Source organism: Euprymna scolopes, chromosome 15 (genome assembly GCF_053919585.1).
Source record: "Euprymna scolopes isolate OS-2025 chromosome 15, ASM5391958v1, whole genome shotgun sequence".
NCBI classification, from domain to species: domain Eukaryota; kingdom Metazoa; phylum Mollusca; class Cephalopoda; order Sepiida; family Sepiolidae; genus Euprymna; species Euprymna scolopes.
This window is the reverse complement of record NC_136496.1, coordinates 117,976,131-118,264,488: the sequence shown is the minus strand read 5'-3', so window position 1 is coordinate 118,264,488 and position 288,358 is coordinate 117,976,131. Positions and strand designations below refer to the sequence as shown.

Here is a 288,358-nt window from a genome sequence, read left to right as displayed (position 1 = left end):
CATCCTCGTTGGGATTCGTTAGGATAATGCCTGACGTATCCTCATGAGAATGAAATGCGGAAAATTCTGTGTAGCTTAATTGCCATATATATTTTCAAAACTTACTGCCTAGCTTTACTTACGTATCGAGCACTGTGCCAGCAAATACTTATGATATTTACATAAAATTTTATATATATATATATCTATATAAATATATAATTTTACATATATACATTATATAATAATATTTACACGTAAATGTCGAAAATATTGGCATTAAAGTTTACGTAGATACATAAAATCACACAAACAGACACACACACATACCTACATACATACATATATATATATATATATATATATATATATATATATATATATATATATATACAGAGACATAGAGACAGATCTAGAGACAGACAAACAGACAGACAAAAGAGAGAGAAAGTGGAGCTCGGAATTGACTTTGATTAATACTGTGGGTTTGATACGTGCAACTGACTTTTATATAATAATAATAATAATAATGATATTAATAATAATAATAATAATAATAATAATAATAATATATGCAGTAAATACTGAGATATATATAGAGAGAGAGGGGGAGGTAGAGAGAGACGGACAGAAAAATGAGAGAAAGGGGAATTGACTTTAATTGCGACTCTGTGTTTGAAACATGTTACTGACTTGAATTGTTATCTCTTTATTGTTTATTCCATGCATATGGAACGTATATATATATATACATATATATATATATATATATATATATATATATATATATATATATATATATATATATATATAAAAGTGAACGTGTCTGTGTGTCTGTGTACATTTTCCTTCGCAATAACTTTGTCAATTTTCAATCTACAGATTCGACCTTTGAGAACTGTACCAAACTCCTCCCACAATTTGGGGTCTAAACATTTGAAATTTTAGATATAGGTTCCTTGAACATGGATCTAACTTAATAACTCAATTTGAACGCAAAACAATAAATGTTAAGGGGTCATAATAAGGGTCAAATTTTAAAAAAATTACCGTTTTTGTTTTTTGTTTTTTTGTTTGTTTTTTTCTCGCAGCACACACCTCCAAACACCCGGGCAACGCCGAGCTGAAATGCTAGTATATATATATATATATATATATATATATATATATATATATATATATACAGACAGATAGATAATTTTAAAAAATTTATTATAAAAGTAATTATTTGTAGCCCCTGATTAACTGAGCCTTTTATACCCATTTACTCATAATATAATAATCATCCAGATTATAATTAATAAATTGTTATTATATGGAATGAATTATCCTGATTGGCATGTTGCCTGTACATTATTACTACTATACAATACTTTATATTGAGCTAAATTAATCGTGACAATTTGGAAACAAACCTTGTTAAACATATACATTAAAAGTATATATATATATATTTTATAATCATATATATATGATTATATATACATACACACATATGTGTGTTTGTATGTGTGTGTGTATGATGCCTCTGGTCAGTCTCAAGAGAAAATAAACTATAAGGATATATGCGCGTAAAATTTGGAGGCAAGGATTGTTTAATCCTCAAAAACACTTCGCCTAAATTTGTACTGCTTGGGTCCACTGGCTAGGAGAGGCCTAAGCCTGACTGAGAACAATGCCGAGATAAGCATAGAAAACATATAGCATCTGGAATTCTTAAATGGTCGCCCATTGTAGTACTTACCGGGCTCAATGTTGCTTTAACTTCGGTTATACATACGCACATATATATATATATATATATATATATATATATATATATATATATATATGTATATATATAAATATATATATACTCGAAAAGTGTTCACAGATCAATTTCCATTCGTTGAATGCTTCATTTGTTTCCTCATTTTTCATTTTTTCCTCTTAATTAAGCATTTAGAACGCGTAACAAAATAAACTTTCCCGCCATTTTCTTTATAGTTGAAAGAAAATTAGTCTCAAAACGGCATTAAATTGTTTTTACGACATTGTCCCTTTGCTTTTAAAAAAATAGACCGAATGTTGTTCTACCTCTAGAGATTGTAAAATTTAATTGCGAAGCGTCGAAATGACATTGTTTGAACGTCGTGTGACAACTGCTGAACGGCCCAAACAGCTCGGACTTAATCATCAGTTAGAAAGGACGGAAAATTGGTTGAATGAAATTAAACAATTAAAGCAAATTGCGCGTATTTCCCTTGATGGTTGCTGATTCAATCAAATGATACTCACAAAGAGGTAAATGGAAGAAAATTGCGTTTCTTAGAAATCGTTTAGAAATAGAAACAGAATTGCAAAACGTATAATCGTGATTGCAATCAGATTCCTGCTCCTAAGTAATTAGTATGCTACTACCTGAAGCTAAATACAATTAATGGTGTCTTATTATGTCGTTCTTTTCTTTTTCAGAAGGATGCAGTTGGAAAAAAAGCCCTATACAAAGATCAAACATCACTTTTCTCGAGTAACATTTTATGAGAGATGTAATGGTGTAATTATACGGCATTATTACGTTGGCACACAGGTTTTCGTAAGATCACAGCGGTTAAGCAACATTGAGCCTGGTCATTTAGGTCCGGAATACTAGACGTTAAGAGGACCTCGTTACTTTTCTACAAGAACTGCAAAAACCTAGCGCTGTCATCCATTGGCCGAGATATACATGCGACTGGAGAGTGCTTGTTATTTTTATATTACCATCACACTTCCTTTTTTGATGGAAGTCAGTTCAACCCGCTTATGGTTGTATGGAATTTAGATAACATCTATAATGTGTACTTGTTTTTTTATCTGGTATCTGTGTAGTATTGGGAATCCCAGCTTAAATGCTATATAGTTAGTTTGAGAAATAGAAAGTTATATAGCATATTTTGATTTCCTATCAGCGAGTTTAGCGGGGTCACAAAGGGTTAGGTTTGACAGGAATCAACCTAGAGAGAATGCACCGGAAATGAGGGGTGGCATGCACCGGAAATGAGGGGTGACACGGGAATTATGATCGAGGCCTTCCGGTTGACGACCACATGGTCTGAGAGCGGTTTAGATAGCAGAGGAACGCAGATCGGAGATCCGGCTCACAGACAACCAGGGTTCGAGATGATATGCTTGCCTTGAAATAAAAGATTGAAGCTTCAAATCCATCTTATCGATCGATACATCTGTCTGCAGTGACCACTTCCCAATGAGATGGCAGACCAGCGTCCAAGAAGGTATCATCCGCTGGCCAAGGCAAGCAGGTATGTACGATTATGTTATCTGCACGTACACGTCTCCAAGACTTTCATGACAAGAAACGGTGTAAGGATAAGAACAAACACACACACACACACACACACACACACACATATATATATATATATATATATATATATATATAACAGTGAACTGCACGTAAGATACGTAAGAGCATACATATACACACATACATATATAAGTAAGAACGTTGCTAAGAACACACATACCCGTAAAAGTAAAAGCAATCGAAAAAGAAAAGTAACAAGAAACAGTAAAAACAACGATAAGTAGAAGTAAACGAAATAGTAAAGTGAACAAGTAAATAAGTAATAAATAAGAAGAAGGTTGCAGAAGCAATTCATTTAACATTTGTATAATAATGTAATAATACTAGCTGTAGATACCCAGCGTTGCCAGGTTGAAACATATTAGCGAGCGGAGGGTCCAGTCACATACCATTTAAAATACAGCGAATATCCTAACTTTTTCCTAACGATTTTCCTGAAAGTGAACAATATGTTGGATTTAATGAAGTATAAAACACATCTATTTCCGTCTTTTTTTTTTCAATTTTTACGCCAAACAAGGCAGAGTGCCACTTTGAAGTCGGGGACATAAGTTGCAGGGATATTATAAAGTGAGATGAGCAACAAGATGTCTGTACACATTACACTTGAAATTTTGCATGGCAGTACAGTTGAACTTCTGCATATCAGTACAGTTGAATTCTGGATATCAGTACAGTTGAACTGCTGTATATCAGTACATAATCCCGGAAGGGAGTTCCAAAGTCTAGCAGTTCTGGGAAAAAAACTATTGAAGTAGAAGGTTTTCTTACACTTAGGAATTTCTACTGTGTAGGAGTGGGAGTTAACTGCTTGTTGGGTTTGTCGGTTTTTCGGGGGTATTTACGTCAAGGGGGTACAAGTGCTTGTAGTTCGTCAGAGTATTCACCATTAAAATACTTGTAGAACAGTCAGAGGGATACAACATTTCGTCGAGGAAACAAAGGCTGAAGCTTAGATGACAGTCCAGGGCCTATCAACGGCGAATCGCTTTTGAACCCTATCGAGGAGTGAGAGACTAGTAGCAGATGCACGAGCCCAACTGTGACGACAGTACTCCATACATGGTCGAATATTGGCCTTATAGAGGTACAGGATACTTCCAGGTGTAAGTAGTTTTCTAGCACGGTAGCGAGAACTCACCGTCTTCGCAGCGGCCTTGGCAATGCTTTCACTGTATCTTTTCCAACTCATGTTCTCTATTAACGTTAAGCCGATGAGTTTGAAAGAAGTACTTCTTTCAAACTCCTTTGAAAAGCACTTTCAGGTAATGTATCTTTAGTCATAGTTATTGGTGGTTGAGTAGGTTTCTTGTAATTATTAAAGGAAACGAGCTTTGTCTTGGCAGCGTTGAATGCGACCATAGTAACAATGAGAAATGGAGAAAGATTTTTAAGAATTAAAATTTTAGAAAAAAAGCAGAAACCAAAACAAAAACAGAAGAACTAATCAAATTAATTAAACGTAAAGAAATATATCCAGATCTTATTTTCAATTAACAAAGTTGGTTGGTTGATTGGTTGGTTGGTTGTTTGGTTGGTTGGTTGGTTGGTTGGTTGGTTGGTTGGTTGTTTTTGTTTTACGGCATATCATCCCTTTTCAGGTTATTTAATGCCGAATCCAGTGATTTTGAAGAACAATTTTTAATAGAGTATATTTGTTTGTTTGTTTTTTAGGGTTTTTTTAAGTTGGTTTCTATTTAACCCATATTTGAGACCCTAACTTCTGATCAGAGTGGACCTGGGAGCAATGACAATTAAAGGGTGGCTCCACACTATCAAAAGCCCGCAAGCTGGGGCCTCACCATCGGATATAGTTTAAGCAAATAACCAGGACCTAACAAAGTTAGATAAATATACACATTTCGGTAATGTTTAAAAGTCGCAACCAGAAAAAAAACAACGCGATAAAAAGGTATGATCAAGCTATAAACGGTATTATGTTATTGGTTTTTGTTATATATTACTAGATATCAACTAATTTCTATTTAAAATACATTTAGTATTATGCATTTAAAAATGTCAAAAGCACGCTTTAATTCAGTTAACATTGTGCGAATAATTTAAATGAGTTCAAAACAAAATGGCCACCGAAGTTGATCTGAAATCGTCGTCATATAAAAATTTGAAATGGTTTTTCATTTAATAATATTTATCAATATAAATTAACAATAATGAACAAAGCAAAGCTTAAACCCATTTTTATATCTATACAGAATTCTTCTCTGACAGCGAACTACAAACTTTACCAACGTTTCAATCTTGCATGCAATGTAAATATTGGTGAGTCCAAAATCTATTTATCTCTTTCCTATCGCGAGAAGACATGACTCGAGGGCGGAAGTTGGAAAAATAAAGAAGTGCACACGTGCACTTTGGTATTTTAAAATTGTCGGAGCAGCCTTTTCGAAATATTTCGTTAAGAGCGTATAAAATAATGCTTTCCAAAAGCGAAAAAACAATGTGTGAGAGGTGGGGGGACCACTTAAGGTTGAATAGACACGACAACCTGACAGAGAATGCCCAGCGTCATCGCAAATATCAGGTTGTTGCATAAGTTCCCGCCGTTTCATAAAAAAAATGTGTTCTAAAACATGTTTGGATATTTGGCAAAGTGTAATATATCATTAGAAAGCACGCATTCTGTTGCACAAGATAATGGACATCGTTTTCTGCTCATATAATTTTTTCTCATTTTTCAGAACCGTGAAATAGGTTGTCAAGTAGATAAAAAAATCATATTTTCGACACCTCCTTCTTTTTGCCTTTAATCGAGGTCAAAAAACAAGAGATATGACCAAGAATATTTGTGCCGTATATGAAGAAAGCGTTATAGCTGGGAGAACTGTTCGAGATTGTTTTACCAGATTGAAACACGGCAATGTTGACCTCAATGACGCTCCTTGTTCCGGAAGGCCAGTCAACATAGACGAAGACAAATTCATGTTGTTTTTTATTAAGAAAGATGGCCATCAAAAATTTAGAGAATTGGGTGAAACGATGAAGTGTGATTTTGCGACAATTTCACGCCACTTTCATTCGATGGAATTCACACAAAAACTTGGAGCTTGGTTCCCACACGAACTAATTTTTGTCGTTAAAATTCTTTGATTTTCTTAAGAAAAACAGCGGGAACTTATGCAACAACCAAATAACTCAGTCACAATTAGAATGATTTTCGATTAGCATAAGAAAGGAAAGATGATATTTATGCTAACGACAATGAATGCAAATAAACACCATAAATCTTAAGATTAACTCAAGACGAAATCTAAACATCACATTCAGGTTAGTTTGGACAAGGATATGTCAGGACAACTTGAAAGTGGCATACTCTATCCTACAAATAAACCTTGATCAAATATTTCAAATAAAATGAAAAGTTACAAACTGAAAAAAAATTAAAATAAAAAAGAATGATTGTTTTCAGTATATTCATCTATTTTACATGTAAATTTTCAATGGTATAATTTACAGAGATCTGCCTTTAAACATGTTTCTCATTTTTAATTGCAATGTGTTATCCTTTTTTCTTTTTTTTTGCAATGGAAGTCATCAGTTTCAATTATGTACGTAATAAGACGTATTTCGTTCTTGAATCATTTTAAACTGTTCAGTGTGCAGCCCTGCTACAAACAGAACTACACTAAAAATATGCATCTTCTTCTGTTAACGCAAGTAAAAACAGGAAGCTGAATTCATCTATCAGATACGATGAATTTTTGTTGGTAACACTAAGAAACGCTAAGTATTTTAGAATTTACCTAATAATTATCCTCATCTTTTCTTAGTTATTACACGACGTTTCGGCCAACTATTCCTCTGGCCTTCGTCAGGTGGTAACCGCGGCGGATAGGAACTCTGAATCTCCTGACTGCATTTACTGCAAATACTGCCTTCCGTAGTTGTTGCTGTTTCACCACATTTTGGTTAAATAAGACACTCTATCAAAACCCCCAATACTAATGATTACTACAATACTGTCTCATTTATTACTGTACACGCAATAACCCTTATCCCTGGGTGGCCTTCGGGCCTTGATAAGTAGTGACCCCCATGTAAAAAAAAAATTCTCCTGGCATTTGTCAGGTGGTAACCGCGACGGGATAGGAACTCTGAATCTCTTGACTGCATCCACTGCAATTACTGCCTTCCGTAGTTGTTATCGTCTTGTTTGGCAGAAAAAAAGGTGGTGAGACGACAACAACTACGGAAGGCAGTAATTGCAGTGAATGCAGTCAGGAGATTCAGAGTTCCTATCCGTCGCGGTTACCACCTGACGAAGGCCAGAGGAATAGTTGGCCGAAACATCGTGAAACAACTAAGAAAAGATGAGGATAATGGTCCGCAATAAATGAAATTAATAAAACACTGTTAAGCTATCCTTCTCAACATCTGCTAACTTAACAATCAATAATGAATTTCAATTAAATAATATAAAACAAAAAGGCTAAAATATTTTAGGAGTAGAGATACTTTGTCTATATATGTATTCATTATTCATTATTTATTATTTATTATTTATTATTCATTATTTATTATTCACTATTTATTATTTATTTACAAGATGATATACCGAGTGTTGCTCGTTATTAAACGTAACGTTAAATTCTTTTTAAAAGTAAAAAATAACAAAAAGAAACTAGACATGTACATGCGAGTGTTATTTTTTGTTGTTTTTTTTTCTAAACAGTGCACTTCTTGTAATAAAAAAATACTCGATCTGAGATCGAAACAAAACCTAACGGCAGTGAGTCAAGTACGGTAACCATTAGGTGAGCTGGACAAGATTTTTAAAAAGTGTTTTCAAACCTACTTATTCTTAACATAATATGAACTATTCGCGCAGTTGCAGCTGTGAAACAGTTGATAAATAGATAAAAATCCGATGTCTCCCCAAGTGTCAATTTAGCAACACTTTCTACCGGATGAAAACCAATTCAAAAGTATTCCACATGTCTGAATACCCTATGTATCGAATTTCAAGTCTGTAGATAAAAAAATTCTTGATTACATAATGAGACACACACTCCTCTTTGTTGCTGATCTCTTGCAGTACCTCCGTCTGTTGCATCGCCTGTCGTTCCTCAAACTCACTCAAACGAACAACACATTCATATTTGCCTAGTTGATAAATAGATAAAAATCGGATGTCTCCCCAAGTGTCAATTTAGCAACTCTTTCTACCGGATGAAAACCAATTCAAACTCACTCAAACGAACAACACACTCATATTTGCCTATCATCTCTTGCTTCATTTCGATCGACATCATCCTTCTGTTTTCCCATTTTGCGAATTAATGGTTAAGGTCACAAAAATTCACAAAAGGAGATGCAATGTGATAAAAATAAAGAATGTCAAAGCCCTGGCTAGATCAGGATATAAAAACAAATCAAATTTGTTAAGGAGATTCGAAATAATAATACAAATATAGAAAGAACAACAAACAACGCAAATGTAATATCTTACAACATGTTTATGAATATAAAAAGCAAAAGAAATAGCAAAAACCAACGAAAAAATAGAACATACAATAAACACTAAAAAGAAAAAGGAAAAGCTAAACCATAATAAAACCGAAAGAGATGTAAAAAAATAAGATAGAAGGAATACCCAAACGTGGTTTAACCCATCGTTTAGCCACTACATAAAAAAATAAAATCCCGAGGGAATTCTACCAAATTATAGACAAAAATGCCCCGCAAGGTAGTAAACTAAGTAAGATAATTAATAAAAAACACTGTTAACTTAAAAATTTCCATAATTGACTCCAACAACACGAAATTAAACAAATTTATGAAAAATAGAGACAAGACCGAAAATGAATCTAACAACGAAAAAGGCTGTAACTGCCGGGACCCCACTGAATGCCCACTGAGAGGGACTGTTTAACATCAAACATAGTACACAAATGTAAAGTCATAACAAGTAATGAAGCTGAAGTATATCTAGGGAGCACCGGAATTTTCTTTAAGGGCAGATATCGTAATCACCTAACATCGTTAAGACACGGAGAAAGAAAATAATAGTACAAGTAACGAAAACAACAACAATCTAGATAAAAATTAAAACAACAGAAGAGATAATAACAATAATAGAGACATTCACAATAATGAAGATAGCAACAGAACCAATAGCAATAACGAAAATAACAAGAAAAAAAACTAAGAAAAACTCAACCACGTTAGCAGTATATGTTAAGGAATTAAAGAAAAATAAAATTGAATATAAATTAAGATGGCCCATACTCGGCAGAACGGAAAAATATAAACCAATCATATCAAAAGCTGCCTACTAGAAGCATACAATATACTAATATCAGAAAATACTATTAAACAGAAGCCAAGATGTAATTCACGGATGTCTGCACAAAAATTGATCTTTAATTTCACACATTAGAACCAGACTAAAAGCAACAAAATAAACGAAACTGTAGAGCGAGTAACATAAAAAAAAATGTAAGAATAATATCAACGTAAATAGAATAACAAAATGGAAAGTAAGAATATAATTAAAAAACTGGATAATATTATTAAAATAAAATGAAAAAGAAAGAAACAATTTAATGAGGAAATGAACAAAAACCAAAGCCTATAACGGAAATGATGTAAGGGAAGTAACTCTTATAAATAACAATATATATTTAATGAGAGTGACCTCCCCTTGAAACAAGTAGTTTAACTTATAAATAATAATTCGAAACCAAGCAAAATAAATATTAGAATAAGTACACATAAATATAGTAATAAAATTTATAAAAAAAATAGGAAGGAATAAATAACTGGAAAAAATTTAAAATTAAGACTAAAACCAAAATAAATACGAAAATAAGGTTTAAAACGAGAATTTTGGTTTGCACGGTACCCAAAATGACCGACCTGCAACAAGGTTGGGGTAGAATTCCTTTTCCTCAAACGAACGCACCAGGTTTATCATGCACAAAATTATCTTTTTGTTGGTAACATGGGATGGAAATAACATCTAAGGAGTTGGTGAGAAAGGAGATTTTTATGAAAATGGAACGGCTGTAATGAAGTGATTCAGGATGAAATAAACAAGAGTTAAAACAAAGAAAATATGTAAGTCTTTGAAGTTCAACAAAGTTTTGTACTATGCATGCTCTGCACTTATAAAATAGATACATTGAGCTTCACTCGGAATTAACGGTGATTCAGTTTTTATCATAACAGTGTCGACCCATTAAATGAAAACGGTATACATTGAAATTAACAATATATCAAAACTGAAAATTTAATATATATATATATATATATATATATATATATATATATATATATATATATAAGTGATATATGTATAGATAACCTGATTGAAAAATAATAAAAAAATAATTTAGTGTATACATGTGTTACCTGGATGTGTATTTGCAAGTAGGTGTGAATTAGCTAGTTGGAGTATTATATTTCAAAAGATGTAAGGCTTCACTTTATAAAATTTATTACTATGTAATAAAAATGCATAAACGGTTTTCCAAACAGTGATGAGACTCATGCTATGGTTTGATATGAGAAAAGTAATAAAATAAAATATGTACTAATCACTAGGAAACCTTTGCCAGAATAGAGATTTTTCTCCATCCCATTTTCCCCTGTTTTCATTTGTGAAAATACAGGAAACATTTCAAAATAAACTCGTATATTTGCATTTAAACCCAGTTGATACTTGTGATCTTTTAGTTCTGGATTTCGAGACAAAAGCTGAAACATTTACGCACATATATATCCAATAATGTTTGTATACATGAAGGAAAGTGTACCATGCGTATGCACATACATACATACACACACTCACATACATTTATATATATATACATACATATATATATATATATATATATATATATATATATATATATATATATATATATATATATATATATATATAGGTTGGTTGTGTGCGTGCCTGCCTGTAATTGGCATTATTCAAAAAATAGACTAGACAATAATCCAGGATTTTTATAATGTGATGGCTGTCTTCAATAGCGAAATTGTCGCTCTATTTCAATTCTCGATTTAAATTCAATTCCATATTCCCAGCTCGAGTTTATTTGGCAGTTTCCTTTGAACGTTTGGAATCCAATTACAATCCGACTCAATATTGACTCTATGCCTTATAACCTTTTCAATTCGTATTTCCATTAAAATAATCCACTTGGGAAAAGTAGACTCTGCCTTTCCATATAGGTCATCAGCTACAAACAAATAGCTTGGTTCTCTGGAGACATTTTAACCTTATAATTTAACATATCCAAAAGCAACAAGAAGTAGTAATCTTAAGCTACGTCCATTCAATCTAAGAGTTTAGTGATTCGAAATTTAGTTTCAAACTAACGTGTAAGAAACTAATAAACACGGTGTTCAAAACTTATGCTTGACAAATCAACGTAAATCATATTTAAAACTTAAGCATGACACGCTAAATTAACGCTATTTCAAACTTAAGCTTGACAGACCAATGTAAATGCTATTTCAAACCTAAGTATAAGATTTACCTATATATACTATTTAAAACTTTAGTTTCACAGACGAACGTCAATAACATTTCAAAAAGAAAAAAGCTTGGAGTATAAACTTAATTGCTTTTTTGAAATAAACATTACGGACTAAAACAAAAACTATTTACAAATTTAAGCTGGAGAGACAAATCTATACCAAACTTACGTTTAATAGACCAACGTAAATACTATTTAAACTTTGTAAAATTGCCTTTACGCTCGATTCGTGTTCGTTACAGTTCAAACCTCTCTCGGACCCCCACGCTGTCTGGCACCGTTGAAAAGGAAAAATCAAACAAAAATAAATAAATCCTACTTTTCTTTCCGTTTTAGCAAATGCATTTATTACCATTACTTCCCAAACAATGACTGCTTCTTGTTTTTGATAACTGTTCATTTTCTAACTGACAATAGATTAACAGAACCCCGTCGTCTCGACAACGGCTTAAAAGTGTTTTGCCGCCATCGCGGAGCCACACGTTTATCTCACTCGATACATGGCCTTCTCACTCGATACATGGCCTTCTTACCTGATACAGGGCCTACTCACTCGATACACGCCCCTCTCACTCGATACACGTCTATCTCACTCGATACACGCCCTGCTCACTCGATACACGCCCTTCTCACCTGATACATGCCCTTCTCACCTGATACACGGCCTTCTCACCTGATACACGGCCTTCTCACTCGATACACGGCCTTCTCACCTGATACACGGCCTTCTCACTCGATACACGCCCCTCTCACTCGATACACGTCTATCTCACTCATACACGCCCTGCTTACTCGATACACGCCCTTCTCACCTGATACATGGCCTTCTCACTCGATACACGTCTATCTCACTCGATACACGCCCTGTTCACTCGATACACGCCCTTCTCACCTGATACATGGCCTTCTCACTCGATACACGTCTATCTCACTCGATACACGCCCTGTTCACTCGATACACGCCCTTCTCACCTGATACATGGCCTTCTCACTCGATACACGTCTATCTCACTCGATACACGCCCTGTTCACTCGATACACGCCCTTCTCACCTGATACATGGCCTTCTCACTCGATACACGTCTATCTCACTCGATACACGCCCTGTTCACTCGATACACGCCCTTCTCACCTGATACATGGCCTTCTCACTCGATACACGCCCTGTTCACTCGATACACGCCCTTTTCACCTGATACATGGCCTTCTCACTCGATACACGCCCTGCTCACTCGATACACGCCCTTCTCACCTGATACATGGCCTTCTCACTCGATACACGCCCTTCTCACTCGATACACGCCCTTTTCACCTGATACATGGCCTTCTCACTCGATACACGCCCTGTTCACTCGATACACGCCCTTCTCACCTGATACATGGCCTTCTCACTCGATACACGCCCTGCTCACTCGATACACGCCCTTTTCACCTGATACATGGCCTTCTCACTCGATACACGCCCTTCTCACTCGATACACGCTCTTCTCACTCGATACACGCTCTTCTCACTCGATTCACGCCGGTCGAAGCCAACCATTTCTTGTATTCCACTTTACACGTCTATCATTTTTGACGCGGACTTTGCTTCTCTCTCGACCATGTCTCGTCTTTTTTTTTCTGTCGTGCAAGCCCACACACGCCTCTCAGTTTGCATATATGCTTTTTATTCGTCTACTGCAGCTAATATATTCTCATGCCTTACAGCCCCCTCCTTATATTTTTCCCATGCGATCACACGCGCTCTGTTACAACCTAACCTTACACCACTTTTTTTTTCGAAAATCCAACATCGCCAGTTGTTGTAATTTTTATGCTGTATTCGACATAAGCCCCAGATTGTCGTCGATAGTGTTGTGTTCGATACATCTGCGTTATATTGTGTCCAAAGAAGTGTTAGTTCCTCGTCGCCAGTGTTGTGATCTCGAAAGGCATATAATAAATAAGACAAAACCGTGGTATATTTATAAGACTATTTGTTTCAGAGTATAAAGTAGTATGTTAAAAAAAAAAGAATGCACGCCCTTTTTATCATGGGCTCATCTGCCATGAAATAGAGTTGATCAGTATCAAAACAAACTTAAGCGTGACATATAAAACAGACGTAATTACAACTTTTTTGAGTGTATGAGAAAGTGTAAATGTTATCCCAAAGAAAGCTTGACATACCAAATTGAATGCTACTTTAAACTTAAGCGCTTACATATAGTTTTGTGTGGTGTATATTCGACATAACATCCGTCATATCCCCGTCAAGGGAGATGACAATATTGGGATTTTGCAGTTCTTGCAGGTAGGTGTCGACATGACGTTGACACACAGGTTCTTCAAAGTTAAGGTACGTTGAGCCAGGCCAGTATCAGGTGGATAATCATTAATGAATACCAGTGCATAAGAACTGTAAAATTCTAACATCGTCAACTTCCTTTGACGGGGATATACAGGCGACTTGGGACGGCTTGTGAATTTGATATTCCCATAAAACTTTCTCCGAATTTCAATTGCCGCTTCGATACGCAGTTTCATTAGGGGTTTGTGCATGATCACGCTTCCATTGAATTGTAATAGAGCGCGGATGCAGGTATGGCGGATATATAACAAATACCGAGCCGTGTGCGAAATGACATTAAGAAAAAAGAAAAAGATATAAAAAGAAGAGAGGGAACGTTTGAGACGACAGGGATCAGAGAAGGCTAGAACGATCACGTTTTATTCGGAAAAGTACCCGGAAATAAATGTGTTTTTTAAGTGTCGAGTTATTACTTGCTCTATGTTCCTTGCGACGTACTCTGCTACAACGTGCTGGGTCCCAGATATCTACATGTTGACGCGTGTGTAAATGTGTGAAACATACACAAGGATTAAAAGAAAGTTGTTGTATATTACCATACTGATGCTTACTTGGCAAGTTATGTACAAGCTGGGGGTTATTAGAAACAACTATGATTGTGGTGCAGAAAAGATAATAAATTCTATATACGATTCCATGAGTGCTATTTTTTGTGGGATGACCCTGTATATATTGTAAAAGCTTTCAAATAATATAATCATATTTATGATAGAAGGGCGCTTAGCATTGTCCAGTCCTAAAATACGCTTAAATATAATATTTAATTTATACGCATTTTGTCTTTATTATTTAAGAGCTAATTCTCTCTTGATCATTATATTGTACCTAATATATAGTAGTAATTTCAAAAGAAAAAAGGTCCTGGATATGACCTTAAACTATATCCAATGGTGAGGCCCCAGCTTGCGGGCTTTAGAGAGTGTGGAGCCACTCTTTAATTGCCATTGCTCCCAGGTCCACTCTGACCCGGAGTGGTAGTACCTGTTAGGGTCCCAACTATGGGTTAAATAGAAATTGACTTGAAAACAACAAATATATTCTATTAAAAAATCTTCAAAATCTTTGGATTCGGCATTAAATAACCTGAAAAGAGTTGATATGCCGTAAAACAAAAACAACCAACCAACCAAAAGACAAAAATATGACGAGTGTGTCAACTAAAATCGCAACCACGATATTTAGCGTTCCAGCCTTAGCCGTTACCGTCAGATAAATGAGAAATATTTAAAAATGAATCGATTTTAACATATGAACGTATATTTGCGCATTGCGTACAAAAAACTCACTCTTAATCGACTTACGCTTGGCAAGTTCTAATTTCTTTCAATTTGGATCCCTAAGAAACTATTTTTACCGGCTAAACACTCATAAAAGAATAGTCCACAAAAAATATGATCTTTTGACCCATCTCGCGCCGCTCTGCGATTTAGCGTCTCGGAGGAGATGCACTTTAAAACAAATGGACATACACACATAGTTTTATAAATTTGATTAATCACAATGATTTCATGCAATTATATTATGTAGACTGCAACCAGCATTCTGAGTTCTCATAACATGAATTGCTTATCTTTCTAAAATTACAAGTAATCGTGATTCACGTCTGTTCATGACCTGATTAGTCATCGATTTGGCCTGATTCTTACAATGTTGTAATTGCATTGTCTTCCATTATATATGTCGCCATGTCTGTGTTTTTTTTTTCGAACAATACGTTGCGAATCGATAATTCGTAACAGAAGGAATCGTAATAATTAGCGAGAACAATTGAAATACTTCTGCTAATTAAAGAAATTCTATTTTAATTGTATTATATTCATGTTTTTATATATTACACTACTTTTGTTTTGATGTGGATGTATTGAGAACGTTGTGTTTTGACGTTTCGAAATGTCAAGTAGATATACAAATACGAAGATATTTTTACACGTGAGATTTATTATAGTAATCGGCCCTCTTCCCTAACTCTATGTGTAACAGAGCGCTGACGCGCGTATAGTGGCATTTTTTTTTCTTTTCTTTTTTTTTTACAAAAGAAGTCACCAGTTATGAAGGCTCGGAGGTCACTCAAGGGTAAAGGTTAATGAGTGTACAGTAGTCAATAGGACAATATCGTATTAATCTTTAATGCTGGAAATTTGGTAAATTGGATTACTTAAGGGAACGGCTCATCAATAATTTATTTACGCTTGACTTGAAGACGACCATATTGTAGTCAGATGGAAGCAGAAAACGAAGAGTTTCACAGGCATGCAGTTCTAAGAAAGAAGCTTTGTTCAATCAATCTACATTTAGGTTTAGGCACAGATAAAGAATGAGGGAAATTATTGATGGTGGTTTCAGCTCGACGTGTTTTTCGTGAAAGTTTGGTGAGGGAGGGCCATAGATTGGAACCCAGACGAATACTTGCCATGAAAATAACAATATAAAGGAGAGACAGTTTCACAATGTCTTCTGTGGGAAAGAGGTTGCAGGGAAGAGAAAACGCCATCCTCCACTAGGTATCGAAGTCTATCTTTAACACTGTCAAGGCAGGATAAGCTGCTTCTGTTACATGATAAGGGGGGAGAGATGCTCGTTAACACTTCTAGCAGCTTCTGCCCAGATGTGGCAACAAGACTCCATTCTTGGACGTACCTGGCTCTTATAGAAGTAGAGAATCGCATCAGTAGTGAGATATCTACTGCAGCGGGAAAAGGATCCCATTTTACCAGCCATTTTGGCAACGAATTTGTATGGAAATGCTGAACCGTGTGTGAAGTGACGTCACGGCGAGGAAAAAAGAAAAATATATTAAAAGAAGAACGTGTGCGCAGACTGAGGATCATGTTTTATCAGGGAAAGTCGCCGGAAATAAATGTTGTTTCAACGGGGAAAACAATTAGATGAGTTATTCCTAGTCTGTTGTTCTGCTACAACGTGCTGGGTTTCGGGTGGCAACATAAAGCGTGATAATGTAAAATCCATTGCAAAGTGTAATATTTCCACAATCATGTTGTGAGATAGATTTATCTGAAAGGTTTCTGAGATACTACGAGGGGCGTGCAATAAGTAATACCTCTGACCCACTTCCAGTTGTTTTATCTAGCTGAAATTTTGCATGTGCAATGATTTATATCTCTATGGGTTATGTGGAAAATTACAGCCCTGAAATAATTGTGGTTTCTGTTTTACTGAATCAGGTGTGAAATGGAGCCTGTTGAATGTCGAGCAGTGATCTGGTTTTTGTATTTGAAAGGACGTACACCACATGAGACTTTTGATGAAATGGAAGAAACTTATGGTGATAATACCCCATCATATGACCTTGTAAAACGCTGGCATTGTGAATTCAAACATGGTCGGAAGTCCGTGGAAACAGCTCCAAGATCTGGTTGTCCCCCCTTCTGCCATTGATGAGGCATCTGTCCGTCAAGTTCAGACTGTCATTTTGGAAGATCGGCGCATTACTATTCGCCAAATAGCCCAAGATGTCAAGATTAGTACAGGGTTTGTGGAAACTATCATTCATGACCATTTGCATATGCATAAGGTGTCTGCCAGATGAATTCCCAGGTTTCTCACACCATTCCAGAAGCGAGGACGCGTCGAGTGCTCGAGGATGAATTTGGAAATGTGCCAAGAAATGAGTCAAAGTTTTTCAAAAGACTGATTGCACAGGATAAAACCTGGGTCCATCAATATGATCCAGAGACCAAAGCCCAGTCAATGCAGTGGAAGCATTTGGATTCACCACCTCCAAAGAAGGCAAGGGTGCAGCCCTCCGCTGGCAAGGTCATGCTCACAGTCTTCTGGGACCAGGACGGAGTAGTGATGACAGATTTCCTGGCAAAGGGTACCACAATTACAGGAGCCTATTATGCTTCATTTTTGAGGAAGTTAAGGGAAGCTATCAAAATCAAGAGGCGGAGCAAAATCAACAAAGGTACCCTCCTCTTGCAGGACAACGCTCCGGTCCACAACTCGCATGTCACCAGATTAGAAGCACGGGCGTGTGACTATGAAATCCTTCCCAATCCTCCATACTCTTCTGACCTTGCACCCTCTGACTTTCACCTCTTCCCAGCCATGAAGTTGTTTTTGAAAGGAAAGCGTTTCCCAGATGATGCAGCCTTGATTTCTGAAGTCACGTCGTGGTTGGAGGACCAACCTGGCGTGTTCTACAAAAACGATCTCTAGAGCTGCATCAAACGATGGGAGAAATGCATAACTCTGGGTGATTCCTGTGTAGAGAAAGACTAATAACTGTGCCAAGTATCGTTGCTTTACTGCTATGGGAAGTGGGTCAGGGGCATTACTTATTGCACGCCTCTCGTATTTATTAAATTTAATTAACATATTTTACATAATTATATTAAAAGTATTAACAATATTGGCGCACTACGAAAGAGAAAAACATTTCGTATGGTCACATCAAATATTAAAATATAAATAAAATATACGATATTTTTTATAGATTAATTAGAAATGGAAATAAGTATTTAAAGTAATAATACATACTAGTATAAGTATTTAATGTATCAGTATTTCATGTCATAATACATACTAGTATAAGTATTTAATTATCAGTATTTCATGTCATAATACATACTAGTATAAGTATTTAATGCATAAGTATTTCATGTCATAATACATACTAGTATAAGTATTTAATGTATAAGTATTTCATGTCATAATACATACTAGTATAAGTATTCAATGTATAAGTATTTCATGTCATAATACATACTAGTATAAGTATTTAATGTATAAGTATTTCATGTTATAATACATACTAGCATAAGTATTTAATGTATAAGTATTTCATGTTATAATACATACTAGTATAATTATTTAATGTATAAGTATTTCATGTTATAATACATACTAGTATAATTATTTAATGTATAAGTATTTAAGGTAATAATACATACTAGTATAAGTATTTAATGTATAAGTATTTCATGTCATAATACATACTAGTATAAGTATTTAATGTATAAGTATTTCATGTCATAATACATACTAGTATAAGTATTCAATGTATAAGTATTTCATGTCATAATACATACTAGTATAAGTATTCAATGTATCAGTATTTCATGTCATAATACATACTAGTATAATTATTTAATGTATAAGTATTTAAGGTAATAATACATACTAGTATAAGTATTTAATGTATAAGTATTTCATGTCATAATACATACTAGTATAAGTATTTAATGTATAAGTATTTCATGTCATAATACATACTAGTATAAGTATTCAATGTATAAATAGTTCATGTCATAATACATACTAGTATAATTATTTAATGTATCAGTATTTCATGTCATAATACATACTAGTATAATTATTTAATGTATAAGTATTTAAGGTAATAATACATACTAGTATAAGTATTTAATGTATAAGTATTTCATGTCATAATACATACTAGTATAAGTATTTAATGTATAAGTATTTCATGTCATAATACATACTAGTATAAGTATTCAATGCATAAGTATTTCATGTCATAATACATACTAGTATAATTATTTAATGTATCAGTATTTCATGTCATAATACATACTAGTATAAGTATTTAATGTATAAGTATTTCATGTCATAATACATACTAGTATAAGTATTCAATGTATAAGTATTTCATGTAATAATACATACTAGTATAAGTATTCAATGTATAAGTATTTCATGTCATAATACATACTAGTATAATTATTTAATGTATCAGTATTTCATGTCATAATACATACTAGTATAATTATTTAATGTATAAGTATTTCATGTCATAATACATACTAGTATAAGTATTCAATGTATAAGTATTTCATGTCATAATACATACTAGTATAAGTATTTAATGTATCAGTATTTCATGTCATAATACATACTAGTATAAGTATTTAATGTATAAGTATTTCATGTTATAATACATACTAGTATAATTATTTAATGTATAAGTATTTAAGGTAATAATACATACTAGTATAAGTATTTAATGTATAAGTATTTCATGTCATAATACATACTAGTATAATTATTTAATGTATAAGTATTTAAGGTAATAATACATACTAGTATAATTATTTAATGTATAAGTATTTCATGTCATAATACATACTAGTATAAGTATTTAATGTATAAGTATTTCATGTCATAATACATACTAGTATAAGTATTTAATGTATAAGTATTTCATGTCATAATACATACTAGTATAAGTATTTAATGTATAAGTATTTCATGTTATAATACATACTAGTATAATTATTCAATGTATAAGTATTTCATGTAATAATACATACTAGTATAAGTATTTAATGTATCAGTATTTCATGTCATAATACATACTAGTATAAGTATTTAATGTATAAGTATTTCATGTTATAATACATACTAGTATAATTATTCAATGTATAAGTATTTCATGTTATAATACATACTAGTATAAGTATTTAATGTATAAGTATTTCATGTCATAATACATGCTAGTATAAGTATTTAATGTATAAGTATTTCATGTCATAATACATACTAGTATAAGTATTTAATGCATAAGTATTTCATGTCATAATACATACTAGTATAAGTATTTAATGTATAAGTATTTAATGTTATAATACATACTAGCATAAGTATTTAATGCATAAGTATTTCATGTTATAATACATACTAGTATAATTATTCAATGTATAAGTATTTAAGGTAATAATACATACTAGTATAAGTATTTAATGTATAAGTAGTTCATGTAATAATACATACTAGTATAAGTATTTAATGTATAAGTATTTCATGTCATAATAATACTAGTATAAGTATTCAATGTATAAGTATTTAAGGTAATAATACATACTAGTATAAGTATTTAATGTATAAGTAGTTCATGTAATAATACATACTAGTATAAGTATTTAATGTATAAGTAGTTCATGTAATAATACATACTAGTATAAGTATTTAATGTATAAGTATTTCATGTCATAATACATACTAGTATAATTATTCAATGTATAAGTATTTAAGGTAATAATACATACTAGTATAAGTATTTAATGTATAAGTAGTTCATGTAATAATACATACTAGTATAAGTATTTAATGTATAAGTATTTCATGTCATAATACATACTAGTATAATTATTCAATGTATAAGTATTTAAGGTAATAATACATACTAGTATAAGTATTTAATGTATAAGTAGTTCATGTAATAATACATACTAGTATAAGTATTTAATGTATAAGTATTTAATGTCATAATACATACTAGTATAAGTATTTAATGTATCAGTATTTCATGTCATAATACATACTAGTATAAGTATTTAATGTATAAGTATTTCATGTAATAATACATACTAGTATAAGTATTTAATGTATAAGTATTTCATGTCATAATACATACTAGTATAATTATTCAATGTATAAGTATTTAAGGTAATAATACATACTAGTATAAGTATTTAATGTATAAGTATTTCATGTAATAATACATACTAGTATAAGTATTTAATGTATAAGTATTTCATGTCATAATACATACTAGTATAAGTATTTAATGTATAAGTATTTCATGTTATAATACATACTAGTATAATTATTCAATGTATAAGTATTTAAAGTAATAATACATACTAGTATAAGTATGTAATGTATAAGCATTTCATGTCATAATACATACTAGTATAAGTATTTAATGTATAAGTATAAGGATTCAATGTCATAACTGTTTCCGTAGATGATGTGTGATTGTTTTTGCTTAATTGGATTTTTACTAACAAAGGAAATATTTATATGTTCGCATTTATGTATAACTTTTTACATTTGAATTATAATTTAGTAGTTTGCTACATAGAAACAGGCACATCCGGTGTAGCGCCACAAATAGTTTGTTGACCTCTATATTGAGAGTCAGGTGGAACAATAATATTACGTACATAAATTGTTACCAACAAAGTAATTCTAACATTAGAGCTTTATACAATTTAGCTTCTTCCCTCGAACCACTACACTTTGGAATGCTCTCCCTGCTTCCTACTTCCCTGGCTGTAATGACATGCGGGAATTAAAATATAATGTAAACATATATCTTGCTTATTTCTATACTAAGTCCTCTGTAAACATGGTCCCTAATTGTAACCCCTTTACGTCCAAATTCCAATATGTCTTTTCTCAAGTAAACACGAAAAAAAAATAACGTGAACGTTTTCGACAAGCACAAATGAAAGGAATGCAATGGAACCTCTTAGATTCAGACATACTTTATGGCGTCAGTCATAATATCCTTACTATCATTCTTACAAAACATATACATATACAAATCATTACATTCTAGGATCTTATTTAAAGGCATACTAATCATTATCTAATTAACAATCTATTAATTATTCTATTAACGCTTATTCTTGGGTTGCTTTAAGCTTTGATGTAACAGTGCATAAGAGCACGTGAGAAAAATAGCAGCAGAGGCGAAGGATGGATGGCTTGTGATTAGCCGAAAAAAAATGAGCATATGCAAATTAGGAAGTGTGCGTGAGAAAAAAGGAAAAAAAAAAGAAATATACCACGAGGTTCGCAAAAACAAAGCTGACGTCGAAGAAAATGGATGTGTAAAGTTGAAGGTGAAAAAAGTGTAAACCGGTGGAGGTAGACGATGGCGAGAGACTTTTAAGTGGTGTCGAGACGTAAGAGTAACGATAATAAATGTTTGTGTTAAAAAAGAAAAAAAAATGCCGACCCGGATTTTTATTTATTTATTTATTTATTTCCTTTGTTTGCTTGTAACTGCTACGTTAAATTAATAAGTGGTAAATGTCTAATTAAATAAAACATATTGCTAATTCGATACATATTTTTTTTAATAATTTATTAACTGTTTTTATAGGTTTATAAAGTTTCATCTGACTTCTAAGTATTGCGTTAACAGCCATCATGCTTGATTATTTACTAGTGCAAATAAATGATGTTTTAGAGGCAGCGAACTTTAATTTGACAACTCTATTTTGTTTTATTGACTATTTAGCAACTATCGATTATTTTGAGTTCAGCTTTGTTTGGCAATTCATAGTGAAAAGACTGACATCCGAGCTGCGTTTGCAAATTGTGCAAATGAATTTTATTTACATTTAATGAACGAATAATTTACATTTAGTGAACGAATAATTTCTTGTAAATGATCTGTCAACTGACCACCTCGTTTGTACGAATTTACCCCATTAGACTATTTTCTTTGGAATATGTAAAGTCCCACGTCTATGCTGATAAACTAGACACAAGAGACCACTTGGAAGATAACATTCGGTACGTTATTGTCGAAATACAGCCTGATTTGATGTGTAGAGTTTGTGAACGTTAGACCTCTAGATTACACCATATACGCGCGAGCCGCGGGTGTATATGTTAAGAATTGTATTTACATTTTAAACATGACATATAATTGTATAATAACAAATATTTTATGTGATTTATTTTAATTTAAAGTTCTCCGCCTTTAAAGACAGCTTGTATTTATTTAATTAAATATGTTTTGTGCAAATGTGTCTAACACAAAGTCGTAAACATAATATAAAGTAGATAAAAGGTCAGGAATAGGTCATGGGGACACTAACAATAAAAGCTGCGTAAAAAAATGTAAGTCGCAGATATTTAGCTGGATGTGACGCCAGACGTGCATTAAGAAAAGTGCCGATTGCAACGCAAGACTGAATGTAACCATAAATCCGGCAAGATGCGTTTTTATACTGATCTGAATAGCGTTAAAACAAGTAAGCTTATAAAATCTATATCTCTTTTTCTCTCTCTGTACTCTCTTCACTTTGCATCTCTAGCCGACCCAGTTGCTTCCAATTAAATAAACTGTTCCTAATCATTATAATGTATTGACTTTAGTAATTGAAGAATGTTATTTGATGAGCATTAGATTGTTTTGATTACAGCTATGAAATTGTCCGCAATCATCGAACGAGAAAATACACACAAACCATCAGCCATAAAAAGGATGCGATTTAAGATTATTTGAACTATTAATTTTTAATAAATAATTAATAAGAAAACAGAAGATTTTACTTTAATGCTGGGTAAAGAGGAGATGTGTGAAATTATTGTTTTGTCTTTAGTTTTGATTTATGGAATAGCAATGCTTTTTTATGGAAATCACTCCAGACAGAGCATGAAGCCACTTGATGTAAGGAGCTAAATATCACTACTGCAATGTCAAAAAATTGACAACGATAAACGTCAGATGGACGACAATACTTCCCCCTTTGTCAGAAACATAACTCATGGAATATGAGGACTAAAGAACATAAAAAAGGGAAGCAAGAGTTATGATTTCTTTATTTTCTTCTTTTTTTTGGGGGGGGAGTATTTATTTTAATATAAAAACCATATGTTTGATGTTCGGAATATTTTTTAACATCTAAAGTATTCTACTTTTTGTTTATATCGTTTTCAGACACATTTCTTATATGTGTGTAATTTTATGAATAAACAGATTGCAATTAGTGAATTGTATTTGATCCATAGAGCACATATACACGTTGAACACCAATTCTCGTTAGATCAGCTATATTAAACAACGTTGAGACTTGTCTATACCAGATGGTTAATCATTGGGAATAACATTGGAAATACCTACGACTGGAGGGGGGGGTCAGTGTGAATTTAATATGCCCATGACAATTTTCGGGGGAAGCCTATGGGTGAGTGTCGTGTCTTTAATCGGCTGAGCAATCTAATATATAAAAAGCTATTTCTCTCTATGTCTGTCTCCATATTTTCAAACTCTATCTCCCCCGAAACTACAAGTCGCAGAGCGGCGCTAGGGGTCTTAAATGATTGATTTTTTTACCGACCGTTCCTTTATGGAACTTTAGCCGGTAAAAATATTTTTAAGGGGGGTCAAAAATGGGTCAAAATTGAAATAATCGTGATACATTTTTATACATTCACATACATTAGTTTATTTTAACTTTTTAATCACTTCATATGCGTGACACTACGGTTTCGGTTTCGATTCTAGGTAATGACACCCAAATTCTTTTTTTATTTTTACTTTTGAATCACGACTCTATAATAATATATACGAATTCTGGACAAATTAAAATATCATATCTAAGCGCATTTTAGGCCCGGGCAAAGCCGGGCGCCCCCTACCGCTTGTTTAAACAAATCTACTGGATGATGCCAAATAGACATCATAGAATTTATCCTGTCACTTGTCACGTTCTGCTGCTGCCTGGCAACGTGTTGCTGTTTCGTCGCGATGCTGTCTCCTGACGCTATTACTCATTCGAATACTAATCAAGTCTACTTCCTCCGACAAAAAACATTTTTCGCCCGGGCTCGTACTCGATATATATATATATATATATATATATATATATATATATATATATATATATATATATATATATATATATATAACTACTTCATTTATTCACATAAAATTAATATACGAATGTATAAATTTATGCGTAAACTTTTAGTATTTACTTCAAAAGTGCTCAATACGTAGGTAGAACTAGTTAGTAAGCTATAAAATATATATGGCGATTTAGCTACACTGAATATTCCGCGTTTCATCTACTCTAGGACTCTTCAGGCTAGAGTCCTAGAGTGGATGAAACGCGGAATATTCAGTGTAGCTTAATCGCCATATATATTTTATAGCTTACTATATATATATATATATATATATATATATATATATATATATATATATATATATATATTCTGTTCGATTTTTATTATATAGGGTGGGATTTCTTTTCAAGTTTATTTAAGATAGTAAACTAAATCCGAATTAGTTGAGTGGTTTAGAGCTAGTGGGCGGTTAATGGTTTCGTTCATGGTTTAGAAAATTTATTTGTTATATTAAATAAAGGGTTTCGTTCGAAATTTCGTGAAAATTCGACAAAAATGTTTCGATAAGGTACCCCTGAAGAAAGTCAGAAGTTATATCAAGCGAAACGTTATGAAAATAACATTCAACAATAAAACAGTATTATTTTTATTATTGGAATCTTTTTGAGATGAGTAATTTATTTTTTTTTTATTTATTTGCGGACTATTATCCTCATCATCTAGTTGTTTCACGTTTCGGCTAACTATTCTTCTGGCCTTCGTCAGGTGGTTAGCTGCGACGAACCGCGGTTTACTTAAAGATGAGGCTAATAGCCCGCAAGTAAATAAATAAATAAAAGAACAAGAGTTCTCAAATTCATATAATAAGATAAAATTTCTATTATTGTTACTTCTACATCGTGGAATAATACTAAGAAATAATTTTTAACAAATCTGGATTACAGGGAATAAATGCATTCTAATCTCATTCTCAATTATTATTGGATTAGCAATCTGAAAGAAACACACGTTTCACCGTTTTAACACTATTCATTTTTTAAATAAATTTTTATACTTTTTTTTTTTATTTCTATTCGCTCCCAAACAAAATGCCCTGCCAGTGGAACGTATAATGTGAATTTGGGACTCGATTTATATAGGGATCTTTAGTGGAGTGCGGTGTAGAGATTTACTTTTTTTTCTTATTCAATTTTCACCCCAAACAAGACACAGTGCCACTTTGAAGTAGGGGGCTACTATCGGGGACATAGGTTGCAGGGATATTATGAAGGGAAATGAGTAGCAAGATGTCTGTTCACATTACACTTGAACTTCTACATATCAGTACAGTTGGGAAAGCAGAATCCCGGAAGGGAGTTCCAAAGTCTAGCAGTTCAGGGGAAGAAACTATTGGAATAGAAGGCTTTCTTACACCTAGGTATCTCTACTGAGAATCTGTTTGTCGGAGGTATTCACGTCGAGGAGGTACAAGTGCTGGTAGTTCGTCAGAGCATTCACCATTAAAGTACTTTTAGAACAGGCAAAGGGATGCAACACTTCGTCGATGGGACAGAGGCTGAAGCCTAGATGACAGTTCAGGACCTATCAGGTTGACGACTCTCTTTTGGACCCTGTCGAGAAATAAGTAGCATATGCACTAGCCCAAATCTGACAGCACCCCATACATGAGCGAATGGTGGCCTTAAAGAAGTACAGGATATTTTCAGGCGTAAGTAGTTTTCTAGCACGGTAGAGAGAACCCGCCTTCTTCGCAGAAGCCTTAGCAATGCTCTCAATGTATCTATTCCAGTTCATGTTCCCTGTAAACGTAAGGCCGAAGAGTTTAACGGAAGTACTTTCGGGTAATGTGTTCTTGGCCATTGTTATTGGTGGTAGAGAAGGTTTCTTGTAATTATTGAAGGAAACAAGCTTAATCTTGGCAGCATTGAATGTGACCATCCATTCTTGTCCCCATTCCACTACAGATTTGAAGTCATCCTCTAGTGTTTCTGCTATTTCCTTGGATATGTGTTCATTTGTTTTCCCCTCGTGCCTGTTATAGAGAATGGTGTCATCAGCAAATATACCCGTCTCAGAAACAATTTTTTCACATTACATTTAAATTTCTGCATGTTGATAAAATCGAGAAAGCAGACAGCAAGAATTATGTTCAAAAGTGGCCTATTTGAGCAATAAAGGGTAGAAAGCCTTCTGGAATTTGTGTACCTCTGTGGTGAAGGTACGTAATATTGGTATTTGTCAGATTTCCCGCGCGTATTTATGTTGAGAAGGCAGCAATCAAAAAGTAAAATAGAGTTTATTTTAAGTCCTAGTCGTCTTAGAACGTAAGTTTAATAGTTGTTGATCTTGAATTCTTTTAACTAATAAAGTAGTATTATGGATTCATTTGCCTAATTTATTTTACGATCGCCTTACATGATCTGAAGGTTTACACTTTGAGCTGATTTTAATGCTATTATTGGAGTGTAGAATGTCAATATTTTGTGCTATCTTGCATTACAATCGAATTGTTTTGTTTTTACTTTACACACGTACACACACATGCATACATATATATATATATATATATATATATATATATATATATATATATATGTATGTATGTATGTATGTATCGAAAGCGACTTTGCTGCCATAATGTATGTATGTATGTATGTATGTATGTATGTACACGCTTTCCCCCACGTAATTGCCTTTTGTGCATTCGTTGCAGTATAATAAATATATTACAGTTGACCTATTGCAGTTGAGCAGGGGGAGTTTGAGTTGGATGTTGGTGAATATGTTGTTGGTGTTGATATGGTCATATTAGACACCTAGGCCTGTTGCATGCTTTGTTTCCTTTAGATGATAGGGTGCGGTTTATCTGAGTGGATGTTAGCAAAGAATGTAAGTTGGGGAGCAGTCGTTTGGCACAAATGGGGGGTATAATATATTGAGTTGAATGTCGGCTCCTGTTGTAGTTGCTTCTATGGGGTTGTGTAGATGTTTAGTGTTATTATTGAAGCCAAAATCCATAAGTATTCGTGTTGATGTGTTGTTCTTTCTGTATATCACCAGTAAACATTATGTATTCTGAATCGCCGTTCGAATGCGATCAATATAATTTTACCGTATGCAAGCCATGAATAGTAAATGAGTATACGTTTGCTTTGTGCTAGTTAATTAGAATATTAATATTTTTATATTTGCGGGATAAGAATTTATATGACTACACCAGTTGTAAGCAATGGACATATTGTTGTTTACGACTATTCTCGGAAGTTGAGCAAGTTTTATTCACATGGTTTATCGGTAGTTGCGTTGATTTTCTAGCAAAACTAGTTCTGTAAATGTTCTGTTAAGAAATCTTTGACGGGCATATTTAGTCAAATTGCATGTTTTTGTTTTATTATTAACAATATTTTACGATTTACATCTATATTTAATATATTAAATTTATTTTTCTTCAAGATTCAAGAATTCGATAAACTAAATAAATACATTGCACTAATTCCTGATTTATTAGAGTAGAAATCGACTTCAAAATCTAGTTCAACGTTGCCTAACTTTGGCAATCTTACTAGATCTAACCCTAACCCTAACCTTATCTCTAGCGCTAACCCTATCCTTCATAGCTTATTTGCGATAAAATCCTGACCAATGATCAATATATAACAGAGCTAGTCTATTTTAAAGTCACAAACAAAAGAAGCCACTGATACGTAGATTTTCAATTCGAAATGGACAACTATTATTCCTGTGAAACTTTTCATACATAATTACTTTTCGGAGTTCCCTTTCTCCAAGTAAGACCCGAGAATTCGATGAACTAAATGAAAGCATTAATGTAAGTATCTGACCCGATCAGTAAATTGCGCATTGGTTTTGTATATCTCTTTCTTTTCTCCTCGTTCAACATTCTGCAGAAGTTTACTCAAAGTGAAATTCTAAAAGCACGCGAATGCTTCGTACACCAAATCAATTAGTCTACTTGGGTCAATTAAACGAACAAATCGGCCAGGCTGAGTAACCTTTCGTATAAAGGTAGATAAAAGAGAGATGCGTGTTCACGCCTCGCCCTAATAGGTTTCATCGGTCGAATGCTTTAACCGATTTTGCTGAGAATTAGCTTTGTTAATTACGGACAGTCCGGTGAGCAATGGACAACATGTATTGAGGATCAAATTGCTCGGTGGTCGTCGATTAGCCAACCATAAAAAGGTAGTATCGACCATCTAGTCGCCCGTAGAAACGCATGGATCACATAAAGCTTGAGATAGTTCAGGAATTTAATCCCATTGCAGAGATCGATTTGTATTTACAGTGGATATTATATGGGCACAAATATGTAGCATAATAAAGGAGACTAGAGGCAACATTATATCTGATTGGTTATGTAAAGATGCGTTGAAAGGAGGGGGCGGTTTGAAATGACTCATCAGTTCGCTGTTGCTAAGTTTGCTGGAAAAAGTTTGGTCATACTACGGTGTTAAAATTACTGAACGCCAGATCCAATCCTCTACGTGTAGAAGAGTCAAATATGTCATATAACATCATCTATTGCATCATGTAAGGGAGATGCTGCTCAGAGCAATCTTATCATATTATGGATAACCCTATGTCAAATAACGATTCATCACTTAGTCTTAATCTTGACAACGATAGAACTAAGTAAGTGACAAGAAGTTTGGGAAATAAACCAGTTTCTTACAAAAGATTACAGAGAGAGATTACCTTAAAATTAGAGGAGGTTAACTGAGACAAAAAGGAGTATAAATAGATCATCATCATCATCATCATCATCATCATCATCATCATCATCATATGGTATGAATCCGAAGAGTCTATTGTTGGCATTGATTTCCCCGGTATTTTTCTTGGTCACAATGCTTTCTAACAAGACATCGGGTACTTACGGGAGGAAACACGTGAAGGTTGCCAACATCCTAAGTAAAAGTGATTTTGTTGAACGAACTGAATTTGAACTAGGAACACCCAGATCGTCAGTTTATGTCGTTAACCACTTAAACACCATTACTTTCTACTATAAACAAAGACGGCAGTCGATATGACGCATGATTACACGGATGTCGAGGTTGACAAAGAAACAAAGGTTGCAGATCAGTTTTGTCTATGGACGCATTGAAGGACAGACCGCTAATAATGTTGTAACAACTGAAAGAAAAACTTTGATAATTCCCAAGAGTGAAATTCCCTTAACTTCTTCATTCACTGCGTCTACTCATTTATCCTTAATAATATAGATAACTACTGAGTTAAGAGTATCATAGCTTTTTCTCATGTATACGCTATTTTTCTATTCAGCAAATTTAACGGTAAACGCATAAAGCACATCTTAGTCTCCTTTTCGACACATGTTAAAACGTTGTATTTGTATAGCTACACTGATGAATAATCACGAGTAAGACGAAGGAAATTAATGTAGCAATCACTAGACGATGTGGCGTCAGAAAAGAAATATAACTAGATGTAGTAGTAGAAGTAGTAGAATCAGAAGCAGTAGTAGCGGAATATATATGTACAATAAGTTGTAGTGGTAATAGAGGAGGCAATGGTAGTGATAATAGTAATAATGTCGTACATTATAGATTATATTGACAGGGAGAGAGAGAGAGAGAGAGAGAGAGAGATTAAAACGTGCAATGTGTTATCTAGTGGATGTGCGATTTGTTCTTTTAACGGACAGATAATAAACGTATAAGTCGTATGTATGTTGTTTAGCAAGGAGGATATGATATTGACGTGTAAACTGAGTCATGTTATATCAGACTTATCACACGGGAATATTTTACAGTTCACATATAAGAAGAATAATATATGCTTCATACCTTTTTTCTTGAAGAGTTTTTCTATCTTCCTGCTCCTCTGTGACGAACCATGGAACGACCAGCACCATCTAATTGAGACATCTGTTCTTACTTGTGAAACCACAAAACAACGCTTTATATTGTTATCATATAAATTTATTGCAGTTGTCTCAAATGGTTTTCCCAGGATCTGCAGTTCATCTACATTTTCTATTCTTAGAGCCCGCCCCCTAGCTGTCTGTCCATCCCTGTGACTAGATCGACTGTTTGCTCTGGTGGTCAAACTTCAACTCCCCCAATCTCTCCAAAACTAACTACATCATGTGTTCCTTTACGTCACCTCATTACGTGTCTCAGATCAACCTAATGTCCCCATCTAGTTATTTGTTTATCCAAACCCAATTTAATTCTGTATTCTTCTAATCATAATCCAGCGACAATCTGTCGCTCCAATCTATAAATAATAATAATAATAATAATAATAATAATAATAATAATAATGTTTTGACCCTTGGCCCTGCTTGCCACAATTAACACAGATACTACGCTACGATCACAGCCTAAAATGGTCACAACATTTCAATAAGAATAGTAGTAGTATTTGTTGTAGTAGAAGAAACAGAAGAATTTTAGTAGTAGTTTATGTAGTAGTATGAGTAATAATAGCAGTAGTAGTAATAGTTGAAAGCAGTGTGAAAACTAATTCATGCACTATAAGTATTAGATATGTGTAACAAGTCGCATGACGATTAAAATTTTAAAAATATAGCGATTTCTTTTCTTTTTACACTGTCAATGGGACGTAAAGCGGTTGCTATGTATTTGGGAGTTTTACTTTATATGGGCATCTTTAGGAGAGGAGCTGTGCATTAAATAAATTTAGCAAAAATGTCGACTTAAAAAGTATTCTTAGAAATTTGAAACATTACATGCATTCCTAGTTTGATAAAGTAGAAATCAGCTTCGAGATATAGCAAGGGATAATTACTCTTCTTTCTTATGTCCCCTTTATCACAAAAGTGCTAGTCTCTTTCTATTCAATCGCGAGTTCAATGAAAGCTGATTCACTGAGCTCCAATCTCTACAACTGTTTTCTTGCGACATTTATATTCTAACTGATGAGTCGCGAAATCTTTGGTCAGAATTTCTAAGACATTTTTCTTGTACACAACCTGTGATTTTGCCCAAATAATCATCCATCCTTTTCAGGGCACATTCAACGTTGCCTATCTTTGCAGACATACAGGATCCAACGTTTAAACATATGTATAACTATATAAATCCATGGAAGTTAGTGAAGCTACTAATTCCAGAAATATCTGTTACGTTAAGAAATATCATTGAAATTCTTATCTACCTAGTTGTCTCCCCACTAGAGCAGATTTATACACATTTTTGATCTGGAGGGAATTCCAGCTCACCAGAGTGACACGATCGTTGAACTCAACATATCATTGCAAGGTGCAAATACAAACTTTTTCTTACATTAACTTCGAAAATTCAAGTTTTTATTTTTAAAAAAATGATGTCCGGTTGAGTAATATGAAAAGAAACACATACAAAATGAGTCGATGTATATAAGTGAAAACGAATTAAGTGTTTAAAAAGTTAAACCAGTCAAATAATTTAGTAAGTTTAGCGGAAATTTCAAACATATTTTTCTGTTTACTTAGGAGTCACCACTTATCAAGGCCCAAAGACCACTCGAGGATAAGTGTAAATGAATGTAAGGTAGTAGTGTAGTAATCGTTAATGGTGTAAATTGGGCATGATTGTATTAATTATGAGGATGGCCCAACAAGAACTTGTTTACATTATATTTAAAGGATACCATGTTGTATTCAACCCGGAAGCAGGCCAACGGAACAGTGTTACACGGGCGGGCAGTTGTGGGTTTATGGAATTTACGTTTGGATTTAAATTCCATTTGATGTTGAGATCGAAAATGTGAATGATCATACAATAACATTACTTTCTTCTGGTTCTTATTTAAAAATCATGAAAATCGATAAAATGAGTCTTATGCCTGGATTCAGAATATTCGAACTTATCTCAGTTTGCAATAAAATTTTGAATCGAGTTATTTAAGCGAAAGTGTTTTTTCGGCATAAACTAACCTCAAAACAAAACATTTAGTAAATTTGAAAAGTGTTGAAACTATAATAACAGTTTGGATTTGACCTTTTATGCAAAAAAAAATGCAAGCGCACCACAAACGGAATTATATAATCTCAATAAAGATAGATAATTTTAACCGCTAATATTTAACTGCTAATATATATATATATATATATATATATATATATATATATATGTATATATATGTATATATATATGTATATGTATATATATGTATATATATACATATATATATATATATATATATGTATATATATATATATATATATATATATATATATATATATATATATATATATATATATGTATATGTATATACTAATGGTGTTCTCGACGCCCTGTGACTTATATTTTGCAGGTGGCTTCAGCGCTCTGAAAACCGCTTTAGTGTTATATTTTCAGCGTTCACTTTAAAAAATAATTTATCTTCTAGAGGGTAAGAAAGTTAGTGCTAGTAGTGCACTGGAGGCTTCCTTAATTTTATTTAATGGTTTCAATAGCGTCCTGGAAGTTTCGTGCTTTTTATTTCATTGCTCAGTCATGAGTCTTTTGTTATATTCATTATATTTTTGTTATATTCATTATATTTTGCTTTAAAGTGAGAAATTAACTTGGTTTTAATTAACAAAAATAAAATAATAATAATAATAACAGCAATAATAATAATAGTAATAATAATAATAATAATAATAATAATGATAATAATAATAATAATAATAATAATAATAATAATAATAATAATAATAATAATAATAATAAGAAGAAGAAGAAGAAGAAGAAGAAGAAGCAGAAAACAAATAAGGAGGTGTTAATTAACAAATAATTATTTATAATAATAATAAAATAATAATAATAATAACAGCAACAAGTTCCAAGATTATAAAAAGATAAACTTTAAAAGAAATATGCTAGTCACACTTTTTTAATACTTCTTTGTTATTTATATGCCTGCAATAATGCAGTGGGCCACTTGGAACATGGTGCATACTCTATCGAAATTTACTTAATTATCTAAATAGAGCTGTGTTAAAATATATTTTTTCTTTTATTAAGTCTCATGTTGAATTGAAAAGTACTCAATACCTACATAAAATATATTTTAGAGCTGAGACTATGAAAATATGGATACAAAGGAGAAATATAACTAAATATAAGAGAAGGAAAGCGGAAGAGTAGATTAAATTGTGTAAATTTTTATTTTTTTTAAATCAGATTTTAATCATTTTTATTATAGAAAACGTTTTCTTTTCACTCAAAGAATATATTGAAACAAAACATAATTTCAATTTATTACAGAAATGCGAAAGCAATTTTTTTTAATTTAATAGAAAAACTATAGTAAAATATCAAAAAAAATTACATAAAGTTAGAAAAAATTTCTTGCAAGGCATGATTAAACTAAATGTTATTTTTATTAACTTTAAAAATTGAGATGGACGATTTAACTTGAAATTTATCAATTCTCAAAGTGCACTTTAATAAATTTTACAAAGCAGAAAAGTAGATTCATTTGTATATGCTTTTATTTATTACTTTTTAAAATCAGGTTTTAATCATGTTTTTATTATGAATAACTTTCCTTTTCACCCAAATAAAAATATCGAAACAAAACATAATTTCAACTTGCTACAGACACGCAAAAGCTTCGTTTTTTTTTATTTAATGGAAAAAAATTAAGTAAAATATGAAAAATGATATAAAGTTAGAAAACATGTTATTTTATTAACTTTAAAAATTGAGATGGACGATTTAACTTGAAATTTATCAATTTTACAAGTGCACTTTAATAAACTTTACAAAGTAATTTATGAAAAAATAATTTTAAATTTTATCTAGAAGTAACTTTGGCTTTGTTTCATGTTATATGCATCTTGTTGCACTTTTTATGCTATATGCATCGTGTTGCACTTTTAAAAATTGTTATTCGAAAATTATGTATCTATATCATTAATTGGTAAATAGTAGGTGAATTTATTTTTTAAGGTCAACAAAATTTTGCAAGACGATTTTTTTATGCTATATGCATCGTGTTGCACTTTTAAAAATTGTTATTCGAAAATTATGTATCTATATCATTAATTGGTAAATAGTAGATGAATTTATTTTTTAAGGTCAACAAAATTTTGCAAGACGATTTTTGTTTTACCAGTTGATACATCTTTTCTTTCTTTTTGTTTTACAGCATATCAACCCTTTTCAGGTTATTTAATGCCTAATCCAGTGATTTTGAAGAACAATTTTTAATAGAGTATATATTTTCTTCAAGTCGGTTTCTATTTAACCCATAGTTCGGACCCTAACAGATACTACCACTCCGGGTCAGAGTGGACCTGGGAGCAATGGCAATTAAAAGGATGCTCCAAACTTCCCAAAGCCCGCAAGCTGGGGCCTCACTATCGGATATAGTTTAAGGTCATATCCAGGACCATAAAATATATAGTAGAGACAATCTACCAACAATTCTTCTGTTTATGCGAGGTTGTAGGGACAAAGAAAATGTTCATCCTCTACTAGATCATACTAAAGTTGATTCTGTACTCTGTCAAGGCAACAAAAGATGCTCCCTAGATATAACGGCAGTATTCCATCTTCACGAACAACGCTGGATTTTGTTACAAGTCGAAACTAAGTTTTCTATGCGTGTTCCATATGATATCATTTCGGTAATTATCATATTCAACCCAGTGCAATCTAATAGATGTTTAGTTATATTCTTCCTGCAATGCTTCTTTCGTATGTTTTGCATTCGGTAATTCTGATAGAATTTCTCATTAACGTACATCAGTCATTGCGTGCGTGTTTGCTTATGGATCTAATGATGACGTGCGTGGGTGGTGAGCACATAATACAATAAATCAAATATTTTCTTTGCTTGTTCCTGGGGGCATATCTCGTGTCGCTCGGCTTTTGTATGTCGCATTACCAAACAATCGTTTCCGTGTTCATACGTCATTAGAAGTAAGAAAAGGGAGAAGAAAGAGAGAAACAAAGAAATAGAGCAACAACGAGAGTGAAATAGAGAAATACAGAATAAAAGGAAATGGTAAAAGGAAGAGACAGAGGAAAAGAGAGGGATTTTCTCGAGAATATCTCATGAATGTATGAATAATAAAATCATTAACGATACAGTAAATAGTATGAATTAGGATCGTTCTTCGTATAAAAGAGCGCATATGAAAATATCAGCAGCAGGTGAATGATGAATGGCAAGCGATTGTATTAGCAGCAGCAGCAGCGTTTGAACGCGTATGCAAATTGGCAAATGTGCTCATGCTTGAGTCTGAAAAACATTTTTTTAGGACACCGCGTGGTCGGAGAGAAGCCAAGTGTGCGCCAAGGATAATGGGCGTGTAAAGTCGAAATCGAGAACTGGCTGACTAATGCCAGCGTGAGGTTGAATAAGACTAAAAAACACCAGGGGAGATGGACATGTGCCCCCGCAGTAGCAGAGAGAGACTCTTTAAGCTGGTGTTGCGATGAGGAGAAAGACAAACGGTACTAAACAACATGTTTAAAAGGAAAGAAAAGTCGAATCGGATTTATTTATTTTTGTTTGTTTGTTCCTTTTTGGCGGTGCTGGATGGCGTGGGGGTCCGAGAGAGGTTTGAACTTTAACAAACACACTTCGAGCGTAATTGCCACGTTACATTTCCTGGTTTACAGCATACTATCCCCGTTTGATTCCTTATAGATTAGCCCTATTACAAAAGCCATGGTTATATACAAATCCGGTTTATAAGGGAAACACTATCGAATTACTAAAACTGATTAGAAGAATAATATAAATCGCCGTAGTTTAGAAGAACTTCTCCTTAATTGATCTAGAACAAAACAGACGAAATTCGGTACCTGACAAGACCAGTCCAGACCAGACACTAAATCTTACTGCTACCCTGATTGAGTCATTTGATGCCAAAACACACTAACCCTTCTCAACGGTGGCTTGTATACGATTAAGTGAACGCACGTCACTATTTTATCCATAGATGAACGGAAATTGTTTGTGTTTTTGTATCGGATGATACGTTGTGCATGTTTATGCATTGTCAGGTGCGAGAATTGATGCAATCTTCCTCGCTCTTCCGGCTTTCATTTTAGCCGCGCATAACGTGATCAGTTATCTCCCCTGACAAAAGGGCACCCTGATCTGATCAGAATAGGGTTTAGGTATATAACTACATGAAATACCACAATCTACGCCTAATGTTTTATGAACTCAGAAGAAATAACAAAGAATAACTGAATCATAGATAGTCTTGTGATTATTACACCAACACTAGAGCTTGCCACGTGGGATATCTCACATGTACGACCGGATTATTATAAAGCAATTTAATAAGAAGAATTATCTAAAATACCACATCAATGTCTAATATCTACGTAAACAAAACCGCTTTCCAGAATGAAAATAAAATATTTTTGCACTTATTTATCGAGATAAAGATGATCGATCGAATTGAAGAAATAGTTTCTTTCAATTCGATAAATTCATCTTGAAATAAACACATTTAAATAACACAATTAGTATATATTAGATTGAAAAGGTAAAAATATAAATGAAAATAACAAGTTAGCTAGATACTTTAATATTTATCTTTTAGTTTAAATATTTTTTCTGGGCAATGTGGGGATCCAAGTCTATATATATATATATATATATATATATATATATATATATATATATATATATATATATATATATATATATATACACTGTGTGTGCAAAATCAAGACTTCAAGACAAGGTGTTGATGGCAACATAAAGTGTATTTTATGCGTGTTTTTGAAAATTTTTCAAACGATATAATGCTTGAAATTGTCGAACTAGACATTGAAACAATTGTAACGTAAAATGAAATACACTTTTTGTTGCCATCAACATCTGGTCTTGAAGTCTTGATTTTGTACACATCGTATATTAATGCTCAATTATGAAATGTGATAATTTTATAGCTTAATCCTTAAGTCAACCATTTTGAGCTTAAAGCCTATTGGTATATGAAAATTTACTGAATTACACGAACTCAGTATATTACATATAAGTCTCTCTCTCTCTCTCTCTCTCTATATATATATATATATATATATATATATATATATATATATATATTATATATATACGTGATGACTATTGGCTGAAGAGAGCATGAAATGAGAATCTAAAAACGGTCCTAATTATCGGTTTGAAACCGACGGTACCAATGTCTTGTCTCATCTAAAAACTTTCTGTAAAAATACAATATATATATATATATATATATATATATATATATATATATATATATATATATATATATATATATGATTATTGCGACGACTGGTCAGGCGAATGCTACTCTCTCAGTCACCGAAGGTCACTGTGCCCGAAGATGACTTTTCAGTCATTCCAGCGACTTGCACACCCTCAAGCAGACATTACAATGGATACGGTAATTTGTTTGCATGAAACTAACAATAACGGAACACGCATCATCATGCGCTTTCATGTGAGTAAGGAAACCTGCCTGGAACAACAAGGACGGTCACACACCTTACAGATGCAAAGATCTCCATGATTGGGCGGCAATGTTTAACGTTTCCTACATGTTCTGTTAAGCCTCGCTTGGTTTATCTTGGTTGCTTCAAAGTGTTCTGCGCCGCTGTATATCAGCGTCCTCCACTGCTTTCGATCATACGCTAGGGACTTTCAACTGTCAACAGGAACATGAAATGTCACCAGACTTTCTTTAATGCTATCACAAAAACATTTTTGGGCTTGTGCTGTGGTCTTTTGCCAAGAAGAAGCTCACCATAAAACAATTGTTTATGGAGTCGGTAGTAATCAAGACGGACAAGGTGACCCGCCCAAAGCATCTGGTTCTTAATAATAATGTTAGTCCGAAGCAGGTACAAGCATTCGTGAAGAGATCCATCAGTAATTACATATCTACTGGGGAGTGTGTCACCAAGTCAGCATCATCACTATACAACAGCTCCCTAACAAGTCCATCACTAGCAAGTATTTTGGTTTGGAATCTTCTGCGGTTGCACACCTTTCCAGTTATTCAGAATCTAATATAAACACCCATATCGTAATCGCGGAAACCATACCAGGGCACAACAGTTAGGGCGAAAACAATGTCGGTACAGCTATATCACCTTGCTTCACTCCATTATCAATGGGGAATTCTTCCGATAGACAACCACTGAAGTCGACGCGATCCTTTATATTATGAAGTTGCTTGAACTTTTCCATAAAAGCAGGTGTACAGCCAAATTTTTCCAGAACTTTCCAGAGAGCCTCACGGTTGACTGTCAAACGCCTTAGTTAAGTCCGCAGACACCTGGCAAAGAGGCATACGCTGCTCAATACACTTTTCAAAAAGCTGTCTAGCAGAAAACACTATATCTACGGTCCCTCTAAAACCAGACTGGGATTCCGGAAGGATATCAAGACGGATATACTTCTCTAATAAATTAGCAAGAGCCATGCAAATACCTTTCCAAGCCGCAGTCAACAGCGAAATACCGCGATAATTTCCACAATAAGACCTTGCACCTTTTTCTTTGTACAACATAATCAAGATGCCATCTATCCAGTCTTACGCAACCGGATCACCCTTCCATATTGATATATATATATATATATATATATATATATATATATATATATATATATGTGTGTGTGTGTGTGTGTACACATATACACGCACATAGACATACACACACACAAATATATATATAATTTTCAGAATGTGAGAGATTATATAATTATTTCCGCAGACAAACAACGTCACAGCTCACAAAAGCCATGACAGCCAACAAACCGAAAGTCCAAGACTTGAGTTTTGCCCTCATTTGGGCTCATCAGTTAGACCTATCCGATCTCGGGATTCGAAACCCGAGCCACTTGCATGCGAGACGAGTACACTGCCACGCGAGCAAACGAACCACACACACAAGAAAGTCTTCCGTGGCGAAAATCCAACTATGGAATAGACCTACTTCGTCTCGAACAAGGGATGTGGTCATCCATCTAAGCTGTAGCCGAAGCCGATGTCTGCAAGTAGGAATTTTGTACTTGCTAGGACGATGCCATCTAACATGCTAACCTAGTGAGACCGTCCATGAACTTTATTCTCTGCTTTCTCCTGCTTTTGTTACCCACGATTTTTTACATATGCATCGCCATTAATCAAGGCCAATAGGCCACTCGAGGATAAGGGTTAAAGAGTGTACAGTAGATAATTAGACAATATAGTAATCGTTAGTAAAGAAAATTCGGTAAACTTGTTAAATTATATGGAACGGCTCATCAAGAACTTGTTTACGTTAGACTTGCAGACAACCATATTGTAGTCAGTTAAAGCAGGCTAACGGAAGAGAGTCCCACAGGCGTGCAGTTCTAAGAAAGAAACTTTGTTCATGGAATCTACGTTTAGGTTTAAGTGAAGATAAAGAGTGGGGGAAATTATTGATAGTGTTTTCTGCAAGACGAGTGTTTTTTTCTGAAATTTTGACGAGGCGGGGGGCATAGATTAGAGATCAGTTGAGCACTTGCCATGAAAATAACGATAAAGCAAAGACAAGCTCGCAACATCTCTTCTGTGAGAAAGAGATTGCATGGAAGAAAAAAGGACATCCCTACAATGCTACGAAGTCTATTTTGAATTCTATCAAGGCAGCATAAGTACTTTATAGCAGAAGTGCATGACTGTGGAACTCTCTTCCGTTTGCCTGTTTCCCACCTGACTACAACTTGGACGTCTTCAAGTCCAACATAAACAAATGATGAACCGCCCCCTTAAGTAAGACACTTTATTAAATCTCCAATACCAACGATTATTACGATACTAGCTCATTGATTACTGTACACGCAATAACCCTTATCCTCGAGTGGCTTCCTAGCCTTGATAAGTGGTGACCTCCATGTAAGCTCGGTGTTTTTGTTTGTTTTTTTCGTTATCGGCAGCTACCGTTACTCTCGCTTCTCCTTATTTGTCCCTCAGTCCTCATTTTTTAATGAGTGATATTTCTGACAAAGGGAGAAGAAAAAGCTGTTTCCTAGGTTGGCAGTATTTTGCGCCAACAGTTGGCAGAGATGGACGAAATTTTCTGTTTCTATGTCTATCCTTGTAGCCATGTCACTAGTAAGGGTGCTGGAGGTAAACGTTTTATCTGGGCTGACGTTATCAGCCTGATAGTCAGGGACCCGAACCTTGGATTAACCACTAAGGAGGCTGTCCTATCAGCAGGTGCAAAGTACTGGGGCTGCTGTATTGCCATTTGGTGAATGGATTCTGGACCATGCAGTAGCTTCTGGTGGGGACTCTCGATGCCATATTAGTGGGTAATTGTTACGGCTTTACCTTACCATGTTCTACAAAAAAATCTGCGTTTCTTTTTCTCTCTTAGTTTCCCCTCTCTGTCCTGCTCTAAGTAAATCTGACGACCTAGTCCGCAAATTCCAAAATTCCATTATGACAAGTTTCAAGAAAAATACTCGATTATACCCAGTTCTCCAACTTCCAACGTAGACGCCTACTGTCATGTCTCCTTCTCCAATATCAGGGGTCTACGTTCTAACCTTCCAGAGGTTGAAACCCAATTCCAGGAGACTAAACCAGACCTTTTATTTTTAAGCGAAACTGGCATTGGACAGGCTATTTCCCTAGAAGAGTTCGCAATTAAAGATTACTCTAACTTAACTTCTAAATCTGACCCCAAGATCGCCATGGGCATGGAATATGTGCCTATATTAAAGATGGTTTTCCATGTGGTAGGGACATCTCCAGAGAAGATCCTAACTTACCCTATATGTGCTTCCGGGTTGCATTAGCTCACACTACTGCATTTATATTTACTCTCTATCGCCCCCACAACAGCGGTGTTACTATCTTTAAAAGCATATCTGAGAAAATTGACCAAGTCATATCTACTTATCCTTCAGCTAACATTCACGTATGTGGAGACTTTAATGTTCACAACGTCGAATGGTTGACCCACTCAAACAAACCGATTATGACGGGAGGTTCTGTTATGATTTCTCCATTGCTTATGACCTCACGCAAATTCTTCACGAACCCACCCGTGTGGCCGACCATGAGGGCCAGTATGCGAGTCTACTAGACCTTTTTCTCACAACTTGCCCTATGTTCAGTTTCTGTTCTATCTCCTCTTGGATCTTACGACCACTCTGTTGTATCAATTAAGATAAAAATGAAATGTAATAAGTCCCCAGAGTACCTCTCCATCGTACAGTATATCAATACACTAAGGCTGACTGGGATAGCTTCCGTACATTGATATCGGATCTACCTCTGCGTTCCATGTTTAAAAAGGATGTGTCCTCTGTAGTATCAGACCTGACGGAATGGTTAATTGTAGGTATAGACCGCGTCATACTCTCGAAAAAGTTCCAACAAAAACCTAACAGCCAGCCATGGTTCTCTACAGAATGCGCTGCTGCCATTGCGCACAGAAATCACTTTTTCCACTGCTTCCAACGTAATAAATGTATGAAAACTAAAGCCGCTTTCAGAACTGCCAGCAACCATTGTAAGAAAGTAATAAGGAACGCAAGAGAGTTGTATGCTAAATCCGTCAAGTCAAAAGTAGCTGAGCAGCGGCTTGGTTCCCACCAGTTTTGGCAAATAGCAAACAGAATCCTGAACAGAAGCATGTGATCTATCCCAACTATTATCAATGGACCTGAGGTAATCTCGTCAGCATCAGACAAAGCCAAACTCTTTACCAAGAACTTTGCAGCTAACTCTACCCTTTGCGCCCAAGGCCGCCAACCCCCAATATTTCCTCCTGTATCAGAAAACACGCTATGTAATATACATATATCTGTACGTGATGTTGCCAAGCTAATCAAAAACCTTGTTTCCAGTAAAGCAACTGGCCCTGACGGTATTCCAATTATAGTACTCAAAAAACTCAGGTGATCGCTCATCCCCCTCTCAGTACAGACCAATAAGTCTCCTGTGCGTCACAAGTAAGTTGCTGGAATATGTGTTAAATACAGAAGTAATAAACCATCTCAACAAAAATAACCTTCTTAGTAACACTCAATATGGTTTCCGTTCTGCTAGATCTACAACAGATGTGCTTACAGTTATATCTCATAGGATTAGCAAATCTCTCGACGGTGGCAACTTTTCTAGGGCAATTGCACTTGACATATCTAAGGCCTTTGATAGGGTATGGCATAAAGGTTTACTTCACAAGATCTCTAGCTATGGTATAGCTGGAAATGTCTTCTCAATTATTAAATCGTTTCTTTCTGATCGGTTCATAAGAGTAGTAGTTGAGGGGCAAAAATAAGAAGCTCACAGTATTAATGCTGGTGTCCCTCAGGGGTCCATCCTTGGCCCAACTCTTTTTCTGATTTACGTTAATGATCTTCCAAATCACATCCTTACATCATTTGTAGACATTTATGGTGATGACACTACCATTTATGGTAGCACATCTAAGACAGTAAACGACCAAGTTCTCTCTGATTCTCTCTCCTCTAATCTTGAGCACGTGGTACAATGGGGAAAGGAGTGGCTGGTTACTTTTAATGCATCTAAAACCAAGCTTCTCTCTTTACATCATCAACAGTCTGATCCAAATCTGGCATCAATTGAAATGAATGGCTCTCGTTTTCAGGAGGCCTAAAGTTTTGACAAGATTCTGGACTTGACAATTACTCCTGATCTTAAATGGAACAGCTACATCAAATCTGTTGCCAAGGCCGCTGGAAAAATAGTGGGATCTTTCTATCGATCCAGTAGGTATCTCACTGCTGATGCAATCTCTATCAATATAAGAGCCAGGTACGTTCAAGGATGGAATGCTGTTGCCACATCTGGACAGGAGCTGCTAGAAAGAACTTGTCATGCCTTGATAGAGTTCAAAATAGACTTCGTAATCTCGTAGGAGATGTCCTTTTCTCTTCCCTGCAACCTCTATCTCACAGAAGAGATGTTGCGAGCTTGTCTCTGATGTATCGTTATTTTCACAGAAAGTGTTCGACTGAGCTTCAATCTATGGTCCTCCTCGCCAAACTTTCACAAGAAACACTCGTCTGGTTGAAAACACTATCAATAATTCCCCCCCACTCTTTATCTGTGCCTAAACCTAAACGTAGATTCCATGAACAAAGCTTCTTTCTTAGAACTGCACACCTGTGGAATTGTCTTCCGTTTTCCTGCTGTTCGGCTGAGTACAATATGGTTGTCTTCAAGTCTAACGTAAATAAGTTCTTGATGAGCCGTTCCATATAAGTTAACAAATTTACCGAATTTTCATTACTAATAATTACTATATTTTCCAATTTCTACTGTACACTCTTTAACTCTTATCCTTGAGTGGCCTCTTGGCCTTGATAATGTGGTGATGCCTGAGTAAAAAAAAATGTAAGCACATACGTCTATTCGTTTCAGTGTGTGCGTGGGCGCACATCATTTCGATATCCAACAAATAAATTTGAATATAATGAACGTCAGTTTTAAGAAAAAAAAACAATGGATTTCGATGAAAATTTAAACCTGTCATAATTAGCCTAAAAATAACGCACATTTGAATGAATTTGTGTCATCTTTTTTGTTGTTTTTTACTCTTATATTTTTTATTAGTTTTGAAAAAATTGAAGAACAAAAATAAAACAAAGTACCAAAACGCAAAACATAAGTTTATATTCTGTAAATTGTTTACCGAATATATATATATATATATATATATATATATATATATATATATATATATATCACACACCCAAAATTCTGTTTTATATAATTACAATATACAACTATATATATATATATATATATATATAATATATATATATATATATATATATATATATATATATATATATATATATATATATTTGGTGTGTGTGATATTAAAAGGCAACCCTTATATATATAGGTACTAGTGCAGAGAGTGATCCGGAGTAACTCAACCACTGCTCGGTTGTCACCGGAACACTGACGTCAACAGCCGGAGTAAGCCGAGCGTCGCCGTAACATAAAGCTGAGCCACTGAAAATGAGGCACGGTGTTTTTCAACGCGGCGCACGTTGCAAATTCAAAGCAGCAGGCGACAATTTAGAAGAAAAAGAAAAGAAAAAAGTAAAACAAAACACATACCAGTTCCTGCATTAACGGAAAAGCCAAACAAGTTATTAAATTTGGGGCAGGAAGAAAAAAAAAGAAAAATGAATTTCACATCTTTATGTGACCAACTCAAAAACCCAGCCGGGGTACTGGATTTTTGCCAACAAAAAAAAATTACTGGCAAGGTGGAAAACGTGTTCGTCATGCGGACACAGATGTCAGCTTATGAGAAGAGCAAAAGTCAGCGAGGGCTATGCCTGGAGGTGTCAGGCTAGCAATTGCCGAACGTATAATTCACTAAGGACTTGCACATTTTTGGCCAAGTCCAGGCTTACAATAGCAACAATTATCAAAATCATTTACATGTGGGCCTATCAGCGAGCCACGAAAAAAGATCTCCGACGCGAATGCGGTTTAAGGTCATCACACACAATCGCCGATTGGAAAAATTTCCTGATAGACATCTGTGGAGAATATTTTCTCAGAAATCCCCGGCAGATACTGGGCCCGGATCATACGGTGGAAATAGACGAGGCAGTATTCAATCGTCGAAAACATAATGTAGGCCTACTAATCACACCGGTCTGGGTCTTCAGTGGATACGACCCCGTCAAAAAGGAGGGTTTATTGGTGAGTGTACCAAACCGGAATGCTGAAACCTTCCTTCCCTTAATAAAACAGTATATTCTGCCGAGGACCACGGTCGTATCAGACTGTTGGAAGACATACAACAAAGTGGGGGGAGAGGGGTATCGCCATTTGACGGTGAACCATCACAGTCTTCATTTTGTAAATCCTGAAACGAAGGCTACGACGAATCATGTGGAACGAATGTGGAAGGAAACGAAACAAAGCAACAACGTTGAATGCGGAACCAACCGGGATCTTTTGGACACAAATCTCCTAGAGTTTATTGGGAGGCAAAGATTTGGTAATGCTTCGTTTGTCTCCATATTAATTCAAATCGCCGAAAGCTACCCGGTTGATGACAAGCTGCTCCCTTGCACACCCGCTACCACCTCTGCGTCCACTTTGTCGTCGTGTGATGCTGCCCAACAGTCTGAGGAAACAACAACATACCCCCCCCCCCAAAAAAAAAGTATAAATGTTTCACTTTTCACGTTTTTCTAAAGAAAAAAAAACTTCTCCCCGCCCCCCCAAAAAAAATTTTGGTTTCGTTTTTTTTGTTTTTTTATAAAAAAAAATGTTTTAACGTTACACGTTTTTCTATAAAAAAAAAACTAAAAAAAAAGACCCCCCCCCCCAAAAAAAAAAACAGTTTTGTTTCTATTTTTCTTGTAACAAAAAAGAAAACAAAATCTTTGAAAGTATTGTTTTGGACTCACCAGTGAACCTTTTATTGAACTAACAAATGTTTAAAATTATTTTTACATAAAAAAATGTATATATATATATAAAACAAAAAAAAATGTTATACCATTTTCCTTTATCGGTAATAAAACTTTAAAGTTTAGGTAAGTTTTCCTTTTCTTTTTCTGGTACTGCTATGCGACGTTCGGCTTAATTTCCTCGGCGACGCTCAGCTTACTCGAGCTGTTGACGTCAGTGTTCCGGTGACAGCCGAACAGTGGCTGAGTTACGTCCGGATCACTCTCTGCACTAGTACATATATATATATATATATATATATATAGAGAGAGAGAGAGACAGAGAGGGGGGGAGTAATAAAAAGAAACAAACCTAATTATGTGTTCATCCACGTTTCGTCTTTTTTTCGAGACTCCATCTGGATGAAATAATTACCAAACGTTGATGAATATATTGAGCACTTTTGACAAAAATATTGCCGTTTAGTTCAATATATTTGCACTTTATTATATATACTACTAGTTCATACCCGGCTTTGCTCGGGCCCTATGTACTGTTCATAACTTTATGTGCGCATGTATATCTTAAAAACTATGCATATGTACACTAATGCCTTTCTATATAATAGACTTCCTTAGCTACTATAGAGAAAAGTTAGTAGAGAATGCAGAGGTAAAACCTTTTTAAATTTGACCCCAATTTTAACATTTATTGTTTTAGACTCAAATCACATTAAAATGTTTTACCCATCTTCAAGTAACCTACATCTAAAATTTTGAGTTTTTAAACGCAAAATTGGCGGATGGGGTTTGGTAGAGTCTGTAAAGGTCAACTATTTCAACCTTGACCTCTTGTCAGCGAACCTTTCGCCCACTGATTAAAAAGCTTGCTGCCTGTCTTAATACCCTTTATGTAAAATTTCAAATGTTTAGACCCAAAATTGGCTTAATAGTTTGCTAAAGATCGCAATAGTAAAATCCTTTGAATTTTCACTCTTTGGCAGCCAACTTTTCGGCCACAAACCGATTAAAACGCTTGCCCTATGTCTGAATACACTTTATGTAAAATTTCAAATGTTTAGACAAAAAATTGAGTAATTTCGTAGAGACCGCAGAGGACAATTTTATAAAGGTAGAACCATGTCCAAGCAACCTATATCTTAAATTTCAAGGGTTCAGACTCAAAATTGGCGGAGAAATGTGGTGAGTTTCTAAAGATCAAATCGTTGAACTTTTATCCCTCAACAGCGAAATTTCTGGCCGAAACCCGATTTGCCCCGTATGTCAAATTTCGAGTCTGTAGACCGCAAATTGACAGAGTAGTTTCGTAGGGAAATGTACACACACAGACAGACCCACATCATCATCATCATGCAAGAGATCCTGAATTTCTACGATGAACTCTCAGCAATAGTTCGCTCAATCCCAAAATATAATTTATTGGTTATCGGGGGTTACATGAATGCACATATAGGACGGGAAGACAACAAGCATAAGTTCTCTTTTCATGATGGAACAAACCGAAATGGAGAGTATCTATTAACTTGTCCCCTTAAAAACAACCTACAATGCATGAATACCCGTTTTCAGAAAATACCCGGTAAGCTCTGGACCCATCAATCCCCAAATGGAGACAAGGCACAACTGGACTATCTTTTTATGAATAAGAAGTGGATCAATAGCTGTCATAACTGTGAAGCTTATAGCAGTTTCTATGGTGCGTCTACTGATCATAGGACTGTAACCTCCAAGTTGAAGTTATGCCTACGAGCGAACAAAACTAAAAAATCATCCTACAGTCCTACAACTGGTCAACGTTATCACACGACAATCAGATCAAACAGAGATTCAGCTTCGAACTGCGAAACAGATTTGATGCTTTACAAGCACAAGAGCAGAAACCAACTGCTAATACCACCTATGAAAACTTTGTTAGATCGCACCAAGAAACGGCAAAGAAGCAAAAGGTAAAGCAAAAAGTACCGTGGGAAAATGACAAAATAATATTAAAACGAGAAAAGTTTTAAAAAAAAACATAATCAAAAAGCAATATAAATACCCCACTCGACAGAATACAAAATTAAGAAAGCAGGCGCTTCAAGAGCTTAGTATGATGTACCTATGAGAACAACAGAAGTATGTTTAAGAACAAATAGATCGAATCCAGAATGCAGCAGATAATAAACAATCCTATCTGGCTTGGCAAGTAGTAAATGAGATATCTGGACGCAAACGACCTGCCAAAGCTAAGTTAAAGGCAAACACTCCAGAAAATGCATGTTCGAAATGGAAAGCCCATTTGGAAAGCTACTCGGAAACAAACCAGAAGTAACAGACCAACCAATTCAGTCGATTGTTGCACAGGAACTCGATATTGAGAAGGGTGATTTTACAATGGAGGAACTTCTAAATGTATTAAAGACGACCAAGAATCGTAAAGCTGCAGGTTTAGATAACATACCTCCTGAAGTATGGAAGACAGGTGGCTTCAATGACATACTTCTTAATTCATGCAATTGTGTATATAATCAAAAAATTATTTATATATGGAGGGAAGAATGCATACTTCTCTTCCCCAAGAAAAGTGACCTAAGCATACCAAGGAACTACAGAGGAATAACACACTCCAATTGCAGCAAAAATCTACAATGCCATGCTTCTCAACCGTATCCAAAATGCCCAGGAAGAACCAAAATGGATTTAGAAAGAATCGCTCTACTACTAGTCAAATACTTAGTTAGGAGACTGATTGAAAGAGTCAGAGCAAAAACCATTGAGGCAGTCAGGATCTTTGTAGATTTCTCCAAAGCATTCGACTCCGTACATAGAGGAAAAATGGTCAGCATATTAAAAGCATATGACATTCCAAATGAAGTCATTAATGCTATCATGATGCTATATGAGCACACTCGAGCAATGGTCAGGTCCCCAGATGGGGACACTGAATTTTTCGACATCCACACTGGGGTTCTACAAGGAGATACTCTTGCCCCTTTTCTTTTCATTGTCTGTCTTGACTTTGTACTTCGCACCTCTGTTGATATACACAACATGCTAGGCTTCACCCTAAATGAATCCAGAAACAGACGTCATCAATCAGCACACATAACTGATGCAGATTACGCAGACGATATTGCTTTGTTCGCGAATAACACTGCTGATGCGCAATCACTGTTACGTAAGCTAGAAAAGTCTGCAAATGACATTGGTCTCCACATAAATGCGGATAAGACAAAGTTTATGACTTTCAATGTGAAAGGAGAGATCAGGGCTTTGGTTGGATCAACACTGAAAGAAGTCGCTGAGTTTACGTATCTGGGCAGCAACATAGTTTCCACAGAGAGAGATATCGGAATTCGCATCTCAAAGGCATGGACCGCATTGGATGGGCTATATTCAGTATGGACTTCGGGACTGGTTGACAAACTGAAAAGGCAATTCTTCAGGACAGTGGTAGAGTCTGTTTTGTTTATGGTGCTACAACCTGGACACTCACCAAAAGATTGTAAAGAAAACTAGACGGCACATACACCCATATGCTAAGAACAATATTAAATATATCTTGGCAAAATCATCCCACGAAGCAGCAACTTTATGGCAACCTACCTGCCATATCTAATACCATCAGAGAAAGACGCCTACAATTTGCCGATCATTGTCTGAGGAGCAAGCATGAATTGGTGAGTGATGTATTGCTATGGACGCCACGACACGGACACGCAAGCAGAGGACGACCTAGATCCACGTACATCCAACAAATAGCACACGACGCAAACTGTGAACCTGAAGATCTGAGGGAACTGATGGAAGACAGGAAACTCTGGAGAGGAAGAGTCACATTGGTTCGGGCAAGGAGCCCGTCATGATGATGATGATGATGATGATGATGATGCTCAATACCGAAGTAGGGCAATAATTAATTGTTTTACATGAGCATCTATGAGCATTTATATGTCGCTAAACTTTATAAGTATGTTTTGGTCAGCCAATTCCAAGTAACTAGTGACCTCTTATATATTGCTTATACAAAGGTGAAGGACCTCACTTTTGTATAAGCACCATTGTTTGAAGTGGTCTCTAGTTACTTGTAACTGGCTGATTGAAACATACTCATGCATATGTAGCGAGATATAAATTCGTATGTGAAACAAATAAAAAAGAATATATATATGTGTGTGTGTGTGTGTGTGTGTGTGTGTGTGTGTGTGTGTGTGTGTGGCAACTTCAAAGGTCCCGTATATGACTTTTAACTATATCCGATGGTGAGGCCCCAGCTTGTGGGGGGCTTTGGGAAGTGTAGAGCCACACTTTAATTGACATTGCTCCCAGGTCCACTCTGACCCGGAGTAATAGTACCTGTTAGGGTTCGAACTATGGGTTAAATAGTAACCGACTTGAAAAAAAATATATTATATTAAAAATATTTTCTTCAAAATAACTGGATTCGGCATTAAATAGCCTGAAAAGGGTTGATATGCCGTAAAACAAAAACAACTAACAAACCAACCAAGCTTTATAGATCCTACATTTGAAATCACATAACAATATAATTACAAGTTTTCTGTAGATTCTAGATAACTTTTTTTTCTATGAAGCACACACAAACACGGCACAAACACACAGAGGTACACACAGACATTGAAATTTATAGAGAGGTATTTGTGGGGAAACAGAACGAGGATGCGATATTTACAACCTCACTAAAAACGATTAGAGGTGTTGATTTTAGACTTAAACATTTCGGTTGATGAATAAAAATAATCCCTGTTTTACGGGCAATATCATCCTACAACTTTAAAGTTTATATTATGATGTGCGAAAGTCTAGATAGTTAAATTTTTTTCGGCGCGAATTGATTTATTGCTCTTTGGACATCGCGTAATGTCTCTTACAGACAGAACATTTCGTTGTGTTGATAGTTTCAAATCTATCAATCGTAATAGGAAACTTTCATGCATTGTTAGACTGAATTATTTCTCGCCTGTGTAAAACCAACCATTGCTCAAACGCTTAAAAAACAAATGTTTTGAAAGGAGCAAAACCCATTAGGCATTTCCATTAGCAATGCCATAATTAGTGGATGCCTCTCTCTCTCTCTCTCTCTCTCTCTATATATATATATATATATATATATATATATATATATATATATATATATATATATATATATATACTAGCAGAGAGACCCGACGTTGCCCGGGATTGAATGATGATCCACAAATATTTCACACTCCTATATTTTTATTGTCATCGAAATCCGTGAAATCGCCCGGAAGGAAGCTTCACATGCCTCCATGCAGTAACTTAGTGTAAAATATATGTTATTCTACATTACACTCTAAAGTTTCTTTGATAAAATTATTTTATATATTCTTCTTTCCAGTTAACAAAAAAAATTAAGTAATTTGCGCGCGGAGTTTGAACCTACAGACCATGTAATGCAAAGAAAAAAAAAACACGTAAACTTTTAAGTCTTATTAAATTATTTGCAGTTATTTAAAAATTAAGAAATTTACGTGCAGAGTTTGAACCTACGGGCCATGTCACAGAAAAAACACGCTATCAACTTACCCACAGTAGAATTTTCACGGCCCGTTGTTCTATCATTGTTGCTAAGCGACGACACGGAAAAATGGCTTTACCGATGATAGATAAATTCAAATAACGGTGACTGAACTTAACTAAGAGCAATCCCAGAGTACCAAAAGTTCTGTAATTTTTTTTTTTAATCCATTTAACCGTTTCAGGGTCTATAAGGGACGAACTCACACACAACATGTTGATTTATATAAGTATATATCGTAAAATACGCATTAATATGATATTTTAATTCATGCAGATTACGTATTTATTATTATAGAAACATTTCTCTATCAATTATATTATTTAACTCAATATATATTAGTGAGGGCATAATTCATAGTGAGATCATCAGTTAGAATCGAAACCAAATCATGCAGTAGTTCAACCTTATTCCTTGCCCTCTGAATCACAGCCATACGCATATATTTATACATAAATTTAACTGTAATCCCATTTTTAAAGATGGAATTGCCGTTGGGCGAAGACAAGATGCTAGCACACACACACACACACGCACACACGCACACACACACACACATATATATATATATATATATATGTATATATATATAGTAATTTATAAAATATATATGGCGATTAAGCTACACTGAATATTCCGCGTTTCATCCACTCTAGCATTCTTCAGGCTTATGCGCGAATTTTGTGGTTGTCTATCGTTTTTATATACGCACCTTCTATTGAGATTTTAGTTAGCCAATCAGCTTTCTAGTATCCACCGCGCCCTTCCTATCAGCCAATGAACATGCACTTACTTTCGTATATAAATTTTATGTGAGAAAATGAAGTAGTTAGGTACATCTATGTAGTGTTTCCTTTTCAGATTAAATATGTTTTTAACTCATTTCAAAGTGTTTTTTAACATATTTTATTAACTGTTTGCTCATATATATATATATATATATATATATATATATATATATATATATATATATATATGTCATGATTCTACATAGAGGATTTATAGATCGCAACCATGAAGGGAAGACTTTTATAATTCATGATTTAAAACGTTTGAAAATGAAGTAAACGGAGCTGAAGAAAAAATAGGGGAGTCATCTAACCTGTATTGCCCTCGATTTCTTAAGGTTGTATCGAGGGGCTTTAAAAAAGGAATCGAAACCATGTACAATTTAAAATAAAAATCACGTTCCTTGCCTTATGTTGGGGGAGAAAAAATGAGGGAAAGCAATTAAAATAAAGAGCCTTATGTGACTCGATGATCCTAAAGACTAATCACGCTCAAACCCAAGAGGCATTCCTTCTGTTTTCAGAGAGAAGACCTTCTCAACCGAATGTGACAGTCTCCAAGATCTTTAAATAGAATAATGAGTGAGCTCGACTCAAGATTGAAAATGAGTTCGTGCTAAAGTTCGATGCACACGGCGGTTTTTTAATGAAATGATCAGTGAGTGAAGACCCGTATGTGTTGGCAAGTACGTCTGTTGTTTGGTATGTCCCATTTATGATTTTGATAGGTACGTGCTGTTGGACTCTTCCATGTAATCTTAATGTTGTTCGACCCACATAGTTGACACTATATATATATATGCAGTTTATTAAAATACTTACTGACTTAATAGTCTTCCATCCTAAAACATTAAATGAGTTATTTTATATAGTTTTAAAGGTTAAAAAAAACTTCCAAGACTATATATATATGAGGAGGAGATAGATGATCAACTAATCCCGTTTTGAAGAGAGAAGATAATGCCTGAACAGAACGATAAGTTGAATTCACAGAACAAAACTGCAACTGTCCAGGTTTCACCGGACTGAATATAGAGGACGTATTCTAGAATCGGTCCATGTTTGCTCATATGATTATTTGTTCTGATCTAAACCGATTTCATTAATGATTTTAATTTTTGTTTTGTGTTTTGTTGTTGTTGTTGTTGTTTTGTTTTGTTTTGAAATCTGAGCGTGAATTTAATTCAGCGTGAATTCATTTCATGTGTAATATTTAGCATATTTATATTGTGTAATTATTTCTGGCATTTTCACCATTTGAAATAGTTTCGAATTTACCGAGGGGAACAACGAGGTTGAAAACGACGACGTTTTAAACGTGTGTACAATGATGGAGATGAAAGGGCGGGAGTGAGCTGTTGTTGGCATCAAAATCACAAGAAGAAGAAGAAGAAGAAGAAGAAGAAGAAGAAGAAGAAGAAGAAGAAGAAGAAAGAAAAAGAAAACACAGTAGTCGGGAAAGATCAAGAATGGAAAAACAAAAATCAGATGATGATGATCATGATGATGATGATACTAAGTGGAATATGAAGACACTTAAGAAAAAGGTAGAAAAATATAACAGAAAAGAAAACTCGAACAGGAAGGAAGAATGGACATGAAAACAAAAGAAGAGGACAAGAAAAAGAGATCGAAAACGAAGAAAAAGAAAAAGAAGAATGAAAAGAAAAAAGTAAAAAAAAACCCATACATGAAAAGAAGTAAAACAGAAAGAAGAAAAGAAAAAAAAGACGAAAACAGGAAAATGCAGAGAAAAAAGAAAACGTGAAAGAAACATGGATGAGAAGAAGAAGAAGAAGAAGAAGAACAGTGAATAGTTAGAAGAAAAAGAGGAAGAAGAGGGAAAAAGGAAATGAAAACGAAAACGCGCAAATGAAACAATAAAAAAGAATATAAGATGGAAAGAAAAGAAGAAATGACGAAAGATATTTAGAAAAAGATTAAAATATCATGCTGCGATCGTGCCGCTACTGCTGCTGTTTTTTCTGCTGCTGCTGCTAATGATGATGATAATGATGATGATGATGATGATGATGATGATGATGATGATGATGATAATGATCATGATGATGACGACGACGACGACGACGAAGAAGAACAAGAAAAATAAGTCGAAATAGAAAAATATAGCATTTAATAAAATATTTGTGTAAGCATAATTATTTAGGAAGACGAAGAAAAAGAAGATTTAGAACTCGACAGAAACGATAAAAAGTGAAAGAAATAGAAGAAGAAAAAAGAAAATATGAAATAGAAAACAGAAGAGAAAGAAAAAAAGAAGGAAACCACAGATAAAGACGCAAAAGCGTTAATGCATTAAATTCTATTGCAGCGTTTGTTGAATATTTACGGCCAGTTTTATTGATTAATCTTTCGAATAATTGGTTCTGTGGATATTTGAGTTTTTGACTGTTGTTTGAAGTTGGTGCAAATTTCGACAAGCGGACGATGGAAACGAGAAGGGAAAAAGATTTTAACATTTCGGGGAAGGTGCTGCTTATTGATTGGAGATCGGAAATTTGTCGTCTACAAAGAAATGTGGCGAACAGACCGATTCTTTAAGATATCATGCAATCGCGTTAAGAATGCACACAGCACTACAAACTATGGCGCATGAAAAAGCGGGAATCTATAATAGTAAGAGACACGTATCAATTTCTGACTGTCTGTCCCCGGGTTACATTTTTAGCTGTATTTGAATTTATTTTATATTTTAATTTTTCCTTTAGATTTATTAGTTTATTTGTGGACATTTTAAGTACATATATTTTATTTTTTTACTTTTGTTAGTTTGTAAGATCAAGGGGCTCCTTCCTGGAGCTAACACTTGATTCTATTACAGTTTAAATTTATATCCGAGGGATCTTTTAAGAATAGACACTGTTCCCTTTATGGCTGCTATCTGTATTTCCTTACAGCTTGGTTTTCCAGGGATTGCTTCTAAGTATTTTTGAAGGTTCTTTTTTATTAGGCCAGTTGCTCCTGTCACAACTGGTATAATCTTTATTTCTTTCAGAGACCATGTTGTGTTTAGATCATTTTTAGGTCCTGATATTTTGTTATCTTTTCCCGTTCTGCTCTATTAAGACCAAAGTCGTTTGGAACTGTGACGTCGATAACGAGTGCAGTCCTTTCGAGCTTGTTCCATATTACTATATTTGGCTTGATGGCCTTGTCTTTTATGTATCTGCCTGCCTGTATGTCTTTGTCGTAGAACACTGTCACTTTTCCATTTGATGTTATCGGTGGTGGTTCATGTTCCCAGATGTTCGACGACCTATCTAGTTGCATCTCTCCACAGATCTTCATATATCTGTGTGTGTATGCGTGTGTTTGTGTATACGTGTGTGTGTGTGCAAATCTGCTACGATTATCTAATGAGTATATATATATATATAAATATATATAATTACATATGTATATATATATAATTTGAGGTTATTGTTTTCCAGATGTTAAGTAACCAATGAAGTGTAACGAGGTCAATGCAAGAGTGCTCAATACCTAAGTAGAGCAAGATATACTCTATATTTGTTTTTGTTTTTACATAAGCAGTTATATTTTACTACACAGTCATAGCATGGTTCGGTCAGCTAACTACTAATAACTAGAGACCTCTTCAGGCGATACAGCTTCTACGAAAGCAAAGTTTACTTTGGCAGAAACTGCATCGCCTGAAGAGGTCTCTAGTTATTAGTAGTTAACTGACCGAACCATGCTCATGACTGTGTAGTAACATATTACTGCTAATGTAAAAACCAATAAAGAGTATATATATATATATGTGTGTGTGTGTGTGTGTGTGTGTGTGTGTGTGTGTGTGTGTGTGTGTGTGTGTGTGTGTGTGTGTGTGTGTGTGCAAAAGCAGAAATAACATAATTCCATAGAGTGGATTAAAAACATGATTTAAGAGAACTCCTGTCATCAGAGTATCGTTATCAAATTGAAACATTCTAACCCCTACTCTATCAAAAGAAAAAAAAAGGAAATAAGAAATTTCATGAAAATGCGTCGTTTAATATCCATGAAAGCAACGGTAAATAGCGAAAAATTAATTTCACCTCCTAAAATAAAATTTGAATTATTTAAGTTTGAGTGGGTTTTTTTAGGGCTTCAAAAATACGGCGTCATTATTTAACTCTCTTAATATATTTATCTATATCTTTATTACAAATGTTTAACTACTTTTTTAAAGTTTTAAGTAGCTTAATTTTTGTTCTGAATTCTGATTCACGGAACTGATTTGAACTTGAAATTTGCTTCTCGCAATCCTGTGTAGACACTGAATCCCATGTGTTCTGGATTGCAATCTTCATGGTTTTTCTTTGCGGAGCTTCCTCTTTATCTGGTCCCACAAGGCTTCAATAACGTTCAAATTTGGCGAGTTCGCCAACCATTCAAGAACAGGGATCGATCGTTCTCGGTGCCAGGAAGACGTGGTAGGCAGGAAGAATGTGCCGGTGCCAGGTCATGTTGAAAAATGATGTCTGTAGCCTTCCTATCAAACTGGTTATCCAACAATGGCAGTAAATTAGCTTCCAGGATATCTTGATAAACTTTTGCGTTTACAGTTCCTTTGATGAAGCATAAATTACCAACATCTTTAGCCCTCATACAGCCCCAATCCACTGCGGGATCTTCACAGATTTCTTAACGCATTCTTGGTTATACCGTTGTGGTTCTTCGCTAAACACGTGGCCCTTAGTCGTCAAAGGAGATACAAAATCGAGACACATCTGAAAAACAACTGCTCATCAAACCTGGACTGCAGACGAATGGTGGCGTGTGACCTTTTTCAGAACGATCGATCCCTGTTCTTAAATGGTCGGCGAACTCGCCAGATTTGAACGTTATTGAAGCCTTGTGGAACCAGATAAAGAGGAAACTCCACAAAGAAAAACCTACTACCTTTGCAGCCATGAAGACTGCATCCAGAACACATGGGATTCAGTGTCTACACGGGATTACGAGAAGCTTGTTGATTCCAGCCCCGGCGAATTGATGCTGTTATCAAGGCAAAAGGTGCTGCTACTAAATATTGATTTATTTTATTTGTATTTATGTCAATAAAAAAACTATTTTTTTTATTTACCTGCCTTGTTCTATGATTTTGAAACACGAAATATTCAAAAACTGACATTGCAATTGATATGAGAAAAACATTCTGTCGTAAAACAACTATTTCAGTTAGTTTAGCATGATAGGCATATTTTAGCACTAATTAAACCTCACAGATTGTCCTCAATAAGAATTTAGCGCTAAAAACTTGATGTTCTATTTTTTTGACCAGCACGAATATATATATAACTTCCTCAAAACTCGTCCCACATACTACAAAAAGAGTTACAAAATGCAACAAACCGCGATGTGGAGTATGTGACATAATAATAGAAGGTAACACATACACATTCAAAAGCCCAGCACAAACATTCAAAATAAAAAAGGATCTAAATTGCACCTCCAGAAATGTAGTATATGCACTAAGATGCACAACATGCAACAAATCCTATATAGACACAACCAAAAATTTCAGCAAATAGAGTGGCCTTACATAAGAGCAACATCAAAATTGCAGATAACAGACACCTCTATGTTTTAAAACACGTACACACATGCAGTGGAAACAGCTTCAAAATAATGCCAATCTTCCAAACAGACAATTATTTTTATTTACTTACACAGGAAAAAAACTTCATCACCAGATTCACTCCTGAACTGAACAGAACCTAATACCATCACACAAAAACATGAAATGCAAGGTACATTCGCATGCACACCCATACACATACACATATACACACCCACACATAAATCAGAACCGACACATTAAAACACACACACGTGCGCGCATACAACCACACACAGACATAACACCCCTATCTCTAATACAGCACACTGAACAATACCAACCCTACTTAACCTCGAAACCAACAACACTAGGAGACACCTAGAACCATAGTATAATATCTGTTCCAACACCTCGCTCCCTCCTCAGTCAGGGGAGGAGAACCCCCTCATGACTGAAACGACTATCTTCCCTTCTATCACCCCCTCCCATACCTACACCCCCTTCAATGCCCCCCTCTGAGGAACAAAATCTTCCCCACACTAGGAACCGATCCTGGGTCTGGCCATACCCACATGGGGAGACAAATAAATAGAAACATTAAAAAATCCTCTATTTTAAATACACCTCTCTTTCTAAACAAACATAATATAAGACTAAAACAAAAAATCACAATACTAAAATCCAAGAATGAAAAAAAAAATAAATATCAAAATAGAATGAAAGCACCCCTACCCTTACTTCAGAAGAGCCAGTCCTCCCCTCCCCACACATACACATTAGTAACGACCTCGGACCACAGCCACCTTCCTAAGGAAGCAAATAACCCCAAAATACTATAAAATAATATACACATTCCCAAACCTATAAAAGCAAACACACACACGCACACACACGCGCACACACACACATATAAACACACACGCACACACACACACACACGCACATACACACATACACACACCCTACCCCACCCTAAAGGAAAAGAAAAAAACATTAGCAGAAAGAAATAGCGACTGACTAGAGCGAGGTCAAGTCTCCCTGGACAAACCAAATAAAAAAGCAAATAAAAAAGCAATAAAAATTCAGCATACCATGTATAATAAACATTTACAAGCCTCCACTCCTCAAACTAACTACGAAAATCGCCATTTTTACATATTTGAAAATAATTTCTGACGAGGACGCATCACAGACCGTCTGAAACGCGCGTAAACGATTTCAATGACTTAAAAACATTATTACAATGATCCAAACATAATTATCAATGAAAAACCAAGACACGGAATAATAAAATAATGTTAAAAAATACACATTGTTGGTGACTACTCCCTTATTTAAAAAAGATATATATATATATATATATATATATATATATATATATATATTAATCATTAGAATATTACTTGCTTCGCACTTTAAAGCTATTAATTTTTGTGGTAACCAGTATATAAACGTGTTTTTGCCTACTGTTTTTACTCTGAAGAAAACAATTTGTTTTGAAACTCTATGGAATACAGAAAATAAATATCTTTATCTTGTATTCCTTGTGTGAATAATGAATGTTGCATATCCGAATTTACAAATATTTTAACTCCTTATTTATCTATGTATGCATCACTTTCCCTCTTTTTTTATCTCACTGTCTCTCTTTCTATATATATATATATATATATATATATATATATATATATATATGTATATATATCTTCTATAATATAAAGCTGAATGTGTGTGTGTCTCTGTGTGTGTGTGTGTGTGTGTGTGTGTGTGTGGTCACGATTAGACTCCTATATGGTTGACTATTTTTTAAAAAACTGATTACATATAATGATAGAAGATGTATCGAGACACAGGAATGGGTATGTTTGATCTGGCAGAACGGTGGTTCATTAAAATTATAGGGTCTGCGTTCGCGCCTGGTCCACAAAGTATGGAAATAAAAAATTAAAAAATTAAAAAAAACGTTTACAAGTGTTTTTGATATAGATGTACATACGAATACTTTGATAAGTCTGTTTTAAGTTAAATAGGGATGGTATAATAAAATTGTGGGGTCTGCGTTCGCGCCTGGCCTCCATAGAATGAAAATAGGCACACACTTTAATAAAGACTTTTCATATCTATCTGCGTAAGTATACTTTGATAATTATGTTTCAGTTTAAAGAAATATGGTATAATAAACTTATTGGGTGTTCGTTCGTGCCTGACCTCAATAGAATGGAAATATGTCACAAAGTTTTACAAGGTTTTTTTAATATCGATCCACAGAATATTTTGATAACTGTTTCAGTGTGAACAGGTATGGTATAATAAATTATGGAGTTTATCTATTTTATTTTTACTTTCATCATATTTAGCTTTGGCTTTGATAGCCCCAAATTCGAAGCTATCTCTTTACAACCCTTCCTTTTCATAACCTATCATACTTTAATCAATCAGAGTCCATTTTCTGTAGGCTGTTTTTGAACCCAGTCAACGACGGGTACTTTTGCTAGTATACATATATATATATATAAGCATATATATATATATATATAAAAGCAAAGTATATATATATATATATATATATATATATATATATATATATATATATATATATATATATAAAAGCCAAGTACGTCCAAGGATGGAATACTGCTGCCATATCTGGGAAGGAGCTGCTAAAAACAGCCTATCCTGCCTTGACAGAGTACAAAATAGACTTCGTGGCTTAGTGGGGGATGCCCTTTTCTCTACCCTGCAACCTCTCTCCCACAGAAGAGACGTTGCGAGCCTATCCTTGTTGTATCGTTATTTCCATGGCAGGTGCTCGTCTGAACTCCAATCTCTGGTCCCCCCTCGCCAATCTTTCACGAACAACACCTGTCTAGCTGAATCCACTGTGAAAAATTTCCCCCACTCTTTATCTGTGCCTAAATCAAAACGTGGATTCCATGAACAAAGCTTATTTCTTAGAACTGCACGCCTGTAGAACTCTGTTCCGTCTGCCTGCTTCCCACCTGACTACAACTTGGATGTCTTCAAGTCCAACGTTAACAAGTTCTTGATGAACCGCTCCCTTAAGTAAACACTTCATCAAATCTCAACACTAACGTAATGTACTTGCAATAACCCTTATCCCTGAGTGGCCTCCGGGCCTTGATAAGTGGTGACTACTGTGTAAAAAAAAAGTATATATATGTGCATATATATATATATATATGTATATATATATGTCCTTCCTTCCATATATATATATATATATATATATATATATATATATATATATATATATATGATTATGGAGAGAAGTGCTTCCCAACACTCTGGAAAACCTCATCAGTATGCCCTGTATTTAAGAATTCGGGTGATAAGTCGTTTTCCTCTCCGTCTCATGTGTGTCGTGAGTAAGTTGCTGGAATCCATATTAAATAGAGAAGTTGTCAACCACCTCAGCAGAAATAACCTTCTTAGTGACACGCAATATGGTTTCCGTTCTGCCATATCTACAGCAGATGTGCTAACGGTTATATTTCATAGGATTAGTGAATCTCTTGACAAAGGCTTCCTCTCTAGGATAATTACTCTTGACATATCAAAAGCCTTTGATAAAGTATGGCATAAGGGCCTACTTCACAAGATTTCCAGCTACGGTGTAACTGGAAATGTTTTCTGTCATTAAATTATTTCTCTCTGATAGGCTCATAAGAGTAGTGGTTGATGGGCAGAAATCAGAGGCCCACAGTATTAATGCTGGAGTCCCTCAAGGGTCCATCCTGGACCCAACTCTCTTCCTGATCTGCATCAATGATCTCTCAAAACACATACTTAAATCATTCGTTGACATCTATGCTGATGACACGACCATCTATGGCAACACACCAAAGGCCGTAAATGACAAAGTTCTCTCTGATTCTCTCTCTCCTCTGGTCTCAAGCGCATGGTACAATGGGGGAAGAGGTGGCTGGTTACTTTTAATGCATCTAAACCCAAGCTCCTATTTTTACATTATCAACGCTCTGATCTCCATCTGGCATCAATTGAAATGGATGGCTCTCGACTAGGGGAAGCTCCATGTTTTGATAAGCTTCTGGGCTTGATCTTTACTCCTGACGTGAAATGGAACACGTACATCAAGTCTGTTGCCAAGGTCGCTGGAATAATGATAGGATCCTCCTACGTTCCAGACGATATCTCACTGTTGATGCAATCCTCTATCTATATAAAAACCAAGTACTCCAAGGATGGAGGACTGTTGTCACATCTGGGCAGGACCTGCTAAAAACAGCCTATCCTGCCTTGACAGAGTACAACATAGGCTTCGTGGCTTAGTGGGGGATTCACTTTTCTCTTCCCTGCAACCTCTCTCCCACAGGAGAGGCGTTGCGAGCCTTTCTTTGTTTTATCGTTACTTCCATGGCAAGTACTCGTCTGAGCTCCAATCTCTGGTATCCGTCGCCAATCTTTCACGAGGAGCACCCGTCTAGCTGAAACTACTGTCAAAGATTTTCTCCACTCTTTATCTGTTCCAAAACCAAAGCGTAGATTCCATGAACAAAGCTTCTTTCTCAGAAGTGCACGCCTGTGGAACTCTGTTCCGTCTGCCTGTTTCCCACCTGACTTCAACCTGGATGTATTGAAGTCCAACATAAACAAATTCCTTATGAACCGCCCCCTTAAGTAAGACACTTTATCAAATCTCAACACTAATGTACTTTACTCGCAATAACCCTTATCCCCGAGTGGCTTCCGGGCCTTGATAAATGGTAACCACCTTGTAAAAAAAAAAAGGGTTTTGAAAATTCGAAAGTTTATGTTATCGGCAGCAGAATTTATATGTGTCACTTTATGCATTTTATTTTAGTAATAAATCGAAACGTAAATATAAAAAAAATCAAACTACTTATAAATAAAAACGAAAAGAAACTGTACTTTTTCTGTGGAGTTAAAAAAAAAGTCTCCTCTATTTTTGATTGACCCTAAAGTCAAATTCAAGTTTATTTATCGAGATCTATAAATACCATAATGCCATTTTTATTTGCCATACATAATTCTCACATTTTCTGGCGAATATAAACCTTGTACGGGTGATTACACATGCAATGGATAATGAACTAAACGTACTACTAGACTAAATCCCGAAGGCCGCTTGCAACATTTCATGAAGAATACAGTGTAGATAGATGGTGTACCACCTAATAAGTTATGCTAATAACTATAAGATATTTATAAATAAATATGTATTTATAACAAATATAACTTGTATGCCGAATTAAGTATTTTGAAAAATAACTAAAGCACAATATACATTTTATTGCAAAGGGGCATGATCCAAGATAAAAATAGCAATTGTTGGCTAGTCAGAATTAAATACGAATATTGTTGACCAATGAGAAATGCCAAGAATCCGACAAAATGAATTTATATGTTAGATATTGAAATAGAAAACTCCAGGATCGAAATTATAATTTTAGTTATATCTCACTGAATTTGTACAATCGTCTCTAAAATTATGAAGAAGTTGGCCGTATTAAATTGTAACATCTCCACTTACACTTGATGTATCATGGATCAAGGTACGGGTAACACATTACTAGTTGTATAGATTGACCGTTCAATGGATTATAATAAAACTGTGTATTTATTATCAAAAGAATTATTTGAGTAAAACGGTACAAATTCGCTAAATCTCTACAGCAATAAACATAAATTAGAACTCACGACAATATCACATAATTTATTGATTAAAAGAGATGCGTTTCAATTCTTAACAAGAGTCTAAGGTCGTTCTAAACAATGGTGCTTTTCAACCATCGTGAGCGACTGAATTGCTCCCCTTAATTACCAGCTATTATGTTTAGTCACCGCAAGAGAACAGCGTCAACGAAATGTCGCCAAGAACAAGACTAGGGTGAAACGTAGCCATTATTGAAAACAAAAGAGAAGTAAAAGAAAAGCTGATTTATTTAAACACAATAATTCAGATTTTTCGATTTTCTTGGACGATCGAATTTTCATAATTAAACGTGCAATTCTTTCAAAACAGTTACCCGCTGTTTCACTTAGTTCTTAAACGTCGGTCGTTATAAGCTTAGGCATTCCTTCCGGTCTTTGATATAATGTACGGGGTGAAAATACAAGGTGACCCACAAAAGAGCCCCAACTCTAATTAATAAAGTGTATAGTGGGCCCGTTTTTTTTGGGGGGGGGTGTCACCCTGTACATGTTTTAGGAGATAAATTTGCCAGTAGTTTCGTAGAGTGGATACAGTTTTAAACCGATGATTATCATGTCGTGTTCGAATTCTGTCGGATTCTCTGTTTCACATTGATTATAAATTAGGACCTTACGCCGGTAGGTAAAGATTATTTTGTGGTATGAATTTTGAGAGTGTCAGGACGACCTGGCAGCGAACGGAAATAGACCCAGTGCACCCAGCGAGTGAGATGATTGGAGTCAAGGGTCGGCTCTCTAAACAAAACACGCTAGTAGCAGGTGTCGAATTGTTAGGAGGAAATTGTGTCACGTTTTCTATGCTAATCCCCATTCCGTGTGCTGTTGAGCATTTCTTATTCAGTTCCTGAAGTTCCTTCGATTATGTCGGCAAGACGTAAGTACATAATTACAATGCCTCAAATGCTGACTACTTTGGCCTCTATAGCTCAAGTAGGTAAGAAGGACACTTAAATATTCTGGACACTTCCACTGTCTTCCTTAGAAGATTTTATACATATGATATCATAAACATATCATATATATTCTCATTAAAAGAATTTGTATTTGACGTTTTAATGGGATCATACCCACATAGGTTCTTTATTAGTGCATTTAGATATTCGGAAACATTTCTATTTTGTAAGTGTTTCTGTTGTATTGCCGAAAAAAAACAACATACAGAAAATATAAACTTATTTCAGCAGGTACAATAATAGAAGTCCGTGTAGGAAAGCAACAACCGGTGACTTGACACGTAAACCGCGGGATGTTTGCATTCCAACTTGCAGCTTTAACTCAGTTGTGATCTCCTTAAATATACGTGAGGGCTTAGTCTCAATAGATCGCAGTATGGTGGCTGCTCTACTAAGTACGACACCCCGAGCCTGAAGTCAAGTGGTCTACGAGCGATCCCTCGTCTCACGCTCCACAAGGGGGGTCGAAACAGGAGGGCGACGGCAATATTCCGCTGGTCACGCATGTCGAGTCGGTTGGCCCGTTCGCGCACGCCGCCGCGTAAGCGGCAACGACGACAGCGACCCGACGACGGCCCGAAGACCGCCGACGAAATAACCACCGCCGTTATCACCACAACAAGCGACAACGATCGCTATGGCATGCTCCAGCGGAACGGAAAGAGACGCCTTTCGTAATACCGTGACGGCACCAGTTGCGGTTCCGACTTAGAGGCTTTCAGCCGTTATCGCGCGGAGGCAGCATGGCACCGCCGCTCGTTCGAGCGAGCACGCGAACCGTTGCTCCGATCCCGCGGTTCCTCTCGTACTGAACGGGATAACCGTGGCCACGCCGACGTTGCACACGTGTCGATCGGTAGGATAAAACTAACCTGTCTCACGACGGTCTAAGAAGAAGCTACCAACTTTGTGTTATTAAAATGCCACAACGGTAAAAACTGTATGACATAATTTCTACATGAAAAGTAGGACTAGAACACCTAGTTACCTTTTAAATTGTGAACCATTATTTGCGTTAGGCAAATATCTGATTATTTTATTACAAACACCACATGTCAACCTCTTTAAAAAATACATAAAAATTAGTTGCTTTTTTTTGCTTTGTTTTTTTGTTTTTTTTCGCAAAATTATTGATTATTTTTAAATCACGGCCGAATAACACTGTGCAACACTACAAAAATATTGAACATCAGTAGCCATTTTTATATGCACAATGGCATTGAAAACTCATTTCTGGCCCACTTTTTGTCGAATTAGGTACAGTTTTGTTCAAAATTGCTTTTCAAGAATTTTGCAAGGATTTTAGTGAGTGAATCCATCAAAATATTCCAGTGGCGGAGAAAGTTTGGAAGGAAAATTGAAACCTACTACTGGAATATAAAAAGAGAGGATGACATTCAACACAAGAGTTGTAAGCGGACAAATGTTGTTTAAACTGACAATCCTGTGTTTTTTCGTTCATAATCAATAATGATAAAGTATAATTAATATTACATAAAAACGCCCCCCCCCAGCCCGCAGATCACATCTGGCCCACGAGTGAATTTTGTCCGGCTTGCCATCGTACCCTAGACACGATCTAAATATATGCAAACCAAACCAAAGTGACGATTGAGGGCCTGGATATATCGCATCGAATTTAGTTTTTAAATTCGTCTCTGTACCTGAATATTTTCATACTTTCTATTCTTTTTCTCTTCCAGAAATCTTTTTTGTCTAAACAAAAAGTAGCCCATGGAAGTAAGAGAACAAATGTGGAGTCGGAGTGCCAAACTTTTAAAGATGCTATTGACAAATAACTATTTTTTATTGGGCATTTCGCAAAAATTAATTTTTCAAGAAAACATTGTCGTGAAGAAAGTTTCAAATGTTAAACAGCATTATGAAACTCGTCATCATCAATACAATAGTTTTACTGGAAAAGCACGAAAACAAGAAGTTGCACGGTTGAGAAATAATTTAACAAAGTAATCATCCTTTGCTACGAGGTGTTAAAACTAATTGCAGAAAAAATGAAACCTTCTACTGGTGGAAAGTTCTTCAAAGAATTATTGTTAAAGGTAACAGATGTTGTTTGTTCAGAAAAATTGAAATTATTTTCTGCCATCAGCTTGTCGGCAAGAACAGTAACAAGGCGTATTGAAGAGCTAGCATTAAAAGTCAGAAGTGACTTGGAGGACATTTTAAACAATCGGAAGTATTATTCCATTGCTATCGATGAAACCACAGAAATTGCAGTGTTTGTGAAGGATGTAACAGCAACATTTGATATTGTGGAAGAATTTGTGAAATTGATTCCTATGAAAGACACTAGCACTGGAGCAGATATTTTGTAAAACATAATAAAATGAAATCTGGAACTGAATCTGGATTTATTAAAGCTTTCTTGACTAATCACTGATAGAGCACCAGCAATGGTTGAAGAGAAAAAGAGCTTTGTTGCATTGCTCTAAACTATATAGGCATCAATAAAAGAATAATCAAACTTCATTATTCATCAAGAAGCTGTGTGTGCAAAATCACGGAATTTAAAGGACATCATAGCAATTGTCGTAAAAACAGTGAATTTTAAATTGTCGAGAGGACTAAATCACCGCCAGTTTTAAGAATTTCTGAAACAAATCAAAGCAGGTGACATTACATATTTTCAAATGTTCGATGGATTCTCCGCGGAAAAATGCTAGAACAAGTATATGCATTGAGATAAAAGATTTTCATTTTTTTTTTCAGAGCGCAAAGAATAAGATAATTCTGACTTTCAAGATCCACAATGGGTCGTCAAGTTAACTTTTTTTTAGTTGACATCACAAGCCACAAAAACACTCTGAATTTTAAGCGTCAAGGAAAGAAGAAGGTTGCATTTGAGATGTTTGGTCAAATGATTGCTTTTGAGAGAAAGCTTCCACTGTGTGAATCACAGCGTTAGAAAAAAAAAACTACTCTAATTTCCAATTCTCCAAAATTACAAGAGATATATAATCCAAGAATTCTGGCGAAAGAACTGACCCATGATGTTATCTCCGCATTAACCTCCTTCCACTTTTTCCAAAATATTTGAGTTCATAATTAATCAAGCTCTAGTCCATCACCTTACAGTTACAAAACTTCTGTACGATTAACAATATAGATTTAGGCAAAACCGTTCTACAGCAGATATCCTAACTGTAATCGCCGACCGTATATACCATGCAAAGCAGAGGAGTGTGGACAGTGGCCCTAGATATATCTAAGGCGTGACGAATACTTTAAATCCTTCTTAAATAAGAGAAAAATCTAGGTTGCCCTCCTTGGTCGTACGTCTGAACAATAGGATATAAATGCGGGTGTACCTCAGAGTTCTATCCTTGGATCTTTATTATTCCTAATATTCATAAATGACCTCCCTGATAAAATTGTCTCTGAGAGTGGCATATTTGCTGATGACAGTACGCCTTTTAACAGACATGAGGGGAAAACGAATGGGCACATATCTAAGGAAATGGCAGACACACTAGAGGATGACTTTCAATCTGTAGTGGAATGGGGACAAAAATGGATGGTCACATTCAATACTGCCAAGACTAAGCTTGTTTCCTTCAATAATTACAAGAAATCCTCAATAGTTATGGTTAAAGTAACATAACATGAAATTACTTCTTTCAAACTTCTTGGCTTAACGTTCACATGGAACATGAGTTAGAACAGATACATCGGGAGCATTGCCAAGGTTTCTGCGAAAAAAGTGAGCTCTCTCTCCCGTGCAAGAAAATTATTTTCGCTTTAAAGAATCCTGTACCATTACAAGGCCACCATTCGCTCATCAGGTATTGTTGCAAAATTTGGGTTGGTGCATCTGCTACTTGTCTCTCACTACTGGACAGGGTTCAAAAGAGAGTCGCCAAGCTGATAGGTCTTGAACTGTCATCTAAGCTTCAACCTCTGTTTCATCGACGAGATGTTGTATCCCTCTGGTTGTTTTACAAGTATTTTAATGGTGGATGCTTTGACGGATTACTAGCCCTTGTACGTCCTCTCTACGTAAATCCACCCGACAAACTTGAAAAGCAGCATAGTCCCACCCCTATACAGTAGAGATCTCTAGATATGGGAAAGCCTCTATTCCAATACTTTCTACCTCAATACCGATAGACTTTGGAATTCCCTTCCAGGTTCCTGCTTCCCAACTGTACCGACATGTGTAATGTGAACAGGCATTTTGCTACTCAACTCCCTACATAGTAGTCTTGCAATTGATGTCCCTGATAGTAGCCCCCTACATCAAAGTGGTACTGTGCGTCGTTTGGAGTTAAAATGTAAAAAAAAAAAAATACCAGACATTTTTGTGAGTTCTGATCTGTGAGTTTTCACCTTGTTTCACTGACTTCCGGAAATCAAGAATTCTGTTTGTGTCATTTGGTACTTCTTGCAAATCAGATGTGGTGCAAAAGTGGCAGAAGAATATTAGTTGCAGTTTTTTTTACTTACAGCGAGGTGAATCTTTGAAATCGAAATTTCATTTTGACTCAACTGCTGAGTTCTACAAGAAATATGTATATTGCCAAGCGAAAATTATAAAAACAACGTGGCTGATGCAAAACATATGATGTCATTATTTCGAAGTACATATGCTTGTGAACAACGTTTTTTTCAAAACGAAATATATTAAAAGTCATTTAAGAACAAGATGGCGTGACGACCACCTGGATGATGTTTCGCTCCTCTCAATGACAAATATTTGACCTAATGTATAGAAGTTATCACACAATAAGCAGAAACAAGTTTCTCATTAAAGCATTTACTGTTTCTAAGTGTATTTTGTTTGTAGCAAGAAATTTGATATTTTTTTGTTGTTGTGAGAGTATTGTTTTATTCATGCAGTGAAATAAGGATTTCTCCTAAATGTGTTTGTATTTCATTTCTTTTTGTATTACAATTTTATTGAATCTTTACTTTATTTAAACACCCAGAAAATTTATTTACATATTTAATAACATGCTTCTCTCCCTTGACACTGCAACCAATAGCTGTTTGACCCTCACTCTCCAAAAGGTTGCCGACCACTGATCTAGAGAAATAACAGTCAAATTACTGCCGGAATATAAAAATGGTGGATGACACTTCACACATACGGACAAATTTTGTTTAAACTGACAATTTTGTTTAATTCATTACCAATAATAATAACATGATTAATAGTACATGAAAATATGTTAATATATATATATATATATATATATATATATATATATATATATATATATATATATATATATATATATATATATATTAGCTGTTGATTTTGCAGGACGAAATTTATATCCTTTATCACAAAGTAATTCTATTCACCCTATGAAAGGCACAGTGCTACTGGGACGTAATGTGCTACTTTCAAGTAGGATCAAATTACTAGAGACACACTAACTGGGGAATTGTGAAGCAAGCTGTTTGTTTACCTCATATTTAAATTTCTGTATGCTAGTACAATATGCTAAACAAAGAACAAAAGCCAATTCCAAAGGAAAGCAGTTTGAGGAAAGAAGTTATCAGAGCAAAAGCTTTTCAGCATCTGGAGACCTTTAGAGTAAGGGGGTAGGATTTATAGGAGAAATAAAGATCTTATTTTAGTGCCAGGATAATTTCTTACGCGGAAGAAGCTTTTATGTAGCATGTACGTTTTTTTTTAATTTGAAATTTGTTGCACCGTATAATTAGTTGAAATCATTAACAAAAATTAATTTTTGTTAATAATTAGTTGAAATCATTAACAAAAATTAATTTTTACCTACGCTTTTTACTAACGTTATTGATAAACGCTGGAACTATTTTTTTTTAGATTCAAAAGCTGCACCAATGTTCAAATTCAGACAAAGTATAAAGAGAATTAGAAGAACGATTAACCATATTTTGGGGGATTTTATTGATTCATTTTTGTTTGTTGTTTTTATATCCTCTCTTTATATACAACCTTTTCGTATCCCGTCTTATTTTCTCATGCTTTTTGTTGTTTATTTAAAATAACATTTAAGAGAAGTTTAGATGTAGGTGCAATTATTGGCAGCTTCTCTCAGCGCTACAAGAAGCACATATTTAAATGTTACAAACTTGGCAGGCGAGCAACTATCCAGGTCACCCACTGGCAAAGAATTTGGAACGTTGGCACATTCTGAACTCCTGGAACAGACGAGTTATAAAATAAAATAACAAATATGGAAAGAACGTCTGGCAAGAAAAGAAAAAGAAAGAAAAAAAACAGTCGTTATCTGTTTTAGTGTATCTTTCTTAAAGCCAACTTGAAACTACTATCATGCTTTGAAATATTATTTTTTTAAATTTTAATTTTTTTAATAAAGTTTTGTAATGTTTCAGAATTCTTAGGTTATGATTGATGATTTGGATTATTTGAATTACTGATTTCATCTTGGGCATTTTTCTCACAATGTAACCTCCGACCTTCTTCAGGTGCGTTGTTTCTAATTTGGGAATTGTTACGGAACCTATTTATTTAATCCACAGCGGCAACTTATTCTCGTTCAATAATCAGGTAAAATTCTTAAGTATTTCCATACTATATTCTTAGTATCGCCTGCACTGTAGATTGAACCTAAACCTAAAGAAGACTGTCGTTTATAACTGATCATAATTTATATCTGTTACGCCTTGATCATAATTTATATCTGTTACGCCTTGATCATAGTTTATATCTGTTACGCCTTGATCATAATTTATATCTGTTACGCCTTGATCATAATTTATATCTGTTACGCCTTGTATTTAATAAAAGCTTCAGTGCGAAATCCCGTACGGAATTTCGAGTTTGACAAAAAGATACCAGAGTTAGACAAATTGCATCGTGAGAAGGTCAGAGGTTACATCGGTCGAGCCCCAAGTGTTAACTAGTGCAGACGGTTATATGCAAATGCATGTGAAATGCTGAAACCGGCAAAAGAAAAAGATTATATAAAAAGTAGAAAGAGGACGATCACGTGAGAGAGGGGCGTGAATAACGTTCGAGATCACGTGAGAAGCGTGGATGATGTTTGAGAGAAAAATCACGTGAGGAAGTATTTTTCGGACTATTGTTCTGATTTTGAGTGTCATTTTCACAACGTTTCGATCGATATAACTACCAACCTTCTTCAGGTGTATTTTGCGAACTTGGAAATGTTTTTGTCGAACTCGGGGATCGACAGAATTTCGAACGAAACCCTTTATTTACTTCACGGTGGTAACATGCTCTCGTTCTGTCAGCTATGACTGGATAGAGATCTGGTGTGATTCTGCAATTGTATTTTTAGTCGCTTATACAATCGCGAATTACTCATGGCTGACGGAACGAGAGCATGCTACCATCGTGAAGTAAATTAAGGAATCCGTTCGAAATTCCGTCCAGATTCACAAAGTAAAAATAGTAGTCGAAATAGTCCAAATAAAATGAATAACCAACCCTCATCTGAAAACTGCAGAAATGTCATATGTTTAATACAAAATTTCACAATTGGAAAAAAATCAAAGCACTAAGTTGTGAAACACCATCGTCACTAACTGGAAACTATTCTGCGTTGTACAGATTCCAATGCAGAGAATAATTAAGTGATTTTATAATGTATCCCTAATGGATACTTGGTATATGTCTGTTTAGAATCGAAATTATGGGATTACTTCTAATCATGTATTATTCTATTCCTCTATATTTACTATATGCCTGTCTGAAGCTGTAAGTATAAAATCACTTCTATAAATGTATTTCAATCTCTGCTAGGAAAACAATCGATACAACCATTATATGCATACAAGCATATATATATATATATATATATATATATATATATATATATATATATATATGCATGTATATATATGCATGTATATATATGTATATATATATGTATGTATATATATATGAATATATATATATGAATATATATATGTATATATGTATATATATATGAATATATATATGTATATATATATATATGTATATATATATATATATATATTATTTTATATAGAACAGAAGTGGAAAAAGGGGGATCTCAATTTTGATCTGACAACATTTAAGTTTTTAAGATGTATCTATCTCTGCTAGGAAACCAATCGATACAACCATTATATGCATACAAGCATATATATATATATATATATATATATATATATATATATATATATATATATATATATATATATATATATATATATATGCATGTATATATTTGTATGGATATATATGTATGTATATATATGAATATATATATGAATATATATGTATATATATATGAATATATATATGTATATATATATATGCATATATATATATTATTTTATATAGAACAGAAGTGGAAAAGGGGGGATCTCAATATTGATCTGACAATATTTAAGTTCTTAAGATTTAATAATTGAGTAAAAGAAACACATCGAACACGGTTGAAGTTGAGTTTAAAAGTTTAGTTTTTTTTCCATCGTCTTTTTCTAATATCGTCTTTCCAAATCATAATAACCACTTCTGTTCAAGTTTGACGAAATGCTGGATGGTTGATAGGATTCCGTAACAGAAACATGCGGAACTAAACAGATAATAAAATAAAAATATATATATATTTGCTCTACAATAGTATTGAGCATCTACTTCAGATTTTTACTAATTACCAGTTTTGCTATATATATATATATATATATATATATATATATATATATATATATATATATAATTTAATTATTATAGCAAAAAAATAATTATATATATATATATATATATATGCATATTAAATGATAGAAGATAAACAAAGTTTATATTTATATATAATTTTATTATATTATCAGGACAATACGAAAAAGTAAAAGGAGAAAATTAAGTTAAAAAAAAAAACGTTTTAGGCCATGCCTCTTATCATTAGAGAAGAAGGGCCAGAATTATACGTAAGTTCTGATAATATTTCTATTTAATGTATTTGTTTGATAAGTTTTTGCTTTGTTAACGAAATATTCTTTGATTACATAATTGTTTATATGTATATATAGACACACAAATATATATTATTTTTGGATATATTATTCATTATAATTTGTTAATATGTACATATGTATAGACATATATTCATTGATATAATGGTATACTTGTATATATGTATATATAGAGAAACACAAACATGTATATGTATATATATCTATATATTTTCATATATAATACATCATCATTTGTTAATATGTTAATATATATATATATATATATATATATATATATATATATAGACGCACACGCAGATATATATATATATATATATACATAGACAAATACACATATATATGCTTATATAGACACAGATATATATGTGTGTGTGTATGTGTATATATATAGACATACACACACACTCACACACACACACACACACACACATATATATATATATATATATATATATATATATATATATATATATATATATATATATATGAGAACAATAGGAATGGGAAATGAAATCACAAAAACTATATATTGGTGGATATAGATTGGTTCATTTATTCAATAAGGGAATACAGACAATTAGTTGGAGGATAGTTCATCAGAAGAGTAGAGAAGATGCTAGATAACATAGTCGGGATGCGGCGTCTCGCCTGGAATTCATTAGGAACGAAATAGATCAATTAAAATTATAGATAATGTTGGGGGGTTAGGGTTATGGAATTCTAAATAAAAGAGGAGCGTATTATATAGAGTGTAATGTAGAAATGTGCATAGGGTCTTTATCATAGTCTTAAATGTATGGAGTATATGTTTTAAGGCTTAAGGGGAGGTATAGTGTGGATGGGTGGTAATTCTATTTTATCGGTGTGTAAGATGTCTATTATTTATGCAGATGCATTTTATTGACAGATGCGACCGAGACGACAGCAGCACTATTCCCTTATTGAATAAATGAATCTATATTCACCAATATATAGTTTTTGTGACTTTTTTTATGTATATATTCAATTGTCACCCCAAACAAGGCACAGTGCCACTTTGAAGCAGGTGGCTACTATCAGGGACTTGATTAGCAGGGGCATTATGAATGGAGATGAGTAGAAAGATGTTTGTTCACAACTTCTGCATATCAGTACAGTTGGGAAAGCAGAATCCCGGAAGGGAGTTCCAAAGATCTGCAGTTCTCGGGAAGAAACTATTGGAGTAAACGGCTTTTTTGCACCTAGGGATCTCTACTGTATGTAAGGGATGAGACTTAGTAGCTTGTCGGATTTGTCGGGGGTAGTTACGTCGGGGAGGTACAAGTGTTTGCAGTTCGTCAGAGCATTCACCATTAAAGTATTTGTAGAACAGGCAGAGGGATGCAACATCTCGTCGATGGGACAGACGCTGAAGCCTAGATGACAGTTCAGGACCTTTCAGGTTGGCGACTCTCTTTTGAACCCTGTCCAGGAGCGAGAGACAAGCAGCAGATGCACCGGCCCAGATGTGACAACAGTACTCCATACTGTCAGGCGTAAATTTCCATTCCTATTGTTCTCCTATATAAGCTCCAATGATACTCCTCTTATAGAATTGAGCTCGCTCTTTTCCTCTAATGCACTAAGCTATATATATATATATATATATATATATATATATATATATATATATATATATATATATATATATACATAAATGTCACATTCTTCTACCTTTCCCTCTACATCTGTTATTTATATTGCGTAAAACCTTTCTGAACATTTCATATTTCACCTGTTTCCTTCGTTTTACATGTAGCACTAAACTAAACCTTAACCCCAACTAAAGCACTCCATCATTACTTTTGGGTTTTTCACCATTTTTCTTGTAACTTGTCAGGACGCAGCGATCTCAAAACACCGGAGGAAAATGCCAAACGAAAATTACGATGTAAATAATAAAATATCTTATGAAAAAAATATGATTAAAACATTAAAAGTCAACATTATGTATATATATATATATATATATATATATATATATATATATATATATATATATATATATATATATATATATATATATATGACTACTTCATTTAATCACATAAATTAATATACGAAAGTATTATTTTATGCGTAAACTTTAAGTATTTACTTCGACAATGCTAAATACATAGGTACAGCTAGGTAGTAAGTTATAAAAAAATTGCCATATACATTTATTGTACATATATGTGTGTGTGTGTGTGTGTGTAGAGAGAGAGAGAGAGAGAGAGAGAGAGAGATGTGTGTGCGTACATAATCAGAGTTTCATATATTTTCAGACATATACACGCATATATTAACGCATGATATATTTTGTAGATATTTATATATCAAATATACAAGTATATCAAATATATGCAAGTAAGCTTTTTTTAATTACATTTTCGCCCCAAACAAGGCACATTGCCACTTTGGTGTAGGGGGCTACTATGAGGGACATAAGCTACTGGGGTACTATGTAGGGAGTTGGGCAGCAAGATATCGGTTCACTTTACATTGTAACTTCTGCATGTCAGTACAGTTGGGGAAGCAGGGACCCGGAATGGAATTCCAAAGTCTAACGGTTCTGGGGAAGAAAGCTCTCTTACATCTTGGGATCTCTACTGTGTAGGGGTTGGATTTAGCTGCTTGCCTGGTTTCTCGGGGGTATTTACGTCGTGGGGACACAAGTGCTTGCAGTTCGTCAGAACATTCACCATTAAAATACTTGTAGAACAGGCAAAAGGATGCAACATTTTGTCGGTCGGACGGAGGCTGAAGTTTAGATGACAGTTCAGGTTGGAGACTCTCTTTTGACCTTGTCCAGGAGCGAGAGAGTTCTATCCATGTTTCATTCTTGGAATGATTCATCTTGTTAAATACATGGGTTTACATGGTCAAATGTCTTTTATAGTAAATCAGCATCAGTTACTTCTTCCTATTTATAACTTTGACTTTATTTATAATGTCATCAATTATTGGTGTGTGGCGCTCATCACTTCTAAGTAGATCGAACGGCGAACTTGTTAAGATAGTTGTTAAATATACCTGCGTTTATACACCTTATTATATTTGATTTGAGATTTTAATTGTTGGTCCTATAAACAATTTCAAACTTTTTTTATTTGGCATTTTCACTATTTATTTTTTTATTAATATATATATATAACCATAAAGTTGCTTTTTTTCTCTTTGACATTGATATTAAAAGCCTACTAAAAAAATTTTAAAACGAACTTATTATATTCATGGAAATGCAGGCGACAACCTGATGGTTAACTAATTTCCATACTTCTTTGAAAAGCGGGCGTTAATTAATTACTTATTCATTTTTTAGATGGATATATCTTCTTAACGGAAAGCATTTTAGACAAGGCATCAAGCCAAAAGTAAAAAATACTACTTAAGGATCAAAAGTAACCAACGCTAAATGTTTGCCGGATATATTTTAACCTATAAATATATTTCCCTTTGTCAGAAACATCGCTCAATGAATGTGAGGACTAAAGGACAAAATAAGGGAATCAAGAGTTATGAGGCTGATGAAAGTAACCCCAGCAACCCACTTTCTGTTCACCTTAATGCTATGAAGTATGCTTTTTATAGCTATAGATCCCCCCTCAAGAATGATAAATGCAAAGAGAGCACCTTTAAAATATATCTACAAACGTATTAATAATGAAAAAAATATTAAAAACAACTAAAACCTGCCAATTTTTTAATGCACCTGGCTACTATTGTTGGCACAAACAATAAGAAATTATTAGACTTAGTAATAGAGAATGCCGCTTAATTTAGGTTGGTGCAAAAATAATATCGTTTTTTTATCAGATATATGTACGTCAGAAAACGACATTATTTTTGCACTAATCCAATAGAAAATTAGAAATTCACTAGATAAACAACGAGTGCAACGATTCGCTGTAAATGTTGTACACTTTTACAGGCACATTATAGCCTCAGTTGCAAAGGAGACAAAGAATAAAAAAGGAACTTCAACTCGCCGTTTCTTTGCAACGACGATATTTAATTCCTGATTGTAACGGCTATGACGTCACCTAAGTAGTCGTCTTCTCAAACGTATCCACGTGTCTACGGTGGTTTCGAACGTTCATCACGTCTCTCACGTAATCGTTCTCTTTCTCTTTTTTGTAGTCTTTTTTTTTCTTTGCCAGTGACGTCATTTCGCACACATTTGCATACGAGCGTCCGCGCTGTTACATGGCGATATATAGTTATTTTATCGTTTTTGACGGAGGATGTACATACACTATTTGGCTTACGTGTTACTGCTGCTATCAGTACGTATGTGTCTAAATATTTAAGTAAATTACGACTTAACTACGTTTCTTATTATTTTATGTTAACTGCAGGGAATATACACACATGCGGATAGTTCACCTTAAATTACAAACAACACCTTTGAATGAGCCACGCCTTTCTTTTCTGTTTGCTTATTTATTTTATTTTTTTTTTTTTTGTTATTATTGTCCGACCACGTGCAGCTCGAAAGGAATATTTTGGCACAGGGAATAATGAAAGGTGGTTGTGTTAAATAAGTCTAACCTGGTAGCTTGCCGAAATCCTCCCCTCATACCTAGCGCCGCACCGTGTTTTAAAGCTTACTTAAGAATACCAAGAAAATACATTACCTCTCCAGAAGTTACGATTGGTCTTAACCTATCAAGACTAAAAGCCACTAGAGCAGTGATTCCCAACCACAGTACTGTGTAATATCAGTGTGCCTTAAAATGCGTACTGGTGTGCTACGAAGAGGATACAGGTGAAAAATAGCTTACATATCGTAATAATTAGATCTTTTATTAGGAGAGCATCGCTTATCAAAACCTAAGTGTCACTCGAGGTTGAAGCTTAATGAGTGTCGAGTAGATTGTGAGACAACACCGTGATGATCAGCAATGGTGGATCTTAGGAAGGCTGTAAGCATACTAACTCATACTTATGTGATAGTGATGCTTAATATTAATAAGAAGAATAAATAAAATCTACATACCTATAAAGTTGAGGTTTTCTTGCTCTGACATTGTAGGTGTGTGTGTGCGAGAAGTTTCTACCGAACTCCTCTCTGAATATTTAGTCTACAGAGTTGAAATTTGATTCTTTGGTATTTGGACCTATAGCACACATTCGATTTAGTTTTACGGCGGAAAAATTGTTTCTAAGGGGTCAAAATCGAGTAAAAAAATTGATTATTGCAGAATAAGTAAAAATAAAACATTGCTCTTACTGTTACCTTTGCGCAAGCGCAAAAGTAAGCATTTATAGCTCAAGGCCGCTTAATTTTTAACCTTTCGTAATCCGTCTGGCGACAGCTCAGACAATAACGACGCTGGAAAGATAATTTACGATTGAATTGCTAAGCGTTTTTTTTTGTTTTTTTTTTGTTTTTTTTGCTTGTTTTGATTCTAGTTAATAGTCTTCAATACATATTTTTATAATTTTTCAAATCATTACTTTATATTTGATAATTATGGATAGAGAATTGGTTCTGTAATGCTAAATAAAAAAATCTGCGTTAATTAAAATATGATTTTATGCGTATTTTACGGTAAATGTTTAGATATAGTTTACATTAACTACAACTCACCGTTCATATTCGAAATGCCGACTTTTTCAAGGTTTCTGCTATGCTAACAAAGAATATTATAGTTGAAATTTGGGACGGATTAGTAGTCTACCAGATGTGAAAACATTCGTTTTCCAACGTAAAAGCTAATGTAATCCCTGGCAGCCATTTTTATTTCACAACCGAGGTATTAGTAATGCGCGTGCGTAACGTATTTCGGAATATATACCTTAACTTCCTTATGTAAAGAATGACTTTCGGAACAAACACCCCAGCCTCTCCAGATTAAGAACGATTTTCAGAATAAACACCACCACCCAACATACCCATGTTCAGAACGGTTTTTGGAATAAACACCTCCAATCTCCCTATGTTCAGGACGGCTTTCAGAAGAAACACCTCTAACCTTCCTAACCAGCTTTCAGTATAAACACAATTTTTTTTCCATTGAGGTTTATAAAAAAATATTTGCTTTATCGTCTGCTTCAGTTACACTATGTGCATTACTAATTACTTGGTTGTGAAAACTAAATTATATAGTTATATTATTGAGAAATCTTGATCCACCTGATCTGTGTAATGGCATACGGTTAGCAATAAAATCTTTGAAAACTAATGTTCTGAAAGTCATTATAATAATTGGAAATTTTAAAGATGAAACTGTGTTAATTCCTCGGATTCCCCTTATTCCTTCTGGCATGCCATTTCAGTTCAATCGCTTACAATTCCCAATAAAAATTAGTTAAAAATAAAATTCAAGAACAAAACTTCAAAGGACTTAATCTTCAGACATCTTGCTTTTCTCATGGCCAATTATATGTTGGCTGCTCACCCATCGGAAGTCCTGAAAAAACTCTACATTTACACACTTGTTAGAGGTCACACCCAAAATGTTGTTTATGTAGAGGTTCTTTAAAATTAATACTTCGGGTACATTTACCAGTGTTCTAGGTGTATCAGAAATTTTGTAGGAATTTTTGAAACCCCTAACACGAAACTGCGAATAAAATATAAAAAACTCGTAATCTCTCTTTTAAAAGAGGGTTGTTTATTTTCTTTATAGATTATACTTCCAGAATAAACTATTAAAGTTGTCTAAAATGTAAAAAGTAATAGAAATATTATTTTTTTATTTTTTAAAAAACAGTAATGAAATTAATTGAATTTTACGAACTCAGTATTTTTCAATTATTAAACTTTAAAATTCTGTCAAAATTTTTTTATTGATTCTATTTTTACGATATTTTTAGGATCAATGTGAAATTTTATGCTCTTTCCGATAAATAATAATAATATAATATTTTAGACAAACGTTTTTTTTTTAATTCACGCCCCCCAAATGTCTATTAAAAAGTAAATAATTAATTTACTCACCAAAGTTTTATATATCACAAATTGAAGATAAAAGATCAACAAATAATATATTCAAATTTAAAACGAAAAAGTAGTGTTTTTTAGAAATTTACCTGTAAAGTCCGAAGTTTAAAACCGTTTTATTTTTAAAACCACGTTGTTTGTTTGTTTGTTTTTTGTTTTTTTGTTTTTTTTTAATGAAACCTTGGTCATTGCTCCTTTAATTGAAAAACAAAAATTAGGGTTTGAATTACATTTTCCGATGAGTTATTAGCTTGGAAAGACAGGTGTGGAATTATTCAATATTTTTCACGAAATTTCTGACACACCTACCAGTGTTCAGATAAGCACTGCTTCAAACTAAATTTTAACCCTTTCATTAACAAAATAGATTACTAATATCATCGTTATATATATTGTACATTATTAATTAAAACAACAGGAGATTTAACAATTTTCAGATACAAAATATGATATAAAATAATAATAACAATCCTTACATTATATTTTGAAAGAAACAAAACTAAACGATAAAAGATTAAACTAGAAAAGAGGATTAGAGCTACTGGCGAGATGTCTATGAAATAAAACATACTGTTCCTACCTACTGGGTATTTGGAAAATTATTAATTAATGTTTTGTTTAATCAAAAGATAATTATGTATGAGAACGGAATATTCAAATATACCAAATACAACATGGTAACGCCGAGTACTTCAGCTGGTATATAATAAATCTTTTTTTTTAATTGTTAGATATTTAAATATTTGATAATAATCATTCGTCAGCGTTGTTAATTATTCATGTAAATATTTATGTTTTGTGATATGTTTGCTTGAATGATAGGTTAAATAACATCCAAGACGAAAACAGTAATTCGAATAATACAAGCAAAATATAAAGTAAAATTTCATATTTTTAATAGTATAAATAAGGTCCACTTTTAAGAAGCACGGAACAAAGGAATTTAAAATGTAGGGTTAGAAACGACGATACTGTGCGGAGTTGTTTTTTTAAATAAACAGATATTTATTAATTTAAAATTTCATATTTTCGGCTTACAAAGCCTTAATCAGGATATTTTTTAAAAACAATACAATATATATTTTTTCTTTTTCTTTTCTTATGTGCCATGGTGTCGTCTGGCTGGTTCGTTGAATATTGTAAATCCAGTGGCGCGCGTTGTCCAAACGTGAATTTGTAGTATTAATCAGGTCCACTTTTAAGAAGCACCGAACAAAGGAATTTAAAATGTAGGGTTAGAAAGGACGGTACTGTCCGGAGTTGTGTTTTTAAATAAACATATATTTATTTATTGAAAATGTCAATTTTCGGCTTACAAAGCCTTCATCAAGATATTTTTTAAAAACAATACAATATATATGTTTTCTTTTCTTATGTGCCATGGTGTCTTATGTGCTATATATATATATATATATATATATATATATATATATATATATATATATATATATATATATATATATATATATTGTTTTTTAAAAATATCCTGATGAAGGCTTTTGAAGCCGAAAATATTAAATTTTAAATAAATAAACATCTGTTTCTTTAAAAACACAACTCCGCACGGTATCGTCCTTTCTAACCGTACATTTTTCATATTTTTAATATTTAACTAAGATGTAAAGAAACAAATAGATAATTAACAATTAAAAGTGAAAAGATTCTCAATGGAAGTTCCATCTTACGCAAGGCGCATAAGAAAAATAGAGAACATTATTTCTTCCAATTGTGGTAGTAAGACAAGTTTTGCTGTGAATATTGAATGTTTTATATGAGCTTAATGTGAAAGTTACACTTAAAAAATAAATATCAAATAGAATGCATATCTATAAAAAAGAATAGACTAAATAATTATATGCTATTACTAGGGCTAGGACAACAGCATATTTTTACCATTGTTTAGACTCTCTAGTGTGTATCCGTTGATATCTTATATGCTTTTATATAGAGTGATGTGATTCTCGGTTGATCACCTGTGTCTAACTGTGTCGGATATATACTTGAGAAACAAAACTCTAATAAGAACATGCTGTTGTCATAGCCTTAGTTATAACTTATAATTATTGGGAATCTGTCATACTCGGGGGTCTGCACAGAATTTAAAACAGAATTTTTTATATAATCCATAGATAGTAGCATGCTCTTGTTCCGTCAGCCATGATTGTATTCAAGCAGTAAGATAATACAATTGTATTTTGAGCGTCGCCCGCGCTGAGTATTGAACCTTTAACCTCTAATATAAAAGTAACTTTTACAACTGAAATTTTCCAAGTATTCTATCCACTAGGCCAATCAATGTTTGCGAGTTTCACAGAAACATTCCTGAGTTTGATAAGACACACCTGAAGAAAGTCGGAGGTTACATCGACAAAAACGTTATGAAAATAACACTCAAGATGAGAGCAGTAGTTCGAAAAATCAAAATAATGGGAATGATCAATCCTCATCTCAAAAATTGAAAAACGTAATGTGTCTTGTTTTAGTTTTTCATCATTTCCTCTTAATTAATGGCTTCTTATTGCTTATTAAAATATACGAGGTAAGATAGCAGAGCTTTTATTTTTTATAATTGTTCAGGGTTTACTTCATATATGAAGTACATTTATCTTAGGATAGACTGATAAACGCTTGTACAAATTAAACAAAGATACCCAAAGGTAATTTCTAACAAAACTATGTTACGAGGTGCCTTCAATAATTTTTCAGATTTTTTCGTATCGGCATTTTAAATTGTTGTAGACTCTTGAAAATGCAGTATGGTATTGCACTACATCTTATGAAATGGCTGGCCAACTTTTATAATTTCATGTTCAACTAAACAGCTACAGCAGGAATTGGAATACACCCTATTAAAGCCTGATTGTCACAGCTAGTGATTTTGAAAATTGTAATCTGGGCGCGAGGATACTTTAAAAGAAGAATATGCAATAATATTCTGTTTCAAACTTGGAAAAATCGCCACATAAATGTATTGCATTGTTCAGACTGATTTTGAACCATCTTGTATGAATGGCGCATAGGAAATTAAAGAAAGGTCGGGAGTCTGTGATGGATGATGAGAGATGTGGGAGGAGTAAGGAAGTCAGAACACCAGAGTTGATTGGCCAAATAAAGAATTGCATGAATAAGAATCGTCGTGTGTCTATAGAGACTATAAGTGCACAGTTTGATGTCAGTGTTGGAACTGTACGCGCAATTCTTGGCGAGGAACTGAAAATACGGGAGATTAGCACGAACTTTGTCCCAAAGGTGTTTAGATAAGATCAGAACAAAAGGCTTCGTCATGGGCATCAAGAGTTCCTCACCTTTTCTATAGATCAGATCTTGCTCCCTTTTGATTTTTGCTTATTTCCAAATCTCAAAGAAAACCTTAGAGACTTGCATTATGAAACAATTGAGAAGATGACAGAGGCTGTGACAAGGGTCACTAACAGGCTCACACAAGAGGATTTCCATGGGGCCTTCCAGAAATTGTTGGAACGGTACAAGTACATTGCAGCCGGGGGAGATTATTTCGAAGATGGCTCGAGTTTCATGCGTGCACTATCAATAAAAGTGTCCATATGACAAAATCTTGAAACTTATTGAAGGCACCTCGTAGCTAGTATTCATATCAAAATTAAGCTTTTCTGTAATAAAATTTAAATCATTTTCAAATGCGTTTGTTCCGTTATTAATTTTTTAAAAAAATCAAAGAAAAGAACAGACATTTCCAATTATTGTTCACTCTTTTATATTACGGTAACTTTCTTTGTAAATGTTTTATTTGTTTATGACTTTTTTTTTATTTGTTTTGTCTTTCTTTCCTTTCCCCACCAATCATTCTTCTTTTTCGTTTTTTTTTTTTTAAGTTTTACCTTCGCTGAAATCCTAGGACAAAAATCTTAAGCATTTTCAACAATTTTTTTTTCGTTAGTCTACTTGTGCTGCACCTGGTACAGTAAAAAGAGAAAGATTTAACGCAAAGAATTCGCGAAGTCTTAAGTAGATTTCTTCGTGAAGAAAGACACGCGCGAGTATTCGCAGGTGTATCCCATCGGTTAACGCGAGCAAAATCCGAAAAGAAGGTGTTTGATCTTTTTTTTTATTTTTACTTTTTCATAAAATTTCAGATCCAAATTTCACATGAGGGATCTAATCGTATTGAATTGATATTAGGGATGAATTTACAAGAATACATTATATAAACATATTTATACATTGAATATTACGTAACAATCTACCTATAAAGATATAAACATGGCTTCTTGGCCTTCGGGACAAGATCAAAGTGTAGTATCTGTTCCGGCAGATGCTGCACTTAAGATAATTTGTACCAGTCAATGGAGGGGAAACCCTCTATACTGGGACAATTATTATTTTTGGTAACCAGAGTGCCCCCTTTTAGGGGAGCTGGTTTTTACCTCACATTAAAAACGGCCTTGTGCCTAATTTGCTCAGTGGGGGAGCAAATAAATACCATCTGTTCCGGCAGATACTACAAGCTATGACTAGCAAAGACCAGATGTGGGGGCAACCCCACATGGGTGACCTTTAACCAGCTCTCATCTCCCACCTCTCGGGAGCTGGTCCCCTTTTCCCCTTCCCCCTCCCTTCACTCCTCACATTAAAAATTGGCCTTGTGCCTAATTTGCTCGGTGGGGGAGCAAATAAACACCATCTGTTCCGGCAGATGCTGCAGGCTATGACTAGCTATGACTAGCAAAGACCAGATGTGGGGGCAACCCCACATGCCTGACCATTAACCAGCTCCCATTTCCCACCTCTCGGGAGCTGGTCCCCTTTTTCCCTTCCCCCTCCCTTCACTCCTCACATTAAAAATCGGCCTTGTGCCTAATTTGCTCGGTGGGGGAGCAAATAAATACCATCTATTCCGGTAGATGCTGCAAGCTATGACTAGCAAAGACCAGATGTGGGGCAACCCCACATGCCTGACCTTTAACCAGCTCCCATTTCCCACCTCTCGGGAGCTGGTCCCCTTTTTCCCTTCCCCCTCCCTTCACTCCTCACATTAAAAATTGGCCTTGTGCCTAATTTGCTCGGTGGGGGAGCAAATAAATACCATCTGTTCCGGTAGATACTGCAAGCAAGGACCCTATGTGAGGGCGACCCCACAGATAAGACCTTGGTCAATGTAGGGGCAACCCTTCATACCAATTATCACTATCCAGCTCCCCTCCTCCCCGGACTGGGATCAAAGTGTAGTATCTGTTCTTCAGATGCTGCACTTCCATTTCTTGTTCTCTTTCGGTGGAGGAGAAATCCTTCACGACTGAGACAATTTTTATTTTTGCCCCTTTTCTCCACGTTAAAAAACGACCCTGGTGTCTAACTCTGTCCCGTGGGGAGGCATAGTAAAGAGGTGCTTCACATGAGTTAATTGGTCCTTGGTCAATGTAGGGGAAACCCTTCATACTGAGACAATTATTATTTTTTTGGATACTGCTAGAGTTCCCCCCTTTTTACCCTTGTTTTAGGGGAGCTGGTTTAACCCCACATTAAAAACGACCGTGTGTCTAATTTGCTTTCGTGGGGAAGCAAATAAATACATATATAAAGATATAAACATGGCTTCTTGACCTTCGGGCCGAGATCAAAGTGTAGTATCTGTTCCGGCAGATACTGCAAACTATGACTAGCTATGACTAGCAAAGACCAGATGTGGGGGCAACCCCACATGCCTGACCTTTAACCAGCTCCCATTTCCCACCTCTCGGGAGCTGGTCCCCTTTTTCCCTTCCCCCTTCCTTCACTCCTCACATTAAAAATTGGCCTTGTGCCTAATTTGCTCGGTGGGGGAGCAAATAAATACCATCTGTTCCGGCAGATACTGCAAGCTATGACTAGCTATGACTAGCTATGACTAGCAAAGACCAGATGTGGGGGCAACCCCACATGCCTGACCTTTAACCAGCTCCCATTTCCCACCTCTCGGGAGCTGGTCCCCTTTTTCCCTTTCCCCTCCCTTCACTCCTCACATTAAAAATTGGCCTTGTGCCTAATTTGCTCGGGTGGGGGAGCAAATAAATACCATCTGTTCCGGCAGATGCTGCACTTAAGATAATTTGTACCAGTCAATGGAGGGGAAACCCTCTATACTGGGACAATTATTATTTTTGGTAACCAGAGTGCCCCCTTTTTGCCTACTTTTAGGGGAGCTGGTTTTTACCTCACATTAAAAACGGCCTTGTGCCTAATTTGCTCAGTGGGGGAGCAAATAAATACCATCTGTTCTTCAGATGCTACACTTCAATTTCTTGTTCTCCTTCACGACTGAGACAAAATTTATTTTTTGTTCCTTTTTTCCACATTAAAAAACGACCCTAGTGTCTAACTCTGTCCCGTAGGGAGGCATTGTAAATAGGAACAATCTACCTATAAAGAGTTTTTGCTCGCTCTAACGTTGATATCAGAAACAACTTTTACTATTTAAAAATGCCAAAACGAACTTCTTTATGTACTTAGTCATGGATATGCGAGCGAATACGTGAAGGTTCACTAATTTGCTTATTTCTTCAAAGAATGAGCATTAATTACGCATTCATTTTCATGGTTTCTTATTAGATGCTTGGCTTCATTTCATTCGCTGAATTCTATGCATGGTTTCTATATTCTTCATAATTGCGCCGAATTTAAGATGAAAACGTGAGAAATATATATATATATATATATATATATATATATATATATGTGTGTGTGTGTGTGTGTGTGTGTGTGTGTGTGTGTGTGTGTATGTATGTATATATATATCGACTTCATTTAATCACATAAATTAATATACTAAAGTATGAATTTATGCTTAAACTTTAAGTATTTACTTCAACAGTGCTCAATACGTAGGTAGAGCTAGGTAGTAAGTTATAAACTATACATTGCGATTAAGCTACACAGAATAGTCCACGTTTCATCCACGCTAGGATTCCCCAGGCTTATGCGAGAATTTTGTGGTTGTCTCGCACCTTGTATTGAGTTTTTAGTTAGCCAATCAGCTTTCTAATTTCAACCGAACCTCTCCTAATCAGCCAATGAGCAGGAACTTACAGAACAAGGGCCCAGTTGACCTCCGGTTGACCTCCGGTTGACCTGTGCCTTTGTGTGTGCTATATTTTAGCGGGGAGCGTAAAGACCTAGTGTCTTGACCATATAAACATATATGTTTACTGTTTTGGGGGAAAGAATTCCAACAAAGTCCTCGATTACAAAGAAAAAACTTTTCAATATAAGAGCTTAATATTTATTTATTTATTTAAAATTGTACAGAAGGTCAGAAAAACATTGGTACCGTTGGTTTTAAGCCTAACACACGGGGGATCAGTTGATGGTAAATAGTAAATAATGTTAGGCTCTCCTCAGCCATGTTTTTTATATTTTACGCTTTTTTCGAAAAAACATGGCTAACGAGAGCCTAACATTATTTACTATTTACAATTAACTGGTCCCCATTATGTTAGGCTTGAAACCGACGGTACCAATGTTTTTCTAACCTTCTTTACAATTTCATATAAATATATGTACGTATGTGTATATATGTATATATATATATATATATATATATATATATATATATAGATAGATAGATAGATAGATAGATAGATAGATACGTGATCTTATCAATGTGTGTGCGAAAGGTACCTGCCAAATTCCTGTCTGCATATTTCGTCTATAGAGTTGAAATTGATATATAGGGTATTTAGACCTGTAGCACACTTTCGATTTGATTTGAAACTAGTAAAATAGATGCTAAGACGTAAAAATTGAATAAACAAGAAACATAAATCGACTATTCCCGTGTTTCATAGTTAAATAACGTTATTTTTTTTACAGTTTTTGTATACGTATAATGCTGTTTTGTTTCTATTCAAATTGGTTGTACAGAAATCCTTTTCTTTAGTTTAGAAAATACTGCTATCTATTAGATACAATTTAATAATCGATAGAGAACTGGCTCTATAATAATAAGTATGAAATCTGTACGAATTAAAATATATTATGCTTATTTTACGACTGGGCAACGCCGAGCCGCCTAGTAAAAATTAAAAATAAATAAAAGCACTAACACAAAAGCCAGGAGTGAACGTGACTTCTTATGCATTCCCGGGGAACACTGGATCTGCTTGTTCGAATATAAATATAGAAAACGGGAGTTCTGCAGTTAAGCCGACAAACGACTAAAGGAAAAGATCAAACTTATTTATATAAAAGTGAGAATCTGTGTGAGAGCACTTCTTAACCTATATACTCAACGAATTTTAATCGAGTTAAAATTTGGTATATAGGGTATTCAGACACGTGGAAACTTTTAATCGGTCTTCATCCGGGGGGAAAAAAGGGCTGCTAATTCGAAAATTTAGTACGGGGGGGGTAATCGGATATTTATCTGTCCGTCAACTGTTTGACAATGTTTGAAAACATCTTTTAAAGGTCGTGGCAAGCGTATCTAATAGTTGTCGTACTTGACTGTCTGGGGTTTTGGTTTCGATCGCAGCTCGAGTATTTTTTTTTTTTACATGAAATGAAATGTTTAGAAAAAAACATAATAATTTCCTTTCTTTTACTTCGTTTTTTAAAAGAAATTTAATATTGCAATTAATATCGGGTAATGCAAGGCGGCTTGCCAGTACGAAATATAATATTCCAACCCTTTTAGAAACGATTGTACGCAAAGTACTTGCTGTGTTAGAATTGTTGGAACTGATATAAATAATATGCTAATTTTATTTATCTTAACGTACATTACATATATAAATATATGTGTGTCTAGATAACCTACATTATATATATAAATGTGCGTATCTACCGATAAATGAGACGAAATTCTTAGCGTCAGTATTTTAATAATATTGAATGCAGACAAAATAATGGAAATAAAATAGAACAAATCAAAAAAAGCGGATATGATAATTAAGAAGTACAGACAAGTACAAAAATGACACAATAGGAAAAAAAACTTGGAAATGATGCGTTCGTTTTTCCATATCGCGACAGCAAAAGATAACGATAGAATCAACCCCAGGCTAACTGTGCACTCTCCAAAAATCGCAGACATTGGAAGTGAATATTTTGGCTCAACTTTTTATTTTTTACGAATTCAAATAACTTGCCAAAATTCTAGCTGACAATGACTGTTATTATCATTAATATATATATATATACTAGCAGGGGAAGTTGACATTGCCCGGGAGTGAATGTCTTATTGTCATCGAAATCAGTGAAATCGCCCAATTTTTCAATCAAATCAATTCATTGACTGCTTTAGTTCGAGGCCAATCGCGATGCATTAGAAGGAGACTTCACATACCTCTCCGTAGTGACTTAGTATAGAATACATTGCTGATTTTATAAAGTCATATATATATATATATATATATATATATATATATATATATATATATATATATATATATATATATTGGCTTGAATTCGAGTTTAGAAGGAAAAACTCTAGTATCATTGTCCAATTGTGCTTTAGACAGAAACATTTATTTTGAACGCTCCCAGGTCATATTAAATAACCTACTGTGCATTTACATGCCTAGCCTTACTTCTTGTGCGGTGGTAATGGCTTGAATTTGAGTTTAAAAGGAAAAAAGCCAAGTATCATTGTCCAATTGTGCCTTAAATAGAAATATTCATTACAAATGCGCTCCGGCCATATTAAATAAACTACTGTTGATTTTATGTGTCGGGCCCTTCGTCTTGTGTTATGATAAACCTGATCAAATGCCATTGTGATATTAGGCTATGTAAGTTGTTAACTTTGCTAAAAATCGCCTTTGCCTTATTTCGATTATCGATTATACTTATCAAAGACATCCCGGTATAAAACCTATCTAGGAACACTGCCAGTTACCTGAAATACCTTCGTGTGAAATTTCATTAAAATCGACCTGGCCGTTTTCGAATCCATAGAGAATGAATTGACACACATAGAGACACACTCAGACACACACAGGGACACACAAGCACTGAGACATACACACAAAGTTCCTTATATATATATATATATATATATATATATATATATATATATATATATATATATATATATATATATATATATATATACAGTGATGATCATATTTATTGGCACGGTAAAATAAAAGTTAAATTTTGTCTAATAAATTCTAAAAAAGGGATTAAATTAAAGAAAATAACAAAGTATATCATGTATTTTTAACTGGCCTTTCCGATGCAGCAATCGGATTTTAGAAAAAATAAATAACAAAGGAACAACAAACATAATTGCAAAAAACCCTTGTTCAAAATTATTGGCACGGCTTTGTTTTTCTTTTAGTATCAGTATAATATCAATCAATTTCCGGTTTACGTGCTTTCTGAACTTTTTTATAGCCATATTATGCTTGTTTAACGCTAATTCAGTGAATAATTTTTTTCAGATAATTTTTAGATAGCGATTTATTTAAACTATTATAAGTGACTAAATTATAATTTTCAATCGCCATGGTTAAAACTAAGGAACACAGCGAAGACGTCAGGAAGCTTGTTGTAGCATGCCATACCAATGGGGAGGGCTATGATAAGATTTCAAAGAAGCTAAACCTTCCCAAATCCACTGTTAGAGCCATAATAAACAAGTTCAAATCGCAAGGCCACGTTATGAGTTTAGAGGGTAGAGGGAGAAAAAGGATTCTTTCCCCAAGAGATGAACGGAAAATTGTTCGACAAGTAAAACAAAACCCAAGGATCTCTGTTGGGGAGATTGTTGATGAACAGAGCACCTCTGGAGTGAATGTATCTCGACATACAGTTGGTAGAGTTTTGAAGAGAGCTGGTTTAAAAGCATGTCGTCCGAGAAAGACTCCCTTATTGAAGCCTATGCACCTGAAAGCAAGGCTAGCCTTTGCAAAACGTCATATTGATAAAGATGTTGCATTCTGGAAACGTGTTCTATGGACTGACGAAACGAAAATAGAGTTATTTGGCCATAATAAAGTGTCTTATATTTACAGAAAATCTGGCGAAGCTTTCCTGCCTAAGAACACCATACCCACAGTGAAGCACGGTGGAGGCAGTTTGATGTTTTGGGGATCCTTTGCTGCCTCTGGACCAGGGCGACTTGTTAAGGTCACAGGTAGCATAAAAAAGGAAGATTATGTTAAAATATTGGATGAAAACCTGAAAGACTCTGCTAAAGAGCTCTCACTTGGTCGTCGTTGGTGGTTCATGCAAGATAATGACCCAAAGCATTCGGCTAAACTGACTAAGAAATGGCTTGAGGACAATCATATTAATGTTTTGGAGTGGCCATCACAAAGCCCAGACCTTAATCCAATTGAAAATTTATGGAGAACATTAAAATTGAGGGTAATGCAAAGGAAGCCTAAGAATCTTATTCAATTGGAGGATTATTGTCAGGAAGAGTGGGCTAAAATTACTACTGAAGAGTGCAACAACTTGGTTGTAAACTATGAAAAGCGACTGAGGAAGGTAATCAAGGCCAAAGGCTATACAATTGATTATTAAATAAATCGTGCCAATAATTTTGAACAAGGGTTTTTTGCAATTATGTTTGTTGTTCCTTTGTTATTTATTTTTTCTAAAATCCGATTGCTGCATCGGAAAGGCCAGTTAAAATACATAATATACTTTGTTATTTTCTTTAATTTAATCCCTTTTTTAGAATTTATTAGACAAAATTTAACTTTTATTTTACCGTGCCAATAAATATGATCATCACTGTATATATATATATATATATATATATATATATATATATATATATATATATATATATATATATATATCGCGTGGAAAGTAACCCATCACTCATCCCCGGTGGGCTTTCCTAAGCCTACAATCCTAGTTGATGAAAGGTCAGCTGATGGTCTACTTGTTGTTTTCTAATGTATACCTATTAACCCTTATCCTCGAGTGGCCTCTGGGACTTGATAAGTGGTGACACCCATGTAAAAAAAAAATCTCTGATACTCTGCATAACCTCTTGTTCAGCTCCCCCTTACCTAAACTGAAACTCTTTAAAAAAAATATGATGACAGCACAATCTAAAAAATAAGCTTAAACCAGGCTTAGGGTCAAACAAATCCAACTTGCTTCCTCCCTTGAGGCTTGCATTCACGAACATCCGTGGGCTTAGAACTAATTTAGCTGATATTGAAGCATTTCTCCTAACAAATACCCCGGATATCTTAGCACTAAGTGAGACTAACCTACACTCCTCCATCCCCTCTAACTACTTAAACATGCCTGGATATCGCTCACTCTGTCTTAAGGACTCTGACAGACATATGCATGGACTTGGAGTCTACATTCGTAATACCCTTCCCTTGACTAGAGAAACAAACCTAGAATCGGACGATCAAGCCTTTATGTGCTTTAGACTAAACATGCAACATAACATTAACTACTTTTATTTTTTCTACTGCTCTCCCTCGACCCAGAACTGCACCATAATAAACAAAGTCTCTGACAGCATAGACACAGCACTCTCCTTCGACACTAGCGCCCAAGTACATGTATTTGGTGACTAATGTCCACCACAAAAACTGGCTTGGATTCTCTATTTACACAGACGCAGCTGGTAGCACAACACATAGCTTCTCTATATCTCATTTCTTCTCACAGATGGTTACGTTTCCAACCCGTTTCCCTGACGAACAAGAACAACACACATCACTTCTAGATCTGTTTCTGACCACAGTTCCCGATGATTGTGTTACGAATGCCGACAGCCGACTTGGGAACGCCGATCATGCAGTGATAATGGTGTAAATTGCCCTAAACTTTAGAGCCAAAACTGAAGATCCACTACTCAAAACAGCGAGATATTATAAAAAGGCTGACTGGGAAGCAATCAGGGATCTCATCAGAGACGCTCTCTGGGGAAATATCTTTTCACTTCCTGCTGAACAGTGCGCAAATGAAACCACCGAATGGTTCAAAACGGCAATTGAAGCACATGTCCCCACGCGGAAATTTCATAGCAAGCCTCACTCTCCCCAATGCTTTACTTCTATTTGTGCAGCTGCCATTGCGCAAAGGCAGCATGCGTACCGCAGATTTAACCGACATAGGTCTAATTCAAACAGACAGAAGTATATAGAAGCCAGAAGTAACTATAAGAAGGAAATAGCGACAGCTAAGAGAGAATTATCTGAAATCACCAAAAAACGCATCGAAACACAGAAATTAGGAACCCGTGACTTCTGAGAAATCTACAACAGTGTAGTAAATAATGGGTAATCAACAATTCCCCCACTATCCAACAATCATGAGATTGTTTTCTCAGCAACCGAGAAGGCTAACATGCTAGCCAGTCGGTTTGCCTCCAACTCCACACTGGATCCTACCAACCACCCCTGCCTGTCTTTCCTTTGTGAACAGATGCTACACTTACGATTTGAAAATCACTCCTTCTCAGGTGCATGCTATCATAAAAAAATCTTGACGCTTCAAAAGCATGTGGACCTTATCTTGTCCCGGCTGTGCTATTAAAAAAGTGATCCGCCGAAGTAGCTCCAGTTCTCTCCATACTTTACAAATGCCTTAATGAATCTTGCTTTCCTGCCTGCTGGAAAAGTAAATTATCGCCCCATTAGCCTTCTCCTACCAAGCTCTAGTCCACTACCTTACAGATGCTAAACTTCTGACCGACCAAAAATATGGATTTAAGCAAACCCGTTCCACAGCAGACTTCCTAACTGTAATCTCTGAACGTATATTCCGTTCACTTGACAAAGCAGGGGAGGGTAGAGCGATAGCTTTAGATATATCTAAGGCTTTTGCCAGGGTATGGCATGAAGGTCTTCTCAAGAAAATCAGATCATACGGTATCACTGGAAGAATACTTAACATAATTAAATCCTTCTTAGATAAGAGGAAAATCCAGGTTGTCCTCGACAGTCGTACATCTAAACAATATGATATAAATGCGGGAGTGCATCAAGGGTCTATCCTTGGACTTTTATTATTCCTAATATTCATAAATTACCTCCCTGACAAAATTGTCTGTGAGATGGGTATATATGCTGATGACACAATGCTCTATAACAGATGTGACAGGAAAGCAAATGAACACATATCTAAAGAAATGGCAGAAGCACTAGAGGATGACCTCCGATCTGTAGTGGAATGGGGACAAAAAAATGGCTGGTCACATTCAATGCTGCCAAGACTAAACTCGTTTCCTTCAATAATTACAAAAATCCTTCTCTGCCACCAATTGCAATGGCCAATGACTCTTTATCTGAAAGTAAATCTTTTAACCCCCTCGGCCTAACGTTCACAGGAAACATAAGTTGGAACAATTACATTGAGAGCATTGCCAGGACTGATGCGAAAAAGGTAGGTTCTCTCTATCGTGCTAGAATTCTACTAACGCCTGAAAGTATCTTGTACCTCTACAAAGCCACCATTCGCCCATGTATGGAGTATTGTTGTCATATTTGGGATGGGGCATCTACTACTAGTCTCTCGCTCCTTGACAAGGTTCAAAAGAGAGTCGCCAACCTAATAGGTTCTGAACTATCATCTAAGCTTCAGCCTCTGTCCCATCTAACGGTGAATGCTCCGAAGATTGCAAGCACTTGTACCCCCTCGACGTAAATACCCCCAACAAACCCGACAAGCAGCTAAATCCCACCCCTACACAGTAGAGATCCATAGATGTAAGAGAGCCTTCTACTCCAGTAGTTTCTGCCCCAGATTCGCTAGGCTTTAGAATTCTCTTCGGGGTTCCTGCTTCCTCAACTATACTGACATGCAGAAGTTCAAGTGTAACGTGAACCGACATATTGCTTCCCAACTCTCCACATAGTACCCTTCTGCTTATGTTCCTGATAGTAGCCCACTACATCAAAGTGGCAATGTGCTTTGTTTGTGGTGAAAATGTAACATATATATATATATATATATATATATATATATATATATATGGGCGGAGAGAGAGATAGAGCGATAGAGAGATAGGTAGATAGATTATGTCTAGTGTTTTAGAACATCATTTATTTTATATAAACTTTTTTTTACAGACAATCCATCATGGGAAATAATAATCTAGCACATGGAATGAAAATACATGTTGTAATAGTTGCAATAATGGCAGAACACAGCGATTTGCAAAATTCACAATTCTTTAAAGTTTGCACAAAGTTAGAAAATAATAATGGCCAAATTTCTCCTGTTGCTAAATGTAAAAACACCAGAAATGCTCTGACAGAATTAGAACACACGAGTTTATTAAACAAGTTCAGAATTAACGAAAGCCCCCAAAAGTCACTGAGGTCAATTATAAAAGATCTCGGTGTCGACGAAGCCATAATTTTAAGCTTTTTCTCTGAAAATCTCCGATATAAGTCCTATCTGATGAAGAGATTTCAGTTTATGTCCGAGACTATCAAAGAAAATCGTTTAGTGAGATCCAAGACTGAAGCATCCTGCTTTTTTTTTGTTTATTTTTCAGTCGAAAAAAACTTTGATCAACCGGTGGTCTCCAAGCTCTCCAGATCACAATCTGTTGGATTATTACGTGTGAGATTATTTAGAGATATGTGAATCCGCACAACACCAAATATTCTCTGAAACCAACCATAATATATATATATATATATATATATATATATATATATATATATATATATATATATATATATATATATATATATATATATGATATTAAGGGACTATCTCTAGACAGATACTACGTTTTTATTTTCAGCGAAAAAGTAGAAAGTGTATTTTATCCGAGTTTCACGTTTGGCACAGTGCAACAATCAGATGAGATTTTTAAATTACGAACGATCACATATTGTAAACAGGGATGGGTTGTGTTAACGTCCGTACGAACATAAAATGTTCATAACCTATTTTTGTACAGATAAGCGCACATAAATAAATACAAGCGTAGCGGAAGGTAACTACACAAAGCGAGTTAATTAATCATAACTAAAGAAAAATAATGAAAGGATGCTTTGGAAATTCTTTAATCTTAATTAAAACTGAGAAAATGGCGGATCTTATAATTTAACGTTAACGTCTGGTTATAGCACATTCTGACGATTGCTTTAATACGGAAAAGCTCTGACTATGTGGAATTTGAAAGTAAAGGGTCGATAGAATTAATTAACGTTAATATAGAACCAAAACGATTCCGCTACATTAATAAGTATGAAAACAAGTTAAATGTGAATGTTTTTATTATCGGCAGACGTATGATTTGAAGTTAATTCTGTCACAACTTTAATTGGGACATTTCTACATTCTTCTAATTGCATATTTTTGGAAGAAATTCTTTGCGATCTTGGAATTTAAATGAGGTTGATGCAATTATTATCAGAACGAATTGATACAACGGCTTGTTATCTTGCAAATATTCCACTGCTTTAAGCAAAATTGGAAATTGGAAATGATATCATTCCTATTAATAACTGCATAGCACGCATAAACATTTGTGTCTATCCCATCACCGCAATGTCGCATCTCTGTACTTGTTTTACAAGTACTTTAATTGAATGTACTCCGATGAGTCATAGCACTTGTGTCCCCCTGGCGTACATACTGCTGACTAATCCAACACGCAGCAAAATTTCTCGCCATTCATTGTTTATGGTTTCTAGATGTCAGAGAGCGAAATACTTTCTGCTTTATATCTCAGGTCAATATTTCAACAGACAGCCGTGACACTTGGACCGAACCACTTCAGCGGTTGTGCAATATTCTTCTTTGTTAAACTATTTGCTTATAGAATTTTTCTCTTTCGTTTTGATGTTTATCCCTAAGAAAGGCGACAGCAATAATAGCCAATAAGATGTAAAAAACTGCAAATCGTAGTTAATAATGGTAAAAATCAAGAAGACGACAAGACCAAACAAACATGTGACTGAAAAGAATATAGAACATTAAAAAGTAATTGTAATGCCAATAATTGTAAGGGAGCTACAAACTGTTCCAAAAAGGCTAGAAAATAGACTGGCATTAATTTGAGTCATCGGAAGGATCGATACTCTATAACGTGAAGCACTGAAGAAAGAAGTGAAATATTAAGAAAAATCCTTTAGTGCTTAAACATAACCACGTGACCCTGTCAAATTAGATGAAAGATGAAGTGGAAATAAAACGAACAAAAAGAAAATTACAGGAATTCAATGGAACTTAATCTGTCAAAATTCTATAATCCGACATTAATCTAACCATTCCTTAAACACACTCAGATGCTTTCTACACGAAATGGTCATGAGTGTTTACGGTGATTGAAAGACCGGCGACTCTATCGAGCAATCATCGTAACAAAAGCATACGTCTGGCGACACATGTAAGAAACAACAAAATAATTATGAAATGTACCAAAAGGTCATTTGAACAAAAAATCATGAACCTGACATCCTTTTTTAATACCTAGGCTATGTGCACCAATATATCATTTTGGCAAAATCGTGAGCCTAATGAAATGCCAAGAAAAAAAACAATAAAATAATTATCAAATATACTATAATGGTCATTTGAATGAAAATTATTAACCTGACACAGACACCTGTTGTACAAAAAAATATCAATTTGATCGATTGTCTGAAAAAAAAGACATTAAAAGTATGATGTTTGAAAATCATCTTTCGCAAAAAAGTAATACAGGCGTAATCGAAGTCAGTTCAATTCAGTGAAACGGCAATGGTTGAATCAACCTTGGGATGTAGCTACAGTGAAAATACTATCCTAAATAAGCGTTTGATATAGTAACAAATGTTATATAATAAAAAACAATATAGATATCGTTGATGATTGACGATTCGGGCTCGAGAAGAATCCATCTGTCGAATTGCTATGCGTGCCTCTATTTCCTAACAATCAAACATCCATAATCGTCATTGAGAACTAAGATACATTGTTAAATTTTCAGATATTAGTGTGTAGTCATTCTTTTAAACACAACATGAATTTCAACATCCTTTCTGTAAGAGGTTAGAGGGTTCTGGAATATTAGGAATTTTACTGCATATCAAATTCTGTTGAAATTCAAGAGTAAACTTGTTAGATAAGTCAAACTTCCGGTTTCTGCTATCCATTTCACTGGATAATTCGACATAGTGAAACTGACAAAAAAAAGCCATTCTTAACACGAGGGAAAAGGAGGAGTTCATGTTATCTGAGAGGAAGATAGTCAATAATGAGAAGTTTTTTTGTGTGTATGTGAAATTGGCTTTCAGATAGAATTGTGAATTTCGACAGATCCATGGTTGCCATTTTTGTGGAGGCGACGGATCTCATCGTGTATATTATTAAAAGTTTGATTATCTCTACCTATGGTCACCATAAATAGTCCTGTATTGCTGATACTCTTTAACGCTATCTGAATCAAGCAAATAATTTGAACTCACTTTGACACTAAAATGATTAATAAAATTATTTTTACTGATAAATCGATGACCTGATGAGTTTAGTGTTTTCTTTTCAGACATTTTATGTTGAATAATGAATGTTATTAGGTTCTAAACTAAGTAAACAAAACATTGATCTTCATCATTTATAAATAGTTCATTTGATTTCTTTCCGTTTTAAATGTGATTAACGCGCGGAGACGACGTTTGCCATTTTTGTTGGTATTGATTATCGAAGGAAGACAACAAATAAAAGAATCTCGACAAGGATAATTTGATTTCGACTTTCTAGATTTTTGATTGGCTCATCGTATAAAGCGTGATATGGTGACAGCTGACATTAAAATTGATACGAGTTGTTATGTAACATTTTAACTTTTAACAAACATTAGACGAGCCGTCTGTACACGCCGTTTCCAAAAACGCGTATTCGTGCATGTATGAGGTTTTGCCAGTAAGCGATTAAGAAACCATCAAGAAACGAAGTCTTTTTACATACGTGTGCATTCGCTGTCTTTCATTCCGTTTATCGTCGCTTTTCCAGCTTAATCCATATAAGTTTTGCTAGTGATAGCACTAAAATGGATACTTCACCAGACTAGATGAATGTTTGTCTGAGATTAAGAGACTACAAAAAAGATAGAATATAACTTAGTTAATTAGACGATTGCGCCAAAAAAATAATCCTTACTTCTTTACTAACTCAGTGTTTTTTTTTTTTTTTTTTTTTAGAACAGCTGAATGTCTATGTATCGCATACAGATATCAAGTGTTAATGTCAGGAAAGAGGCCGGGATCCTTTTGTGTTTGTAATCTTTTATTTAACTCAAGACGAATCTATTAATATATGAGAAACAATGGAGACTTTTTTAGATCTAAATGTTTTATTTAGAAAGTTTCCTTATTAACTATCTTAACTTAGACCTAACTTTATCTAAATAAGTTATTTACTATGAATTTTCGTGGGTTGTCAGTGACGCCTACGAAAATTCCCCTCAATTACGCTCCGATTGCCGCCAATTTATCCTGACATGTACTTAATGTAACCCTTTCCGAAATTCTTACTAGCTTGTATAATTTCTACTTACTTGTTAGGGTATCAATACACAACAGGTATTCCCCCCTCCCCCCCCCCACACACCCCAACCCGGCCGGAAGTAACCAAATCTAGGGTACAGGAAAGAGTTTCTGAAACGTCTTTTTATTTGATGTTAAATCTTGTCATTTTATTTAATTAGACCATTTAGTTTGTAAAATGTATGTATATAACTCTGTGTTTTTTTAAGGGGTGCTACATATCAAGGCCTGAAAGCCACTCGAAGATGAGGATTAATGAATGTAAGGTGATCGGTAAGACAACACCGTGAAGATTGGTAATGGTGGCAAATAGGTAATATTTGATTATTTAAGAGAATGGCTCAACAAGGACTTGTTGAGATCGGACTTAAAAACTACCATGTAGTCAGCTTGAAAGTATCTCCAACTATATAGAGTTCCACAGGTAATTTAATGAAATAAATTTTGTATATAAAAGTTTCGTTTAGACTTACGATACCATTCTATATACTTGTGTTTGTGTCTTTTTTGTGCGAGTTATAAAATCATTAGAGCCAATGATTCTTATAGAAGCATAAACCTATGCTTTACTAGCGTGTGTGCATATGCATATACATATACATGATGACACGTGTGCATATATATACACATACATAATGGCGTGTGTGCATATACATATACATAATGGCGTGTGTTCATATAGATACACACATACATATTAGCGTGTGTGCATATACATATGCACATACATAATGGCGTGTGTGCATATACATATACACATACATAATGGCGTGTGTGCATATGTATATACACATACATAATGGCGTGTGTGCATATATATATATACACATACATAATGGCGTGTGTGCATATATATATATATATACATACATAATGGGATGTGTGCATATACATATACATAATTACTTACTATGGATTACATTTGAATATCCAAGGTGTTTGTAAGGAAAATATGTCATGAGGATATTTCCAAAAGTAAACTTGGAGTATACATTCAAAATAATATAGTATTCGCTGCCTAAATAAAATCCTATCAGTGTGGCTACAACAGTGGCTTATACGAGTAATGATTCACCATATCTAAGGGTTATAGCCGATAGTAACAACACTAAGCCGATTATTCCACCAGACTAGATCAATTTTTATCGTAGCATCCGGAAAAATCAAGAAAGATTATACCATAGTTGACTAGTCAGTTAGGAAAAGAAAATTAATGTTCTTTACTTCAAACCTTAAATCTACACCCGTTATTAAAACATACTCACACGCCTTTCAACTCATAACGTGTAAATAACCATCTTCCAGCCTAAATCTTATTTTGAGACGTGCAACATCATAACAGATACAAACTATCTTTGATACTAATGCGATTAACTTTAATAACCAATGCGGGGCGTAGAAATTCCTGGCTTTTAAACCAGATGCGAGTAAACCCTCTTAGTGCTGATTGACTGTAGATCTCATCAGGTCATCTATCTAGGAGAAGGAAAACTCCGATGTCAAACCTTTGCTACTCTCCTTATACGTCTTCGCGCAAAACTGGGAAGGAAGGCCTCGTCAGTTCTGTTTCACAACCTCCCTAGAGCTGGTGACGATAAAATCATCAGTTAGCAATTGCTTAAGGAGTAGGTAGGCTCTGTCTATCGCTTTGCATTCACACTCCTTCTTTTTATTTATTTGCTTCTCCACTGAGCTAATTAGGCACAAGGCCGTTTTTTAATGTGGGGAGGAAAAACGAGCTCCCCCAACTCTGGCAGGGTCCAAAATTAGCAATTGTCTGATATGAAGGGTTTTCCCCCACATTGACCAAACTAATTGACTTAAAAAGTAATTGCCCGATATGAAGGGTTGTCCCCATTGACCAGAAATGGTTACTTCCTTTTCCGCAGCAAAGAGCAGAGGTGCGATCACAAGGACTCATTAGACATGCTCAGTGGTGGCTTTGTTTCCTGGTTAGGGCAATGAATGCCGTCTCGCAAATCTGCCTCATTCTCTTCCCCTTTACTGAGCATCTTGGAGGTGCTTGTATTAGCATGTATTAGCATGCATGCTAACATGATTGGACTGGGCCACTTTTGTCTGACAAGTTTGAAATTATCGGTTTGACGTTTTGTCTGGCTGCTGCATTTCTTCTGACAATAAAGCAGCCATAACTTTTTGGTACCGCTTAGAGCAGCTGCTCTATAATCAGTTGTATAATATCGGGATGATTTTAGTGCTACGTCACACATGGAAATAGACCCTGCACTCATCTCTGATCGGCATTCCCGAGGCCACATTCCTAAGGACAGGAAGTTGGCTGATGGTCTTCATGTGTGACATGGTGTTGGCAATGTATATTACCCTTTAAATTATAAAAATGACAGCCCTATCGAAATAACAATTTAAGCCAAACGCACGCACGAACAATGCTTCTCCTATGCTTACATTTACAAATATCAGTGGACTTAGACCTAACTTAGATGATGTGGAGTCATTGCTCCTAGCTAACTCTCCGGATATTTAGTATCCTCTCTAGCCACTTTAACATGTCTGGTTACCTTCTACTTTGTCGTAACGACTCTGACAGACACATGGACGGACTTAGAGTCTATATTTGTAACATCCTCCCCATGACTAAAGAATCTAAACTAGAATCTGACGATCAGGCCTCCATGGACTTTAAACTAATTTTACAAGATGGCGTTAGCTACTTTACTTTCTTTATTCGTCCCCCTCGATCCAAAACTATACTCTAATCAATCACGTCTATGACAGTATAGATGTAGACATCTCCCTAGACGCTCGCGCCATAACATGTATTTAGCGACTTTAATGTCCACCACAGTAATTGGCTTGGCTTCTCTAACCTGATACAGCTAGTAGCATCACAATTTCCATATCCCATTCTTTGACACAAACAGTAACGTCCCGACTCGTCTCCCAGATCGTCAGAATCAGCAAGCCTCACTTCTGGACCTATTTTTGACCAAAATTTCTGTGTAACAAATGCTCATTTCCCTCTTGGGAATGCTAATCACGCTGTTAAAATGATAGACATCACCTTAAATTCTCGACCCCAATTTGAAGAGCCACTGCTCAAAACGACATGGTATTAATAATGTACAAAATATACAAAGAGTAAAGCTTACTGGTGTGCAAAGGGATCACATCAGAGATGCTTCATGGGGAAATATCTTTTTTTCTTCTTGCTGAACGGTGCGAAAATGAGGCCACTAAAGGTTTCAAAGCGGCAATTGAATCTCATGTTCCCACATGTAAGTTCTATAGCAAACGCCACTCTCCCTAATCTTTTACTTTTACTTTTAAAAAGTAAATATGCCCATAACAGAAACAGGGAGGTCATTAATGAATATCCAGAATAGTAAAGGTCCAAGGATTGACTACTGAGGTTTACTTTTACTTGTGCAGCTGCCATTGCTCAAAGGCAGCATGCATACAGCAGATTTATCCGGCATAAATCCAGTACAGACATAATATATACAGTATATGGAAGCTTGAAGTAATAGTAAGAAAGAAATAGCGACAGCCAAGAGAGTATATACCGAAACCACAAAAAACGCATGAATTATGAACTCCTTACTTCGGGGACAGTCTAGTGAATAATGAGCAATCAACAATTCCTCCACTATCCAATAATCTTGATGTTGTTTGCACGGCAAACAAGAAGTATAATCTGCTTGCCCGTCGAGTTGCTTCCAATTCTACTTTAAGGCCAAGTAAACCACTTCCTCCCAGATTTTCCTCTGCGGACAGAAACCACACTAGATGATCTAAAAATTACACGCTCTTAAGTACATGATATCATAAAAACCTAGACACCTCAAAAGCATGTGGACCTAATCCCATCCCTGCTGTACCGTTTAAAAATAAATGCTCCGCTGAGGTTGCTCCAGTTCTGTCCAAACTTTTCAACAAATGCCTTTACGAATCTTGCTTTCCTAACTACTAGAAAATTGTTTCTGTGGTACCAGTTTACATGTATTCTTGCGAAAGAACTGAACCATTAAATTATCCCCCATTAGCCCCCACTATCTTTTCGCCAAAATATTTAAATCGCTTTAGTCCACAACCTTACAGCTGCTAAAGTTCTAGCCGACCGATCAGCATGGATTTAGACAAGCCCGAGCTACTGCAGCTATCCTAACTGTAATTTTTGAACGTATATACCATGCACTGAATAAAGCAGGGAGGCTAGGACACTAGTCGTAGATATATCTAAGGCCTGTGACAGGGTATGGCATGATGGTCTTCTCTTGAAAATAAAATACAACTGTATTACTGTAAACATAATTAAATCCTTAAATAAGAGAACAATCAAGGTTGCTATTGATAGTCGTATGTAAAAAACAATATGATATGAATGCGGATGTAGCCCAGTGGTCAAACGTTGAACCTTTATTATTCCTGATATTCATAAATGACATTCCTGATAAAATTGTTTTTGTTATGGGTATATTTGCTGATGACAATACGCTCTATAACAGACGTGAGGCGAAAACGAATGAACATGTATTCAAGGCAATGGCATAAATACTAAAGGAAGTCCTCCAATCTGTAGTTGAATGGTTGGTTTGTTGGTTGTTTTTTTTTTTTGTTTTACGGCATATCAATCCTTTTCAGGTTATTTAATGCCAAATCCAAAGATTTAAGGAGAAATTTTTAATAGAATATATTTGTTTTCAAGTCGGTTTCTATTTAACCCATAGTTGGGACCCTAACAGGTACTACCACTCCGGGTCAGAGTGGACCTGGGAGCAATGGCAATTAAAGGGTGGCTCCACACACCCCCAAAGCCCGCAAGCTGGGGCCTCACCACTGGATATAGTTTAAGGTCATATCCAGGACCGTATTTGAATGGGGATAAAAAAATATGGTCACATTCAATACTGCTAAGACTAAGCTTATTTTATTTAATAACTACAAGAAACCTGTTCAATAACTAATAGCCATGGCTAATGATACAAACTCATCGGCTTAACATTCACGAGGAACATGAGTTGGTACAGATACATTGAGGGCATTGCTAAGGTTGCTGCAAAGAAAGCCGGTTCTCTTTACCGTGCTAGAAAGTTACTTACGCCTGAGAGTATCCTGTTACTCTACAAGACAACTATTCGCCCATGTATGGAGTATTGTTGCCACATTTTGGCCGGTACATCTGCTACTAGTCTCTACCTCTTAGTCACAATTCAAAAGAGAATTTCCAACCTGATAAGTCCTTCACTATTATCTAGGCTTCAACCTCTGTCCCATCAACAAAATGTTGCGTCCCTCTGCCTGTTTTACAATACTTTTAATGGTGGATGCTCCGACAAACTACAAGCCCTTGTTTCCCCTCGACGGGAATACACTCAACAAACCCGACAATCAGCAAAATCCCACCCCTACACAATAGAAATCCTTAGATGTAAGAAAACCCTTACCCTAATAGTTGCTTTCCTAGGACTGCTAGACTTTGGAATTCTCTGACTGTACTGACATGCAGAAGTTCAAGTGTAATGTAAACAGACATTTTCTGCTCAACTCCCTACATAGTACCCTTACAAATTATGTCACCTCCTACATCAAAGTGGCACTGAGTCTTGTTTGGAGTGAAAATGCAATTAAAATATTCAGTGCTAAATAGATAAACGACAATATAATGAAACACTCGAATATCTATATATCTCATAAAGAGATGAAGTGTCAGCTACAGGAAGGGGCCGCTTGATTTCTGAGAACTTCGACTTTAATAAAATAAATGTTAAAACACATACATATGGGGGTTTCTATTATGTGAGTCTGTGTGTGGTACTTGGGATATATGTATTTATGATGCATGCAGTTTATATATTTTTGTGTATGACTGTGTGTTTTTAAGTTTTCTTTTTGTCTATTTTATTTGTGTGTGTGATTTGTATAGTTTGTATAGTTATTTTGGCCAGTGTATCTATTCTGGTTAGTTAAGGTGACTTTGCTTTTTTACGTATGCATATTGTTTTATTCTGTTAGGTTCTACATAGTATGTATATATATATGCAAGAATTTATCGCATCCATATATATATATATAAGTGTGTGTGTGTGTGTGTGTGTGTGTGTGTGTGTATTTTTACTAATTCACTAAAATATTTGCTTTGTTTTTTACGTTCTATGTACATACTTCTGTGACAAGCTTAATTGGCATTCTCGTGAATTTTAAAATATTTAAATTTTTTTTTTTTTTTTTTTGCCGGGACCTAAAGACATTATCTCATGTCATCCTAACTTGTCAATTTTGATAATACAACAATGAGAAGTCCTAATATTTTCCTGAATTTTAAAAATACAAAAACGTTCTTTGTTGCTGGACTCGTTCGAGGAGTTAGATTTGCATTGATGCAACATCAATAACAAAAAGGAGAAACTTCGTCATTTTCTCAAATATTTATATATATTTATACATGTACTTCGTGGAAAATTACCAGGTGGTGTCTGCCGCAAAATAACTCTTTTATTTAGTGAAGTCTATTAAAAAAATAGTGTTTAAACTTTTAAATAGATATTTTTATTCGTACTTTTAAGATTTCAAATAATAAAAAAATGAAGCCACTTGACATTTTACAGATGTGCCAAAAAGTATAATTTACAAGTGTTACTGACCTAAATATTCCGGGTTTTTTTTACTTGACCTTATATTGCAAATGTTATTTGACATTTTTGTCAATGTAAAGATGTAACATAATAACGTTAGCATTTGGAGGCGTAGCATAAGCATGACATCATGGACAAATAAATACTTAAGAATAAATCTATCTATATACCTAGAAAAGCGAACGTGTCTGTGTATCTGTCTGTCTGTGTATCTGTGTGTCTGTCTGTGTGTGTACATTTCCCTACGCAATAACTCTGTCAAGTTTCAGTCTACAGAACAGAAATTTGATAGAGAGGGTACTGAGATTTTGAAAAATCATTGTGATCGGTTTTCTGCCAGAAAGCTGGCTGGTAAATTATCAAAGTTCAACGATTTGACATTTGAGAACTCTACAAAACTCCTCCGCCAATTTTTTATATAAATAATTGAAACTTTAGATATAGGTTCCTTGGACATGGATCTAACTTAATAATGTGATTTGAGCCCAAAACAATAAATGTTAAGGGGTCAAAGTTAAAAAAAAAAATTGAACGCAGCGGTCTCTACCAAATTAATCAGGCAATTTCTGGTCTAAAAATTTGAAATTTTATATAAAGGGTATTCAGAGATAGGGCAAGCTTTTTAATAGGTTTGGGTCGAAAATTTTTGCTACCCATATATAAATGTACGTATGTATGTTTGCATGTCTGCCTAAAACTCTCCATAGAGGTGACGGATTTTCACAAGATCAGTATTGCTTTGAAGCTAGACCTTCAGACGACAAATACCGAAAAATTGGCTAAAAATATTAATTTCTTCGCCCTCAACTGGGCACTTTTCAATAGGGAGGGGTCGTTTTTTCGATTGTCTAGCGTTAATTTAAACCTACGTCACTTTCGGTTTGGCGGTGATCGTAACAGTGAAGACGTCAGGTCTTTTCCCGTTCTTTTCCTTCTTCGCGATACGGGTTCGAGCCTGCCTTCTTACTAACACTTTTTTTTTCTTTTCTTTTTGCTCAACACACACCTCCAAACACCCGGGCAACGCCGGGCACTCATGCTAGTATTTAAATAAAAGGAAAGAAAGAAAAAAAGAATACAAAGAAAACGATGCGTGGCAGTTAATCAATTACGTTCGGATAATGCGTGAGTCTACTGTTTCTCTTTTTATACCTTTTAAAAGCCGTTACATAATGATTAGAATACCTGTCCTATTTCTGCTTGTCAGCTCAACTAATCCAATATTCAATTCTGTGTTTACGCTATTTAACATTTTAACGACATTCTTTGATCCATTTTTTTGAAAAGGAGAAGATATTGTCGAAATATTAAAAACTTCCACCACCCTGGTTACCTCAAACATTAAGTAATGTTTACTGATTCGTATTTGTGATTGTTCTTGGAAAATACATAGAAATACGAAAATACTAAAAAATAAAATTTTTGAAAAACACGTATAAAGCCTTTGTTTGTCAATACTAGGTCATACGTCACATCACTTCAACACTCGGTAATCTGCATTGCTATATCCTTCTTATACTCCTCAATATATACATATATACTAGCAAAAGTACCCGTCATTGACCGGGGCAAAAACAGCCTACAGAAAATGGACTCTGATTTATGAAAGTATGATAGGTTATGAAAAGGAAGGGCTGTAAAGAGATAGCTTCGAATTTGGGGGTATCAAAACCCAATCAAAATATAATGAAAGTAAAAATAAAATAGATAAACCCCATAATTTATTATACCATAGCTGTTCGCACTGAAACACCTATCACAATATTCTGTGGATCTATATTAAAAAACCTTCTTAAACTTAGTGACATATTTCCATTCTATGGAGGTCAGGCGCGAACGAACATCCCATAATTTTATTATACCATATTTCTTCAAACTGAAACAATTTTCAAAGTATACTTACGCAGATAGATATGAAAAGTCTTTATTAAAGTTTGTGCCTATTTCCATTCTATGGAGGCCAGTTTGGTTTTAGATGCATTAAAGGTAACCAGCCACGTCTTCCCCCACTGAACCACTCGTTCGAGATCAAAGGAGAGAGAATCATGGAGAGCTTTATCATTTACAGCCTTTGATGTGTTGCCGTAGGTGGTCGTGTTATCAGCATAGATGTCAACGAATGATTTAAGTATGTGTTTATGGAGATCATTGATGTAGATCAGGAAGAGAGTTGGGCCCAGGATCGACCCTTGAGGGACTCCAGCATTAATACTGCAGACCTCTGATTTTTGTCCTTCAACCACTACTCTTATGAGCCTATCAGAGAGAAATAATCTAATGATAGAGAATATTTCCGGTTATATCGTAGCTGGAGATCTTATGAAGTAGGCCTTTATGCCATACCTTGTCGAAGGCCTTTGATATGTCAAGAGCAATTGCCCTGGAAAGGAAGCCTTTGTCAACAGATTCACTAATCCTATGAGATATAACCGTTAGCCCATCTGCGGTAGATCTTGCAGAACGGAAACCATATTGCGTGTCACTAAGAAGTTTATTTCTCTATTTAATATGGATTCCAGCAACTTACTCATAACACGCAGGAGACTTATTGGTCTGTACTGAGAGGGAGATGACATCACCTGAGTTCTTAAATACAGGGCATACTGATGAGGTTTTTCATGGTGTTGGAAAGCACTTCTCCTTAAGGCGACGTTTAAACAGTTTCGTAAGTATGGGAGCAAGTTCTGGTTGAAGCTTTTTTAACACTATAATTGGGATGCCGTCAGGGCCAGTAGCTTTACTGGAATCAAGGTTCTCGATTAGCTTGGCGACCTCATTCACAGATATTTGTATGTTACCTAGCGTGTTCTGTGTTATAGGAGGAAATACGGGGAGTTGATGGCCTTCGTCGCATAGGGTAGAATTAGCTGCAATGTTCTTGGCAAATAGTTTGGCCTTGTCTGATGCTGACGAGATGACCTCTGGTCCATTGATAATGGTTGGGATAGAACGCACACTTCTGTTCAGGATCCTATTTGTTGTTTGCCAAAACTGGTGGGAACCAAGCCGCTGATCAGCTACTTTGAATTTAACAGACTGAGCATATAGCTCTCTTGCATTTTTTATTACTCTTTTACAGTGGTTGCTGGCGTTCCTGAAAGCAGCTTTAGTCTCAGTGCATCTATTACGTTGGTAGCTATAGAAAAGTGATTTCTGTGTGCGATGGCAGCAGCACATTCTGGGGAGAACCATGGCTGGCTGGTAGGTTTTTGTTGGAATTTTTAGATGGTATGAATCTGTCTATGCCTACAATTAACCATTCTGTTTGTCGTTTTTATCGACTTAACCAAGGCGTTTGACTCTGTCAACAGAGTCGCACTTTGGAAGGTTTTGAATAAAGCTGGAATCCCTGAAAAAATGTTAAATGTAATAATATCCTTTCACGAGAATATGGAGGCACGTGTAAGAGCAGCCCGAAAGTTCTCTGAGTCATTCAAGGTAAAAACCAGTACGAAACAGGGTTGTGTTATGCTCTTTGCCATCTTTTCAATCATGCTCGATCATGGTTTTAAAGATTACACGCAAGGTATCCATTTTGAGTTTAGAACTACCGGGGGTCTTTTTAATCATCAAAGATTAAAAGCTAAAACACTACCAACAAGCAAAATGGTTCGTGATTTTCTTTTTGCAGACAATGCTGCACTCGTGGCCACTTTATTTGAAGAAGCACAAGAATTAATTGACAAGTTTTCCAATGCCGCAAAAGCATTTGGTTTGACGATTAGTATTAAAAAGACAGAAGTTATCTACCAACTAAAGCCCACCCAGTTGCAGCAAGGTGGTGTGAATATTCCGAGACCAGAATATGTGGAACCGCCTCAGAAATCTTAGTGAATAGACAGCCTCTAAAGTATGTTAAATCCTTTGCATATCTCGGAAGTAAGGTGAATTCGTCAGCATCACTTGATGATGAGATATTGAGCAGAATTTCAAAGGCGACTGATGCTTCGGCAAATTTCGGTCAAGAGTATGGAATGAAAGAGGTTTGACTCTAAAGACCAAAATCTCAGTTTATCGTGCAGTGATTGTTTCGATACTCTTGTATGGATCGGAAGCCTGGACCCCATACCGTAGGCAGATTACGCAACTGGATATATTCCATAAGCGTTGCATTCATAGTATATGTGGATTAACATGGAAAGACAACGCCCCTAACTCGGGATTGTTTGCTAGGTGCGACATTTTAAGTATTGAGGCCTTCCTGATGAAGTCTCAGCTTCGGTGGGCTGGTCACCTTGTTCGCATGGATGAAAACCGTCTTCCTAAGCAACTAGCATACAGTCAACTGAAAGAGGGTAATCGAAATGTGGGTCGTCCATTTCTGAGGTACAGGGATGAGCTGAAAGACAATCTTAAGCACGCAGGCCTGAACCCAAAAACCTTTGAAGAAGATACTGTGGATAGAAAATTGTGGAGGGAAAAATGTTTTGCGGGCATTAACACATACATTGACACACGGCTATCGAATCAAACAAATCTTCGTAGAGCAAGAGTAGAAACAGCACCTTCCCAGCCTGTATCCTGCGACTTGATTTGTGGGAGCAGAGCTGGCCTCATGTCACACATGCGGCACAAGTATTGAAGGCAGAGTGAAACAGAGCGAATTTTTGGCCCTCAAAAGTGTTATTTTGCATGGTATTCATGTGTTGTTGTATAATGGACTCTTCCGTCGTGTTCGGACACGACGGGAGAGTCCATTATGAAACAACACATGAATACCATGCAAAATAATACTATTCAACAGTAAGTGATATTTGTTATTATCTTTATTATTTCATTATGCTTAATAAATTTGACATAGCTATTATATCTAATTATCTTTATATCTATATATATATGTGCGTGTGTGTGTGTGTGTGTGTGTGTGTGCGTGCGTATGTGGATGTACATGGTTGTCTTTAATTTAATCTGGTATTCAAGTCGTTTTCATTTCTTGTATAATTTTCTAACCCCCAAAAAGCGAGACAATGAGCTAATATCAGTTTTTCTGGGGTTAATGGCATCATTTAAGTGGTTCTCGACAAGAAGATAAATGTCTGGCCCGACCACAACTGCGAGGTTAAAAGCTCTAATAAGGCTTTTCGATATCTCAGACATTCGTTATTCTTATCATATAGATTTGTTTGGTCGCTTACCCTCATCTTGGTCTACTAACATATAATGAATTTCAGAAATCCAACATACGAAACTGTACAAGCCTGTCCTGTTATGTCTGCGAATAAATAAAAACGTATAGAGTCTAGTACAAATCGGACAAGTCCTAAAAATCATTAATAGTATGAGTTGTTAATTATATTTAGATGAAAATGACATAATGTCATATATATATATATATATATATATATATATATATATATATATATATATATATATATATATATATATGAGCAAACAGTTAATGAAATATGTTAATACAACTGATTATAGAACAGCTGCTCTAAGCGCTACCAAAAAGTTATGGCTGCTTTATTGTCAGTCGAAATACAGCAGCCAGACAAAATGTCAAACCGGTAACTTCAAACTTGTCAGACAAAAGTGGCCTAGTCTAATCATGTTAGCATGCATGCTAATACATGCTAATACAAGCACCTCCAAGATGCTCAGTAAAGGGGAAGAGAATGAGGCAGGTTTGCGAGACGGCGTTAATTGTCCTAGTTAGGAAACAAAGCCACCACTGAGCATGTCTAATGAGTTTTTGTGATCGCACCTCTGCTCTTTGCTGCGAAAAAGGAAGTAATCATTTCTGGTCAATGGGGGCAACCCTTCATATCGGACAATTACTTTTTAAGTCAATTAGTTTGGTCAATGTGGGGGAAAACCTTTCATATCAGACAATTACTAATTTTGGACCCTGCCAGAGTGCCCCCTTGGGGGAGCTCGTTTTTCCTCCCCACACTAAAAAACGGCCTTGTGCCTAATTAGCTCAGTGGAGAAGCAAATAAATAAAAAGAAGGAGTGTGAATGCAAAGCGAATAATTCACAAAAAAGTGTGTACAAGGCAAAAATAATATTAATAAAAGAAAAATAAGATGTGCTTTTCACTCTACTTCCGAGACATTATTCCATGGATTTCTGCCTTTGGATTATTATGGACCATCTTCTTCCAATTACGGGATTTCTTTGGATTTTACTTGTACAAATGGAAATTCTTTTAACTTTCTTGAAGTTTTACATTTGGATTTTACCGTCACTGGATTTTTTTATCTTCCACCAGACTATCCGTTCATGTGTAATCACCTTTTTCTTCACCATATTCCCTCTGTTTCACTTTTTTGTTATTAAGTAAGATCTTTGACTTATTTGTTGTTTCATCAAATACTTCTGCGTGCAAAATCCGATCCTGCATTTTGCTAATTCCTACCCTCTGATAAGAAGGAGAGTATTTCTTCGAAACTCCGCGGATTAAGGACTATCCATTTATCTGGTGTTTCCTTTTCAGATTAAATATGTTTTTAACTCATTTCAAAGTGTTTTTTAACATATTTCATTAACTGTTTGCTCATATTATAAGCTCTATTTCCTATTTGGTATTATCGAGCTTTTATATCTGGCTGAGATAATTTTATAAATATTAATTCTTTAATATTTATAATTTACTTTAATTTTACCATCTTGGATCATTTTGGTAAATTCAATTGTAATTTTCATTATATATATATGGTGGTGGTGTTTGATCAACACTGCTGGGGAGCCATGATGTAATACACTGTTTTGTTTTTAAATCCCCGAAACAGTGTTTCATGGTAAACAATTGATGATCCCTTGAAAAATAAAAAAATTGGTATTATAGTAAATTTGAGAGAGTTGATGCAGTGATTGCAGGTGATTAAATGACTTACTGACTAGATGTTTTTTTTAACGAATGATAAAAAATAATTTTTTGTATGGTTTCAAATGTTAAAAACTTCAAAGACTATATATATATATATATATATATATATATATATATATATATATATATATATATATATATACTAGCAGTTCAGCGCGGCATTGCTCGGGTCCTATGTACTGTTCAGAACTTGCTCTACGCGTGAATACTCTTCATGTAAGCTTTCAAATGTTAAGACTAAAATTTTTCTGAGTAATTTCGTAGAGATCGCAGACTTCAATTTTTTAAAATTTGACCCCTATTTTGCCCCCTTAACATTTATTATTTTGGTCTTAAATCAAAATAAAATGGTTGACCTCCGTCCAAGTTACCTACATCTAAAATTTCAAGTCTTTAGACTAAAATTTACCGGAGAAATTTGGTAGAATCAGCAAAGGTCAACTCTTTCAACTTTGACCTTTTGTCAGTCAAATTTCCGCCTCAAAACAAATTAAAATGGTGGTCGCATTTCTGAATACCCGTGATGTATACATTTCAAATGTTTAGACCAAAAATTGAAATAGTAGTTTGCTAGAGACTGCAAAGGTCAAATCTTTTTTACTTTGACCCCCTGGCAGCTCAAATTTTCGACTCAAACTGATTTTCGACTCAAAAGCTTGCCCTAACTCTGAATACTGTTTATGTAAAATTTCAAATGTTTAGACCAAAAATTGGCTGAGTAATTATGTAGAGACCGCAGAAGTCATTTTTTTTAATTTGACCCCTATTTCGACACATTAACATTTATATTTTGGGGCTCAAATCAAATTGAAATGTTTGATTCATGTCCAAGTAACCTACAGTTAAAATGTCAAGTGTTTAGACCCAAAATTGGCGGAGTATTTTAGTAAAGTTTTCAAAGGTAAAATCGTTGAACTTTAATCCTTTAATTAAAACTTTAATTTGACAGCCAAATTTCTGTCCGAAAACCGATTACATGATTTTTCCAAATCTCAATATCGCTTTTGTCAAATCTAAAGTCATTATGTCAAATCTCTAGACCTAAAATTGACAGTTATTTGGTAGAGAAATGTATGCAGACACACACACAGATATTTTCACTCTTATATATATGTGCAGCATTCAGAATATTTTCTGCAGATACTAATCCTCATCAGCGTGAATGTTGTTTCAGCATAGCCCGGCAGCTAAAGTAAACCGTCGGAATATGCCAACCGCTAACCAAACAAGAAAATACCTTACGATTGAGTAGATGCAAGCATGCTTCATCAAATTAAACATGTCCAAGTTGTCAAGACCTCATACGTCGAAATTTACAGTAGAGTCCATGATATATATATGTGTGTGTGTGTGTGTGTGTGTGTGTGTGTGTGTGTGTGTGTGTGTGTGTGTGTGTGTGTGTGTGTATTCTTATTTTGAACGTAATGGGCTACTATTTTGGATCATGTCTAACAAGTGATTGTTAAAAGTTGAGCAGCGAGAAGTCAATATACGGCATGATCACGATGACACACCGGCCCCCGTTAATTTAAGAAATGTTTAGCCTGGTCAGTACTAAAATTGATGATCATTTGTGAATTCCAGGTGCTGTATGTGCTCTCCACTTATCTCGACAGTATTTGCAATCGGTATGGACTTCGCGTTGCCACTGGACTCAGTGCCGATTCAGGAGAGGTGTGGTTGGGGATTGTACAACCAATTTTCTCATAGTTACAGAGAGTATCCATTGTACTTCGAGACTGAGAAGAGGCTTCCGCTTTCACTTCCAGTATATATATATACATACATATATATATATATATATATATATATATATATATATAAATTACAGTTCAATTCACATTTTCTTATAAGAGTATATATTACAGATACGTTTCGTTAGCAAACATCAACAAAAAGTAAAAATATCTTATCACTGCATTTTTTGACATAGCAAACTCGTCAGACAATTTTATGTTGGAAAAAGCATATTGAAACACAGTCTTTACATGTCACAAACAGGCAAAATAGTACCTGATGTCGAGGGTGTAATTCTTTTTGTTTGTTAGATCTCTAAATTTAATTTATTTATTTTTCCCTCCATCAAAACTTTTGTATTTATAATTATATTTTATTTAATATAATGTGCCTCCTTGAATGTATTTTCCTCATTTATTAATTATTGTATACTATTTTCAATTGAAACAATTCTGTCTTTTTAAACTACAATATCATTAGAATGTGTTCGTCTCTTAATACTAAAACCGCCGTACTTTCGTATTCATAATTTTTTTTTATTCAACTTATTTAATTTACCACCTAAAATTTATTTTCTTCATTTATTCCTTATTGTATATTTTTATCAATTTAAATTGATCTGTATTAAAATTACTATATCTTTGGAATGTATTTGTTATCTGTGTACGAGTAAACATTCCGTTTTTTTGTATATACGCTAATTATTTAATCAACACACACATACATACATATATATATATATTAATAAATAAATAAATATCTATATAGTAAGTTATAAAATATATATGGCGATTAAGCTACACTGAATATTCCGCGTTTCATCCACTTTAGGACTCTTCAGGCTTATGCGCTAAGCCTGAAGAATCCTAGAGTGGATGAAACGCGGAATATTCAGTGTAGCCTAATCACCATATATATTTTATAACTGACTAACTAGATCTACCTACGTATTGAGCACTTTTGAAGTAAATACTTAAAGTTTACGCATAAATTTATACTTTCGTATATAAATTCTATGTGAGTAAATTAAGTATATATATATATACATATATATATATATATAACTACTTCATTTACTCACATAAATTTAATATACGAAAGTATAGATTTATGCGTAAACTTTAAGTATTTATTTCAAAAGTGCTCAATACGTAGGTAGAGCTAGTTAGTAATTTATAAAATATATATGGCGATTAAGCTACACTGAATATTCTGCGTTTCATCCACTATAGGATTCGTCAGGCTTATGCGCATAAGCCTGACGAATCCTATAGTGGAGGAAACGCAGAATATTCAGTGTAGCTTAATCGCCATATATATTTTATAAATTACTATATATATATATATATATATATATATATATATATATATATATATATATTTATGGAGAGAATTCTAGATTGTAAATTAAACTTTTACAACGAAATTTATATTTATTGTTCAACAGAATATTCCAAAAAGAAATTATTAAGAAATATTTATTCTGTGGAGTTTCAAAAAATCTCTATCTTCCCTTTAGAGGAAAGAAAGACATTATCAAATTACTAGTATATCTGATCTAAGAATGTGCTGGTTATGACATTAGATGAAACAACACTTTATGATAGTAATAAAATGAAAAAAATTATATATATGTATACATTTAATGTGTGTATACGTGTATACGTGTGTGGTTGAGCTGTTGATCTATTAAAGGCTCTGATATTTGAATTTTTAAATTAAAATTAAATCCTCCATTTTTAAGGTTTCTTTCGTTGTTGTCTTTCCTGCATTGTTTTCCGAGTGACACGAGTTGTTGAGTTGCATTTAAAATTCAAATCTCCTTTTCAGCGTCCATCACAAATGAAATTGTTGTTGTTCATTTCGTTGTCATGTCCTTGTCGTTGTCGTCGCGTCCATCGTACTAATCTCTACTTGTTGACATTTGGCGGATCAAACCGCATAGAACCAAAGAAAGTTAGTGACAAAAACAAAGTTTTAAAATCAAGTAACGAAAACAGATGCTAAATGGAGATTTACGGATGACTAATGGATCTAAAAACAAACATGGCTGACACGAATTATGCGCATTATGTTGTTCGATAGTTTTCTACAAAAACAACATGGTACAAGATATGCGTCCATTCAGTTTGCGCATGATGCGATGCAAATCCTTTGTAAAACTTAAGTGTGACAGACCAACGAAAACGATTTTCCAACTTATGCCATTATTAGTTTTTACACTCTGTGCCATTTGAGAACACGTCCTTGACAATCAGTCCAACAGGATTTTCCACTGAGGCATTACTCATACTTGCTGTGCCATACGGAAGTATTATTCTCATCAGTTAAAGGAGATACATCCGTCCAGGCATCCATCATCCGTATTGAAAATTGAGAAGATGAAAGACACTGTGACGAGGGTCATTTACAAGCTCGCACAAGAGGACTTCTATGGGGTTTTCTAGACGTTGTTGGAACAGTACAACAATTGCATTGCAAGCGGAGGAGATTACTTCGAAGAGGACATGTGTCTCCTAGAGTTTCATGTGTCTACTATCAATAAAAGTGCTCATTCGAAAAATGTCTGTAAACTTATTAAAAATACCTCGTATCTAAGGACGGACATTTATATGCCAATAAATTCTTCGTTATCAATAAGCTTTAATATCTGTATGACAGACTAACGACAATTTTATATTAAAACATAAATCTGACATACTAGCCTACAGTATATTTCAAACTTTAGCTGGATTGCACAGCCATTTTCACTTGTATTTACGTCAAACAAGGCATATTGTCATTGATATGTAATAGCTACTTTGATTCGAGCTTGGATTTATAGGGAGCATCCTAAGTAGTGAGTTGTGCAGCCAGATGTTTGTTCACATTACATTTAAATGTTTGCACGTTGATACAGGGGGAAAAAGTATATATATATATATATATATATATATATATATATATATATATACTAGCAGGGACATTCGACGTTGCCCGAGATTTAATAATAATATTTGACTACACGTCAGTCGTAGACAGCAATTTCTTATACGTCAATCTTCTTTTTCTCGCCACGTGATGTCCTTTTTTTCCTTCTTCTTGATTTGCTGCGAATTAGATCTCCCTTTACCGGTGCAACGTAAACTATTATATCAACCACGTCAAAAAGCGACATTATTTTTGCACCAACATATTATAAAAGACAACTATTTTTAGGGTCGTATTTTTTTTATTTCGATACTTAGCAGATTGATTTCTGTACAAAACATATGTAAGAACACTGCGAGACATATAAATAAGCTTTGTGTGAAATTTGCAAAAGAGAAACCCAGTCGTTTCAGAACTTATGAGGAAGGAACTTAAACACAAACACACAGACACACACGCAGACACTCACAGATACACACACACAAAGACACACACAGAGACACACACATCAAGTTATTATAAACATATATATATATATATATATATATATATATATATATATATATATATATAATATAAAGCTGAATGTGTGTGTGTGTCTGGTCATGAATAGGCTCCTATATGGTTGTCTATTTTAAAAAACAGATTACATATAATAATATAAGATTTATCGAGACAGAGGACTGGGTATGTTTGCTCTGCAAGAAGGGTGGTTCATTAAAATTGTGGGGTCTGCGTTCGCGCCTGGTCCACAAAGTATGGAAATAAAAAATTTAAGAATTAAAAAAAAACGTTTACAAGTGTTTTTGATATAGATGTACATAAGAATACTTTGATAAGTATGTTTTAACTTAAATAGGGAGGGTATAATAAAATTGTGGGGTCTGCGTTCGCGCCTGGCCTCCATAGAATGGAAATAGGCACAAACTTTAATAAAGACTTTTCATATCTATCTGCGTAAGTATACTTTGATAATTATGTTTCAGTTTGAAGAAATATGGTATAATAAAATTATGGGGTGTTCGTTCGCACCTGACTTCTATAGAATGGAAATATGTCACAAAGTTTAACCAGGTTTTTTAATGTAGATCCACAGAATATTGTGATAAGTGTTTCAGTGTGAACAGGAATGGTATAATAAATTATGGGTTTATCTATTTTATATTTACTTTCATCATATTTTGCCTTGGTTTTTATATCCCGAAATTCAACCCAAATTTACAACCCTTCCTTTTCATTACCTATCATACTTTCATAAATCAGAGACCATTTTCTGTAGGCTGTTTTTAAACCCAGTCAACGGCGGGTACTTTTGCTAGTATATATATATATATATATATATATATATATATATATATATATATATATATATATATATATATATATATATATAAGAGATTGAAAAGGGAAAAAGAATTACATTTTCCCGAAATAAGCATCAGACACGCATTGCTTGCCATGATGTTCATGTGGACGATGGTGTTTACAGAAATCTAGTTCATTGCCAAGTCGTATTGGCCATTTTACTCCATTATGTCCGAGACTAAATGCAAAAATAGTCGCACTTCCTTGCCGAGAGCTATTTACTTTATATTAAACAACAACAGGAAGCTTTCACTCAATTAAACTTCACATTAAATTAATCATCTTTCGATAAAAATATGCCAACAACTTAGTTTTGTCTTTAAAAATATTTTGGATCGTGGTTAAATTGACTGCGATCAGATTCCTAACTTTGTAAGTGAATTTTCCATGTTTTTCTTTGTATTTATATTGATAAGTGAATTAGTCTCGTTAGATTATAGTAGATGGTCCAATTTTGACCATGAAGGAGGTGGTGAAATCTCAGTCTAATTAAATAATAGATCTAATAAGGAACTGCATATTGTGGTGGATTCTGTTATGTCTGATATTAACGACTCCTGTCGGTTTAAGAACAGACGAGAAAGATCAATAGCGAAAGTACGTACAAACATAAAATACATTCTTCCTGTTAACAAAGTAAGAGGCTGTACAAATGAAGTTTGTAGCACATGGCGGATTTTTAAGCAAATGGTAAGCTATTGAAGGCCGGGATGTTTTACTCAGAATATCCTTCCTGATTTTGCTAGTATGTGTTATTGGACTCTACTAACCAATCTTAACGTCGTTCGGCCCATATACTTTGTACTGCAACTACAGTAAAATTGATAAATTACTTTATGTTTATAGTTTTAAAAGTAACATTTCCTATTTTTGTTCCTCTCGAATAACTCAGAAGTGATTGCAACTTGTATTCTTATGCATCCATGACCTGAAAGCAGAGAGATACTCTGCTGCAGATATTGACGGTGTAAGACTCTAAGAAAGCAACCTTTGTCGTGCGTGTGATGTGCGTCAGAAACTGAGATGCGTCGTTGAATTCTGTCAATGTAGAAAAAATTGAACCGATTAGCTTTCATAGGCGCCTATGGAACGTTTACGAAGCCGATACAGTTGATGTCAGCAGTTAGGAGATGGGTTCGTCGATTGAGGCCAGATTTGGGGGGTCTCTGATTGTTATCTTTAATGTTAGTTTCTACATTTTCTTATTTTGCTTTCTCTCTGGTCTAGTTATCATAACAATGCAATTTTCAATCTACTCTGATCGATTTGGGTGGAATAAAAATAGGAGGCATTAATTTAGGAAAGCCTCTCGCATTATAATTGATTCATATGACCATAAACATCAAGTGATTATGGTCTTTTGAATTGACCGAAATATCTTGGTTTTGCCTGTTTCTGTCCTTACTTTTACTAGACGCTTCTAAGCGTATCCACTTTTCCACAAAGAAAAACTTATATATAATATCTTTATTTTTACCTTTCTTTTATCAGTTAATTAGATCAATCAATTCGCTGGCCATCCACGTTCATTAAAACATATTCTGCTAATTTAATATATTACACTCTTTGTTAATGGATTGATTTTTTTCGAACAGCGTATCGGGTTGCACTCAGGACTCTAATCCGAGAAAATAAATAATGGCTAACAATCGGATTACATCGAAACAAGACTTTCTATTGATTATATAATTTGGTTCTTTAGAGTAATAGATATTGCGCAGGTAACAACGTCTGTTTCATTCGAAGGGTACGTATGGCTTAATCGAGAATAGAACTGCCTTGTATATACAAACTGGAACGATAAAAGTGTCGCCCTAAATAAAACAATACTACAGCTTTATTTTAAAAGTTTTATTGAAAACATTAATTCAGGTAACTTGATTATGTAGTAGAGCTGACATCTATTCAATGTAGCCGCCTTCAGTCTCAATCACTGCTTTGATACGGGTTAAGGAACTGGGGGCATGCCTTTTCCACAGGCATTGGCCGGACTCGGTGAATACTCGGCGGATGGCGGCGATCAGGCTGGCTTTGGTGTTGTGGTAGGTTATTTTAGTGATGTTCTCGACGTATGACCAAACGAAGTAATCCAGCCGGTACAGGTCGGGGAAGAAGGGTACAAAGTCGTAGCACTCCTTTTGAACCGAAGTCTGGGTCTCTTTATAGTTCTGGACCGGCGCAGAGTCGTGCTGCCACACCCAGGATCTCCCAGCCGCCTCCTGATTTCACCAGGGAATCACCACACTCTTCAGCACATCCGGGTACGCTTTCTAGTCGACTTCGAAGGCGTGAGGTGGCATGATGTGGCCCTCACTTGAAAACACAGCAAAGACAATAACTAAGTTCGGAAACTTTGTTTTTTTTATCACTCTGGGAACGTCCCTGTTATTCGTGGCAATCCAGTGCTGCATTTTGAGGTTGCTGGCAATCGTCTTGCTGTCATAACTTGGATCAGTGGGAAGCATGAGTTGTACAGCGACGCATCTCTGATCTCGCTCTTTGAGCACTGTGTCACATGAGAGAAGGTTTCTATTGCTCTTGTAATTTGTATACAGCTGGCCAAATTGTAGATGCTTTGAAGAAAGAAAAGAAAACCGGTTTTCATTAAATGGAAATGGAATCATAGCGTCTTTTCTATGGATACAATATTTTCGTTCCACTCTATACGTACAGTGGTGGGTCTCGATTTTCTATTTTTACCGCCAAGTTTTCATCTTCTTTTTCGTAACTTGAATCTTCCCGGCGATGAAAATTGGAACAACGTGGTATATTTAAAATATTAATTATAGGAAACGACCAAAAATATCTTCTAATACAAATGAATAAACATAAGCAGGTTGGTGGTGGATAGTATTGAAAAATGAAAACAACCGCAGGTGTCCTCCTGGTTGTGTATTTATATTTTTGTAATACGATTAAAATTATTATACAGATGTAATTAGCCGATTAGAATTGGCTTTTGAAGGAATCACCTGAACATTATCATCATCCCAGATGAGAGTTTAATACGAATACGACACGTCGATCATGTGGTAGATGTTAGCAAACACTATACAATTGCAGAACGACCGTCGATCGTTCTCTTACAACTCTTGCTGCCATTTTCTATTCGTCTTTATTTTCTTGTCCTGGCGAATACGAGTACATTGTATATTGTATTTATTTATTTATTTATTTATTTGCAGAATATTACTCTTATTTTCATAGTTGTTTTTCCACCACGTTTCGATCAACTTGTCCTCAGGCCTTTTTAAGGTGTTTAATTACTCAGGATACAGTTACAAGGCTCAACATTTCTATCCCGTCGCGGTTATCCACCTGAAGAAGGCCAGAGAAATAGTTGGCCGAAACGTTGTGAAGCAACAAGTGTTACATCATAAGGGCTGTCCCGTTTTCATGTAAGTGTAAAAATAGAGAGATTTAGTTAAAATGAAAATGAAATAGAATAGACGAAATTCGAACCTCGTAAATTATTGTAGTCAGTTGGAAAACAGGCAAACAGAAGACAGTTCCTCAGGTGTGCAGTTCTAAGAAAAAAAGCTTTGTTCATGGAATCTACCTTTAGGTTTATGCACAGATAAAGAGTGGGAGAAATTATTGATAGTGCTTTCGGCTAGACAAGTGTTTCTCGTGAATGTTTGGCGAGGGGGAGGGCATAGATTGGAATTCAGACGAGCACTTGCCATGAAAATAACGATAGAACAGAGACAGGCTCACAAAGTCTCTTCTGTGAGAAAGAGGTTGCAGGGAAGAGAAAAGGGCATCCCCTACTAGGATGCAAAGTCTATTTTGAACTCTGTCAAGGCAGGATAAGGTCTTTCTAGCAATTCTTGCCGAGATATATAAAAAAGAAACAAACCAAGTTATATGCCAATCAACATTTCATCTTTATTGTAAGACTTCGAACCTTGTAATTTAGGTTTAGAAATAGATTACGAGATAGAATTAGCAAATAGAATGTAAAAAACAAACCATTGTTTAGCTTTGAGATAAAATAGTTTTAAGAAAAGAATGTGCATTGTCAATTCTGTTATGAAAAACAATTGAGGAATGCAACTATAAGATAATTTAATAAACATGTTTTTAACATATTGGAAATATAGGTTACTGGGAATATAGGTTAAAATTCCTTTTGTAAACAAAGGAAAATGTTTTGGACACGCATTTCGAGAACACGTGAAAGAAGACATGTTTTAACATGTGTATGACGTCATGGAAAATGGGAAATTCTCGATATAGTTAGAAAACTTTAGAGTTAAGCAAGAGAGTCTGAGAGAGAGAAAGTCTGGGAGAGACGGAGAGAGTCTGAGGACGACAGACGATAGTCTGGAGTTGGGAGTCGAACGTCTAGAAGCGAGACGGTCACCTTTGAAACATAGAATGTGAAACTTTGAATTCCTGAAAGCAAAGCCACCGGCCGGTCCATGGAAATAAACCCATCATGTGTTTTTATAAATGTCGTCTTTGTGTTGTAATTCTACCAAAAGGTAAAGTGGAAATTGTCATTATATGTCTTCTATATCATGTGTTTTAAAATGTCTTTACATACACATCTCATATCTACAATGTGAACACTAAGACTGTCTGAACACTGTTTCCTCACTCTAAGAGCTTCTACCAAACTTCTAAGTATGAACATTTTATATATATATATATGAATCTCATCATAACACGAACACAGAACACAACATCCCTCTTAATAAGACTCTCTCTTAATCAAACTCTCTAAGACTCTAAGAACCTCTTTTAATAAGAAAATATAACACAAGAACCATGAAGGATTCAAAAAAAAAAAATAATAATAATAATAATAATAATAATAATAATAATAATAATAATAATAATAATAATACGAGTACATTGGTTTACAAGTGTTATTTACAGCAAGTAAGTAAAAAAACTCATATACAAAAACGCAAGGGCATTGTGTATTTGACTTTTTGGTAAACGGTGTATGTATGCGTGCCGTTGGGCCCCCGTATCCAGCGTCCACGTTCTAATTAATCTCCAGTATATCAATCAAGATATTACAGATAATCGTCAAGAACACTATTATCGTTCGCTCGCGGTGTTCTCATCGTCTGCCCGATCCGACCTGATCGTCTACTTTGAACTAATCTAAGCCGAACAAGAACCGACTCTCATCTGCTTCGTCTCCTAAAAATATTTTATTTCTTCCAGAAATCTTTGATGTCGGATCCTTCTCTCTATTATCCCTGATTGGGGGAATCGACTATGTTCTTTCAGCCACTCTAGGTTGGCCTGACATAAACAAATTCTCAGGGATTTATTTGAGATTGATAATTCATATTATTTGGATTATTCGGACTACTATTCTCATCTAGAGTGCTATTTTCACAACGTTTCAGCCGATATAAATCCGATCTTCTTCGAATGCATCCTGTCCAACATAACACTCAAGATAGGAACCGTAGTCCGAATAATCCAAATAATATGAAAACTGTCACAGATTTTAATAGATTTGAATCTATTGTATTGTCATCTGTTTTATTTTGTGAGTAATTTCTAAATTAAACATTCTCTGATATATTGGCTGCGGCAAAGGTAAGGTGATAGTATCACACAACTGCTCATCTCCAAAACGTGGAATAGAAGTACAAAGAAAATTACAAATCAGATGAGAACATTTGAGAGAGGAAAAATATTAAGGAGCAATAAGGAAAGCGCAAAATAGATAGAGTAAGATAGAGAGCGAAAAAAAGAGAGAGAGAGAATAACGAATTATATGAAAAGTTTGTCACCGCTACGAAAACTGTTTTATTTCAGCCTTCTAACTCATCTTCAAGTTATTTTGTTAAACAATTATGATATTTGCCTAAAATGTTTATTTTTAATTAAACGTAGCAGGGAGAACCGATATTTTTATTGTCATCGAAATCGGTTAAATCGACCATTTTTCTATGAAATCGATTGATTGATTGTTCTAGTTGGGTACACATCACGGTACACCGAGAGGAACTTCCTCCCTCCCTGCAGTAATTAGTATACAATACATTTTAGTCTACATCGGATTGTAGCGAACCTATTGTTGATTTTAGAAAATTATTATTATATATAATGGCTTGAATTAGAGCTTAAAATGCGAAAGTAAACTATAATGCTTCAATTGTGCTCTAAACAGAAACATTCATTTCGAACGCGCCCCTGATCTGTTAAAGAACCTATTGTTGATTTTATATGTCTCGCCTTACTTCTTTTGGGGTGATAATGACTAGAATTTATGTTTGAAATAAAAAAAAATCAAGTATCATGATGCAATTGTACTTTAAACAAAAGAATCGTTTCGAATGTTCTCCTGTCATGTCAAAGCGTTTACTGTTGATTTTATATGCCAAGCCTTTCGGCTTGTGCGGTAATAAAACTTCTCAAAAGCACTTGTGATGTTTGACTGTGTAAGGTGTAAACTTTGATCAAAAACGCCTGTTACTTCTTTCATCGGAGTATTTCGATTATCGATTACCGATACTTATCGAAGACATTCCGATACAAAACCTATCTAGAAACACTGCCAGGCACATAAAGTATCTTTGTGTGAAATTTCATAAAATCGGTACTGCCGTTTTCGAGTTCGTAGGGAACGAATTCACACACACAAAGTTCATTTAATACAAGAGTAGAGATAGGCCTTTACGGTCGAATATTAGAATTGAAAAATTCGTCTTTGTAATTCTGAATGACTTATTTAAAAAAAACAGATTTATCGTGTTTTGCAATCAAACTTTATATAGACTCTATAGAGGTTAATAAAAGACAATTATTTTTCTTCGTTGTCGTCGTTAGTCCATTGATTTAATTAGTGAGGTTAACCAACCGGCGATCAGATTGCAAGACAGCAACATTCAGTCGACTGAGAGAATCATCCAAACATTGTCGTTCGAGCTGATCAAATGAAAGACGAGAGATCAAGAGAAATATCGATGAACACTCCCCCATGCGCAAATTTATCGTCTTCCCGGCATGATCACAAAAAAGAAGAAATCCATTCTTAAAATACGTCCATCCAATCTACGCTTTTAACGAGTAAAAGACTATTTCAAACTTTGACGTGACATACTGGCGTAAATGCTACTGCAAATGGTCGATGTACACTTTAAAGTGATATTAAAAGTGATATTAAAAGTGATATTTGAAATTTGACAAATCAATGAAAATGCTATTTTGAAGTTTCTCGTGTCAGACCGATAAAAATCATGTTTAATGCTTCAAGTCATGACGAGCAAATGAAAATACTATTTAAAAACTTTAGCGTGATAGACCAATAAAAATGATTTTTAAAACGTTAATGTAACAGACCAATAAAAATTATTTTTAAGGCGTTAATGTAACAGATCAATGAAAAGTACGATTTAAAATTTTAGGGTAACAGACAAATTAAAATTTTCTAACCTTTATTATAACAGAGCAATGAAAATTATTTTTCAAACTTTTACATAACAGAACAGTGCAAAAGTTATATTAAAATTTAACATGACAAAACAATAAAAATTACATCTAATAGCTTAGCGTGAGGAACCAATAAAAATGCTACTTTTAACTTTGACATGACAGACCAATGAAAATTATATTTCACATTTTTAAAGTGACAGACCAATGAAAATGATATTCTACATTTTAAAGTTTCAGATCAATGAAAATAAGATTTCGCATTTTAAAGTGACAACCAATGAAAGTTATATTTCAAACTTCAGCGCGATAGATTAATGGCAATTATTTTAAACTTTGATTTGACAGACCACTGAAAATGCTATTTCAAACTTAAAGGTTACAAGTAAATGAAAGACCATATTTTAACGCGAAACATGACAGACATATAGGTGTATAAGACTACTTATAAGCTTGTTTGAGGTTAACGCGTTTAATGGTGGAAATGCTATTAAAACTAAAATGTAACAGACCGACAAAAGCTCTCGTCGAGATGCGAGCAAGTATCGATAAACGAAAACGAAAATAAAAGGAAAAAAAGAAAAGTCTGTAGAGAATGGATTTGGGTCATGTAGGCGCCATTTCCAACGAACCGCACATCTCGTCTATATTTCTTTTATTTTACGGCTTTTACAACTGAAGTCAAAAATCAACGAAAAATCATTATGTCTGGCGTATCGATATCGATTTTCTGCTTGCACGACTATCACTCTGTCAAGATAAATGCAGTTGATTCAGGTATGTATTCCTCTGCGCTAAGAATTCTGAAGGTGTCAATCTTGGACCTCTGTAACATTTTAACGTCTAACCTCCATTACTAACTGCCATTTTTTTTTTAGTCTCCTATTTGCGTGACATTCAGATTGATTAGTAAAACACATACATTTTTATGGTTTAATTCTTTATTGCTGCCCAACCATCGGATTACACTGTGTGAACCATAGTAATAATATACCATTTTACTATATCAAAACCGCTTCTAAGCTAGATGAGTGTGTTTTGCAACCGCCACGACACGCATCTTTTTAGATAGGCAACGTGTCGAAGGACGCGGGAGTGACTACTTTTCTCGTATCACATTATATGATAGTCACACGAGTAATTTAATTTAAATTAAAGTGTTATTTATGCGTGGATGCCGGGTGTTTTTCTCGGCCCCTAAAACCAGGCTATCGTTCAAATGGTTATGATCCCGTGTAATTCTAAGCGGTCCAATCTCCCAAACTTTGTCTTCTCACGCTTAAGGTTAGTTTATTGTTAATAGCATGATACGTCTTTGCCGAGGAATGTCTTCGGGGCTGTTTAGGGAATTTTGTGGGCTATAGTTTCCTTGTTTTATTGCGCTGACTTTTCGAATCTTCCTTTTCCAGACCTTGTGTCACATCTTCCTGCCGTGGAAGCTAGACAGATGCCATAGTACAATCAATATTGGATAAAGTTTAGGAGAGGTATTGTCTTGCCTACATTTTGCTGCCTAAGAAGAGACTGTCGTCAAAAGTTAGATAAGTTTCGGTAAGCACATTTATTTTATTCCCGGATTTCGTTGATATTGGGCATGTGTCGGTTAGTAGCTGGCGTCTAGGCCGTTTGTGATAAGTAAGCGCAACTCCCCTTGCTTTAGTACTTAATATAACCACGAATTACTGAGATTGTTTTATTTTACTTTTTTCTGAGGAGACAATAAACTGAATAAAAAATTATAATGAAAGATGACGAGCTGCAAGTTCGTTTCATCGTTGTCGTCGTCGCCGTCATCAGAAGATAATCGAGTCCGTTGGAACCCAAATAATTCACAATCGATCCTCTATCAAACACCACTACCAAAGAGCACGCTGAAACCAACACATAGAGAGGGCAACAGATACCAAAATACAAAAATAAAAAGTCCATCTATCGCATAATTGAACAGATATGACATAAATTTGCTTCCGCCATCAATCGTTCTCAGTTACCACGCAAGAATATTATAGGATGCAAGCAATAATTGATTGATTGGTCGGGTTTTCTCCACTAATATGAACATTATATCTTTTCGTAGATTTTAATGGACGAGATACTCTCCAAATGCCCATTCCGTTGAGCTATGAAAAGTTGAAGCGCATAATTATGCACCTGGCAGGTTCCCGGAGCATTCGTTAATCAAACGAATACCGTAATTTATATGAATACTATACTATATATATTTTTGTATAATCTTCTATCTATATATAAGGCAAATAGTGTGTGTGTGTTTGTATGTCTCGCAAAAACAGTCGTCAGACGCGTCGAAACGTGACAAAACCGGTATTGTTGTAAATCTCAATCTTTCGGACGACAAATATCGAAAGATTGGGCAAAACATTCATTCTTTCACCCTCAACTCGCCAGTTTATTACAAGGAAGGGTCGCTTTTTCCGCACACATTTTTGCATGCAATCGTTTCTTCCGATCGACTACGCTTAATTTCGAATTTCGGTTTTTTCCATGGACGCATCGATAAAGACGTCACGTTTTTTGGAGGGGAGGCGGTAACCTTCTTTTCCTCCTTCGTGTTGCGAGTTCGAGCATGCCTGCCTACTACCACAGCCAATGTTTTTTTTGGGGGGGTCCTTACTCGACATACCCGGGCAACGCCGGGTACGCCTACTAGTATTGTATAAAATGTCAAAAGGAAAGAAAGAGAGTTTCTCGTTAAGGATTGGATAAAGTTTTAAAGTCTACTCTTTAAGCATCTAATATTGTTTGTATTTTGAAAACATGCTAAATGCCATTTTAAAAATTATGAAGCTATCAGGGCAACAGATGCTTCACACTTGAGCGTAACCCATCATTATGTTTCTACGTTATATGATGGCAGCATAATATCTTCTCGCTTTCAATTAAAACAAGCTATTTTTCGAAGTCAAAATTTAATAAATTAGTTTTTCTATTGTTACGTATTTTTAATGTAAACGAATCGGATTTATCGCGTTTTCCATCCATTTCGAAACCTCTATAATTACAACTCTAAAACAAATGTAATTTTATAAAGATATAAGTGATACAAGTTTTAAAAAACGTGTTTGTTTTAAAGAGCTAGTTTGTAACGGCGTGCTAAAATAATGTTGAATCTAGTTTTTTAACGCTTAGTGCTAGATTAAGTAAAAAAAAAAGATGGCGTGAGCAATTAAGTTATATTGGTGCCTTCAAGAAGTTTCGAGACTTTTTTCGTATGGATACTTTTATTGATAGTACACGCATGAACCTCTAGCCCCGTTTGAAGTAATATCCTCCGGCAGCAATGCACTTGTAGTACCGTTTCAACAAAATCATAGTTGTGACAATTAAGCTTTAGTTGGGTGTATCTCATTTCCTGTTGGAGCAGTTAATTTGAACCTGAAATGATAAAAATTGTTCAGTCATTTCATAAGATGTATAGCAATAATATATGTAATTTTCAAGATTCTACCACAGTTTTAAATTCTAATGGAACAGGCGCATTTTTCGGACTCTTCCACAATCTCGACATAAAATGGACGAAAGGTGAATACCATTATACAACCATCTAGATGACTAGATGCTGTAAAAAGAATCAACAAGAGCATCATAGGCAGCCTGGAGTTGTTGATGTTGTTGCTGTTGTTGTTGTTGTTGTTGTTTTATTTGCTTCCGTTTATAATAAAATCAGATAATAGTAATCATAAAAATGAAGCTGAAAGATGCAATAAAAAGAAAGAAAACATGAAAAAAGTCAACATCACGGCGACGGCGAGGACTACAACATATTACAACTGCTATATGTCGTCAAGATAGTAAGACATAGATGTCTTCAAGACTTAATGCGACCAGCAATCAAGCACTATGCCCGTTGCACTAACAAACTAGAAGAAATTATAGCAATATATAGATGGAATCGATGGGAATTTATTACAGAAAATAATTAATAGCAGAGAGACGCAAATGTAAATTTATTAATTAGCTCATTAATCACCTTTGATAATTAATTATGAATAAAAGAAAAAATATACTTTGATGGTTGCAAATAAAGTTTATACCGGAAGTCATATAAACGGTTTACAAAAAGATAAATCAATTAAAACGTAACATGTTTTTAGTTTTACACTCAGACGAAGAAGACATGTCTGCTTTGTTTCCATGATGAGACTCGAAGAGAGCGATTACAGGTATATATATATATATATATATATATATATATATATATATATATATATATATATATATACTTCATTTACTCACATAAATTTAATATACGGAAGTATAGATTTATGCGTTAACTTTAAGTATTTACTTCAAAAGTGCTCAATATGTAGGTAGAGCTAGTAAGTAATTTATAAAATATATATGGCGATTAAGCTACACTGAATATTCTGCGTTTCATCCACTATAGGATTCGTCAGGCTTATGCATAAGCCTGACGAATCCTATAGTGGATGAAACGCAGAATATTCAGTGTAGCTTAATCGCCATATATATTTTATTACTATATATATATATATATATATATATATATATTGGCTAACTAAAATCTCAATAGAAGATGCGCATATAATAACGACAAACAACCACAGAATTCGCGCATAAGCATGAAGAGTCATAGAGTGGATGTAACGCGGAATATTCAGTGTAGCTTAATCGCCACCTACATTTTATAACTTACTAACTAGCTCTACCTATGTATTGAGCACTTTTGAAGTTAATACTTAAAGTTTACGCATAAATCCATACTTTCGTATATCAATTTAATGTGAGTAAATTAAGTAGTTATATATATATATATATATATATATATATATATATATATATATATTCACAAATTTTAATGTTATTGTTACCGATATAGCTTTATGAAAGCTAATGGTAATGCACTTCCTTAGTGCATGAGAGCATTAACGCCCTTACATATATTCTATTGCCCCCTATTTTTAAATATTATATGTGTGTGTCATTGTATTCGATGTGTATTTTTATATCTCAACACTTAATGCGAATATAGAAGTTATAAATCATCCACATGTATGTATAAATAATATATATGCAGGTATGTATCTATGTATATATATTCATATATATATATATATATATATATATATAGGTGGATAGATAGATAGATAGATAGATAGATAGATAGATATACGCACCCAAATACATATGTCACTGGAAAACTATTTTATATATAACTTTATATATGTGTATGCGTGTGAGAAAGAGAAGAAATGAAAGAGAGAGTAAAAGGGGGAGAGAGATAAATTAAGCCAGAAAAATAGTTATCCACGGACATATATATATATATATATATATATATATATATATATATATATATATGTAGTAATAATAGTTTCTTGTTTTTTTTGTTTGTTTTTTGTCGATATGTAACTAATGCTATTATATAGCTTATTTAGTTACAGACATCACCGTCCTCTCCAATCTAATCTGCGACCAGATTTACGCACATACTACCCTCCTCAATCTTCTTCTCTTTCTATCCCTCACATTCTCACTCATTCTCTCCTTTTTTTGTCATGCGCACCCGGAGTCGTTCACAAACCAACATCCGTTCACAAACAAATACACGCATTCCGAAATCCTCATTTTCCCCCAGTCTTTTGTCTTCGATTTTTGAATAAATCTATTGAATTATCTCTTTTTCTGCTTTCACTTCCTTTCTTTTTTATTTTATATTTCTGATCACGACTGTTTTATTCCGACGTTCGCTTTGCTTATTTTGCATGAGGATTATCATAAATCTTTTCTTCTGGTCGCCACTGTCATCGTCATCATTATCATTGGCAGTCGCCATTTTGTTTTATATCTCCACAAATCTTCTAGGTTGTGTTATTTCTTTATCGAATCGGTTCATTAGTGCCCTTTGTTTCTCGAAACATTTCATAATTATTTGTCTATTTTCAAAATAATAGTCCGTTTTTCCTGGTGTTTGTTTTCGTCGGTTTCAACAACTAAAAAACAGATTAATTAAAATTAATTCCTTTCCTGGTTGTATTTTATTTTTATTTTATTTTTTTTATTTTTTTTTTGGGGGGGGTTGTTTTCTTTTGTGTTTTTTCTTTCTTTTTTTGCTTATTCGTTTTTTTTTTTGTTTTGTTTTTTGCTCAATTTGTTTCTATCGTATTCCATGTTAAATCACATGAAATCTTTAATTTGATACGTAGTGATATTTTCTGGGGTATAAATAATAACGTTTTATGCTTATATTTCTCAGACCTACTCGTGACGTCATTGATGTTATCCTCGATCAAATTACAGTACACAGGTTTTCTTTTAAAATGGAGACACCATTTACAGAAATTATATATATATATATATATATATATATATATATATATATATATATATATATATATAGACATGTGTACCGGCGTTGGCCGATGGATATTTTACCCAATATCTGAAAAGATTATCAAGCTAAGATTATCTAGTGCATTATCGTCTGCAAATCACGTAATCTCTGTCGGCTCTGGAAATTTGCTAGCACTGGCAACAGTGGCCAAAATGAAATCATGGGGTTTCCACTGTCGTTCATTATATCGCATCGGCAGTTAGCGAGATCTATTGTCTGCCATTTATCAATATCGGCTTAAATGTGACCGCTCTAAAATGAAATTTGTTGTCACTGGATGCCAGTGACGAGCACTCGTCATTGTCGTGAAGTGGTATTTTGAGGGGTTTGGAGGGCAAAAGCTGCCACTGTAACAATCGATCATTATCGGTCACAGTTATTGTTGGCGTCCATTGGACTGCTCCGAAATGAAATTGCCTGTCTTCAATTGTCGGCACTGTCATCCAGTGGCGGATATTGTCATCCAATAGCGGTTATGATTAATAGTGCTCTTTTCTAGGTGGTTACTATCACTTGATAGTACTTACGAGAGCTGGTGGGCACTGGTAGACACTTTGGGACACTGTATGGCACGTTGGAGCACTTTGGGGAACTTTGGGGCATTGCTGTATTAAGGCAGTTACTTTTGTGCTCTGACTGACTTAACTCTCTGTCACTGTCTTTACATGTCGGTAAATGACGGTTCTTAACTAATGCAATGTTACATTTCAATCGTGTGTAAAGCAGAAAGTACTCTATTCTTCATTCTACTTAATATTAATTTGCTGTTTTGGTGTAAATATTATACTGCAGCATGTCTTTGTACCTACGCAGAATAGGAACAGTGCTATACTTTACATGTGACGTTTAAGTAAAAAATAAATTGCATATAGTAGTTGTTGTTTATTAAACTATTAGGTTCCTCCAATGTTAATACTGGCTTTATAAGTAATGACGTTGATATTTTAGCACTGTCCGTATTATACAGACGGACCCATTTGTTAACTGATAAAAGCATGAAGACAATCAGGTGTTTTAACTGATTCTAATCTGCAATAATTTCAACCGGAAGCAGAAATAGTAGTAGTAGTAGTAGTAGTAGTAGTAGTAGTAGTAGTAGTTCCAACTTGTTTCGTTTAAATATTACTGTAAAAAAGAAATATTGACGTTTATTTACTTACATGAATGTGAATATTACACAAAATTCCTAGAGATCTTGTGTTTTGTTGCAAATAACATGATAAAGTAATTTATGCGTTTTTCTATTAATGCGTTATGTATGCACATTATGACAAACTGTATGTTCTGTAAGAAAGTATCTGTGTTTAGTACATTTTTGTACTGAATGTGGCAAGCTGCGCAATATATTGATGTCATGAATCAGTTTGAAAACTTTGCCCATAGTACGTTTTCGGTAGTTATGAAAAATACTTGTCGGTAATCTGTTGGGACCATTTGTAACGTTTGTAAGAATGATTGAAATGAGTTTTAATCATTTAAACGGTCGAATAGAAAGTCATAGATTTAATCCCTGAATTTAATCTATTTGAGTCTTTAAAACATCACGTCTTGAAGTAGAAGAAGAAGAAGATGAAGAAGAAGAAGAAGAAGAATGTGAAGAAGGAAGGAGGAGGAGGAGGAAAAGGCGTAAAAATAGGAAGACGCAACTGGCTGCAAGCCAGCTTTAAGGCAAACCCTATTTACTTATCGGCAGAATGATGAAATAAACATTGAAAAAGACAGTGCATTCATCGAAAATGAACATTTTCTTAGTGCATCATTTAAAAAACTACTTTATATGTGTGCATTGCTGACGGTAACCATTCTGAAAGTCTGTGTCGCTTTCCGTGCGTGATAATTTAATTGATTCTATGTTTTTTTTTTTATCCATCGGAGTTACCATGGAATCCATATTAGGTTTTAGAAGTAATTTCTGTAATTTGTTTTTAAATCAATTTTCACCCCAAACAAGGCACAGTGCAACTTTGAAGTAGGGGACAGAAGTTGCAGGGATATTGTGAAGGGAGATGACAGGCAAGATTTCTGTTCACATTATGCTTGAACTTCTGCATGTCAGTAGAGTTTGGAAGCAGATTCCCAGAAGGGAGTTCCAAAGTCTAGCAGTTCTTGGGCAGATACTATTGTAGTAGAACGCCTTCTTACACCTAGGGATCTCTACTGTGTAAGGTTGGGATTTGGCTGCTTGTCGGGTTGTCGAGAGGGGTACAAAGGTTTGTAGTTCGTCAAAGCATTCACAATTAAAATGCTTGTAGAACAGACAGAGGGATGCAACATTTCATCAGTGGGGCAGAGGCTAAAGCTTAGATGACAGTTCATGACCTATCAGGTTGGAGACTCTCTTTTGGACCTTGTCCAGGAGTGGTATACTTGTAGCAGATGCACCAGCCCAAATGCGACAACAGTACTCCATACATGAGCGAATGATGGCCTTTTAGAGGGACAGGATACTTTCAGGGTGTAAGTAGCTTTCTATCAGGGTAGAGACAGTCTCACCTTCTTCGCAGCAGTATTGGCAATGCTTTAAATGTATCTGTTTTCAACTCATATTCTCTGCAAATGTTAGGCCAAGGAGTTTAAAAGAACGTATTTTCAGGTAATGTGTTTTTGGCCATTGCTATTAGTGGTAGAGATGGTTTCCTACAATTATTGAAAGAAACAAGGTTAGTCTTGGCAGCATTGAATGTGACCATCCATTATTGTCCCCATTCCACTACACATTGGAAATCTTCCTCTAGTGTTTCTGCCATTTCCTTAGATATGTGTTCATTTGTTTTCCCCTTGTGCCTGCTATAGAGCGTGGTGTCGTCAGCAAATATACCCAACTCAGAAACAATTTTATCAGGGAGGTCATTTATGAATATGAGGAATAATAAAGATAGGTACTCCTGCATTCATATCATATTGTTTACAGGTACAACCGTCAAGAACAATCTGGATTTTTCTATTAAGAAGGATTTAATTACGTTATGTATTCTTCCAGATACCATATGATCTGATTTTCCTGAGAAGACCATATCAAAAGCAATAGATATATCTAGAGCTACCTCCCTACCCTCCCCCACTTTGTCTAGTGAATGGTATATACGTTCAGAAATTACAGTTAGGTATTTGCTGTGGAGCGGGCTTACGTAAATTCATATTGTTGGTCGGTCAGAAGTTTAGCAGCTGTAAGGTGGTGGACTCGTGCTTGATTAATTATGGACTCAAATATTTTAGTGAAAAGCAGGAGGAAATTAATGGGATGATAATTTAATGGGTCAGTTCTTTCGCCATAAATCTTGAAAACTGATGCAACAGAAGCAGTTTTCCAGCAGACAGGAAAGCAAGATTTGTTAAGGCATTTGTTGTAAAGTTTGGACAGAACTGGAGCAACTCCGGTGGAGCATTTTCTTAATAGTACAGCCGTGATGAGATCGGGCCCACGTGCTTTCGAGGTGTCTAAAGTTTTTATGATACATGCACCTGGGAAGAAGTTATCATACTTCGATGCGTTTTCTGGTGGTTTCAGTATATTCTCTCTTAGCTGTCGCTATTTGTCTCTTACAATTACTTCTATAAATTTCTATCTTTTTGAACTGGATTTATGTCGGGTAAGTCTGATGTACGCACGCTACCTTTGAGCAATGGCAACTGTACAAGTAGAATTAAACCATTATTTGAGTGTTTGAAAACGCAAACCGAAAATTCGTGACACATCTCTGAGCAGTCAACCAAAGTACCTGAAGACAAAAGTCTGGGAGCGTTCATTATTCGCGTATAAGCTGAGTGTAAGATGACTGCTAATTAATCGGAAAACTAAAATATAATAATTACGGACTTGTATAATAATTGGACCTTGTAAAATATTTAGTAATAGGAGAGGAGGAGGACAGAACACTGAGGGAAGAGGAGTTGTGCTACAACCCCTAAATGTTACATCTTGCCAGAATAAAAGGAAGCAGTGACAGCAGTAAATGAAAGCGAACGATAATATGCAAAAACTTAAACACAGTCAGTATTGCCTAGTAGTCTGACAATATTGCGTTTGTATGTGCCCTCCACCTTTGCAAAGCTATACCATTTTTTCCAAAGAGGAATAATTGTTTCTATTATATGTAGAGATATACGTATAGAGAGATATATAGATTATTGGCTACATATGTGCATAGATGTTTCAGCTTTAATTCCTTTGGAAACCCAGCATTATCAAGTGACTAGTTTGTATAATAAACAAGATTTCACAATTATACATCTGTGATGTTTGTATATTTTTTATATGCGGGTTGAAAATTATTTTGGGTATTATTAAGATTGTCTGAACTATTGTTCTCATCTTGGTTGTTTTTTTCTGCAACGTTGTGGAAAAAACAACAAAAATGAGAACAGAAGTCAAAACAATCCAAATAATACAAAAATAATTATCAACCCTCATCTAAAAAATATACAAACACAGTATAAAAAAAACGGAATGGTCCCGAATTTATTTTTAAAAAGAAATCGACTACAGGTTACATCGATCGAAATGTTTTGGAAAACATAACCAAGATGAACACAATAGTCCAAACAATCCAAATAATAGAAACATAATAGGTCTCTACTTGCTATTGAGCACCATTTTGTGTGTGTATTTATTTGCTTCCCCACGAAATCAAATGTGACACAAGGTCGTTTTTAATGTGGGGTTAAACCAGCTTCCCTAAAGCAAGGGTAAAAAGGGGGAACTCTGGCAGTATCCAAAAAAAATAGTAATTGTCTCAGTATGAAGGATTTCCCCTCCATTGACCAAGGACCAATTATCTTATGGGCAACATCTGCAGAACAGATACTACACTTTGATCCCGGCCGAAGGCCAAGAACAACAGAAAAAAAAGCAACCCCAATCACCGAGGTTTCATTAGATTTACATTTATGAAACCAGCGCAATACAAGCATTATATAGTTATACACTTTGGCAAGAGAAAGACAGGGGGAGGTAGAGGAAGAGAGAGAAAGAACGAAAGCGTAGAATTAGTAACTAACATTGCTAATCTGTTCCTTAACTCGCCTTTCCTCGCCAAATTGGGGTTTTAGGCGAGAGATCGTCTTCATACATTTACTAGCTGTCAAGTTTGACTGGAATAGGGGACGACTCAGATCATTAGAAAAAATTGACCCAGATTTCATCATCCGCTTATTGTTCGAGGTCATACTTTTGACCTTACAACTGTCAATCATTCCATTTGTTTGTCGCTTTTGATTATTGGGTTCTCAATATATAACGAATCTATTTTAAAGCAACATGAACTTATTAATTTTATTTATTGAGGACTATTTCACGACGTTTCAGCCAACTATTACTCTGGCCTACGTTAGGTGGTAACCACGATGGATAGGAACTCTGAATCTCCTGACTGCATTCACTGCAATTATTGCCATCTGTAGTTGTTGTCGTCTCACCACGTTTTGGCCAAGTAAGCCTCTGGGCGGCTTTGGGTAGGATTGAAACCGCTATCTCAGACAATTCTCACCTGGAATAGTAGAGATTCAACATCTCTATCAATTGCGCCACTCTTTTCTTAAATTGTTATTAACAACTAAGAAAGATGAGGATAATAGTCCGCAATAAATAAAAATTAATAAATGATATTCATCTCAATAATGAATTCCGATTAAATAATATATACCTTTCGGTACGGACTCGACTATGGAAGATTAGATAATAAATAAACATGAATTTATAAGACAAAAAATGTCAACCTTGATCGCCCCTTCGGGACCCGTGATGCTATTGATAGAGACGTTGAATCTTTGCAGTTCCAGGTGAGAATTGTCTGAAGATAGCGGTTTCAATGCTACCCAAAGCCGGTCAGATGCTTACTTGGCGAAAACGTGGTGAGACGACAACAACTACGGAAGGCAGTGAATGCAGTCAGGAGATTCAGAGTTCCTATCCGTCGCGGTTACCACCTGACGAAGGCCAAAGGAATAATTGGTCGAAACTTCGTGAGGCAACTTAGAAAAGGATGCGGATAATAGTCCGCAATAAATAAAACTAATAAAAAATACTTATCTCAATAATGAATTCCAATTAAATAATATACAACATGAACTTGTTTGTTTGTTTGTTTGTTTGTTTGTTTTGGGAAGGGGTGGCTCTTGTATACTATCCAAAACTAAGCTTATTTCTTGTTGGTAAATAATTAGCAGACACCAATTAAAAAAATTAAATATATTGTTAAATAAATAGATATATAAACGTAATATTGCGTTTTCGTATCTATCATAGTCAAAGGAAAGTAAAGAAAACGTCCACACTTTTATCAGCTGTTAATCTTTTTGTAGGGTTTACATTTAACTATCCTCTTTATTTTTTTTTCAACTAGGACGGAAAACATTACTGTTGATACAAGGATTATTCCGAAAGTAATGTCTCCAATTTTTTTACCTAATAAACTACAATGTTAAAAAGTTACAAAGACAAGAGGCGTACCATTTAAACAATCGACCTTTTGTACTCCAGAATTTATTTTTCTACATCATCCCGACCATTGTCTATGCATTTTTGTTAGCCTATTTTGGTCCGATGGTCATAACAGTGTGAAGTGAGCTTCGTCACTTTCTTCTCTGTGGTCATTCTGAAATCGACAAACCCAACTCCAAATTGGGTTTACACTAACTGCATTGGCTTCGTAAACGTTCAACAGGCGCCGATAAATGTTTATCGGTTCATTTTTTCTGCATGGAGGAGTTAAATGAGGCATCTCTGCTTCTGAAGCATATCAATGACAGGGATTGCTTTCTTAGAGTCTTACCCCGTTGATATGTGCAACAAACAATGAAAGATTCAGTTCAGTCATCAAAACAATGCAATCTGCAATCTCCTTTGTTCCATTTGGGCGGAATAAAAATAGACGTCTTTACTTTTGGAACACGCCTCATACTACTACAATTTATAAAGGGCATCTTTTCGGTTGCTAGATACAATGGATACACTCTGTGTAGATAGACTACGCGAGAAATATATAATGAAGCAAGAATCAACCGTATCTCTGCTGAACTGGCATTGCTTAAAACAAATAAAAAGAAGATAATGCTGGATGAATAAAAAATGACTAGTGTTATTTATGAGTTATTTTTTCCTTCTGGTTGCACAGTCAACGTTTGAGATTCTAGTCCATGCTACTATTTAATCTATAGTTGGAAAGTGGATTTATACTTTTTACTAAGGAGTTGGCGGTGCTTAAGTGGTTAACGACATGGATTAACCACTTGGGTGTTATAAGTTCAAATCCAGTTCGTTTCACAAAATCACTTTAACTTAGAATGCTGGCAACTTCACGAACTACCCTATTTCTTTCTAGAAAGAATTTTGACTAGAAAAATATCAGGAAAACTAGTGCCAACAATAGAATCATATGATCCACACGATATGATCATGACCAGGATATTATTTTTATGGAAATCGCTCGAGACAAGGCATGAAGCAATTTGATATAAGAAGCTAAAAAATACTACTCCAATAAACTTGCCTATCATATATTTTAGTTGCAGTAGATTCTGACATAGAAAACAGCAATTCTTCTTTCTTTGTCAGAAACATCATTCATGGAATGTGAGGACTAAAGTACAAAATAAGGGAAGCGAGGGTTTAAAATTAATATAATGGTTCTGACAGATCCAAAAATACAATCTTGTCTATAATTCCCTATAACTAACGATACAAATTTGTTTAAAATATCCATCGTTATTTTCATGGAAGCTGCTTGACTGAGCTCCAAATAATGCCCCCTTGTAAAACATTTACAACTAAAACATGTCTAGCTGCAACCATTCTAAATGATTTTTCTTTGACCCTAAACAGAATTTCCATGGTCAAAATTTATTTTTTATGAAATATCCGTCTGTGTGACGCACTAATACGGGGCTGCTTCTCCGCTGTCTATACCGTGATTGTCTTCAAGTCCAACGAAACAAATTTTTGTTTATTCATCTTATTAAATAATCTCCTTCTGGCCAATCTCAACCATTGTCGCCAATCCTCACGTTGATCTTTCACTGTCTTTTTTACAGACTCATCAACTATTTATTCTCGTGTTGCCTATTGGCCTTGAGAAACAACGCTTTATTCGTACATAAAAGATCTATTTCCCTTATATTACTATATATTTGACAAGTAACTGCTACTGTAGCACTAACTGACCTTTTGCTATCTTCTTTGCTAAGCATTTTACTTATTTATGAAAGAGATATTTTCCTCATACAGTGTTTTTTTCAGGGGCGATGAACTTTAAATTAAACTTTGAATTGCCAACTTTACTTTTATTAATTGCTTATTTGGCAACTATCAGTTATTTTGTGTTCATCTTGGTTAGGCAATTCATCGTATGTTTTTGTTTTACTTGGAAGTCACCACTTATAAAGACAGAAGGCCACTCGAGGAATAGGGTAAATGAATGTAAGGTAATATTGTAAAAATGGTCAATGGTGTAAATGAGGTAGAGTTGGTTTCAGCGGGACAGAGCCACGTGTCACACAGCACGTTACCCAGAGAAACATTTTATGAACGAATAATTTCACGAAATGTAACTGTCAACTGTCCATTTTTGAAGACACTTTTTTTAACCTAGTCAACCACATGTACTTCAGCTAGTATTTTTTATAAAAATCAACAGTAGGTTCTTTTATAAAACAGGAGCGCATTCGAAATTAATGTCTCTATTTAGGGCACAACTGAACCATGATAAAAATCAATTGAAAAATAAGCGACTGACCGATTTCAATGGCAATAAAATATGAAAGGGTGAAACAATCTCGGGCAACGTCGGGTCTTCCTGCTAGTTTAAAATCTAAAATGACTTTACCGCATCCAGAGCAAAGCCAGGTAAGCAATTGTTTTATTTCCCTCCGTTTTATTCATTTTTCGATTCTGTGTATTGATTTCTGGTGGTGCCCGAAATATTCCCTACATATATTTGAATTTCCATAATAATAATATTACGCCGCGCCATTGTGAACAAATATACATTCCATAAAATTCGGAAACAACACGCTCGAGTGAGTGAGACAAAAGCATCATATGACAAAGAGAAAGACAATGAATATAGCTTTTCGCCTTTGCAAACGTTTTGTCTGTGTGTTCACAAAACCTTTTGGCAAAGGAATGTTGGAGACGGCGGATATGACATTAGTTGGGACTACGATTCCAACGATGATGTTCGCAACATGCGTTTTAGTTTGTTTGTTTTGTTTTTGTTTGTTTTTGTTTTTTCTTTTTTTTTCTTTTTTGTTTTTGTTTTTCACTTTGTATGTGGAGTAGCCCTTCAACGCATGTAGTATAAAAGTTCTGTCGTTTAAAACAAATCGGGGACCGTCTAAATAAGATTAAACCACACATGGAGTCAACGTGGTATTTTGGTGGGAATTTCTAACCATGAGTTAAACCCAAACAATTTCTGGCAAGATTTAATTACCATTGACTTCCACACAAAAAGACGATTCGGGTTTCATGCCCAACAAAACAGATTAACTTTACGATTATTGTTTTGGTTGAAAATCAAATTTGCGAATTTGAGTATTTTTTTTGCGGACTGTTATCCTTATCTTTATAGATGTTCTTTTTTTTCGGCCAATTTATCCTCTGGCCTTCTTCAGCTGGTTAATCACAACGGAATAGGTATTCTGAGCTCCTTAACGGTATCTTTAGTAGTTCCAGCCTTCTATAGATGTTGTTTTCTCACCACGTTTTGATAAACTACCGTATATAGTTGTGTAAAGTCGATCTTGTGTATAAGTCGATGTGCATTTTAAGACTAAAAAATCTGTGTATAAGTCGACTGTGGATTTTAAACAAGTTAAATGGTCCATCTTATGTTTTTTTGTGCACGAGTAATTTCATACACATACACAAATGTACACAAAACGCTCACCTTTTATGGCTAAATAAAACATCTTTTATGTATATATGTAACTCTGCTTTAGCGCCCTTCATTTTAATGTCTTCTTAACTGTACTTGTAACACCTGCTATTTATTGCTGATTGTTTTATTACACTGTCCGAATTACAAACGACGACCTTCAATCTTCCAGTAATTTAACACGAAGCCAATATTCGGCAGCTTTCTGATAACCTGTAACTAACCCGCCACACAGTGAATCCTCTACAAAATGGGATGCCCAACAAATTTCTGTACAAAACATATCTGCCAAAAATATAAATTACCTTTGTGTGAAATTTGCAAACCATAGGCTCAGCATTTTCGGAGCCAATGAGGAACACACACACACATACACACACACACAAAGTGACCTTCATAAATTAGTAGAGATAAAGGTAGAGATAATTTAGAATTGCTGAACTGGATTTTCTTACATTAAAACTGACTTTGTGTCTAACATTGTCGTTGTAAATATGTCCAGTAAATAAGGACCTGTTCAGTCAAGAAAAAGATCACAAATACGATAAACCTGAAGTGGCACGCGTCTTGTCTATATAGAAAATGAACAATTATTTATAGAAAGTGATGTTTAATACTAACTTCCGGCCATTTTTTAGTCGGATGATATGCAATTAATTACGCTTCATTTAAAGAGATCATTGGTACAATTATATTTAACCACACTGATGAGTCTTGGTGAAGGTGAAACATATATTCATGTTAATATTAAAATATGTATTTAAAAAATGATTTAATTTTCCTTTAAAAGAAAGAACTTTCAGTAGGGTAAATGAGAAAAGTTTCTAACGAAATAATTATTGTTTTACTCTGTTAAATGACTAAATAATAGGAATGTTTTCTCTTTTCTGTTATATTGTTGTACTGACGGACGTGTGGGTAAGAGTGTCAGATAAGAGTCAAACAGTTACTTTAGTCCGGTGTTCAGATCCTGCGATCGGTGGTACAGTTACATACTTTATTAATAAAAATAAAAGTTAGTTGTAAAATTACACACTTTTGGGGTTGACGTTTCAATCCTTAGTGTGAGCGACACTTAAAATACAACTGCGAATAACTCAGAACTTCTACTCAGTCATGGCTGATGGGTCGAGAGCATAGCCAGAGATTACATAAAGGATTCTGTTAGAAATTTTGTGCAGATTTTCGAGTTCGTCAGAAAGATTCCCGAGTTCGATAATCACACCTGAAGAAGGTCGGAGGTTACGTTGGGCGAAACGTTGTGAAAAATAACACCCAATATGAGAAAAGTTGTTCGAAGAATCCAAATAATGCGAATAACAATTTTTCTAGAAAAATTACACGTTAGCAACACATTTTTTTTTTACATGGAAGTCACAGATTATCAAGGCCCGGGGGCCACTCGGGGATAAGGGTTATTGCATGTACAGTAATCAATGGGACGATATCGTAGCAATCGTTTGTAATGGAGATCTAATAAAGTGTCTTACTAAAGGGGGTGGTTTATCAGGAACTTGTAGTTGTAGTCAGGTGGGAAGCAGGCAAACGGAAGAGAGTTCCACAGGCGTGCACTTCTAAGAAAGAAACTTTGTTCATGGAATCTACGTTTTGATTTAGGCACAGACAAAGAGTGGGGAAAATTACTGACCGTTGTTTCAGCTAGATGGGTGTTTTTCATGAAAGATTGACGAGGGGGCAGAGATTAGAGCTCAGACGAGCACTTTCCATGGAAATAACGCTAAAACGACAACAGGCTCACATACAATGTGCTTATGACTGTTGATGGATAGCTATCGACGTATTAACAACTCGATAAAAAGATAAAGAATTGGTAATGAACAAATTTATAAAAATATCAAACCAGACATGATTGCAAATGAATGTACGATAATGAATCTTATTTTTGATAATGCCAGTTTATTATATGGCGTATGTCTTGAAAATAACAGGACTGTTGTTATCAAACTATTTATTTAGTTATTAACCACTTCAACAAAAGAAACCTACAGTAGAACCCCGGGAAACAGAATTAATCCGTTCCGGGGTTGGAATCGAAGGTGAAATCGTCGTATGGCGGGGTCTAAGCAAAACTTTATACAGTACATGTAAAAAATTAGTAACAAAATACAGTACAGTATATAATACACATGTATATAATCAAATAGCATTATAAATAACGCCGTAAGGTGGGGCAAATACCGTAAACAGAGACCAAAAAAAGAATCGTATTCCACATCCTAACCTGAAAAACCGTATCCCGGGCCACCGTATCCCGGAGTTCTACTATAACTGGATTTGGTACGTTTTGGCTTGGCCGATTTGACATCGCCGTTCCGGCGGGTGGCTGATTCGGCGGGTGGTAGATTCGATGTCAAAGTTGCGCTTCGTCGTTATAGCCGATTTTTTTTTTTTTATTAAATCAATAAAAGCAGGTATTTTTTCTTTGAATAAAATTGAAATAAAACTTATTAAAAGAGAAAAATTGATTGTAAAAAAAACTTACAAATTAATCGTGTTTATTTTTAAACACAATACAAAAACTAACAACACTCAGCCGTCAACAACGAGGTTATATTTTCATGTTTTTTTTAATTAAAAAAAACTTAAAATATTTTTTTGTTTTTAATACTTAAAAACTTAATCAGAAAATAATTTACGAAAAAGAGTTTTGCAAAAACCTGTTTTTCTTCAAAACCGTCAAAATGATTTATTTTCTTATTGTTTTTTCTTAATTATTTTAAAGTTATAAATTTTCCCTCGGCTAAATCGGCCACTTCCTCAAATCGGCCAAGCCGAACCGGTAATGCCGAACCAGCCACGCCGAAATGGCCCATCTCAAAATAGATCTCATTCAGCAAACTCAACAGCTGGCGTACTGACTGTAATATATCACAGGATCAATAATCCATCAACGAGAGCTTCGCTTTTATGAAAATAGCTCTTTGTATATTAAAGGTCTTTGATAGGGTTTGTCATAAAGATTTGTTTCACGAACTTGGTAGCTATGGAATATGCACTCTCAATCTTCAAATTTGTTCATCTTTATAAGTTTATAAAGTAGTAATCCAGTAGTGATCAAGTAGTCCGAAAGAAATAGAACCAATACCGACGTACTTTTAGAATCCATTGTGGGCCAAGCCATTTCTCTAATATTCATCAATGATTTTCTAAATCATATTCTAAGTTAATTTCTTGATATGTATGCAGACAAAACAAATGTCTATGGCAGCACTTCGAAGAGCTTTATTGATCAATACTTCTCTGATTTTTCTCTATTACGACCTGAAAGAATATGTTGTAATAAAGAGGAAAGCTCCCTTTTTAATATCGTTTTACTTGTACTTGTTTTCTTGTTATTTTTAAATATCTTAATTTTTTGATATCTAAACCCAGGATTCTCTGCCTTCACCACTAACGATTGGATACTTCCTTCATCACTATTGAAATTAACGGCTCTCTCCTTGAGAAAGATAGTTCCATTGATAAGCTCCTCCAGATCTCAAATGAAAGAATTTCATCAAACTTGTTGCTTAGTCTGCTGTTAAAATACTAGAACTATTCTACATCGCCAGAAAGCACCTCATTCCTGCCGGAGAGAACTTGAATGGCTTTTGGAGAGAAACTGAATGCGTGCTAGACACTCTCCTCAAGTGTCCATGGTCTCTCTGTCCAGGGGTTTCTCAGGAAACCCTGATATGCGTATAATTTTCCCTATAATTAAACCCTAACTAAATATTACAAAATCACAAAGTATTCACGGCCGAATTAAGATCTCACTGACCTTTACAAGGAATGGTGCTCTTTATTCAAGTGAGAGCAAAAAGCTGGATACTCCACCAGACTAGATATATTCTTGTTCTGGAATTCAGTAAGAGTAAGAGACATCAAGAAAGTATATTATAACATATTAAACTGGTCAATTAGGAAGAAGAGCATTCACGTTCTTTACTAACTGAACATTTGAGAGGTAAATGAGATTTAGTGGAATATCTGTAACTAATATCGAATATCTATGTAGCTCATATGGAAATCAAGTGCTAGCCCTTGGGAATGGGCCATAAGAAGGAGGCCTTGATTTTTTAGAACTTTGAAGTAAAATGGAAAAAAATGCAATCCTCTTCTAGAGTCAGATACGTTGTAAGATGGAGTACAGTTGTCAGAACCGAAGAGGAACCCCTTGGAGCACTCGTTACCGACGTAACACAGTATACTTTTTGAAATTTAGCGTAGATAACGTATTTACTTTCATACAACGCCTTTCTATACAAGAGACTTTGCTAGCTTTTGGCTACTTTATCGTTATTTTCATCGTAAGTGCTCGGCTAAGCTCAAATCAATGGTTTCCGCTGTAAAATATTTTAAGCAAAAACTCCTCTAGCTACAACCACTGTTAAAAATGTCCATTTCTTTGCGCATCTAAAATCAAACGGATGTTCCATGAACAAAGCTTGTCTTCAAAGAATTGACTAACAGGTACTACCACTCCGGGTCAGAGTGGACCTGGGAGCAATGGCAATTAAAGGGTGGCTCCACACTCCCCAAAGCCCGCAAGGTGAGACCTCACCATCGGATATAGTTTTAGGTCATATCCAGGACCCTGAATAAAGTCGGATGTTACAGCGGACGAAACTTTATGAGAATAACACTCAAGGTGTGAACAGTGGTCGGAATAATCAAAATAATACTTATAAATTCTTGTCGAAGTATCCACTTAGATAATCAAATTCTATCCGTTATATTCATCTATATGATATTCTGCTCGTTGCTTCCTTACTTAGTCTGTACGTTATGCTTTGAAAAAGGCCAGATACAATTTTTGAATACGAAACTGCTTAAAAAGGGGCCAAATTCGCGAAATTTTTCTCTAAAGTGCCAATCTGACGACCCTTGGCAAGAATATGACAGTGACTCCCTTTTATGTAGCTTTATTTTTAAATATCATTATAATAATATATCATTTTTATAATTGTGTAGAAAGGAACTCGTAAGAGTTTCGACGTGCAATGGTTCTTTGTCGAAGAAAGAAAGTCAGCGAAACGTAAAAAGGGAACATTCAAAAGAAATACGGCAAAAAATATTGTCTGCTTAGAGATGCTGGACTTATGCAGTAAAGTAAAGATTGTATGTTATTATGTAATTTTAATATTTGTACTAAAACGTATATATATATATATATATATATATATATATATATATATATATATATATATATATTGTGTATTTATAATTACTTATTAATTTATCTGATTTGAGTCAGTTTTTTATTTTAAAAAAACATTGGACATTGTTTATATATATGTTTATATATATGTTTATATATATGTTTATATATATATATATATATGTAATAAATATTTGCAGTTATTGAGTTTTCAGTCCCCAAAACTAATTGATTGTGCAATCCAGAAAAATATTAGCTTTATCAAAATATATTTGTTGGTTCAATATACTTCTCATTTCGTGGAATTTCCACTAGTCCTGCTAGTCTTTTCACTTCTTCACTAGGAGTTGTTCATTATCAAACTGAAAAACTAATTGACGCTTATCCTCGCATTTTTATGTGACGAGATGTTTTCCTTTTTAGGATAATCGTCATCGTCACTCATTCTTCGTTTCTGTGCACTGGAATATCCCTCGTTATGACCTTATGACCTTTGAAACGAATCCCTATTGTTTATTGCCTTCAGAGCCTGATTAGATGACTAAATGTTTGGTTTACAAATAATAATGTGTATTCATTTTTGCGGATTGTTATCCTCATCTTTATAGTTGTGGTTATTTTATCACGTTTCGGCAAACTCATCTTCCGACCTTCTTCAGGTGGTTAACCCCGACAGGATAGGAATGCTGAGTAATTACTGCCTTCCATAGTTGTTATTGTCTCGCCACGTTTTGGACAACTAATCATCTGATGTGCTTTGGATAGGATTGAAACCGCTATCTTCAGACAATGCTCACCTTGAACCGTAGAGACTCAACGCGTCTATCCACTGCGCCACGGTACCTGAAAGGAGATCACGGTTAGATTTTATGATCTTAAAAGTCAAATTTTGTGTTTGTATCTGATTTTCGATTGTCGGATCCTTACCGAATAGTATAATGTATAAAAAAAAAAAAAGGAGAACGGCCACCTAAAAACCACTAACCTAGTTCTAAAACAGATCCTTTGTTTGATAAAATGCATGCCCATTGGCTGATAGGAAGGGGCGCGGTGGAGACTAGAAAGCCGATTGGCCAACTAGAAAGCCGATTGGCCAACTAGAAATCCTCAACATATATAAAAACAAGAAGCAACGACAGAATTCGCGCATAAGCCTGACGAATCCTATAGTTGGATGAAACGCAGAATATTCAGTGTAGCTTAATCGCCATATATATTTTATAAATTACTAACTAGCTCTACCTACCTCTTTTGAAGTAAATACTTAAAGTTTACGCATAAATCTATACTTCCGTATATTAAATTTATGTGAATAAATGAAGTAGTTATATATATATATATATATATATATATATATATATATATATATATATAGAGAGAGAGAGAGAGAGAGAGAGAAGGAGAAATAAAAAGGAACAAACCGTATTATGTGTTCATCAACGTTTCGTCTTTATTTCGAGACTTCCTCGAAATAAAGACGAAACGTTGATGAACACATAATACGGTTTGTTCCTTTTTATTTCTCTATTTTGTCGGAATACTATTTCCATTATTTTCATCATATATATATATATATATATATATATATATATATATATATATATATATAATTTCATGTGTTCACATAAAATAATTATTCAGAAGAAATCAAACGTTGACTTTCTGTCAGTTCCCGCTTCTGAATTATAAATTACGAAATCTGAGGTTGGTTTTATAATTGCTGGAGAGTATTAACTCGTTCTATATTCACAACATTAACTGCAGAAAAAAAAAGAAAATAGAAAATGAAAAATCCAACCAAAAATAAATTTGACTTTGAAAATAAATTTTAAAAAATCAACGGGCTGTTATTTTTGCCACAAACTTAGCCAAACGCAATTTTCCACTGCAGTTTATCGCAAAACGCATTTCAGGAAAAAATTTATTTTGTTACAAGGAAATCAATTTGGTCCCCTGTTTCGGTAAATTGATGAAAACGAACAAATTGTTCAAGTTAATGGACTCTGATTTTTGTATAAAAAATATAATATAAAGAAAAACAGACAATTTTCTAAGAAAAGGCGGATTTTTTGCGTCAAATTTAGGCAATTGCATTTAATCATGTTAATGGCAGCCATGATACGATTTGGCGCCAATCCAACACCATTACTTTTTATGGAATCAATCTGCGAAGAAAGCCAACTTTCATACAGGATTTATTAGGTTAATTTTTCGGAAAAGGAAATTAGTTAAACATAAGCACGGAACTATTTCTGCATCCGCCTTTACTGAAACGAGAGTTCGCATAGCAGAAGGGTATTCTAGAAAAAAATTCCTCCATATTATGTTTCGAAATGATATTGATAAACCATTATAAATCGTATTAATTGCACCACTACTTAATCCACTTCTTCGATATCCGCGATATTTTTAAAGTGCGGTTACTCTTTCTTTTCTTTCCCCCTCTCTCTCCCCCTTTCCCTCTTTCTATAGATATATGTAGCAATCCACATGCGGTACTGTTTTGCTGTATCACAGCTCATCAGTGCGGTCAGACTGGTAACTACCTAAAGCCAGGATCGAAACTCGCCCGCCCGTACGACAGTTAAGGCTTCGAACCATTACGCTAATCGGCACATGCTGTTCAGGTAGCAAATTAACGATGTTTTGAGAAATATATATATATATATATCTGATAAATATATTTTATTTCCTGATAATCTATCTATATAATTGTAAAGCTCAAATGACCTTGTAAGTTTGTTTCTAACCCAACATTCGGTTTACACGACTTCCGGTTGCGCATGCGCACTTTTGCAGAATTTTACCTGCGTACTGAAAAAATTTATTCTCCATTTTTTAATACACTTTTCTTAAAAACATTCATCGATTTACTTCTACACTACCAAAATAAGTAAATACCCCCGAATATATATATATATATATATATATATATATATATATATATATATATATATATATATATATATATATTACCAATAACTACTTTTTAAGGCACTTCGTCATAGACACAATATGGCCTGTTAAAGTCGATTTTAATTTCTATTCAATGCCGATAAAGCGACAAACTACTGCGGAAACCAAAGCATTTAAACCAGAGAAGATAATAAAACTAATCATTCGTATGGCCTTATAGTATCACTGTCCTTACTCGACGTTGCCACGGAATACTTTCATTTTCAATTTTTTTTTTTAAATAACATTTTAAACTTTAAATTACGATATCGTCTGATCATTAAATTATTAACTGGACCAAATTGTTATAAAACTATAATTTTGTTAATTTAACCTGGTTTTCAAATTCTATTGGATGTAAATAGCCTGAAAAACTTCAATACATGAGTAGTTGCCGAAGATCGTAGAAAGGCTAATTTAAATGACTTTCTATTCGACAGTTTAAAGACTTCTAAATTACAAATTTTAAAGGATCACGAAATAATTTACAATTTGAATGAATCAAAGAAAAAATGAAAAGTAAAATGACCAACTTTACAAATGAAACAGATATGTATTCTGAGAGATTTAATTTTGCAATTAAATTATCTTTAAAAATTACGTTTGTTTTTGTACTGTACCAACCACCCTATTGCATTTGATTAATAAACTAAAAAAAACTGTACTTTAATGTGTAATTATTAAATCCGAAAACATTTTTTTAATTTTCCGTTACAATACAAAAAAACCGTTTTCGCCCATAAAACGTCCATTAAAATACAACACCATAATACGTTTCTGGCGTCCCAAATCTGTATAATAACTGCATAAACACACGTTCTTTCCATCAATACTTTTTATAATTGTTTATTTTTGAAACATAATCTCCAATCTTATCCCAAAACTATAAGAGAATCATTTTTTAATGCAACAACACCCAAAACCATTTCATTGATCAATTTGCATAATTTACACACAAAAAATTATTTAGACAATTGGAGTTATTCCCCCTTACACTATTAATAACCATGGAATTAATGCGGCCCTTTATTACTAGAGGGCGTGATTAAAATCTTTTTTTTTCTTCTTCCAATTTTTTAAAAGTCGTCTGCTTACATTCTTATTGCCGATTTTCCAGTATCTGATTAACCTTACCACAGCTTGGCCTACTCCTGTATTTTATCAGCACACGCAAAACGGAAATCCGGATCGGTAAATGCACACGTTCCTATTACATTAGATAGTGCTTTATTTTGTTGTTTTTTAAACAACAAATACTTGAATCTATTCGGTAATATTTTTTACACATATTAAATCCATTTTTTTTACCAATTTAATATTTTAAATTCATCATATATTGTTAAACAAAGCTGTAAAAAATATTTTACATTTTTTGTAGAACAAAGGTAGTCTAATATATAAAAGTGAACGGTGTTGTGAACCGATTCCCTTTTTAGTTATGAACTGTACCTCACCACTATATATATATATATATATATATATACATATATATATATTGCCGTTTTGTCTGCTTAGTTACGCATGTTTCGGTTACCAAAACCACAAAAAAGGGGGAAAAGACATTCAATTTTAATTCCGCCTTAGCAGCAGTTAATGTTTAAGATTTAATAAACACTGGAATTATTTTTCCCCCTTTTTCTGCTTTTCTAACATCGTTTTTCCTAATCATAATAAGTCTGAAGTTAATGGATCGTTGATACGATTCGCTTATCCGAAACATGTATAACTAAGCATATAAAACCGTAATAAAAATACACACATATATATATGTATATATATATATATATACATACATATATATATATATATATATATATATATATATATATATATATATATATATATATATATATATGTCAGGTCATGTCATATGCTACTGGTACCATGTAACCCAGTACTACCTGTCTCATGGTCGGGTCACCGGCGACTAAACTGGTTCCCGCACCAGACTTGTTTGGTGAGGAGGGCGGCTAGTCTCCCTGGAGGATTAAAAACAAGACCTTCCAAAGGGCGAATAAACTCTTTTTCTGGGTCAACGGCCAACTAGCACCGTGTATATTTGTGTGTGTGTATATGTGTATTGGGGTGGAGAGGGCTCCCGTAATCCGTGGTGAAGGCAACCTTTCTAGGAGAAACAATTGTCTGATTTAAAAAAAAACATAAAGCGGGAGACCAGTACCCGCATTAAGCTGGTCTGCAGTTTAATTTGTTGCTGGCTATCTTGCTCTTGCTTGTTGCTGGATCTCAACATTTTGAACCGAGAGAGAGACTTAGCTGTCGTACAAAGCTAAGACTCTGTAACATCATCTTTGTATAGATACTCCCACAGGCATTTGGGCTCATGGATTTTAAATGTCTGAGGGAGTGGCACTCGTCTGACAAGACGTTGCAATCATCATATATATATATATATATATTTGCTCTGCAATAATATTGAGCACTCACTTCATGTTTTTACTAATTATCATTTTTGCCATATATACACACATATATATATATACATACATATATATACATATATTCCATATATATATATATATATATATATATTATCCACACACACACACACATATATATATATGTATATATATATATATATATATATATATATATATATATATATATTATACACACATATACATATCTGTGTGTATATGTTTCTGTGCGTTTATATATGTGTGTGCACATGTTTTAAATAGAAGTGGATTAAATAGTTCAATACAATGAATACAGTCGCGTTATTCCAATAAGAATGAAACTGATTCTTTATTTTCAATGTTTATATCAATTTTACTGCCTAATTACCTTATTATCCAAATGTATTTTTCAAACTGAAAAAAAAGATTTTTTTTTATTTCGCAATAAGTTTATTAGCATTGTGTGTCGCATTATTAGACTGATCACATGTCGGATGCCATTTGCAGATATTAAGAAAAACAGTTTTGTACAATTTATATATATATATATATATATATATATATATATATATATATATATATATATATATAAAGCTGAACGTCTGTGTGTGTGTGTGTCTGATCACGAATAGGCTCCTATATGGTTGACTATTATAGAAAACTGATCACATATAGAAGATTATCGAGACACAGGAATAAGTATGTTTGATCTGGCATAATGATGATTCATTAAAATTGTGGGGTTTGCGTACGCGCCTGGTCCACAAAGTATGGAAATAAAAAAATTTTAAATTAAAAAAAACGTTTACAAATGTTTTTGATATAGATGTACATAAGAATACTTTGATAAGTATGTTTTAACTTAAATAGGGATGCTATAATAAAAATGTTGGGTCTGCGTTCGCGCCTGGCCTCCATAGAATGGAAATAGGCACAAACTTTAATAAAGACTTTTCATAACTATCTGCGTAAGTATACTTCGATAATCATGTTTCAATTTGAAGAAATATGGTATAATAAAATTATGGGTGTTCGTTCGCGCCTGACCTCCATAGAATGGAAATATGTCACAAAGTTTAACAAGGTTTTTTAATATAGATCTACAGAATATTTTGATAAGTGTTTCAGTGTGAACAGGTATGGTATAATAAATTATGGGGTTTATCTATTTATTTTTACTTTCATCATATTTTGCTTTGGTTTTGATACCCCTAAATTCGAAGCTATCTCTTTACAACCCTTCCTTTTCATAACCTATCATACTTTCATAAATCAGAGTCCATTTTCTGCAAGCTGTTTTTGAACCCAGTCAACGACGGGTACTTTTGCTAGTATATATAAAAAATTAAATATGAGGAATCATATTATTTTTACTCTACCTGCTATAACACCGTAATCCCCCCCACACACACACTCAAACTCACATACACAAAGAACTAGATTCGAATGTCGTTTGTCTTTGAGATATTTCTTAGGACATATCCGAACTTACGATTCGAACCCCGAGTCACTTGTATGAAGCATGACTATGCATCCACTAGTCCCACCTACACCACAAACAAGGAAATCATACAACTAACGCATATATATATATGTATATATATATATATATATACATCATATATATATATATATATATACATCATATATATATATATATATATATATATATATATATATATATATATATATATATATATATATATATATATATATATATATATATATATATATGATGTTTCTTAATTTTGTGGGGCGGGGTGAAGATTCGTTATTCGTAGTATTTGGATTCATCGAATTACTGCTCTTATCTTGATTGTGATTTTTACAACGTTTCGGTCAATGTAACCTCCGACCTTCTTCAAGTATATCTTTTCGAACTCGGGAATGTTTCTTTCGAACTCGGGAATTTGGACGGAATACGATCGGAACCCTTTATTTACTTCACGGGGGTAGCGTGCTCTTATTCCATCAGCCATGACTGGATAGATGTCCTAAGTAATTCGCAATAGTATTTTTCGTTCGCCTACACTGAGGATTGAACCTTCAACTTTCAGGAGAATATCACTTTTTACAACTGATTTTTCTAAGTATTGCAGACAATTCTAGTACGAATTTTAGGAGCCTTAAACCTATTTTTATTTCTAGTTCTAAATATTATTTATTACTGATTAATACTATATAGTTACGTATATCTATCTATATATATGATAAGTCTTTTATTTATTACTTGTGTATGTTGTCTATTGTTTATAAACAATAGATAATATATATTTTATAATAAGTAAAAGCATTGATATATATATATATATATATATATATATATATATATATATATATATATATATGTTGGCAGTACTTCGTAAACGAACAGTACAGGTCGACCCAAAAAAAAAAACGGGCTCCAACTCTAATTAGGCTCCGATTCTTAATGTTTTGTCCGAATGAAATGAAACTTCGGTCCTAACTAGCTTATTATATTCAAAACATCACATCAAAACACTAGGGTCTTTGACCTTTTTTCTGCGTTCTACAGCATATGTTCTAGATCGCCTCGATTTAACTTTTGTTTTGGTTTTTGGGTCACCCTGTATATGAAGGGGGTTGTCCACGTCGACTGCAGGCACATTTGTGGTTGACGATCTCGATGCGGGACAAGCAGGTTTTGCCAGAGCGACTGAAGTCAAAAGTCACGAATCTTCCTTCTGCAGCGCTTCTCCCGCAGATTCTCTGTGCGAGAGATATACAAGGAGGTGACAGCCTGGTGGATAGTATGTTGCCAGTTATCTCGGTCATCAGCAAGAGGAGACCACCGGAGGTAGTCAATGTGGCAGTCACCGAGGGTCTTCTTCAGAGAGTCTTCATATCTTTTCTTCGGTGTCCCTCTATGATCGTCCATTCTTGAGACCTGCCTAACCCAGTGTAGCTGTGACTTCAGCAGCATGGACTCGATGCTAGTGATTTCCGCCCGCTGGATAACCTCAACATTCGTTACATAGTCACTCCAGTGGACGTTGAGTATGGTGTGGAGACAGCGCTGATGAAAATGATCGAGGAGTGGTAATTTGTGGCGGTAAATTGTCCAGGAGTTGGAGCCGTACCGGAGGATGGAGAGTACTACGACTCTGTACACACTGATTTTTGTGCAATTTTCTAAGTGTCTGTTTTTCCAGACTCTGTTAAACAATCTGCACAAAAGCGCTGTTTGCTTTTGCCAGTCTGCTGTCTATTTTCCTGTCGAGTTTGGCATCTGATGCGATAATACAGCCCAGGTAGGTAAACTGGTTAACGATCTTCAGCTTAGTCACCCCAATAGTGATGTGGGGAGGGAGGTACTCTACCCGGGGAGCTGGTTGGTGGAGAACTTCTTTTTCAAGCTGACCTCGAAACTGAAGAGCTGGGTAGCATCTGCGAAGCAAGATGTGAGGCGCTGCAAGGCTCTTTCAGCGTGGTTAACAAGGGCAGCGTCGTTGGCCAGGAGGAGGTCTCAGATCAGTTGCTCGATAGTCTTTGTGTGGGGTTGCAGCCCTTTGAGATTAAACCAACTGCCGTTGAAGCGATAGCGAATGTAGACAGCATCGTCATCGTCAAGATCTTCAGTCGCCTGCTGAAGAAGATGGTGAACAAAGTCGGTGACGATGAGTAAGGGTTCTGAGAGGTTGTTATTTACTCTGACCTGCCGCTCTGGTTCTCATGCAACTGAACTATCAGCCAAATACCCTTACTGCTTACTGTATCAAATGCCTTGGTCAGGTTCACAAACGTTATGTAGAGTCTCCTGTTTTGTTCACAGCACTTCCCTTGCAGTTGTCTGAGGACAAAGACAATGTCCATGGTACCCCTGTTTGCTCTAAAACCACACTGCTTTTCTGGGAGGTGGTCTTCTGTGATGGAAGGCATCAGTCTGTTTAGGAGCAAACGTACAACGATTTTACCTGCGATGGAGAGCAGGGTGATCTCCCGGTAGTTAGAGCAGACTGACATTTCGCCCTTGTTTTTGTACAAGGTAACAATGACTGTATCACGGAGGTCCCATGGGAGTTCTCCTTGCCCCAACAACAGACAAAGAGCTTGTGGAGTCTGCTGTACAAGACTGGGCCTCCATGTTTCCAGATCTCTGGTGGAACCCCGTCTATTCCTGCCGCCTTTCCACCCTTCAACTGTGTTATGGCCACGTTGAGTTCTTCCATGGAGGGAGGTTCATCCAATTCTACTTTGGCTTGCAGTTGAAGGATGCGAAAGATTGCTGAGTCCTGAATGACTCAGTCAGCGTTAATATATATATATATATATATATATATATATATATATATATATATATATATATATATATAAGAGGAAATAGTTAATAAAACATGTTAAAAACACTTTTAAAAAGAGTTAAAAACATATTTAATCTGAAAAGGAAACGCTTAATAAGTGGATAGTTCTTAATCCCCGGAGTTTTGAAGAAATACTTTCCTTCTCATCAGAGGGTAGGAAATTAGCAAAATGCTGGATCCGATTTTGCATACAAAAATATTTTATGAAACTGTAAGTAAGTCAAAGATTTTACTTGATAACAAAAAGTGAAGCAGAGGGAATATGGTGAAGAAAAATGTGAATACACGTGAATGGATAGTCAGGTGAAAGGTAAAGTATCCAATGACGGTAAAATTCAAAAATGTAAGTCCAAGAAAGTTTATTTAATTTTCCATTCGCACAAGTAAAATCCAAGGAAATCGCGTAAGTGGAAGATGGTCCAAAATAATCCAAAAGGCCGAAATCCGTGAAATAATTCATAAATATTTACAAAGAAAATGGGAAAAATTCCAATAATATAAATAGAAAAATAACATATGCTTTTAACACGGTTGCCGAGATAAAAAGTGTAATTTAAAAATTCTGTAAAGAAGAAGAGAGAAGAAACAAGATTAAATGGTGATAGAGTTAAATATAAATTAGAAAAGCAAATGTCAAAATGACCCAGACAGGATAACGTTAAAAGGCGCGAATAATATAGGACAAAAAAGAGGTCAATTGAAATGTACAGGTTATTACTTAAGAAAATGTCAGCAAGAGTTTTTATTTTATAATATATATATACATATAATATATATATATATATATATATATATATGTGTGTGTGTGTGTGTGTGTATGTATTGTTTCCCTCTATTATGCCGAATCTCAAAATATTTTTCAAAATCGGTATTGTCTTTTTACATTTACTTTTGTTTTTATTCTCCTCTTCTGACGAGAAGCATTTAATTTTGAAATGCTATGGCCCAAAGAACTTTCTCCCATATTCCTTTTTCTTTAACCCTGATTGACTTGACTTTTATGTAACTATTTTCTCAACTTATTCTCTTTTACTATATTGTTGGAGACGCCCCTCCATGTGATTAATGAACTATCTGATGGCGTCACTTCCTCTAGTGTCGTCACTTCCGGTAACGAGATCGGTGCCCGGCAGTCTGAGATTGGCACGCGACAAAGCTGGACGTGTGCGACCCCTGCCGTTGAGAAATGGTATTACTTGACTCACTTTGCCTGTAATATATGTGATACACGATTCGTTCCTAAAAGTCTTGTGTTCCTTTTGTTTATTAGCATTTAACCCCATAACAACTGATTACAAGGATACGACTTTCACACGTGTTAACTCCACAAGAAGGAAAAAGAATGAAATTCTAATTGACATCAAAAGAACGATGGATTTACAAGCGAAGAAGTAGACTGGAAATTATGTCCTAAATACAAAAAAAAGAAAGAAAACGAACACATGGCAAAGTTATCGAAGAAAGTGTAAGTTAATCTTTTTTTCTCTATATTTAAATTGCAAAGAACTGGGTTAAACCCATTTTGTTAATGCTTAAAAATTTATTTGGTGGCTTATTGAAAGAAGAAAGAAAAAAAGAGAAAAATGTTGACCTAATTTCACCGCGAGAACAACTTTATCTTAAAATGTCGACTGTTTATTTTTATGCAAATTTGAACATTTTTTGAATGAAGTGAAAGTTTTATTTGCCTTTGTTTTGCTGCTAATTTATGCAATATTTTAACGAGAGAGAAATGTGTCTTTTTCCCCCTTTCGTTTTACTTGGACTAAAAAGAAAGACTTTTTTCATTGCGTGGAATTTTATAAAATATTCTATTTTTAACTGTCGATCCTAAAGTCAAAAACTTTTTTCTGTCGCGTTGAAACAACCCCCCATACACACACACAATTATTTTTAATATTTTGCAACTGTAGTGTACCACAGTACATTTTTTTCTTGTTTTGTTTCACAAGTAAAAAAAAAAGTAAATTTTTTGTCCACCCTCATATTGGCTAATCTCTAAGGTTTTTACCAAGAAGTAATGGACACATTGCTTCATACTTTATATGCACACATTTCTTTTTTTATTATTTTATCTCTCTTCTCCAGTCAAAAACGGAAATATTTTTTCCGTACGCTTTGAAAAGCCATTACATGATGGAGGGTTTAAAGCAGTATTAATACAGCTAATAAGGCTCAGATGGATCAGCAGCAGAAACCTGAGGAAAATTTAAAAGAACGTGATAAACAGCTCCAGTTACAATTTCAAGAACGGCAACAAGCGTTGGGGGAGAGAATGCTACTTCAACAAAAGAGACAAGAAGAGCTATTGTTAAAAATATTCGATAGAACGGAACACAGGGACGACAGTTTTGCTTTTTTCCAAAGTACAATATGGAACGTTATAGAAATGTTCAACTACCAACCGGAGTTGGACCGGACGTTTGACGCTTTCTATCGGATATATAAGGACCTATTCACCGTGGATTGTCAAGCAACGCTAAGAAAGTTCGCCTACTTTTGAGGAAATTAGGGACCACAGAACATAGCAAGTTTGTGGATTATATTCTCCCCAGGAAGACGAGTGAATTGGAATTTTCTGAAGCGGTCAAACTTTTATCCGAACAATTCAACCCGAATTTTACACTCTTTCAAAAGATGGAAGTGCTTGAACCTGTAAAACAGTGACGACGACGATTACTTAACCTTCACGCTCATGGTAAATAACCACTGCGATGATTTCCGTCTATCTGACTTATTGGCAGATGACTTCATGTGTTTAATTTTTGAGCAGGGTCTAGTCTCAGCCAAAAAACGCTGAGATTAGACAACGTGTTCTCTCTAGAACAGAACAGATACTGCACTTTGATCTTCGCCAAAAGGCCAAGTAAACATAATATAGTTTTCTACCAGGCATTACCTCCTCCAAAAATAAAAAAATACAAAATAACCGACACAGCATATATTTTAAGAGGGGTGGAGGGAAATATGGAGTAAGTCCCGGTAATGGCTGAAGCAGCAGTTTATGATCTCAAAAATACTTTATTTCATATATATTTTTAAAAGAAGTGGGGATACGGAGTCAGGCCCGGAAACGGCTGAAGCAGTTTACGATCTCAAAATTAATTTATCTAATATTAAAAGCTGAAACAGTCTACGATTTAGACATTACATTATTTCGTGTATGTTTTTAAAACAGTGAGGGGGGTATGAAATCAGTCCAGGAAATCGTTTACGAGTTAAACATTACTATATTTCATTCATATTTTTGACAGTGGGGTGGGGCTTACAGATACTGTCCCGGAAATGGCTGCAATATTTTACGTTTTAGACATTAATTTATTTAATGTATATTTATAACAGTGTGGTGGGGGATAAGAAGTCAGTACCCCGGAAATGGTTGAAACAGTTTACGATTAAAACATTACTTTATTTCATGTATATTTTTAACAGACATTACTACATAGTTATTATTTTCGTAAGGGGGGGGGCGATAATGTGAGTTAAAATTATGAAAAATGATTGTCTAAATAAGTAACATATCTAAGAATTATGAAAAATGATGAAATGTGAGTTAAATGATTGGTGTTTTTTTTTAATGAAATAATCGGCCAATACAATATATCAAAGTAATTATTTTCGTTAAGGGGGGAGGGCTAAATGTGGGTTAAAATTATTTAAAAAACGATTGTTGAAATTAGTAACATATCCAAGAATTATGAAAAATGATGAAATGTGAATTAACCGATTGGTGTGTTTGTAATGAAAGACAAAATATCAGAGTTATTATTTTCACACGGATGGGGTCATTATGTTGGTTACAATTATAAAAAATGATCGTCGAAATTAGTAACATATCCAAGAATTATGAAAAATGATGAAATGTGAGTTAATTGATTGGTACTTTTTAATGAAATAATCGGCCAATACAATATATCAAAGTAATTATTTTCGTAAGGGGGTTGCGATAATGTGGGTTACTATTATGAAAAATGTTTGTCGAAATTAGTAACATATCCAAGAATCATGAAAAATGATGAAATGTGAATAAATCGACTGATGTGTTTTTAATGAAATAAATAACTCAGACAATATATCAAATTATTATTTTTGTAAGGGAAGGGGGTGATAATGTAGGTTACTATTATGAAAAATGATTGCCGAAATTAGAAACATATCCAGGAATTATGAAAAATCATAAAATGTTAATTTATTGATTAGTGCGTTTGTAATAGAATAATCGGCCCAGACAATATATCAAAGTTTTTTTTCTTTCGTAAAGGTTAAAGCGATAATGTATGTCAAAATTATAAAAAATAATTTCCGAAATTAGTAACACATTCAAGAAATATGAAAAATGGTGAAATTTGAGTTAATTGATTGATGTGTTTGTAATGAAATAATCGACCTAAACAATACATCAAAGTTGTGATTTTCGTAAGGGATGGCTAGAATGTGGGTTAAAATTACGAAAACTGATTGTCGAAATTAGTAACATATCCAAGAATTATGAAAAATGATGTGTGAGTTAATTGATTGGTGTGTTTGTAATGAAATAATCGGCCCAGACAATATCAAAGTTATTATTTTAGTCAGGGGTAGTCGAGAACCTCATAAAATATATCAAAGTTATTATTTTCGTAAGGGAGGGAAAATAATGTGGGTTAATTTTATAAAAAATGAAAAATGATGAAATGTTAGTAAATTGATTGGCTTGTTTGTAATGAAATAATCGGCCCATACCATATATCAAAGTTATTATTTTAGTAAGGGATAAGCGATAACGTGGATTAGAAATATCAAAAATGATTATCGAAATTAATAAAATATCCAAGAATTATGAAGAATAAATCGATTGGTGTGTTTGTAATGAAATAAACAACCCAGATAATATATCAAAGTTAATATTTTCGTAAGAGGGGGGCATAATATGGGTTAAAATTATAAAAATTGATTGTCGAAATTAGTAACATATCTAAGAATTATGAAAAATGATGAAATGTAAGTTGATTGATTGGTGCGTTTGTAATGAATTAATTGGACCAGAATATATTTTAAAGTTATTATTTTCATAAGGGATGGGGGTGCGATAATGTGGGTTAAAATTATAAAAAATGATTGTCGAAATTAGTAACATATTCAAGAATTTATAAAAAATAATGCAATGTGAGTTAATTGATTGGTCTGTTTGTAACGAAATAATAAGCCCAGACAATTTATCAGTTTCTGTAGGTGATCAAAAATATTTTTCTGAATTTTCAATGTTAACTTCTGGGAATGACGACACAGCTGTAATGGTGAGTAGAAAGACACATGATTATGTTGCTTTTTTACGTACTTTGGAGTTTTCTATGAATTAACAAACCTTTACTTTTGGGGTGGGGCTGGAAAGAGTAATGTCCATTTTGGGATGGTGCAATCTCCCACAATGTCATATTCCAAAAATATGGAATAACTATGGAATCATATTCCGGAGATGACATCGTTTCTCTTATAAATGTGTTGTTGGCGGTTGTGGTAGTGAGGGGGAGAACTATATTTATATTGAAAATTGTGGTAAAGTAAAAGTTGCCTAATGATCATTCGCATCAATGCATTTATGTAATTATTTAGAATTATGGTAAAAAAATGATATCATTTCACTTAAAATGATGCTGTCAGTAGTAGGGAGGGGAAGAACTTAGTAATGTGTAATTTTGTAATGAAGCAAGGGTTGTCTAAGCAGAAACCTTCTCAACATATTTGTTTATTTGTTTGTAAAGCCGGCTGAGTAATCTTCTGAAAATGACGCCTTTTTTCCAAAAAAAATTTGATTGTCGATAGCGGGGAAAAATGAAACAGAGTAATGTAGAATTTGATAATGAAGCAAGGGTTGTCTAATCACTTAACTTTGTCAATGTATTTATGCATTAATTTTTCTAAAATCCTGCAAGACATCTTCAAAAAATGACAATTTTTCTTACAATAATAGTGCAGATAATGAGGGAGGAAAGAAACACAGTAATGTTGAAATTTATGATGAAGCAAGGGTTGTGAACTCATTAACCCACACAATGTATTTATGTATTAATTTTAAAAACCTAATGATCCATATTCTAAAAATGATTTCAATTTTCTTAAAATCATGGTAGCCTTGGTGGGAAGATAAATTATTTCATATATTTTGTACAATACGTGTTGAGAGTATGTTAAATTGTTTCATATATGTATATAAATTACCCGTCCAAGGTAGGTAAACATATTTTAAATATGTGTTGTAAATTACCCGTCCCAAAAAGGTAAAATTATTTCATATACTTCTATAAATTACCTGTCCTAGGAAAGGTACAAGTATTTCATATGTGTAATAGCCATCCTAGGGTAGGTAAAATATTCTTTTGCTCGAAATAGCAAGTTATACATACACATTAAAAATTCCTCTCTCCAAAGAATAACAATCATATTCAAAATCAACTTCAATTTTCTCATTGTTTATATGGTCCCGAGCCCAGCTAGTATGAAATAAAAATGATTTTAGGTAAAAAAAAAAAAAGAAATTGTGATATTTAGCATCTGAAAAACATAAATTTAAAAATAAACACTTACTCATTGTAGTGTTTATAGTCACCCATCCTCAAAGTAATAATAATAAGAAGAAGAAGAAAAAGAATAATAATAATAAGAAGAAGAAGAAGAATATTAATAATAATAATAAGAAGAAGAAGAAAAAGAAGAAGAGTGATAAGAATAAAAAATAATAAGAAGAAGAAAAATAATAATAAGAAGAAGAAGAATTGAATTCAAAACATGTGAAAACCCCGTTGTATGACACCACGCACACACACGCACACAGACACATGCACGCACGCACACACACACACACACACACTTCACTTGTCGGTTTTACCATCGAGTGTACGCTCGAACTTTTACTCCCAGTTTGTTTTATGTTCTTTTGTTCTTTTTCCCCCTATTTCCTCCATATTTTCACATGTTTTTAATTGACATGAACACATTTTTTTTTTGCAATTAATGAGTAACCATCATAAATTGCTGTTTTATTTAATGCGCATGCTTGTTATTCGGGTTTTCAAATCAACATCATTAAAAAATGTAGAAAATCAGTTCTAATAAATATCAATAACGAATGGATAAAAACTAAAATGAAAAATTCGTATTTTTTTTTTATTACATTTTCACCCCAAACAAGGCACATTGCCACTTTGGTGTAGGGGGCTACTATCAGGGTCAGCAACTACTGGGGCATAATGTAGGGATTTGGGCAGCAAGATGTCGGTTCACGTTGCACTTGAACTTCTGCATGTCAGTACAGTTAGGGAAGCTGGATCCTGGAATGAAATTCCAGAGTCTAGCGATTTGGGGGAAGAAACTACTGGAGTAGAAAGATCTTTTACATCTAGGGATCTCTACTGTCGGGTTTGTCGAGGGTGTCTGCGTCGTGGGGGCACAAGTGTCTGCAGTTCGTCATAGCATTCACGACTAAAATACTTGTAGAACAAGCAGAGGGATGCAACGTTTCGTCGATGGGACAGAGGCTGAAGCTTAGATGCCAGTTCAGGGCCTATCAGATTGGCGACTCTTTTTTTAACCTTGTCTAGGAGCGAGAGACTAGTAGTAGACGCACCCGCCCAGATGTGACAACAATACTCCATACATGGGCGAATGGTGGCCTTATAGAGATACAGAATTTGGAGATGGGTGCCAGGGACTCTGCAGAGGCATCAGATCTTGTGGGATTATTCATTCTATATACCCTCACAAGCATATTTGATACTACGGATATCGGCCTATATAGAGATGACGGACTAGCTATAATAATATACTCCAACAAAGTCAAGGGAGATAACTTTAAGAAAATCATACACAAGGAAATTAAAAAATTAGGCCTAAAAGCAGACGTATCAGCTAACATAAAAATAACAAACTTCCTGGACGTCACGTTAAATTTAGATAAAAACACATATGAAACCTACTTAAAAGATAACGCTACTCCAATATACGTAAACCCTAAGTCCAATCACACACCATCAATTATAAAACAGATTCCTAAATCGATCGTAAGTAGGCTCAGTAATAACTCAAGCGATGAAAATGCATTTAACAGCTCAACCAATATCTATGAAACAGCCCTAAAAAATAGTGGATACAAAAAATATCGATATCAAATATAAGCAACAAAACACCAATAACTGTAATAAAATTAAAAATAAAAGAAAAAGAACTATAATTTGGTATACGGCCCCATGCAATCAAATGTTAAAAACAAAACTTGGCAAGAAATTTCTAGATCTTATTGAAAAACACTTTCCCGCAACCAACCAATTACACAAAATTTTCAATAAAAATACCTTAAAGTTATCCTACAGTTGTTGCGAAAATTTAGAGATGATAATTAAAGCGCATAATAACAACATATTAAATAAAAACAATGTAAACAACAACAAAATAAACAATAAAAAAGTAGACACCATGACAAAAATAAAACTAACACTAGCAGAAATAATAATAATAATAATAATAATAATAATAATAATAATAATAATAATAATAATAATAATAATAATAATAAACCAACCCCGGACAAGAACAACCATGCTATAAATAAAAATACTAATAATGAACAAGATAAATGCAACTGTAGACACCGCACACTTTGCCCACTTCAAAATAAATGCCTAACCAAAAGCGTAGTTTATCAGGCCACAAGATTTGCGAAGGAAAACCCGAATAACAAGAAATATTACGTAGGTATGACTTCCTTAGATTTCAAAACTCGATATTATGAACACAAAAGTACATTAAACAATAAAAAACACCGTATAAAAACAACACTAGCGAATAAATACTGGGAACTCAAAGAAAGCGGACATTCGCCGGTAGTCGAATGGAAAATAATAAGACAAGCTACCACGTGTAGGGACCTAGACGACCCATGTAGATTATGCCTTCATTAAAAGTTTGCTATCCTGTACTTTAAAGAACCCCAACATCTATTAAACTGTAGAAGAGAGATAGCAAGATAAAATTTATCTAGGATGGCGATACAAAATAGTTTTAAAACTAAAAAAAAACAATAGAAAATAAACAAATAAATAAATTAAATAAACATGAATATACATAAACGATCACACATATATGTATGTATATATATATGTATATATGTGCATATATGTGTGTACACATATATATATTTATATTTATATCGAACCTAGATTTAAAACAGATCAAGAAATTAAATATCCAGGCTAAATAGAGCACACACAAAGGAACAGGTCAACCAGAGGTCAAATAGGCCTTTGTCCGATAAATGCATGCTCATTGGCTGATAGGAAGGGCGCGGTGGATACTAGAAAGCTGATTGGCTAACTAAAATCTCAATAGAAAATGCGCTTATAAAAACGACAAACAACCACAGAATTCGCGCATAAGCCTGAAGAATCCTAGAGTGGATGAAACGCGAAATATTCACTGTAGCTTAATCGCCATATACATTTTATAACTTACTAACTAGTTCTACCTACGTATTGAGCATTTTTGAAGTAAATACTTAAAGTTTACGCATAAATCTATACTTTCGGATATTAATTTTATGTGAGTAAATTATGTATACATAATTTTCCTTGACCCAGTCAAGTCAATTTCGTTTTCTATAACCTAATTTTCTCTTAATACAACAGTCTAATACAGCAGGCTCGTCACCTTCCACTGTTTCGTATTTTTTTGTCTTAATATATATTTTTAGAATCTTTGTGTTCTTTCCGTTATTTTTAGCCTTTGTCTTAGCATCATCTTTTTCTTTTTCCGTTTATTATCGTACACCCGTTCTTCCGGGGGGTTTTCTGACGAAGAATGCAAAAACATCGATTGGTGCACATAATTACATTTTAAGATTGTTCCATTTTGAATTAGTTTCGAATAAAAACAGAGTAACACTGACAGGTGGTGTTCGTTTGTTTTTGTATGGCGATGACAACAAAAACAGCAACCATCTTTTTTCGTATATTTCTTTTTTTTTCTTTTTTAAAATGTCTAATGAAGTGAATATTGTCTGGATATTTTGGAAAATTTATGAGAAATATGATTTCTATAAGATATTTACGTATTAAAAGGTTTTAGGAGTGAGATTCATTCGCTAAATATATTTTCATTATACTTCGACTGTAATGACTTACTATTTGGAATCATGTCTTACAAGGTCTTGGGGAGTTGAGCAGTTAGATGACTGTCTACATTACATTTAAATTTCCGCGGGTCAATCCAGTTAGAAAAGCAGGAAACAAGAGCCGAATTCCAAAGTTTAACGGTTTAAGAAAATAAATTATCAGACTAGAAGCCTTTCGGTATTTAGGCTCATAAACAATAAAGGGTGGTATTTTGCTGATTGTCAGGTTAGCCTGGATTATGTACGCTGAAAGGGCATAAATATTGTGAGTTCATCAGGACACATTATGTAGTTTGGGTTAATATTTGGGTTATACTTAACTTTGGTGAGATAACATCTCGCCAAAACCCTTTCACAGCCTGTCTCCAGGATGCAATAATCAGTCGGATCTAGTGGGAGGGTAGAGAAGTCAACTTCGACGGCAAACACCTGTCACATCTCCTCTTTGATGATGATACAGTACTGATGGCACACTCTCCTGAGGAACTAAATGATACTCTAAACGATATCCACTCTAAGAGCAAACCGGTTGGCGTCAAATGCATCTTGGAAAGACCAAGGTGATGTTAAGCCAGCACATTGCCAAGTCGCCAATAATTGTTGATGGAAAGACCATTGAGGAAGTTGAAAGCTACATCTACGAAAGATGGGGATCTCCTCTCTGGAGTAGAGAGAAGGATAGCATTGAGATGGGCAGCTTTGGGGAAAGTGGATAATATCATGAGAAGCCGAAAAGCAACTATATCTATCAAAAGGAAGATCTTCAATGAATATATATTACCTGTGATTATCTACAGTAGAGAAACATAGAGCCTGACGTCTCGCCTAAGTGAAATTTTGGCAGTGCCACAAACAAAATGGAGAGGATAATGGTTGACATAACTTTACACAACAGAAAAGCAAACATCTGGATCTGCCAACAAACAAGAGTTATTGACATCAATGCTGCCATCAAGACATCCAAACGCAGATAGGCAGGACACGTAGCAAGACAACATGATATCAGATGGTCCACCAGGATAACGGAATGGACACCTCGTGAAGATAAGCGGCCAAAGGGAAGACCAAGAACGAGGTGGAGGGACGTTCTGATAAAACACACGGGTCCCACATGACATCAGATAGCTCGAGAAAGAGATAGATGGCTAAAGTCCAGGGAGGATAACCTCATTGAGTAATAAAATCCTTATTGATAGATTGATTGATTGATTGATTGATTGACGTCATAACCACGTTAACACACGGTGACACTATCACTTTTTTTTTTTTGCTCAACATACACATCCAAACACTCGGGCAACGCCGGGTGCCCATGCTAGTATGTATATATATGTACATAAAGTGAACGTGCCTGTGTGTCTTTCTGTCTGTGTGTCTGTGTACATTTCCCTATGCAATAACTCTGTTAATTTTTAGTCTACAGACTTGAAATTTGATATACAGGGCACTGAGCTTTGGGAAAATCTATATGATCAGGTTTCGGTCAGAAATGTGGCTGTTAAGGGGTCAAAGTTCAACGATTTAACCTTATAGAACTCTACCAAACTCCTCCGACATTTTTCGGGCTAATTTTAGATATAGGTTCCTTGGACATAGATCTAACTTAATAACTTGATTTGAGTCCAAATCAATAAATGTTAAGGGGTCATAATAGGGGTCAAAGTTTTAAAAAATTGACCGCATTTTTTTTTTTGCTAAACATACACCTCCAAATACCTGGGCAACGCCGGGCACCCATGCTAGTATATATATATATATATATATATATATATATATATATATATATATACTGTATTAATAAAACCAAGACTTCAAAAAATTAATTGATAGCAACAGAAAGTGTATTTTATTTTAAGTTACAATTGTTTCCATACTATCGGACAATTTCAAGCATTATGGCGTTTGAAAATTTTCATATAACCAGCATTTCTTCAGACTTCTTGAATAAAAAAACACCCTTGACAATAGAACATTGTTTAAAGAAAATTCCCTTAACGGAAATCAAGCATACGAAAACATTTACCCTGGAGGCATCCTCCGTCAAAAGTCCATTCAAATATTTATATATCACCTAATTTTCGTATCCTTATTTAAAAAAAAGTCATAAGAAGTTTCCACAAAACCCGTAGCCATTTAAAATCTTTAAATAATACCATTCATTTAATTCCTAAATTAGATTTCTATATTTCTTTATTTCAAATAATTAATTTTTTAAAAAGTATTTTCAAAATTTTATTTCTATATTTATAATATGGCTAGAACAACCTTGCTATAACGTTACGGTTAATTTTAGTTTCGTATTTACAAATATCGATTATCTTATTACTTAGATTTAAGACCAGTTTAAGGTTAATATTTTATTAAAAAGGAAAATGAAGAAAAACAATACCTTATATTTATTAATTCTCATACAACATTCCGAATAAAGGGTTCTATTCTATTTTTGAATTGATAGAAGCTTGGTTTTAGATGTATTAAAAGTAACCAGACACCCTTTTCCGCATTGCATGACGAGTTTGAGGTCAGAAGAAGGATACAATTACTATTGCCATAGATGGTGTATGTCATCTGTAAAAATGTCAACGACTAATCTTAGAATGTGATTCTTGTGACGCCCCATGAATATCAGAAAGAGATTTGAACCCAGCATTTATCTTTGAACATTGATTTTCCATGTTTTAGAGTTTGTCCCATCAACTACGTTTATAACCGTTGCCTCCGTTCAGTCTCCAGAGACAATGGACACACCCTGCGCGCGTAATTGTAAGGCAAATTGCGCATTCTCCAACCAAACCTTTCCTGAATCAGCACTGTTTTAGACCAGTGGCAATGAGAATTGCTAGACGATTAAAAACAATGCAGAGATAAGCGGAGAGCACATACAGCTCTTGGAATTCCCAACTGGTCGCCCATTTAGTACTGATCAGGCTCAACGTTGCTTAACTTCGGTGATCTAACGGGAATCGGTGTGTCAACGTGATTTATTCCGTATACTTTTTTAACCAATTTGATGGTTAAGAAGAAATATCCAGCTCTTCAATAACCAGCGAACTTGTGAATCAAGGATCTGTGCTAAACTCTATCTAAAGCGTTTGATATGTCAAGAAATATTGCTAGAAAAACAAAAGTTCTGTCAATAAATACACTGATCTTGTATAGCATCACAGTCAGCAAACCAAATGTTAATTTTGTAGGACGAATTCCAATTTGTTTGTAACTGAATACATTGTTTTGATGGATACGTAGTAGACGACTTCTCGGTTAATCACAGATAATACAACTTGCTCATAACGCATTGGAAATTACTTCGTATGCACTGAAATGCAGAAGTCCGATCTCAATATCTTTAAATACGATAATAATAACGAAGACGGAGGCGAGAAGTATTTATGATTAAAACAACAATTGAACATCTTTGTAGGAAAAGAAGTTAGTTCCGGTCGCGGCTTCTTAAGCATGATGGTTATTATATAGAGAAAAAGCTCTATTTTGCAATCCAATTTTAACGAGATAAGTTTTTTGCATAAATGTTTCGTTATTTTTACATGTATAGCCTGGTATTCCCAATCGGTCACCAATCTGGTACTTAACTTTTGGTGACCTTACGAGAACCGGTATGCCAACCTGATGACTTTCAAGTACTTTGTCAAAACATTCGAAAATCGTATGACGTACATGATTTTCTACGTATTTCTGGAATAAACCACGGAAGTGAATCCTAGAAACATAGGAAATTGAGTTTAAAGTGGATCTTAAATAAACATTGGTTTTTGCAAGAATTATTGATTTGCTAAGCAACCTCTTATTATTTACGTAAATAATCATGTTCTGCCATGTTTTTCCTGTCTGTAAAACTAAACATGTTCGTTCAACAGTTAATCAAATCATTTGATTAAAATTATATAATTGTCATGTTCGAATAATTTTGAATCCAGTAACAATAATTCTATTGAGGCATCTTCTCTCTTTGTTATACTGAGATTTGTGAATATATGGAATTATTGTAATGAGTCATTGCGACATTTGTACATTCGAATTTCGCCAATGCAACTAACGAATACTGTAGTCGCCACATGTCTCGCGTATCACGAACTTTGCCAATAAAAAATAAAAATAAAGAACAAATAATTCTACTTATATTATATTCCAAAATTGAGGAAAATGTATTTGACAAAATTAGGTCGACAGCATAAAATCGGTAAACGTACAAAATAGTTAACAATCAAGAATGCATAAACTAAAAACAAATCAGCAATAAATAATTTATATCAAATGTTTATTCCTTTACAGAACGCGCAAGTTTTAATGTTTGGAAATGAGTTGTAAAATATTTAGCCGTTTAAAAATCATAAAAATCATTTCTCTACGCTTAAACTAACCGAATTGTTGCTGCTGGATTTGAATTATTTTATAGTGTCTACATTCGAAATAAAGTTGACGAATCGTTTTTTCACGTTTAACAATCGATTTTGGTAGAGAATTTTATTCTAATAGGTTGTATATATATATATATATATATTATTTTGTCATGAAGTAATTTCTATAAGGGAAAAATAATATATATATATATATATATATATATATATATATATATATATATATTATTTTGGCATGAAGTAATTTCTATGAGGGAAAAAACACCGCGTAGAAATTAACCTGGTGGCGCCTGTTTAAAAACGTTCAACGAACGTATGTGGTCCATCTGTTTGCAAAGAACAGGTCTGCAACAGTTTATTGTAAGGGCCTCCAAGAATCCGAGATGTTGAACAGACCTAGCCCTGTGCAAAATAGAGAACCACTCCGGTGTGTAGTCACTCGCACATTTATTTGAACTAGTCAGGTGATCACCGATCGCGGTAGCAGAAACACGTGATCGTGCAGAGGAGTCTAACCTACCCTGTCGTATATATAAAGGGGCATGTTGGGAAATTCTGACCTCCAATCTGTGACTCGTTCTGCCCACGTAGTCAGCTCCACACTGACACTTAAATTTATAGACGACAAGACTACTTTGCATGGTGGGCAAAACATCTTTCTGAAAGGAAGAAAAGAATTTCCGAGTGGTAAAAACAGGGCGGACTAAAGTGGCGGGGAAACAATTATGGGTCTGGTGAACAATCTTTTTTATGATTGTTATCACCTGCTGAACGCAACCATGGCAACTTTAGGTAAATCGAACACCGGGAAGGGCCTATGAATCTATTAGTATTAAAGTCCCCGACCTTGTTAAAAATTATCTTACTAACAATATCTCGGGGGTAGCCATTATCAAGAAAGATATTAAGTAGTTTTTCTAATTCGGCATCTAACTTAGAGGTCGAGCAAATCATAAGTGCACGGTGGGTAAGGGCTTTAATGAGATTGATCTTCCTCTTAAGTGGAGTAAAAGAGTTCCACTTAATGTAAAGGCCTGTAAATGTGGGTTTTCTGTAGATATCAGTCTCAAAGCAACACTTCGTATAATCTTTGGAGACCATGACATCTAAAAAGGGTAAGGAATGATCGACTTCGCATTCCATAGTGAATTGGAGAGCTGGATGTAAGCTATTTAAGACATCAACAAATATTACAGAGTCGTCACGTGAAGAGAAACAGGCAAAAGTATCATCGACGTAACGCGTGTAAAAAGACGGCGGTGAGATCTTATATATTATTTGTTGTTGTGCTTTGTGTTTCTGAATTCTCGAGTGTTAACTATTTTGTACGGTTACCTTCAAATCTCATAGGTTCCACAAAATACGACTTGGAATTGCAATTCATTGGTGACCTTTTGGTACCCTTAAGCAGTTTGTATTGTTGGATTGAAAATGTGACTGTCAATAATTTTCTCGTTGACACGTTGTAGGTAGTTGTGCCAATCGATAGCAACATCTTGGTTCTAGTAGTGACGTAGTAATTGATCGCAATTAGACTTCTACTGTATTTCTCTTACAGTGTTTTGGGTAGAATGGTCACATTTAGTCGCGTTGCTTCTTGTTACTTTCCATTTATTAACATTTTTGTATTGTCGCCTATTTCCTAACATTTACCGGTCCTCCGGGTCCTGTGCGAGAAGGACATAGTATTTGATTGAAAAACATGTATTCTTACTGACATGAAAATGTCTATTCTTAAAACGCCTATAATTAATATTCCGACAGATTTAACAGAATGTACAGAGAGTCCAACGCATATATCACTTAATTATAGTGACCGATTTTGTTGGAGAAGTATCTTTTTACAAAGTTTAAGAGTGTTGATATATTATATAGAAAGGTGTCATGTGATGATAAATAATTTAATCTTAATAACCATTAAACATGCATTTTGCGTGGGATTAACTTTCTGATATGGACGTTCTCTGATTATGAATATAAAGACTCTCTGTTAAACAAAATATCTCATGACTTATGTGATTAACGTCGGTAAATTGTGTATATATATATACATATATATATATATGTGTGTGTGTGTGTGTGTGTGTGTGTGTGTGTGTGTGTGTGTGTGTGTGTGTGTGTGTGCACGTGTGTGCATGTGTATTACATGCAGTTCCCTTAACCAATTGTGAAAGTAAAAAGATATGTGATGTCATATATTCGTCACCACCAAATAAACGCACATGTTACTTTTCTATATTTCCTTCGGTTCTTTATTTTCGTTATTTACTTATTTATACCATCCTCTTAATCTCTATCCGTTTTACTACTACTCTGTCTTCCTCTACTTTCTGCTTCTCAGTATTTCTCGGTATATCCGCGGTTTCTGACCACCATTCAGAATAGGTAAAATACAAATAACCAGGAAACTAATGAATCATATATATATATATATATATATATATATATATATATATATATATATATATATATATACTCCTATAATTTTTTTCTCTTGTGTGTATCGATATTCATATTAAAACCCCTCTTTTCTATTTATTTAAAAAGAAAATACAATTTTCTTATGTCTTGGTTGTGGAATTGTATTCACTAGCAAACGATCTCGCTAATTTGCATATTCTTTTGAACATTCATTTTAATTAATTCCCTATTAGTTGCTTCGGTTTTGTTTTGTTTTTTTGTCATTCAGGGATAAGGGTTATTATAAGTACAGTACGTTAGTGTGGATATTAAATAAAGTGCCTACTTAAGAGGGCGGTTCATAAGGGATTTGTTTATGTTGGACTTGAAGACATTCAAGTTGTAGTCAGGAGGGAAGCAAGCACACGCAACAGAGTTCCACAGGCGTGCAGTTCTAAGAAAGAAGCTTTGTTCATGGAATCTACGTTTGGATTTAGGCATAGATAAAGAGTGGGGAAAGTATTTGACAGTGGATTCAGCTAGAGGGGTGTTTTTCGTAAAAGATTGGCGAAGGGAGACCAGAGATTGGAGTTCAGACGAGCACCTGCCATGGAAATAACGATAAAACAAACATAGGCTTGCAACGTCCCTTCTGTGGGAGAGAGGTTGCAGGGAAGAGAAGGCCACGAAGTCTATTTTGTACTCTATCAAGGCAGGATAGGCTGTTTTTCGTAGCCCCTGCCCAGATATGGCAGCAGTATTCCATCCTTTGACGTACTTGGCTTTTATACAGACAGAGAATTGCATCAGTAGTGAAATATCTTCTGGAGCGGTAGAAGGATCTCACCATCTTTCCAGCGACCTTGGCAACAGACTTGATGTACGGGTTCCATTTCAGATCAGGAGTGAAGGTCAAGCCCAGAAGCTTGCCAAAACATGGGGCTTCTCCTAGACGAGAGCCATCCATTTCAATTGATGCCAGATGTGGATCAGAGCGTTGATGATGTAAAGATAGGAGTTTGGTTTTAGATGCATTAAAGGTAACCAGCCACGTCTTCCCCCACTGAACAACTCGTTCGAGATCAGAGGAGAGAGAATTAGAGAGAGCTTTGTCATTTACAGCCTTTGACGTGTTGCCGTTGATGGTCGTGTCATCAGCATAGATGTCAACGAATGATTAAGTATGTGATGTAGATCAGGAAGAGAGTTGGGCCCAGGATGGACTCTTGAGGGACTCCAGCATTAATACTGCAGGCCTCCGATTTTTGTCCATCAACCACTACTCTTATGAGCCTCTCAGAGAGAAATGATTTAATGATAGGGAGAATATTTCCAGTTATACCATAGCTGGAAATCTTGTTAAGTAAGCCTTTATGCCATACCTTGTCGAAGGCCTTTGATATGTCAAGAGCAATTGACCTAGAAAGGAAGCCTCCGTCGAGAGATTCACTAATCCTATGAGATATAACCGTTAGCACATCTGCGGTAGATCTTGCAGAACGGAAACCATATTGCGTGTCACTAAGAAGGTTATTTCTGCTGAGGTGGTCGACTATTTCTCTATTTAATATGGATTCCAGCAACTTACTCATGACACACAGGAGACTTATTGGTCTGTACTGAGAGGAGATGACTTATCACCTGAGTTCTTAAATACAGGGCAAATTGATGAGGTTTTCCAGGGTGTTGGAAAGCACCTCCTTAAGGCAACGTTTAAACAGTTTCGTAAGTATGGGAGCAAGTTCTGGTTAAAGTTTTTTTAACACTATAATTGGGATGCGGTCAGAGCCAGTTGCTTTACTGGAATCAAGGTTCTTGTTTAGCTTGGCGACCTCATGCACAGATATTTGTATGTTACCTAGCGTGTTCTGTATTATAGGAGGAAATATGGGGAGTTGATGGCCTTCGTCGCATAGGGTAGAATTAGCTGCAAAGTTCTTGGCAAATAGTTTGGCCTTGTCTGAAGCTGACGAGATGACCTCTGGTCCGTTGATAATGGTTGGGATAAAACGCACACTTCTGTTCAGGATCCTATTTGTTATTTGCCAAAAGTGGTGGGAACCAAGCCGCTGATCAGCTACCTTGGATTTAACAGACTGGGTATATAGCTCTCTTGCATTTTTTATTACTCTTTTACAGTGGTTGCTGGCGTTCCTGAAAGCAGCTTTAGTCTCAGTGCATCTATTACGTTGGTAGCTATGGAAAAAGTGATTTCTGTGCGCGATGGCAGTAGCACATTCTGGGGAGAACCATGGCTGGCTGATAAGTTTTTGTTGGAATTTTTAGATGGTATGAATCGGTCTATGCCTACAATTAACCATTCGAACACATCCTTTTTAAACATGAAATGCAGAGGTAGATCAGATATAAATGTACGGAACCTATCCCAGCCAGCCATGGAGTATCGGTATACAGTACGGTGGAGGGGTACGTCTGGAGACTGATTACATTTCATTTTTATCTTAACTGATACGACGGAGTGGTCGGAGGATCATAGAGGAGAAAGAACGGAACATGAACATAGCTCAGGGGAACTTGAGAGAAAAAGGTCTAGGAGGCTTGCATATTGACCTGTAGTATCGGGCACACGGGTGGGCTCGCGAACAATCTGAATGAGGTCATAAGCAATGGCAAAATCATAACAGAACCTTCTCTCATCGTCCGTCTTATTTGAGTGGGTCAGCCATTCCACGTTATGGACGTTGAAGTCACCACAGATGTGGATGTTTGCCTAGGGATGTGCAGACAGGATGTGGTCTATTTTCTCAGATATGCTCTTAAAGATAGTAACTCCGCTGTTGTGGGGTCGATAGAGGGCAAATATAAATGCAGTGGTGTAAGCAAATGCAACCCGGAAGCACATATAATATAAATTAGGATCTTCTCTAGAGATATCCCTTCCACATGGGACGCCATCTTAAAATTAGGCACATATTCCATGCCCATGGCGATCTTGGGGGTCAGATATTGCTGTTAAGTTAGAATATCCGTTAATTGTAATGGGATAATCATCTTTAGTTAACTATTATGTGTAATTATATTCATACAGATATTCTACATGATTTATCCTTGCATAATATTTGCGAAAAAAGTTTATAGTAAACACAAAATTGTTTCCATATATATTTATGTATACGTATATATTTTTGTCAAACAAATCTATCTATCTATATATATATATATATATATATATATATATATAAAAGTTAACGTGTCTGTGTATCTGTCTATGTATCTATCTATGTGTCTGTCTGTGTACATTTCCCTACGTAATAACTCTGTCAATTTTTAGTCTACAGACTCGAAATTTAATACACAGGTTACTGAGATTTGGAAAAATCTATGTGATTGGTTTTCGGCCAGAAATTTGGTAGTGAAGGGGTCAAGGTTCAATGATTTTATCTTTGAGAACTCTACCAAACTCCTCTAACAATTTTGGGTCTAAACACTTGAAATTTTAGATATAGGTTCATTGGACATGGATCTAACTTAACAACTTTATTAGAACCCTAAACAAATAAATGTTAAGGGTATTTAATAGGGATCGAAGTTAAAAAATTGACCGTTTGTTTTTATTGTTTGTTTTTTTAATTTTGCTCAGCCTCACACCCGGGCAACGCCGGGCACCCATGCTATTATATATATATATACTAGCAAAAGTACCCGTCGTTGACTGGGTTCAGAAACAGCCGACAGAAAATGGACTCTGATTTATTAAAGTATGATAGGTTATGAAAAGGAAGGGTTGTAAAGAGATAGCTTCGAATTTGGGGGTTCAAAACCAAAGCAAAATATGATGAAAGTAAAAATAAAATAGATAAACCCCATAATTTATTATACCATACCTATCAAAATATTCTGTGGATTTATATTAAAAAAAAACTTGTTAAACTTTGTGACATAAACCCCATAATTTATTATACCATACCTGTTCACACTGAAACACTTATCACAATATTCTGTGGATCTATATTAAAAACCCTTGTTAAACTTTGTGACATATTTCCATTCTATCGAGGTCAGGTGCGAACGAACACCCATAATTTTATTTTAGCATATTTCTTCAAACTGAAACATAATTATCAAAGTATACTTACGCAGATAGATATGAAAAGTCTTTATTAAAGTTTCTGCCTATTTCCATTCTATGGAGACCAGGGGCGAACGCAGACCCCACAATTTTATTATACCATCCCTATTTAAGTTAAAACATACTTATCAAAGTATTATTATGTACATCTATATCAAAAACACTTGTAAAATTGTTTTTAATTTTTATTTTTTTTATTTCCATACTTTGTGGACCAGGCGCGAACGCAGACCCCACAATTTTAATGAATCGCCGTTCTGCAAGATCAAACATACCCATTCCTGTGTCTCGATACATCTTCTATCATTATATATATATATATATATATATATATATATATATATATATATATATATATATATATTTTTTTTTAAGTGATGGTTGTGTAGTTCCAACGAGAGAAAAATGCATATTTAAAAGAGTGTAGCCATCAAAAATTGTCGGTCTTTTAGCTTTTTATCGTATGCGTGTGCATGTGTATATGTACACGTAAGTATATGTATGTGTGTGTGATTGTGTGTGAAGATGTGCTATACATGGGGAAAGAAAGTCATAAAAAAAGCCATAAAAACCTTCACCAAATGGACCAAAAGCCCCCTCTTTGAAATTAACTCTGACCGGACACTAGCAGCACTTACTATTGGAGACAGAATGTCTGAGACCACATCACTCTGAAAAACACATTTAGTATCAGCAGATGTAAAAATAACATTTCACACTCCCATTTAAAAAAAAACCTTTTCACGAAAATATCTGAAGAAAGCGAACCAAAGCTTGAAACGCGTTATAAAAATATTTTTAAATAAAAATATAAAAGGCTAAAAAAAAACACAATTGTTTATAGCTACACTTTTTTAAATATATATATATATATATATATATATATATATATATATATATATATATATATATATATATATATATATATATTATAAGGGGATTAGAATAACAGTCTAAAGAGTAGAGTATATTTTATTGTATTAGTAAATTCATTAATACAATTAAAAGAAAAGAAAACAGTGCTCGTTGTAATGTAGATATATAATTAGCTCGATAGGCATACATATCCTATAGCTTTTAATATTGAGTAAGATGATTGATAATTTATAATCAAAATTAAAAATTAAATATGGGTTTCACAAGGAAGTACAAACAAAATAAATAAATTGTACGATCGTTTTGGAAACGATGTTTTTATTGAGATAGACAATAAGTGTTGGACAACAATTTTATCATATAGTTTTTTGAAACAACGTTCCCTCATCAGCAAAAATATTCGGTATTTTTTTTAAGACACCAAATATAAACCTAGCATTTTTTTAAGTAAGGCAGATGAATATTTTAATGGTTTGCCTTCTAAAAGTCATAAGTATCATCGTCAATGTATTCATTGCGATGGTATATTATATATATATATATATATATATATATATATATATATATATATATATATATAATATACCATTTTTTTTAAATAAATTAAGTTAGTCCAATTATCTCTCTTACACCACTTAAATAAAAAAGTAAAGAAAATATGAAATTATCTCCCCTTACAACATGTGATTACATGAACAACATTCGAAATATAAACCGTAGCGTCTTTAAATCAAAAGTACGCTAACGGAAATAATTTATTGCACGAGCGTCCCCCCCCCGTTTAAAATTCATCATTCAATAAGGTAAAAAGCTATAGCAAACATCTAAATGAGTATTTTAACCATAGTTCCTGATTTCAAAAAGCGAAAAATTAAAAGGTAAATTTCTATATATATTTATATATATATATATATATATATATATATATATACCTGTATACCTATGTATATATATATATGTGTGTCTATTTTTTCATACATATGCACATATATATATTTGAAATGTGGTACTTAAAGCAAACTTATAATTTAAATTTAAATCTATATTTCACTCTATTTCTTTTCTATCTCTAACCCATATTAATTTTCTTATAAATTTTAAATCCAGACCTTTTATTTCAATTTTTTTTCAGATACATCTGCCTTACTTTTAATGCTAGGTTTATTCATTATATCTTTTAAATTTAATAAAAACCCTTCAAAATTTGCTGACGAGGAGACCTTGCTTATAAAAAAACTATATGTAATTATTGTACGTAACTTGATGTCTACCACAATAAAAAGCATTGTTTTCCGAAACGATCGTACAGATAATTGATTTTGCTGTTGTTCATTCTTATGAAACGGATTTTTAATTTAATTATAATTTGATTTTCAAATTTTAAATTATCAATCACATTACTTAATATTGAATTAGCTCTAGGATATTTACCTATCGAGCTTATTATATATCTAAATTACAACGAGCACTTTCTCTTTCCTGTATTTTAATTAAACTGGTAATTTCACTGTTACATTGAAATACACTCAGCTCTTTAGACTATTGTTCTAATCTCCTTTAAATTATATATATATATATATATATATATATATATATATATATATATATATATATATATATATATATATATATATATATATTAGTGATGGGATGATTCTAATATTTTCTAAAGTCCAATACAATTACCGATTCCAAACGAAGTTCCCGTTTCTGATTTCGATGATGATTCTTTATAAATCTCTAAATATTTAATGATAAAGATTTTATTTTCCCCATTATTGTAAAACACACGACTTTGTAAACACATGACTTTGATTTTTTGGTATATGAATATTATCCGAATTTTTATATATAAAAATTAATAAGACATGTATGTATATATATATATATATATATATATATATATATATATATATATATATATATATCTTTACATAAGCAATAGTTTGTTGCTACACAGTCATGATCATGTTTCGGTCTACTAGTATTTACTAACTAGAGACCTCATCAGGCAACAACCCTTATTTTCGAAAACGGAATTCTAAAATCCGTTTTAGAAAACGTTATAAGATTTATTACCGCACAAGCAGAAGAGCGCGGCGTCTAAAATCAACAGTAGGCTTTTGGATTAGGTAGGGCGCGTTCAAAATGAATGTTTCTGTTTAGAGCAACATTGAACCAAGGCAGTTATCTTTTGCATTTTAAACTTTAATTAACGCCATTATATAAAGGTACTTTTATAAAATAAACGAAAGGGTCTCTAGAATGCAATGTAGAAAACAATATATTGTGAACTAAATCATATCAAGATGCATGTGAAACCTCCTTACGGTGCACCGGGGTGGGTTCCTGATTAGAGCGGGTGATCAATGGATTTGATTGAAAAATGGGCAATTTTACCGATTTCGATGATAAAGTTTTAGAAATGTGGAACATTTATTTATCCTAATTCAATTCGGGCAACGTCAGGTCTCCCTGCTGGTACATATAATTTCAGGACGCATGGAAGGAAATTTGAGGTATCTTTTTGCTGGTGGTCCAACCGACACCGATATCTATAAACTATTAATCTATGTATACACGCATCAACACTCCATAGAGAATGCCCTAGACGAATAACATATCAGAACGTTAACACTCATACGTTAAACGTGACTCATTATCGAACACACAGCTGTTAAATAGACACCCTTATATATAATACGAGACAAACATATATATGCCTGTTATACAGCTACGCTGTTTATATACACTCCTCCATGTCACGCAGAACCTCCGCAACGTGGAGAGATAATTGGGCGTCCAACAATCAACTTTTCTCTGGGTCGGAAACAATGGAGAAAAATAAGTCATGTGGGTTCGCAATCTTCACCAAGCTGAAGATGCGATTCATGATATTTATAATTTCTGCGAAAGTCCAGTATTACTGAAATATGTATCTCAGTTTACCCCATAACATAGACGTAACTTATTTCCTCCCTCAGTATCTATCAGTATTTCTTATGGCACTTTAAGATGAATCTATTCTGTAATCTTTTGTTTGGGAGACTTTGAAATGAGAATTGATAATTTATATAATTTCAATTATACCGTCTTTCTCAGATATTCATAGAGAAGTTTTTCTTTTTTTATTTTTATTTTCATTTGATTGTTTGCATTCAACAATCTTTAAAACTGAATACTTTACATCTTAAATTAAAAACTACAAAAGCAATTCTGTAGTATAAAACGGTTCTTAACCATAATTTGTTTTCAACAGTTGTTTCCTGTTTCTACCAATTACATAATATGTACACGTAAATGAATTGTGTAAAATTTTCTTATTTTGTAAGACATCGTATTAAGAATTGTCTCGTTTCCTTCCTATTATATATAACGTTTGCATATGGAATTCTGTTTTATTTGCTATAATCGCTTATTGGTACCTACTTTCTCTCCAAAATAGTATATTCTGAATTTACCGATTTCTATATTAAAGCAGCACAACAGTTATTTTCGTTGAATTGTAATTTCAGTACACAACTAAATGTGACTATCTTTCTACACAAAACACTGTAAGAGAAATACAGTAGAAGTCTAATTGCGGTCATTTTTTCGTATTACATCGTTTGTTCACTTACTTCATATTATTTATTACGATAACTAGCAATTACGCAGGTATTGCAAAAATCTTCCTACTCTTTTGTTTGCAGATGAGAAATAATACAAAAACACCCATAATATTTTTTTCAATAGCATCCTTAGAATAGACTTACAAGAATGTATCTATATTTCTTCATTTTATAAAAGATTAAGGAAACATTTATTGACCATTGTTCGTAATCCGTGCGTGATTAGGCTTTTTGTTTACTTAATGATAAGAAAAAGAGTGCATGTCCGTTGTAATTATAATTAGCTTACTTGTGTATGAGCCTTTCTCGCGCATTGGTTCGTGCTAGCAAAAGAAAGCAGTTTTCACCGGTCTATATAAAAGCCAAGTACGTCCAAGGATTGAATACTGTTGCCATATCTGGGCAGGAGCTGCTAAAAACAGCCTATCCTGCCTTGACAGAGTACAAAATAGACTTCGTGGCTTAGTGGGGGATGCCCTTTTCTCTACCCTGCAACCTCTCTCCCACAGAAGAGACGTTGCGAGCCTATCCTTGTTTTATCGTTATTTCCATGGCAGGTGCTCGTCTGAACTCCAATCTCTGGTCCCCCTTCGCCAATCCTTCACGAAAAACACCCGTCTAGCTGAATCCACTGTGAAAAATTTCCCCCACTCTATATCTGTGCCTAAATCAAAACGCGGATTCCATGAATAAGCTTCTTTCTTAGAACTGCACGCCTGTGGAACTCTGTTCCGTCTGCCTGCTTCCCTCCGGACTACAACTTGGATGTCTTCAAGTCCAATGTTAAAAAATTCCTAATGAACCGCCCCCTTAAGTAAACACTTCATCAAATCTCCACACTAACGTAATGTACTTGCAATAACCCTTACCCTGCGTGGCTTCCGGGCCTTGATAAGTGGTGATCATTGTGTAAAAAAAAAAAAAGATTGCGCAAGAAAGTAAATGAGTTATTATAGAAAGTTAATGCTTAACCCATTTTGAATAGTGCTCAAACAAATTTATCTGATTACAAAATACGTTGAATCATATAAAATAGTTTGGTTTTTACTCATATTAAAAAGTAGAGAACTTATTAGAGATTATTATACCAAAAACTGTTTTAGTACTAGTGTATCCTTTTATACAGACGTAATTCAGGATTCTATAGGTTTTCCCTGGAACATGACGTTAACAGCTTGGTTTTAGCTGCTATCTGACGTAACATAGCGATCAGCTAATTCCAACGCCGAGCGCTTAATTTCAAGTTGAGATGCGTGCGCTCGAGTGCTACTCCCGAGCAGTAGACGAGAAATTCGATAAATACTGGAAGAGGCAAAATAAAAACAACACAAAAACACCACGTCTTACATGCAAATCAGCCAGAATGAAAAGAGCAAAAACATTCATTTGACCGTCTTGAGCTAACAACAGCTACAGACATCAGACGCTGTAATTGACTTTTGTAAACAGCGGAAACTACTGGCAAAAACAATACAATGTGCAACATGCGGTCACAAGTGCATCCTAGCAAAAAGAGGGAGTAGTACCGATGTATGTGGCTGGAGATGTATTGGTGCAAAGTGTCAACGGTGGACAGCAATCTGGACTGGAAGCTTCTTCGGTAAATACTGACAAAAAATGCCTTAACCCACTCACGTTTGCTTTAACTTTTACCATAAAATACTTGAAAAAAAATACGTGAAAAAAAGACCCTAACACTAACCCTAATCCGAATACCCCTGAAAAGTAAGTGGGACATAAAAAAAAAGTAGGTTCCAATTTTTCTTCATAAACAAACAAACAAAAAATACTTGAAAACAAAAGAAAGTTTTTTTTTCCAATTTTCCTTCTTAAAAAAAATCAAATTATCACATTTTTAAACAAATAAACTTTTTTTAAAAGAAGAACTTGTTCTATTAATTTTATTTTATTTCGGACTATTAGTCTCATCTTATCTTTTTATTGGTGCACAACGTTTCGGCCAACTTCCTCTGGCCTTCGTCAGGTGGTAACCGCGACGGATAGGAACTTCGAATCTCCTAACTGCATTCTCAGCCATCACTGCCATCCGTAGTTGTTGTCGTCTCACCACATTTTGACCAATTACCTCTGGCACGCTTTGGGTGGGATTGAAACCGCTATCTTCAGACAATGTTCATCTGGAACCGTAGAGATTCAACGTCTCTATCAACTGCGCCACGGGCCCCGAAGGGCGATCAAGGTTGGATTCTTTGATCTTATAAATCCACATTTATTTATTATCTGATCTTCCATAGTCGGGTCCGTACCGATTGGTATATATATATATATATTTTTTTAACCTGACGAAGGCCAGAGGAAGTTGGCCGAAACGTTGTGCACCAATAAAAAGATAAGATGAGACTAATAGTCCGAAATAAAATAAAATTAACATACAATGCTCATCTCAAAAATGAAAAAAAGATTCCAATAAGGAATAAAATATATATATATATATACCAATCGGTACGGACCCGACTATGGAAGATCAGATAATAAATAAATGTGGATTTATAAGATCAAAGAATCCAACCTTGATCGCCCTTCGGGGCCCGTGGCGCAGTTGATAGAGACGTTGAATCTCTACGGTTCCAGATGAACATTGTCTGAAGATAGCGGTTTCAATCCCACCCAAAGCGTGCCAGAGGTAATTGGTCAAAATGTGGTGAGACAACAACTACGGATGGCAGTGATGGCTGAGAATGCAGTTAGGAGATTCGAAGTTCCTATCCGTCGCGGTTACCACCTGACGAAGGCCAGAGGAAGTTGGCCGAAACGTTGTGCACCAATAAAAAGATAAGATGAGACTAATAGTCCGAAATAAAATAAAATTAACATACAATGCTCATCTCAAAAATGAAAAAAGATTCCAATAAGGAATAAAATATATATATATATATAAGAACTTGTTCTGTTGTCCATTTTCTTGACAAATTTTGCTTAAAATTATTTACTTGACACAAAGAACGCATTTATAACCTTTTCTTTCACACAGTAAAGAAAAATTAAAAATTACGCTAGTTTTCTTTTTGTTGTTGTTTTGTTTTAGAAGTTTCTACATTTAACATTTTGCCATATGTTTTTTTTACGTAGCGAGTTATGATTTCATCGACGACGCTCGGCATAATCCGGCTGTTGACGTCATGCTCCGTAGAAATCCGTGCGAATGCTGAGCTATGTCTAGATACACTAGTACCTCTTGTTTTGTTTTTTTTTTTTTCAAAAACTCTTTATTCTTTTAACGCAACGATTATGTTACTAGAAATAATACTTTAAAAATGCTCTCATGTTTTTAATTCTCCATATTTTTAAATTCTCACTACTATGTAAGTACGTCACTATGAGAATCTTATTTTCGTAATTATAACTAAATACAATCGTTTACATGTTCGTAAATATCTAGAATTGTAATAGGTATTGGCCTTTATCCTCTTCGGATCAGTTGGAATATGCAGTTAAACTAGAAGTTGACTTGGGTTCAGTTGTATATAAGGGTACGAAATAGCATGTTTTATGAAATCTGTTAAGACTTTCAATCGTAGGTGTGTCCCTTTTCTTCCTGAGCTTATTATAGATGTACATACTATTATATATATACGTAAATTGATTCTGAACCTTCTTGGTCTCTCTTTCTCAAAAAACTTTTATTATAATTCATATACTAAATCCATTGCTCTTTCTAAATCTTGTAATCTGTCGGTCTAAGCACATTCTCACTTATGAAGATATTTTCCATCTCTATAAATCTACTATCAGACCATTTATGGAATATCGTTGATATATTATGGCTGGTGAAAATAAAAAGTAGCATTCTACAAAAAACATTGTTGATGACGGAGAGCTATCGTTTATGTGGAGATGGGATGTTATTTTAACAGAATGATGCTGCAATCCACGCTGCATGACCGACATTGACCTTTCTGCAAGAAAATGGCGTCCATCTCTTGGAACATCCTGCTTGCTCACCAAACCTAACTGAAAATGTTTGGGGATGAATAACGATGGATGTTTATCTAAATATCAACCAATATTAAAAAAAGAAACTTCGTGTAGTCTTCTTCAGAAGCTAGAGCAACATCCCCCGCACCTTAATGGAAACGCTTATTTCTAGCATGCCCCAAAGAAGTTTTGAAGTCATCAAAATCAGTGGAGGTAGAAGTCATCATTAAATTTGGTTGTTGAATGTTTTCATACACTTTTCGTAAAAATTTGTCTCATAATTTTTATTAAATGTAAAATGCCTTATTTTCTAAAAATGTATGAAATGTAGCTTTTGTCCCCATGACATTTTAGGTTGTAGTATTGTAACTTTAAGTATGAGGAGTTTAAAATCGATCCTTTAAAAAAGTTATTTTTTAAAGATTCTCAAATGGTCTTAAATTTTTGATCAGAAGTGTATATACGAGGTGTCTTCAATAAGTTTCCAGACATTTTTTGTACAGGCATTTATTATTGTCGTAGACTTTTGAAAATTCAGTATGTTATTTATATACACCTAATATAGTGATAAACTAATTTTTCCTCAGGTTCAAATCAACAGCGACAACATACAACATAAATTGGAATACATCCTACTAAAGTTTGATTGTCACAGCTGGTGAATGTCAAAAGTTTGATTGGCACAGCTGGTGAATGTCAAAAGTTTGATTGGCACAGCTGGTGAATGTCAAAAGTTTGATTGGCACAGCTGGTGAATGTCAAAAGTTTGATTGGCACAGCTGGTGAATGTCAATACCTTGGAAGAATGATATGCAATAAAATTCTGTTTTCAACTTAAGAACAATGTCACAGAAACGTATGGAATGCTTCAGACTGCTTTTGGACCATCTTGCTTAAATCGAGCATGAGGTTTTTGAGTGATATAAGAGATTAGAGAAAGGCAGTGAGTCCTCGAGGGATAAGGAGAGGTGTAGGAAGAGTAAGGAAATCAGAACACGAGTTCGCAAAGTATATCGCAATTTTACAAGAGCGTGGTCATAAAAAACTAGTTCTTAAATTCAACACTAAATTGCGACATTTAATATACAAAAAGTTTGGGTGTTCCACCAACTCAAATATTAGCAAAAACGTATTAAACCTTTCTTACCATGATTTGTCTCCTTCTGAACTTTTAATACTTGACCATTGTTTAGAATTTTTGTATTCCATTGCCCGATTTTAAACGGAAAGAGTTATTTTCCAAATTTGAAATTCCCAATGCCAAAACAGAGAGATTTAGCCCGTCTCTGCAATTAAAGTAAGAGATTGAAAAGCAAGACTAATCAACCTTACCCACAGCTATACAAGTAAACCAACATCCCGTTCAGTTTAAATGGTGGAAAGAGCATTGTGCGGTTATTAAACTCTGAGGGAAAATAAATCGTTAATCATTACTAGATTGTTAAAGGTTCAGGTGTTTTACACTACGTGCCAGAATTATATGCAAATCGATATTTTTGTTCTAACTCCGATAGTTTTCAATGAAAATTTGTGAAATTTAGCACGTTATATGGCAACACTAACACAAGCGCAGATCTAAAATTTTAAGCTAATCTACACAGTAATAAACAATTGGAAGCCATTTTGGTGATTTGCATTTTTTTCAGCGTGCCAACTTTTTATGCAAACCAATGCTAAAACATGGCGAAGTGCTAAAAGATCCTCGAAACATTGATTATTCTAGGAATTTGTAAATTGAGAACAACAATAATAAAGAACAAACAACTTCAATATGCTTTCATAGTACAAACAATATCTAATATAATTGCCATTTTATTGACTTTGGTCCATTGAAGATGTCAAACTTTCGGTTTCATCTGATGAAATGTCTTTGGCAGCTGTCAAAATATCATTCCAGAGGTCATCCTTGGAGTTGTACTGCCTTCCTCCGGAGTAAATATTTTGTTTCAAGATGCTCCCCGCCCATCAAAATAATAATGTAATTTACAATTTTAAATATAGTTGCGGCGGCAACTATGTGAGTTGAGCAAAATTCAGATTGGATGGAAGAGTTAACCTGCATGTATCTAGCAAAATCAGAAATGGGATATACCGAACAAACGTAGTTGCCAACACATACGGGGTCTTCAATAACTGACCATCTCATTAAAACCCCGTTTAGTTTCAATTCTGGGTCGTTTAAAGAATTTTGAGATGGTTCACGTAAATAGAGGGAATATCTCTTAGGTTTGAGTGTGATTAGTCTCTTTGATCTTCGAGAAAAATATCATAACGTCGCTGTATTTTAATCGTTTCCCTGTTTTGTTTTATTTTTAAATCGCTTCCCTGTTCTTTTTTCACTCACAACAGAACGCAACATAGTTTTATTTTAAATGTACATATTTTCGAGTTTCCCGTTTTAAATTCCTCGATAAGGCGAAACCAGTCATCTGACTCTCCCTCCTATATTTTTTCCTCTTGTTCACACCTTTTTCTTTATTTTAAAACGTATTTTACTTTCAAGTATATATTATAAAAGTCCTCCCTTCATCACTGGTATATATATATATATATATATATATATATATATATATATATATATATATATATATATATATATATATATATTGAGATTGTCGGACTGACTTCCTCATCTTGGTTCTTATAGTCACAACTACCCTTTATTATTATTACGGGGTACCGTGTCCGGACTCCAGCTAGGCTCTGGGACATAGTTGCTGATTCTCTGTTTTGAATGTTACTTTTCACTGCTTTCGTTCAGGATTGAACCCAGCACCTGAACGAAGGCAGTGAAAAGTAACATTCAAAACAGAGGATCAGCAACTATGTCCCAGAGCCTAGCTGGAGTCCGGACACGGTACCCCCGTAATAATAATAAAGGATTGGAGGGCAAAACGGCTGAAACGTTGTGACTATAACAACCAAGATGAGGAAGTCTGACAATCTCAAACAATGAAAACACCTCATCTCAAAAATACAGACAATTACTATATATATATATATATATATATATATATATATATATATATATATATATATATATATATGATTGTTTGACAACACGAATGATTTACAATGAAAAGTTAATTACTTTTCTATCATAGCTTCTTTTTTTCTTCCTTTTCAATCTATTGCACGACTTAACAGCTTTCCGGTCCTGTACATCAATTTCAGTACTTGTTTAATTAACGAAAAAATTTAAAAGAATTTATATATATATATATATATATATATATATATATATATATATATATATATATATATATATATATATATATATATACAGACATTTATGCGTTTGTGAGTGCGTGTGTGAGTACGTGAAGTGCGCTTGTTCAATTTGATCAATTTATTTTGTCTACTCTTTATTCTTTGTTCGTTTTAAAACCTGGAATTGTCCTTCCAGATGTAAATTGTGAACATTACGCAAATCGATTAAGTTTCGTATTTTGACATTTTTTACGCGGCAAGCTAGGCGTGACTTTTGAAACGGCGGAAATTCTTAATAGATGAGTGCGCGCGCATCTGCGTTAACCACTTCATCATAGACATACGATTTGAAAGATATAAACAGTATTGAAAGTACAAGTTAATTAAAGCGTTAGTCAATCGGAAAAGCGAATGTCCATATATATATATATATATATATATATATATATATATATATATATATATATATATGTCGATTTTTTGTTAATTTGTTAAACGATAATATACAGTTAATAGCGTCTCCAACCTCGGAGATCATGGAAAATATTTTTTGGACGTAAAAAAATAAACAAATATTATTTATTTATTCATTATTTTACTTTAAAAAAAAATAACATATGAACATATGTTTTGAGGCACTATCTCTCATTAGCGTTGATTGACTGTTTCTAGGATTTGGACCTAAGACCATATGCATTTTGGTCAAGTACCTTAACCGTTACGTTACGCTACGAGGTCCTCGATGGCACTACGTGTCATTTCTATCGCTTTTAAACTGATGTTGATATTTCGTTTATTTTTACCGCATTAAATTTTCTTTTAATCGACATGGGTTTCAAAAACAATAAAAATAACACGTAAAATCATCAAGGATTTCGTGGCGTTACGGTTAATGCAGTCGACCCTAATACATATGGTGTGAAATGCGAATCCTAGAAACAGTCAAGCTACGTTAGCGAAAGGTAGTACATCGAAACACATGTTCGTAGATTATATATATATATATATATATATATATATATATATATATATATATATATATATACACTAGCAAAAGTACCCGTCGTTGACTGGGTTCAAAAACAGCCTACAGAAAATGGACTCTGATTTATGAAAGTATGATAGGTTATGAAAAGGAAGGGTTGTAAAGAGATAGCTTCGAATTTGGGGGTATCAAAACCAAAGCAAAATATGATGAAAGTAAAAATAAAATAGATAAACCCCATAATTTATTATACCATACGTGTTCACACTGAAACACTTATCACAATATTCTGTGGATCTATATTAAAAAAAACTTGTTAAACTGTGTAACATATTTCCATTCTATGGAGGTCAGGCGCGAACGAACACCCCATAATTTTATTATACCATATTTCTTCAAACTGAAATATGATTATCAACGCATACTTACGCAGATAGATATAAAAGTCTTTATTAAAGTTTGTGCCTATTTCCATTCTATGGAGGCCAGGCGCGAACGCAGACCCCACAATTTTAATGAACAACCATTCTTCAAGATCAAACATACCTATTCATGTGTCTCGATACATCTATCATTATATGTAATCAGTTTTCTATAATAGTCAACCACGTAGGAGCCTATTCGTGACCAGGTATTTATTTGCTCCCCCATCGAGCAAATTAGACACGAGGCCGATTTTTAATGTGAGGAGTGAAGGTGAAAGGGGGACCAACTCCCCGGGGAGTAGGGGAGCTGGATAGTGACAATTGGTATGAAGGGTTGCCCCTACATTGACCAAGGTCTTATCTGCGGGGTCGCTCCCACATATGGTCTTTGCTTGCAGTATCTGCCGGAACAGATACTACACTTTGATCTTGGCCCGAAGGCCACGAAGGTGGCCTATTCGTGACCAGACACACACAGACGTTCAGCTTTATATATATATATATATATATATATAGAGAGAGAGAGAGAGAGAGAGAGAGAGAAAACCATACATATATATATACATATATATATATATATATTAGTAGATGGTTTTAAAAAGTATAAAATGCTTTTTTAAGATTATGCCTATCAATATGTGTAACCCTCAACAGGTATAGTGGAGCTTAAATATAATAATATCAATTATAGACAATACAAAGCCATATGTTGCTATACATAGATCTATTTGTTGATGTAATAGGGAAACACAGTGATTGGGAGAGGCGTTATATACTTTTATACCATCGTTATTTTGAAACCTAATGCTTCTCATCAGAAGAAGGACTCGTTGGTTATGTTGCAAACATTTCAATGCGACATCTAGCTAGGGGGATAATTGGGGAGATATTTATGTATCCGGTATATAGGGGAGCGATTGACGAGGGGTCAACGGGGTATTTGGAGCTGTTAAACAAATGTAGATGAATTTTTAGTTAGCTGGGGACTTGCGAGAGATAAGGATACGGAATAGAGGGGATAATAAAATATGGGGGCGAGTGGTGCTATTATAATGTGTGTGAGGACACTTCCCAACCTATATACTCAACAAACTTTGATCTATGTACTTGAAATTTTGTACATAGACATGTGGAAAACTTTTTAATCGGTTTTCATTCGAAAAAAAGGACGGCTAAAGGGTCAAAAGTTAAAAATGTGTACGTGGGTGGGAGGGTCATCGGATGTTATCTGTTTGACAACTGTTTCACAAATGCGCATGCGTGAATCATCCACGTGAAAAATTACTTAGGTTAAGAATAATTAGGGTTAAAAACACTTTTTGAAGAACCTGTCAAGTTGGCTTAATGGTTTTCGTACTTGACACACTGCCTTTAGAATTTTGCTTCGATCTTAGCACAGTGATTTTGAAGAAAAGTTTTTTAATAGAATATATTTGTTGTTTTCAAGTCGGTTTCTATTTAACCCATAGTTGGAACCCTTACAGGTACTACCACTCCGGATCACAGTGGACCTGGGAGCAATGGTAATTAAAGGGTGGCTCCACACTCCCCAAAGCCCACAAGCTGAGGCCTCACCACTGGATATAGTTTAAGGTCATATCAAGGACCCCCATTAAGGGACTTTTACCCTCTGCAGGGAGGCAGTGGTGTATTCTAATGCCCCACCGACAGGGCCGTGTCTGTGTGTATCTGTGTGTATACATGCTGGACCAATTTAATGAGTAAGTAAATACTAAGAAACATATCAATATGCGCAATATTAATATGCCCAGTATATCATTCTAACCTCTAGGTGATAAGATAGAAAAATTAAAAGAGCTTGTTTACTTTAGGGGCGATGTTTTGATTAATGAACTTTCGATCTACATCTTCACAAGGTTTTAGTCTGTGGATACCAAACCGCTGGACATGAAAAGTTAACATTTGTTAGAATTACTCGTCTTTTCTATCCATAATTTTTGTTGTGAAATCCTAATTTCTACGTAATTTCTACAATACTAATATTTGTTTCTAATTACATTGCATTTCTAATAGATTCCAAGTGTCATTCAACATTACTCGTAGCTCTGTGCCTATCATTCCATCATCCTTTAAACTAAATATGTAAATCCGAAATTTCGTTGTGAATGGCTTCCTTAGTATTAAGCGGTTTGTTTTTAAGATTATTTTTCTCTTGTAGACTTGTGGCGCCTGAACCAGGTTCTCTTTCTCCAATTACAAGCGAAAGGTCAATAGAAAGTTTCCCCAAATTGAAATTAGCAGATAATGGCGCATTGTTGGTTCTTTTTCATAATCTCCAATTGAGATCATCTGCTGTATTGATATCTTACAATGGCTGCTTGTTGCGCGACGATTTCCGCGTTCAAATTTATCGTATGTAAACGGGAGGAAAAGGGAAATAAGAACGGAATTGCGCGTTCTGCGACGAAAATCTTATAAAGCGTCACAGACAATTCTGATATTAAATAGAGATGCTTGGACGATATGTTAATTTACATATAACAAGGCCGATAACTATTAGTTGCTTGCTCTCGTGTAATGAATGAATGCGTGAATGTAGGATTGCCATGATATTCTTAAAGATAAACTAAAATGACCAAAAAATGGGCTGAAATGACTTAAATAAATAAAAAGTAAATGACTTAGAATGACTTTAATGAACTTAAGGATGAATTGAATGACCTTAAGAATGACTTGAATGCTTAAAAAATAACTGGAAACCTTCAAAAACAACTTGAATGATCTGGAGAATGACTTGAATGGCTTTGAGACTGACTGGTTGTAAAGTGAGTGATCATTTTACATTAAATTAATACAGAAAAGTGATCCCCCACTTTATATCACAATAAGTACAGCATATAGTAAGAACAGATACTACACTTTGATCTTGGCCAAAAGGCCAAGAAAAGGGTATTTATTTGCTCCTCTACCGAGCAAATTAGGCACAAGGCCGATTTTTAATGTGAGGGGTGAAAGGGAAATGGGGACCAACTCCCCAAAGAGTAGGGGAGCTGGATAGTGACAATTGGTATGGAGAGTTGCCCCTACATTGACCAAGGTCTTATATGTGGAGCTGCCCCTACATATGGTATTTGCTTGCAGTATCTGCCGGGATAGATACTACACTTTGATCTTGGCCAAGAAAAGGTTATTTATTTGCTCCCCCACCGAGCAAATTAGGCACAAGGCCGATTTTTAATGTGAGGATGTAAAGGGAAATGGGGACCAACTCTCCGGGGAGTAGGGGAGCTGGATAGTGATAATTGGTATGAAGGGTTGCCCCTACAATGACCAAGATATTATATGTGAGGACGCCCCCACATATTGTCTTTGCTTGCAGTATCTTCCGGAACAGATACTACACTTTGATCTTAAAAAAGCTAAGAACAACATTTATTAACAACAGACCTTTGATCTTAACCAAAAAGGCCAAGCACAAAAGTGTTACGGACAGACCGACCGACCGACGGAGTGACTTATAGAGTCGCTTGCACGCGACTAAAAATTGTATTCAAAACTTAAGCGTGATAAAAAAAATGTGAAATCAACACGTGACAGACTAAAGAACAAACAAAGTAAATTAATGAAATTAAAAAAAAATAAAATTTTAACGTGAGAGACAACAGAAAATAGTATTTGAAACTAATATGAAAGATAAAAAAAATTCTATTTAAAACTTAAGTTTGACTGACAGAAGAAACTGTATCTATTTAACTTAAATGAGACAGACAAAAGATAATGCTATTTAAAACTTAAATGAGACTGACAAAACTAAATTCTATTTCTAACTTATATGAAACTAATGAAATTTCAAACTTAAATAAGACAGAAAAAAGAAAATGCTATTTCAAACTTAAATGAGACAGAAAAAAGACAATGCTATTTCAAACTTAAATTAGACAAAAAAAGACAATGCTATTTCAAACATAAATAAGACAGAAAAAAGACAATGCTATTTCAAGCTTAAATGAGACAGAAAAAAGAAAATGCTATTTCAAACTTAAATGAGACAGAAAAAAGACAATGCTATTTCAAACTTAAATGAGACAGAAAAAAGAAAATGCTATTTCAAACTTAAATGAGACAGAAAAAAGACAATGCTATTTCAAACTTAAATGAGACAAAAACTGACAATGCTATTGCAATCTTAAATTAGATAAAAGATAATGCTGTGACCCAACCAACCGTTATTGTCGAAAATCACAACAATAACGATTAAAAATTAGAACTTTTATTGTGTACGCAATCCCTGGCAATTTCTGGTTGTATTGCTGGTTATATTTGTTTAGTTAATGACATCAACCAAAATAAGACAAAACGACTTTAGCTGCGCGGATTTGTGTATTGATAAGAATATTTAATAATAATATTGTTTTGTAAATGGACACATTGCATGATGTAAGGTAATATTCACGATTGTTTTGTCTAAACTTGAGAATCAGTTGATCCGAAGTCAATTCCAAGGTTACGTCGTTTGAGAAACTTTTTATATAAAATTACTTAATTAATATGCAAAAGTGATTTTGACAAATTGGCTAATCATGGTGAATTCAATTTTGAATTTTCAGTTAACTGAATGAAACCCCAGACCACGTCAGGCCCACTACGTTAGCTTCCTATGAGAAGGTATGCAGAAGCGAGTTTTGGCAGTTGAAATGAGAGCGGTGTTGTAAGGAGTTGAGTCTGACCGCCCCTTCACCCACTCTACACCAACCCCGCTTGGAGAGAGAGTAGAAAAAAGGAAGAAAAATGGACAATGGTGCGTCGCAAGTTTTTTCTGGGAAAATTGTTCACACTACTGTAATTTCTGCGTTGTTAAAAAAAAGGAAAATTGCAGATATATTTTTTCATCTAACTTTACTATATATAATATAATATAATATAATATAATATAATATAATAGAAAATAGTATGGTCAGGATGTTTATTTAATACTTGATCTTTATAAAAACAAGAATTAATGACTGGAGTCTTATTTTATTCGTTTCCTACGGAATCCGTTACTCAAATATCAAAGAAATACCATCTGTTTGGGTTAATTTCTTTCAGGAGACAGCGAGTAGAAAAAGGGCAGTAAAAGTAACGCCTGCCGCAGACTGTGGTGCGCAGCACTCCTATTTCCCTGTTGACTTTGAGAGGTTTCCCTTGGTTGTTTTTTGCGATTGCTTTTTAATTATTTTTTAAATTTTTGTTCGTTTACCTACGGACCAATTGTAAAGCAAGTAATACCAGAAATCGCGCATCATATTTTGTCAATATATAGGCGATCTAAGCCGCATTACTAAACTTTGTTGGGTGTTCCGAAAACGGAACCACCTAGAACTACACCTACGTACCGGTGAATATTTCTGGGTCTCCGTTATATGACAATGCTATTTCAAACTTAAATAAGACAAATAAAAGATAATGCTATTAAAACTAAAATAAGACAGACAAAAGATAATGCTATTTTAAACTTAAATGAGACAGACAAAAGATAATGCTATTTTAAACTTAAATGAGACAGATAAAAGATAATGCTATTTCAAAATTAAATGAGACAGATGACAGACCGACAAAAGATAATGCTATTTCAAACTTACATAAAACAGACAAAAAAATAATGCTACTCCACACTTGAATAAAATAGACCAACGATAATGCTATTTCACAATTAAATGAGACAAATAAAATATAATGCTATTAAAACTAAAGTGAGGCAAACTAAAAGTTAATACTATTTCAAACTTAAATAAAACAGACAAAAGATAATGTTATTTCAAAATTTAATGAGAGAGATAAAAGATAATGCTTTCCCAAACTTAAATGAGACAGACAAAAGATAATGCTGTTTCAAGCTAAAATGAGACAGCCAAAATGTAATGCTATTATAACTTAAATAAGACAGACAACAGATAATGCTATTTCAAATTTAAATGAGACAAACTAAAGGTTAATGCTGTTTCAAAGTTTAATAAGAGAGATTAAAAATAATGCTATTTCAAACTTTAATGAGAGATATGAATTGTAATGCTATTTAAAACTTAAATGAGACAGATAGAAGATAATATTATTTGAAAAAAAAAAAAAAGAAAAATCTATTTCAAAACTTAAATATAACACACAAAGTAAAATGTTTTTTTAACATAAATGTGAAGGACAAATGGATAGACGATTATAATTTCAAGCGTGATTAAAAGAAAAAGAAAATTCAAAACAAACTTATTAACGAACAAGGAGGTAATTGTACTCTAGTAGTTACCGATACGAATAAACGACCTGTATGTTCCAAGTTCGAAGTTCATTCCACAAAAATCAGTTTTACCTAGGATTTTGGTAACCTTTATGTGGTATTGTCCGTAACCCTTGATGATGAGAGAATTCTTACTAAAATATATCGTGGAAACCAATGCCAACGATAGGGTCTTCGTATTTATACAATATGATGATGATCGATGGACAGAGCCTTTTATAAAGATGGACAAATGAGTAAAATAAGATGCAATTAAAAATATCAATTCCAACAAATGCCTGATAGACAAACTAATTGATAGTCTTCGTATAGAGGTTTTAACGTGAATCTGAAATCAGTAAATAGTAAAAAAGATCTATAAAACTAATCTTAAAAATATCTTCACAATTAATCTTAAAAAGATCTTTACAATTAATCTTGTTAATGAGACACCATTTTAGTTTCATTTCGTGTTAGGGTTAGGGGTAGGATTAAGGTTTCTTAAACAGAATCACTTAAACAAGTATATCATCGAAATAAATTATGAAACTTTACTTATCAAAACTATTAGTTAAATAAGAGTGCTTCACCAAAATCGTATAAAAAAACAAAATGTTGATATAAAACAGAGGAAAATACTAACAATTAGCTTGGTAATATTTATGTGAAGGGTAATGATGTTTACATTACTGTAATGCCATTCTGTTTGTGTTATAATTATAATGTGCCGACCGCTTTACTATCTAGAATAACAGAAAATTAGAAACGAATCTAATATCTAGGATGAGCTGTCATATTTCCGTTTCCCATAACTTTCGATAATGTTCGTGTTGAGATGGTGGCTTCGATGCATGAACAAGACCATAAACTTTAAAACAAATTACGAGAACATGCCAGGAATAAAGTTTGCCAAGAACAACGAACATGGAATGCGCTTAAATTAAATGTGAACCAAGAATACCCATACATTGAATGAAACATAAACGCATAGAATGCGGCAGGCCGAATAGGACAGCGAGTACACAAACACATAGAATAAGCCAAGAAAAGGATTTATCTAAGAAAGCCAAACTTGTAGTGCGCCAACGCATAAAATGCAGTAATGACGATAAGTTATGAAGCGCACCAATAGTTTTATTAAATAGAAAATACCAAGAACGCTAAGACATAGTAAGCATGGAGAACACTAAAAAATAGTGCAGCAAGAAGACACATATATTGCCCAGAGAATACCAAAGATACCGAGAACACAAAGTGCACATAAAAAACAAGACACAGGGTGCACCAACAGCATAAATGTCTAGAATACACAGAGGCCATCCAGACGTAAAGTGCTGCTGATAACCCCAAGACCCAAGTTCGCTAAAAACACTAAGACATAGAATTCAAGAACAAGACAGAATAAAAAAATGAACGTTAAGACATAAAGTGGATCCAATACATATTTGACAAGGGGGCCATAAATTAGCACTTGCCATAAAAATAACGATAGAGCAAAAACAAACTCGCACACTTCTTCTGGGGGATTGCAGGGAAGAGAAAAGGTCATTGCCGACTAGGTTTTGCAAGCCGGTTTGGAACTCTATCAAAAGTTATTAGGTTATATATATATAAAGTGCGAAATATAGAATGCAGTAAGAACACCAACAATGTGCAGGAAATACTAAAATATATAATGCGCATCGAACACCAGGATCAAGAATTTGCCAGAATTACCAAAATATAGAATGTATAAGAACACATAAACTTAAAGTTTGCCAAGAATACCTAGACATATATTTCGCTAAGTACACCAAGATATAGAATGCATAAAAAAACACTAAGAAACACAATTCCCAAAGTTCATCAAGGCATAGAATATGCCAAGAAGAGCAAGACATTAAAATGCACCAAAATATAAAATGTTCTAAAAACACCAGGATTACTTGAATGCTTAAAAAATAACTGGAATCCTTCAAAAACAACTTGAATGATCTGGAGAATGACTTGAATGGCTTTGAGACTGACTGGTTGTAAAGTGGGTGATTATTTTACATTAAATTAATGCAGAAAAGTGATCCCCCACTTTATATCACAATAAGTACAGCATGTAGTAAGAACAGATACTACACTCGTCCCCATAACAGTGTTACTAACATTGAGAGTATCTCTGAGAAAATTGACCATATTCTGTCTGCTCATCCCTAGGCTAATATTTATATCTGTGGAGACTTCATTAATTACAATCTTGAATAGTTCGGTCACTCAAACAAAACGGATGACGAGGGAAGGAACTGCCATGGTTTTTCGATTGCTTATTTATGAAATAACACAAATTGTTCACGAACCCACCCGTGTATCTGACACTGACAAAGAGTTTGCAATTCTCTTTAACCTTTTTCTTACACCTTGCCCGCAATTGTGCCCATCCTCCGTTCTATATTCATTGGCAATATTCTGATCACTCAGTTGTCTTGGTTAAGATCAAACAAAATGTATTTAATAAGATGCACATTTCCATCGTATTGTATATTGATACTCTATAGCTGATTGGGATAACTTCCGAATTTCTATCAAATATACCTCTGCGTTCCATGTTTAAAAGGAACGTGTCCTCTATAGTGTTTGCGCTGACGGAATGGTTAATTGTCGGTCTAAATCGCTTCATACAATCCAAGAAATTCCAGCAATAACCTAATAGCTTTTGATAGAGTTCCAAACCGGCTTCGAAACCTAGTCGGCAATGCCCTTTTCTCTTCCCTGCAATCTCTCAGAAGAGGTGTTGCAAGTTTGTCTTTTGTCTATGCGTTATTTTCATGACAAGTGCTCGTCTAAGCTCTAATTTATGGCCCCCTTGCCTAACTTTCACAAAAAACACTCGACTATCTACAACCACTATCAACAATTTCTCCCACTCTTTATCTGTGCCTAAATCTAAACGCATATTCCAGGAACAAAGCTTCTTTCCTAGAACTGCCCGCCTGTGGAACACTGTACCATTGGCCTGCTTCCCAGCCGATTACAATACGGTAGCCTTTAAGTCTAATGTAAACAAATTCTAATTGAGCCATTGCCTTAAATAATCCAAATTCTTCTAAATCTACACTATTAATGATTACTAAACTATTAACTTGGATTCATTAACCGTTATCATCCAGTGGCCTTCGGATCTTGATATATGGTGACTACCTTGTAAAAAAATGCACCAAGAATATTAAGAAATAGCGTGCATGCAAACCAGGACATAGAAAGCGCCAAAAGCATTAAGATATGGAATGTTTTAAAATCGGTTGCGTCAAGAATACCTACATTTAGCCAAGCAAACGGAGATATAAAATGTGCAAAGAACACTAGGAGGGAATGCACGAAAAACGTCAAAACATAGAATGCACCCAAATCTACAGACAAAGACAAGTCACGAAGATCACATATGTAAAAAAAAATCGTAATAATACGAATATAAGACATCATTTTTTTATTTCTGCCCATGATTCTATCAAGAATTATATCTTATTCTCCGCGGTTTCACTATATTGTTGACAGCAACAAAAATAATTCGTAATATTTTTCCTAAACTTAAGTCCCCATTATCTGCCAACATAGGAACCATTCTTCAACAACAGTTTGAATGGAAGCATATTCCGGTGTATTAAAGAAATGAAATTTTGTAGGCAAACAGGAAGAATTGAAAAGAATTATTTCGCTGAGAAACTGACGCGTTTTGGTGTTGAAGTTTGGCGAAATCTCAACGGAGATCGACTGACAGACTAGTTTATTTGCATCCATTTAGTGTCGTAAATAACGTCAGAAGATTCTCTTTAAAATGACAACAATCACCGTACACAAGGGAATAAGAAGAGTTTCTCACAATCGTCGGTAATTTTATGATAAAGATACATCAAAACTGAAAACAGTGACGTTGTATTAACTCTCCTAGATCTCTTGAAATAATGTTCAGTCTATATCGTAATAATTATAAAACTTGCGTCCGGGCGTCCTTGTTTGCTTGCTTAAATCTTGTCTTCGACGATTAGATCTATTCATATACGGATGACAGGTGTGTGTGTGTGTATATATATATATATATATATATATATATATATATATATATATATATATATATATATATATACTCGGTTTTTTCTGGGGGGGTATTCAAAAGTAATGGACTAGTGAATTCAACGAGGTTGTTAGATAGTGCTCAATAAAAAGAGCTGATAATACTTGTTTATTGTTATATAAACATGCTCACATCCCGCTGCTACAAACAGCCACTTGTTTCAATCAAACAACAGATATCATCAGGCAGCGACTTGACTATTCAAATGTTCATTGAATCTCAATATATACAAGTATTATATATATATGTATATATATATATATATATATATATATATATATATATATATATATATATATATATATATATATATGCGTATGAGCGTGGCTCAGAGCTAAGGAATGGGGGTGTAAAGCTGTATGTTTTGGTTTAGATTCCAGCTGATGGCACCCAATACGTAATTTGCATGAATTAAAGTGTCATATTTAAGCGTATCTTAGGATCGGGCAACGTCGGGTAGTATGCTAGTACTTTTTAAGACGCACTTTTTCCTGCATTTACTCTGTGTGCGAATTGCAATGTTTAATTCTTTTACACAAAAAAGTAATAATATGCATTGAATTGACCCATTATTAGTAGTAGAAGTAGTTAACGTTTTTGTTTATACTGCAAACGTTTTGAGTACTAATCGTCATCATAGCATGATAATTCTATTGTTGGCATTGGTTTCCCTGATATTTTTGTAGTCAGAATTATTTATAGAAATACATCAGATATTTACAGGAAAGACCACGAAAAGGTTGCCAGCATTCTAAATGAAAATTTTGTGGAACGAACCGGATTTGAACATGAAACGCGCAGATTGTCAGTCCGTGTTGTTGACTATTTGGCCATCGTTACTTCCCTTCAAGCACTAGTGATAAGATATTAAATATAGTCTTTCTGTATTTTTATATATTTATCAAAAGCCGTAAGCAAAAATGGATACTACACAACGCCGAATGCTTTAGTTACATTTCTATCTTTATAAATTTAGACATGCTAAATGCGTTTATATTTTTGTATATAGAAGATGAAATTCGATCATTATAAATGTTGGAACACAGATGATAGGCGTAAGGATTCTAAATGGGAGCTATATTTAGTTCAATTTATGCAAAGAAGGCAAACACTGCTTGGATGCACTTTTTGAACATTTACATAAATTCAAATTTGTCAAATTTAACGATTGATTGACATTAATCAATAAATATTCTCCACATTTCAGTTTCTATTAAGCATTTGAAACGGTTTCCGGTGATATAACATCCTATTTGAAAATTCAAAACTTTCATGTTTCACTTAAATTTGATCCATAATTATTGGACATGAATTAGACAATTTTTATTTTTAAATTTTAAGACTCTTTAAATTTTAGTCTTAAGTATTAGGTATTTCTAGAATCAAAATTATGCAGGGCACGGACCTTTCATGTGACTCTTTACTACAAAAGCCCACCTGACTGATAATAAAATCACCAAAGATATCCTTCTGATGCACTCTAATTCATGCACTCTGACTCGGGTTCAGTAATTATTTACAGAAAAAAGATATTATTGTATGTCATATCTCTAGAACTAATTACCGACTCACCGCAGTTTAGATTTTCGAATTAAAAAAAAAAATAATGCATTTTACTAAAAAGCTACTTTGTCGATCTGTATACGATTACGAACAGTTTGTCGGGTTTTGAATGATGTGCACGTGTCTCAAAGTCGAAACGGAGTTAAAGAGTCATCAATTGTCTATGACGACAATGGTGGGGGGACAGAAAGAGCTAAGATGGGTCCAGTTCAAATGGGTAAACAGATGCGTCCAATGTAGTTTATATAAAATCTCTTTGGGTAGAAAATCAGTTATAGATTCTGTTGAGTAGATTTTAGAATTGGAGTCGAGTTCAGGAAAGAAAGGTTAGGGTTAGGGCTAGGGTTAGGGTTAGGGTTAGTAATAATAAATAAAAATAAAAAAAATCGGAAATAAAGAGTTGTATGGGAAAATATAATAAATTAGATGATATAAAGCGGTGTTGAGTTCATCTAGGATTATGGGGCTGTGACAATGGTTGGGAACAGGAGTGTTAGATTACAGGGTAGTCTTAAGAAAAGATTAGGGGATGAATTTTGAAAGGGGTTGAATTTGTGAGAAAGTGGAATTTTGTAGTAGTTCCAAACATTTAAAATATTAACTACATAGGTTTAATAATTTTATTTTTAAATGTTTGATGTTATTAATGCAGAATATTACGCATAACTATGTTTGGAATTATTAGTGAAGAATATTATGCATAGATATAGAAGAAGATGGGGAATTTAAAGGTTGACGGAAATTACATTTTTAAGAATTTTTCGGTTAATAAAAAGTGTGGTAACTAAAGGTATAAGCAGGATGAGATAATCTCAAAGGAGTAAAATAGATAATTCAACATTAAAAATAAAGAATTAATATAATCTACTTGAAAAGTAATAAAGTAAAATAGTGTTCAATGTAAAAGTTGTGAGTTACGTGGGTGGTGTAGTAGTGTTAAGAGTGTGCAATTGTTTAGGTTGATATGAACTTCAGTAAGGTGTGAAGCTAAGAAACTGGCATTTGTAATGTCTACAAACGATTGACGTTTCATTTCTAATATTTAATAATTTATCTTTAACAGAAGTAATAAAAAAAATTCCATGTAAACAAAGAAGCAAGGGAAATATAAAGATTTACAGGTATTGGATTTTTTTTAATTTCTTATTTAATGGTGGGTTTGAAATAACTTTGAATCAGGTTCAAGTAGTGGGTAGTTAATGAGGTTTTGTTGAGATGGTTGGGGATATTGAAGGAGGGTTTGTGGACTGAAAAACGACGCTTAAAAGAGGCACAAGAAATTCCCATATAGTATTTTCATCATTTAGGTTTTCTATTGGGTTGTATCATATGAACTTCAGTAGGATGTGAAGTTACTAAGAAGGTGGGATTTGTAATGTCTACAAATAATTGACATTTCATTTCTAATATTTAATAATTTATCTCTATCTTTAAAATTAGTAACAAAAATTTTTATGTAGACAAAGGGAGCAGGGGGAATATAAAGATTAACAGGTATTAGGTTTTTTTTTAATTTTCCACTTATTGGTGGGTTTGAGATTATTTTGAATCAGGTTTAAATAGTGAGTAATTAATGAGGTTTTATTAGGGCGGTTAGGGTTATTGAAGAAGCATTTGTGACTCAAAATGGTCTTTAAAAGAGGTTCCAGCAAGTCCAATGTAGTATTTTTTTATCATTTATGTTTTCTATTGGGGCGATAGTGGCTTTGTGTACTACTTCAGTCTGTAGGCATTGTTGTTCGCGTGGACAATCTGATTTATTTGTGTAATTATTGTTGTCGTTATTACGCATTCTATTATTCTATTTTTATTTATTATCGTTTCAAGGTTATCTCTGCCACTGTAGCCTAAAAATACACACATATGTGTGTGTATGTGTGTGTATGTGTGTGTGCGTGTGTATTGAATTTCTTGGAGATGAATAATTTGTATATTTATTTATTTGCGAACTGTTATCCTCATCTTAGTAGTTATTGTTGTTTTACCACGTTTCGGCCAACAATACATCTGTCCTTCTTCAGGTGGTTAACCGAGACGAGACCGGAATACTGAGTCTCTCAACTGTATCCTTGGTAATTATTGCCTTCCATAATTGTTGTTGTCTCGCCACGTTTTGACCTGATTTGGGTAGGACTGAAATCGCTATCTTCAGACAATGCTCACCTGGAACCATAAAGATTCAACACATCTATCCATTTTTTTGTATTGATATTCATATAAAACCTCTTTTTCTATTTCTTTAAAAAGAAAATACAATTTTGTTATATATGGGTTGTGAAATTGCATTCATCTGCAAAAGATCTAGCTAATTCACATATATTTTTAAACATTCATTTTAATTAATTAATATTTTTTCGGTTTTCTTATGGGATGGTCATCTTTAGTTAACTATTACATATAATTATATTCATGCAGATATTCTACATGATTTATACTTGTGTAATATTTGCGTAAAAAGGTTATAGTAAACAAAAACCTCTTTCTAAATATATTCATATATGCGTATATATATTTGTTTTTAAAAAATTTGCCTACCGAACTCCTCTGTTACGTTTTGGTCTACAGATATGAAACTTAATATATAGGGTATTTGAATCCATGCGAAAGGTTTAATTTGGGTTTTAGCCGGGGAAAATTGGTGCAAAAGGGGTGAAAATTAAAAAAATGGAATTTGTCAGGTGGAAGTCGAACGACGACATTACGAATATGCATGCGTGACGTAATAGCTATTAGTTCATATTTTAATTTTTAGCCTTGCAGAGAACATGTGTTCATAGCTCAGGCATAAACGTCAAAGGAAAAGTGAATTGTAAGTTAAACGTTTTGGTTTCGATTCTCGGTGGTGGCGCAAGTCATTTTTTTTTAAACTTTTTTAATCATTAATATATATTGGGTCTAATACAATATGATAATAAATATGAAATCTGCATTAATTAAAATACCATATTTAAGCGTATTTTTCGACCGGGCATTGCCGGACGGCCTGCTAGTATATGTATATTTCGGGAGCAAGTCGTTATCAACGTAAGTTTATTAAATACGACAGAGTTTTCTTTCTTCTTTACTTTTCTGTTGATTTTCTCAATCTGCGACCATTTTTTTTCTCGTTTCAGTTTTAGATTGTGTATTGAACTAATTTGTTTTCAAACTGTGATCATTTCGAAAGCGTAAACATACATGTGTTTAATAAATAGAAAATGTAAATGACAATGAAAATGATTCACACAGTGTGGATTCAGGAGTGAGTATACATATAGGGTGAGTATACATATAGGGTGAATATATCCCTATGAATCACTCGCAAACCCAATAAGCACCTTATCAAAGGAAACGATAAAAAATGCTCGGCAGATCAGGAAAATCAACAGAAAAATAAATAAGAAAGAAAACTGCCGTATTTAATCAAACATGCTTATAAAAATATATGTGTGTGTGTGTGTGATTTGTTTCCTGGTTATTTGCACATTATCTGTTGTAAACTGATGATCCCAAAATAGGGCAAAACTAGAGTCATGGACTTCCGGTGTGTTGGCTGCCATGGTCCCTGCAAACTGCGACGTTGTTTGGCTCTGGAAATAATTATATAATCTTTCACATTCTGAAAATTATATTATAAATTGCTCGCTAGGTTAGTTTGTTGGATGGCATGGTCCGAACGAGTTTTAAAATTCCTACTTGTCAAACATCGGCTTGGGTTATAGCTTGGTTGGATGACCACATCCCTTGTTCGAGACGAAGTAGGTTGGTTCCATAGTCGGATTTCGCCGCGATTTGCTTGATATGTGTTAGTTAATAGACTTTCTTGTGTGTGTGGCGGGTTTGCTCAGGTTGCAGAGCGTTCACCTTGCATGCAAGAGGCTTGGGTTTCGAATCCCGAATTCGAATATGTAAAACTGATGAGCCCAAACTCGAGTCTTCAACTTCCGGTTTATCGGATGACATGGCTCTTGTGAACTGCGACATTGTTTGGCTGTTGAAATAATTATATACTCTCTCACACTCTGAAAGAACTTTAATTTCGCCCATCGCCACCCATGGCGAATTTTCTCTCCTCAAAATTTGAAAAGGTGTTGAACATGTTCAGTCTTTGTATTCAGTCTTTGTACCTTAATTTTTCTTGCCTGATGATATCTAATATGATTGAAACGGTCTGCACATCGTAGCAAGATATGACTGTATTTACATAAAAAATTGAAAAAATATAACTTGCTCTCTTATGATTGAGCACTATCAATGACCCTTGTTGAAATTCAATTGTTTTCAATTTTTGTATATTAGTGTTGGAACAATTAATTGGAACCGGAATCAGGACCCGGAAAAAAATTTAGGGGTACCATAATCGGTATCGGAATCGAAAAATTGATGCCTATTTTCTGATGCAAAAACGATTCTTTTAATTTACATTTCATTTAATCTTGTTTAAATCAAAATCTTCCATTGTTGGTAGCAATTATAAAATAATAAATGTTTATTGATTTTAAAATACCAGTAAAGCTAAAATTAATAGATCATCCCCCACAAGTGTATTTTGACGTTTAGGAAAATATCTGCAGATTTAACGTGTTTTTTCTTTCTTTTTACATAAATCGGGGAAAATAACAAATCTATAGTTAAATATTTAGAGATTTATAAAGAATCGGAATCGGTAATTGTATCGAAATCGGGAATTTAGTACAGAATCGGAAATTTTTATCGGAATCGGGAAAAATATTGGATCGTCCCATCACTCTCTCTCTGTCTTTCTCTTCTCTCTCTGTCTCTGTCTCTCTCTCTCTCTCTCTCTCTATATATATATATATATATATATATATATATATATATTAAACTTATATATATATGAGTATATAATAATATATATGTATATATATATATTAAACTTATATATATGTATATATATGAGTATATAATAATATATATGTATATATATATATATATATATATATTAAACTTATATATATAAATATATATATATATATATATATATATATATAAATGTAATTTGGGTTCGTTCAAAGTGTATACAACCATATTTCTACATTACCAATTTAATTGAAATTTTCAGAAAATCTATCTGTAAAGTCAATGAATGTTTGCATGTTATTAAAATAATTTTACATTGCGAATTATAAAAATATTAATTAAAATATAAATATTTTTCGAAGTCGTTTCTGCGAGACTGCCCAATAATATTTCTGGTAACTTCCGTTTCAACTACTCTCGAATTACAAGATAAGTAAAAAAAAAAAAAAAAAAAAGTGACTGATGCAGAGAGTGATCCGTGCTGAAATAATAGCGTTATTATTAAAAAAGACATTCTTAACATGGGGAAGGGAGGGTGTTTTGTACCTATTCTGTACTTTAACCTTACAATTGAATAAAAACATATAAAACTTTAATTAAACGCGGAAATACGATTTAAAAAATAGCGCGGATCACTCTCTGCATTTGCACACACAAAAAAAATCCCATATTTTAAAAATTTTAATTAATTTATGTACTTACCAATTTTTAAATTTTAAATACCTTTATTTATGTTAAGGCTTTTCACTCATGAAACAATACGTTTTAATTGTTTAGTTTCTTTTCTTTTTTTGTTTACATAAAAAAGTTTGTTAAATTTTTTCTAAACTGTTTCATTTTTACGACATGCCTCAACGTATTATAAACACCCTAACCTCCCCATGTTAAAAAAAAACACGCCCTTCAATAAACCTCGAAAGCCGTTCTTAATATGGGGAGATTGGGGGTGTTCATTCCGAAAGCTGTTTTAACATATGGAAGTTAGGATGTTTATAATATGCTGGGGCGAGTCGTAAAATTAACGAAGTTGCTATCTATTATTTATTGTAAAAATTGCTTGAAATTTATTTATTTGCCAAAAATAAATTACAAGTTGGTACTCCTTGGGCGTTGAGTTCCATGTCGACCAGCAGAAAAAAATAATAGTCGCTCCCTTACTCCCCACCCCACCCCGCACGTAACATCTTTTATTTACTGACGTTGCCGTAACTAAACGATTATTTGTCACATTTACAAACATTTATTTATTTATTTTGAAAAAAAGTTTTACTTTTTATGAATATTAAAAGAAAAATGGGTACTCCTGCAGAGAGTGGTTCGTGCTGAAATAATAACGTTATTATTTAAAAAGCCATTCTTAACATGGGTAGGGGAGAGTGTTTTGTACCTATTCTGTACTTTAACCTTGCAATTGAATAAAAAAAAAACATAAAACTTTAATTAAACGTGGAAATACGATTTAAAAAATAGCGCAGATCACTCTCTGTATTAGCACCGAAAAATGTTACTAAATAAATATTAATAATTTCTCACTTTTACAAACATTTGATTTTAAATTTCTTTTTAAATGACGACTTTTATCGACTTTTTTTTTTAATTGTATTTGCGGATGGGTATGATGACAACAAATCCCCCCCACATGGTGTTTATTCCGAAATCCGTTGTTAACATGGAGAGGTTGAGGGTGTTTATCTGAAAGCCGTTCTTAACATTTGTGGAGGTGGACCTAATGTAAAAAAATAAATAAATAAATAAATAAATAAAAACTAAATCATTTACTGATAACTTCTAACTTTTACAAATATTTTTTAATTTACATGCGCGGATGAACAAATTGTTGAATAGTGCGAAAACAAAACGTTTTTGTAATAAACTTCGGGATAGTGTTTTTTGGGTAAATATTTACATTTAGGTCCACCTCCACAATTTTCTTTTTTTAAATGACGACTTTTATTGATAAATAAATTTACTTCTTCGCAACTTTCATTGATAAATAATATACTTCTCTGCAACGGGCAATGAACTCCTCCCCTTTTTTTAATAGTATTTTTGGGTGGGTATGCTGACAACAAATATCAGTTAAATTTTGCAAATAGCTCCCCCCTCCAAAAGTGGTGTTTATTCTGGAAGCTGTTCTTAAGATGAGGATGTTGGGGTGATTACAAGGTGGACCTAATCTAAAAATAAAACAAAAAAATAAAACAAGTTTTTTAAATGATTAAAATAATTTCTCACTTTTACAAACATTTTTACATGCGCACATAAGCAACTATTTTTTATTAACTTTTTTTATCTAAAAATTTGTAAATTTCAATGAATAGAATAATAAATCATTTATCATTAATATGTGTTTTTGGTTTTGTGTTGAATGAAACTTTTTTTTTTCATTACAACAATAATGAACCAATTTAAATCTTCCGGCATGCGTTTAAGGGTTACGAAATTATCAATAAATCGTTTAGTTACTAAGCCAACGTCAGTAAATAAAAAAATGTTACGTACGCATGCATTAGCCTTGACTAGGGGGGGGGCTAAGGGAACGACCATTAAATAATTATGCTGGTCGCCATGGAACTCAATGCCCAAGGAGTACATAAAGTGGCACTTATGCACTTATGTTATCGTGCTATTTTTAAAAATAGTATTTTCATGTTAAATTCAAATTTTACAAAATCTTTTTCTTTCATTAATTTGTTAGGTGAAAGTACAGATAACCCGGTCGGTTTCTAATGCGTGGAAAATCTAGCCCCCCCCCTCAAAAAAAAGGGTTACTCTGGATAGTAACAAAAAATTAAAATTGCCTCAGTCTCGAAAGATTTCTTCTCTACTGAACGAGGAAAAAACGGTGAAGTGTAGTTCACCTGTTTCTCTCCCATTCTCTCTTCCTCTCTTAATATCTCTATCCATCTCTCCCTTTCCCTCTCTCAATTTATCTTTCTCTATATATCACCCTCTCCATCTCTCTTTGAGCCCCTTTCTCTCTCTAACTCCCTCTATCTCTATATCAGCTAAGAAAATGGAACAACAAAAACTGTGTACCCATGCAAAATGGAAAATTAAACCTATAAGAAACATACTTTTTCTCATTTTGGAACTTTTTCCATTGCGCCAATTTGATCCACAGCAACGCGTGGCAGGGTACAGCTAGTATATATATATATATATATATATATATATATATATATATATATATATATATATATATATATATATATATATATAACTAAAGCCTTTACTTAGTTATGCCAATATGCACGGTTCACTTGGTTCGCAGCCTCTATGTGTGGCATTTTACTATAAAAAAATGGGGTAAAGGGGTCCACTGTATTTTCTGTCCTCACTCCGCTCTTGAAATCAGGCAATGGATGTTGATAAAATTTAGCATGAGGATTCTAGAAATAAGGTCTAGTATGCTTTTAATCTTCATACATTAAAACCATTCCAAACTGTTCTGGAAGGTAATTAATGTTATCTATCCTGAGACGGGGTTAAAAAGAAAGCATATTCATGCAGTATAGAATTGTGAGTTTTATTAGATTAATTTATTTTTCTTTTTATGGTCATGTATTTCTTGAATACTAAATTCAATTGAAGAATGATAGTCGAAGACATTGCATATCTCTACGTATATATAAAAGGCACGTTGTGTGAGAGAGAGGGAGAAAAAAGACACAAAGAGTTTTATGTGAACTCCAAAACGGCTGGGCCGATTTTTAAAATTTTATACGTATGTGCCTTATGATACTGGGAGTGTTCTTAGATAGGTTTTATTTCAAAATACCTCATAAACTATCGAACATCGATTATCTAAAAAAGAATCTAATGGAAGAAAAAATAATTCAATTTTGACCAAAGTTAACACTTTTATACAGCCTAACATCACAAGTGCATTTGAGAAGGTTTATCACGGTACAAGCAGAAGGGTCCAGCGTATAAAATCAACCGTGGATTCTTTGATAAGACAAGAGCACGTTCACGTTTCTGTTTAGAGCACAATTGGTCCATTGTATTTGATTTTTGCATTTTACATTTGAATTCAAGTCATTATATTAAATAAGATCATAAATGGAACAATAGGTTTTATAAAGTTCAATGTAGACCACAAAGAATTGTGGATTAATTCACTACGGAGAGGCGTGTGAACTTCCCCTATGCGCACTGTGGTGAGCTCCTGACTAAAGCACGCACTCGATTGATTTGATTAACGAATGGGCGATTTCATCGATTTGGATGATAATAAAAATATCAGAAGTGGCTTCCGGGCCTTGATAAGTGGTGATCACTGTGTAAAAAAAAAAAAAAAAAAAAAAAAAAGAAGTACAATGAACATTCGTTGATCTTCATTCAATCCCGGGCAGTATCGAGTCTTAGTACTTTATAATAATAAAAAAAGAAAATGAATAACGCTTGTAACAAAAATGGAATCAAACCGACTATACATCCTTCTTTTCTCTTCAGGATTGCATTTGTTAAGAGGGAGAGTGTGATTTGCTGTAAAAATCTTAGCGACAAAGATTTAATATTGACGCATCGTGTACAGTCACTATTTCCTAATGTAATAACCGCGTTGTAATATTTGCAATTTTCTTCTAGAATGTATGTCTGCCACACACAACTGGTTGTAAAATTATTTAGTGCCGACGGCTTCCGCGGTTTTTACCAGGAAATATAAATAGCTACAGATTCTTAATGGACGAAATGGTACAGAAAAATGTTTCAAAACTATATACCAGCTTTCGAGCGCAGACTTTCTGAAGAAATAACAGATACTCTTTGTGTCCATTCAATTTGTGCGTTTCACAAACTTAAGCTTCGTGAACTCTTTAATGGCCGAACATATAAACACATAGCACATTTAAAAATTATATTTCAAACTAAAGCATGACAAAAAGTTGAGAACCAAATATATAAATACCTGCCACATCTAAAATATATATTTAAAACTTAAACGTGACAGACCATCAAAATATTATTTTAAACTTGATCGTGATAGAACTATGGAAAATATATTTCTCACTTAAGAGTAAAAGCCGAGTTTATAGCCGGAGGACAAATCCTTTTATATATATATATATATATATATATATATATATATATATATATATATATATATATATATATATAGTAATTTATAAAATATATATGGCGATTAAGCTACACTGAATATTCTGCGTTTCATCCAACTATAGGATTCGTCAGGCTTATGCGCTTTCGTATAGTAATTTTATGTGAATAAATGAAATAGTTATATATATATATATATATATATATATATATATATATATATATATATATATACTAGTAAAAGTACCCGTCGTTGACTGGGTTCAAAAACAGCCGACAGAAAATGGACTCTGATTTATGAAAGTATGATAGGTTATGAAAAGGAAGGGTTGTAAATTTGGGTTGAATTTGGGAGTATAAAAACCAAAGCAAAATATGATGAAAGTAAAAATAAAATAGATAAAACCCATAATTTATCATACCATACCTGTTCACACCGAAACACTTATCAAAATATTCTGTGGATCTATATTTACAAACCTTGTTAAACTTTGTGACATATTTCCATTCTATGGAGGTCAGGCGCGAACGAACACCCCATAATTTTATTATACCATACTTCTTCAAACTGAAACATAATTATCAAAGTATACTTACGCAGATAGATATGAAAAGTTTTTATTAAAGTTTGTGCCTATATCCATTCTATGGGGGCCAGGCGCGAACGCAGACCCCACAATTTTATTATACCATCTCTATTTAAGTTAAAACATACTTATCAAAGTATTATTATGTACATCTATATCAAAAACACTTGTAAACGTTTTTTTTTTAATTTTTAAATTTTTTATTTCCATACTTTGTGGACCAAGCACGAACGCAGACCCCACAACTTTATTGAATCACCGTTCTGCCAGATCAAACATACCCAATCCTGTGTCTCGATACATCTTCTATGGTTATATGCAATCAGTTTTTAAAATAGTCAACCTTATAGGAGCCTATTCGTGATTATCTCAGACACACACACAGACATCCAGCTTTTTATTATAATATATATATATATATATATATATATATATATATATATATATATATATACATGTCTGTTAAAAAGGGTATCCATGGAAAAAAGAAAGACAGATGGAAAACATCTAATGGAGGTTAGAAAATAAATATTAAATAAATAAGGGGTAAAGCCAGCCGATCGGGTTTCGCCCTAACTTTTCAAAGACAATCTAAGGTTTTTTTTTAGTTTGTTTGTTTGCTTATGGTTTTTTTTTTTTTTTTTTTGCATAGGGAACGAATTCAAACGGGGGAACCTCTGTCGATTGTTTTCCTTTCGCCCTTCTGTTAACCATGGCTACAAAAAAAATAGTATTTCCTTTTTAACGGCTATATTTAAGTTTTGCAACCCCCTAAATATATATATATATATATATATATATATATATATATATATATATATATATATATATATATATATGTGTGGCAGAGGTTCTCAGTTAATGGTAAAATATAATACAGTCATGAGTGAATACTTAAAGTACTTGATAATTTAAAAACAATTATTTCTTTTCAGATTGTGTCATGTCTAAGAAACGTAATACAAATTAACTCCATAATTTTCTATTTAAAAAAACGTTTGATTTGTTTATTTTGTGATACAGCATATAATAGTCTTGTTATACAAAACCTAAACTCCTAAACAATAAAAAGATATTTTTTAGGGGTAAATGGAGAAATGCATGAAGCCGAGAAGGTCAATAATGGAGGATATGTCGAGAATAGCAAGTCTGCGGCATCTACAAATATTTATTTCAAACAACAAAATGCTATTACAAACTTCAGCGTGACAGACCAATAAGAATGTTATTTCAAATTTTAAATTTATAGAACAATAGAACAAAATAATACTATTTCAAACTTTATAGTGACAGTGGAAATGCTAGTTCAAATTTTAGCTTGACAGACTGACGAAAATTCTATTTTAAACATTAGTAAGACAGAATAGTTGGCAGACGCATAAAATGTTTACATGAATACGTGGAACACCTAAAAGAATGTATATTTGAAAGGAAAGGTTGACAGAGTAACGCAAATGTTATTCCAAACATGAATGTGACAGATTAATGACAATTGTATTTCAAATATGTGATAGATCACAACAAATACTATTTTATAGTTAAGCTTGAGAGACTGACAAAAATGCTGTTTCAGACGCAAAAAAAAAATTATTTCAATTTTAAGCGAAACACACCAGCACAAAATACGATTTGAAGTGTAAGTCTTATATGACTATAAACATTTTTATTTCAAATCTAAGGCAGATGCGCGAAAATACTATTTAAAACTTAAGCGTAACAGACCAAGATGTTGTTTCAAACATAATCCGGAGGGACCACGAATATGATATTTCGAATTAAAACATAACTGTCCGATAAATTACTATTCTAAATTCAAGCAATAGAGACAGGTGGAAAAAGATTTTTAATAATGAAGTGTGACAGACAGACACACTAGCATTTCGACCCCAACGTGAGAGACTAACATTACGACGGACGGTCGAACACAAGTTTTATATAAGGAGGTGGATGTCTATATATACGATCGTGTATATATAGTACGAAATAAATGTATGTGTGTATATGCATTATTCATTCCCAGGTATTCGTCATAGCAGAAATGGAGTGACCGACGATCTTTAGCTTGAGGGTTCGTCCTCTGCCTCCATTCTGAGACTTCTCCCTCCCCGTATGGAAACTCATTTCGAGCCCATATGTCTTTCTTAACGTCTCTAACTCGGCTGCAAATGATTCTTGTGCAAACCGGAACACGTGACATGTGACACGTCACTTCCAGTTTCTGTTCGGATACTTTCGTTTGCAAACTTGATCAGGTCACAAGCTGTCAAAACATGGCTTCAAATCTCTTGTTCACTTGACAGATAAAAAATTAGATAGATAGATAGATAGATAGATAGATAGATAGATAGATAGATAGATAGATACATTACTCCTTCTGCTCGGCCACTTTCTAACACAAGCCCTTTTTTGAGATGTGTGGACGAATTAAAGAATGCTATCCACATATTTAAGAGTTAACAAACTCATGAACTCTTATTTCATAATTAAGCCTGAGAAAATAATACGCATTTAGCGTGTGTATCTACATTTTCAGTTTATACAAGCTGGAATGATAAAGTTGTCGCCCTAAAGAAAACAACGTTAGATCTTTATTTTTAATTTTTTCTTAGAAAAAATAACTTCGGGTAACTTGATTATGTACTAGAGCTGACATCTATTCAATGTAGCCGCCTTTAGCCTCAATCGCCGCCTCGATACGAACTAGGAGCATGCCTTTTCCACAAGCACCGGCGAGAGCTCGGCGAATAATGGCGACCACGTTGGTTTTGGTGTTGTGGGAGGCCATGTTGGTGATGTTCTTGACGTATAACCAAACGAAATAATCAAATGGGTTCAGCTCTGAGGAGGAAAGGACCAGTGAGAGAAAGATATAAAATCGTATTTATAAAATAATACCCACGATATCAACAGTCGTCCAAATAATACAAATGATACAAATGATACAAATCATCATCTCAAAAATACAGAAACATACAATAGCGTGTGGTTTTGCCACTTCATTTGAACGGAAATAACACTTACTAACGTAGGTACTAACGTAGGTACTAAGGAATCGCTTTTCTTGTTAGAACAATCAGCTGAAATATAAACTACGGCCTCTTACACTACGTCGCTGAGTACTTCAGCTAGTACGTGTAACAACGAACTATAATTGCTTACGACTTTACACGCAACGAGTCGCGCCTTCCTAACAGTTACAAATCTTAACATCGCAGCAGGTTAATTTTTAACTAAACGCACCTCCAGCATCGGCGCGTAAATAAAAGGAAAAGAAATTAAAAATTGGTTCGCAAGAAGTGGAATATTGCCTAGCAGAAGTTGCCGAACAAAAGCATTTTCTGAACGAACAGAATGGAACGGTGAATAGCATAGAAACGTTCTCTTCATATTCGTCGTTCTATTTTGTTTGGTTTGGATTTTTTTTTTTTTTTTTTTTTTTTTTTGCTGTTACTTTGTACGCAGTCGCGCTTGATTCAGCTTCACAGTTATTGGCAAACGTTGTGCATTTAATTTCATTTGTGTGGGTGTTTTCATACTGAAATTATAACCGTTCGTTGTTTGATCATTTTCGCTTCGATGATTCCATTTTACGAGCCAAGCCAACAAGTACAAACAAAATTATTGTTCTTCTACTTAATATGTGCTAATATCGAATGGCCTTGTGGCAAACAAATAACGGCATAATCAAGTTGACGCAACGGTTTTCGTTAGATCACCGAAATTAAGCAACATTGAGCCTGGTCAGTACCAAATGAATGGCCATTTGGAATTACCAGGCGCTGTATGTAGGAGCACATCAACACTTCCCTGCAAATGCTACAAAAACCTTACGTCGTCATCTTCTCTGCGACTAGGAACCGCTTGTGAATTTCATTCATCTATGCAACTTCCTCCTTCGGAGGAAGCCGGTTAAATTCACCTAGGGTCAGTGCCGTTTTTCGTTAAAGTCGACATGGTAAACTAATATAGCTCAAAAGTAAAAGGGTGAATTGTACTCCGGAATGAAAATACTTTGACTTAACCGACTCGCAACAAAATCCCACCTCTTCAATCGACAGGTCCATTGATTCTAGAATATTTTATAGCTTTTTTATCAGACCCCTTGTCTTTGAAATCCCTTCCCTGCTTCCTGTTTCTACCAATATGCAGAAATTCAAATGTAAATGAAAAAACACTTTACTGCCCAATTCATCGCATAGGTTGCCACTCCTCGATAAATTGTGGTTTTACAGGAGTAGACCTTTACTCTTCGTTTGGAGTGGATAAACATTGTAAAAAAAAAAAATTAAAACCCCCGCAGTTAACAACATCACGTGGACTATCTTCCACTCTACATCATGTCGAAGAAAAAGAGAAAAAAAAGATTGACAAAGGAGTCTTACTCCGAAATATATTTCTTAGAAATAAACACTCGTTTATTTTATTTTATATATTTGGGCTCAAATAAAGTTATTAAGTTAGATCCATGTCCAAGGAACCTATATCTAAAATTTCAAGTGTTTATACCTAAAATTGTCGGAGGAGTTTGGTAAAGTTGTCAAAGGACAAATCGTTGAACTTTGACCCCTTAACAGCTAAATTTCTGGCCGAAAACTGATTACAAAGATTTTCCAAAATCTCACTAGTCTGTATATCTAATTTCGAGTCTGTAGACTTAAAATTGACAGAATTATTGTGTAAGGAAATGTACACAGACAGACAGACACACACACACATACGGACAGACGGACAGACAGACATTTTCACTTTTATATATATATACATATATATATATATATATATATATATATATATACTAGCATTTCAGCCTGGCGTTGCCCGGGTGTTTCGAGGTGTATGTTGAAAAAAAGCGCAATTTTTTTTTAATTTGACCCCTATTATGACCCCTTAACATTTATTGTTTTGGGCTCAAATCAAGTTATTAAGTTGGATCCATGTCCAAGGAACCTATATCTAAAATTTCAAGTGTTTAGACCCCAAATTGTCGGAGTACTTTGGTAGAGTACTCAAAGGTCAAGTCGTTGAACTTTGACCCCTTAACAGCGGAATTTCTGGCCGAAAACCAATCACATAGATTGTCCCAAATCTCAGTACGCTGTATATCAAATTTCGAGTCTGTAGACTGAAAATTGACAGATCTTAAACCAATATATATATATATTTCTCCCTTGCGTTATTTCCTTTTCTTCCTTATCTCTTGGTCCTGGATATGACCTTAAACTATATCTGATGGAGAGGTCCAATTTTCTGGCTTTGGGGTGTGTGGAGCTACCCTTTAATTGGCATTGCTCCCAGATCCACTCTGACCCGGAGTGGTAGTACCTGTTAGGGTCCCAACTATGGGTTCAATAGAAACCGACTTAAAAAAAGAACAAATATACTCTATTAAGAAAATTGTTCTTCAAAATCACTGGATTCGGCATTAAATAACCTGAAAAGGGTTGATATGCCGTAAAACAAAAACAAACAAACAATCCTTATCTTTTAACCTCTTCACTAATATATGTAGGGATGATGTGATGGAGCGTTGATATACAAGAGGACATAACAATTCTAATCGAATTAAAAGCATTTTTATAGCTGTATAATTCCGATTAAATTTGGAACTCCTTCCAGCATAGATATGTCAAATTCACATTCTTCTACTGATTGAACCTATACACACTAGTATGTTTAAGATTTAGAGTAGCCATCAAACGCATACAAATACTAATCTTTCGTCTTTCATTACCTCTATCTGACCATTTGACACCCCATACTTTCCTATTCATTCATATACCTGAAAACAGACTCAAAGCCGCACCCCTATTGGGCCTTATTTACATACGACCAAATCTTATTTTCATCGACACTTGACGGAACCTCCAGATATCAACCTGATATTTCCGTGCAAACTTTGCTTTCCTATAAGCTGTATCGCCTGAAGAGATCTCTAGTTACTGGTAAAATAAAGAGTATATATATATATATATATATATATATATATATATATATATACATATATATATATATATATATATATATATATATATATATATATATATATATATAAGGAATGAAAAAATACCAGTGGTGGTTGACGTTATGTTACGAGAAAAATAGAAAAAACCGAATGAAATTATTAAAAAAATCAGCGTTTCGTCCTTATTTCAGAGGACATCTTCAGGATAATTGAAATAAAAAATAAAAATGTAAGAAAAGAAAAAGTCATAGATCGTGCGAAAAAGACAGTTCTTGAATCCTACCCATGTCGGGAAGGACAAACATATGTGTGCGTATGGGAAGGTTGGGTTGTTCGATGTCTATATATACACTTTTAAAAATGCGTTAAAATAAATATGTACATTTTTTTTTTCTTCTGTAAACTTATTCATTTTGTTGAAATATTTCCTTAAATATTTCAACAAAATGAATAAGTTTACAGAAGAAAAAAAAAATGTACATATTTATTTTAACGCATTTTTAAAAGTGTATATATAGACATCGAACAACCCAACCTTCCCATACGCACACATATGTTTGTCCTTCCCGACATGGGTAGGATTCAAGAACTGTCTTTTTCGCACGATCTATGACTTTTTCTTTTCTTACATTTTTATTTTTTATTTCAATTATCCTGAAGATGTCCTCTGAAATAAGGACGAAACGTTGATTTTTTAATAATTTCATTCGGTTTTTTCTATTTTTCTCGTAACATATATATATATATATATATATATATATATATATATATATATATATATATATATATATATACTCTTTATTTTTTAAAGAAGCAACAATATGTCGCTACAGAGTCATAAGCATGTTTCAGTCAGTTAATTACCAGTAACTAGAGATCTCTTCAGGCGATACAGCTTATACGAAAGCAAGGTTTGCACGGAAATATCAGGTCTTTCTCGCAAGACAACTAAGCAGATATAACACCCCTATGTCTAATACAACACACTGAACAACACCAACCCTACTTAACCTCGAAACCAACAACACTAGGAAACACCTAGAACCATAGTATAATATCTGTTCCAACATCTCGCTCCCTCCTCAGTCAGTGGAGGAGAACCCCCTCATGACTGAAACAACTATCATCCCTTCTATCATCCCCCTCCCATACCTATACCCCCTCCAATGCCCCCCCTCTGGGGAACAAAATTTTCCCCACACTAGAAACCGATCTTGGGTCTGGCCATACCCACATGGGGAGACAAATAAATAGAAACATTAAAAAATCTCCTATTTTAAATACACCCCTCTTTCTAAACAAACACAATATAAGGAATACCCGAAAATACTAATACGAAAAATCACAATAATAAAATCCAAGAATCCAAAAAATAAATATCAAAATAGAATGAAAGCACCTCTACCCTTATTTCAGAAGAGCTAGTCCCCCCTCCCCACACATACACATTAGTAACGACCTCGGATCACAGCCGCCTTCCTAAGGAAGCAAATAACCCCAAAATACTATAAAACAAATTACACATTCCCAAACCAATAAAAGCAAACACACACACGCACACACACACGCACACACACACACAAACACACACACACACACACCCTACCCCACCCTAAAGGAAAAGAAAAAAACATTAGGAGAAAGAGATAGCGACTACAGCCAGGTCAACGGTCTCCCTCACAAGCCCAATAAAAGAGCAATAAAAATTGAGCATGCCAATGAATAATAAACACTTACAAGCCTCCACCCCTTGGAAAAACTTCAAATTAACTACGAAAATCGCCATTTTTACATCTCCAACACATTGGAAAATAATTTCTGACGAGGACGCATCACAGAACGTCTGAAACGCGCGTAAAAACGATTTCAATGACTTAAAAACATTATTACAATGATCCAGACATAATTCTCAATGAAAAACCAAGACACGGAATAATAAAATAATGTTAAAAAATACACATTGTTGGTGACTACTCCCTTATTTAAATATATATATATATATATATATATATATATATATATATATATATATATGCTTAGTTGTTTTTGCGAGAAATTCTTGTAAAGAAGTACATTGTTTTTTATAATGTAGGCAAATAAAAATATGAATAAAGTCTTGTTTATTAGAACTTAAACTATCATTGTTTCCTTATATGTGCTCTTTTGTTAAATGTCAACATTTATTGAGCTTTTATATTGGAGTGTTATGATCAATTTTCTTCATACATATATGCAAAAATATATATTTGCATACATATATAAATATTTATTTATGCATATATATGTATATATTATATATAAAATATATATATATACGTACATATATATACATATATATATGCATTGATATGTATGTATGTATGTATGTATGTATGTATGTATGTATGTATGTATGTATGTATGTAACATTATGTGCATAATTTATAAAATTAATGACAGCGGGAAACACTTGGCCTTGAACATTTTTAACTTTATTTGAATTTTTTTTTATATATATCACTGTTTCTTTCTTTCGGCAATTCCAATTTTATTTCCTGGTGAGCGATAACTCTTTTACACAAGAAGAACTTGCTTATTGCTTTTGGAAATCGATATATTCTCCGGATGTACGTGTTATCCGTATCGTTCTTCCTCGGAAAGATGAAGGAATAGAAGACACGTTTCATAAGAGTAAAAATAGATTCAAATCTTTTAAAAAGGCACTCATATCTATCATCAACTCGCATTATTACTTAATCACTTCGATTTTTTTATTCGGAAAAATTGCATTTTAGATGCTTTTTTTATCTGAAAACTTATCAAGTTATAAAAATGTTTTAATCTCGCTCGGATACAAAGACGATTTAAATGAACAGTTTAATATGTTAGCAAGGAAAAAGTCAGACATGTATCAAGAATAGAGATTTGGCATTTCTCTTTAAAGTTAAAATTTTACTATTCATTCTATTAGCTATGAGAAGTTTGCATATGTCTGACTGATGACGAATCTGTACTATTATATTTCATAATAAAAACATCTGTCTGCCTAAAGTTGAAACTATACTATTGCTTTCATTATTAATAGGGAAACTATAGTATTTCTTTTATAATTAAAAGAGGTTTAGTATCTGAAACCGAATCTATGTATTAGTTCTGTCAATAATCGAAATTTTGTATTTGTTTGAAGCTAAAACTATCCTATGACTTCTATTAATATTCTAGATTTGGTATTTGTCTGTTTGAAGCTAAAACTATCCTATGACTTCTATTAATATTCTAGATTTGGTATTTGTCTGTTTGAAGCTTATCTATACTATGACTTCTATTAATAATAAAAATTTAGTATATGTTTGTGACAAGTCGAAACTATACACTACTTCTCTTAATAATGGAAATTTCGTATCTGTTTGCCTGACGCCAGAATTGTCCTATTAAGTTTATTCATAACGGAGACGAGGGATGCTCGGCCACGTATAGCATGGCAGACTGGAGAATAAGACGGTAAAGAAAACATTGGCACAATTTTAGCCTTATTCAGCCATGAATTGGACGCAGGCGCTTATATTAAGTCAACGGGCTACAACTTTCTGTTTTATTATTTTTAATAGGGTAAATAAACTATAGTGAGTTGGGTTCCCATGGTTTATATGAGATAATATAATTCCTTTGTCTTCGGTTAAGCGCCTTAAAATTGTATTGTTGACATATTATCCGGGTTAGCTTAATGGGTTGACCTATAGCGACCCTGATGTCGTCATCATTGTTGGAAATCGAGAATAATAACTGGGACCTAAGACAAGGGCAATAGATTAGTAATTGACATTGACCATCGCTCGTATTAGGGATATGGGTGGCTAGGTTTGCTTAGTTATGGGGAGGGGATTCATCATACATCCCCAACCACCTCCTTCGATATAAAAGTGATTTTTAAAGGAGAACTGGGTGAACGCAGACCATTCGGATGATATGCCGACCAGATATTCAGCCCTATAGAAAATCAAAGTCAATAGACCAAAACTCGCAATTCTGACTAAAAGTCCCTTGCAGTGATAAAAGGGAAATATACCTGTGGTTTATGCAAAAATAAAAATTCTTATTCACTGTTCCCATTCCAAAACTACGCCTGAGTTTGTGTTTACCTTCGTGAAGAGTTAAATAAAATGTTTAATTCTACAAATGAACCGGACAGCCTTTGTTGTTATTCTTATTATTGTTGTGTTTATGTGCTTGTTTGTTAAGCATAATTCATGATTACTTAATTGGCATTCGTTTCTCCAGTATCTTTAAGTTAGATTTTTTTTTCTAGAAAAACATTTGGTACTTATAGGGGGTTACATAATTTTTCCACGTAACTAAGTGAAAGTGTTTCTGTGGAACGAACTTTATTCGAATGCAACAAGAAGGTTTTAGTTCGGTTCATTAACCACTTTTCCACCGTCACCTCCTCTTTGTTACTGTCTGGCTGGATTATAGCTCTGTTTTATTCTACGGGTTTGCCTTCTAAGGATTTACGTTCTTCGTTTATCTGCAAAATAAAGAACAAACTATCTTTTCCACCATTTTCTAAGAACCATTTCTTAAGGTACACCTGAAGAAGGTCGGAGATTGCATCGACTGGAACCTTGTGAAAATAACACCTAATATGAGACCAGTAATAATAATAATAATAATAATAATAATAATAATAATAATAATAATAATAAATGGAAAGTAAATCAAATTAAAACTAGGAACACACGATTTCTATAAATTTATAATGATGGAATAACAGGCAATGAACAATTTCGGGACTATCAAAAAAAACATAAATTCGCTTATACGGCAACTGAGAGATAGGTCTTCTTGCCCAGTGGCTTGCTTCTAACTCCACTTTAGAACATGCAAACCACTTCCTTTCAAATGTCCCTTTACGAACAAAAGCCACACATTCGAAATCACCCTCCTTCGGTCCTTGATATTATTTTTTAAAAATAGACACCTTCAAGTGGTCCTGATCTTATCCTTGCTATATCAATTAAGAAGAGTTTGGTTTAATGCATTTTCCCGGAGAAAGCCGACGAGGCTTATCTGACATTTTATCACATGACAGAGTGAGCTTCTCTTAGTTTTAAATTTCATGTGATCTTGGGTCTGAGCTCGTTGAGAAGAGGTAAATCTATACTCTGTTTAGTGGGGCTCATGATTTTACCGATACGCCATCCCCCAATGCTAGTCGGTACACATAAAAATAATGCGAAACGTTTTGCATTCAGCTCTCTGAGTAAATGATTTTTGCGCTTAAATTATTTTCTATTGATCAATTAGGCGAACGCCAGAGGAAACTGAAACCAACTCTATAGGATATCTGAGGAAAACACTCTTTTAAAGCTTTTTTATGTAAGGTAACAAAAAGGGATTTAATAGCATTTCGACCGCGAGCGAAATATTTCTATCGAATGCAAATGGTTTCCTTTTCGAAACCTCAAACGACTCATATTCGTAATTAAGTGAAAAAAAATAACCGCAATTATTTTGAATTATATTTGGTTGAGTAATTAACACACGTAATAGGATGGTTTTGCTTTTTTAACTTTCTGTATTAGCTTTCAGATAACAAACATCACCTTTTCCTTTCCAAAACAGATTCGACTACGGAATCCAATTTGATTCCAGCGCACTAAATGACACGGAGGTATCCACTGTACTTAATATCCCCAGGAAATTCGGTATACTAAATGCCCCCGAGAAACAAGTATGGATATTCTTAATGTGCCAAGATACAAAGGTCGATGCCTCGGTGGTTGAGCTTGATTGTGTTTAGGGTTAGAGGGTATGTATCGCTTGTTGCATAGCTGGTGCGAATCTTCGAAAAATATATAGCCAGAGCCTCCAGTAGAAAAAGTCTTAGCACTATCACTGCAAAATTTTACGTTAAACAACGTAGATAACAAAATTACCCGATTGCTAATATTAAATATAGTTATCCCAAGCAAAAATTGGCAGCCGTAATCCAGTCAGAGAAGTTTTGTATTGTAAGGACTTAAAGAACGATAGCATTAATCCGGTCATGATCAGCAGAGTGTAGTTCTATCATCGTGTCAAAATGAAAAGCTATGACTGAAAAATACAAAGAGATTCAGTATGTTTAATACAATGATTCTGAGACCGTATTTTACCGTTCTTATTGCCCCTGGCTATAAATATAATCGTCTCAACTTTTGTAATCATGTTATATTATTGCAGTGTATCTGTAACATTTTATGTTTAACGACAAGGTCACACATGGTTATTTACATGGACCCGCATGTTGTCCATGTACGTTCTTGATCGTGAGCGATCAAAAAAAACAATAAAACGTTTTCATACATACATGTACGGGTGCTTCTCTTTAATTCTGTTGATCGTCGCTTCTCTTCATCGCCTTTCATGTGTGGCTCATGATCCCTTCGTTGTTCTTGATCTGTTTAGCTAGACGAACAAAACTACACGTGAATGAAACACAATGGAGAATTGGTGAGTTTCAAAATTTTTACTGAAGAAAGTGGATATCTATTAAATAAATAAATGAGATATAGTAAGACTTGAAATCGCACACTTCATATAAGTATTATTATTTATGATATTAATTAGTTTGGTGTATGTTCTGTAAATTACTTTTCTGTTGTAGAGGGGCGAAACAAGGTATGTAAAATCTATATCTCTTTAAACTTTACTTTAGTAAGCTGGTATGTGAGATGTGTAAGCTGATATAGAAAAAAAAAGGAATATTTCAGTGGAAATTAATGTCAGGAATTTAATGAAATTTCAAGACACTAAGAGAAAAAAGAAAGCGAGAAACAAGCGTACAACTGAACTGATATTAAAAAAGAAGAAACAAAAGAAAAAAGGCAACCGACCTTCTGCTACTGCTTTGGGTTGTTCGGTATTACATTTTTACATTTAAATCCTATTATGGCAATTTGATCACCAACATCACTTCTGTGATAATGAAAATGCGTAGCAACAACAACGAAAGAGCCTTGAGCACCCGGAGGGGCACGGGCGCTCCACAACTTTGTAGATGCTTTTGTAGCGAGGAGTTATTTTTCGCGGTGAGGGTGCTGGCCCCACGGCCAACCTTCCCAGAAGGTACATACAGCGCCTAGTCTTCCAAAATTGTCACCCATCTGGTATTGGTAAGGCTCAACGTTGCTTAATTTTGGTGATCTTGTGAGAACCGGTGGGTCAACGTGATTGTGTCGTACTGAAAATACCAAGAAGAGAACAGAATTACCAAGCATTGTGTCTTATTATAAGTCGGCGCTGCTCAAATGATATAAATCTAAGATTACAGTCCTACATTATATATATATATATATATATATATATATATATATATATATATATATATATATATATATATTATAAATGTATATTTTTGAAATATTGTAAATACGGTTTTTATTTAACGGGTTGAGATGGCCGGCCTATAACAACGTAGGGATGGAATTTCTTTTCCCCAAACGAACGCACTAGGTTTATATCATGTACAAAATTAACTTTTTGTTGGTAAAATCGGATGAAAATCACATCTGACGAGTTGGTGAAAAAGAAAATTTTTATGAAAACATAAAATCATAAAATTGTCATCCCATTAACGAAACGGCTGTAATGAAGAGATCCAAGATGAAATAAACAAGAGTTATCACTGGACCGATCATCACTAAACCTGGCATGATGATGATCCCATACCTAGGGATGGTGCACACTATTTTTCAAGGTTAACGTCAAATGTCAGAGTCATAATCTATGTATATATACTCTCTTATAGCCCACACCACTAGACCAACCATGACCAAACCTGACATGATGATGCTCTCTAACCTAGGGAGGATGCACACTATTTTTCAAAGTTATATATTAAGGACGGGATGTAAGATTATTGTATTACATTTAAAAGGAATAGCTTCAGTGAGTGAATGGCGTTATTATTTTTAAAAACATTCAAACAAAAAAGAGAGAAATAAAATGAACGGGATAGAAAAATTCTGAAGAGAAAAAAAGAATATGGGATAAAGTACAGATAGAGAGAAGGCTAGAATGAGAGGAAAAGAGATAAAAGTTTTAATATAAAAGTGTATAAAAATGTTACTGTAATGGAAATTCCCTCATTTACTCGTGATGGACTCCTCGAATCATTATAAAAACCTTCAAGTTTAATACTCTCGTGAGGAATGATCGCCACAAAATGCGAGACTACAGACTGTCTTACTTAAAATTCTGAAATACCAATAATCTTTCTTTGTATAACTTTCTTGTACAATATATTCTTTCTTACTAAACCTGTTGTTCGTGTGTTAATTTATGGAGCTTTCCTAGGGCTAAAACAACTGGTGACGAAATAATCGAACTAACAACGTGATATTCAAAAGATCCACCTCGACAAAATAAAATTGTGACGAAATATTCGAATGAGCAAAATCAAAAACAATAAAAACGTATCGTCAGAGAGTCAATACCGTTAAATTTACCATCTCTGAAGGCTGCACCAACTCTCAATTCACCGCACCAACTAAAAAAGATTATTCAATGGTAAAAGAGTTATAAATGAAAAAATACGTAAGTTGATTCTCTCAACGAAAAAGTGACTTCTCGGTGTTTCGGTTTTTTCTTTTGTGAAATTTAAATAATGTGACAAAAGGAATTCTGTATAAGATTTTTTTTTTTTTGGTCAACACGTGTCTATATTTCTGTTTCCCATCTATATTGTAAACGTACATATAATTATACGCATCCCTCCCTCTAACCTAATCTATCTTTTTATATGTCCATATGTGTATATGTGTACGTGCATATGCGTATATGTGAGTATTTTATGCAATTGTCTGTTTAGTATATGCATGTCTATTATATATGTAGTTTACCATTATTGTTCTGACATAGCACCAATCTGCAACTCTTGAATTATCAAATCCATGAGCTAAACCCAGAACCATCTAACTCCAATCTATATTTAAGTCTAAAAGAAATTTAAAAAGTGAACTTTAATTGAGATAAAAAAAAAAAAAAGATGTGTATTTTTTTGTTTGGCTGCAAGATTTACATTAATTATTTTTTACACGTGCATAGATATATTTGAATGTGCTTCTCTGTTCTTAATATGTGACAGAACACGTATGAAAATATCAGCAGCAGCTGTAAGATAATAGTCTTACGAGTCTAGCAGCAGTAGCCGAAAAAGTTTATATGAAGATTTCGTGACAAGAAAAAGAAAATAAGCATACCATGTGGTCAGGAGAAGAAAACGTGCGGTTAAAAAAAAATGGAGGCGTAAAGATGAAGACTAGAAATGACTGTCTACGGCCGGCGTGTAATTAAACAGAAAGAAAAAAAAAACGCGTGCTAGGGTGGCCCCGCAGAGATTTTAAGCTGGTGTCGCAAGGGGAGAATGAACAACGGTACTTAACGACTTGTGTTAAAAAACGAAAATAAAGGCGAGTCGGATTTATTTATTTTTGTTTTACCGTTCTCACAAAGCGTAGTCTGGAACTCTTTTAACAAGTTTACTTACGTCCCGGACAAAGACAAAACTTATGCCTTGTATTTTAGAAGCTATAAGTACCTGTATAAAATTGATTGTACAGATTTGAGAGATTCTAAAATTGGTACGCTTGTAGCTTCGAAAACTGGGATACACAGAACACAAACAATACGTGGATTATATTTTACCACGAAAAACATGTGACTTAACGGTTTATGAAACCGTAAAACGCTTTATAGAACTGTTAAACCACATAACGTAGTCATTTCTTAAGATTTTAAAATGCTTGAATTTAACAAAAATGGACGTTAAATTTGAACTCAACCTCAGATCAAAAGTCTCAAACTCAAATCCAACTGTTCTCTTCTCTCTTCACTTTCCACACTGACGCCCAAAATAAAGAAGATGGCTCTTTTATAGAGAGACCCAACCACATCTCATTTGCATACCCCCTCCCCCCTCTCGTCACATCACGTGATTTTAAGTCCATAAATACAACAAGCTGAAAAGAGTCACCTGGACTGGGGAGTCTGTGGACGTGTACGTGGCAGTATAAGGCGACTAGCAGGATTGGCTGGATATGGGGGACGCAGCTTGAGAAGACTGTAAAGCTGGCGCTTGTAACTGGTTTCCCAGATCACATCTCCATGAAACTGCAAGGACTTACTGATATTGAAACCATGGAGGTGGAGGAGATTCTAAGGCATGCTGCTGTTGTGGCAAGCAGGAAGGAGCGACCAGTGATGAAGCAAGGCCGTGGATTTACCGGTAAATGCTTTCGATGTCAAGGACCATATCTGATGAGAGACTGTAGGGAACCACGGCCAGACATTATCTGTTTTCGGTGTGGCCAAGTAGGGCACATCAGCAGGAATTGCCCTTCGCTTCCGGAAAACGAGTAAAGGGGTGATATTGCGCCAGTAGTCACCCGTTTTATACCGAACAGGCGTATAAGAGTTTGTTGCCACAGTTAGTGATCACAATCAATGGAAAGAATGCTAGAGCTCTTGTTGATACTGGATGTACAACAACACTTCTTACTACGAGCGTCGCCAACTCTTGGAATGGAACCAGCAGCGTTAGAGCGGTGGATGGCAGAGAAGTGGAATGCTGTGGAGAGGCCGATGCGGAGATTGTAGTAAGGAATATGCCATTGCGACTAAGAGTGATCGTGCTGGATAGACTGATTGCAGGAATTGATGTGGGTCTGGGCCTGGACGCGATAGACCGACTGAGAGGAGCTACTATTGCTAAAGGCCAGGTGAAGTTTGGCAATCAGAGTGCACCGGGAATAACAAGAAGTGTAACCAAGGGTGATACCAACCAACCGTCGAAACCCCGACCATGTCTGATTGAGGATGATGACTTTTGAACCTGCTTCGATAGCAAAAAATGGATGGTAGAATGGTGATGGACCGCGGAGCCACCTGTATTGACGAATCGGGTCAGCTGCTACAAAAGCACACTGAAAGGACCTGCGGAGCCGCAGTTTGAAAAAGAAGTTGAGAGATGGATATATGAAGGAATATTAATGCCGTGGTCAGGGAAAGTTGAAAGAATTTTGCCACTCATGGCTGTGGTCCAACCTATTAAGAAGAAAGTTAGGCCCGTGTTGGATTTCTATGAGCTGAACAATTTTGTCGCTTATCACACAAAGGACGGAATCGACGTGTGTGAAGATGTCGTAAGGAAATGGAGGAGGATGAAGCAGGCAATTAAAATTCTGGACCTGAAGTCAGCCTATCTCCAACTTCATGTGGATGAGAAATTGTGGAAATATCAATTGGTAGAGTACAAAGGTCAAGTTTATTGTCTGACCAGTTTAGGATTTGGTCTGAACTCCGCACCAAAGATAATGACGGCAGTTCTTAAGACAGTGTTTGCCAAAGATGATGCAGTGAAGAGAGGCACCTGCTCTTATGTCGACGATGTACTAGTGGACGAAACAGAGGTGACTGCGGAAAGGGTGAGAGAGCATATCAAAGCATATGGACTGGCGACAAAACCGCCTGAGTACTGGAAAACGGAATGGCTTTGGGATTTCGACTACAGAACAATAAGGCAGGAAAATGGATGTTTGGACGAGGAAATGAGATCTATGAAGCCAAGGTTGACCTAGCCAAGAGATAGGTTTTCTCTATATGTGGAAAGCTGGTTGGCCACTACCCAATAGCTGGATGGCTGCGAACTGCGTGCAGTTTTATTAAAAGGCAGACTGGGACAGACAGTTGGAAAGATGCAGTTGATCAAGAAGTGCTTCTCATGATACAAGAAGTCATTGCAGAAGTGAAAAAAATGGACCCTGTGAGAGGAGAATGGCATGTAAAGGGGGACATGAAGGGGTGATATGGACTGATGCTAGCAGTGTAGCATTAGGGGTATTATTGGAAATAGGAGAAGTGGCTGTTGAAGATGCTGCTTGGCTACGCGAAAACGATGATAGCGCCCATATCAATGTTGCGGAACTCGATGCTGTGATGAAAAGCATCAATCTCGCTCTAAAATGGGTGCTACAGATAGTGAACGTTAAAACAGACTCTGCAACAGTGGTGTCGTGGATTAAATCGGAGCTGTCTGGTGATAAGCGGATCAAAAGAAAAGGAGCAGCGGAGATGCTTATCAAGCGTAGACTTGGAGCGCTGGGAGACTTGGTTCGAGAATTCGAGCTAAAGGTAACTATTACCTTAGTTCCGTCACAAAAAAAATAAAGCAGATGCGCTGACAAGAGTCAAGAAAGCCTGGCCACACAAGTAAAGAGACGGGGCTCCAGCATGTTGTGCAGTAGAGAATTTAAAAGACCTGCATAACCTGTATCATTTTGAAAAGGAACGAACTCTTTACCTGGCAAGAAAAGTAAACCCGCACGTCAAAATGCAAGACGTCAAAAAGGTGGTGGAACAATGTAGGGAATGCCAATCAATCGACCCTGCACCGGCTAGACATGAAAAAGGGGAACTGCATGTTGAAGAGAATTGGCGGAGATTGGCCATTGACATCACACATTATCAACATGAACCGCATGTAACTATGATTGATTGTGGGCCTGGGAGAGTAGCGATATGGCAGAAAATCAAGAATGAAACAGCAGAAGAGGTAAAGAGAGTTGTCGAGGAGGTTTTTATGGAAAGGGGGTCAGTAGAAGAGGTGTTGGTGGATAATGGTACGTCTTTCCGCTCGGAAGTTTTTAGAGACTTATGTGCGAAGTGGAATGTGGGGCTATATTTTAGAGCTGCATACTGTCCAAGTGGAAATGGAATTATAGAGAGGCACCATCGCACTATAAAAGCTGTGGCATCAAGAAGCTAGATTACGGCCCAAGAAGAAGATTTTTGGTACAATATGACGCCGAAGGTTGGTCAAGACGAAAATTCAGTGCCGCACCGGTCTATTTTTTCTTATGAATGGCGACATCCATTGGCTGTACCACAGAGAGAAGAACAGGCCTGCGTGGACATCGCAGTTTGTGAAGAGGTGTGGGTGAAACCATCCAATTCTCGTGCACGACTCGCTGGGGAAAAGGTACAGTGACTGATGTACTCTCCAAAAATAAGTTAGCGATTGACGGAATGCCTCGTCACATTTTAGATATACGGAGAGTCTCCTTGCCATCGGGGAGATTGAAGGGGAGGTTGATGCTGATGTTGAAGTGTCTGAAGAAGAGCCTCTTCGACGATCGCACCGTGAACGAAGACGCCCAGCGTGGATGGCAGACTATGATACTAATTATTGATCTTAGAGATCAAGGGGGCGTGTGGTTAAAAGTAAAGAAACTTATCTCATGCATTGTGCGGCTCGTGTTAGGAAAGAAAAATAAAGAGAAAATAAAAATGGCCGGCCCCTGGTATTTATGGATTGAAAATCACGTGATGTGACGAGAGGGGGGGTATGCAAATGAGATGTGGTTGGGTCTCTCTATAAAAGAGCCGTCTTCTTTATTTTCGCCAAAACTTTTGCATGCCTTAGAATCTCCTCCACCTCCATGGTTTCAGTATCAGTAAGTCGTTGCAGTTTCATGGAGATGTGATCTGGGAAACCAGTTACAAGCGCCAGCTTTACAGTCTTTTCAAGGCTGTGTCCCCCATATCCAGCCAATCCTGCTAGTCGCCTTATCTCTGCCACGTACACGTCCACAGACTCCCCAGTCCAGGTGACTCTTTTCAGCTTGTTGTAAGCCTCCTGGTATTTATGGACTGAAAATCACGTGATGTGACGAGAGGGGGGAGGGGGTATACAAATGAGATGTGGTTGGGTCTCTCTATAAAAGAGCCATCTTCTTTATTTTGGGCGTCAGTGTGGAAAGTGAAGAGAGAAGAGAACAGTTGGATTTGAGTTTGAGACTTTTGATCTGAGGTTGAGTTCAAATTTAACGTCCATTTTTGTTAAATCCAAGCATTTTACAATATTAAGAAATGACTACGTTATGTGGTTGAACAGTTCTATAAAGCGCTTTACGGTTTCATAAACCGTTAAGTCACATGTTTTTCGCGGTAAAATATAATCCACGTATTTTTTGTGTTCTGTGCATCCCAGTTTGTGGTCAAAAGTAAAGAACCTTACCTCATGCATCGTGCGGCTCGTGTTAGGAAAGAAAAAAAAGAGAAAAACGCTTTATAAAGCTGTTCAACCACATAACGTAGTCATTTCTGAAGATTGTAAAATGCTTGAATTTAACAAAAATTGACGAAAACTATTTAACATTGTCATCACTAGTTATTGGGACGATTTTACTAGCCGAACTGAATGCTGACGGTTTCCAAGGCCTGGCTCTTGTACAAGGACTGGTATCGGCAAAAGACTGAAATTCGACGCAGAGTTTTGACTAAATTAAAAAGTGAACTAGATCTAACATTACAAAAGTTGGCGTAAGATTGCCAACGAGTGATTAGCATTAAAATGATTGAAAGAACATAAAAGAATGTATGAAAGAAATATAAAAAGTCAAACCCCTTCAGATAAAATAAAAAGAACATCATTCCCTCTGTACACAGAAAAGACAATTCACTAGAAAATCTAAATAAATGACCAAGTTCATGTGATCAGTGCAGAACCCTGCATTGGAGTAAAGACCGACTATACTGCATAAAATTTTGCCTCAATCAAGCGAATGAAGCGAGGGTCGCAAAAATTTGTTCCCTTTTTAGCCGACTTTGGCAACCACGCATTCACGTCTAGCGTTCTTTCTCGAAATTCGTTTAAACAGAACAAAAAATACGATGTTCTATTGATGACGTTGTCGTGGAGGAGTGGATATTGGGACACGTCGTAACCTATGGATTTCACGTTTGTGCCCGTGTAACGGATTGTTTTGTTTTGTTTTTATGTAGAAAGTTTTCACTTTTAAACAGGGTAATTTATGTGACTATTTTCATTCGCTTCTTCTTTATTTTCGTGTTTATATCCCTTTTTTATTTTTGTACTTTTTTTACGTCTCGCCCTTGCTCACTATCCTTACCTGACCACCTCTACACACCTGGGCAACGCCTTTTGATAAATACGTATAAATTTTGTGTTTTTTCTTCATTGTTCTCAGTTTTTTATTATCGAATTCAAAGCGTTTTATTTGTTTTCTTTTCCCTTTTTATTTGCTTCCTTTTTATTATCGAAATGAAACGAAACCCCCTAATTTTTGTGGGGTGTTTTCTTTCGGTTTGTTTTTTATTTTATTTTATTTTTTCTATTTTTTTTTTTTTGTTACGGTGATAAGTGAAATAATTGAAACTTAATATTACAGTAAGTAAAAAATAATAATAATAATAATAATAATAATAATAATAATAATAACAATAATAATAATAATAATAATAATAACAATAATAATAATAATAATAATAATAATAATAATAATAATAATAATAATAATAATAAATGATAAATATAAAAATAAGAAGTTTCGTTTTATTTCCTTGGGATAGGATTCCATATTTTCGTTCTTAAATAAATTTCGGCTTCTAAATAAAACTTTGAGACGAGCTATTTTTAGTCGCGGGCGCCGGTAAATAACCAGTCCACATTACCACAATGTTATTCCATCCGGCCTTCCTACTGCGTCTATTTTTTTCTTTTTCCCCTCACTTTTTTTCGGATGGGGGGGGGTTACTTAATACCTTTACTACACCACCTCTCTCCATCCGTTCTTGACATTCCGATAGCTGTTCTTGCCATGAAGACTTAGGAGTGTCTATTCCGAAAGCCGTTCGTAATATGAGGAGGTTGGGGGTTGAGCAGCAACACAACAACAACAACAACCATACTTTAATTTTTTTCGAGGGGCAACGCCGGTTAGCGGGTACTGCTAGTTTAATATAAAACACGAATAAGTTTTTTAAACTGTGATTGTGTCTTGCTGCGAACAATTTTTCCCTTCGTTCCTAGATAAGACCATGTAATTAGCTTATTTATTGAAAAACACACACAAATGTGTCTACTTCATTTTGTCTTTGCTTTTTTTTTTCAAATTAAAAGTGTTCGCCATACATGAGAGGATTTGTTGGTTATTGCCAACGGCGAACCGTTCTGAGATTCGCGCAGAACTGGATCGGATAATAAGGCAATCAACAAGAATTAATGATTCTTTACACATAATACGTGTATGAATCATTATTGAAATTATCCACAGGTAAACCATTTTAAAATAACCCAGAAAACGCTTGATGACATTCTAACAAAATCGAAACTTAAGCAGAAGGATTCTCTACAATTTTTATGTAGGCGTTCAGCTATTTGTCGAATTCATTATCATATCGTATGAATATGAAGATTCTATTGTAAGCATTGGTTTATCCTGATGTTTTGCTAGACAGAAATCTTTCTAGAAAAATATCAGTTACTTACGAGAGAGCCTACGTGAAGGTAGTCAACATCTACGGGAAAGCGATATTTGTGGAACGAACTGGATTTGAACTTGGGAAACCCAGGTCCTCAGTACGCGCTGTTAATCACTGAAAAATCGTCACCTTTCGTTGTTGAATTAATTGGAAAATATAAGACGGTGCACAAAGAAAGGAAATTTAAAGAATGCAAATTATAATTATTTAAGCGTTGGTGTATTTGTCGATGTACTTTTAATTTTAATAAAGCAATAGAAATAACATAAGAAATATACAAGGTGCGTTCAATAAGTTTCCAGACTATTTTTGTATGAGCACTTCATTGATAGTACACTCATGAAACTCTAGCACCCTTCGAAGTAATCTCCTCCGGTTGCAAGCACTTGTTGTACCGTTCCAACAACTTCTGTAATGCCCTTTGGAAGTTCTTTTTACCCTCGTCACAGCCTCTTTTATCTCCTGAAATGTCTCTTAACGACATCTTCTAAAGTTTTCATTGAAACGAATAACCAAAACTAACAGAGAGCAGGGTTTGGGCTGTACAGAGGGTGAGGAACGGCTCTTGATGCCCACCTTGGTAAAATAGTCTGTGACAAGGAGGGGACATCCTTGGGATAAACTTTGCCAAATCTTCCGCATCTACAGTTCCTCGCGAATACGTGTGTGTAGTCTCCACACTGATATCAAACTGTGCACTTATTATCTCTATAGACACACGACTTAATAACTGATGCTCGATTCATGCAAGATCGTCCGAAAGCAATCTAAAGCATTCCATCCGTTTCGTTGACATTTTTCTCAGGTTAAAATAGATGTTTATTGCATAACGGTCTTCTACAGCCTCTTTACGTCCATACTGCATTTTTTATATTCACCAGCTGTGACAATCGGGCTTTAGTAGGGTGTATTTTAATTATTGCTGTTTCTGTTCAATTTAACCTGAAATATTAAACAGGCTATTAACATATTAACAAAATGGAATCATGGCTATACAGGTTGGAACGACAAATTTGTCGCCCTGGAGAAAACAATATTACGGCTTTATTTTAAAACTTTTATTAAAATAATCAATTCAGGTAACTTGATGCTGTAAAAGAGCTGACATCTATTCAATGTAGCTGTCTTTATCCTCAGTCACAGCCTCAATACGGGTCCAGAACTGGGAGCATGCCTTTTCCACAAGCGCCGGGGGATCGCGGGAATACTCAGTGGATGGCAACGATCAGGTTAGCGTTGGTGTTGTGGGATGTCATGTTCTCGACGTATGATCAAACGAAATTGTCCAGCTGGTTAAGATTGAGGTAGAAGGGGGCAGTCAGAGAAGTGTACAAAGTCGTATCACTCCTTCTGAATCCAAACCTGGGTCATTTTGGACTTGTGGGCCGACGCTGCCACACCCAGGATCTGTCAGCGGTCACACGATTGCACAAGGAGATTAACACACTCTTCAGCAGATCCAAGTACACTTTGGTGTTGAGTTTCAAACCGACTTCAAAGATGTGAGGTGGCATGATGTGGCCCTCACTCGAAACCACGTCAAAGACCATAACTGTAGGCGGAAACTTCGTTGAGCTCTGCCCTTAAGCGTTGAACGGTGGGGATTATTAATTTGAGTGCTGGCAATGGCCTTGTTGTCATAATTTAGATCGGTACAGAGCATGTCTTGTACAGCGGCGCATCTCTGAGCTTGCTCGTTGAACATTGTGTCACTTTTAGGCATGATATAAGGCTCATTTCGCTCTTCGAATTTGTATACAACTGACCTGCTAGTAGTATTTTAGAAAAAATAAATAACAAAGGAACAACAAACATAATTGCAAAAAAACCCTTGTTCAAAATTATTGGCACGGCTTTGTTTTTCTTTTAGTATCAGTATAATATCAATCAATTTCCGGTTTACGTGCTTTCTGAACTTTTTTATAGCCATATTATGCTTGTTTAACGCTAATTCAGTGAATAATTTTTTTCAGATAATTTTTAGATAGCGATTTATTTAAACTATTATAAGTGACTAAATTATAATTTTCAATCGCCATGGTTAAAACTAAGGAACACAGCGAAGACGTCAGGAAGCTTGTTGTAGCATGCCATACCAATGGGGAGGGCTATGATAAGATTTCAAAGAAGCTAAACCTTCCCAAATCCACTGTTAGAGCCATAATAAACAAGTTCAAATCGCAAGGCCACGTTATGAGTTTAGAGGGTAGAGGGAGAAAAAGGATTCTTTCCCCAAGAGATGAACGGAAAATTGTTCGACAAGTAAAACAAAACCCAAGGATCTCTGTTGGGGAGATTGTTGATGAACAGAGCACCTCTGGAGTGAATGTATCTCGACATACAGTTGGTAGAGTTTTGAAGAGAGCTGGTTTAAAAGCATGTCGTCCGAGAAAGACTCCCTTATTGAAGCCTATGCACCTGAAAGCAAGGCTAGCCTTTGCAAAACGTCATATTGATAAAGATGTTGCATTCTGGAAACGTGTTCTATGGACTGACGAAACGAAAATAGAGTTATTTGGCCATAATAAAGTGTCTTATATTTACAGAAAATCTGGCGAAGCTTTCCTGCCTAAGAACACCATACCCACAGTGAAGCACGGTGGAGGCAGTTTGATGTTTTGGGGATCCTTTGCTGCCTCTGGACCAGGGCGACTTGTTAAGGTCACAGGTAGCATAAAAAAGGAAGATTATGTTAAAATATTGGATGAAAACCTGAAAGACTCTGCTAAAGAGCTCTCACTTGGTCGTCGTTGGTGGTTCATGCAAGATAATGACCCAAAGCATTCGGCTAAACTGACTAAGAAATGGCTTGAGGACAATCATATTAATGTTTTGGAGTGGCCATCACAAAGCCCAGACCTTAATCCAATTGAAAATTTATGGAGAACATTAAAATTGGGGGTAATGCAAAGGAAGCCTAAGAATCTTATTCAATTGGAGGATTATTGTCAGGAAGAGTGGGCTAAAATTACTACTGAAGAGTGCAACAACTTGGTTGTAAACTATGAAAAGCGACTGAGGAAGGTAATCAAGGCCAAAGGCTATACAATTGATTATTAAATAAATCGTGCCAATAATTTTGAACAAGGGTTTTTTGCAATTATGTTTGTTGTTCCTTTGTTATTTATTTTTTCTAAAATCCGATTGCTGCATCGGAAAGGCCAGTTAAAAATACATAATATACTTTGTTATTTTCTTTAATTTAATCCCTTTTTTAGAATTTATTAGACAAAATTTAACTTTTATTTTACCGTGCCAATAAATATGATCATCACTGTATATATATATATATATATATATATATATATATATATATATATATATATATATCTTTCTCTCTCTCTCTCTCTCTCTCTCTCTCTTTTGATATAATATCTATTTAATATATATATATATATATAAAGTTATAAAAATATATGGCAATTAAGTTCTGTATTTCAGCCCTGTAGGGAAAGGTCAGGCTAAAATGCATGTACTTCGTGTTATGTTAGGCTAACTAATTAATCAGATTAATTAATTCTATTGAGAATTGTTGAAGTAAATACTAAAAATCGACACATAAAATATTATATCTCATTATAACGCTTTATGCGGATACATGAATAATTATATACATATATATATATATATATATATATATATATATATATATATATATATATATATATGTTTATCTTGGGTCCAAGTCAACTTGTAGTTGAAGAAAGTTTTACAGATAGCAAGGTCAAACAATACGGCGGTCTTAATCGATCAATACAATGATTGTAATTGATTAATACAACGCTCTTAATCGATTAATACAATGATCTTAATAGATCAATACAATGATCTTAATCGATCAATACAACGCTCTTAATAGATCAATACAATTATCCAAATCGATCAATACAATGATCTTAATTGTTCAATACAATGATCTTAATTGTTCAATACAATGATCCAAATCGATCAATACAATGACCTTAATCGATCAATACAATAATCTTAATAGATCAATACAATGATCCTAATCGATCAATACAATTATCTTAATAGATCAATACAATGATTGTAATCTGTTTATTATGGGACAGGTTATGACAAGTGTTTGTTGACATTGTATTCGAAGACAGGCATGTTGTAACCTGCAGGTTTTTGTTATACCGGTTCATTATAAAAGAACAATGAAAAAAATATTACTTATATTTCAAACAAGAATTTGATCGTGTCAGATGATAAAGGAAAATCTAAAATTAATTTCTGAATTCCATTCATAGCATTCCTAATTTTACTTACGACTCATTAGCGAAGAATCCATTATTTCCATCTTCATGATCAGGTTATAGTTCTATTGTGGAACAAAAAATACAGAACGAAACGAACGCAGTCATTCTTATCTTTCTTGGATCGCTGACATTCCAATGATAATTGGTCCGAGAAACCGACGATTGAAATCGAATTAATTGGTTGGAAATTACTGGCGGGAAAATTATTTTGATGATGAATTCGATTTTTATCTTTCGATTAGAAAGAAAATTCGTTTTGACGTGTTTCCAAAATGTTAATCAGGTTGAAATATTGCAATTAAACAACAAAAATAGGACAGTATCAATTTGTTCATTTATATGTATGTATATATATATATATATATATATATATATATATATATATATATATATATATATATATATTGTTCAGCCCGGCTTTCCTCGGGCCCTATGTACTGTGCTGGTTGAGTAATTTGGTAGAGACCGCAGAGGTCAAATTTTTTTTCACTTTGGCCCCAATTTTGACCTCTTAAAAGTTATTGTTTGGGGCTTAAATCGAATTTAAAAACTTAGATCTATGTCTAAGTAACCTACATTTAAAATTTCAAGTGTTTAGACCCAAAGTTTGCGGATGAGTTTGGTAGAGATTTCTAAGGTCAAATCGTTGAACTTTGACCCTTTGACAGCCAAATTTCTGTCCTAAAACCGATTTAAAATATTTTCCCAGATCTCAATATCCCTTATGTCAAATCTCGAGTTTGTAGACTGATAATTGACAGAGTAGTTTGGTAGGGAAATGTACACACACAGACAATTATATAATTATATATATGGCTAAGGGGATTTTGTGGAAACTTCTTATGACTTTGTTCTTAAATAAGGATACGAAAATTAGGTGATATATTAATAATAAAATGGGCTTTCCACGGAGGTTACCTCAATGGTAAATGTTTCTCACATGCTTCTTTTTCCGTTAATGGAATTTTTCTTTCTCTTTCTTTCTCTACAAACAATGTTCTATGGTCAAGAGTGTTTTTATTCATAAAGTCTGAAGAAATGCTGGTTTTTGAAAAATTTCAAACGATATAATGTTTGAAATTGTCGACCGGGCATGGAAACAATTGTAACGTAAAATGAAATACACTTTTTGTTGCCATCAACACCTTTTTTGAAGTCTTGATTTTGTTTACACAGTATATATATATATATATATATATATATATATATATATATATATATATATATATATATATAGTATTATGGACAAGACAAAGACATATATTAGTGTGCATAGATTTATTTGTGGATGTAATAAGGAAAACCTATATTGTATTGATCGATTTCTTCTATTAATCGTCCCGCCTAATTTACATTTCGCTTCTCAACTCCCTACATAGTGCTCTTGTAAACGTAGTCCCAAATAGTAACCCTTTACACATAAGTGACAATGTGCCTTGTTTGGGGTTATTCTGGGGAAATGGTTGGATCCTTCTACCGCTCCAGTAGATATCTCACTGATGATGCAATTCTCTATCTGTATAAAAGCCAAGTACGTCCAAGGATGGAGTACTGCTGCCACATCTGGACAGAAATTGCTATAAACAGCTTATCCTGTCTTGACAGAGTACAAAATAGACTTCGTAGCTTAGTGGGGGATGCCCTTTTCTCTTCCCTGCAATCTCTCTCGCAAAGAAGAGACGTTGTGAGCCTGTAATTGTTTTATCGTTATTTCCATATCAAGTGCTTGTCTGAGCTCCAATCTCTGGTCCCTTCTCGCCAATCTTTCACGAAAAACACCCGTCTAGCTGAAACCAATGTCAATAATTTTCCCCACTCTTTATCTGTGCCCAAATCAAAACGTAGATTCCAAAACTGCACGCCTGTGGAACTCTCTTCCGATTGCCTGTTTCCCACCTGACTACAACTTGTATGTCTTCAAGTCCAACATCAACAAATTCCCGATCAACCGCCCCCTTAAGTGATCCAATTTATCAACTCTCCATTACTAACGATTACTACGATATTATCCCATTGATTACTGTACATGCAGTAACCCTTATCCTCGTATGGCCTCCGGGCCTTAAAAAATGAACAGCTGAATATTTATAAGCATTTCTGTGTAGCGTTTATTTATAAAAAAAACCGGTCAGAAAATAATAAAAATGATAAAATTTGAGGAAATACTTTAAAAGTCATTCAATATCTAAGTATAAATTTAAGAAATTAGTTAATGCATTTACTCGACGTGTATTTGTTCAGATAAGTGCTTTTTTATCTCAAATATTCTCGTTATGCAACATAATTAAATTCGAATCAATTTAGAACTGTTCACTCATTCTATTAATTTCTCATTTCTCAAAATATTAAAATAACTTATACTGAATTATATTATCTTTTATACAAGTTTCAAACTGTACATATTTATATTATTTCGGTCATATGTAATGTTTTGCGATTAAAAAAAAACAAGGTTTACACTAATAAAATTAGTCAATTGCAAACTCTATATCTACTATTATATAAAAGGCACTTTGTGTGTGTCTATGTGTGTGAGTACGTTACCTCTGGACTCGAAAATGGCTGGACTGATTGTTATGAAATTTCATAGTGTTCTTAGATTTTGTATCGGAATGTCTTCGATAAGTATCGATAATAGATAATAGAATTCGATGTAAGAAGGAACAGGCGATTTTGATCACTAATGACACCTTACACAGCCTAACATCACAAGTGCATTTCAGAATTTTTATTATTACACAAGTCGAAAATCAACAATATGTTCTTTAATATGATAGAGGCGCTTTCGAAATGAATGTTTCTGTTTAAAGCTCAACTGAACCATGATATTAAACTTTTTCATTTTAATCTTAAATTCAAGCCAATATCACAGCACAAACAGTAACACCAGGCATATAAAATCAACAGTAGTTTCTTTTATATGACAAGGGCGCGTTTGAAATGAATGTTTCTGTTTTGAGCACACTTGGAGTATGATGCTCAACTTTTGCATTTTAAACTTGAATTCAAACTATTATATATATTGTGGACTAAGGCATTACGGAGAAGCATGTGAATTTCGTCCCAATGCACCATGGTGGATCCCTGACTAGAGCAGGTAATCAATTGATTGAAAAATGGGTGATTTCACCGATTTTTATTACAATACAAAATATCGGAGCGTGAAACATTAGTTGATCATAATTCAATTCCAGGCAACTGCTAATATATCCATCCTAAATATAAATATGGAGGTTATTGGAAACGAAGGAGCTATGGGACTTGTGAAGTGACTACCGTACAGCAGAACAAAGAATTGCGGACAAAGTAAGGCTGACACTCAAGAGAGGCTGGTTCTCAAAACTGGAACTAACAGAAACACAGCAAAAAATAAATTATGAAATTGAGCATAGAGCACTCTTTACTGGAACCGCACGTGTAGAACCTCCACAAGTCGAAGCCCCACAAGTAGAAACACCACAGGTAGGGGGCCTGCAAAGACTGGACTCTACAAATGTGAAAATCGAGGACAATGAAACAGAGCTAAGAGAGGATGAAGCAGACAAAATAGTAAAAACTACAGTTTATGAACGAGGAAAAAACAGAAACAGTGAATGACGTTTCCATATCAATTCGGTACGGGCCCGAAATAATAAAAAATGAAAACATATTGAAAAACTCTACCAAAAACTGGCAAGGATGACTAACAACCTGACATTCCTATGCCAATGACATGAACTTAAGCTAGCGCTACTATGCTTAACGTTGAAACTACCAGTCAGCTCCAGGCGGACACAAAGGTTTACAAAACGATAGGTCATGAGATCGTCTGAGGCAGAATCCACAAACAACCTTACCCCATTCCAGGAGATTATATCTCGGACTGATGACAAAACCCGCGTCTAAGAATACCAGGACATATCCTATAAGAATTTTAAGAGGTTAAGTCTCGCCAAATAAGAAAATTGGAAACTCTAAAAGCTTAGAACGTAACACATCGGGTCCACCATTCACAAATAAGAACCATTGTCAACCAAACTAAACGCCAGCTTACTCCCTCTGAGGAATCAGTGGTAAACAAAGGTCTCAACTTCGCGACAGCAATCAAGCGAATTCCATACTTAGATATAATAGCTCCAATAAAGGAGGCAGCCTTCGATAAACCCAAAGCACAGGGATATTTACTATGGCGGTAAGTGAGACAAACATTCGAGAATTCAAAGCCTCCAAAACTGAACCTCTCAAATGTAGAAGTATTGACTATCAATCTCTGCGCGATGACAGTGATATCATAATACTACCAGCAGACAAAAGCAATGTTATAGTGTTAACGGATAAACCAGAATATTCTAAGAAATTGGCAGATTTTAATAGAATCCGGTGGCTACTGTAAAGTGAGAAAGAATACAACCATGAAAACAGAAAGGAAGCTGTAATAGATTCTCATTAAGAATAAGGACCTAATATTTAAAATTATCTCTTTCAATTGCATGTATTCACATGTTTAAATGTTGTTTATCCTTTGGAAAATAAAATAAGTGCATTTTTGGCCCTTTTTTGCTACAACAACGAAAAACTATTTTTTCACAAATCAACAATCATGTGTACGAGACTCACAAATCTAGTAAGCACAAAGTACCTACTTTGTGCTCACTTCTCTCTATACGTGACGTCATCAATATGTTATTAGGCCTACTTTTCTAGATGGCCATGTTCCAACCCGCTTAGGTTGAATACTGCATCGAATCGGGAATGAGATTCATCGTTGTTCACAGTAGTTTTTTTTAATTTTACTAGTTACAGAAAAGTGCATTAAATATGGCATTTACATACCATGAATTCATAACGAAGCCTTTAAGAGAGTTGATTATCAATCACGTGACAGTATCACAGCTATTTATTTTTAGAAGGAACTAGTTAGTTGGTTGCTATTTTAATAATAAAACGCAGGGTTTCAGGTTTACGGAAGAAAATGCATATATTGGCATCAAAATCAAAGGCACGCAATGTCTCCCAATATTATTTTAGAGAATAATTATTGCACCACAACAGCAAAAGATCTGAACTTCTGAAATTTACAAAATCTAAAGAATTACGAATCTCTGTGTTAAATACGTGTTCGCTTATTTCGTTTGAAACGGGACAAAATAAATAACTTCTTTCTTTCACCTAAAAAAGCTTTGTGTCAAAGTTTAATCTTATTTGTGAGTCTCTACACACAGCGTTTGATCCATTTTAAAAGTAATAATAACGTTGCATTGCTTGGATTATTCGAACCACTGTTTTCATCTTGAGTATTATTTGCATAATATTTCGGCTGAAGTAACTTTCGACCTCTGGAGAATCATATCTTTGCGTACTGCTAATAAATATATACACTCTGGCTTGTTCCAGCAGTTTTAACCTTTTATTTAATTATTATTTTGTATGATAGAGTTCGTCGGGCGTATCGAGCAAGGATAGTAAAAGGTGGAGGTTGGAGTGGACGAACAAACGACGTAACGATTGTGCGCCTCTCTCTGTCTCTCTGGCTTTGTGTTCGTCGGACATCTTGCTTTTAATGATATTTTTTCCTTTGTTTCATCAGAGCTCAATATGTGTGTACAAATTCCTATCTGGTAGTTTCTTTGTTCCTCGCTAACCTGGAATTTGTGTGTGTATGCTTTTAAAGTTTTTTATCCAACAGGAAATCTGCAGGGAATTTCGAATAGTACTCTTTATTTTGTCTATGCTCTCATTCCTTCAGCAATGATTGGGTAGTTTTTAATTGTATGTATGTTGGGTCACCTGCGCTGACGATTGAACCTTCAGCTTCCAGAAAAGTGTAAGTTTAACTGAATTTAACCAAGTACTTCATCCACTATGCAACGAGTATATGAAATATTCTGAAAAATATAATTTAATAATCACATGCAAATTTTTTTTAATTTATTCATTATCCAACAACTAAAACATCGCTTTATTAATTTCAGCTGTTTTCTTTTAGCATCTTCTCCGCTATAGAAATTTTCACGAGAAAATATATAAAAATGTATTCAAGAAAAAATAATAAAATATTGCATTTATTCAATAATTAAAATTCTAAATATGTTTTTTTCTCGGGCCAAATATGGAGATTTGGACACACGATATTATCATAGAGGAAACATAACGCATTGATATCCAATTATGTTTAGCCGGTAGTAAAAGAATTATTTTAATTGGCTTAAATTGGCTGTTATAATTGGTGGAAAAGCAACTGTTTTGATTGGATGATAACCAAAAGTGTTCAGCCAATTAAAACGAAGAATCTGATATTGGCATGGTAGCCTTACTTTTTTATTATTTACATTATCATTTTAAGTCTAATTTATATAGAGTTAATCGAAAAGTGGTGGCGTTAATTTGTCCTTTTTGTTTGGCTTATATTTCAGATTGCAAATTGATTTTGAATATTTTTTAAAGTATATTGAAATGGGATATAAAAATAACAACCTTTTTTTACCATATCGATATAACTTCTTTAAGTTGATATTCTTTAAATACCTCATTTGAAAGCTCCCAATAATGCACATGTAATTTATTTTATAACATAACAACCTCTACCCGGCCACGCGTTGCTGTGGCTGTTGCAATATTTTTTATTCATAATGGGGTATGATCCCACACAGTCTAGCGATTCTGTTTATAAACGATGCTGCTAGGAACTGACGAATCGAATTAATTCACGTTCTGTTATCAACCAATCAGAAACCAGAATTGCTCCATAAATATTAACCCTTTTCTGTAGCAATTTCGCATGTTTTTTCCTTCTCGACACGGTAAGAATCTTTTGCTCTGTGGAACTGTCTACTGCAAACCAGTCACCACTCAGGACTTGTGTGGGACAACGCACCATTGGAAATTGTTCTGTCTACTGCAAACCAGTCACCTCTCAGAACCTGTGTAGAACAATGAACCATCGGAAACTGTTCTGAAACTAAACATGGCTTACACTTATAGAGGTTATGGGCCCAGCGTCGTCTTTAGTGGAAATAAAAAATAAAATGACGAAGGTTACGGAAATGCCCCCCTCTGAAATCCAATAAGGACATTTTTTCGTTTATCATGTTAATCTCATTGATTACAAACGTAACACTCAGGAGTTAAAAAAAAAAGTTTTTTTAATATTATTTTTATGCTTTCATTTTTATTTTTTTATAATCAGTCCAGACAATATATCAAAGTTATTATTTTAGAAAAGGGGGGGGCGATAATGTGGGTTAAAATTATGAAAAATGATTTTCGAAATCCAAGAAAAATGATGAAATGTGGGTTAATTGAGTGATGTGTTTGTAATGAAATAATCAGTCCAGACAATATATCAAAGGTATTGTTAGTAAGGAGGGGGGGTTTAAAAAATAATAAATAAAAGTCCGCCCACCCCCCCGAGTATCAATTTTTTAAATTTTGACCCTTAGCAGCCCTTTTTACGGATGAACACCAATTAAAACGTTTTTCACATGTCTGAATGCGTGTTTTTCTCCAAATTTCATGTCTGTGAGTAAAAGATTCGTTGAATATATAGGTTGAGAAGTGTATTCACACACATTCTCACTTTTATTGATATATAGGTAGATCAAGTGTAACGGGAATATATTCTAGCAAGACTCGCTTTGGCATTATTCTGGCAACATAAGGGCTAACCAGAACAGTACGAAACCTGTCTCTTTAAAGATGAGGGATAATTCGATTCCGTCCTAGGAACTGCACACTTCCAGGTATCACTTCCTTCCTTGAGAATGGGATTGGTTTTATTATCTATCATCTGAGCTCCCTCCCTCATACAGGATAATCTCTAGTCAGAGTGTCCTCACATTAAACACTTTTTACTATTGAGACACAGGCCAAAAAACACTCGACGATAAGGATAAATACGAATAAAGGTTTTGTCAGCTGAAAAATGAGCAATAACATGAGGGTCCACGATAAAAACTTATTAACTTGGATTTGAAGACGACCAGGTTGTAATAAGCAGAGAAGTAGTTTTGTGGCAATGTGTTCCAAATACGAAACATCCTTACATAAAAGCTCTGTGCATGAAAATTCCGCCGGATGCTAGACACACTAAGCGAGAAAAGAAAAACGTTTATTTTCATTGAGGTAGGAAGACGAGTTCTTGGCTTAAATGTCTTAACAAGAGAAAGTAAATACTAGAATTCAGCCGGGCACTGTCAATAGAAATAACGGCACTGTAGAAAGAGACTGGCAACATCTCTTGTGTGAGAAAATGGTTGTAAGAGAGAGAATATATCACACCTACAGAATTTTATAAGGCAATACAGATGTATTCGATTGTTATTTATGTAGTGCATCGTATCTGGAGGCAGATACTTTTTTCCGCGATAGAATGATCCAATCAATGATCTGTAGTTTGATATGCATTGATTTGGATATCAATGCATATCATCGCCGCCAAAAAGAGGTTATAAAAATGTTAAGTCGAGAAGGCAGGGGAGTCGAGTTCTTGTAACCGATGTTAGCAGATCGGAATGTAGAATGTCGTACGAAAGCATACAATAATTCTTTTTTAATTACACCCAGCGATCTTAAAAATAGATAGACTTATTTATCATAATGGTTAGAGCGTTATGTCGAGTATCTTCCATAAAATAGCGATAAAGTAAAGAGTGACTTGCACCGTTTCCTTTATGAGAAAGATGCTGTAGGGAAGAAAACATCACTCCCCATCATATTTGGGTGTTTTTGCAAAGATGTTTTGTCTATGAAAATTCCGTCGATGCTAGGTTCGTGGGGGAGGACGATTATTTTCGATGTGGTAGAAAACGAGTTCATGCTATAGATGCCTCACAAGGAGGAACCGAATATTGGAGGTAAGTCGAGGACTTCCCATTAAAAATGTAATAGATACGAGAGAGACACGCAGCTTCTCTTTTGTAAGGAAGGGGTTGTAGGAAGCAGAAAAAATCACTCCTCATCAATTCGAGGTTCGACTAAATACTCTGTCAAGGCAAGACATAATACTCTACCCAGATGTGGCAGCAGTATTCCATTTTAGGATGTATCTAATAATTTTCAAGTAGAGGATCGCTTTAGGTGTAAGGTACTTTCTGGAATAGTAGAAACAGGAGAATAGACAGCCATTTCTCTAGCAACGTTAGTAATGGACTCGATATATGTTTTTCATTTGAATGTTGAAGTTACGCCACTTCAAAAGGAGTAAAAGGCATTCTTTTCCGATTGGAGCAAAACGTACTGGTGAAAGCAGAGAAACTTGGTTTTAGAGGTGTTACATGTAACTGGTCAATTTTCCCCTGTGCACCACTTACCCCAGGTTCCAAGAGATAAAAATATCGAGATCTTTATCATCAATGTTCTTCGAAGAGCAGCCATAGGCATTCGATACATCTGTGTTTATGTCAACAAATGATTTCAGTATTGATGAAGACCAGGAAGAGTGCTGGACCTGGAATAGATTCTTAGGGCGCGCCGGCGCTGATTTTTTTTTCAGCTTTAGAGCCTTGCCTATCAACAATTACTTTTATAAATATAATGTCATATCTTTTTACAAAGATTGTAAATATCAAATATGATTTACATCTGCATGGAAAGGAACTCATTTCTCTCTAAGTTCACGTACCTAGGTCTCGGTTATTGTTATTGTAAACTAATGACTAATCTGCTTACTATTTTTTTCTCACCCAAATACATGTTCCTATTTGTGTACAAACAATCTCGCCAAAATGCCATAACTTTTTAAGAGCATATGCATATAATAAATAAAATATTTTTTTAGCTGTAACCAATAAAATGGAAATAGTATTATAGTTACAAAACCCGAGATATATGTGTTACGTACTGCTGTGCTCAACAAAATAAAATGACGAACTTGGGTGATAGAAAGGGGAGATGGCAAATATTGTCTGGTCGGTTGGAAAGCGAGCACCTGCTCTCTGTAGTCCCTAACACTGCTCTCTCTCATTCGTCCATTTCCTTTGTTTTTGTTATTTTGCAGTGATCTTTTGCGTCCAGTTATTTTAAATTCCTAAATATTTTTCTTTATTCTATTTATTTTTGTCTCACCAAACAATTATTTATTCCTCGAGTAATGTATCACTGAAGTTCAATAGCTAGGTTGATTCTTTCATTGTTTGTTTGGTATACCTGACATGCTATGAAACGTATGCAATAAATAGAAATAATTGTCTTTTTAACCGATAAAATGGAAATAGATAGTATCTGTTACATTACCTGGCAAAACTGGTCGCCAACTAGTATTTGCATTTAAGTGACCAGACTTTGATAGCTTTCTTTTGTAAATATTTATTTTTTTATTACATTTTTACCCCAAACAAGGTACATTGCCACTTTGGTGTAGGGGGCTACTATCAGGGACATGAGCGACTGAGATACTATGTGGGGAGTTGGGCAGCAAGATGTCGGTTCACGTTACACTTGAACTTCTGCATGTCAGTACAGTTGGGGAAGCAAGAACCCGGAAGGGAATTCCAAAGTCTAGCGGTTCTGGGGAAGAAACTACTGGAGTAAAAAGCTCTCTTACATCTAGGGATCTCTACTGTGTAGGGGTGGGATTTAGCTGCTTGTCGGGTTTGTCAAGGGTATTTACGCTGTAGGGCACAAATGCTTGCAGTTCGTCAGAGCATTCATCTTTAAAATACTTGTAGAACAGGCAGAGGGATGCAATATTTCGTCGATGGGACAGAGGTTGAAGCTTAGATGACAGTTCAGGACCTATCAGATTGGCGACTCTCTTTTGAACCTTGTCTAGGAGCGAGAGACTAGTAGCATATGCACCAGCCCAAATATGACAACAATACTCTATACATGGGCGAATGGTGGTCTTATAGACGTACAGGATATTTTCGGGCGTTAGTAGGTCTCTAACACGGTAGAGAGAACCTACCTTCCTCGCAGCGGTCCTGGCAATGCTCTCAATGTAATTATTCCAACTCATGTTTCCTGTGAACGTTAGGCCGAGGAGTTTAAAAGAAGTTCTTTCAGTTAATGAATTTTTGGCCATTGCTATTCGTGGGAGAGAAGGTTTCTTGTAATTGTTGAAAGAAAACAAGTTTAGTCTTGGCAGCATTGAACGTTACCATCCATTGTAAATATATATATATATATATATATATATATATATATATATATATATATATATATATTCTCGTATTTTTGCGTACTTTTGTTGTAGAGAATAGAATTATATAAAATCATATATATATATATATATATATTAAATGTTTTTCGTTGAATTTTAATGAAGAACTCTTTGAAAAATATTTTATAAGCTAACCACACACAAAAAAGACGCCATTGTTGTTTTTTTTTATAATGTTACTTCCTTGTCGTCTTTCATTTTGCTGTACAAGACAAACGAAGTGACTATTTTACGCATGCGCGCACTTTAAAGTCAGACATAAATGCATAAAGATGGATCAAAAAGAATTAATAATCTGCTTCATAATCCGCTTTAATTCTACCTAAACATGAAATATTCAAAGTTTAAGCATGTTGTTTATTTCTATTCTGTTCTTTGAAAAACTCAGAATAACGAGACTAAATAAATGTGCGCGTTTTTTTTTTGTTTTTTGTTTTTTTTTCAAGGTATTGTACAGACAGATAGTTAGCGTTTTACTGAAATTGTATTTCATTAATTTTTGATGTCCTGTTTGTTATTATAATTTATTATTTATTATTTATTTATATTTACTACCGGGGGGGGGCAGGCTTTGCCCGGACGTAGAATACGCTTAAATATGATATATTAATTCGTCCAGATTTCGTATATATTATTATAGAGTCGTGATTTCAACAGTAAAATTAAAGTATTTGGGTGCCATAAGCTAGAATCGAAACCAAAAGCAAAACTAGCATTCAAAGCTGGTGACGTTACCACTGTATGACCGTGACACGCATATGAACTAACATGAATGTAGAAAATGTATAAAGATTTTTTTTTTCGATTGTGACTTATTTTCGACCCCTTTAGAACATTTTTAACCGGTTAAAGACCCATAAAAGAACGCTCCATTAGATTATAATGATGTTATCTGGTCAGTATGCTTTTAGTGTCAGCTTGTATCAATTGTTATATCTTGTAACTGAGGGTAATATACCGGATGTCGAATTCATCAACTAGCTAAACAGAAAATCTATAACAGAGATAGATCTGCGAGCATGGGAAAATGCAGTGAGAGAATAGACATTTTATTTGCGATTAATTAATTAACACGAATAATTACAGTTTTTTAACGATAACCACCTCTCAATACGCAAAGGCATTTTGAGGATTAATGGGTTTTTTTAGATGGACGGTGAGACAACGCCGATAGAATTTGTACTGATTGTTGAAACTGAACAAAATTTGATTATTTAAGAAGAAAACTCAATAAGAATTTGTTTATATTAGACTTTAAAAGCTACCACAGTTAGAAACTTTGCTCATGGAAGTCTAGTTTAGTTTTACTTACACAAAGGAAGAAAGAAAAATTATTTGCAGTTGTTTGTAGCTAGATGAGTTTTTGTGATTTTTACAGGAGCGCCATAGATTGGAGCTCGGTCGAGTGGCTATCATGAAAATAACGATAAAACCGAGAAAGACTTGCAACATTGCTTCAGTGAGAAAAAGGTTGTAGTGAGGAGAAGATGACATTCCCCCACTTCTGGTAACGTAGGAAAGAATGCTCTGGGCGGGACTTCCTCAGATATAGCATCAACATTGCGTTTAGGACATATTTTATTCTTCTACATATAGAGGATTTTTTTATACATGGAGTTCACCACTTATCAAGGCCCAATGGCCACTCGGGGATAAGGGTTATTGTGTGTACAGTAATCTAAGGGATAGTGTAGCAATAGTATTGGAGAATTGGTAAGGTGTCATTACTTATGGGGGGGCGGTTCATGAGGAATTTGTTTGTGTTGGAATTGAAGACATCCAGGTTGAAGTTGGGAGGGAAACAGGCAAGCGGAACAGAGTTCCACAGGCGTGCAGTTCTAACAAAGAAGCTAGATTGCGAAGTATTTTCTGGATCGGTAGAATGATCCTACCATTTTACAGCAACCTAGGCAACAGGTGTGATGTATTTCTTGCTTTTCAAGTCTGGATTGAAGGTCTATTCTATAAGCTTATCACAATAAATGGGTTTTCTCAAGGACAGAGACATTAATTTCAATGAGGAAAAAGTGAGTATCCTATCATTGGTGGTGAAAGGGGATAAGCTGTGTTTTTGACGTATTAAACGTTTCTACTTTCAGAGGCGAGCATAATAAAGAAGTAAAGTAGAACTTTTGTTAAAAAGAGTCATCATATATCAAGCCCGGAGGCCACTCGAGGATAAGGGTTGATGTGTGTACGGTAGTCATTGGGACAATAGCGTAGTAATCGTTAGTAGTGGATATTTGGTATAATTAGATTATTTACGAGGACGGTTCAATAAGAAATTGTTCAATAAGAACGTAAAGGCGACAATGTCGTAGTAAGCTGGAAAGCAGACCAGCGGAACACAGTTCCACAAGTGTGCAGATCTAAGAAAGAATCTTTGTTCATGGCATCCGCGTTTTCAGGCTTAGGCACAGATAAAGAGTGGGGGAATTTTTTGAATTGTGATTTTCACGAGATGAGTGTTTTTTTGTGAAAGATTGGAAAGAGGGGAACATAGATTGAGGCTCAGTCGAACACTTGCCATGAAAATAACGATTAAGCGGAAAACCTTAGGGTTCACTTTCAGCAGCTTCATAATTCTCGCTTTCATTTTTCTGTCCTTTAGTCATCACATTCCATTCCTTACAAATGAGGAAAATTGCTGCTTTTGGGTCGGTATCTATATAGCATATATTGTTGGTTAGGTTTTTTTAATCGTGAAATGGTATTTTTAGTTTTTACATCAAATGGTTTCATGACTTGTCCGTGCAATGTCCAATAAAAAGTGTTCGAAATTAAATTACTCCATTTTTTTACAAAGGAGTCCCCATTTATCAAGGCCCAGAGGCCACTCGAGGATAACGGTTAATGCGTATTAATTGTTAGTAGTGGAAATTTGGTAAACTGGATTACTTAAGGGGATGGCTCATCAAGAATTTGTTTACATTGGACTTGAAGATGACCATATTGTAGTCAGTTGGAAAGCAAAGAAACGGAACAGAGTTCGACAGGTGTGCAGATCTAACAAAGAAACTTTGTTCATGGAATTTACGTTTAGATTTAGGCAGAGTACGGGAAATTATTCATGGTAGTTTCAGCTAGACAAGTGTTTCTTGTGAAAGTCTAGACAGGGGGAGGGGCATAGATCGAAGCTCAGATGAGCACTTGCCATGAAAATAACGATAAAGCAGAGACAGGCTCACAACGTTTCTTCTGTGGGAATGAGGTTGCAGAGAAGAGAAAAGGGCATCCCATACTAAGCAAGGAAGTCTACTTTAAACTCTGTCAAGGCAGGATAAGCTGCTTCTAGCAACTCCTGCCCATATGTGGCAACAGTACTCCATACTTGAACGAGCTTGGCTAATATACAGGTAGAGAATTGCATCAGCAGTAAGATATATGCTGGAGCGGTAGAACTGGATCCGAACAAGAATAGGTCAATCATTTTTTTTTCTTATCCAGCCTCTGATATTAGTTCTCTCTCTCTCTCTCTCTCTCTCTCTCTCTCTCTCTCTCTCTCTCTCTCTCTCTCTCTCTCTGTGTGAAAAAATAAAGACTGAGATAGATGAACGTATAGAAGTTTTTGATAACAAACAATTACGTATGAGCTCAAGTTAAATATTACAGCCGTTTCTATTCGCCGCCTCGCGGAAAGGGAGATAATTAGGTGCGCTTTATTATTTGCAGCATTAGCAGTATCAGAATTTTTGTAGGAATTTTTGACACCCCTAACACGAAACTGCGAATACAATATAAAAATCTCGTAATTTCTCTGTTAAAAGTGGGTTATTTATTTTCTTTATGGATTATACTTCCAAAATAAACTATTACAGTTGTTTTAAAAGTAATAAAAATATTTTTTTTTTTTTTAAACAGTAATGAATTTTCCAAACTCAATATTTTTCAATTTTTAAACTCAATATTTTTCAATTTTTAAATTTTAAAAATCTATCAAAATTTTTCTATTGATTCTATTTTTACGATATTTTCAGGGTCAATGTGAAATTTTATGTTCTTTCCAATAAACCGAATATAATATTTTAGACAAACGTTTTTTTTAAATTCACGCCCCCCCATTTTCACGCCCCCCATTTTCACGCCCCCCCCCCCATTTTCAACTTTCTCTTAAAAAGTAAATAATTAATTTATGTTTAATAGTTTTATATATCACAAATTGAAGAGAAAAGGTCAATAAATAATATATTCAAATTTAAAACAAAAAAAAATCAGTTTTTTAGAAATTTACCTGTAAAGTCCGAAGTTTAAAACCTTATTTTATAAGAACACATTTTTTCTTTTTGTCTTTTTTTTTTTTTAATGAAACCTTGGTCCTTGCTCCTTTAATTGAAAAAAAAATTAGGGCTTGAATTACATTTTTCGAGGAGTTATAAGCTTAGAAAGATAGGGGGTCGAATAATTTACGCCTCTCATTTTGAAATGTCTATTAAAAAGTAAATAATTAATTTATGTTTAATAGTTTTATATATCACAAATTGAAGAGAAAAGGTCAATAAATAATATATTCAAATTTAAAACAAAAAAAAAATCAGTTTTTTAGAAATTTACCTGTAAAGTCCGAAGTTTAAAACCTTTTTAAAAAAAAAAAAAAAACATTGTTTTGTTTTGTTTTTTTTTTTAAATAAAACCTTGGTCCTTACTCCTTTAATTGAAAAAAAAAATTAGGGCTTGAATTACATTTTTCGAGGAGTTATAAGCTTGGAAAGATGGGGTGGAATTATTCACTATTTTCACGAAATTTCTGACACTGCTATTGCAGCATAGTACCTAATAGAGTAGGGCTAATATAATTCATTATTATTTATATAATTCATTATTATTTATAGCATTTATCACCTCTTAAACCCGTCTAAAAATGAAAAATTAACTTTAATATAAATCTAATCTGTCTATTTATATGTATGTATGTATGTTTGTATGTCTACTTAAAACTTTCGAAAGAGGCGATGGATTTTCGCGAGATTAGCACCGCTTTTAAGCTAGACCCTTCGGACGACAAATATCGAAAAATTTGCTAAAAACATTAATTCCTTCGCCCTCAGCTGGATATTTTTCTACAAGAAGGAGTCGCTTTTTTCGGCGATATTTTCGAAAATCATCCCCTCTTTTCGATTGACTAGCCTTCGTCACTTTCCGTTTGGCGATGGACGCAACAGCAAAAATGTCCCTTTTTGGGGGGCGGGGGTTCACGTTCTTTTCCTCCTTCGCAGTATGGGTTCGTGCCTACTACCACATTTTTTTTTTTTTTTTTTTTTGCTCAACACACACCTCCAAACATCCGGGCAACGCCGGGCACCCAGGCCAGTATACTTATAAAGCTGCATTGCGTTTGTTCAGCATTCTCGCCTTACGACATGTTTGGTAACGAAGAAAAATAGATTAACTCTACAAACTTTGTAGTAAACGTTTATGATTCCCTTTCAAATGTGAAAAAAAGTGCGTTTAACGAATGATTTGTATCCGACTTGTATTCGAGTGTTGACGTAAACTTAAAAAAAATATTTCTCCAAATATCGTTTAGAACTTGCACTCGTTTCGTGATCGATATTCCGTTTCTTCGTTGAAAATGTCAAGAGAGGAAGAATAAAATGATAGATATGTTATTTTTGTACATTTTATTCGTAAGCTTTCAAAAATTCGCAGACGGTAAAATAAGAAACAAAAAAACAATAAAACAAAGAAAATTCACGACAACTTAGAAACGCATACTAAAGCAATAAATATCGATAATGATATTTATTTTTGTTTGCTGATACTAAGAACGTGCCATTCCAAGGCTCGAATGAAAAATAAAAGCAACTCCTTTTGAAGCCGGTCGATAATATCATATCATCATCGTCTTTATATCTATAAAAGTGATAGTGGTGCTTATGTACTTGCTATGTCGTAAATAGTAACATATCCAAAAATTAGGAAAAACGATAGAAAAATGATTTATTACATTTTCACCCCAAACAAGGCACACTGCCACTTTGATGCAGGGGCTACTATCAGGGACATAAGTTGCAGGGATATTTTGAAGGGAGATGAGCAGCAAGATGCTTGTTCACATTACACTTGAACTTCTGCATGTCAGTACAGTTGGGAAAACAGAATCCCGGAAGGGAGTTCCAAAGTCTAGCAGTTCTGGGGAAGAAATTGTTGGAGTAGAAGGCTTTCTTACACCTAGGGATCTCTACTGTGAAGGGGTGGGATTTAGCTGCTTGTTGGGTTTGTCGGAAGTATTTACGTCGAGGTGGTAGAAGTGTTTGTAGTTCGTCAGAGCATTCACCATTAAAATACTTGTAGAACAGGCAGAGGGATGCAATATTTCGTCGATAGGACAGAGGCTGAAGCCTAGATGACAGTTCAGGACCTATCAGGTTGGCGACTCTATTTTGTAACCCTGTCCAGGTGTGAGATACAAGTAGCAGATGCACCAGCCCAAATGTAACAACAATACTCCATACATGGGAGAATGGTGGTCTTATAGAGGTATAGGATACTTTCAGGCGTAAGTAGTTTTCTAACACAGTAGAGAAAGCCCACCTTCTTCGCAGCAGCCTTGGCAATGCTCTCAATGTATCTATTCCAGTTCATGTTCCTTGTAAACTTAAGGCTGAGGAGTTTAAAGGAAGCACTTTCTGTCAATGTGTTCTTGGTCATTGCTATTGGTGGTAGAGAAGGTTTCTTCTAGTTATTGAAGGAAACAAGCTTAATCTTGGCATCATTGCATGTGACCATCCATTTTTTACCCCATTCCACTACAAATTGGAGGTCTTCCTCTAGGGTTTCCGCCATTGCCTTGGATATGTGTTCAATCGTTTTCCCCTCGTGCCTGTTTTAAAGCATGTTCCCGTCAGCAAATATACCCATCTCAGAGACAATTTTATGAGAGAGGTAATTTATGAATATCAGAAATAATAAAGGCTCAACGATCGACCTTTGAAGTACACTCGCATTTTGATCATATTGTTTAGACGTACGACAACCTGGAGTCTTCTCTTATTAGGAATTTAATTATATTAAATATTCGTCCAGTAATGCCATAAGATCTGACTTTTATGAGAAGACCATCGTGCCATACCCTGTTAAAAGCCTTAGATATATCTAGGGCTACTGCCCTCCCCTCCCCTGCCTTATCCAATGCACGGTATATACGTTCAGAGATTACATATCTGCAATAGAACGGGCTTGCCTAAATCCATATGGAGGGTCGGACAGAAACTTAGCCTCTGTAAGGTGGTGGACTAGAGCTTGATTAATCATGTACTTAAATAATCTGGCGAAAAGAGGTAGGAGGCTAATGGGGCGATAATTTAATGGGTCAGTTCTTTCGCCAGAATTCTTGTAAAAATATCATTTGCAAAGTTAGCAAATTTGCATATTGTTTTTTGCATTTTTGTTTTAATTGCTTTTAATTAAATATTTTTATTGTTTTATTTTTAAATAACATTTGTTATAGTTTTATATTTAACTAGTATGGAGGCGGCCGGCTTTGCCCGGGAGTAAAATACGCTTAAACATGATATTTTGATTTGTCCAGATTTCGTATATCTTATCATAAAGTCGTGATTTCAAAAATAAAACAAAATGGATCCAGGTGCCATCAACTAGAATAGAAACCGAAACCGAAATATTCAAAGCTGGTGGCGTTATAACTGTACCAACGTGACATGCATGAACCGATTAAAAATTTAAAATAAACTTAGATGCCACCTCCGCTGAATCTTAAATCTCAAAAAAGAATAGTTGGAATGTTTTCCTATTACTGCAAATTCATTAAAAAAAATTCTGATAAAATTTTATTACTAAATCAAAACAAAGAATTTCCACTACCTCCATCTGTATTAAAATCTTTTCAAACATTGAAAAATGATCTAAAAGACACCACTTTAATAACGGTAGATCCAAATAAAGAATTTGAAGTAGAAACGGACGCTAGTAACTATTGCATTGCTGCAACACTAAATCAAGAAGGTCGTCCTATTGCATTTTTTTCAAGAACTCTCAATACTAACGAAATTAAGCACCATGCAGTAGAAAAAGAGGCAGCCGCTATTGTAGAAGCTCTCCGTAAGTGGCGACATTTTCTACTCGGCAGGCACTTTAAAGTCATCACAGATCAGAAGAGCATCAGCTTCATATTCGACAATAAAAGAAAATCAAAAATTAAGAATGACAAAATATGTCGTTGGCGTATAGAATTATCCCAATACAATTTCACTATAGTTTATCGACCTGGACCTGAAAATATTGCTGCTGACACATTCTCTCGCATCTCTGCTCTTACTTACAATCTACAAGATCTTCGTGATTTACATAAACAATTATGTCATCCTGGTGTTTCAAGACTAAGCCATTTTATAAGAACGAGGAACCTCCCTTTTACTTTGGATCAAATTAAGAATATTACTGACTCTTGCTCATCCTGTCAATTACTGAAACCCAAATTCGCCAATACCAATGGAGGGACTCTCATTCAAGCCATATTACCTTTTCAACGATTAAATCTTGATTTTAAAGGCCCTCTACCTACTTCTATACATGGCAACAAATATCTACTTACTCTAATTGAGGAGTATTCCCGTTTTCCTTTCGCTTTTCCTTGCAGAGATATGACAAGCAAAACCATTATCCACTGTCTAAACAAACTCTTTTCAATTTTTGGTTTGCCTGACATGATACATACTGACCGTGCTTCTGATTTCTTAGCAAGAGAAATAAAGGATTTTTTACACAAAAAAGGAATTGCTACTTCTAAAACAAGTAGATATCATCCTGAAGGTAATGGACAGATTGAAAAACTCAACGGTACCTTATGGAAGGCCATTCAAACAACATTACATTCTAATCAAATGAAACTACCTTATTGGGAAGACATACTACCGGACGCACTTCATTCAATTAGATCATTACTTTGTACTGCCACTAATATGACTCCCCATGATAGACTATTTAAATATAGTCGTAAATCTGCTTCCGGAATTTCAATTCCTTCTTGGGTTAAACCAGGCCCAATATATATTAGAAACCACACTAAAACAAGTAAACATGACCCTCCTGTAACGCCTGCCACCCTAATAGATGTCAACCCCCACTACGCTTATGTTCAACTACCTTCTGGTACTGAAACCACTGTCAACGTTCGAGACTTAGCTCCAAACTCATCAAATGAAGAAAACTCTAATAATAATCCTACTACTTCAGAGACTTTATTTGAACCTTCTACTAATGAAAACATTGGTCATGAGGAAGACAAAAATCAATCGTCTGATCTTGAAGAAAATCAGATTTCACTAAAAAATAATACTGAAAATCAGCATTTCTGCCAATCTGTGCGGAGGTCGTCCCGAGTTCGACAATTCCCTAGTAAATATAAGGATTTTGTGACTAAATACTGAAAAAACTGCAGTTTGGGTTCATATGTTATTTGTAAATAAAATGATTCTTATGTGATTGTAAAAAAAAAAAAAAAAAAAATTTGTCTATAATTAATTACCCCTTACTTGAATACTTTAGGACGGGGAAAATGTTATGATTTAATTTGTTGTTAAGAGTTATCCCCCTTGGGATTGACATTCATAATAAAAGCGCCCTCTGTTTCATTTTCCCGCTCGATCCTTTCAAGAGCGTACGTGTATTTTACAGTTAATAAAACCTTTCTAAAAGGCAATTCTTTACTTACTGATACTATTCACTTCAAATGTACAAAATTATAACGACTTTTTTTTCAATTTTGACCCATTTTTGGTGCCCTAAAAACAATTTTAACCGGTTAAATTCCCATAAAAGAACAGCCCATAAAAAAATTAACCATTTGAGACTCCTAGCGCCTCTGTGCGACTTTCAATTTCGGAGAAGATAGAGTTTGAAAATATGGACAAACAGTCCGACAGACAGACAGACAGACATACAGACAGACAGAGTTTTGTTTTTTAGTCTCGTATAAAAATAGTTGTGTTGCGCAATAATGTATTTCCTGTTCAGTTGTTTAGCATTGTTATTCAAATGTTCTTCCCTGTGGGGAGATAACATGGTTGTCAACACGTTGTAATCTATTTCTAAATTGCAAATTGCCTTATTCTTTCTTTTCTTTTCTTTTCTTTAGGGTCACATTTAAAAGATAAATATGGATAGCAATTATTACCAAAATATTAATACTTATCTACGTATATCCATAAATAATAAAAAATTCTGTTTCATGTTCATCAAAGTTATAAAAGAAATGTGTATTATTTTTTATTAACATTTAAAGTTCTGTTCTCATCTTAAATGTCATTTTCATAGCGCTTCGGTCGATGTAATCTCCGACATTCTCCAGGTGTATCTTGTTGAATTCAGGAATGTTTTCGTCGAACTCGAGAATCTAGACGAAATTTCGAACGAACCCTTTATTTACTTCACAGGGTAAACATGCTCTTGTTCCATCAGCCATAACTGGATAGAGGTCATAAGTAATTCTCAATTGTATTTTTCGGTCGCCAACACTGGAAATTAAATCGTCAACCTTCAGGACCATATCACTTTTACAATTGATGTTTCTCTAACCACTGTGCCACGGAGAGTTCTAGTACGAATTTTGGGACACCCGATATGAGAAAATTAGTCCGAATAATATAGACAACCAATCCTCATTTCGGAAATCTAAAAATGTAATATGCATGGGTTAAGTATATTGATAAATAGACTTAAATCATATTTTTCAAAAGTGCTTACTACAACGGAAAAGGAGGAGGTAGAAAAATAATTATTAATGAAAAAAGAAATTTGTAAAATGAAACGAAATCAATATGTTACGCTTACTAAAAACCAGAGATAAGTTGGCACGTGAGAAAAGTTTTGATTCTTACGTCACATAATGGCCGTTATTCAAAATGTCGGACAAAATTTTATTCCTCTTGAATTGAACCACTTAAAAACGTCATACAAGGCTTATTCATACGAATTCACTTTTAATAAGTTAACTCATAATTGCTTTTATTACGCTTATACTTATAATATTCCTTCATCCATTTAAGAGTGGACTAATTGTTTTCTAGCCATATGAATTCTTCTTTTCGTCATTTTATGGTGATTCCAGTATATTTTAGGCCAAATTTTGTATCCTCAACTATTCATAGAGTAATTTGCTTTGTATGGATATGTTTTGTAAATAAAAAAGCACGTAATGTTTCTGTTGAATCCAAACAAGTACTACCAAAATGGTCGTTTCATACTAATTCATATGAATATAATTTTTACATATTATATTATTATTGTTGTTGTTTACATTTAATAATATTCAATTTTAAGAGTGGAAACATAAGAATTTACTCAGTCTTGATGGTGTAATTAATATTACCTAAATCGAAATAAATCTTCAGGATTATGCATCGTTTTGAGACATAACGCAGTGCATGTTTGCAAAATAAAGGTTAAAATCAATCTTATGGTATTACAAAAGATAGAAATGGGAAGATCTTAAACCTCAAAGGCTAATCTCAACATTTCTCGAGACAGCGTTAAGAGAAGATTTCGTGCATTGAAGCTTTTCTCATGGCTGACACTGGAACATTTGAATGGTGAATGTAAATTCACAAGAATTTATGATACAACCTAACCGGCCGATAATTACATAAAATCGAATATTTCTGATCAGAGATGTACACTACATACAGGCTACGTCAACTCGACGGAAAAGCATCCACCATTCTTTCAAAATTGACAATTCGGGTGTGGGAAAATTAACATCTCAGCATCTCCACAAAAGTGAACGTTTACGTAGTTTGTGTCATCAGCAGCCTCCTGTATGGAAGCGAAGCATGGACAACCTATTGGCACTTAGAGCGGAAACTTAACACATTTCACATGTGTAGTTTGCGGAGAATTCTTGGAATTTCTTGGAGGGACAAAATAATGCTGTGCTCCCAAGGGCTAATATCCCCTCCATGTTCACCCTCCTTTACCAAAAATGCATACACTTGATAGGCCACATGCACCGCATGGACTATGTGCAAATCCCCAAAGACATTCTCTACAGTGAACTCACTACTGGCAAAAAGAAACTTGGTTGTCCTTACCTCCGCTATGTCGATATGTGCAAACGTGACATGAAAGCATGTGATATTGACCCTACCAACTGGGAGCCGCAATATCTGGAGACAAACGATAACCAAAGGTCTGATAACTGGCGAAAGAGCCATTCACAGAACGGGCAGAAACCAAAAGACTATTCAGGAAGGCCAGTCAACAAAATTCAACAAACCACCAATATGATACACCAACCTACACCTGTGATATCTGCAACCGACAATGTAGAACAAAGATAGGCTTATTCAGCTACATAATACAGTGTTCAAGCACTTCTACAGGCGCAACTCCGTAGTCTTCTAGACTGACCGAGGTCGAAAACGAACGTTAATGCAGAACACAATAATATAGCGAAACAAAATCCAGATAAAGTAGACGACCCTAAAAAAAATAAACAACAGTGTATAATAGTGTTTGAAAATAAAAACATCAGTATCTTTATTAACAAATAGAGCTATTCTGACGTTTTTGGCTAAGCACGACGTTTTATGAATATAACACAACGCATTTAAGTAATGAGACGTTGTTTCGGTTGCAAATATGCATAAAATCTTCAACACAATGATTTATAACTCGATCTGTGTTATCTATTTATAAAACGTAGATACATGTGTATCATTTTACAGCTAATTATGGTTACAAGTGTCGTGTTGCATGTGCCTGCGTCATGGGTTGATAAAACCATATCAGTTTAGAAAGCCAGTGGCTCGGTGATGCGGTTTTAGTCCTGCACAGAACTGATAGACACTTTAATTACATGTAAAGATTTCTTTCACGATCAATAAAAACATTCTCGTCTCCTAAAGTTCAATTCTTCTTCGCCGTAGTAGGGGTTGTGGTAGAGTTCGGTTTCTGCTGTCTGAAACTCCATTTTCTGTCAGGATCAGGATCCGTCGTATTCTAGTCTTATGTTCGTCTGCGTCTGCAGCATGCAAGCACGTGTTAGGATTCGATTCGCAAATTAATGGGGTAAGAATGTCAACGGTTCCTATGCGCATTTGAAACCATTATCATTTTGTGTAGCTTAGTGAAACCATCTCTGACTTCGTATGCAACTATTTAGACTTGCTACTCTCACCAGATCTTGCTGGGCTCTGTACGGAAGTCCGATCGATTTAGAAACAATAACAATGAAAGTACTTATTTTCCAGTGATCGATTTGGTTAAAAATCGAAGTTATAAAAGCGATTGATGATCGACGTAATCAGTCTTCACTTTAATATAGTTTAGTTATTTTGTTTTACGGCATATCAAGCATTTTTAATTGGTGGATCAAGTTATTTTACTAAAAGTTTTCATATTTTATGTCCAAATATTAGGTTAATGCAAAAATAATGTCGTTTTTGATGTATATATATATATATATATATATATATATATATATATATATATATGATAACGACATTATTTTTGCACCAACCTAATATTTTCAAATATATACTCATGGAAGTTAGTTGTTTTACAATATATCAACTAATTTTCGTGTCATTTAACTCAGAATTCAGTTGTTATTTGGTATATACTTCAATATCTTAATATCTTCAATTATTTATTAACAGCGTTTGGTTTGGTTGCTTTGCTTTAAGGTATGTTAATACTTTTAATGTTGTTGTTATTATTATTACGTCAGTGATTTTGGTACAAGTGTTTTAAGCTTAAAGTTCTTAATGTCTTCAATTATTTATTTATTATTTTCATTTGTACGAAATTTGCGTTCGTATGCTTATTGTAAGGTTGATGACAAGGTTATTGCGGTTTTTAACTGAACATATCTTGATTCAAACAAAGATTTATTGATCGAAGTAAGCATCATCAGAATCAACAAACTCTTGCCAACGCAAAACAAGTGTATTTATGCCATTAATGTAAAAATCTTGCGTTCTGTTGAAAATAAAGTCGCTGAAGGCGTTTTTGATATCGCTTAGATTTTTTAAGCATTTCTCGCGCAGAAAGCTGTCGAGACGCTTGAAAAAGTGTTAGTCGGTAGGTTAGAGGTCTGGAGAGTATGGCGGAGGATGCAGAGTTTCGTAGCTCAATTCGTTCAACTTCTGCAGTATCGTTTTAGCAACGTGCGGTTGCGCAATGTCGTGGAGGAGAATTGGGTTTTTCTGTTGACTAGTTCTGGGTATTATTATCAAAGTGTCTGATGCATTTGATACATTTGTTGACAGTACTTTGCCACCGTAATGGTTTCGCATGCATTCAAAAAAACTGTAACGGATGAGACCGTTCGCAGACCTCCAAAAAGATAGCATAACCTTTTTTTAGTTAAACTCAGGAAGTGTCGTGGAGCGTCGCCGATTGTCGTAAAGAACACATTTCTTATCGCAAACCACAACCCGGTCGAGAAACGGCTCATTCTAGTAGCGTTTCTTTTTATTGTGGTCCAATTCGTGAGGCATCTATTCATCAGGTTTGATACTCTTCTGTATATTCAAGATACAATCCTCAGTGCGAGAGATAGTCCTAGTATAATTGTAAATTACTGAAGACTTTATCCTATTCATGACATCAGAACATGATACTTCCGTGGATTAATTTAATGGTTCCATTCGAAATGACGCGCAGATTCCAAGTTTCACAGAAAGATTCTTGAGTTCGAAATGACGCGCAGAGTCCAAGTTTCACAGAAAAATTCTCGAGATGGGAAAACGATCGACCGAGACGTTTTTAAAATAACACACAAGTTTAGAACTGTAGTCCGAAAAAATAAATGCAATATTATGTTTTAATTTTATCTGAGATTGTTGTTTCGTTAAACTTGAAAACTAAATTAAAATACTTTCTTTGGCTTGGAGATCGGTTTTGTCTAAAAATGTTGCAATGACAAAGATGTCAGAATGTCACAAACTGATACAAGGATTTTAAAGATGGACCCACATAAAAAAAAAGATATATTTTGATACTACGTTAATCAAAGTTTTAAATAATTGATTCAGTTTGTACAAACTTTGCAATAATATCGTGAGGTCTAAGTTCGCGCATTAAGTCCATAAAATATGCAGCAGCAATATATAACATAATAATTATACAACTATGTCATTTCTACGGGTCTCGCTAGTATATTATTATTTTATGTTTGTGTGCGTGTGTTTATACATGTAATTTAACAATCAATCTACGCAAAATACTGACAACCTTACTATATTTTAAAACACCATAAGTTACAAATTAATCGCCATTGCATACTTGATGAGGAACACCGTATAAAAAATAACTTTTCATGCGATACTTATTGTATTTATAATTATCGTTTGTTAGAAACCACTTCCTAGAAAATACAAAGTGACTAATACTTTCTTTGACTCTAATAGCTTCTTCCCCAGAACTGCAGGACTTTGGAATTCTCTTCCGGTTTCCTGCTTCCCCAACTGTACTGACATGCAGAAGTTCAAGTGTAATGAGAACAGACATCTTGCTGCTGAACTCCCTACGTAGTACCCCTGCAACTTAGGTCCCTGATATCAAAGTGGCAACGTGCCTTGTATGTAATTTTTAAAAAAATATTAAAAACACGATTCCTATAAAATACTGAGTAACTAACACTGTATTTAATGGAAATCGCCCCAGACAATGCTTGAAGTCACTTGATGTAAAGAGCTAAAAAAATACTCTTATAGGGTTAAAAACTTGCCAAAGATAAGTGTTAAATGGAATAGATTCTGACTCAGAAAACAGCAATTATTTCCTCTTTGTCAGAAACGCCACTGATGGAATGTGAGGACTAAAGCACAAAATAAGAGAATCGAGAGTTACGAGGATAACGAGAATAAACTCAGGATCTGATTTCAATGTTTATTAATATAATTTGGTTTTGGTTTCTGCGCTAAAAGTCGTCACGCCTATCTACCTATTCTGTACTTTAATAATAAAATAAAAAGATTGTTAACTATTCTGGACTTTCAACTAACAGTTTTGTGGTTAAAATTATCATATCTATATACTGTACGAATCTGAAAATCACAATTTCCCTGAAGGCAAGCTTTTTATCCAATGCGACACCATTTTATTTGCATATGAGTAACGAGATTTCTCGTTAGTTCGCGAAATCCATATAATCAAACACAGCCGCCATTTTGTTTTTCTTTTTTCCCTTAATCATCCTTCACGACTGAGACAATTTTTATTTTTGTTCCTTTTCTCCACGTTAAAAAACGACCCTGGTGTCAAACTCTGTCCCGTGGGGAGACATTGTAAATAGGAACTTTATACGCTACAGAGAGTCATCGAGAAATTTTAGCTAAATCCCTTCCGCACTCGTGTTACTTGCTGAAAATGGTGAGAAGGCATTTCATCACTCGCCCCTTTTTTATTAGAGATTAATAGTTGGTTTTATAATCTGCGATCCGAGCCGGGCGTCTTATTTTGCGTTAAACCGTCGTACGTTTTTTTTTTTTTTGTTGTTTTGTTTTGTTTTTTTTTCTTGATGGATTTCATAAACAATCTTTCCATCAGATGACAAGGAAGCTTTCCATGTACCTATTACGTGCTGTAACAATCTCTTAACTCATAATTTGTCCCTATATAATATCATAGGTTACTGTTGCTCTTTCGCAGTGAGTTACACAGCAAGCATTACCGATTTTACCCACATCTCAATACTTCCGGTTATTTCTCTGTGTAATACGACGATGTATTCGAACGATGTTAGGATTCTGCTTTTTTCACAAAAGATAAGAAAACTATTACATCACCGACGAATGATCATGGTCCATCGGTACGCACTCCCACGCATAAGACCCATAGTTGAAGCTACATTTTTCGAAGCTTATTGTAAGTGTATGAAAACGATCTTGACCTTTTGTAATTGTGTGAAATTGATTAATTCTGGCATCTTCATCAACGGCACGTATAAATGCAATTAACTCTGCATAATTATTTATGCCGGTGAATTCATCAATTTAGAGACAAAGTATTTGGAAATGTGTCTATTACACTCTCCTCAATATTACCGGATAAGTGAAGAAACCATTCTTATAGTAAGCTATTTGGTATTTTTTCTCGAAAAAGTTATTTATTATTTAAGTATGGAAATATAAAATGAAAAAAAAACGTTTACAACTGTTTTTGATATAGATGTACATAAGAATACTTTAATAAGTATGTTTCAACTTAAATAGGGATGGTATAATAAAATTTTGGGGTCTGTGTTTGCGCCTGTACTCCATAGAAATATGGCACAAACTTTAACAAAGACTTTTCATATCTATTTGCGTAAGTATACTTTGATAATTATGTTTCAGTTTGAAGAAATATGGTATAATAAAATTATTGGGTGTTCGTTCGCGCCTGACCTCCATAGAATGTAAATATGTCACAAAGTTTAACAAGGTTTTTTAAAAGGGGTGAGGGTCCACAATAATACCTTAACTTTAATCTTAATTCACGTTAGCTTTTATATATTTTTTGAGTTGAATCATATTGTGTTGAATAAATTCACCTCATAAATTCATGTTCTTATTAAAGTGAAAGCCAAAAAAAAAATGTCGGAACTTTAGACAATTCTCGACACAAATTTTGCATAACTCTGTTTTTTTTTCCTGCTCCACTTGCACGTGGCACTCTTTCGAAAATAGATAAATAGATAAATAATAAAAAAAATAAGAGCATTTCTTGTTATCGTGTCAAAAGAAGGAAAAAATCCTGCTCACGTGATTACGTGTCTTTTTAAAAACATTTACATAACCTTTTTATTTTTATTTATATATCTGTTTTTTTGTCAGTGTACTAGAAGGAATTCAGTTGATTACAACCCTTTCTGCCTGTTCTTTACATTACAATAGTACACCCCTGAATCCGACGACGCAATACTACACCGTTCAATACTGTAAAACTGAAACAAAGCTGTTCTGCTTGAAAAGGGCGCCATTTTCTTATTCATATTTATATCGATTCTTTGCTTAAAAACTAAAGTAATTACGTGTTTACTTTTTTCATATCCCGTTTTGCTGTTTCGGATTATTTTAGTAAAGTAAGTAAAGCTTCATTATTTTTCAAAACTGTTTTTATTTCTTTGTTTTTCGATATTTCGTCGATATTATTTAGTAAAAGCGTTTAGCAGAAAAGCCAACAAACGACTACCCGAAAAAATAAATATACAAGAAATTAATGTTACCATAGTCAATAAAAGTTCAGTTCATGTTTTTTTGTTTTGAAATAGTTTTTAATGCTCTTTACTTGAAATAATTTCAGCGAACCAAAATTAAAACGAAATTTGAAGCGATAACTACTTAAATGATTTTTTATATAAACTACACATGCCATAATAGAATATTCCTCAAGCACAAAATAACGGAAAACATTAAAATCTGTCTATAAATATTCCTTACGTTGACGGAACTCTCTTAAATTGTTAACACAGAATGCTCAGGTGTCCCTCCTTCAAAATGACAACGGGGCTCACCATTTAAAAGTCGCTGCCATTTTTTTTAAACCGGTTTTCTACCATAAAAGTAACTTTTATTGACTATGTTAACATTTATTTCTTGTATATTTATATTATTATATATATAACATTTTCTCTTTGTAAGGAAACATCATTTTGTTGGTCACTCTTGGCTACGAATGGAAACGAAGTTAATATAAAAAATATATTTTCGCGAAAATTATCTTTACTTTCATCATATTTTGCTTAGGGTAAAATTTTTGAGTATCAAAACCTATCTCTTTACAGCTCCCTCTTTTCATAACCTATCATATTTCATCAATCACAGTCCATTTTCTGTAGGCTGTTTTTGAACCCAGTCAACGACGGGTACTCCTGCTAGTATATATATATATATATATATATATATATATATATATATATATATATATATATATATATATATATATATATATATATATATACTAGCAGGAGTACCCGTCGTTATTTAAGTTTTTTTTTTTCGGTTTCGATTTTCAAGCTGATGCACCCAAGTCATATCGATATTTATTTTTATTTTAGAAATCGCAACTTTATAATTTATAAAAATCCATAGAATATTAACTGTATAAAATAATATATACTAAATCTGCAAGAATTAAAATATCATATTTAAGCCTACTTTACGATAGGGCGTCGCCGGGCATCCTTGATAGTTTAGATAAATTCTTTTGCAGTTTTAAAAAAAGAACTACAATAATATCAGAGCATCTCCATTTACACTGAACATCCACAGAGTGCAAACATCAATAAATTACACATGAATGTTTCCCCTGTGGAATTTTCATAGGTCACGCAATAACGATATGAAAGCTGTTTTCTATCTACAACAACTTCCACTATTAACCCTTTACGGTACCCCAGTAACCATTTCGCAGCAAACAAGAGTATCTCAGCACACACGCACACATACATATATATATATATACATATATACACACACACACACACACACATATATATATATATATAGTTAGGTTTGAAAATATATATGGCAATTAAGCTACAAAGAATATTCCGCGTTTCATTTTCATGAAACGCGAAATATTCTGTGTAGCTTTATTGCCATATATATATTTTCATAACCTACTACCTAGCTCTACCTATGTATTAAGCTCTGTTGAAGTAAATACTCAAACATTTACGCATAAAATTATATCTTCGTATATTAATTTATGTGATTAAATGAAGTAATGATATATATATACACACACACATACACACACATGTGTATATATATATATATATATATATATAACAGGTCTACCATATAAGAATAGATTTAGTTATATAGTAATATATGAAGCGTATGTACGAGAGATTCATACAATCAGTATATTGTGTTTGTCATTGTTCGTCACATTATCGACACTTAATTCAACAAAAGTTGATGTTTCCCTCATAAGAAAAGGTGTAAGTAGATGGTATAGTTTAAACAACCTTTTCACTTTGCTTATCTAATTTTAGAGTCCGTGTGGGTATCCATTGCACCAAATAATAATGTTTCACAAAAAACTGACACAAAATTAAATGTTGACTGTATTTTATGACTGACAAGACCTGTGATATCCTTCATGATTGCTTTGTAGTTTTTTTCCTTCCGTCCTCCGGGATTCTTTATAGCCGTTGCACTTTCGGACTTGTTTCACTTTCGTTGTTGATTTCACGGACAAAATATAAACCTTTAATGTTGGCTAGAAGGTTACCATAAACACACGAAGCTTATTTCCCATGGGAAATCTCTTTTTTTTTTTCGTATAATAAAATAGAATGAGTGAATCTGTTTCAATTAGAGTGAATGATTCTTGCTGGTTTCTTTAAAAAGAATGTTTCTTTGTAATTCTTTGTACTGACGCTTCAAGGGGGTTGCTTGGTGAAGATAACCCTTGCCTAACCTGCCCTGTTTAACGTGAACATTAGAACAAACATAACTCAAAAAACTGAACAGCTACGAAGACTGGAGTGGTACCGTTAAAACGAGCGACCTTTTGTGCTTCAGAATGCATTATTCTACAAACTCATGACTATTGTCGATGCACTTTACCAGAAATTCAATGATGCATCTGTGCTTCTGACGCACGTCTATAACAGGCATTGCTTTCTTAGTCTCTCACACCATCAATATCTATAACTGACAGATGAAACTTTCAGGTCATTAATGCATCAGTTCAGTCATCATAACAATGAAATTTGTAATTCCCTTTGATCTAGTTAGGCGGAATAAAATGTAGAAGGTATTACTTTTGGAACACCTCTCGTATCTACAACATGGAGCATTGGCGCAATCCCCTTGCTTAATCTTCCCCGATGCTGTCAAAAGTACTAAGGTACATTTTTGCATGTATTGTATGCTATTAAAATATTTAGAAAAAAAAGCTTTACAGAAAAACCGTTGATTGACTCACATCACCGGTCGATGTGTCTCGGGTGGGCAGTTGTTGATGCTGAGAGGCACTGCACGCTTCAAATGTCACCGAGAATAATTCTGATTTCGTTGACCATATCATTGTTTTTATATGATTGAGACTCATTAGATTTTACGTTCAAAACAATTTTCATTGTTTGGAACATATTCAATTGAAAACTCTAGCTAGCATTTGGAAGTGAAAAGAAGGCATATTCAAACGAACAAAGGTGTCCCTTTCAAGCGAGTCACTCTTGGGCGTACGTTTGAATCAAATCTGGATATAAAATGTGAAAAGAAAGAAGAGACAAAAACAAATCGAATAAATGAACAACAAAGCTTGACAGTTTTTGTATACCCATTCGCATATTAAGTTCTGATATACAATAAATCTGTGAATTTAGAGATCAAAAAAGATTTGGAACTGAAGCATGACAGACTAATATAAATAAAATTTAAAAAGTGAACGAGGCAGACCGAAAGACAGCATGGTTTTTCTAGTAGCTATTTCAATGAAAAGCATACAAGTCTCTTAGTTCTAGAGGTGTTATGCTTAGAATTTGCATGTAACAAGTGCTTGTTTGAAGAAATAAATGCTTTGCATATTCATTGCTTAAGTGAAATTGATTTATTGTCAATAAGATCAGAAGTGTCCCTTATCACACACACACACACACACCATCATCATCGGCGGTCACTCGTGTCCGAGTAAGACTGTCCTCCGTTGTGGCTTCTGTGGGTCCTCAGGTGAGCATAGAGCCCAATCCTAGACCCAATTTGTCTTGTGCAATTTGGGCAGATAAAGGTAGTGGTGGTGGGGTGGGGTTGGGTGTGTCTGGTTAATAATCTGTCCTTTCTGTGCTTGCGTTTATCCTCAGCAGCTTTATTTAGGTCACTACTATAAAGCGCAGCACCTTTGTGGACAGCGCTCCTCCATGCCAACCTGCTCCCAGCCACGTCCTCCCATATCTCAAGGTCCATGTGAAACCGCTTTAGATTTGCTTTGATGTTGTCCTTATACCTCATCTTTTGGCCACCCTGGGCACGCTTTCCCTCAACAAGCTGAGAGTAGAAAATCTGTTTTGGGAGGCGGAGATCCGGCATTCGGACAACATGACCAGTCCATCTGAGCTGGCGTTGAGCAACAGTAGCGGTGATAGTGGGAATGTCAGCCTCACTCAGGACGCTGGTGTTGGTGCGTCGGTCCTTCCAACTAATTCTGAGGATTTTTCGGAGGCATCTTTGGTGGTACGTCTCCAGGGTTTTTACGTGCCTCCTGTATGTGGTCCAGGTCTCCGATCCATAGAGAAGAGTGGGCAGCAAGACAGCTTTATATACCATGATTTTGGTCTTTGCCAGAAGGTCACGGTTCTCAAATACTCTCTTCCTTAGCCTTGAGAAAGCCCCACTGGCACAGCTGAGACGGTGTTGTATTTCATCATCTATGTTGGCTTTTGATGATAGGATGCTGCCTAGGTATGGGAAGTGGTCCACATTTTCCAGTCTAGCGTTGTCAATGGAGATGTTTGGGGGTGAGACTGGAGTACTGTTTGGTGGTGATTGATGGAGGATTTGGGTTTTTTTTATATTAATTGTTAGTCCTAGCTGTTTGTACGCCCTCGTGAAGGCAACCAGTGTACACTGTAGGTCCTCTTCTGAGAGGGCTACAAGGGCGTTATCGTCTGCATACTGTAGCTCCATAATGGATATGGTGTTCGTTCAACCTTTGGCCCTAAATCTGTTGATGTTAAAAAGTCGGCCGTCGGTTCTGTACATAATCCGAACTCCATGGGGAAGATGTTTGTCCGTGAGATGGAGGATAGCAGTAATGAAGATGGAGAACAGGGTTGGGGCAATGACACATCCCTGTTTCACTCCCGTGTCAACCCTGAAGGGCTCTGTTTCATCTCCAGTACTACTGAGGACTGTAGCTGACATATTGTCATGCAGCAGTCTCAGTACCCGAATGTACCTCTCTGGGCATCCAAACCTTGCAAGAACCAGCCAAAGGGCTTGACGGTTCACACACACACACACACACACACACACACACACACACACACACACACACACACACACGCACACGCACACACACAACAAATACAACAACACAAAATGGCCAGTATTGATTCGCTGTTTATGAAGTTCACCACCATTTGAATGTAGACCAGTGATTTTCGGTTAAATTATCTTCTATATATCTATAAAAGTGAACGTGTCTGTATGTGTCTGTGTACATTTCCATACGCAATAATTCTGTCAATTTTTAGTCTACAGACTCGAAATTTGATATACAGGGTACTGAGAGTTGGGAAAATCGATGTGATCGGGTTTCGGCCAGAAATTTCGCTGTTAAGGGGTCAAAGTTCAATGATTTGATCTTTGAGAACTCTACCAAACTCCTCCGACAATTTTGGGTCTAAACACTTAAATTTTAGATATAGGTTCCTTGGACATGGATCAAACTTAATAACTTGATATGAGTCCAAAACAATAAATATTAAGAGGTCATAATAGGGGTCAAAGTTTTAAAAAAAATACCGTTTTTTGTTTTCTTTTGTTTTGTTCCGAATACATCTACAAACACCCGGGCAAGGCCGGGCACCCATTACTAGTATAAAAATAAATCTCAGTACAATTGCTTAACAATAACGCACAAATATATATCTACAGATATATTAATTTACTAGCAGGAATACACGGCGTTGCCCAGGATTGAAGGTGTATCGAAAAATGTTCCAGACTTCCAATACTTTTATTTGTCATCGAAATCAAAGAGTCTGCTGTTGATTTTATACGCATTTTATTCAATTTGTGCGGTGATGAAACTTCTCAAATACACTTGTGATGTTAGGCTGTATAACGGTGTTAACTTTGTTCAAAATCGCACAGTTCCTTCTTAAATCGGATTTTTCGATTATCTATTTTCGATACTTATCGGAGACATTGCGATACAAAATTTATCTAATAACACTCTCAGGTACTTAAAGTATATTTGTGAAAGTGTTTAGAAAATTGCCCAGCCGTTTCGGAGACCATAGGAAACGAACTCACAGATATACAGACACACACAAACAGATATACACACAGATACACACATATACTCTGCATTTGATATATATAAAAGGATATATTTTAAGTAGCGGGCAGAACAACACATAGCTTCTCTATATCTCACTCTCTATCACAAATGGTTACATTCCCAACCCGTTTCCCTGATCAGCAAGAACAACACGCATCATTTCTAGATCTGTTTTTGACCACAGTTCCCGATGATTGTATAACGAATGCCGAAAGCCCACTTGGGAGCACTGATCATGCAGTGATAATGGTTGAAATCGCCCTAAACTCTAAAGCCAAAACTGAAGAGCCAGTGCTCAAACCAACGAGATATTATAAAAAAGACTGACTGGGAAGCCATCAGAGATCTTATCAGAGATGCCCCATTGGGAAATATTTTTTCTCTTCCTACTGAACAGTGCGCAAATGAGACCACTGAATGGTTCAAAACTGCAATTGAAGACTATGTCTCGATGCGGAAATTTTATAGCAAGCCCCACTCTCCCCACTCTCTCTTACTTGGAATTGCGCAACTTCCATTGCTCAAAGGCAGCATGCATACCGCAGATTTAACCGACATAAGTCCAGTTCAAACAGACAGAAGTACATAGAAGCTAGAAGTAACGTTAAGAAAGAAATAGCGACAGCTAAAAGAGAATTTACTGAAACCACTAAAAAACACATCGAAGCACATAAATTAGGAACTCGTGACTTCTGGAAAATCTACAACAGTGTAGTAAACAATGGGCAATCGACCATTCCCCCACTATCCAACAATCATGAGGTTGTTTCCTCAACAACCGAGAAGGCTAACATGCTTGCCAGTCGGTTTGCCTCAAACTCCACACAGGACCCTCTCAACCACCCCCTACCTGACTTTCCTATGCGGACAGACACCACGCTATACGATCTGAAAATCACCCCTGCTCAGGTGGATGCTATCATAAAAACCTTGACACTTCAAAAGCATGTGGACCCGATCTCATCCCAGCTGTGTTATTAAAAAATTGCTCAGCTGAAGTAGCTCCAGTTCTCTCATAACTCTACAACAAATGCCTTAATGAATCTTGCTTTCCGGGCTGTTGGAAAACTGCTTCTGTTGTACGAGTATTCAAGAATTCTGGCGAAAGAACGGCCCCATTAAATTATAGCCCTATTAGCCTCCTCCCACTTTTTCCAAAATATTTGAGACCTTAATTAACAATTCTCTAATCCATCACCTTACAGATGCTAAACTTCTGACTGACCAACAATATGGATTTAGACAAGCCCGTTCCACAGCAGACATCCTAATTGTAATCTCTGAACGTATATACCACTCACTGGACAAAGCAGGGGAGGGCAGAGCGGTAGCTCTAGATATATCTAAGGCTTTTGACAGGGTATGGCATGAGGGTCTCCTCGGGAAAATAAGATCATACAGTATCACTGGTAGAATACTAAACATAATTAAATCCTTCTTAGATAAGAGAAAAATTCAGGTTGTCCTCGACGGTCGTACATTTAAACAATATGATATAAATGCGTGAGTGCCCCAAGGGTCTATCCTTGGACCTCTGTTGTTCCTAATATTTATAAATGACCTCCTCGAAAAAATTGCCTCTGAGATGGGTATATATGCTGATGACACCACACTCTATAACAGGCACGACAGGAAAACAAATGAGCACATATCTAAAGAAATGGCAGAAACACTAGAGGATGACCTTCAATCTGTAGTGGAATGGAGACAAAAATGGATGGTCACATTACATGCCGCCAAGACTAAACTAGTTTCCTTCAATAATTACAAGAAACCTGACCCATTAAATTATCGCAATTACAACCTGACCCATTAAATTATCGCAATAATTACAAGAAACCTGACCCGTTAAATTATCGCCCTATTAGCCTCCTCCCACTTTTTGCCAAAATATTTGAGACCTTAATTAACCATGCTCTAGTCCAGCACCTTACAGATGCTAAACTTCTGACCGACCATCAATATGGATTTAGACAAGCCCGTTCCACGGCAGACATCCTCACTGTAATCTCTGAACGCATATACCATTCACTGGACAAAGCGGGAGAGGGCAGAGCGGTAGCTCTAGATATATCTAAGGCTTTTGACAGGGTATGGCATGAGGGTCTCCTCAGGAAGATTAGATCTTGCGGTATCACTGGTAGAATACTCAACATAATTAAATCCTTCTTAGATAAGAGAAAAATCCAGGTTGTCCTCGACGGTCGTACATCTAAACAATATGATATAAATGCGGGAGTGCCCCAGGGATCTATCCTTGGACCTCTGCTGTTCCTGATATTCATAAATGACCTCCCCGACAAAATTGCCTCTGAGATGGGTATATATGCTGATGACACCACACTCTATAGCAGGCACGACAGGAAAACAAATGAACATATATCTAAAGTAATGGCAGAAACACTAGAAGATGACCTCCAATCAGTAGTGGAATGGGGACAAAAATGGACGGTAACGTTCAATGCCACCAAGACAAAACTGGTTTCATTCAATAATTACAAGAAACCTTCTCTACCACCTATAGCAATGGCCAACGACTCTTTATCTGAGAGTACGTCTCTCAAGCTCCTTGGCCTAACGTTCACAGGAAACATGAGTTGGAACAATTACATCGAGGGCATTGCCAGGGCCGCTGCAAGGAAGGTGGGCTCTCTCTACCGTGCTAGAAAACTTCTAACACCTGAAAGTATCCTGTACCTCTATAAGGCCACTATTCGCCCATGTATGGAGTATTGCTGTCATATTTGGGCCGGTGCATCGACTACTAGTCTCTCGCTCCTTGACAGGGTTCAAAAGAGAGTCGCAAATCTGATAGGCCCTAAACTGGCATCTAAACTTCAGCCTCTGTCCCATCGTCGAAACGTTGCATCCCTCTGCCTGTTCTACAAGTATTATAATGGTGAATGCTCTGAAGAACTGCAAGCACTTGTGCCCCCACGACGTGAACACCCTCGACAGACCCGACAAGCTGCAAAATCCCACCCCCACACTGTAGAGATCCATAGATGTAAAAGATCTTTCTACTCCAGTAGTTTCTTCCCCAGAACTGCTAGACTTTGGAATTCCATTCCAGGTCACTGCTTCCCCAACTGTACTGACATGCATAAGTTCAAGTGCAACGTGAACCAACATCTCGCTGCCCTAATCCCTACATAGTACCCCAGTAGATGTTTCCCCTGATAGTAGCCCCCTACACCAAAGTGGCAATGTGCCTTGTTTGGGGGGAAAATGTAATAAAAAAAAAAAACTTCTCTACCCACAATAGCAATGGCCAACGACTCTTTATCTGAGAGTACATCTTTCAAACTCCTTGGCCTAATGTTCACAGGGAACATGAGTTGGAACAATTACATTGAAAGCATTACCAGGGCCGCTGCAAAGAAGATAGGCTCTCGTTATCGTGCTAGAAAATTACTAACACCCGAAAGTATCATGTACCTCTATAAGGCCACCATTCGCCCATGTATGGAGTATTGCTGTCATATTTGGGCTGGTCCATCTGCTACTAGTCTCTCGCTCCTAGACAAGGTTCAGTCTGATAGGCCCTGAACTGGCATCTAAGCTTCAGCTTCTGTCCCATCGACGAAATGTTGCATCCATCTGCCTGTTCTACAAGTATTTTAGTGGGGATTGCTCTGACGAACTGCAATCACTTGTGCCCCCACGACGTGAGCACCCGGGACAAACCCGACAGGCTGCTAAATCCCACCCCCACACTGTAGAGATCCATAGATGTAAAAGATCTTTCTACTCCAATAGTTTCTTCCCCAGAACCGCTAGACTTTGGAATTCCATTCCAGGTCCCTGCTTCCCCAACTGTACTGATGTGCATAAGTTCAAGTGTAACGTGAACAGACATCTTGCTGCCCAAATCCCCACATAGTACCCCAGCAGATGTTACCCCTGATAGTAGCCCCCTACACCAAAGTGGCAATGTGCCTTGTTTGGGGTGAAACTGTAATAAAAAAAATAAATAAAAATAAGTTCTACTTTGACAAATTTTTAGTTAAACAGAATTGAAAGATTCTATTTTTATACTTTTTGGTCCATCTTCGAAAGCTCACTCATATGAACAGGTAAACCCACCAAGTTTGATAGGGCGCGGGAGTACAATAAAGTGTTTTCGAAACGTTCTTAATCGCTTAAATCCAGCAGTTTTAATTTTGCAATCTCATTACGTGCCTTATGACAACTCATCTGTCGAAAAGGTTTGTAAAAATGATCAGTTTTTATTCACATACAACATTAAATACAGGCTGTCCAAAAAGTTACTGTATGGTTTGGAACCTTTTTTTACACGGTAGTCACCACTTATCAAGGCCCGGAAGCCACTCAGGGTTAAGGGTTATTGCAAGTAGAGTACGTTAGTGTGGAGATTTAATGGAGTGTTTACTTAAGGGGGTGGTTCATTAGGAATTTGTTTACGTTGGGCTTGAAGACATCCAGGTTGTAGTCAGGTGGGAAGCAGGCAGACGGAACAGAGTTCCACAGGCGTGCAGTTCTAAGAAAGAAGCTTTGTTCATGGAATCTACGTTTTGATTTAGGCACAGATAAAGAGTGGGGGAAAATTTTCACAGTGGTTTCAGCTAGACGTGAAAGATTGACTTATATAGATTCTTTATTTTTGATGATATCTTTCTGTAATTTTAACACAATCCGACTCAGGCATTTTAAAAAAATGCTAAATTCAAACAATTTTTATTTATGAAAAATAATGTCTTTTAAATGTTGCCCATTTTCAGCTTCGCATATTTGTGCTTGTTCGAATACATTATTCCTGAAAAATTGCGATTGAACTCCCTTATTTCGTCTCTGGTGTTTTTCATCAATTCTTGCAGGGTTTGCGGTTTGATAACATTGTTTCAAATCGTGGTGTGACTTGGGTTATCTCTTACATGAAAATTCCGTCGATAAGCTCTAAAACAATTGACCTATAAAACAATTGACCCCTGATTTTGGTAAAATAATTTCACAACTTGCGTACGTTGTTCAATACTATACATATCTATAATTCATTTCCTAAATATTATCTGTAAAATATTTGAAATAGAGAAAAAAATAAACATTAACGATAAAATGACAAAGATTTTCAACCTTCCTTTTTGGACACCATGTTGAAATTCCATACTGCTTTCTACATCAATTCATATAATTTAAATTACGAATTTAATTTTGAAATGATAAATGTATGTTACAATCAATAATATTTTAGAATAAATTACTCTTATTTATGGTGTATTATCTCTGTATTCTGGGTTAAGATTTGCCTGACTTCAAAGGAAGGACAGTTATGTTCTTTTTAGAGAAGTTTGCACTAGGTAAGAGTTACACTTTCCCATGGGGCATTTAAACCTGTATATGACATTTGTTTTTTAAACACGTTGGGGAAGCATTGTTTTTACTACTATGTTTTTTGTCTTACTTTTTTTTATAGTAGATTATAAATCTAATTTTATTATTGTTGTCAGTTAGGGATACCTACATATGTACGATATTTATCATAGCCTTTTCTTTTAATTTACAATTGAGCTGCATTTAATTGCGGTAAAATGTAGTTTTGTAACAGAGCGCACACGCGCGTGTGAAAATGCATACGAAATGACGTCACCGATAAAGAAAAAGACTATAAAAAGAAGAAAAAGCACGTTAGAGAAGACGATCATGTTAGAGACGTGGATGACGTTTGCGATCACGTTAGAGACGTGGATGACGTTCAAGAGCACGTTAAACGCGTGGGTGATATCACAGCTGTAGCGAGAAATAAAGGGTGGTCAGAGAATGACGAAATAAATGTTACTACAAGGGGGGAAAGCGAGTTAAAGTTCTTACCTATTCTTTGTCTACTCTGTGACTGAGACTACAACGTGTTGGATAACATAACAGTTTGATTTGTGGTCCTCTGTGCTATTACCATAGGTGGTTGAATTTTTTAAGTTCTACATTTGTTGGCCTACGGTATGATTAGTGAATCTGTTATTAATAAGTACTTATTTGGGTTTCTAGTTCGAAGAGTAGTGATATTTTAGTGAAGCAGATTGTCAGTTAAATATTGCCTTTTCACAAATAAAACGAATATGTCAATTCATTTAATATTATAGCAATTGTTTTCTTACCGTAAAATAACTATTCTAATAGTTTCTTTCCTCGAACACCTAGACTTTAGAATTCCCTTTCTGCTGCCTGCTTCCCTGGCTGTGTTGATATGTAGGAGTTTAAATGTAGCATAGACAAATATCTTGTTAATCTTTTCTAGACATGGCCTCAAATAGTAGCCCCTTGCGTCCAAGTAGTTAAATGCTTTGTAAGAGGTGAACATGAGTAAAAGAACAACAAAAAAAACAAAGCTACATGGTCTTAAATTAATGAAATGACTGTCACTTTTGAAATGCACTTATTTCAAATCATGTTTTTCAATAATACGGCACAATGACGTCGAAACCGATTTCCGTTAGATTACAGAAGTTGAGCAACGTAAAATCCAACTAGTAGTGAAATGAGTGGCCATTTGAGAGATATTAGATGCTATATGTGCTCTCCGCTTTACCTGTACGTTATTTCCAGTCGTCCTAGATTTCTTCTACTGTGTGTCGGTAACGAGTTAATAGGGTACTGGCTTGAATCCAGTTTACTTGTGTAGGGTAGGTGCAGAAAGGTCAAAGAGTTCTGGTGACACATACACGGCTGATCAAAAATTTAAGACCCCTTAAAAATCTTTTTAAAAAAAACACTTCTTTTAAGGATAGATTTTAAACTCTTCCGACTTAAGGTTACTAATACTATAATCTAAAAGGTTATGGAAACAAAAAACTACATTCCAAAGATTTATTTTTAGAATTTATATTTTTATTAAATTAGGATTTTTACAAATGATCAAAATTATAAGACCAGAGACAAAAATTGTATTAAATTGTACAAAAAGTGTATGAAAAGTGTATGAAAACGTTTAAAAATCAAACTTAATAATGAGTTCTACCTCCACTGCTTTTAATGACTTCAAAGATTTTTGTGGGCATGCTAAAAATAAGGGTTTTTATTAAGGTGCGCGGGATCCTGCTCCAGTTTCTGAAGATGGCTTCACGAAGTTCATTTTTTGTTGAATATTGTTTGCCATTTCAATAAACCTCTCTTGTCATAAATCCCAAAACATTTTCAATTGGGTTCAAGTCCGATGAGCATGAACCTCCATCATCAAAGATGCTTTTTGTAGCATGCTAACATAAACAGCTGCTGTCTGACGACTCTGCACCACCTTGAGCTCCATCGCCTCTCTGTAAGAAAAGGCACGCCATACCATTACGGACCCTCCACCAAAATGGCGTGTGGAAAAATTTCAAAGGGCATGTTTTTGTCATGCCAATATCGCTGGAAGCCATCAGGACCATTCAAATTGAATTTTTTCTCATCAGAAAACAGGACTTTCTTCCACTTCTCAACGTCACAGGTTTGGTATTCACAACCAAATCTTAAGCGGTCCGGTTTGTGACGTGGAAGCAACCGAGAAATTTGTTTACACTTTTTATTTACCATGCCTTTTTGTAGTAAGTGTCGTCTCATGGTTATTGGACTGCAATCAGCATTTGTAACCGCCTTAATTTGACTAGAAGAAAGTCCTCTGTCATTCATAACAAACCGTCTGATTGGGGGGGAGGGCTACCAAAGTATTTTACTTTTCCATAATTCTCAGTGTTCTTTAGAAAGTTGCAAATGACAATTTTACTGCGATTTACCTTACCTTACCTGCTATCGCTCGCTGTGACAAACCTTGCTTATGGAATCCTAGAATTCAAAACGCTCAACTTTGGTTAGTTTTCTTGCTTTAGACGTGGTAACACTTTTGCATAGTGATTGCTAATCTCTAACTGAACTAAAAACATACGAATTACCATAAATCTAACAAGTTATAATTTTGATCATGTGTAAAAAGCCGAATTTAATAAAAATGCAAATTTTAAATAAAATGTTTGGAATGTAGGTTTTTGTTTCCATAACCTTTTAGATTGTAGTATTGGTAACCTTAAGTCGGAAGAGTTTATAATCTATCTTTAAAAAAAGGTTTCTTTTTATAGATTTTTAAGTGGTCTTAAATTTTTTATCATCAGTATATCAGACAGAGACTTAATTGACAGAGCGTGAACTAGCGTGCTAAAAAGTGAGTCGGTGTGTTTTAGGTGAAAATTGGTTAACGAGAGGGGGGGGGCTTACGACTCCCACAAATACATCCAAATAATGCCGCTTGTGCGTGCGCTAACCTAGAGACGGTGTGCGACCAGGAAGATGGGTGGATGAAACCATGAGCTCGTACTTATGTTGCTTTGCCGGGTGGCTGTTTGCTTCTCTTCTCTTTTGCACTTTTCTCTGGGCTATATATATGACCTGCTCTCTGCAGTGCGCTCACCCCAGGAGCTGTGTGCGTCAAATAGTTGACCTTTCACCACTCACGAAATTAATTTGACAACATGACCTCAAGTGTTCAGTGCGTTTTAACTACGGGTTGTCATGCGTGCATGCGCGTGTGTGCATCCTTAAAACGCAACATGCTTTTCACCGGAATCAAGCGGTACCGATTCAGGAGAGCCGTGGTTACTTCACAATTACATGTAGATCTACCCTTACAGAAGACATCGGTTGTGTTTTGAGACTAACCGGTGGCGATGACGATTGTTTCAGTCGAGAAAACGACATAATCAGATTTTGGAACAATTCATTTTAAAATTGGATAAAGCTGGTATTGTTTATCTAGGAGATATATTAATTAACAATCATTTTGGGGCGAACGATCTCGCTTTCTCTTATGTATTTTAAAGGGCACAAGCAACGTATCCATACAAGTCGAAAAAGTTATCCATACAAATAAAAACTTATTCAGAAAGTGGAAAGGCATTAATCCTGTCTTTGATACGCAAAGAAATAATGTTTCCACCTGAAATGCGTTGGTTTAAAAAAACATCAGCAATCTACACACGCAAACTAATTTTCTTGTAATTATTTTTTTAGTCGGGTCATTTCAGTGATATTTGGAATTTAAACAAATTTCGAGCTGATACGGAAGTACGTAATAATGATTTCACCTGAAATGCCTTGGACTAAAATTAAAAGATCATCATTTTACACAAGCCTCTTATTTTTTCTTGTAATAATTTTCCATTTGCTAATTTTTTCGTGCTATTTAGAATTTATATTAATTCTGACATGACATGTAAGTACATAATAATATTTTCACCTGAAATGCGTTGATTTAAAATATCACCAATCTACATAATCACCCTATTATATCTTGTAATTATTTTACTTATAGGACCATTTCAGTGTTGTTTAAATTTATACTAATTTTGACAATGCACGTATGTACGCAATAATGTTTTCACCTATTTATCTACCACTTCCAAGAAAAATATAATGACAATTTCATAAGTGAGCAGTAAATAAATAGAAGTTAAGAGGTGTCCAGAGTGCTACTTAAACCAAGTTCACAATCCCCCAACCCATTAAGAGGATCAGTGAAAAGATTAACGCCCAGGACGCTTTCACAGCGCTACTGAAAGCACTAAATAGAAATAAGGAGGTTTCCATAGCACGAATAAAACAAGTTTCTTCTCCCAATCTGTTTTATTATATATTAAAATATGCCATCAAATACCGTGGCAAACAAACAAACATCGTGCAAAGCATACACACAGTTTTAGTATAATATAGATTTTTTCACTCTCTATTGGTATATAAGTGTCTCATACTCTCTCTAAATTCCTTCACTCCTTGCAACTATTACAATGCAAACCTTTATTCTGTGTAATGTCTTTAAAATAAAAATGCTTAAATTTTCAAAAAATATTTTAAATAACTTTCTTAAAATTCAAATATTTTTAATTCTTGAAAAAAGAAAATATTCAGAATGGAATAATAATGTATATTATATAGGTTTCATTAACAAATATTCAGTACATAACGAGGAAAATCGAGATGAAAACTCAAAACATCCAAAAACGAGAGAAATTTATGAGATGGACAATAATGTTCTCACAATCGAAAGCGTCTATTAGATTAGAAAAACAGCAGTATTTTTAAAAAAACGTAGGGTTCAAAAGAGAGTCGCCAATCTGATAGGTTCTGAACTGTCATCTAAGCTTCAGCCTCTGTCCCATTGACAAAATGTTGCATCCATCTGCCTATTCTACAAGTACTTTAATAATGAACGTTCTGACGAACTACAAGCACTTGTACCCCCTCGATGTGAATACCCCCGACAAACCCGACAAGCAGCTAGATGCCACCCTTTCACAGTAGAGATCCCTAGGTGTAAGAAAGCCTTCTACTCCAATAGTTTCTTCCCCAGAACTCCTAGACTTTGGAACTCCCTTCCAAGATTCTGCTTCCCCAACTGTACTGACATGCAGAAGTTCAAGTGTAATGAGAACAGACATCTTGCTACTCATCTACCTTCATAATACCCCTGCAACTTATGTCCCCATTAGTAGCCCCTTACTTTAAAGTGGCACTGTGCCTTATTTGGGGGGGGGGTGAAAATGGAATTTTAAAAAAGCACTAGCAGTATTCGCTAACCGGCGTTACCCGATGGAAGCGTGCTCCTGCCTCTTCAAAAAAAGATTAAAATACGGTTGTTGTTGTTGTTGTTGTTGTTGTTGTTGTTGCTGGTGCTGCTGCTGCTGCTGCTGAACCTCCAACCCCCTCATGTTACGAACGGCTTTCAGAATAGACACCCCAACGCATGATGGAAAGAACGGCTATCGGAAATAGCCTTATCAAAAAATGGGTGGAGAGAGGTTGTGTAGTAAGGATATTAAGCAATCCTCAACTGATTTCAATTTTCACCGCAACAAAAATTAAATGAGAAAAATAATTTGTAATAAAATAAATTAGGTGCATTCAAAATAATGAAAAATAACAATTCACCGTTTTGGTGAATTGTTATTTTAAGAGACGCCAACAAACAAAAAGGTGGCAAAGTTACTCTTCTACCTACCTGCATTTGTCTTTTTTGTCTTTTAATATATTTTAATGCTTTTATTCGGCCCAACAATGGCCACCACTTATGACATTTTTCTCTCTCTCTCTCTCTCTCTCTCTCACTCACTCTCTCTCTTTCTCTCTCGCACACTCTTTATCGCTCGTTTTCGTCGAATGTAAACAAAACAGATAACTGTCGCTGTCGCTGTGTCTGTTTCCCTCGCTCTCTCTCTCTCTCTCTCTCTCTCTCTCTCTCTCTCTCTCTCTCTCTAAATAGAGTATGTGTGTGTTTTAAGAGCGGCGAATTTTAAATTGACACCTTTAATTGCAGATTTGGCAAGTATCGGCTATTTTTTGGTTATTTTGAGTTCAGTTTGGTTTGGCAATTCATCATGAAGAGACTAATACTCGAGCTGTATTTACAAATTGTGCAAATTTATTTTGAAAATCACGGTTCAGTCGGAGCAACACATCGTGCATTACGCGAGTTTTATGGTGTTCATAACCGACCATCAGGAAGAATTATTAGAGAAACTATGAATCGTTTTCGAACCACGTCCACTCTAAACGATAATACCCATCCTGTAAGATGATTTCTGCTGTACAGTGTAGGTCCTGGATAT

The 288,358-nt window shown here is 34.8% G+C and overlaps 1 pseudogene; it reads right to left on the bottom strand.

The window, feature by feature from the left end:
• Positions 1-195,604: 195,604 nt before the first annotated feature.
• On the bottom strand, positions 195,605-195,731 carry LOC145294321 (U2 spliceosomal RNA; annotated as a pseudogene).
• Positions 195,732-288,358: the final 92,627 nt, after the last annotated feature.